Source organism: Bufo gargarizans, chromosome 1 (assembly GCF_014858855.1).
Source record: "Bufo gargarizans isolate SCDJY-AF-19 chromosome 1, ASM1485885v1, whole genome shotgun sequence".
In the NCBI taxonomy this organism is placed as follows: Eukaryota; Metazoa; Chordata; class Amphibia; order Anura; family Bufonidae; genus Bufo; species Bufo gargarizans.
The window spans coordinates 150,090,385-150,378,742 of record NC_058080.1 but is presented as its reverse complement, the minus strand read 5'-3'; the positions used below and the strand labels follow the sequence as shown (position 1 = coordinate 150,378,742).

The window sequence follows — 288,358 nt, the reverse complement described above, 5'->3', positions numbered from 1 at the left end:
TTTTCGATTTTCTCGATTCTTTCTTTAGATGGTGATATTGTCTCTCATAGATGAATGAGACATAAGCTCACTATTTACGCCAGACGCGTTTCGAGGTGCTGTACCTCTTCCTCAGTGGCCAACTGAGTGAGCACTTCCCACACTCTTATAAAGGGGCTGGTGTTCCCATAATGCTCCACTTTACTTTGCAATGTTAAAACTCCGGAATGGAGTGGAATCCCTAAATTGGTGTATATGTTCTCTAGCCTTAAGACAGAGTAAATACATATAAAATGCATATAGACATATCTAGAAACCTATGTCTTCCATATATAATGCCAAATAAAATCTTTACATTAAAATTACAACCATGATAAAATTATAAATATATATTAGGAATCGATGAAAATAGCGCCAATCACGCAACAGTATATACTCCAGGTCACGCCGGATAGGAAACGCATGCAATACCATTGTCAGTGAATTCCAACGCAAACATCCTATGGGATATAGGAGGGATTTATCGCATAATTATCTCATATAGTTCCCTCGATTTATAACAATCGTACACCCTCGTTCCTCGTGAAACTCGTACAAGATAGATTGTTCGCAATGACTCGAAGATATCGAGAAAATCTCAAAGGATTATCGAAGGAGTAAATTCGAGAAGTTATATCATTGGAGTTAATCGAGGAATTATGTGTACTGAAGCAGCTGTCTGCCAGGGAGGGGAGATCGGAATGTCGATAAACGACCAGACTCCGATGTCTCATCACCACCAGACAACCACCCCAAACTTTCATAGAAATCCAAAGACTTCCATTTCGGCGTTTAGGCCCCTTGGGATCATTGTAAACAAATCACAGTGGAATTTATAGGGTTACGAAAAGTTTCAATATAGACATCACAGAGAAAAATGACTTTTCATATAAAACATAACTTTTACTGTTGTTAGTTAAAATAATACCCCTTCTAAGTATATATATTAGGCTACGTCAAATAATTAGACAAGGCCTTACTTGGACGTATCAGGATAATGTGGTCCGATGTATAGAAAAATTTGCGGCAACTTACAGTTTGATGCCTGTGGACCTGGCCAAACGGTAGAAAGAGAGGTGGTGGATAAGGGGAAGGGAACAATATCCCTAATACAACCCTCAATGTACCCCTGCCTACAGGCGGAGCACCCGCCCCGAAAGGGGCGACCCCACCTCTCGGTGGCTAAACCCTCGCTGTCGCCTATTGATACCCTGCCTAAACGGATCAATGATGTTCGTCCCTTCTTTGGCAATATGTCCCAAGGCAGGGGTACATTGAGGGTTGTATTAGGGATATTGTTCCCTTCCCCTTATCCACCACCTCTCTTTCTACCGTTTGGCCAGGTCCACAGTCATCAAACTGTAAGTTGCCGCAAATTTTTCTATACATCGGACTACATTATCCTGATACGTCCAAGTAAGGCCTTGTCTAATTATTTGACGTAGCCTAATATATATACTAAGAAGGGGTATTATTTTAACTAACAACAGTAAAAGATACCCTTGGGATCATTGTGTCAAACTCAAAGATCCTTCGAGATTCTTGTCTCGACATATGTGCTATGTGATTTCCACCCCTCCAAGACTCCCTGACTTTCTCCAACGCCATGAATCTAAGACCAGTGGGATCACAATTGTGCATCAATTTAAAATGTCTTGACAACGAATGTGTATCCAATCCCTTCTTGATGTTTGACATATGCTCAGCATATACAGCATATATACTGCTTTCTACATTTACATTCAAGCATGTATATAATATCAGTAGAGTCACATGTCAGACATTCCTGTATATCCAACCTGAAGGAATTGGATACAGACTGCACTTGAATAGTCTTCTTCGGGAAGGCAGTGATCCTACAATTGGCGCATCTGCCGCACCTGAAGAAGCCCTTTATTGCCAACCAATTATTTTTACTCTGAATCTCATTTTTTCTTCTTTTCACAGTTGGGGCTACTTTGCCTGCCAGAGTTCCTGCTCTAGTGTAGGTGATCTTTGGGGCTTCACTTAAAACAGGACCTATCCATTTATCATTTAATCAATGCCCCCAATGTCTCTTTATTGTTTTATGTCTGCCACCCAGCTCGTCCCTCCAGCCCGCCCATCCCCTCTAGATTGACAGCCTCCATCACGGCCGAATTCTCGCGCCTGCGCCGCGTGCGTCTGTATTCGGCGCAGGCGCATTGACTGTCGGACCGCTCCCTGCGCCGGCATCTCCACTGCGCCTGCGGATCTCCACTGCGCCTGCACATCTCCACTGCTTGAGGCCGGGGGTCGTCTGTTCCTGGAAACACTCTGACGTCATCGGCGCAGGCGCAGTGGAGATGCCGGTGCAGGGAGCGGTCCGACAGTCACTGCGCCTGCGCTGAATACAGACGCACGCGGCGCAAGCACGAGGGACGAGCTGGGTGGCAGAGATGGTGAGTAGACGGAGCCTCTAGGTGCTGAAAAGATGCCCCCATAGCACCTAGAGGCTCATTTGCATAGCAATAAAAGTTCATTCTTTAGGGTAACCGCTGCAGAGAAAAATATTACAATAGCATGGTTAGGTACAGCAAACACTAGCAGATCGCTAGTGTCAGACAGCTAATTAGGTCAAAATGTGGTGGTAGAAACCCTTTAATCCTAACTTCTACAAACCTATGAATACCGAATCAACCTAATCAAACTAATATGAAAAGTTGTTATTCTAAAAATCTTCATCTACTTGCATATTATAAGTTAGACCAGCAAGAATGAGTCTTTATGTAGAAAACTATGATTTAAATCAAATCCACCCTGGAACCAATTACCACAGTGCAGCACAATATACTGCCTCAGCGGAACCAAATACCACAGTGCAGCACAATATACTGCCTCAGCGGAACCAAATACCACAGTGTAGCACAATATACTGCCTCAGCGGAACCAAATACCACAGTGTAGCACAATATACTGCCTCAGCGGAACCAAATACCACAGTGTAGCACAATATACTGCCTCAGCGGAACCAAATACCACAGTGCAGCACAATATACTGCCTCAGCGGAACCAAATACCACAGTGCAGCACAATATACTGCCTCAGTGGAAAACCAAATACCACAGTGCAGCACAATATACTGCCTCAGTGGAACCAAATACCACAGTGCAGCACAATATACTGCCTCAGTGAAACCAATTACCACAGTGCAGCACAATATACTGCCTCAGTGGAACCAAAAACCACAGTGCAGCACAATATACTGCCTCAGCGGAACCAAATACCACAGTGCAGCACAATATACTGCCTCAGTGGAAAACCAAATACCACAGTGCAGCACAATATACTGCCTCAGTGGAACCAAATACCACAGTGCAGCACAATATACTGCCTCAGCGGAACAAAATACCACAGTGCAGCACAATATACTGCCTCAGCGGAACCAAATACCACAGTGCAGCACAATATACTGCCTCAGTGGAAAACCAAATACCACAGTGCAGCACAATATACTGCCTCAGTGGAACCAAATACCACAGTGCAGCACAATATACTGCCTCAGTGGAACCAAATACCACAGTGCAGCACAATATACTGCCTCAGCGGAACAAAATACCACAGTGCAGCACAATATACTGCCTCAGCGGAACCAAATACCACAGTGCAGCACAATATACTGCCTCAGCGGAACCAAATACCACAGTGCAGCACAATATACTGCCTCAGTGGAACCAAATACCACAGTGCAGCACAATATACTGCCCCAGAAGAACCAAATACCACAGTGCAGCACAAAATACTGACCTAGAAGCTGTCCCTTTGAGATGGTCATCAATAGCTGCCATGTTCTGTCCTCCTCCAATTGTCTCTAATTAAGATATGGAGTAGGTGGCTTATGAGGTGAGATTTGGGCCACACCACCAAGCCTGCCCTACCTTCAGCTTGCTGCCTGGACTTCCCCTAGTAATGGCCCCTATCGTTCCCTAGTAGAATGCTCCCCAAGTGCCAAGAAAAGAAGAAAAAATAAAATACCTGAGTTCTATTCCTAATCGCTGTCACTGATGCAGGTCACAGACCTTTCCAGCCTTCGGCCTGAGCCCCTGCGCCATTTGTACACTGCCTCATATAATGGCCTGTAGCCTTTGAGGATGAACAGTAGGGCAGGAATCCTGAGGACACCAATACAGTAGGGTTCAAAGGGGCATGTACGGCCACCAGCCAGGTACATACCCTATTTTTCACCCCAAAGTGGGGGGAAATGCCCCTGCGTCTTATGGGGCAAATACCAATTAGCGCTTCCATTATGGAAGTGCTCATTAGTACCGGAGGACCAGGAAGCGGTGAAGGCTCTGTACTCACCTCTTCCTGATCCTCGGCTGTCGGCTGTGAAGGCTGCGCACAGCATGAGGGTGCTCTGTGACCTCACGCTGTGCATGCCAGTTCACAGCACAGCCAATGGAGGAGAAGGAAGAAGATCGCGGGCAGTGAGGAGCGGCGGCGGCCAGGAGCAGGAGAGGTAGGTGCTTTATTTATTTTGTGATCTGAGGCTGGGGGCTGCTGCATTAAGTGCTGGGGGCTGAATTATGGCTTGGGGCTGAATTAACCTTTATACAAAAGGTGGTCGCGCTGCCAGGTATACGTCTCAATTCACAAGCTCGAGAGAAGCGGCAATCTGCTTTGACACAACCAACACACTTGAGTCCCGCTGGATAGTAGCCTTTCCTCAAAGCAACCTTTCCACAGAATCAAAGTTTCGGGTACATAGTGAAGGGTCACAATAAAATCGTGAATAACACGCCTTATAGTAATCATAAAATCAGGTCCATTAGGCCCATCAATCACACTGCCCGACCTAGGTTTCGCCGATAAGGCTTCCTCAGGGGCAAAACCTAGGTCGGGCAGTGTGATTGATGGACCTGATTTTATGATTATTATAAGGCGTTTTATTCACGATTTTATTGTCAGTATAATAAAAGAGTTTTATTAGATCGACTTTGCGACCCTTTACTATGTACCCGAAACTTTGAATCCGTAGGAAGGTTACTTTGAGGAAAGGCTACTATCCAGCGGGACTCAAGTGTGTTGGTTGTGTCAAAGCAGATTGCCGCTTCTCTCGAGCTTGTGAATTGAGACGTATACCTGGCAGCGCGACCACCTTTTGTATAAAGACTGATTCATTGTGATTTTAACCTGCATCACATGGAGGTCAGCGAAGCCGATACGACATCAAGAAACGCAGTAGTGAACTTTATTTGGTTTTTATATTTAACTTCTGGAGGCTGAATTATGGCTGGGGGCGGAATTATATATGGCTGGGGGCAGATTAACATATGGCTGGGGGCAGATTAACATATGGCTGGGGGCAGATTAACATATGGCTGGGGGCAGATTAACATATGGCTGGGGGCAGATTAACATATGGCTGGGGGCAGATTAACATATGGCTGGGGGCAGATTGACCTATGGCTGGGGGCAGATTAACATATGGCTGGGGGCAGATTAACATATGGCTGGGGGCAGATTAACATATGGCTGGGGGCAGATTAACATATGGATGGGGGCAGATTAACATATGGCTGGGGGCAGATTAACATATGGCTGGGGGCAGATTAACATATGGCTGGGGGCAGATTAACATATGGCTGGGGGCAGATTGACCTATGGCTGGGGGCAGATTGACCTATGGCTGGGGGCAGATTGACCTATGGTTGGGGGCAGATTGACATATGGCTGGGGGCAGATTGACATATGGCTGGGGGCAGTTTGACCTATGGCTGGGGGCAGATTGACCTATGGCTGGGGGCAGATTGACCTATGGCTGGGGGCAGATTAACCTATGGCTGGGGGCAGATTGACCTTTGGCTGGGGGCAGTTTGACATATGGCTGGGGGCAGATTAACATATGGCTGGGGGCTGATATGAGGCATGGGGGTCTCATCTGAGGTCTGATTGGGGGTCTTCTTGATATTGGGCTCTGCTCTGGGGTCTTATTAACATTGGGATCTGATTGGGGCTGTGAGCTGAGGTCTTAATAATATTGGGGGTCTGATTGGTGGTCTGACCTGAGGTGTAATGAAAAATATATTTTTCTTATTTTCCTCCTCTAAAACCTAGGTGCGTCTTATGGGGCGAAAAATACGGCAAGTACCTGATGACCCCCCTGAGAGCATCACATCAGCCAGCAGCAGTAAGCAGCTGTCCCTACACTTCCCTGTAGTGTCTATTGCTAGTCTGCCTCTGCATCCATTACAGTGACCCCAATGATGCCCCATGTACGGCTGAGGTGGCGTCATAGTAGTGGATGTTGGAGTAAATGATAGGTTTACTTTGTGGATCCTGTTGCTTTGTAAGCCCTCATGCACATGACCGTTGTTTTGGTCCGCATCCGATGTTTGGATGCGGACCTATTCCCTTCAATGGGGCTGCAAAAGATGCGGACAGCCCTGCGCGTGCTTTCCGCATCCATTGCTTCGTTCCGTAGTGCACAAAAAAATATAACCTGTCCTATTCTTGTCCGTTTTGCGGATTGCAGAACGCACAGGGACGCCATCCGTGTTTTGCAGATCCACAATTTGCGGACTGCAAAACACACAACGGTCGTGTGCATGTAGCCTAATTTGTACTTTTAGTCTTGCCCTGAACCCTCCCTCCTATGCCAATCTCAAGTCACTTGCTACTAGTGACCGTGGGCACAGACTGCGGCTAGTGATGTTACAGGACTGGTAATGGACCGGAAGACTAAAAGTTGCAGGAAGGTGAAGTCTGCTACAACTTAAGGGTACTTTCACACTTGCGTTAAACTTTTCCAGTATTGAGTTCCATCCTGGGGGCTCAATACCAGAAAAAAACTGATCCGTTAAATCCTAATGCATTCTGAATAGAGAGCAATCCGTTCAGGATGCATCAGGATGTCTTCAGTTCAGTCATTGTACGGTTTTTGGACGGAGAAAATACCGCAGCATGCTGTAGTATTTTCTCCGTCCATAATTCCGGAACACTTGCCAGAATGCTGGACCTGGCATTATTTTCCATTGAAATGCATTAATGGAAAAAATACTACGGAAAAAATTAATACGGATCCGGTATTGCAATGCATTTGTGAGACGGATCCGCATCCAGATCCGTCTACAAATGTTAACCATTTGCATACAGATTGCCGCATCCAGCAGGCAGTTCCGGCGACGGAACTGCCTGCCGAAATCCAACAACGCAAGTGTGAAAGCACCCTAGCCTGAAGTCACTCCATAGAGAGAGAACTCCCATATGACTCTATGCAGCGCAATTCCTCCATCGTGATGTCATATGAGCGGAAATGAGGATCGAACTCAACAAGTAGCGTCCGCCACAAAAATGCGTAACAACTCGAACTGCATATAGCAAGTAACAAAGTACCAAATACTATCGACTCCTCTGGGCAATGCCGCCACAATGTCGCATCGCCCAAACGTCACAGTCAGCGACAACTCTCAGCGAAGACAGAATTGCCGGGGCGTTCCTAAGGGACAGGAGGGTGAGACAAGTAAGGGTCAGTTCACACCGGCACAGAACGACGGAAATAACGGCACACGGAGCTGAACAGACCCCACTGACTACAATGGAGTCCGTTCAGTTTCCCATCTTTTTACCGGACAAAAAAAGTATTGTATGCAGTTCTTTTTTGTCCGCTCTTTTTGACGGAATCTGCGGAATAGCCGGCTACCATTTTGTTGTGTTGCCCTATTCTATGGAGAAGTTCGTGCATCAAGTATTTGCCTGCGGTATTTTTACAACAGGATCCGCGAAACCGTGAGACTAATGGGTGGCGGTATTTTCTTCACTGCATTTTGTGGCAGACTCCACAGAGATATTATCTACACAAATCCTCAAGGTGTGAACTTAGCCTAAGACTAGAAGTAAGTGTTAAGTTAACTTGTGTAGGAGCAGCACATAGAGAAGAAGGTGTGCGGGTCTCACCTATACACAGCTGGATGACATAGGCGTAGTAGGACCAGCACACGATGATGGAGATGAAAAGCACCGGGATCCAGTACAGACACCGCCTGCACCTTCTCTTCACGCTGCTAGAGCCCGACGGCGCCATCATCCAGCCGGGGCCTCTTCATGGGCAGGGGGAGGTCAGCTCTGGTGCCCGCTGTCTTGTGCCCACAGCCCGGGCAATGCAGCGCCGCAGCTTATGAGTGTGTTTGTGTCTGAGCCGTGGCCCCGCCCCTCGCTCCTCCCCCTCCCAGACAGCAGGCTGCTGCAGCCTCTGCGCCTCCCGCTAACTAGTCGCTCACCGCTGGTGACTGGTCAGATGGCATGGGCAGTGCCAGGCTCAGCGCCCACAGCTCCACACTGCTTGTTAGTCGCCAGCCGCTTTTCTGTGGAGTGAGGCTGCAGGGCCGGACGAGAGGGGATACTACCACACCCAATATTGGGAAGGAAAATACCATAATATTACCTGTAGGACTGGAAGAACTTTATCTCAAATATTTGCCTCAGATTTGTTTCAGTCCTGTAACATGTGCAGTAACAGTCCTGTAACATATTTTTCTTGTCACAGATTTAGGGCTCATTCAGACAGCCGTATGTTTTTTTTTGTGGACAGTTCCGCATGTCGGCAAAAAAACAAGAACAAACATTGCATTCCGCATTTTTGCAGAACCATAGACATCAATGGATCAGATTAAGGCCTAGTTCACACGAACGTATGGCTTTTATAGTTTTTTGCAGTCCGTTTTTCACGTATCCGTTGTTGTTTTTGAGTTCCGTTGTGTTTCCGTTTTTCCGTTCCGTTTTTCCATATGCCATGTACAGTATACAGTAATTACATAAAATTGGGCTGGGCATAACATTTTCAATAGATGGTTCAGAAAAAACGGAACAGATACGGAAGACATACGGATGCATTTCCGTATGTGTTCAGTTTTTTTTGCAGACCCATCGACTTGAATGGAGCCACTGAACGTGATTTGCGGCCAAATATAGGACATGTTTTATCTTTCAACGGAACGCAAATTGAACCATTGAAATGAATGGTTCCGTATACGGAACACAAAAAAAGGCCCATACACTCGCAAAAAAAAACGTTCGTGTGAACTAGGCCTAAGGGTCCATTCACACGTCCGTAGAGATTGCGGACAAGAATAGGACATGTTCTATTTTTTTCGGGAACGGGTCCGCAATTGCGGAATGAAATTTCGTACGTGTGAATAGGGCCTAAGGCCTCTTTCACACGACCGTATGGCTCTTTCAGTGTTTTGCGGTCCGTTTTTCACGGATCCGTTGTTCCATTTTTTGTTTCCGTTTCTGTTCCGTTTTTCCGTATGGCATATACAGCATACAGTAATTACATAGAAAAAATTGGGCTGGGCATAAAATTTTCAATGGATGGTTCCGCAAAAACTGAACGGATATGAAAGACATACAAAGCATTTCCATATGTGTTCCGTTTTTGGGTTTTTTGCGGACCCATTGACTTGAAAGGAGCCACGGAACTTGATTTGTGGGCAATAATAAGACATGTTCTATCTTTCAACGGAATGCATACAGAGTACATTCAGTTTTTTTGCGGAACCATTGAAATGAATGGTTCCGTATATTGACAGTATACGGAACACAAAAAACGGCCCGTAAACGGAAAAATAAAACGGTTGTGTGAAAGAGGCCTAAGAAAGCAACATACGGCCGTCTGAGCCCTTCGGCGAACTACATTTTAGCTATGTGAGTGTAGGAAAAGATTAAGAACCTGTTCACATATTTATTGCTGGTGTCATTTTGGTGTGGATATCGTGCCACAATCCCGCCCTACCCACGCTAAAATTAGTCGGAGGTTTACAGGGGTTTTCCAAGATTTTACTACTGATGACCAGTGTTGAACAAATCAAAGTATCCGAAGTTGACTTCAATCCCAATTTCAGGAAAAATTGAATTCAAATCAATATAATAAAAATATAATTATACTCACCTCATCCACTTGCTCGCGGAGAGGCTGTCCGCTCCCGCCTTGATTGAAAAAAACCCATCAAAGGACCTGCGGCGAGCGTGATGGCCTCACCACGTGATCACGCTGGGCATGCGCAGTGACGTCATTATGCTCGCCGCAGGTCCTTTGTCCAAGTTCTCCTCAATCAAAACGAGTGCAGGCGGCCTCTTGGTAAGCAAGCGGATGAGGTGAGCATGACTGATTATTTTAACCCTTGAACAGCTTAGGCTACTTTCACACTAGCGTTCGGGCGGATCCGTTCTGAACGGATCCGCTCATAATAATGCAGACGGAGGCTCCGTTCAGAACGGATCCGTCTGCATTAAAATGGCAAAAAAAAAGCTAAGTGTGAAAATAGCCTCGGACGGATCCGTCCAGACTTTCAATGTAAAGTCAATGGGGAACGGATCCGCCTGAAGATTGAGCCATATTGTGGCATCTTCAAACGGATCCGTCCCCATTGACTTACATTGTAAGTCTGGACGGATCCGCACGCCTCCGCACGGCCAGGCGGACACCCGAACGCTGCAAGCAGCGTTCAGCTGTCCGCCTGTCCGTGCGGAGGCGAGCGGAGCGGAGGCTGAACGCCGCCAGACTGATGCAGTCTGAGCGGATCCGCTCCATTCAGACTGCATCAGGGCTGGACGGCTGCGTTCGGGTCCGCTCGTGAGCTCCTTCAAACGGAGCTCACGAGCGGACCAGCGAACGCTAGTGTGAAAGGAGCCTTACCGTAATGTGAGTTACATATGCCACGATCAGAGGCGATCACCGCTCTCCGGCATTGCGCCCGCTCCATACAGTGGAAAGCGATTTGTGACTAATTCTGAACAAATCAAATTTCTTGGAGTTCAGCAAAGCAGCCAAGTCGAATTTTTTAAAACTTTGCTCATCTCTACTGATGACCTATGCTCAGGATGTGCTTGATGAGCACGGAGAAGGCTGCGGCGCTCACAGGTGCCTTCCCAAACAGCTGATTGGCAGGGTCCGACACCCCACCGATTAGATACTGATGACCAGTGGCGTACATAGAGAAGTAAGGGACCCATAGCAAGGATCAATCAGACCTTCCACACAGGACAGAAGGGTTTCTGCCTAAACCTATTTCAATGACCCTTGGGCTATTTTTTCCACTGACTCGTTTGCTTTAGGCCTCTTTCACACTACCGTTTTTTTTTTCCATTTTGCGGTCCGTTTTTTGCGTTCCGTATACGGTCCGTATACGGAACCATTCATTTCAATGGTTCCGCAAAAAAAACGGAATGTGTTCCGTATGCATTCCGTTTCCGTATTTCTGCTTTTCCGTTCCGTTGAAAGATAGAACATGTCCTATTATTGCCCGCAAATCACGGTCCGTGGCTCCATTCAAGTCAATGGGTCCGCAAAAAAAACGGAACACATACGGAAATGCATCCGTATGTCTTCCGTTTCCGTTCCATTTTTTCTGAACCATCTATTGAAAATGTTATGCCCAGCCCAATTTTTTCTATGTAATTACTGTATATGCCATACGGAAAAACGGAACGGAACAACGGAACGGAAACGGAACCACAACGGAAGCAAAAAAACGGAACAACGGATCCGTGAAAAACGGACCGCAAAACACTGAAATGGACATACTGTAGTGTGAAAGAGGCCTTAAGTTGTTCCTTTACCCTGGGTTCACACCTGAGCGTTCTGAAAGGAGCGCTCTGTATGCGCGATTGTACGGGCGTTTGCAATCGCGCATACAGAGACAAGCGAACGCCCATTGTCGCGCGTTCCCGAAAGTCTATGTACGGGAACGCGCGACAAAACGCCCCAAAGAAGCTCAAGAACTTTTTGGAGCATCGGGCGTTTTACAGCGCGATCGTACGCGCTGTAAAACGCCCAGGTGAGAACCATTCCCATAGGGAAGCATTGGTTTCTCCTTGTTGAGCGTTTTACAGCGCGTAGGAACGCGCTGTAAAACGCTCAGGTGTGAACCCAGGGTTAGAGCAGTAATGCCCAACCTACGGCCCGTGCAACTCCCTGGAAAAAGTCTAAGGCTTACCCATATGCCTTAGGCCTCCTGCACACAGTATTTTTTAACGTCCCGCAAAACGTGGTTCCGTTGTACCATGATCCATGTCCGTTTTTTCTTCCGTGGGTCTTCCGTGATTTTTGGAGGATCCACAGACATGAAAAATGAAAAAAAAATCTAAGTCAAGTTTGCCATTGAAATGATAGCAAAAAACGGACACGGATCACGGACGCGGATGACAATCTTGTGTGCATCCGTGATTTGTCACAGACCCATTGACTTGAATGGGTCCGTGAACCGTTGCCTGTGAAAAAAATAGGACAGGTCTTATTTTTTTCACGGCCAGGAAACACGGATCACGGATGCGGCTGCCAAACGGTGCAGTTTCCGATTTTTCCACGGACCCATTGAAAGCCATGGGACCGCAGAAAATCACGTTAAACGGGACAACGGCCACGGGTGCACACAACGGTCGTGTGCATGAGGCCTTAGACTTTTTCCCCACATTCATCAGCGCAGTGAGCGCTGTGAAGGGCACAGGCAGCGCAGCGATGCCCCCTGTGCCTGAAATAACCAATAGCAAAGCTCCTTACAGCAAGGAGCTTTGTTATTGGTTGGTATAGACGCATGCTGAAGCGATACAGGTCCTGCAGCAGGGGAAGCCGGCGGGAGCTGGAAGGAGGAGGGGTCGGCTCCAGGGATGACTGTTGTAAGCAGGGAAGCACCCAGGAATTTTGTCTAAGGGGGGTCCGAAAGGCAAAAAATCTGGCGCGTGTGGCGCGCTGTGCCAATTCTTTTGCCCACCCATTTTTCAAAGCCCCCTTCATTTTTAAAAATGCGGCACACGTAGTGTGTTGCGCTGATTCTTTTGCCTGGCCATTTCTAAAAGCTCTGTAGGAGAGGAAAAATGTGGCGCGCGCAGCCCAACATTTTTAGCGCCGTCCATTATTAAAAGCCCCTCCTACATATAATAGGCCACTCCCAACAAACACTGTACAGCTGAAATTCTATTGAGGCCTGTCTCTACACACCATACGGAGAGGGGAGGACCTGTCCTGGCTGCACAGCCAGGAAGCTCCTCCGCTCTCCTCCCTCCCCAGATCCTACTCAAGGCCTGTGGTTCCCCCCACCATCTGCCACCTGCCCGTGGCCTGCTGCCCCCTTTGGCCGTCCTAACCCAACTCTGAATCTTCCTTCTTCAAATGGCATGGGGAGAAGCCAGAGCATCTCCTCTCCTACATAGCGCCACATACCTCTTACATCCAGTGATGTCACCTTTGTTGTAGACATTCTCTTTCCTCATCTTCTCCATTCAGACCAGACCGCCATGATGATTTTTCAGCCATCTCCCGTCTCTGCAGAGATTGACAAACAGACATTAGTTTCCCACATTTCCATCATCTTCACATCTTCTGAACACACTTTCCTGCCACCCCCAATACTATACTGCAGAAATACTACTACCACACAGATAGTGCCCCCTTAAACAATTATTGGCACACAGTGCTCTAAAAAATAACTGCGCCCAGACACTAATAGTATAAAGATAACGTCCCCCAAAAATAATTGTGCTAAGCTGATACTGTGCCAGGGTGCCCCCCAAAGTAACAGTCCTCCCCAAAATCCCACCAATAGAAATAATTCTCTGCCAGAGCACACAAAGGGCTCTTTCACACTTGCGTTCTTTTCTTCCGGCATAGAGTTCCGTCGTCGGGGCTCTATGCCGGAAGAATCCTAATCAGGATTATCCCCATGCATTCTGAATGGAGAAAAATCCGTTCAGGATGCATCAAGATGTCTTCAGTTCAGGACCGGAACGTTTTTTTGGCCGGAGAAAATACTGCAACATGCTTCGCTTTTTGCTCCGGCCAAAAATCCTGAACACTTGCCGCAAGGCCGGATCCGGAATTAATGCCCATTGAAAGGCATTAATCCGGATCCGTCCTTAAGCTAAACGTCGTTTCGGCGCATTTTGCCGGATCCTACGTTTAGCTTTTTCTGAATGGTTACCATGGCTGCCAGAGGGAGCAGTATACTTACCATCAGTGCGGCTCCCGGGGAGCTCCAGAGTGACGTCAGGGCGCCCCACGCGCATGGATGATGTGATCGCATGGACACGTCATCCATGCGCATGGGGCGCTCTGTCGTAATTCTGGAGCTCCCCGGGAGCCGCATGGACGGTAAGTATACTGCTCCCCCGCTCCCCGCTCCTACGATGGCAACCAGGACTTTAATAGCGTCCTGGCTGCCATAGTAACACTGAACGCATTTTGAAGACTGATCCGTCTTCAAATGCTTTCAGTTCACTTGCGTTTTTCCGGATCCGGCGTGTAATTCCGGCAAATGGAGTACACGACGGATCCGGACAACGCAAGTGTGAAAGAGGCCTTAGTAGTAATAATGCCCCTATAGTGCCCATACTAGTGATCATGTTCCTTATAGCCCCCCAGTAGTAGTAAAGCTCCCCATAATACCCCCTAGTAGTAATAGTTCTCCTTATAATATGACAGTACATGAAATACCCCCGCTTAGTGCCCGCAGTTGAGCTAATGTCTCCATAATGTATACCAGTATAAAATACCCCTATATAGTGCCCCAGTAAATGCCCTCATAGTGCTCTTCTCCCCCTCCCCCATAGTGTCCCCCATAATATGCCAGTTAAAAAATGCACCTTCTTAGTGCCCCCAGCAGATTCCCCTATAGTGCTCCTCTCCCCCATAATGTGCCAGTAATAAATGCCCCTTCTTAGTTCAACCAGATGCCCCAATAGTGCTTCACTCCCCCATAGTGCCCCCAAATAATACCTCATAGTGCCGCTCTCCCCTATAGTGCCTCCCATAATGTGCCAGTAAAAAAATGCCCTCTTAGCGCCACCAGATGCTCCATAGTGCTGCTCTCCCATATAATGCCCCCCATAATGTGCCCATAAAAAAAAAGCCCCTTTAGAGCCCCCAGATGCCCCCATAGTGCTCCTCTCTCCCATGGTGCCCCCCTATAATGTGCCAGTAAGAAATGCTCCCATAGTGCCCCCCGAAATGGGCAAGAAATAAATGCCCCCAGAGTGCCCCCCCAGAAAAATGGGGCTGTAAGAAATGCCAGATGCCCCCATAGTGCCAGCTTTCCATCCTCCTAAAAAAAGAAAACACTATTACCTTCATTAGCAGTGATGCGATGCAGGCTTCTTCCGGCCTGTGTCCCTGCTGTGTGCTGCCCGGCTTAGGCGGCGCAATGATAATGACATCATTGCCCCGCTTGAGAAGAACAGGAAAGGGAGACTTCTCTCCCTCCCCTGCCCTGCTGAGCCGCCGTAGCACAGTCATCTGTATCGTTGTCCTGAGGACGGCGATACAAATGAATATGTAGATGAGCACTTCCACAATGGAAGCGCTCATATCCCACTGCCCCACCACCACCGCCGGCAACTAGAACCAGGGCCGCGCTGCGTGTGGTAAGCGGCTGTGCGGCCCTGAGGGATAAAACATATATATATTTGCTGGTTGTTCTAGGGGGGGTCCAGACCCACTGGACCCCCCCTGTAAGTGCGCCACTGGTTGTAAGGAGAGCGGGGTGTGCTGCCCGAGGACCCCGGGAAATATGACAGGGCTGCTGGAGAGGTAAAGAGCCGCGAACTCATGTGACTGGTCCCCGGTGACCCTGCTCCCCCCTCCTCCTGTCACCTCACTAGTGACCCTGCTCACCCCTCCTCCTGTCACCCCACTAGTGACCCTGCTCCCCCCTCCTCCTGTCACCTCACTAGTGACCCTGCTCACCCCTCCTCCAGTCACCCCACTAGTGACCCTGCTCCCCCCTCCTCCTGTCACCCCACTAGTGACCTTGCTCCCCCCTCCTCTTGTCACCTCACTAGTGACCCTGCTCCCCCTCCTCCTGTCACCCCACTAGTGACCCTGCTCCCCCTCCTCCTGTCACCCCACTAGTGACCCTGCTCCCTCTCCTCCTGTCACCCCACTAGTGACCCTGCTCCCTCTCCTTCTGTCACCCCACTAGTGACTCTGCTCCCCTCTCCTTCTGTCACCCCACTAGTGACCCTGCTCCCCTCTCCTCCTGTCACCCCACTAGTGACCCTGCTCCCCCTCCTTCTGTCACCCCCACTAGTGACCCTGCTCCCCCCTCCTCCTGTCACCACACTAGTGACCCTGCTCCCCCCTCCTCCTGTCACCCCACTAGTGACCCTGCTCCCCCTCCTCCTGTCGACCCTCTAGTGACCCCGCTCCCCCCTCCTCCTGTCACCCCACTAGTGACCCCGCTGCCCTCTCCACTTGTCACCCCACTAGTGACCCTGCGCCCCTCCTCCTGTCACCCCACTAGTGACCCTGCTCCCTCTCCTCCTGTCACTCCACTAGTGACCCTGCGCCCCTTCTCCTGTCACCCCACTAGTGACCCTGCTCCCCCTCCTCCTGTCACCCCACTAGTGACCCTGCTCCCCCCTCCTCCTGTCACCCCACTAGTGACCCTGCTCCCACCTCCTCCTGTCACCCCACTAGTGACCCTGCTCCCACCTCCTCCTGTCACCCCACTAGTGACCCTGCTCCCACCTCCTCCTGTCACCCCACTAGTGACCCTGCTCCCTCTCCTCCTGTCACCCCACTAGTGACCCTGCGCCCCTCCTCCTGTCACCACACTAGTGACCCTGCTCCCCCTCCTCCTGTCACCACACTAGTAACCCTGCTCCCCCTCCTCCTGTCACCCCACTAGTGACCCTGCTCCCCCCTCCTCCTGTCACCCCACTAGTGACCCTGCTCCCCCTCCTCCTGTCACCCCACTAGTGACCCTGCTCCCCCCTCCTTCTGTCACCTCACTAGTGACCCTGCTCCCACCTCCTCCTGTCACCCCACTAGTGACCCTGCTCCCCCCTCCTCCTGTCACCCCACTAGTGACCCTGCTCCCTCTCCTCCTGTCACCCCACTAGTGACCCTGCGCCCCTCCTCCTGTCACCACACTAGTGACCCTGCTCCCCCTCCTCCTGTCACCCCACTAGTGACCCTGCTCCCCCCTCCTCCTGTCACCCCACTAGTGACCCTGCTCCCTCTCCTCCTGTCACCCCACTAGTGACCCTGCTCCCTCTCCTCCTGTCACCCCACTAGTGACCCCGCTTCCCTCTCCACTTGTCACCCCACTAGTGACCCTGCGCTCCTCCTCCTGTCACCCCACTAGTGACCCCGCTCCCCCCTCCTCCTGTCACCCCACTAGTGACCCCGCTTCCCTCTCCACTTGTCACCCCACTAGTGACCCTGCGCTCCTCCTCCTGTCACCCCACTAGTGACCCTGCTCCCTCTCCTCCTGTCACTCCACTAGTGACCCTGCGCCCCTTCCTCCTGTCACCCCACTAGTGACCCTGCTCCCCCTCCTCCTGTCACCCCACTAGTGACCCTGCTCCTCCCTCCTCCTGTCACCCCACTAGTGACCCTGCTCCCACCTCCTCCTGTCACCCCACTAGTGACCCTGCTCCCACCTCCTCCTGTCACCCCACTAGTGACCCTGCTCCCACCTCCTCCTGTCACCCCACTAGTGACCCTGCTCCCCCCTCCTCCTGTCACCCCACTAGTGACCCTGCTCCCTCTCCTCCTGTCACCCCACTAGTGACCCTGCGCCCCTCCTCCTGTCACCACACTAGTGACCCTGCTCCCCCTCCTCCTGTCACCACACTAGTGACCCTGCTCCCCCTCCTCCTGTCACCCCACTAGTGACCCTGCTCCCCCCTCCTCCTGTCACCCCACTAGTGACCCTGCTCCCCCTCCTCCTGTCACCCCACTAGTGACCCTGCTCCCCTCTCCTCCTGTCACCCCACTAGTGACCCTGCTCCCCCCTCCTTCTGTCACCTCACTACTGACCCTGCTCCCCCCTCCTTCTGTCACCTCACTAGTGACCCTGCTCCCACCTCCTCCTGTCACCCCACTAGTGACCCTGCTCCCTCCTCCTCCTGTCACCCCACTAGTGACCCTGCTCCCCCCTCCTCCTGTCACCCCACTAGTGACCCTGCTCCCTCTCCTCCTGTCACCCCACTAGTGACCCTGCGCCCCTCCTCCTGTCACCACACTAGTGACCCTGCTCCCCCTCCTCCTGTCACCACACTAGTGACCCTGCTCCCCCTCCTCCTGTCACCCCACTAGTGACCCTGCTCCCCCCTCCTCCTGTCACCCCACTAGTGACCCTGCTCCCCCTCCTCCTGTCACCCCACTAGTGACCCTGCTCCCCTCTCCTCCTGTCACCCCACTAGTGACCCTGCTCCCCCTCCTTCTGTCACCTCACTACTGACCCTGCTCCCCCACCACTTGTCACCCCACTAGTGACCCTGTTCCCCCCTCCTCCTGTCACCCCACTAGTGACCCTGCTCCCCCCTCCTCCTGTCACCCCACTAGTGACCCTGCTCCCTCTCCTCCTGTCACCTCACTAGTGACCCTGCTCCCCCCTCCTCCTGTCACCTCACTACTGACCCTGCTCCCCCACCACTTGTCACCCCACTAGTGACCCTGTTCCCCCCTCCTCCTGTCACCCCACTAGTGACCCTACTCCTCCCTCCTCCTGTCACCCCACTAGTGACCATGCTCCCACCTCCTCCTGTCACCCCACTAGTGACCCTGTTCCCCCCTCCTCCTGTCACCCCACTAGTGACCCTGCTCCCCCCTCCTCCTGTCACCTCACTACTGACCCTGCTCCCCCACCACTTGTCACCCCACTAGTGACCCTGTTCCCCCCTCCTCCTGTCACCCCACTAGTGACCCTACTCCTCCCTCCTCCTGTCACCCCACTAGTGACCATGCTCCCACCTCCTCCTGTCACACCACTAGTAACCCTGCTCCCCCCTCCTTCTGTCACCCCACTGGTGACCCTGCTTCTCTCTCCTCCTGTCACTCCTCCTGTCACCCCACTAGTGACCCTGCTCCCCCCTCCTCCTGTCACCCCATTAGTGACCCTGCTCCCCTCTCCTTCTGTCACCCCACTAGTGACCCTGCTCCCACCTCCTCCTGTCACCCCACTAGTGACCCTGCTCCCACCTCCTCCTGTCACCCCACTAGTGACCCTGCTCCCCCCTCCTCCTGTCACCCCATTAGTGACCCTGCTCCCCTCTCCTTCTGTCACCCCACTAGTGACCCTGCTCCCACCTCCTCCTGTCACCCCATTAGTGACCCTGCTCCCCTCTCCTTCTGTCACCCCACTAGTGACCCTGCTCCCACCTCCTCCTGTCACCCCACTAGTGACCCTGCTCCCCCCTCCTCCTGTCACCCCACTAGTGACCCTGCTCCCTCTCCTCCTGTCACCCCACTAGTGACCCTGCGCCCCTCCTCCTGTCACCACACTAGTGACCCTGCTCCCCCTCCTCCTGTCACCACACTAGTGACCCTGCTCCCCCTCCTCCTGTCACCCCACTAGTGACCCTGCTCCCCCCTCCTCCTGTCACCCCACTAGTGACCCTGCTCCCCCTCCTCCTGTCACCCCACTAGTGACCCTGCTCCCCTCTCCTCCTGTCACCCCACTAGTGACCCTGCTCCCCCCTCCTCCTGTCACCCCATTAGTGACCCTGCTCCCCTCTCCTTCTGTCACCCCACTAGTGACCCTGCTCCCACCTCCTCCTGTCACCCCACTAGTGACCCTGCTCCCACCTCCTCCTGTCACCCCACTAGTGACCCTGCTCCCCCCTCCTCCTGTCACCCCATTAGTGACCCTGCTCCCCTCTCCTTCTGTCACCCCACTAGTGACCCTGCTCCCACCTCCTCCTGTCACCCCATTAGTGACCCTGCTCCCCTCTCCTTCTGTCACCCCACTAGTGACCCTGCTCCCACCTCCTCCTGTCACCCCACTAGTGACCCTGCTCCCCCCTCCTCCTGTCACCCCACTAGTGACCCTGCTCCCTCTCCTCCTGTCACCCCACTAGTGACCCTGCGCCCCTCCTCCTGTCACCACACTAGTGACCCTGCTCCCCCTCCTCCTGTCACCACACTAGTGACCCTGCTCCCCCTCCTCCTGTCACCCCACTAGTGACCCTGCTCCCCCCTCCTCCTGTCACCCCACTAGTGACCCTGCTCCCCCTCCTCCTGTCACCCCACTAGTGACCCTGCTCCCCTCTCCTCCTGTCACCCCACTAGTGACCCTGCTCCCCCTCCTTCTGTCACCTCACTACTGACCCTGCTCCCCCACCACTTGTCACCCCACTAGTGACCCTGTTCCCCCCTCCTCCTGTCACCCCACTAGTGACCCTGCTCCCCCCTCCTCCTGTCACCCCACTAGTGACCCTGCTCCCTCTCCTCCTGTCACCTCACTAGTGACCCTGCTCCCCCCTCCTCCTGTCACCTCACTACTGACCCTGCTCCCCCACCACTTGTCACCCCACTAGTGACCCTGTTCCCCCCTCCTCCTGTCACCCCACTAGTGACCCTACTCCTCCCTCCTCCTGTCACCCCACTAGTGACCATGCTCCCACCTCCTCCTGTCACCCCACTAGTGACCCTGTTCCCCCCTCCTCCTGTCACCCCACTAGTGACCCTGCTCCCCCCTCCTCCTGTCACCTCACTACTGACCCTGCTCCCCCACCTCTTGTCACCCCACTAGTGACCCTGTTCCCCCCTCCTCCTGTCACCCCACTAGTGACCCTACTCCTCCCTCCTCCTGTCACCCCACTAGTGACCATGCTCCCACCTCCTCCTGTCACACCACTAGTGACCCTGCTCCCCCCTCCTTCTGTCACCCCACTGGTGACCCTGCTTCTCTCTCCTCCTGTCACTCCTCCTGTCACCCCACTAGTGACCCTGCTCCCCCCTCCTCCTGTCACCCCATTAGTGACCCTGCTCCCCTCTCCTTCTGTCACCCCACTAGTGACCCTGCTCCCACCTCCTCCTGTCACCCCACTAGTGACCCTGCTCCCACCTCCTCCTGTCACCCCACTAGTGACCCTGCTCCCCCCTCCTCCTGTCACCCCATTAGTGACCCTGCTCCCCTCTCCTTCTGTCACCCCACTAGTGACCCTGCTCCCACCTCCTCCTGTCACCCCACTAGTGACCCTGCTCCCCTCTCCTCCTGTCACCCCACTAGTGACCCTGCTCCCACCTCCTCCTGTCACCCCACTAGTGACCCTGCTCCCACCTCCTCCTGTCACCCCACTAGTGACCCTGCTCCCCCTCCTTCTGTCACCTCACTAGTGACCCTGCTCCCACCTCCTCCTGTCACCCCACTAGTGACCCTGCTCCCCCCTCCTCCTGTCACCCCATTAGTGACCCTGCTCCCCTCTCCTTCTGTCACCCCACTAGTGACCCTGCTCCCACCTCCTCCTGTCACCCCACTAGTGACCCTGCTCCCCTCTCCTCCTGTCACCCCACTAGTGACCCTGCTCCCACCTCCTCCTGTCACCCCACTAGTGACCCTGCTCCCCCCTCCTTCTGTCACCCCACTAGTGACCCTGCTCCCCTCTCCTTCTGTCACCCCACTAGTGACCCTGCTCCCACCTCCTCCTGTCACCCCACTAGTGACCCTGCTCCCACCTCCTCCTGTCACCCCACTAGTGACCCTGCTCCCCCCTCCTCCTGTCACCCCACAGGGAAGAAGCTGAACAGTCTCCACCGACTATGATGGGATCCGTTCAGTTTCCGTTCGGGATCCTGTCTTTTTACTGGACACAAAAGTGCTGCATACAGTGGCGTAGCGTGGGTTGCCAGCACCCGGGCAAGTAAAAAATGTCTGCTCCTCCCCCACCCCCATAGTGCCCCCAGTGCCTCTGCAATTAGGGTAGGGTACATAAAAAATTATAATCTTACCTCTCTCCATCACAGCTTGTGGCGCAGTCGGTCACGAACGCCGCACTGTACCTTCCCGCTCCGGGTCATCTCGCAAGATCTGACGCAGGAGGTCACAGTGAGGTAATCAATTCGTGACCGAGTCCTGCATTGCTCTACTGCCTTATAGGCTTCAGGCCTAGTGGCCTGAAGCCTATGAGGCATAACTGAGGGGACCTCATTGAAATTTCAGCTGCCTGGCGCCCCCTGCAATAATTTGGCGCCCTAGGCAATGCCCCCCCCCCCCCCCCCCCGACGCTACGCCCCTGACTGCATACAAGGCTTTTTTGTCTAGTCTTTCGACATAATCTGCAATAGATGCTCCAAATAGAGCCTCCAACGCAGATTTGAAGGGCTACTAAGTATGTATTTTAGTAATGCTCACATGTGCCCCCTCACAGTGTTTGCATTTCTTTCTGGCAAAGCTACCTGGTTTTGGCCGGCAAAATCTATACCATGTCAGACGAAAAATGGTTGGGTACCACTGCTTTAGAGGGCAGAGTCCTGACCAAGTTTTCACCCCCAGTAGAAGAGTGGATAGTCCCAACTGGGCCCCCTCCTGCCCTGGGCCCCATAGCAGTCGCATGGTCTGCCGCTATGTTAGTTACACCCCCTGCTGATGACCTATCCTCAGGATGTGCTTGGTGAGCACGGAGAAGGCTGCAGCGCTCAGTCACAGGTGCCTTCTCAAACAGCTGATTGGTGGGGGTCCCGGGTGTCGGACTCCCACTGATTAGATACTGAAGACCTATCAGTTCTAAAGACTTGGAAATTTTCTACAGCAGAATTGCTTGTAGAAACACATACATCTTGACGTGCGGTGCAGCTTTACATCCACAGTACATCAATTTATGCTGCAGTTTTCCTCCACGGCTTTCACCCTTTGCAGTGGAGAGGGTGAAATCCACGGCAATTCCCCTACAAAATCAGCATATGGATTTTTCATCTCCACTAAAAAATCCACAAGGATTTTCTGCAAGAAAACATACTCGACAGCTGGCATAAATATAGAAGTAAATCTCCCGTAGAGAGCAGAATAAATCTGCCTGCCTGCAGCCACCACTAGAGGGAGCTCTTTGAATTATGAATTTATACTGTTTGACCTTTAAAGGTCAAATTTATCAGACCTCACAGAGCGGCTGAACCCATGGTGGTGATCATGATTACCTGGTCCCCGCTGCTGGCTGCTGGCTCCATCCCCAGTTCCGCAGCTCCAGATATCAACATCTTGTTGACGGGGTAGACTTGACAGCTGCAGCCAATCACTAACCAGAGCGGTGACCTGTCACATGACCTTGTGATGTGCCACACATGTGACAAGTTACTGCTGTGCTCAGTGAATGGCTGCAGTGCTCGTGTTCCCCCTGTTAAAAGCATGTTGGTATCAGGAGCTGCAGAGTCGGTGGAGGACTAATGGAGCTGGAATCCAGTGGCAGGGACCAGGTAAGTATGATCACCACCACGAATACAGCCACTCTGTGAGGTCTGATGTTGGATAACCCCTTTGAAATCAGTTTAAATTGTAAAATCCCTTTGCACTGAGCTCCCCCTGGTGGAGAAGCAGGATAAGACGTTCATCTCTGGCTCACCTCTAACCCAGTAGAATCAAGATAGGAGAGGTAAAAAAGGATAAAAATAATTTGAAAGGGGAGGGGTGCTAGAGTAACACCCGCTGGGGCACAGTGCCAAATGGTGCTCCAGTTATCCAAGTAAGCCTTAGCGCAATCTCAGGGTATTTGGAGAATTAGGAGAACGGTTAGCCACTTGCAGGATATTGTTCGCTCTACAAAATGAAAACAACACGATCCAGCCTTGATCCAAAAGGTCGTGCACAAAAATCAGACATGTTAGCAAACAGAGGCGCTCAACACAATAGCGTACTGATTGTACAGTTTACTAGAAAACACTGATCTCTCCACTTAGAGGAGGAAAACAGGGACGCTCAGACCTGCTTCCCACACCTCTCACATCATGGTGTCATAGACCCCAATCTTGTACCCATCGAAATGTAGGAATCGCTAAATAATTAACCACGCTTAAATGATTAAATATGTTTTTATTGTTGGAAAATAATTGGCCACTGTGCTTAATGTTACCTAATACATATTAATAAATACCGAATAAATAAATCCAACTAGTCCACTCAGCGAGTGACTATTGACCCCATTCTTAGCACCGTTACATTTTAATTATAAAAAGGGGGAGGGGGAGGGGGATTCCTCACTGCCACTTACTGCTGACATCTCCCTCCTTTTACACTGGGTTCACACCTGAGCGTTTTACAGCGCGTTCCTACGCGCTGTAAAACGCTCAACAAGGAGAAACCAATGCTTCCCTATGGGAATAGTTCACACTTGGGCGTTTTACAGCGCGTACGATCGCGCTGTAAAACGCCCGACGCCCCAAGAAGTACATGAGCTTCTTTGGGGCGTCTTGTCGCTCGTTCCCGTACATAGACTTTCGGGAACGTGCGACAATGGGCGTTCGCTTGTCTCTGTATGCGCGATTGTAAACGTTCATCGGGCTACGGGGAACTGTATTGTACTCAATGGGGGAGATTTATCAAACATGTGTAAAGTAGAACTGGCTTAGTTGCCCATAGCAACCAATCAGATTCCACTTTTCATTTTCCAAAGGAGCTCTGCAAAGTGGAACTGAATTGGTTGTTAAGGGCAATTAAGCCAGTTCTACTTTACACCAATTTTGATCAACCTTGCCTAATGCATTTAGGGGAAATTACTTGCCCCCTTTATCAAGAGTTTAAAAAAATATAGTTGCCCAATAGCATTGGCATGGACTGCCTCTATGGTGACTATGCCACTGCCCAGGACAGAAGGACTGCTTTTGTACATTTTATTTTTAATTGAAGAAAATGAGGCAGATGACTAATACAGATAAGGCAGAACCTCATCTAGCAGTCACAAATAGCTCCTGGAAAATGTAAATCACTGTCTCTATTGAGAACGGGAGCTTCTTCAGGGTCCTGTACACACAGTATAAGGCGTGCTGCGGACCTGCAGTGTGCGACGTGGGATGTTATGTTTGCACAGTATATGTGTACGGGTTATTTACTGCTATGTGATGTTTATTCTGTTTAATTGGCTGCATGGTGCCTTGTTCTTGTGCCATCAGATGCCATATTCTCCCTTACAAACATTGGGGGAATTTCTGAAGCTTTAAGCGTTAAAAAATTTCGCCGTGCACCATTTTTTGTACAAAAATGTGCTACTTCTTGTGATTATACGATGCTCTCACCACTGGAACAGGGAGTGAAAATGTAGGCATGATTAGCTAGGCACGCAGGTTTTAGCAAAATGTAAACCTGTTAAAGGGGTTGTCCGGGATCAAGATTTTTTTTTTTAAACCAGTTAAATCACTATTACTAGCAGTTTGAAGGTCCCCCCAGATGTTTTTAGGTATTTTTACACTTCAGCAGGGCTCCTACAGTCCCCCACTGATTCTTTACCTTTCTGTTTATGTGTCCGGTAACTTCCTGCCTCAATGCTTTCTGGGTCCCATCGCAGCTAAATGCCTCCTTCCTTACTAAGAATGCGCCCTGCTCGGCGGGGGGCGGGGCTTAACGATGCGATGGGCGTGGCTTCGCGCTGTGAGGGGCGTGGCTTAGCGCTTCTGTTGCCGCATAGTTACTGCCCCTCCATGCGCTTGGAATAATTAGAGGCTGACTGTGACGTCACCGGGCTCCTTGTGAAGCGGAAGGAGATGCTTTGCTATGCAGAAAGGGACCCGGTACGTCACTGACTGTATAGAAACTGCACTTCCGGCTGAAAATTTGAGAAGTAAAAAAGGGCCATCAGAAATGTCTGGAAAGGGAAGGACAGGCATGAATGTAATATTTAGGGGACCATTGTACATGTAGACCCAGGTCCCCAATCCCGGACAACCCCTTTAAATAGGTTCACTCACTTCAGCAAATTGCATTTATTATGTAGAGAAAGTTAATACAAGGCATTTACTAACGTACTGTGATTGTCCATATTGCCTCCTTTGTTGGCTGAATTTATTTTTCCATCACATTATACACTGCTTGTTTCCATGGTTACGACCACCCTGTAATCCATCAGTGGTGGTCGTGCTGCCGATGGATTGCAGCCAATTTTTTTTAAATTTGTTGTCCTGCTCACTGAGAAGGCCGCACATGCTCAGTTTCATCCTACAACTGCCTCCTGAGTTGTGATAGGGAGAGCACGGACACGCCCCCTGAGCTGTGATAGGGAGATCATGGACACGCCCCCTGAGCTGCAGCAGAGAAGACACTCCCCTTGAGCTGTCAGCTTGATATAAATCTAGCTAATGATTGAGGAGATCTCCAGATCCATGTGAGGTACAGGGCTGGTTCTAGCTTTGTTAGAAAGAGGTTGTCATGTACTATATCGTGTCTGATAATTTAATGTTTTATATTAGTCATGGGATAACCGCTTTAACCTCTTCAGGACATAGGGCGTATACCTCTACAGGTACGCCCTATATGTCTTGGTACTTAAGGACACAGGGCGTATCTGTACGCCCTGTGTATTTCCGATCACCGCCGCGCAGCCGGAAGCCGGTGCCTGCTCAAATCATTGAGCAGGCACTTCGGCTAAATACCCGGGGGGGGGGGTCCCGTGACCCCCCATGTCGGCGATCGCCGCAAACCGCAGGTCAATTCAGACCTGCGGTTTGCGGCTTTTCTAACTTGCGGTGGCGAGCGGTGCCATCGGGTCCCCATGGGGCTGTGGGGGGGACCCGACGGCATGGAAGGCAGCACGATGTCTAAGGAAGGCATCGCACTGCCTTCCGGTGACGTGCCTGTGAGATCCAGCCCCCTGGATCTCACAGGCCCCGGAAGCTGTATGAGTAATACACACAGTATTACTCATACAGCCAATGCATTCCAATACAGAAGTATTGGAATGCATTGTAAAGGAATATACCCCCAACGTGGGACAAAAAAATTTAGTGAAAAAAAGTTTCAAAAATAAAGTTTTCCCCCCAAATTAAAAGTTTCAAGTAAAAATAAACAAAAACGTCATTTTCCACAAATAAAGTTTCAAAAAATAGGGGGGGGGGAAAAGTATACATATTAGGTATCGTCGCGTCCGTATCGACCGGCTCTATACACATATCACATTACTAACCCCTGAGATGAACACCATAAAAAAAAAAAAAAAACTGTGCTAAATAAACCATTTTTTGGTCACCTTACATCACAAAAAGTACAACAGCAAGCGACCAAAAAGGCGTTTGCCCACCAAAATAGTACCAATCTAACCGTCACCTCATCCCGCAAAAAATGAGCCCCTGAGACAATCGCCCAAAAAAATAAAATAAACTATGGCTCAGAATATGGAGACACTGAAACATATTTTTTTTTGTTTTAAAAAAGCTGTTATTGTGTAAAACTTGCTTAAATAAAAAAAATTACACATATTTGGTATCGCGCGTTCGTATCTATAAAAATATCACATGACATAACCCCTCAGATGAACACCGTAAAAAATGTAAAATAAAAACTGTGCTAAATAAACAATTTTTTGTCACCTTACATCACAAAAAGTATAATAGCAAGCGATCAAAAATTCACACGCACCCCAAAATAGTGCCAATAAAACCGTCATCTCATCCCGCAAAAATCATACCCTACCCAAGGTAATCGCCCCAAAACTGAAAACATTATGGCTCTCAGACTATGGAAACACTAAAACATGTTTTTTTTTTTGCTTCAAAAATGAAATCATTGTGTAAAACTTACATAAATAAAAAAAAAGTATACATATTAGGTATCACCGCATCTGTGACAACCTGGTCTATAAAAATACCACATGATCTAACCTGTCAGATGAATGTTGTAAATAACAAAAAATAAAAACGTTGCCAAAACAGCTATTTCTTGTTATCTTGCCTCACAAAAAGTGTAATATAGAGCAACCAAAAATCATATGTACCCTAAACTAGTACCAAAAAAACTTCCACCCTATCCCATAGTTTCTAAAATGGGGTCACTTTTTGGAGTTTCTACTCTAGGGGTGCATCAGGGGGGCTTTAAATGGGACATGGTGTAAAAAAAAAACTGTCCAGCAAAATCTGCCTTCCAAAAACCGTATGGCATTCCTTTCCTTCTCCGCCCTGCCGTGTGCCCGTACAGCGGTTTACGACCACATATGGGGTGTTTCTGTAAACTACAGAATCTGGGCCATAAATATTGAGTTTTGATTGGCTGTTAACCCTTGCTTTGTTACCGGAAAAAATGGTTAAAAATGGAAAATGTACCCAAAAATTAAAATTCTGAAATTTCATCTCCATTTGCCAATAACTCTTGTGGAACACCTAAAGGGTTAACGACGTTTGTAAAATCAGTTTCCAATACCTTGAGGGGTGTAGTTTCTTAGATGGGGTAACTTTTATGGAGTTTCTACTCTAGGGGTGCATTAGGGGGGCTTCAAATGGGACACGGTGTCAAAAAAAACAGTCCAGCAAAACCTGCCCTCCAAAAACCGTATGGCATTGCTTTCCTTCTGCGCCCTGCCGTGTGCCTGTACAGCGGTTTACGACCACATATGGGGTGTTTCTGTAAACTACAGAATCAGGGCCATAAATATTGAGTTTGGTTTGGCTGTTAACCCTTGTTTTGTAACTGAAAAAAAAAGAAGGAAAATCTGCCAGAAAAGTGAAATTTTGAAGTGATCTCTCTATTTTCCATTAATTCTTGTGGAACACCTAAAGGGTTAACAAAGTTTGTAAAATCAGTTTTAAATACCTTGAGGGGTGTAGTTTCTAGGGGTGGTTTCTATTATATAAGCCTCGCAAAGTGACTTCAGACCTGAACTGGTCCCTAAAAATTGGGTTTTTGAAAATTTCTGAAACATTTCAAGATTTGCTTCCAAACTTCTAAGCCTTGTAACATCCCGAAAAAATAAAATATCATTCCCAAAATGATCCAAACATGAAGTAGACATATGGGGAATGTAAAGTAATAACTATTTTTGGAGGTATTACTATGTATTATAGAAGTAGAAAAATTGATACTTGGAAATTTGCAATTTTTTACACATTTTTGCTAAATTTTGAATTTTTTTTACTTCATTTTTTACCAGTGTCATGAAGTACAATATGTGACGAAAAAACAATCTCAGAATGGCCTGGATAAGTCAAAGCGTTTTAAAGTTATCACCATTTAATGCGACACTTGTCATATTTGCAAACAATGGCCTGGTCCTTAAGGTGAAATAAGGCTGTGTCCTTAACCCCTTCACGCAACATCACGTACATGTACGTGGGGGAATGTGGTGCCTCACCGCATCCCCACGTGCATGTACGTGATCGGCTTTCACTGTCAGCGCAGGGACCGAAGCGCTGAAGGTTCAGTGAAGCCGGCGTGCTGGGGTTGCTAGGCAACCAGAGAAGCCGGAGGGAACTGTATTGGAGCCCTGACCCGCCCACGATCGCTGTGATTGGTCCAATACTGCAGAGGGTCCAATCACAGCGCATCGGGGCAGGTAAGGGGGGGTTAGGGAGGGACTGTGTGCTTCTCCTTCTCTGATCGTCCCCATTCCTGTCAGGGAAGCGATCAGAGAAGGAGATAGTGTGACAATCTGCTATACCTATGACATGTATACTAGTCATGGAGCACTGCTACTTAGATTAATCAAGTTTTATTGAGGTTTTCATTTTAAACTTTACAAAATAACAATGCTCCGGAAGGAGCGTCATGACAAATTCTGACAGTATTGGTATAATAAGGCAAGACAGTGAGCACTAGCAAGTATCGCACAGTCCTATCGTAGTTGTTCCGTCTTGTCATAATTCGTTGATCAGATTGTCAACAGAGAGTGATTGACAAAAAAAGAAAAAAGAAAAACACAGAAAGAAAGAAGAAAGAAGATGGAGAGGGGGAAGGGAAGGGGAGAGACCATATCTCATTCGCTAAAGGTGATGCAAAACCTAAAGCTTACATCGCCACCCTATATAGAGGTCCTCCTACCTCATGCAGCCATGATAACGAGAAAGTCCGGGGACTCCATTGCCGCAGCACAACTCGCCCATGTCTTGTTATATTTATTTGACAAGTCGGAAGCCTCTGCCGAGATCTCCTCCATTCTGGCTATTTGTTGCATTTCTTGAAGCCAATCCCTCATCGTGGGAACCTGTGTTGAACGCCAGTATCTAGGAATTACTGTCCTAGCTGCTGTGATAAAAAATCGAAGTAATGACCTCTTTTGAGACGACATAGATCCCGGAAGGATGGAGAGGAGCGCCACTTGAGGAGAATTATTGACTGGTTTTGGAGAAATTTTATTGAATGCTTGGAATACTGAATCCCAAAAGGGTTTAATTAAGTCGCAGCCCCACCATACATGAAGCATTGTACCTCTGTCTTTGCAACACCTCCAGCATAACTCTGAAACTGAAGGAAAAATTCTATGAAGTCTGACCGGGTATCTATACCAACGGGATAATATTTTGTAGTTCTTCTCCTGAGCGGCGCATGCCATAGACAGCTTGTGAGAGTAAAGAAAAGCTTTTTGACAATCTGATTCAGCTATGCTAGTGCCTAAATCTGACTCCCAGTCCTTGATGAAGTGCGGGTTACCCTTATGAGAATCCTTTAGAAGGATCTGGTACAGGAAGGAAACAAGGTGAGTCGGTGGAGAGGACAAAGTGAACAATTTTTCAAAATCCGTGAGCGAGGCCCCAAAAGAACACTGAGCTCCCCTGGACAAGACGAATGATTTAATTTGCTCATATTCCAGCCAGGAAATCCTTTTGGAGCACTGCTACTTAGCGCTCCATGACTAGTATACTCGTCATGGCATTCAACTGTCACCATGTCTGCAGAGTGCCGGCTGTTACACACAGCCAGGCACCTTGGGTCAATTTTAATGAGGGCATTGGTTGAGTCAGTCTCCTCGTTGATTTGTTTTTTATCTTTAGTGTCCTGCAGAAGTATATTGCGGTCAACATCTCTAATCTGATCCACAATTGTTTCTAGATCTTTATTATTGTAGCCCTTTTCCATAAGTTTATTATTTAGCTCCCTAGTCTCTTCTTCAAAATGCGTGATCTCAGAGCAGTTTCTACGTATCCTTATATATTGACTTCTAGGGATATTTGTAAGCCAGATGGGCAGGTGACAGCTGTTCAGTGGGATGAAACCATTACAATCTGTAGGTTTATGGTATGTTTTTGTTTGAATACTCCCTTCACTGTAGGGAACAAGTTAACTTTTTGGACCTAACAATATTTATCAGTGAAGGGAGTATTCAAACAAAAACTTACCATAAACCTACAGATTGTAATGGTTTCATCCCACTGAACAGCTGTCACCGTCCCATCTGGCTTTCAAATATCCCCAGAAGTCAATATATAAGGATACGTAGAAACTGCTCTGAGATCACGCATTTTGAAGAAGAGACTAGGGAGCTAAATAATAAACTTATGGAAAAGGGCTACAATAATAAAGATCTAGAAACAATTGTGGATCAGATTAGAGATGTTGACCGCAATATACTTCTGCAGGACACTAAAGATAAAAAACAAATCAACGAGGAGACTGACTCAACCAATGCCCTCATTAAAATTCCTATTATTTCAACATATAGTGAAGGTTCTTTTATCCTGAAAAAGATCGTTAAGAAGCATTGGGAAATGCTACGTCAAGACAAAATGATAGGGGAAAAAATTCCGACACATCCGACATTTATTTTTAAGAAGGCATCGAACCTAGCTAACATGTTAGCACCCACATGTAAACCATTTAGTTCTCTAAATAAATTCCAAACTACCCAGATAGGACAAAGAGGGTTCTTTCCCTGTAAATTATGTAAGAATTGTAAAAAGGTAAAACCCGGTTTAATCAAATTTCCTATAACAGAGATAGGTGATACCCATCACACCTATAAAATTAACCAATATATCTCCTGCTCCACCAGGGGAGTGGTATACTTCATTAAGTGTCCTTGCCAGAAACTTTATGTAGGTAGAACAAAACGGGAACTTAAAATCAGAATGGGTGAACATCTAAATAATATAAATAAAAAATATGATGGCCACCCACTATCCCGCCACTACACTGAATACCATGGTGGCACGTTTTCTGGTTCCACATTTGGGGGAATCGAAAGGGTTAAACCGAATATAAGAGGTGGAGACTATATCCAACATATGTCCCGCTGCGAGAGTAAGTGGATTTTTAGACTAAATAGCTTAGCCCCAAGGGATGGAATTATTTGCCTTCTAATATTACAACACCCCTAATAAAGTAGCCTTAAAATCATATCTCTCACAGACAAGGAAAAGGAACCCTTGAACCATTAGAATACACCGCATACTGTGGCGAAAGCCACTTCGCCACAGTGTTTTGGAGGGGGCTGTTTGCCTGCCTCCTGCCCCTGGATTATGGCCCTTTAAGAACCATCTGGGGACATACTGTGGAGTTACTGGATGGCCACCATTTCATGTATCAGAGGCACATGGTGAGAAAAATGGATGAAGCACATGGTGAGAACAATGGATGGGGCCATTTTTAACTCACAGACACTGTTTGGACTTTTCTACACGGTGCCATCTCGCCGGTATTTGGTGCACAAAGACATCGGGCAGTAGTTTTAAACTATACAACAGGGGACACATTATACAGTAATTATTTTTGATATAGCCTGTATATGTTCTGCGGAATCTGCATTAAACTGTATCTTCCCTACTACTGAACGAATCTGGGTGAATTTTGGATATGTGGTTCACCCAGACCCCCCTGTTCCGAGGATATACTTGTTATGGGGTTATTGCATGTTTTGGGGTTCCTGTGATATGTTTTATAAAACTGTATTTCTCTACCTGTGATAATTATATTACCCATTGTTTTCAGTAATCATATCACAGCCAGAGGGGAGGATTTTGTGTGGGAGTGTCTGTGTGTATTGTACGGATTAATTGGTTGTATTTCAAAACCCTGTGGGCAGTACTATGTGTGTGGATTGTGAATAAAATAGGCTGTATGCCCCAGGGCAGGCAGTTCCTGTTTTAACCCTCAAGGTGAAGTGTCGTCTCATTCTTGGGGGAGGATTTATTGCATGCTGTCCCAGTTTGACTGCTAGGAGTGTAAACCTATTCGTATGGTTTCCTATTCAACTGTCTACAGCATTCATATGCTTGAAGAGGATTTCTATGCAGCTTCGGTTCGGTGATTGTGGTGCCTGCTAGAGTGCTTGGAAACCTCAGGAAAACGCTAGGAGCATCAGTCAACGGAGGTACTCAGTCGGGGTGCCAGGTGATCCGTTACACATACCTCTCCCTGACATGTAGATTTAGAACAATAGTTCAGGATTGGATAGCAGTTACCATGGGAACCGGAATCCTATTTACTCCACAGGACCTAGTACAATGGCCATCCCTGACGAAGAAATCCGACGACTTCGAAACGCGTAGGACTGGTCTTTTGGCCCACGGAGGTATCCGTCCAACAGCTGTGATGTCACACGCTACGTTCTCGGATTCCCTTACCAACTAGCTCCTTCGTACGCGCTCCAGCTGCCGGCCGGAGCGTGGCGCGCGCCTTTTTTGAAGTTGAGCACGAAGTATCGCTATCCATCCGGCACTGTTTAGTGCTATAAAGAGCTAACCTACAGGAGGAGCATTTTCAAACCTACATTCTGCCGAACAGGTATTTAATACTATCTGATTGGGCCTTATGTCCTTTTTCCTGCGCTGATACCATACCTTTATATTTGATACTTATACTCCCACATCCTGCCTCATGGGTGGGGAAGGAAGTTAGCGTTAGTGTACCAGCCACCCCTGCTAGGGGACGGCTGTGCGTGTAGGAGCTCCCAGTTCTAGGGATCCAAGCCAGTATCTTGTCTCGGCTGAGATAAAAGATCATAATTCCCAGTCTGAGCCCTTCAGCCTCAGTTGGTGGAAAGCAAGCAGCCACCTCCAGAATTCCAGGAAGAAGCATACCCTGTGAGCACAACTGTGAGTACCGTGCCGAGACCAGGAGAAGCCAAATTCCTCCTCAGCTAGTCAGTCCCCAATACAGCAGAAGATAGTAAGCGCAGACTATATAAATTCCTGCCACATTACAGAGCCACAAGCAGACGACTTATCCTGCAAAGAGCTCCAGGCACATGATAGAAGCAGAAGTTATAGATTCCTGCCACACATTGCCAATACCTGCTGGGACCAGATTAATGCTGTATCTTACTTGGATGAAAGCTGCATCAAGTAAAGACCAGTTTGAATTATATTCCAAGTCTGGATCTCATTTACTGCTACTAAATCCCTCAGTTACTCCTACTAGCAACACAAATTTTATTGTAAGTGAGACAGGATTCAGGAGTCCAGCTGTACCCAGGTAGGAGACACCGTTGACACTATACCTACTACCATACAGAGACATTATACCACTCTGGCATTCCTAACCTGGTACGTGAGTTACAACACCTTAAAGGGCCCTGTGACTGTACCCTGCGCACACTGCAATTGGCGTCACGAACAACACTATTAACTATCATTTACACCTGACCCAGTCATTGCATATTATAGCGTCAGAGTGCATTATTCCAATCTGGCTTACTGCACTATTACTGTGGGGACACCTTGCACAGTATCAGCTTACCACAATTATTTTTGGTGGATGTTATGTTTACACTATTAGTGTCAAGGGCACTATTTGCTGGGCACAGTTATTTTATAGTATTGGGGGTGGTAGGATGATTTGTCCAGAAGATGGGAGGATGATGGAAAACTAGTAAACTAAGATTTTTTTTGTCAACCTGCAGAGACGAGAAATGGCTGAAAAATGGTGGTCTGGTCTGAAGGTCTGAAAGGAGAAGATGAGGAAAGAGAACATCTACACCAACATCTAGTTCTTAGAATAATGATACAGCCATTTTATTTGATACTTTTGTGCGGATTCATTTTTTGCTCTATATTAAGGGACAATATAGTCACCAGAACCACAACAGCTAAACGTAGTAGTTCTGGTGTCTATAGCATGTCTCTGCAAGATTTTTAATGTAAACACTGCCTTTTCAGAAAAAAGGCAATATTTACATTACTGCCAAGGAGCACCTCTAGTGGCCACTCATCATTATTAAAGTTTGCTACTCTACCAGGTGTGTGGATTTTTTTTTGTGTGTGTGTTGTGGTGGAGGGCGTGATTGCATGCTAGGGTGTGGGAAGGTGGGATCCAGGGGGCCCAAGTAAATTCTTGCCCAGGGTCCAATCAATATTAAAGACGGCCCTGATCTAATGGAGCATGTTAAAAGGTTTTCTTTGGAATCCATACTATTGCAGAGGGATATCAAGCTAAAGTATGGCTCCATGTTAAAGGGAGCCTGTCACCTCCAAAATCAGTTTCAAGGTAAGCATACCACCATATAGGATAGGTCCTGACCATAACCATACCTTTCTTGTGAAAATCCAGCCCACTAATTCTGAGAGATGCTTCTTTTTATTCATATGCAAATTAGGTCTGCAGTGCCCATGGGCAGGGCCACCCTATTTAGTACACCTGGCTTTCCCTGTGTTAAATGCTACCAGCTTTAAAATCTCATGGATGTTACTGGTAGAGCAAAGATGCACCTAGTGGAGCTGCCCTGCCCACCAAGAGGCATTTCTCAGGATTAGAGGACCATATTTTCACCTGAAATGTATGGTTATGTTTTGGGGAAACTTCCCTACATGGTGGTATGCTTACTTTGAAACTAAATTTGGGGGAGACAAACTCCCTTTAACAGCTAACTGGGGGATGACTAGTAGGATATTAGCTACAGAAGTTAAAACTGATAGTCTGCACCTTTTTTTTACTGATAAGGAATGTGATTGATATTGGAATGCAGCAGATGGGGACCCACTGTGCCTACTAAATGGATTTGGCTAGGAGATACTCCTCAGGGCTTTGTCAAGGTCCTCAAGTAGCCAGGTAAAAAAAAATATATACTGGGATCCATTTCCTGATGATGTCTGCGGAGCAGGCAGCAGGCCTCATGCAGCCTGAGGGGCCTGTGTCCGGTACAGAGAGCTGTGATAATGTAAATGTTTGTGATTGTTTCCTTTTGTGCTGCCTCATAGGCTTGGTCAGTGGATAAGCCGAGGTCAAGACAGGCAGCATGGTAGTCAGGCAATAGGTCAGGGTCAATATGAAGATCAGGCAGGGTTTAGCACAGGCAGCACAGGATCAATCGAGTAAACAGGCAGAGTTTGGGCACAGTAGGTCAGGACAATACAACAGCACACCTTTGGAGGACTAGACAAGCTAGGGGAAATTGCCCTATATATAGGAGGAAACTTTGCCATTGTACGGGGACAGATTAGCCCATGTGTGGAGTATCCCTTTATGAGCTGGAGAATGTATATGTGCACTGTTAGGGAGAGAGCAGCAGTAAGCAGACGGGGATGGCCTGTAGCAGAAGACAGCATGGAGCAGAGGAAAGGGTGCCTTCTGGAAGACCACCAGCAGCACACATTTGAGTATAAATTATGCATATTTTATATTGTCTATTGGAAGTTCTGTACAGTAGAGGACTCACAGCCCCTGTACAGTCTCATATAATTATGAAGAACAATGAAGCTTTTAGCTGTGCAACTAAAGATTTTAGAAAATAGCACTGCAATAAAGTAACAGGCAAGAATATTTTAATTCTTTGTGCAGTGTCCCACTCAGGACACGTGGGAACTGCAAAATAGCTTTAAAACGGTATTATCATACTGCATGTCATTTTGAATTACAATACCTGTTGTATCCCTGTTCATAGGCTGGTCTGATGTCATTTATACATCCCACCACTAGATGGGGATAGCACTTAGGTCAGGCCTAGTGTAGGGGTTCTAGCAGTTGATTAGTGATGAGAGAGTGTTCAAAAGTCATTAGGAGGTTAGTGAGTAGCAGAGTCAGTGGTACTCTGAGGCTACACACCACACATTAGTGGGTAAAGCCAAATGCAGAAATGAGGTAGAGCCAAGGTATGAGGCGCAGGAGAGCGTTTTCCTCTTGTGACCTTCTTAGATCCCAGAACCTACAACCAGAGGATAGCGTTTTCGTCCCTGGAAGAAGTTAACCAAGCTAAAGAGAGACATCAGTGATAACAGCCATTACTAAAGGCTTAATGGACACCTTTGCGCATGGTGGAGGACAAGCTAGCTACAGGCAGCCTCACCATACTTTGAAGAATACAGATTAGCTACCTGTTTAAGGGCTTGGAAGTTAAAGAAACAGAAAGGACTAAGCATACCAAATAGGTATTACAGGCAACCTCACCAGATTGCACTGATATAGAACCTTCAGGCTAAGCTAAATCCAGCCAAACCTATTAACAGTGGGTCAACAGGATTCCTCCAAATTGCAAAGGACTGTATTCTATTTGATGTACCTACTGCAACTGGAACCAACATCAGTAAAAGCTGTGAGTTGTATCCTACCACTGTCTACTTCATTCATACCATTGGTTGTACAACCATTAACGGTACTGGCGTCACGACAAATACCATCAAGGGACTCAGCCGCAACAAGCACCCTAAGCACCCCTGACATCAAGGGCACCTCATCCTCCATCTTGGCTGATGCTCCCCTATCCCAGAGCGTGCCCCGGAGGATTTCGTGCTGTCCACCTCAACACTGTGCTGCCAGCCCAGGGAGGCTTTCTGCTAACCGTGAGTAAACCGATGAACTGTGTTGTTATTTGGCCCCTCATCGGTCCACCGTGCACCCCTCATGTGTCCCCCCCTGCGCTACTGGTTGGCTGCATTTGTAATATGGTAAACTAAAGCTTTTTAAATTTCATTTTTATAGAGTATTGTGTGTTCGATTATTCTTAGTATAAAAAGTTAATGTTTTAATAGATGCCTTATTTTGTTTTCCACGTTAATTTTAGTTGCTTATTTATATACAACACATTTCCCTGTATCCAATTCCCGCGTGGTCCTGTAATAGGACGCCACCATTGCAATGCATCAGTTGTAAAATTTCTTTACTCCTAGATATTCTACCATCAACTGTGAGTGGTATTACTGCAAAGTGGAAGCTTTTAGGAACCACATCAACTTAGCCAGGAAGTGGCAGACCATGGAGTAGGGTCACTGAATGTTGAGTGCATAAAAGGTAGAGCCCTATAGTTATAAGGTCTTTGCAGGGCAGTTTGCCAGGTCTTGCTTAACCGAGTCATTAGTGCCAAGTCTGGCAGTGGGTGCATAATTTGCTGGACAGGTTACTTGTGTCCCGTCTGTTGCATCACAGAATAACTGACCCAAAATAAAATCATCATCGATCAACTAAAGCAGGGATGCTCAACCTGCGGCCCTTCAGCTTTTGTAAAACTACAACTCCCACCATGCTCTGCTGTAGGCTGATAGCTGTAGGCTGTCTGGGAATGATGGGAGTTGTAGTTTTGCAACAGCTGGAGGGCCGCAGGTTGAGCATGCCTGAACTAAAGCAAGTAGTTGATCAAGTGCAAGGACCATTTACAGGCGCAGGAATCTCAGCCAGCTGCCGTTGCTTCCTCTATGAAAGAACCTAAGGTTAATCTCCCTGATAGGTTCTCTGGCAGCTTTAACGAATTCACCACTTTCAAAGAGAGCAGCAGGCTTTTTTTACACTTAGACCTAGGTCTTCAGGTTCCGAAGGTAAGTGGCTCGGCATAGTTATTTTCCTTCCTCAGGACTACAAAACTCAGACCGTGGCATTTTCTCTGTCTCCTGAGCTTTCTTCTGTGGATGCAAAATAATGTCTTAAAGACAGAGTGCGAATACTCCACGGAGTATAGGCGGCGGGCCATCGAGTATAAGTGAAATAACCTAGCCATTGTCAGTTTCGCTTAGGGTTGACAGAGACTATCAAGGACACTATGGTCCATAATACTCCTCCTGCTACCCTGGAGTCAGCCAGCCATATCCATGGTGATTCAACTGGATAGATGCCAATGTCAGCATTGTTTGGTGCATTTAACTACCCTACATCCCTTGCCCAGGGCAGGGGACTTTCTGTCCTCTCCAGATGTACCCATGCAAATTGAAATCATGCAATCTGCCCATGATTAAAAAAAAGCCACTGTAGAGACCATGGACAATGTTCTATCCTGGAAAACTTCAGTGCCTACATAGGTCAACACAGATATCTTCTTTCTTTTCCTCCAAAGATTTTCTGCAAATTATGTTGTCATATAAGAATTGTAATTAGAGAAAGGTGTTTATTGACTATAGGACTGATGCCAAATTCATAGACTCCAGGGTGAGAAGAGTTGAATCTGTCCCTTATCAGGTTGTCAAATCCTAGTGGTGACAGTGGTCGACAACACCTGTTTGTCTCAGTGTATACTCTGTTTAATGACGCCTAAGATTTTAGTGTTGATTGGTGCTATGCATTATAGGTCTACGGCATTCTGTGTCCTGGTCTTTTTACCCACTGCTCCGCTCCTGGTCCCCGCACCGCCGCTGCAGCCTCTCCCCATACGCAGATGCAAACATCCGGTGTCGGGGGGAGCAGCCAATAGCAGGCGGGGACAAGCCTCCCCAGCATCGCCGTTTTTAACACCATAAAAATTGCTGTCTATATTCACAAAAAGTTTTGATGTGGTACCAGGATAACTATCAAAACATGTTCGGAGCTAAACTATTGAATATACATGGCAGCTGCATAAATAACAGTCACCCAGTATTACAATGTTAGTATTAGAAATGTTCCTTTGAAACCAACAGTATTTTCCAGGGCAGTTTAAAATCTTCAGCAATTGCCTAACAGAGCCATCACCATACACACACAGTCTACTGTATGACAGCCCTGTCAGTAGTCTGTATTCTGCTAGGCAAGCTTCTCCAGGAATTAAGAAAATGAAAATACTTAAATATAACTTTATTCTAAATATATTCCCAAATACCTCTCATTAGTTATAATGGCTTGTTTTGTATAGGGAGCAATCATTAGGAGAAATAAAATGGCCGCCATCCTATCAGTGCGCACAAAACTTGTCCTTATCACACAGGACAAGTTACTTCACAACACTGAGGTAAATGGCTGCCTCATCCTCCTCTCTGCTCTGCTCCTATAGAGGTTCAGCCAAAGATCCAATCCGCTGTATTCAGAATTATAATCCCTGACAAGTAGAGAGAAGGCTGAGGCAACTCTTTACCTCAGTGTTGTGAAGCAACTTGTCCTCCTGTGTTATTAGGACAAGTTTTGTGTGAACTAATAGGACAGCGGCCATTTTATTTCTCCTAATGATTGCTTCCTAGACAAAAAGAACAAATATAACTATTGAAAGCTATGTATATTTATAATAAAGTAATATTTAAGTATTTTCATTTTCTTAATTCCCGCAGAACCCCTTGAAGAGAATTTGTAACTGCCTGGACCACAGAAGGTTATTATCCGAATTCTCCTGCTTGTAAAGTGACCTTAAAATGTATCTCCAGCTGTAAATGAAAAATCACTTGCTGACATGTATTATATGGTCTTTAACTCTGCAATGCAGCTGGTTGGCAGAATCTTCTTCCTTTCTAAGCTCTAGCAGCACAGATCCCCACACTGCACACTCCTGCTACAGACTGTAAGGCCAATGTCAAACCGGCGTATACAGTCTGGGAAACACGCTCAGTTATATTTCCCAGACTGAACATGCTCCTCTAAAGTAAACTTGCAGCATTATAATGATTTGTGATGCTGTATGTCCTCATCGCTAGTCTACTGAACTGTAGTCATGGCATTATGTGACTACAGTTCAGCAGACCCATTATGATGCCGCAACTTCACTTCAGAGGAACATGTTTAGTCCAGGAAATATAGCTGTTACACAGAGCATGGGTCCCATACTGAATACACTGGCATGAAATTGGCCTCCATTAGCAGGGGTGCATTTAACCTTTCTGCTGCCAAATTGAAATGGCTCCCCCCTTCAGCCCTACTGTTAAAGGCATACTGTGATACAGGTGAATATACAGGTGAATATAGAGAGATGACCACTTCCACAATGGAAGAGCTCATTTCTTATGGTCCTGCCCCCCCCCCCCTTCCCGCTTGTCTTTAGGTCTCGCCGCCCCACCTGGCTTCATTGGAGGTGCACCCCTGCTTATCAGACATCTGCATCCAGCAGCAAGCCTCATCTTGCTTCTCCCATTGTAATCAATAGGAGCTTTGCAGCAGTTTATACAAGAGATACACACTAAACGACATTAAAATATGTAGTCAGAGCTTGCCTTTCATTACTTTCCACTCAAATACACCAGCTCTATGTTTTACTGGATGTGAACTTTAAAAAACGTAATTGTCTATGTATTTCATAAACATATACAAAATAAGTATGCCGCACAGTATCGTTTTTAACTCAATGGCAGCAGTATAAGCCTACATGTTGCATACTTGTGGCATGTGTTTGACGGTAACAGTTACTTGACCCAAGAGAAACATGTAATTTGCTGCTCTATTCCTGAATCTAAATGTTTTGGCTTGGTGTACCCTCTGGCAACCTGAACACTTGGCACACGACCTGTCAGCCACTCCTACTAAGGCCTCTTTCACACTACCGTATGGCTATTTCAGTGTTTTGCGGTCCGTTTTTCACTGATCCATTGTTCCGTTTTTTTTCTTTCCATTGTGTTTCTGTTTTTCCGTTCCGTTTTTCCGTATGGCATATACAGTAATTACATAGAAAAAATTGGGCTGGGCATAACATTTTCAATAGGTGGTTCCACAAAAACGGAACAGATACGGAAGACATACGGATGCATTTCCGTATGTGTTCCGTTTTTTGTGTGGACCCATTGACTTGAATGGAGCCACAGAATGTGATTTGCGGGCAATAATAGTACATGTTCTATCTTTCAACGGAACGGAAAAACTGAAATACGGAAACGGAATGCATACGGAGCATACGTATACAGAATGCAAACGGCCCGCAAAACGGAAAAAAAAACCCGGTAGTTTGAAAGAGGCCTTATGCTGCTACAAAGTGGACTGACTGTAGTGTTCTTTAATATTATTAACATTATACACAGGACGTCTAAAAGAAATGAAAAAGGACAAAGAATAAAACCAGACTCTTGGACATATATTATTACATGTGTAAGGATAAGCTGGGAATAATTGCAAACAATATTCAGTGATAGCACTAAGAATTATGATGGAAAATGTAAGAGACAATATATAAAGTTAGTAAAATATGAAGAGACCGTTTTCTTGTTACCAAAAGGGAAAGCAAATATCACTTAGGTCGTTTTCACTAACTGCAATAATGATGTATATCATTTGCCGCCCCCTAGTGGAATATTAATGTAATACAGCAGTATGTTCAGATAGATTTTATATTTAGGAGTATAATAAGATTTAAAAAAAATCTGATTATTGTTTGACTGCTGAGACCCCAACCGGTTGCCAGAATAAGTGATTACATGTTGCACTCTCTGTCTTCTCTGCAAGAGAGGAAGTAAGACGGACTCACCAGAAACTCTATTATGAGCCTGTCTTTATTCTGTTGTGCAGTTGGGAGAGAGACTGTGGCTGAGAATGGGAGCAGTGGAGGAAATACCCATTTGCATAGCACTAGAACGTAGCTATCTGTAGGAGCCGCAGTCACTTGGTGGGATGTGGTGCTGGAACTGGGTAAGGTGAGTACTGTGACAATATGCCATCAACAACACCTAAGCTAATTTTTCCTGTCCCTGGAGTCCGTGGGTTTACTAATAGTATCTGCAGCCTAACTGCCCCACATATACTGTATCCCAGTGGCTGATGCTGGATGGTACACATTAGATGGTCTAGGCCAGTGGTGGCGAACCTATGGCACGGGTGCCCACTGCCAGAGGTGGCACTCAGAGCCCTCTCTGTGGGCACTCACACCCTGGAAAAAGTATTTTCCTGCTATTCATCAGTACAGGATGCACTATGAACGGCACAGGCAGCACACTGAATGTAGGCAGGCTATTATAGCTTAAAATGATAAAGTACATGGAAGATATACTATATTGGTATTCAGGTTTAATTGCTGTGTTGGCACTTTGCGATACGTAAGTAGGTTTTGGATTGCAGTTTGGGCAATCAGTCTCTAAAAGGTTCACCATCACTGGTCTAGGCTGTTTACACCACCCATTAGTTAGCGGACATTGTGAGACAATATTTTGGCGCACATTGAACACAGTAAGCCATTCCCCTTTCTGGTAGATCACACCCTTTACCACTAAACCTTGGCCCTTGTTGGGCCAGCCGGAAAAAGTGTCTAAAACACGTGTATGGAAGCTTTTTGGCTCTGGTGCATTTTGATTATTAAACCTCCCCCATTATCTTTACTATCTTAAAGGGAGTTACCACTTTGTTTCCACAGATGTGCTGGAAACAATAAAGTGTGCTACTTACTTGTCCTTAGCAGTTTAGCACCGATGTCTTGCTCTGAGACCACTGACTGGCTGCAGCGTTATACCTCTGCAGCCAATAAGATACATGAAGGAGAGGACAGACCGGCAACGCTGGATTGAGGTGGGCTCAGGAAGGTTAGGTGTTTTGGATGGAAATAAACATAAATTGTTACAATTTACACTATTATTCACTAAAACTAATTGTAATCATGATAAAGTCAAGTGGTTGTCACTAATAATAGTTGCTGTACAACAGTCCAAAATCCATATGCACAAATTCATTGGAAATCTATTAGGAATTATCACTTGGCTTTGTATCCAAATATTTGGAAAAGACATCATCTGAATTCAGCCTTGCCTGTTGTAACCACTGAAGAACGGTATATTGCTCATTATATTTATGGTGAAATGGGCCCGATTGTCAGACAAGATTCCCTTGACCAGCACCGACTGCGTGCCTGGTATGTCCCATCTCTGCAATATTCATTGACATCAAAATGGCCTTTACACTTCTCAACTCAATAGCTATTCAGCAGCATACAGTACACTGCCATTACACCATTCCCCCCAAGTACGTGTCATTTAAAACTACAACACTCTATGTCAACATAGCAAAGGGAGAGACTGGGCCTGTCAAGTGTATGTAGCCTAACAGCCTCTGTCTCTGAAAGAACTTGTCAAGTGAAAGCATTCTCTTCCAAATATGACATGCTGCCCCAATGCCACAGTTATTACAGACCCAGGCCAGATAAGGATTGATTGGCCTTGGGCCACCTAGTCCGCTCCTTTCTGTTGCTATAGCTTAAGTGCTGCTGTAAAACGTGGCATTGTACAAAAAGAAGTGTGCTTAGTACCATTTTAAATGGCTCATAAAGGTCCAGAGAAAGGTGACCCAACATTCTCCTTAGAGGAGCTCGCCGGTTTTATGTAAATACAATAAAACATGAAGTCCAATATGTACAGGAGCCTGAAAATTGGGCTATTATAATTACCTCTTATCTGAGAACAGGTCCTGTACAGGGATTTCAGCATCCTGATGTACACAAGAACAATCCCATTCTCTGAGGTGTCCCTGGCTGCCCAGTGTGACTTCTCCATGGTGCTGGGCCAGCTGAACGAACTGGTGGTTGGATAGTGGGGTCTTAAGTCTGTTTGCGGTCTGAAGATTAGTCAGGTCTCCAGTATGGATTTCTGTTGTCTGATGAAGTTCTGGGATCTAATGAAATATTGGGTGCTGTACTCATGTAAAATCATGTATTCAGTACAGTTAATGCCGGCATGGCAGTAGTTAATACAAGTGGTGCTGAGTTTGAGGTACAGCAGGCCCCAAATGGACACTGGGTCACATTAGGAATGGAAGTGTTTAAAACCTTTATACTGTGACATCACTGTGTGGATTATTCTTATGATGCTGTGTTGTGATATCACTGAGGTCCTTAGCCTTTACCTGACATCACTGTGTGCATCACACCAATACTGTGACATTACGGTGTGCAATACAGGGTTTTACTATCCATGTACAGTGACATCACTATGCTTATTATTCCTGGTTGTAAATCCAGTGGCGGATCCAGAGCCTGCTCTCGGGAGGGGCACTTCCAGATTGTTTTGTGGCGGCGGACAGAAAATAATGTGGTGCTTATAGAACAGACTATTTTATTTAACCTATCGTACAGCTCTAACCCTATTACTGTATGAGGCAGTGGAGAGGTGAGGTGGACAGTATATACTGTATGAGGCAGTGGAGAGGTGAGGTGGACGGTATATACTGTATGAGGCAGTGGAGAGGTGAGGTGGACACTATATACTGTATGAGGCAGTGGAGAGGTGAGGTGGACGGTATATACTGTATGAGGCAGTGGAGAGGTGAGGTGGACACTATATACTGTATGAGGCAGTGGAGAGGTGAGCTGGACACTATATACTGTATGAGGCAGTGGAGAGGTGAGGTGGACACTATATACTGTATGAGGCAGTGGAGAGGTGAGGTGGACAGTATATACTGTATGAGGCAGTGGAGAGGTGAGGTGGACGGTATATACTGTATGAGGCAGTGGAGAGGTGAGGTGGACGGTATATACTGTATGAGGGAGAGGTGAGGTGGACACTATATACTGTATGAGGCAGTGGAGAGGTGAGGTGGACGGTATATATTGTATGAGGCAGTGGAGAGGTGAGGTGGACACTATATACTGTATGAGGCAGTGGAGAGGTGAGGTGGACAGTATATACTGTATGAGGCAGTGGAGAGGTGAGGTGGACAGTATATACTGTATGAGGCAGTGGAGAGGTGAGGTGGACAGTATATACTGTATGAGGCAGTGGAGAGGTGAGGTGGACAGTATATACTGTATGAGGCAGTGGAGAGGTGAGGTGGACGGTATATACTGTATGAGGCAGTGGAGAGGTGAGGTGGACAGTATATGCTGTATGAGGCAGTGGAGAGGTGAGGTGGACACTATATACTGTATGAGGCAGTGGAGAGGTGAGGTGGACAGTATATGCTGTATGAGGCAGTGGAGAGGTGAGGTGGACAGTGTATACTGTATGAGGCAGTGGAGAGGTGAGGTGGACAGTATATACTGTATGAGGCAGTGGAGAGGTGAGGTGGACAGTATATACTGTATGAGGCAGTGGAGAGGTGAGGTCGACAGTATATACTGTATGAGGCAGTGGAGAGGTGAGGTGGACAGTATGTACTGTATGAGGCAGTGGAGAGGTGAGGTGGACAGTATATACTGTATAAGGCAGTGGAGAGGTGAGGTGGACAGTATATACTGTATGAGGCAGTGGAGAGGTGAGGTCGACAGTATATACTGTATGAGGCAGTGAGAGGTGAGGTGGACAGTATGTACTGTATGAGGCAGTGGAGAGGTGAGGTGGACAGTGTATACTGTATGAGGCAGTGGAGAGGTGAGGTGGACAGTATATACTGTATGAGGCAGTGGAGAGGTGAGGTGGACAGTATATACTGTATGAGGCAGTGGAGAGGTGAGGTGGACAGTATATGCTGTATGAGGCAGTGGAGAGGTGAGGTGGACAGTATATACTGTATGAGGCAGTGGAGAGGTGAGGTGGACAGTATATACTGTATGAGGCAGTGGAGAGGTGAGGTGGACAGTGTATACTGTATGAGGCAGTGGAGAGGTGAGGTGGACAGTATATACTGTATGAGGCAGTGGAGAGGTGAGGTGGACAGTATATACTGTATGAGGCAGTGGAGAGGTGAGGTGGACAGTATATGCTGTATGAGGCAGTGGAGAGGTGAGGTGGACAGTATATACTGTATGAGGCAGTGGAGAGGTGAGGTGGACAGTATATGCTGTATGAGGCAGTGGAGAGGTGAGGTGGACAGTATATACTGTATGAGGCAGTGGAGAGGAGAGGTGGACGGTATATACTGTATGAGGCAGTGGAGAGGTGAGGTGGACAGTATGTACGTTATGAGGCAGTGGAGAGGAAAGGTGGACGGTATATACTGTATGAGGCAGTAGAGAGGTGAGGTGGACAGTATGTACTGTATGAGGCAGTGGAGAGGTGAGGTGGACAGTGTATACTGTATGAGGCAGTGGAGAGGTGAGGTGGACAGTATATACTGTATGAGGCAGTGGAGAGGTGAGGTGGACAGTATATACTGTATGAGGCAGTGGAGAGGTGAGGTGGACAGTATATACTGTATGAGGCAGTGGAGAGTAGAGGTGGACGGTATATACTGTATGAGGCAGTGGAGAGGTGAGGTGGACGGTATATACTGTATGAGGCAGTGGAGAGGAGAGGTGAGGTGGACAGTATATACTGTATGAGCCAGTGGAGAGGAGAGGTGGACGGTATATACTGTATGAGGTAGTGGAGAGGAGAGGTGGACGGTATATACTGTATGAGGCAGTGGAGAGGAGAGGTGGACGGTATATACTGTATGAGGTAGTGGAGAGGAGAGGTGGACGGTATATACTGTATGAGGCAGTGGAGAGGTGGACAGTATATACTGTAGTAAGAAAAGACCGGCACTTACTGTAGCTTGAAGAAAAGGAAATCTTTATTGTCACATATACTGTATGAGGCAGGGCCAGTCTGATCACACTCTGCACTGAGGAGAGAGATGACACCACTCCCCCCGCACCGCAGAGACCCCCAGACCTTACCGCAGAGTACAGATGTAATGGTTCCTGAATCATAGTATTGTACCACTGAAGAAACAGACCTGCTTTTTTTTGTGGCTAGTAAGACTTTTTTTTTTCTCCAACAGAAAATAGCCCTAAATATTAGAAATTGGTGATGTTCCTTTGTCCATTGGTCACCGGGTTTGTCCGGGTTAACTTATCATCATGCAGGCAGGGTTAGGTAAAACTCACAAACCCGGTGACCAATGGACAAAGAAACATCACCAGTTTCTAATATTTAGGGCTATTTTCTGTTGAAAAAAATAAAGTTTTACTGCTAGCCACAAAAAAAATAAAACAGGTCTGTTTCTTCAGTGGAAAATTTTCATTCCAAGAGGGTCATAAAATGTTTTTAATATCATAGCTGTATTAGTAGTCTCTTAACTTGGTCTCTGACTCACACACCCTGCTGTGCTGGTTGCAGGGGCTCACACACTCGTCGGCTGCAGGCAGAAGCGTTCTGTCTCCTCTGGCGCTGCGGCCGTTTTTTTTTTTGCGTCGACTTTCGTAGACTCACACACCCTGCTGCAGGTGCACATGCAGGCTCCTGACACTGTGTGTGAGCGGAGGAAATGCTCTGTCTCCTCCCTGTGCTGCGGCCCTGGGGGTGGTCAGCACTAGTTTAGGAAAGTGGACGTAGGGGGCGATCGGAAGCCCTCTCTCTCACTATATTCTCGTTTGGGGGGGGGGGGGGATTAATCTTTGCTAAGCTTGTGGATGTATCACTGTTTATCCTTGTACTGTGACATCACTGTGATGATATGGTAGGATATGGCTGTGTGCATTATCCAAGTTCTGTACATAAAAGAATTATCCTTGGACTATGACATTGCCGAGACTATTATTCCTGTGCCATTACTTCACTTTGGTCATTACCCATATACTGTGACATCACTATCATTGTTATCATGTACAGAAATTATTTGGCACCACATTGTCACATCACCGCCATATGATATCATTATACTGCGTGTCAAACATGACTCCTCCATTGTACATACGGTTATGTAACACCATGGATTCACACCATGCGGCAATTCTGCCTGAAAAAGTCCTTGAGCATAGCAGCACCATAGTAGCAAGCCTTCATCCAGACACAAGGATCCAAGATGCCAACACAGAGACCTCGATTCTGAGCCCAGCTGCCTATTTAAGGACACCTCACCTGGCTGTAAATCAGCCCAGAAGCACATGCTGGGAGGAAAATACCTGTTTTTCCAGACCAAACCTCTCACTGTGTCACATACCCCCCCTTTGTTCAACCCTGAGGGGGTTAACACATGTCAGACCCGGACAGGGCATCCGCGTTTCCCTGTAACCGGCCTGCCTTGTGTTCGACCGAAAACAAAGTTTTGTAGGGAGAGAAATCATCGAGTGATCCGGGCATTTCTGTCCTTGGCCTGGCTCATTCACTTGAGAGGAGAGTGGTCAGTCACTGGGCAGAATTTTCCCCCCAATAAATAATAGTGGAGAGATTCTAGTGCCCACTTCATAGCTAGGCACTCTCTCTCCACTATTCTATACCAGGTCTAGAGTAGCAAAGTGGGGAACAAACCTCATGTAATAGCCCACCATTCCCAGGAATGACTTTATTTGCCTAGTGGTGACAGGTTGGGGCTAATTCCGTATCGCCTCTGTTTTCTTCACTTGGGGTTTGATGACTCTGCGCCCAAAGACATACCCCAGGTACTTAGTCTCTTCTAACCCTATCGCACATTTTTTTGGGTTAGCGGTTAGGCCAGCTTTCTAAAGGGAGTCAACTACACCCTGCACTTTGGGTAGGTGACTTTCCCAGTCAGTACTGTGAATGACAATATCGTCCAGGTAAGCCGAAGCGTACCGACGATGTGGACGAAGCACAATGTCCATTAGTCGCTGAAAAGTGCCGGGGGCGCCATGCAGACCAAAGGGTAAGACCTTATATTGATACAGCCCCTCAGGCGTGATGAATGCAGTTTTCTCTTTGGCAGTCTCCATTAAGAGCACCTGCCAGTACCCTTTCGGGAGGTCCAAAACAGAAAAATACCGGGGTTGTCCTAACCTCTCGATGAGCTCATCCACCCGGGTCATGGGATAGCCATCGAACTTGGAAACCTCGTTAAGTTTTCGAAAGTCATTACAAAACCACAACGTCTCGTCAGGCTTGGGTATCAATACTATAGGACTGGCCCACTCACTTTTTGACTCCCTAATGACGTCTAGCTGCAACATTAGCTGCACCTCCTCCGATATGGCTGTCGCCGAGCCTAGGGTACCCAGTATGGTTTTAATCAGACTTTTGCCTGAGGCTCAGTGACAATGTCATGCTGGATTATGGAAGTGGGTCCAGGGAGGTCTGAGAACACATCTGTGTTCCGACTAACAAACTCCCTGGCCTCCTGAGTCTGTTTAAAGGAGAGGCTGTCAGCAATTTTTACTGTGGCAGCCGCCTCTCTTGCATCAGACAAAGGGGCCGGTACCTCTTCTCCTAGAAAACCTGTCCGCGGGCTGTCTTCTGTACAGGTTTCCCTATCTTTCCACGGTTTGAATAAATTGACATGGTAAACCTGCTCCGGCTTTCGCCGCCCTGGCTGGTGTTCCTTGTAGTTTACATCTCCAATTTTCTTGAGTACCTCGTAGGGCCCCTGCCACCTAGCCAGGAACTTACTGTCCACGGTTGGCACCAGAACCAAAACCCGATCACCTTGGTTAAAGATCCGGACCCAAGCCTGCCGATTATAGACCTGACACTGGGCTCACTGAGCTGCCTCCATATGCTCCCTAACAAGAGGCAACACTGTCTCTATCCGAGCTTGCATCTGGGTAATGTACTCAATGGCACTTATGTGGAGTGGGTTGTTGTTCCCACGCCTCTTTGGCCACTTCCAAGAGACCGCAAGGATGTCTGCCATATAGCAGTTCGAAGGGGGGGAACCCAGTAGAGACCTGGGGTACCTCTCGCACTGCGAACATGAGATAGGGCAGAAGGAGGTCTCAGTCCTTCCCATCTTTAGACACTACCTTTTCAACATACATATTTTTTAATGTTTGGTTAAACCGTTCTACCAGACCGTACATTTGCGGATGGTAAACGGACGTCCATAGTTGTTTTATGTGCAGAAACTTAGAGTTCCCTCATCACCTTGGACATAAAAGGGGTCCCTTAGTCAGTCAGAACCTCTTTAGGTAGTCCCACTCGGGAAAACATCTCCATCAACTCCTTAGCTATGAGTTTGGCCGAGGTATGTCGCAGTGGTTCCGCCTCCGGGTACCGAGTGGCATAGTCTAGAATGACTAAGATGTGTTGATGCCCGGATTTCGGTACTAAGTCTATGAGGTCCATAGCTATTCGGTCAAACGGTACTTCGATAATCGGGAGAGGTACTAGGGTACTAGGGAAATGTGGCTGGGGGCTAGTTATCTGGCAGGTTGGACAAGACTTGCATAACTCTTCCACTTCTTTGAATATGCTGGGCCAGTAAAATACAATCCTGAGTTTTCTGCAGCGCCAGGTGACCCACCAATTGTTCAATAGGATCACCCCATAGTTGGTTTACCCTTTACAACATAGCCTGATGAACCACAAAACAGGGAAACACTGACTCTGCCCCAGGTTGTTGTGGTTCACCATCTACTTATTAACATTTTCCCAGGAGCGGGATAGGGTTGGGTCCCGACGTTGGACAGTACCAAAATTATCCCTGGAGACATTGAGGTCTGCCAATTCAGGACCTGGCGGCAAGTCCTCCACATCTCCCACCATCACACTTAGCGGGGTTGTCTCCCCCTCTTCCACTGAAGTGGCGGTCACCCCTACCGCTGGCCCTTTGGTCTCAGGTTCCCAGGGTTCTGGTCTGCCCCCTGAGCTGGGCCACTCTGCTAGTGTTACCCCTGTCTCATGGGTATCAGTCACTCTCATAGCAGGCCACAGAGCCGGGAAGGCTCTCCCTATTATGAGTTCATAATGTAGATTTGTGGGTCCATCTACCGGCCACTCTGGTTAGGGACACCAGCGCGGTGGGGTAGTCTTTTAAGTCTCCGTGGATGCACATCACCCTGACTTCTTGGCCAGTATACTCAGGGGACCGCACCAGGGTAGCCCTTACTAGGGTCACCAGACTCCCTGAGTCCAGCAGAGCCTCTGCCGGAGTGTCTCCCACTTCAACCTGGCACAAATGATCTAGAGACTCTGGGGTACCTGTTGCACACAGCCTCCTGGCATATAGCGACTGACAGTAGCCATAGTTAGTGTCCATGGGCTCAACCCGATGGGGACAGTCATCCCTAACATGGCCAGGCTCCTGACACCGCCAGCAGACTATCTGAGCCAGGTCCGCTGTGGGTACATACCGGGCAGGTTTTATCGGCTCAAATCTCAAGGCCTGGGGTGGAGATTTCCAGGTTTTGCCGACCCCCCTCCCAACAGAACCCTCCTTTAGATTCTTTGTAGCTTGATAGCGTTCCACCAGGTCCACCATCTGAAGGTGACCGATCCAGTGGTGGACACCTGACCGATCCAGTGGTGGAGAGGGTATGGCAAAGCCCTCCAGAACATATCGGCTAACAGATGATCCAGCATAGCAGTGGGACTCAGTATGTCAGATTGTAGCCATTTTTGCAAGAGGTGAAGTTATAATACTGCCTATTTAAGGACAGCCAGGTGCTGCCAAAACCTGGACCGGCACTTTAAATCTGGTCCGGTATTTGACCTCACCTGGCTGTAATTCAGCCCAGCAGCATATGCTGGGAGGAAAATACCTTAATAATACAATTCAAATGATCACAGCACTCATTCAAAGGCTTTTCCTGGGTGCTCGTCTAATTTCGTTCCCAGCTCCACCTCAGGAACACTTTCATCCATATATATATACAAATTGACAGCACTCTGAAATTGAAGGTGAAGTATTCAGTGATTTTTATTCAGCCGGACATAAATTTAGGCAAATTTATGTCCGGCTGACTAAAAATCACTGATTAACCCCTTCACGACCGCAATCTGTATATATACGTGATAGCTGCACATACCCCGTGCAGCTACCACGTATATAAACGTTCTGGCAGCTCTTTAATCCAAGCGCTGCAAAGCGCTTGAATTAAAGCTTCTGCCCCTGCCCTGTATGCTGTCACGGACAGCATACAGTGCAGTAATGCCGGCAAGGGACCGATCAGAGTGGCCCCTTGCCGGCAATCGATCCGATTGGTTAGTCTGTGCAGACTAACCAATCGGATCGTGGCAGTGTTAAAATGCCGGTTTCAGGCTCTGATCTGCACTCTGCAGATCAGAGCCTGAAATCAGTGTCCTCGTGCCCCCCCCCCCCCCCGATCCGTGCAGCCCCCCCCCCCACCTCGATCTGTGCAGGCGCAACCCGATCTGTGCAGCATCTCCATGTCCACAGTGCCCCTCCATCTGTGCCCCATCTTGTGTCCTCCAGTGCCCCCTCCTGCTGGCCGTGACAATTTACAGCCCCCCCCCCTTCCAGCGCTGCCCCCCCCACCTCAGTCTGCCCCCCTGCTGTGCTTGATGGCGGCGGCTCCATTCCTGAACCGCCGCCATTATCAGAGTGTCAGCTCTATGCTGACACTCTGCTGTAACCCCAGAGATGCCGCGGCAGCGGCATCTATGGGGTTAATGGAGGGAGGGGGCTCCCTCTCTCCACCATCGGGGCTGCTGCGCCGCTGTTGCCACCTACAGGGCATCTGAATGTATTACACTTTGCAATGCAAGAGCATTGCAAAGTATAGTACAGCCATCAGCCCCACTGGATCTTCATGATCCAAGAGGGACTTGATAAAAAAAATTAAATGTGAAAAAAAAATAAAAGTAAAAAATAAATAAATAAAAATGTAAAATAAAAAAAAATTCTATTTTTTTCCTAAAAAAAGAAAAAACGACACATATTAGGTATCACCGCATCCGTAACGACCGTCTCTATAAAGATATCACATGATAGACCCCGTCCGATAAACACCATAAAAAAATAAAATAAAAACTGTGTAAAAAAAGCCATTTTTGTCACCTTACATCACAAAAAGTGCAACAGCAAGTACCAATCAAACAGTCACCTCGTCCCGCAAAAAATGATACCCTATTTAAGACAATCGCCCAAAAAATAAAAAAGCTATGATTCTCAGACTATAGAGACACTAAAACATCATTTTTTTGGTTTCAGAAATGCTATTATTGTGTAAAACTAAAATAAATAAGAAAAAGTATACATATTAGGTATTGCCACGTCCGTAACGATCTTCTCTATAAAACTATCACATGACCTAACTCCTCAGATGAACGCTGTAAAAATAAATAAATGAAAACTGTTCCAAAACAGCCAATTTTTGCGTCACCTTGCCCCATAAAGTGTAATAATGAATGATCAAAAAATCCTATGTACCCAAAAGTGGTACCAATATAAACCTCAACACTTTCTGCAAAAAATGAGCCCCTGCACAAGACGATCGGCAGAAAAATAAAAAAACATATGGCGTTCAGAAAACCAATCCAGCACAATCTGCCTACCAAAAACCGTATGGCGTTCCTTTCCTTCTGTGCCCTGCCGTGCGCCCGTACAGCAGTTTACGACCACATGTGGAGTGTTTCTGTAAACCGCAGAATCAGGGTAATAAATATTGAGTTTTGTTTGGCTGTTAACCCTCAATGTGTTAAAGAAATTTTTTTTATAAAATGGAAAATCTGCCAAAAATGTGAAATTTAGAAATTTCATCTCCATTTTCCTTTAATTCTTGTGGAACGCCTAAAGGGTTAACAAAGTTTGTAAAATCAGTTTTGAGTAACTTAAGGGGTGTAGTTTCTACAATGGGGTCATTTATGGGGGTTTCCACTATGTAAGCCCCACAAAGTGACTTCAGACCTGAACTGGTCCTTAAAAAGTGGGTTTTGGAAATTTTCTTAAAAATTGTAATAATTGCTTCTAAACTTCTAAGCCTTCTAACGTCCTAAAAAAATAAAATGACATTTCCAAAATGATGCCAACATAAAGTAGACATATGGGGAATGTTAAGTAATAAATATTTTATTAGGTATGACTTTCTGTTTTAGAAGCAGAGAAATTGAAATTTGGAAAATTGTGAATTTTTCCACATTTTTGGTAAATTTGGGATTTTTTCATAAATAAAGGTGAAATATATTGACTCAAATATATGACTGTCATGAAGTACAATGTGTCACGAGAAAACAATCTCAGAATGGCGTGGATAAGTAAAAGTGTTCCAAAGCTATTACCACATAAAGTGACGCATGTCAGATTTGTAAATTTTGACCTGGACATTGGGGCATCAATGACCCTTGGTCATGAAAGGGTTAAATCACCTTCAATTTTGGAGTGCTGTCAATTTGTATATATAGGGAGGAAAATACCGGTTTTCCCAGAACAAACCTCTTGCTGTGTCACTATATACACTCACCTAAAGAATTATTAGGAACACCATACTAATACGGTGTTGGACCCCCTTTTGCCTTCAGAACTGCCTTAATTCTACGTGGCATTGATTCAACAAGGTGCTGATAGCATTCTTTAGAAATATTGGCCCATATTGATAGGATAGCATTTTGCAGTTGATGGAGATTTGAGGGATGCACATCCAGGGCACGAAGCTCCTGTTCCACCACATCCCAAAGATGCTCTATTGGGTTGAGATCTGGTGACTGTGGGGCCATTTTAGTACAGTGAACTCATTGTCATGTTCAAGAAACCAATTTGAAATGATTCGAGCTTTGTGACATGGTGCATTATCCTGCTGGAAGTAGCCATCAGAGGATGGGTACATGGTGGTCATGAAGGGATGGACAATGCTCAGGTAGCCCGTGGAATTTAAACGATGGCCAATTGGCACTAAGGGGCCTAAAGTGTGCCCAGAAAACATCCCCCACACCATTACACCACCACCACCAGCCTGCACAGTGGTAACAAGGCATGATGGATACATGTTCTCATTCTGTTTACGCCAAATTCGGACTCTACCATTTGAATGTCTCAACAGAAATCGAGACTCATCAGACCAGGCAACATTTTTCCAGTCTTCAACAGTCCAATTTTGGTGAGCTCGTGCAAATTGTAGCCTCTTTTTCCTATTTGTAGTGGAGATGAGTGGTACCCGGTGGGGTCTTCTGCTGTTGTAGCCCATCCGCCTCAAAGTTTTACGTGTTGTGGCTCCACAAATGCTTTGCTGCATACCTCGGTTGTAACGAGTGGTTATTTCAGTCAACGTTGCTCTTCTATCAGCTTGAATCAGTCGGCCCATTCTCCTCTGACCTCTAGCATCAACAAGGCATTTTCGCCCACAGGACTGCCGCATACTGGATGTTTTTCCCTTTTCACACCATTCTTTGTAAACCCTAGAAATGGTTGTGCGTGAAAATCCCAGTAACTGAGCAGATTGTGAAATACTCAGACCGGCCCGTCTGGCACCAACAACCATGCCACGCTCAAAATTGCTTAAATCCCCTTTCTTTCCCATTCTGACATTCAGTTTGGAGTTCAGGAGATTGTCTTGACCAGGACCACAACCCTACATGCATTGAAGCAACTGCCATGTGATTGGTTGACTAGATAATCGCATTAATGAGAAATAGAACAGGTGTTCCTAATAATTCTTTAGGTGAGTGTGTATATATATATATATATATATGTATATATACAGTACAGACCAAAAGTTTGGACACACCTTCTCATTCAAGGAGTTTTCTTTATTTCCATGACTATGAAAATTGTAGATTCACACTGAAGGCATCAAAACTATGAATTAACACATGTGGAATTATATACATAACCAAAAAGTGTGAAACAACTGAAAATATATCATATTCTAGGTTCTTCAAAGTAGCCACCTTTTGCTTTAAATACTGCTTTGCCCACTCTTGGCATTCTCTTGATAGGAGGTAGTCACCTGAAATGGTCTTCCAACAGTCTTGAAGAAGTTCCCAGAGATGTTTAGCACTTGTTGGCCATTTTGCCTTCACTCTGCGGTCCAGCTCACCCCAAACCATCTCGATTGGGTTCAGGTCCGGTGACTGTGGAGGCCAGGTCCTCTGGCACAGCACCCCATCACTCTCCTTCAAGATCAAATAGCCCTTACACAGCCTGGAGGTGTGTTTGGGGTTATTGTCCTGTTGAAAAATAAATGCAAACCAGATGGAATAGCATGCCGCTGCAAGATGCTGTGGTAGCCATGCTGGTTCAGTATGCCTTCAATTTTGAATAAATCCCCAACAGTGTCACCAGCAAAGCACCCCCACACCATCACACCTCCTCCTCCATGCTTCACGGCGGGAACCAGGCATGTAGAGTCCATCCGTTCACCTTTTCTGCGTCGCACAAAGACACGGTGGTTGGAACCAAAGATCTCAAATTTGGACTCATCAGACCAAAGCACAGATTTCCACTGGTCTAATGTCCATTCCTTGTGTTCTTTAGCCCAAACAAGTCTCTTCTGCTTGTTGCCTGTCGTTAGCAATGGTTTCCTATCAGATATTCTACCATGAAGGCTTGATTTACACAGTCTCCTCTTAACAGTTGTTTTAGAGATGTGTCTGCTGCTAGAACTCTGTGTGGCATTGACCTGGTCTCTAATCTGAGCTGCTGTTAACCTGCGATTTCTGAGGCTGGTGACTCGGATGAACTTATCCTCCGCAGCAGAGGTGACTCTTGGGCTTCCTTTCCTGGGGCGGTCCGCATGTGAGCCAGTTTCTTTGTAGCGCTTGATGGTTTTTGTGACTGCATTAGACACTTTCAAAGTTTTCCCAATTTTTCGGACTGACTGACCTTCATTTCTTAAAGTAATGATGGTCACTCGTTTTTCTTTACTTAGCTGCTATTTTCTTGCCATAATACAAATTCTAACAGTCTATTCAGTAGGACTATCAGCTGTGTATCCACCTGACTTCTCCACAACGCAACTGATGGTCCCAACCCCATTTATAAGGCAAGAAATCCCACTTATTAAACCTGACAGGGCACACCTATGAAGTGAAAACCATTTCAGGTGACTACCTCTTGAAGCTCATCAAGAGAATGCCAAGAGTGTGCAAAGCAGTAATCAAAGCAAAAGGTGGCTACTTTGAAGAACCTAGAATATGACATATTTTCAGTTGTCTCTCACTTTTTTGTTATGTATATAATTCCAGTGTGAATCTACAATTTTCATAGTCATAGTCAAACTTTTGGTCTGCACTGTATATATGTATATATATTAACGCTGGTTAGCGATAATGTTTTATTGTCGGCCCGTGTAAAGGGCCCCTTAGTAATAGCCAGTTGTTAGCACCAGGGAACTCCTGCAACCATGTAACCCCCCTCATATGCAGCAACACCAAAAGACAAAAGTGCTGACTGGGGAACTGCACCGCCCACTGTCAAAGGACAGTGGGCAGTTGTTAAGGGGTTAAGCGTATGGCCACATGGGGCAAAATTTCAGTAGTAGAATTTCTGCTGCAGATTTCACTCCTTCCATTGCAGGGTGCACGGCAGGTCAGTTTTGGCTGAAAATGTTTATGCCGCGGGTGGTTGAGTTTGATTAATTCTCATTCACATGCAATTCTGCAGCATTTATACTATGTGTGGCCTCAACCTAAACATATGCGATTTTTAACAGTGGCTGATGCACCTTAAACCTGTCTAAGTTATCATGGGCGATAACTACAACCATACAAACAAGGTATTCCCACCTGTACATTCAAGCCCTGGTATCTTGCAATGGTTTCATCAGTATAAAGTTATACAACTGGAATTTATTAAGCAGCTGCCAGTGAAACCTACTAAAACAGAAAATGTGTGATCACTGACATTTCTTGCAGTCAAGATATGAAACTCAGTTTAGTTTAAATAGTTTTATTTACAGTGTTTCATTCAATAAAAGTGCGACAACCAATTCAATTCAAACAGAGGTGAAACCTTTAATGAGCCAACACTGCAGTTCCTGTACGGAACCAGACTGCAAAAATCTAAAGATCTAACGCTAATTTCTGCAAATAGTACTCAGACGTGAGGTAAGGCTACAAGTGTATATATATATATATACACACACATACAGTATAATTGTGTTCTCCTTAGTTATAACAGAGTGAACCTGTGCCCTGTAACTGAATGCTGGCTTTTCGAAGGAGATCGATACTTGAGCCTGCATGTAAAGCTAATCCAATATTTCAAGTGAAGTGCATGATAACCTATTGTCACCTGCGGCAATGATTACTCCGGATGAATTGTTCCAATCCACAGGTGTGAGTTGACTATTAGATTTATGATTAGCTGTAGATGAAAGAGTTAGTGCAGCAGAAACAACGGGGCAGATATACAGCAGGCAATTATTGGGAACAAACTGTCTGTTCCTGATAATTGCCTGCTCTACAGTCACCTCCACTGTATGGGAATGAGCGATCACTAGAGTGACTGCTCATCCCCATGCACACTCATTTTTCTGAGTTTAGACTGCATGATCTGCTGCCTAGGAACAATGATTTGGGTGACCGCACCAGCGATGCTTTCATCCAATGAACAAGTTTGCTGGATCATCAGGAGATCGGCAGCACTTTTACACAGGGCCCGTATAAAGAGCTTTAATGATCAGAAACATTCATTTTTGGCTCTCTTCATTACAGTAGCTGTAACGTTTAGATTTTGTTCTGAGGCCTTGTTTTATGTAGGAGAAATGTTTATTTTTTGGCTTTGTTTTTTTTTACGCAGTTCAGGCTTCACACTAAATAACCTGGTTGTGTGGATACCTAATAAGTTTATTTTTGCAATAAAGTGTATTTTACTGTAAATAATGGCAATTTTTTTGGGGGTGGGGAGTTGTGTTTAAAATTTTTCATGACATTATTCAAAACATTTTTTAAATCCCATTATGGGGTTCCCATTTGATTTTAGTTCACACTTCTCCTGTATGCTAATACATCATGCTTTGCATCGTTATGACAGAGGCTGCTACTAGGGTATCAATCGTGTGACATAATCAATCGTGTGACATAATAGAAGGCTTACAGTACAGACAGCCCTGGCGTCCTCACGGGTCTTTATGTCACTCCCCCAGCTACGATTGGGTCACTGGGAAACCTGGTGAACCCGATCACAGATGAGTCCCCTTTGACCATGGGACGGTACGGATTGCAGCATGATCAAAGGGTTAACAGCTGGAGTCGGAGCTTCGTCCGACCTCGGCTGTTAAGCAGGAGCTAGTGCTAGGAACACAGACTGTTATGGTCCCTTTACACAAGAAGATAATCTAGCAGATTTTCGGGAAGGAAGTGGCCTTTCTGACAATCTGCTGATCACTAGCGGAAGAGAACAGTGCATTTACATGCAGCGATCTCCTCCACAGTATGTTCTTCCTCATACATTCTCGTTGTTTCCCTGCAGCAGATCATGTTTACCCAGCACCGGGGAACGATGATCTTTTCTGCCGGTAATCGGCGGTGCATTTACACTGCAAGATCATTGCTAACCAGCGTGACTAGTAACGCTAGTTAGCGATAATCTGTTCAATTGTCGGCTCGTGTAGGCCCGTTTAGTAAGTGTTTAGGCCGTTTCAGCAGTAGAATTTCTGCTGCAGATTTCACTCTTTCTATTGCTGAGTGAAATCGGCAATTAAAAGTCGCAGCATAAATTGACATGATGTAGATTACAAACTGCACTGCAGGTCAGTTTTGGCTGCACGTTTATGCCGCAGGTGGATGTTTGAGTAAATCTAATTCACTTAGCTGCTACTGTAAAACGCTGTGGATTTTTCACATGCAATTCAGCAGCTGGAAATCTGCAGCATTTATACTACCGTATGTGTGCCACATTTTTTACAGTGACTAATGCAACGTAAACCTGTCTAGTCTAAGTTTTTACTACCGATTAGTTGGCTTACTTTGCACCAGAAATGGGTGACAAAATTTGGGCTCCATCTGAGCCAGAATTCTGGTGCATTTCCATTAGTAAATCTTCCCCCTTGTGACTTCAGTTGTGCACTGTCCTCTATACTCTCTGCTCAGTAGTACTCTTCTGCAGTATTTGACTATGACAGTAACCCCTGCTAAATCTGCACTCCAAATTAAACTGAATGTCTGAGCTGAGGTGACTGCACATCTCATGGGTTCTACATTCTTGATAAAATCATTTTTACAACAGATAACTAAATGTGCTTGTCATGGCACCATGTTTTGTCATAAAGTATATTACAATGGTTGTAGTACATTTCATGTTCTGTTACATCAGCAAACTCCTTCAAACATGTAATATTACTGAGCCACCTTATTACCATACACATATTTAAATGGGTTTTCCGAGCCTGGGAACTAATGTCTATGGAGCTAATCATAGTAGAAAAGTTAAAAAGAAACTGTCACGAGGGTGTCAAGAGCCACGTCTGACTCCGTTATACCCGGGGTCAGGAAGTCGCAGCGGGTGGCTGCGCGCTCTATGTCTAAAGATCACGGTGTTTCTTAGTGTTTGTTTTCTGTGTTTGCCTTACTATCCTTTTTGTCTCACTCAGGGATCCGTAGCTTCTCCTCCTCAGCTGTTTCTTGTCTGCCACTCCCAAACTCCTTATATTCTCCTCTCACACTTCTCTTGTTGCCAGTTATAGAGCTTCCTGCCTGGACATCTATGCTGACCCACTGGAGCTGAGAATCTGGTTGTTGTTCCAGAGTGCTACCCTCCGGATCCCTGTTGGGCTTTTGTTGTCTCCTGTTGTTGCCCACCTGGGATTATATGTTTAGTTTGTATTGTCTGTCCTCCCCTTGGTGTTTTCCTCTAGAGCTAGTGGTGCGGACTAGTGTTCCCACCGCCCTGTTCACTATCTAGGGCTCATCCTAGGGAAAGCCAGGGTTTTAGGCACGTGATCGGCGTACGGGTGAGGAACCCGTCTAGGGACGACAGGGCAGCCAGGTGCCAGACGCAAGGTGAGTCAGGGGTCACCACCTTCCCTCTCACTAGGGCAGGGCCTCCCTCTTTTCCTCCCTCCGTGTCACGTATGTGACAGTTACGCCGATCGTGATATTATAACTGGCCCTTATTTTTTGAGAAAAAATAAAATAAAAATATATATATATATTTAATTTTTTTTTTCTCTACTTAGAATCCAATATGGATCCTATTGCTGCTTTGGCAAAACAGCTTCAAGGCCTGTCTTTGGAGGTGGCAGGATTGAAGGCGTCTGTCCTCCAACAGCAGCAGCAAATGCAGCAGACCGTAAGCCCAGCGGTTGCTATGGGTAACCAGGTTGTTACAGAACCCAAGGTTGTTCTTCCTGACAGATTCTCTGGGGGAAGGGACAAATTTGTGTTGTTCCGTGAGGCCTGCAAATTATATTTTAAGCTGCGCCCTTACTCCTCAGGTAATGAAGAACAGCGGGTGGGGATTGTTATTTCCCTGCTTCAGGGGGACCCGCAATCCTGGGCGTTCTCGTTACCCCCTGGTTCCCAGGCTCTCCGGTCAGTGGAGGGATTTTTTGGGGCTTTGGGTCTCATATATGATGACCCTGACCGTGTCGCCCTGGCTGAGTCGAAGTTACGGAGACTCCTACAGGGAGATCGGCCAGCAGAGGAATATTGCTCAGAGTTCCGCAGGTGGGCTACGGATACTCAGTGGAACGACCCGGCTCTCAGGAGTCAGTTCTGCTCTGGGTTATCTGAAAGGGTTAAGGATGCGCTGGCGCTGTATGAGACCCCCCTTTCCCTTGATGCTGTTATGTCCCTCTCTATCAGGATAGATAGACGTCTTAGGGAGAGATCGAAAATTCCTGAGCAATCGGTAACCTCTCCCAAGCAGCAGTTAGTCTGTACGGACTTGGATGAGCCTATGCAGCTAGGAGGAACTTCTCGTCAGGTCCGTCCTCCTGAGGTTCGCCGTAGGTGGGGGGCTTGTTTTTTCTGTGGGGGGAAGGGATCATTTCATTAATGTCTGTCCCTCCTTTCCCAAAAACAAAAGACCGTCGGAAAACTACTAACCCCAGGCTGTGCGGAGGATGTCAGCCGGGGGGTATACGTTTCCTCCATACGAACATCTCAATTTGTGTTGCCAGCGGTTATTGTTTTTGGTGTTAAGACGGAGTCTATTTCTTTTTTTCTAGACAGTGGTGCAGGGGTAAATTTGATAGATGCCCATTTTGCCCGCACTATGGGTTTGTCTCTCTGTACGCTGCAGAGACCCATTCCCATATTCGCTATTGACTCTGCTCCTCTGTCTCAGAGAAACCTCACTCACGTTGTCCATAACTTACATCTTCGGGTAGGGGACCACCATAAGGAGCGTCTTTCATGTTACGTTCTGGAGGGCCTTCCCTCTCCTGTGGTATTGGGTCTTCCCTGGTTGGTAGCGCACAATCCAGTGGTGGATTGGCAGGCCAGGGAGATATTGGAGTGGAGTGAGCATTGCAGAGAGAATTGCTTAAATAACAATTGCTTAATCGCCTCCATAGCTTCCCTACCTACATTTATTTCGGACTTTGAGGACGTTTTTTCTGAAAAGGGTTGTCAGAAGCTACCACCTCATCGTCCTTATGATTGCCCGGTTAACCTGATTCCCGGTGCAAAATTACCCAAGTCCAGGTTGTATAATCTTTCGGGTCCCGAGAGACAAGCCATGAAAGATTATATCTCCGAGAGTCTGGCCAAGGGACACATCAGACCCTCTTCTTCACCCGTGGCTGCAGGGTTTTTCTTTGTTAAAAAGAAAGATGGGGGCCTGCGTCCTTGCCTAGATTTCCGTGAGCTAAACCGGATAACCGTCCGAGACCCATACCCTCTTCCTCTCATTCCTGACCTTTTTAATCAGATTGCGGGTGCTAGGTGGTTCTCCAAACTTGATCTTAGGGGGGCCTACAATCTGATTCGTATCAAGGAAGGGGATGAGTGGAAGACAGCTTTTAACACCCCTGAGGGGCATTACGAAAATTTAGTCATGCCTTTCGGTCTGACCAATGCCCCTGCTGTCTTCCAACATTTCGTTAATGATATTTTTAGTCATCTCATCGGCAGGTTTGTAGTCATATACCTAGATGATATCTTAATTTATTCGGCTGATCTGAATACACATGAAGTACATGTCAGGCAGGTACTGCAGGTCCTACGGACGAATAAATTATATGCGAAAATTGAAAAATGTGTCTTCGCCGTTCAGGAAATACAATTCCTGGGATATCTATTATCTGCTTCAGGTTTCCGTATGGATCCTGGGAAGGTCCAGGCAATTTTAGATTGGGATCTTCCTGAGAACCTTAAAGCTCTACAACGGTTTTTGGGTTTCGCAAATTTCTACAGAAAGTTTATTAAAAATTATTCAGTGATCGTTAAACCCCTTACTGACATGACTAGGAAGGGGACTGATTTTTCTAAATGGTCTGACGCCGCTAAAATTGCATTTTCCTCTCTAAAAGAGAGATTTACCTCGGCACCTGTTCTAATTCAACCTGATGTCTCCCAGCCTTTTATTGTTGAAGTTGATGCGTCGGAGGTGGGAGTGGGGGCTGTATTGTCTCAGGGTCCGTCTCCTGGCAAATGGCGTCCTTGCGCTTTCTTTTCCAAAAAATTATCTGCAGCAGAAAAGAACTATGATATTGGAAATAGGGAACTGTTGGCGATTAAACTGGCGTTTGAAGAGTGGCGTCACTTCTTAGAGGGAGCAATCCACCCCGTCACGGTAATTACGGATCACAAAAACCTTCTGTACCTAGAATCGGCTAAGCGTCTCACCCCTAGACAAGCTAGGTGGTCGCTATTCTTTACCAGATTTAACTTTGTAATCACCTATCGTCCTGGGGCAAAAAATACCAAGGCAGACGCATTGTCTCGTAGTTTCCCTGGAGGGGGTAATGTTAGTGATCCGGTACCTATTTTACAAAGAGGAGTGGTTGTCTCGGCTGTACACTCTGTTCTAGAGGGAAAGGTGTTAGAGGCCCAGGGGGACGCCCCGGCCTCTTGCCCCTCAGAGAAATTGTTTGTACCGTTAAACCTGCGTCTTGAGTTATTGAAGGAACATCATAATTCGGCACTTGCTGGGCACCCAGGTAGTAAAGCAACCTTGGAGCTATTGTCTCGTCGTTTTTGGTGGCCAAGGTTGCGTCAGGATGTAATAGATTTCGTGTCTACTTGTTCTACTTGTGCACGCGCGAAAGTCTCTCATACACGTCCAGCAGGGTCTTTATTGCCACTTTTCATCCCCAATAGACCATGGACACATCTATCAATGGATTTCATCACTGACTTACCTTTGTCTGCGGGTAAAACAGTTATCTTGGTAGTAGTAGACAGGTTTAGCAAGATGGTACACTTTATTGCGCTACCCGCACTTCCTAATGCTAAGACTCTTGCTCAGGTGTTTATCAGTGAAATCGTGAAGCTTCACGGGGTCCCTTCCGATGTGGTTTCGGATCGGGGAACCCAGTTTATTTCTAAGTTTTGGAAAGCTTTTTGTACCCGTTTAGGGGTACACTTATCCTTTTCCTCAGCTTTCCATCCTCAGTCGAATGGACAGACTGAGCGTACCAACCAAAACCTAGAAACATATTTAAGGTGTTTTGCGTCTGAAAACCAAGAGGTGTGGTCATCATATTTACCGTTAGCCGAGTTTGCCATAAATAATCGCCGTCAGGAATCCACTGGCAAGTCACCATTTCTTGGTGCATACGGTTTTCATCCCCAATTTTGTACTTTCAAAGAGGGGGGGTCTTCTGGGGTTCCCGAAGAGGAACGGTTTTCTTCATCTCTTTCATCGGTATGGCAGAAGGTGCAAGCTAACTTGAAAAATATGAGTGGTAAATACAAATGCATGGCCGATAAGAAACGGTCGCCAGGTCCGGACCTAGGAGTGAATGACTATGTGTGGTTGTCTACTAGGAATATTAAGTTGAAGGTTCCCTCTTGGAAACTGGGTCCTAGGTTCATTGGTCCTTATAAAATTGTAGCCGTCATTAACCCTGTGGCTTTTCGCCTGGAGCTACCTCAGACTTTTAAGATCCATAACGTCTTCCATAAGTCGTTGCTCAAGAAGTATGTTCCACCTCTAGAACCATCACCGCTGCCACCTCCTCCTGTTGTTGTGGATGGTAATCTGGAGTTTCAAATATCCAGAATTGTTGATTCTCGTCGGGTCCGCCGCTCTCTTCAGTATCTGGTGCATTGGAGGGGTTATGGTCCCGAGGAAAGAATGTGGGTTCCAGCGTCAGAGGTAAACGCCAACAGGTTGATTCAGGCTTTCCATGTCTCTCATCCGGAGAGACCTGGTCCTGAGTGTCCGGAGGCCCCTCGTGAAAGGGGGGGTACTGTCACGAGGGTGTCAAGAGCCACGTCTGACTCCGTTATACCCGGGGTCAGGAAGTCGCAGCGGGTGGCTGCGCGCTCTATGTCTAAAGATCACGGTGTTTCTTAGTGTTTGTTTTCTGTGTTTGCCTTACTATCCTTTTTGTCTCACTCAGGGATCCGTAGCTTCTCCTCCTCAGCTGTTTCTTGTCTGCCACTCCCAAACTCCTTATATTCTCCTCTCACACTTCTCTTGTTGCCAGTTATAGAGCTTCCTGCCTGGACATCTATGCTGACCCACTGGAGCTGAGAATCTGGTTGTTGTTCCAGAGTGCTACCCTCCGGATCCCTGTTGGGCTTTTGTTGTCTCCTGTTGTTGCCCACCTGGGATTATATGTTTAGTTTGTATTGTCTGTCCTCCCCTTGGTGTTTTCCTCTAGAGCTAGTGGTGCGGACTAGTGTTCCCACCGCCCTGTTCACTATCTAGGGCTCATCCTAGGGAAAGCCAGGGTTTTAGGCACGTGATCGGCGTACGGGTGAGGAACCCGTCTAGGGACGACAGGGCAGCCAGGTGCCAGACGCAAGGTGAGTCAGGGGTCACCACCTTCCCTCTCACTAGGGCAGGGCCTCCCCCTTTTCCTCCCTCCGTGTCACGTATGTGACAGTTACGCCGATCGTGATAGAAACCCACTCACCTAGTCAATATAGTTAGGCGCCAAGCTCTTCCAGTTCCTGCTGGATCAGAAGTGTGACATGCCCATCGCTGCTTCCAGCCAATCAGTGGCCTTAATGGTGATGCATTGCATAGGTCATTATTGAGGCCAGATTGGCTGTTGTGACCTGTGGAGACAGAAGCTCGGCACTGGACTGGAAAAACTTTTAACAGGTGTTTTTTTTTTTTACACCGTACCTGGCCTCATGGACATTGAGTTCCCAGTCTCAGACAACCCTCATAATATGACAATGGCTCCGATGGTGACTCCTTTTGTGACCCAACCTGTCCAATCATTTGCACCCAGGGAGATAATTGGCACCATATACGCCTGCTCTCTCCCTATAGCTACCGCCCTACAGCTGTGTTAAGTGCATGTTCGACATATGTTTCTCCGTAGGGAACAGTTAATGGATTGCTATTTGTTCGCTTGCTCTGCTGCCCCCATGTGGTTTGTTCTCTACTGACACATATGGCAGTGTTTTTGCATGATCTCTGGCCAAAAACATATATGCTACTTTTTGGGGAATTCTGAAATGGACTCTGCACCAAAATTTAGGTGGCAGCCGTGAGGTGTATGCCACGCATTGTTTTTAATGGGAGGCAAGCCCTGCAGTTCGTACAACCTTTCTTGGCGCAGTGTGTGAACAGATGCCGCTAGAACCTGTGGAGGGTCTCCGCTCCTGGTTTAACTCCACTCATTGGAGATAATCAGTGAGTGGGACAGTGTCAAAATCCCCCATGGGAACATACCCTAAACCTACCTGTGATCAACTGCTTTTCCTGTGATTAACTGTCACAACCATGTGTTTATTCATGTTGGCACTGTTCCTCATCAGAACATGAAGGGATCAGGATAGTCAAGACACAGCAGTAAGTGGCTTGGGGAGTACTCAACATGCCTGCATGTTCAAAATTTTACCATTCAATGCCTGTGTCTTGACAACTGATTATCAGAAACCACCAGAGCTTTGATTTGCTTCTGGATGTCTGACTTATGTTGGGGGTGGGTGAAGCCTCATGTAGAGCTTGAAGAAGTCATGGTAGTGTGGTGCTGATGGGAGTTGGCTAGATAAATAGAACTGCATGAAGATATTGGACATTGCTCTTTTACTGGGAAGGTTCTCCACAAGAAAAATAAACTCAAGAAAGAATTCAGTTTGCAAGGTTTAACAAGGGAATTAGAATGTGAAATCCAAATTTCAATCTTGGATGAGCTTTGGAAAAGTTTGCATTTTTTTTTTCCCCTCCAGAAACAGTGCTACTCATGTCCATGGGCTGTGTCTGGTCTTACAGCTCTGTCCTATTTACCTCAGTGGAGCTGAAGAGAATCACACCCTTTTTTCTCTAATATTATATAAGACCTGTGCAGTGATATAATAATATAACATGTTTGGGTCTTAGGCCCGACAAGGTGGATCATCTTGTGAAGATTTCATGGGATCTTTATGGGTCAATATGATGTCACTCATGGTGCCACTAGGTTAACCTGCTCGCAACGGATTTTAAAGTGGAAGACTAGATAAAGGAAAGAGCAATTTTAGTTCAGTCTTGGGAAGCGGAAATGCTAGACACATCCATGACTGTTCCGATGTGTGTAGCTCATATTTACACTTGGGGGTAAATGTGTGTCCTGAATATTGTGATTAATTAAAGGTCTCTGTTAAATCATTCTCAGACTGTCTCTTTGTTTTTCGTGGTACATATATTGGTCATCTCACTTCAAAAGAAGGCAAAGAAAAATCATAAGACATAACACACAATACTCCATGTTGGTTTAAGGCTTGAATGGGATTTGTACATTGTGCAACTTATACTTGGCAGAATTATAAATGATGGTGATGATAGAGATGACTATATTTCAAACCCAGGTAAAACCACTTATCACTAAAATCCGGTCTTTTCTGTCATTTCACAATAAAATATCATTTATCTGGCATTTTCTGCACAGATCACCCTGCCATGTCCATATTCTGTGGTCTCCTCCTCACAGTGGTTAGTGACTTTCTGTATCCACGTTGTCTACATAAGGAAAGAGTTTTATCACAGTCGCATTTCAGACACTTTGGGTCATTTATGAACTCATGTACACCAGTTTTCTGGTGTATATCTGTTGCAGATTGCGGTGCAAAGGTTATTTGCGCCGCAATCCGCAACTTTTCCCCGCTCATGCCAGATCTAAAAAAAGGGGAGGGGGGGGAGGCGTGGTGCAGGTGGGAAAGGGCCACCAGGGCGTTTCATTTATCATTTTCTACACCTGTTTTAGGAGTAGAAAATGTTCTATGCCAGCACGGAAACTGGTGTACGTTTAGACCAGCAGTGGATACGATGAAGTTATATAGAGGCCGGCGCCTCTACATAACTTTGGCAGATCCACCACCAGCGCAGGGGTTATTAAGACCGGTTTCTAAAACGTCGGTCTTAAGAAATGACCCCCTTTATCTTTTGTATAAAACTAAACTGTAGAGGAAGCACATGTAAGGCTACTTTCACACTCGCGTTTTGTGCAGATCCGTACCGATAACGCAAACGCTTGTATCCGTTCAGAACGGATCCGTTTGCAAAAACAGTCTAAGTCAAAATGGATCCGTCTTGACTTACATTGAAAGTCAATGGGGGATGGATCCGTTTTCAATTGCACCTTATTGTGTTAGTGAAAAACTGATCCGTCCCCATCGACTTACATTGTAAGTAATGACGGATCCGTTTGGCTCCGCATAGTCAGGCGGACACCAAAACGCTGCAAGCTGCGTTTTAGTGACTGACTAAAAAAAGCAATGGAGATCAAACGCAGCCGAAGTGATGCATTCTGAACGGATCCTTAAAGGGACACTGACAGCCCCAATTAGCATATTTAGGTATATATACACGTGAGTACAGGTCTTATAAAGTCTATTAACATGATCTAAGTATCCCCCCTGTCCACCTTATAAGTACCAAAATATAAAGTTATATAACCTGCTTGTCCGGTCACCAATCTGCCCAAGGGGCGGCGTTTTATCACAAAATGCGCCCAGCCAGCCGCTCCTAACTGCCGTTCTGAAGCCCCGCCCAGCTCATCAATATTCACTTAGCTGGGTGGCGGCTACAACTCTCCCGACTCAAGTGCCCGGCGCATGCGCATAAAGCAGAGGCTGCAGCACTTGAGTCACGTATATATACCTAAATATGCTAATTGGGGCTGTCAGTGTCCCTTTAACCATTCAGAATGCATTGGGGCTGAACTGATCCGATTTGGGCCGCTTGTGAGAGCCCTGAAACATTTCTCACAAGCGGACCCACAAACGCCAGTGTGAAAGCAGCCTTAGGCCTCATGCACACGACAGTTGTTTTTTTGCGTCCGCAAAAAAAAACGGATGCGGCATCTGATTTTTTTGAGAGGATTCTTTTTTTTTCCTCACAGATCCCTTGTAATAAATGCCTTTGGCTGAAGGGAAACACGGACAACGGACGCGGAACACAAACGGATGAACTATCAGCATTTTTTTGATGACCCATTGAAATGAATGGGTCCCCATCCTGTGCGCAAAAGAAACGGAACGGAGGCCGAGAAAAACAACTGTCGTGTGCATGAGGCCTAACACAAAGCTAAAGTGACTACACTGACATGGGCTGGCATTCAGTCCTTTAGTTAATGATTCATATTGTATATCATGCCGTGTTGGAACTACTTTACCTTTTGGGCCACACCGAAGACCTGTTTACAATGGCCTAAGATTTGGTCAATTATCGGGAACAATACTTTCCTGATAATAAGGTTCTGCCAATCACCCAACAAATGAGCATAAACTCATTTTTCAGGTGATCGCATCTTTCCTGCAGCCACTAAAATCGGCATTTGTCAGCAGGTCATTGTCTTGTGTAAAAAGGGGATATGATGGGGGATGGTCATGATAACGAACATTGATCCCCCTTTCATTTTGCATCATGCCATGTGAAAGGCATTTTAAACCGTATATCGTCAATCAGAGACTGTTGTTGGCCCAGCATCGGCTCATAGTCAATGGGCATGGTCATCAGAAGGGAAGCTGTGCAGTCATGAGGACTGTAAATAATAATGACAGGAAGTGGCAAAATGGTGCCCGGTTACTGCATAACCGGGGAGGACAGGCTCTAAGGCAGGTAGATGAAGGCTCAGACGAGAAAACAAATGCAGGTATGTGACCAGGCCCAAATTTCAGTGTCCATGTGGACTTCTGCTTTAAAGAGGCCTTATAGTGTCTGGACCGATGAGCAAGTGATACCGCATTGGGGGAGAATGATCAAAAGTGGTGCAAATGGAAGCCAATTAGATTGTTACTTCCACTTTTAGAAGGTTCTCTAAACAAGGAGGACTGGGATCTGGTGACCGAAGACCACTTGTCACAAGTTTTGATACATCTCCTCATTATGTGTCTATGCGGTATTTTGTTTTATTGCCTTGGATTGTATGTCTTTGTGTTTTATCGTCTATGCATATTTTGGCATCGTTATTGGTGGACATGGCGGAGTCATTCTGCTTTTCTTTTTTTTTTGTCATACCAAGACTTTATAACTCATGTCTTATTTATCTAACTGCAACCCTAGTAACATGCCTATATATCTTACCATATCTACGGGTTCACTACTCTGTGTGCACACATGGGGGCGCTCACAGCTTTCATAGTCTTTCAACCTGCCCTATTGACTACGTAATATCCAGGAGTCATAAAACTAGACAAAAAGCAGAGCGGTTGCCCTTTCCAACAATACAATTTGGAATATAAAATGAGTGACCTATTAAGACAGCTGCTCTTTTCTGCGCTAGTTTTTCTACATGAATAGTTATTATTATCCCTATACAGCCTGTAACATACAGCGCAGCATGTCATGGGTGTGACACGTATAGATGTGCCTGAATCCGTGTTTAACTTAATATAAATATGTAAAAAATTTATTCAAATAAAAACATGCTTTTGTGAACTTCACAAATAAAAGTTATAACCAGTGCAAAATCCTAACTATGCAGTGAAACAATCTCATGGTGCTACGTTGTCTGAATGTGGTCATGCCTACCACAAACTCTAAATGGCATTTTATCTAAACGTATCTCTGTTGCGGAAGTTCCGGAATAACTCTCTGAAATGTTTCCTTGTGACAGAGGTCACACACGTGTAGTAGTCCTTCAGGCCATGCTTCGGCTTATCCTGGTGATAAAACACGCACATTAGTATAGAAAACATATACCATAAAAATGCCACAAGCTACTGTATTGCCATCTACTTAGATGGAGCTAATATCTGCAGCACAGGTTGTGCCATCAGCACTGTGTACATACATATGCTCTATTAGGGTAGATGAGTATCACAGGGAAGGGGGTCCTCAATCTGGATCCTTCTCTATTAGCTAGAGTGGAGAGAGGCTCTAGGGCTGGCCATACATATGAGCTATCCGTTCCAAGCGTCTCCATACACGTGTTCCTGACTGGAGTGTGCATGTGTACAGGTTTATCAGCCCATGAACACAAAAATGAACCAGACAAGTTGAAATCCAACAGCCTGATCCCTGTTTCTGGTGACACCTGCTGTAGGCTGAGAGCTGGGAGGCCCCCACCAAAATCGTCAGGTTCGGCCAATATATATCTAATGTGTTTTGCCAGCTTAAAGGGAACCTAGCACCATGAGAGTGTAATGTAATCTTGGGGCAGCCTGTTATAGAGCAGGAGGAGCTGAGCAGAGTTATATATAGCTTTATAATAAATGATTCTATAAATGTTTTAATTTATTCATTTAAATTCCAGTCCATCCTGGACTTTGACATCAAGGAGGCGGTCCTGTCAGTGATTGGCAACTATCTCTGTATACACAGTCATAGAGGGAAGGCTGTCAATCACTGACAGGACCGCCTCCTGGACTTCAAAGCCTAGAATGTGCAACAATTGAAATGAATAAATTACACATTTTGATGAATAATTTCCCACAAATCTATATATCAAGCTGCTCTGCTCTTCCTGCTCTATACCATGCTGCTGGCAGATTATACAGCATTTTCATGGTGACAGGTTCCCTTTAACTACTGTGTTGTACTCATATATTACATGACACCCCCTTTCCATATGATATCAGCTGATTACTGGAAGTGTTTAAGAAAGAGGGTCATCTTTTTGCAGCTTCTATCCCTTTCCTTGGTACACCCTTGGCCTTGCACATTTAGTCCCAGTCTACCTCCCTCCTTTGGGATCCATCATTATCTCTGAGCCAATAGTCTGGTTTATCTGTTGCTTTTTGTAATTTATTACCGTAAATATTTCAAATAAAGAAAAACTATGTATAAACATAAAGAGGGCTGACAAGCAGTGGCATATACAGGCCATACAGAAAGAGAAGTGACCTGTGCTCTCTGCTTTCCCTGCACAAGCGCAATGCTCACAGTGTCCTCATTGGACTCAGAGATATTTTGTCCTAAGACCAGATTAATAAAAAAAAAAGCATTTTCAAAATGAGTTCTTTTTTAGGATGCCAAAAGCGGAGCCCTCTGTAATTTCACTTGGCCAGACTCGTGATCACATGTAGAAAGCTTCCACTCACGGCAGACATTTTCCTGCAATTGTACTGGACAATAAACAACCCGACAGTCCAGGAATTCTATTCTGCATACTGATCGCATCTGACTGCAAAGAATGAAAGAAAGACTAGCAGATAGCATGCAAAGTGCACTGAAGGGATAGCCATGACGTACTTATCTGTTGTGGAGCTGCTTCTTCAGACAGGCTTTGAAAGTGGTGTATTTCTGGACAGTTTTGTAGCCCTGTGAAGCAGAAGACAGACGTGTGCAGATCATAGAGGGTGCAAAGCCACTGAAAAGGTGACGCTGGTTAGATTCAAGGTGAAAGCGCTGCTCACTACAACCAGGGTGACACACTACAAGGAGTGCACAAAGGTGGTGGTGTCCACGGCTACTGCTTCATGTGTATTCTATCAAGTGTCACAGATGGACAGTATATAGAGGGGCATTTAAGAGATATATATGAACAATAGATAGATAGATATTAGAGAGATAGATAGTAATTAGAGAGATAGATAGTAATTAGATAGATAGTAATTAGAGAGAGATATAAGGAGAGATAGTCGTTGATAAATATCAGCATGACTAGCATTTTTTCTTCATTTTCTGTTTTCCCCGTTTTGGAGGGCAGGGTTCATCCTGAATTTTATGATGGGGCCCTATGGTTTCTATGTACACCTCTGTCCTTACTGGAAAAAGTATACAACAGCAATGTTCTAATACGGCTCACGAGATTTCCCATTTTCTAGATCTTGGCCTTGAACCTTCATGATACTATATTTTACCCAGAGTGACATCATTGGTTTCTCCTCTCAGTTATTGCATCATATGAGAAGTTTCCCACCTCATAAAGACTGGGAATATGACCCTGGCAGGAAACAATAGGATTTGATCATGGAATATTGGTCTTGACCCTGTCATTGGGTAATATATTGTCTACAGAAATCTTTATTGGGTAACCAGAGAAATTACAGGCTATAGTGGTGAGTATATTTTTCCATGTCACTATCCGTATTTTAAAAAAATGTACATAATCCTGCAAATTTTACACTGGTCACTAGACCTTATATTAGGTCATGATTTCCTTTTCTGTACTGGTAACTTTTGAGTAGCTTTAGTAACTGTTTTATCATTATCACCACAGACAGAATTACAATGACAGGTAACACCTCTATATAGATAACAAAGAATCCACCATCCACAATTGGCGATATCACATCTTATCTGCTCCGTCCTGACCAATGCACTGGTCACTGAGCATGCCTAGAAAACTCTCCAATAGAAGTCAATGATTCCCTTCCTGTTCATTGCGTCTATGGCTCATGTAGCTGCTCTCAAGTGGCAGGGTAGGATTGGGAACTTAAAGTGGCCACAGATACCACAATACTGCCTAAATTAATCAATGCTGAGAGCATCAGATCTTTTTGTTTGTACTTGGCTTTTGGCCAAGAGGAGGGTTTAGGTGGCCCTCTGGGCATCAGCCCACCGGGAAATTTCCCTGTAGGGTCTATGGCCAGTCTGCCTCTGCCTAGTGACCAGTGTGAAAATTGCTGGATCATATACATTTTTCAAATATAGACAGTGACATGGAAAAATCAAAAAAAAAAAAAAAAAAATAAACTGTTTAACATAAAAATGTGATTTAAACAATAGATCAATTTCTGATGACACATTCCCTTTAGGCACTCAGGTGCAATGACCCTAGCGTGGCCAGCAGGTGGCAGCATAATGCAACTAAGAACTGAAAGCTCTAGTCAGCAGTGAATGTACTGAGAAGGTAAAACGTCTTTATTTCCTACTATTTTTGAGGAAACACAGCAATAGCCAATAGAAGTGCAGAACCTTATCTGTCTATGTATTCAATCTATCAATCTAGGATAGCTATTACTGCCTTTCCATAATATCCACATATTTCTATATATACAGTACATCTCACATTATATACTTAGTATTAAAAAAGCTACTTGATGACTTTATTGTGATGTTGGTAGCAGTGACTTGAGAGCAGAATGTAAACCTTAGCTTCTTACCCTAAACCCTCGATGGAGCCGGTCTTTCATAATACCAATAAATTCTTTATAACTTAATTGATCGTCTCTGTCAACATCAAAGATTTTGAACACAGTGTTCACTAAATGTGGAGACAACTTCAGGCCTGTAGCTACATATACGGCACGCTTGAACTCATCTGTGGAGAAACAAGACATCAAACGAGTCAAACCAATCATTATGATAAGAGGAAAATCTCCCATCTTGTTTTGTCATTCACCGTTCTTCAACTTGAGTTGGTCATGGAGAAGCAATTTAATGTCTTACCTTGGAGCAAACCCAGGCTCCTGTACAAGGTGCAGAGCTGATGGTGCCCATACTGACTTCTCACTAATAGCAGGTATCTAGATGTGACCTCACTCTTTTTTTTAATTTTTTTTTACCTTTTTGGGAACTTCCTAAGTTGAAAACAAAATACTGGAACCATGCTTGGTTTCCTACCCAAAGTCACGAGCTGCGCCTGTCTGCTTCATTCATTTGGACTGTGTTGACATCTTATTACTGGCATCACCTCAGTTTCAGACTAGGACCTGCCCCATAATACCACAGGAGGCAGCTCTGACATCATAGCCAAGGTGACTGCCCAAATGGCAGCAGAACAGTTATGGAGGGCGCAGGTCATTATTTATTTTTCATTTTCTGACTCAGTGGGTACAGTGCTATAGTAATGAGCGCCCTCCATTAGAAGACGGACAGAGCTGCGTAGTTCAGAACAGCTGATTGGCAGGGGTGCAGAGTGTTGGACCCTGCCGCTCTGTTAGTAATAAGGATAGGCCATCATTTATTAAAGGCAGGCCCTTTAAAGGCCATCTGTCAGCAGATTTGTACCTATGACTCTGGCTGACCTGTTACACGTGCGCTTGGCAGCTGAAGACACCTGTGTTTGTCCCATGTTCATATGTGCCCTCATTGCTGAGAAATATAAAGTTTATTATATGCAAATGAGCCTCTAGGAGCAACGGGGGCGTTGTCATTACTCCTAGAGGCTCAGCTCTCTCTGCACTTTATTGACTTTAGGAGAAGTCAGGGCCAGACGTGATGACGTTTTCACTGCCTGTCATTCAAAGTGCAGAGGACGCGGCTCCATAGTTATGATTCTTGACAAATGAATGTAACAATGACACTTTAATCATTAGGGATCAATTTAAATGATATAACGTGACTGATACATGTTCCTCCTGATTCCAAAGACTAGGATAAAAAGCCACTACACCCATGATCTACTATGGCACATAGCATTTGGAAAGAGTATCAAATGTAAGACAACATTTTAGCATGAAGGACAAGCCATGAGAGTGCTTCTCATGGACTCACAGAGCAGATCTAGGGCTTTGTAAAAGTGGCCATAATCTCATGTCCGAGACATACTTACTTATAAAGCGTAACGGTGATAAAATGGACACCAAGGCTATGTCCGCTCCCACTTGTGGTACACCTCTGCCAATTCTGTAACGTCTTCTATTTCGGTGATGTCATCGGCGCAGGCGCACTGAGGGAGTTCTGAGGAGACGAGCCTCCTCATCTCAGAGCGCCTGCACCGAATCAACACAGGCGCGCGATTTTTGAAATGCCGACAGGGCTGGCCGGAGGAGGAGATCCCGGCTGGCCCTGTCAATCAACACGACGAGGGGGCGGATTTCTGCAGCAGCTACCAGCAACTAGCCGCCCTACTTGCTGGTAGAGACCGAATTTACATATTATAAAACTTTGTTTTTTGCAGAAACTGCTGGATCAAAGTAAGTAACACAATTATATTGTCATATATCGCAATATAACTTTTTTCACTAGCCCAAAAAAAAAAAATCACTTTAGTGGGGTGACAGAAGCCCTTTAAATATGCCACAAAATTGTGACTGATAAGACACCCGCTTACAATGCCCCTTTAAGAAGGTGTTTCTCAACTGCCTGGGAGAATTTATCCCTCTGCTCCCGTTCTTTTTTCCAACTGGTGTCTGTTCTGTTCATCGAAAAAAAAATAATAAAAAAACACACAAAATGGCAGACCCATTACAAGTAAATGAGTTGAGCCATAGCTTCTGCCTTTATGGTAGAAAACAGAGATTTCTATTGATTCTAACATCTAAGAGTGCATTCACATCACTGTTAAGCTTTCCGTTCTTCTGATCCGTCAGAAGAAGAAGAGAGAAAAAAAAAACAGGATCCTGTAAAAAACGCATCCTGTTGCATCAGTTCTGCATAGGATCAGTTTTTTTACAAGATCCAGTAAAAAAACGGATCCTGTTGCATCAGTTGTCATCCGTTTGAGCCATTTCCGTCTGAGACCGTTTTTTTTAGACGAAAACAAAAGTACTGAATGCAGGACTCCCCCCCCCTCCCGTCTAAAAAACAGATCTCAGACGGAAATGGCTCAAACAGATGATAACTGATGCAACAGGATCCGTTTTTTTTACAGGATCCTGTTTGTTTGTTTTTCTCTCTTCTTCTGACGGATCTGAAGAACGAAAAGCTAAATGGTGATGTAAATGCACCCTAACTGAGAAAGCCAGTCAAATAACCAGGGAAATGTCTTCAAGGAAAAAATAAATAAGAAAGTCCAGTTGCTTCTTATTACTACGGATATACCATGACCTGGATGAATGAGAACACAGACAGAGATTTGCATTTTAATTTTTTGTATATGGAACCCTAACTGCACAGAAGGGCTCAGCAAGGACAACGTGGTAAATCTATCATGAGATCAAGTCCGTGCCTGAGTCTGTGGTATTATGCACCACATTTGTCAAATGTTGTAAGTTGTTGCTATACCTTTAAATATAGAACTAAGATTTTTTTAAAGTTGCAACTGAAAAATCTGGTGAACTCCTAAACAAACAGCTAACCATGGTTACTTTTTTAAAAAAGGAGTGAGCAGTGTAAGATAAAAAAAATAAAAAATAAAATTGCAACCATGTTATAAGGGAAAATAAATAAAGATTGGGTCCGCATCCCGATCTTCTCCTAGCAATCATGCATGAAAATCGCATCTGCACTTGCTTGCGGATGCTTGCGATTTTCACGCAGCCCCATTCACTTCTATGGGGCCTGTGTTGCGTGAAAAACGCACAATATAGAGCTTGCTGCGATTTTCACGTAACGCACAAGTGATGCGTGAAAATCACCGCTCATGTACACAGCCCCATTGAGGTGAATGGGTCCGGATTCAGTGCGGGTGGAATGCATTCATCACACGCATTGCACCCGCGCGGAATTCTCGCCCGTGTGAAAGGGGCCTAACTTGTTTTCCCTGGGTCAGTTCTAGGCAAAGAGAGAGCCAAGCTGCGAGACTATAAACAGCACCATAGATCTAGGCTTCCTGGAGAATTGTGGATTATCCCCATTATAGACATGCATGCACAGTATGGGAATAACTCATTTATGGTGGTGAAATCCACATTTTTGACAAGCAAACTATCTAGCGAGATAAACTAAAATAAAATTTAACAGGTCTTGGTGCTAAGGCGACTTACCTTGTCCAATAGATCGACTGGCAAAGTTGTACATTTGCATTGCAATGGCAAAATCTTCCAAGTTGTTTAAAAACTGGAAGAAAGACCTAAAGTCATCAAACGAGATTCCCTGAGAAGCAGAGCAGAAAAGCAGCGTTAGTTCCTCTACGATTTTATCTAGATAAGCAGATGAAAGTATCAGCAGGCGATGAATAAAAGTCATTTAGAAGGTTATAATATGGAACCTGATACTTCCTGTACCAGTCTGAACTTTCCCAACTGAGTGCTGCAGCCAGCACAAAGAGCTTAATGCATCAGAGACATTGTAATGTGTGGCATCCGAGAAGGATAGTACCTCTGGAGATGTCAGCCACATTCATGTAATGTAATTATTAAAGGAAATACTTTCTGCAGATGACAGGCTGCACAGTGAACCTTCAGATAAGGCAGTCATTTTGCCTGCCTTCCCTACAGGTCCCTGTTCTAGTCCAGGCTTATATTATGATGACTGTCACTAAAAGTTGAAAACAAAATGCTCAATTATATATCAATTACAGAGGATCAGTCAGCTCTTCTGACGGGTCTGTTTTAATTAAAGGGTCTGGCCCATCTGGGACACTGATGGCATATCGCTATTATATGCTCTCAATGTCAGATAGGTGCAGGTTCCAGAATGGGACCCTTGAAGTTAACAGGGAGCAGCCACACATGCATGGCCACCCTCATTCACTGCTATGAGAGTTCGGAAAATAGCCAAGCGCTGGCTCAGCTCAGGGAATTATTTGCTAAATTAGTAATTACAGACATGTCAGGAAAGATGACAGGTCTCCCATAAGCATCTATGCCGTATTATGGCATATGGAAGTCATAGAGCAGGTCTTCTACTCGAGACTCGTTCCCCCAATAAGCCTGAACACCATTCAGTAAGCACAGATCCTGTTCTTGCAGACTCAGGCCTTCCATGCATTACACGGATGGTCATCCATTTAAAGGTCCACAATGTGAGGGGACGGATCCAGGATTAGAAGATAACACACAGTTAAATGTCCCTGAGGGATTGTGACTGTGACCCAAAAATGGTTAAGGAGATTCTTTGTACTGTTGAAGAGTATGATGGGAAAAGTGGTAACACAGATTGGGGTGGTTCAAACAGATGTGGGTTTCATTAGGGATGATCCTATAAAGATGCGAGAACATATGCAAGAAATGGAGAGTAGAACATCGGACGGGTGGATTATGTGATATATTTATAGAGCTGGCCGTCACGAACGCAGCAATACCAAATATGTCTATTTTATTTATTTTTTTCTATTTAAATTTTTTTTTACTTAATTGGGGAATTTTTTTTTTACACGTGAAACCCTTTTTTTTTTTTTATAAAACACTATTTTAGACTTTGTGTCCCCCATAAGGTCATAAAAAATTTTCACTATTGATTTTTTTGAAAAAAGTGCTGTACAGCATCAGTGGAGGGCTGATCGAGGTCTATGGAAGACCCGACAACTCCTGCACTCTCCCGGCGGTCACATGACCACCGGGCTGGGACAGGAAGCGTATACAGCAATCTAGAAGGCAGGGAAACCTAGGAACTGTCCCTGCCGCCCAGAGGATGTTTATATCCTATGGGCAGTCAGGAAGAGGTTAATGTACGTGGGTTAAGAGAAAGGTTGAAAAGGGTTGCTATTTTTGATTGGGTGGGGAGATACTTGCCGGCTGTCATTTGCCTTCAGGAAACACATTTGGATAAAGAACTTATAAATTGCATAGAATAAAGATGGATAGAAGCACGATATCACTCTATATATACGTCATATTCGAGAGGGGGTCTCTATTTTGGTGCATAATAAAATCAACTCTGAATATTTTGCAATCAAGGAGGACACCTGTGACAGGGATCTCTATTTACATTGCAAGGTTAATGATGTATTTATGGTAATTGCTAATATATATATTTCCCCGCCATATAAACCAGATGTACTGTATGAATTGCAGAATAATATAATGGATAGACCTGACTGTATAATTGTTGCGGTAGAGATAGACTGCCCAATAGCAAGAACCCGTCGCATAATACTAATCTGGCTAAGTTGATATCTGAGCTTGATTGGGTTGATGTCTGGCGATTATATAATCCGGAAGATAAGGTTTACTCTTTCTATTGAAAGACACATCAAACCTGGTCAAGAATAGATATGATTTTTGGTAATAGAAAATTGCTGGAACAAACTATAACAAAGTAAAAATATGTCCCAATGCCTATGTCAGATCACTGCGCATTCAACTAGAAGAACTAATAAGAGCTTTAAAATCCACCAAAGAAAAAAAGGTGTCGGGAGGAGATGGGCTACCCTTTGAAGTGTACAAAGAATTTTGTCAAATGCTCCTTCCAGAATTAATGGAGACCCTGATGGAGGCGAAGAGGTCGGAAAAACTGCAGACTCAATGGAAGAAGCTACTATTATATTGATCCCCAATCCTGAATTTTTTTTTCTATAACCAGAGTTATATAGACCTATTTCTCTTCTGAATACTGATACCAAATTATTATCTAGGGTATTGGCAGATAGGTTATCAAAAGTGATAAAAACAATAATAAGTGAAGATCAAACAGTATTTATCCAGGGGCGACTAATATACTCGAATATTAGAAGAGTATTTATGAATATAGAAAAAAAACTAAGAAAAAAATAGTAAAAAAGGGATACTGTTATTAGAAGTGATCAAAGCATTCAATTGTATAGAGTGGGAATATCTGTGGGAGGTCTTTAAATCTTTTGGTTTTGGGGATTCTTTTATAAGGTGGATCAGACTAATTTATTCTCATCCTAGAGCAAGGGTGTTCGCGGATGGGGAGATGTCCCTGCCCTTTTTCCCTCTCTAGAGGCACTAGGCAGGGATGCCCCTTATCCCCACTCCTTTTTGCAATTGCAATAGAGCTATTAGCTATAATTATTAGAGAGAACGAAGATATTAAAGGTTTTCAATATGGGAATGTTAAGGATAAAATAACATTGTATGCGGATGATATTCTTTTATTTGCTGGTGACAAGGATCGTGATTTAATACATTGATGGGTATAGTTGAAGAATTGGGGTATTATTCAGGATTGAAAATAAATTGGGAAAAATTTCACTTAAGGTTGTTAGGAGAGGGGGATAGGGATAATCACATTGATGTACATGTTGTGGATAGAGATAGCAGTTTTAAGTATTTGGGAGTAGGTATTGCACAGAAACTGGAGGATTATGCCAAGTTGAATGTATTTCCCCTCTTAGATGACTTGAAGAAAAAAATTCAGATCTGGAGAAAGCTACCATTGTCAATGATGGGTCGAATTAATTTGATAAATATGGTGCGTCTTCCTAAGATTCTCTATGTACTTCAATGTGCTCCAGTGCAGTTGCCAGTTACTGTTTTTAGGATTATAGATAGGTTAATGAGGGAATTTTGATGTTTTTTGACGGTTTTATAAGTCCAGGATTGATGCTAAAGGTAATCTTTTTATTAACTTTAAGCATGCTAGAAAGCTATGGGAAGGGTTACAAACGTGAAATGCTGATGACAGACTCCCTTTAATAATCATGTTTTTAATTTAATGGATTTTGTTTGGAAAGAAATGTAAAAAATTATGGATATTAAAGGATACATTCACGCCAATATGGACTAATTATAATTTGAGAGAAATTCAGAAAATTAAACATTATGTCAATTGGGAAAATAAGGGTATTCGTCTTTTGTGTCACGTTTTTGATGGGGATATATTAAAGAATTTTGAAACCCTAACAAAGGAACTTGGGATCTCAAAAAATACTTTTATAGATTTGCAATTGAGGGATGCAAATAACTCATCATCGTTAGATTCAGGGAGATACAAAAAGGCTCCTATGGAAAATCGAAATTGTTTTCTCGATAATAAAAAGAAAAAAAGTATTTCTAGAAGATATAAATTATTGCTCAAGGCTAAACAAAGTAAGATTAAAATAGCAGCTAAAGAGAAATGAAGAAAAGATATTGATGGGCTATCGGATGAACAATGGGAGGATGTATTGAGAAATAGACCTTTCGTATCGTTGAGGGCCTCACATGGGGTCTCTCAGTTTTTCTTTATCCATAGACTATATTGGTCGCCCATACTACTAAAAAAATGGGGTTGAAATCTACAGATGAATGTCCTAGGTGTGGCAAGGAACAGGAAGGTTTAGTTCTTTTAGTTTGGAGATGTCCAACGCTGTTCCGATATTGGTCCGAGATAGCGGATATTATAAAAAAAAATATGGGAATACAGATAGATGGAGATCCAGTGGCCTGCATATTAGGAGGCACAATACACCTTAGGGCCTAAAAAATAAATAAAAAAGTTCTCTGTAAATTACTGTTTCAGGCCAGAGTTTTGATTATGAAAACATGGATTAAAAAAGACCCACTGTCGGTAATAGAATGGCAAAGATCTGTTGATAAATATGATAAAGATGGAAAGTATAATATATCTTAAAAGAGGAAGGAAGGAATGGTTTTTAAAATTTTGAAAGATATGGCTGAATATGAGTATGGATTGAAGAGAAATAGGATGGATATTTAGTTTTTTTTCTCTCATTCCTCTATATGGGTAGAGGGTGGTAGGTGGGTTTAGGGAAAAGGAGTATCATGAATTGTTATTGATATGTGTCTTTATCTTCAAATTGTTTAATAAAAAGTAAATGTCGAGAAAAAAAAAGGTCCACAATGTAATGTTGCACTCTCCCTGAGTGGCCCAGCTTATTGTCAAATGTCAAAGAAGTCAGAGGTGGTCTCTATTAAAAGAAGTACCGGTAGTAGTCTTCATGATACATTTTTGATCCTTGGGTTCCCTGACCTCCATTATGGTGAACTTTTTAAGGAGTGCAAACAATTTATATAGTAAATTCCTAAAATCTTTGTCCTTGGAAACAGGCAGGTTCTAGATTATTAAATGGAGTTGATTAAAAGGGTCTATCCTCTGGATAGGTCATCAGTAGAGATGAGCAAATTTCATATTTTTAAATTCGTTTGCGATTTGTTTACTGGCAAAAGCAGAATTGCGTTATGGATTCCATTACCACGGACCATAACGGAATTCTATGACTCCCCTGCATAACGGAAACGGAACGGATCTGTCATCAGTATCTGATTGATGGAGTTCTGACACCTGGTCCGGCTGATCAGCTGTTTGAGAAGGCACCGGATTTCCCTAAGTTCATTGGTCACATGGCCTAGGCGCAGCTCAGCCCCATTCAAGTGAATGGGCTCCGATACCAAGCACAGCTGCTGTACACTGCACGGCGCTGTGCTTGGGCTGAGAGAATGCCGCAATTCTTACATGAACGCCAGTACCTTCTCAAACAGCTGATTAGCAGGGGTCCCAGGTGTCAGACCCACACCAATCAGATACTGATAACATATCAGGAGGATAGGTCAGGAAGACCCGTTAAGCTGTACTAACTGCAGTACAACATGAGTAGTACTGCTGATGCAGAGTGTGGATCTCTACTTTATGTCAAACTTCTCCCCCATTACCCCACTGCAAAGCTCCACTGTAATACACTGACAGAACTCATGAGCTGCATGCACATAATGGAGAGGAGTTCCTAAACATCAGATTAAGAGTCCTCTCAATGTAATACAGTGGAGCTCAGCTGCGGTGCAGCAGAAGAGCGGGAAGTAGCAAGAAATTAATTAGCGGTCCAAAGTCACTGTCCGCAGCACTACTTATGTAGTACTGCAGTTAACAGGTTCCGTTTAACCACTTGCCGTCACGGTAACGCCGATAGGCGTCCGGACGGCAGCGCTCTCAGGTTTCAGTGACGCCTATTGGCGTCATCTCGTGAGACCTGAGATTTCCTGTGAACACGCGCTCACAGGAGAGCGCGTTCACAGGATTGCGCAGTTCACAAGTTGAACTACAGCCTACCAGCGCTGATCATTGGCTGGCAGGCTGTAGATTTTTAAAAGAACCAATGAAATAGGTATATCAGACGCTATTTTGTAAATAGCGTCTGATATACCTGCTACCTGCTCCTCTGGTGGTCCCTTTCGCTTGGATCGACCACCAGAGGACACAGGTAGCTGTGTAAGTAGCACCAAGCACCACACACACATTACACCCTCCCCCCTGTCACTTATTAACCCCTTATTAACCCCTGATCACCCCATATAGACTCCCTCATCACCCCCCTGACATTAAGGGTCCCTTATCACCGCCAGTTACTTAGCTACTTGTTAGGTAGTTAGCGCCCAGCCCACCGCACCGCAGTCACTGATTAGTCGCTGATTAGCGTCATCGCTGTCGCTAATCAGCACTAGTACTATATAGTATCTGTAAGTGATCAAGACTGATTGCAATCAGATCTATATCAGTACATTAGTGTCACCTTAGGCTCTTCATAAAATGCAGTGTTCGCCCGATCATACCTGATCTTGTGCCTACACTTGCGTTCAGTCCGCCCCACCACAGTGACAGAATATTTTTTTTCTGATCACTGCAAAAACACTGTAAAATTGCTGCGGCACTATAAAGATCTTTATTAGCGATCGCAGCTTTACTTCGCAAGCACTCCTTTTTACTAGGCAGGTCTCTTAGAGGAATACTCATTGGAATTTGGGCCCCTTTGTGCACCTAGGCTGCAAAAAAGTGTCACACATGTGGTATCGCTGTACTCAGAAGAAGTAGTGCAATGTGTTTTGGGGTGTATTTTTACATATACCCATGCTGGGTGAGAGAAATATCTCTGTAAATGACAACTTTTAAAAAAAAATTATACAAAGTTGTCAATTTACTGAGATATTTCTCTTACTGAGATACTTCTTCTGAGTACGGCGATACCACATGTGTGACACTGTTTTGCAGCCTAGGTGCGTAAAGGGGCCGAAAGTCCGAGCACCTTTAGGCTTTACAGGGTTGCTCACAATTTAGCCCCGCTCAAAATGCCAGAACAGTAAACACACCCCACATATGACCCCATTTCGGAAAGTAGACACCCCAAGGTATTCACTGAGGGGCATAGTGAATCCGTGGGAGATTTTTTATTTTTTTTGCCAGAAGTTAGCAGAAATGGAAACTTTATTATTATTTTTTTCCTCAGAAAGTATCAATTTCTGCTAACTTGTGAAAAAAATTAAATCATACATGAACTCACCATGCCCCTCCGCGAATACTTTGGGGTGTCTTCTTTCTAAAATGGGGTCATTTGGGGGGTATTTATACTATCCTGGCATTCTAGCACCTCAAGAAACATGACAGGTGCTCAGAAAGTCAGAGCTGCTTCAAAATGCGGAAATTCACATTTTTGTACCATAGTTTGTAAACGCTATACACTTATTGGATTTTTTTTTTTCATCAAAGACATGTAGCACAATAAATTCTGACACAAACTTGTATAGAAATGTAATTATATTTGAACAATTTTACCAGAAAAAGTTAAAAATACACTTTTTTTTTTAGAAAATTGCAGTCTTTTTTGATTAATATCAGAAAAACGAAAAATCTCAGCAGCAATCAAATACCACCAAAAGAAAGCTGTATTTGTGAGAAGAAAAGGAGGTAAAATTCTTTTAGGTGCCAAGTCGCATGACCGAGCAATAAACCGTTAAAGTTTTGTAAAAAAGGGCCTGGTCACTAGGAGGGTATAAACCTGTGGTCCTTAAGTGGTTAAAGAGGATGTCTATTCAGAGACAACCCTATAACATTGAAGCCACCTTGATCATTGGCAGGTCACCGGAGGTTCGGCAAACCAGTGATAATTGGAGAAAGCTGTGGCCAATCAGACATTTCTCCCGCAGTGGCCCCTGCAAGGCAAATGCACTATAATATGGTATCCAAAATTTTCTAGAGCCTCTGCTTGGGAATCTCTGCTCAAGCTCCTAGAGAGGGTCCTGAATGGTGGCATATAAAAACGGGGTCGATCTGATGGGACAACCCCCGATTCTCTAGCAATTAGTCGTCTTCCACCATATGAAAATGAAAAATGTTATCCTGGTGTCCAAAAAAAGGGGTTATCTACATAAGAAAGGGATGGATGTTTAACTGGACAGCTATTTTCATCATTTACGAGCCAGGGAGAAAGAAGAATAAAACTTGACAGAAAGCTTCAAAACAGCGTTTACTTACATGAGAGACGCTGGGCAAACATGTAAGCAAACACCTTCTTCACATTCTAGCACTGGCAAATCAGTCTGACCGAGGAGATGAGTGCGGAGTCATATACGCAAACAAAAACATCACAACTATGCAAACATCAAAACTCAAACGGCACAGCCATCCCTAGAATGCGGGGAGAGAAGTGTGTGCATATCGCACTCTCCCTTCTCGCTCCTGAGGTCGGAATTGAGACAGGCCCATAGACTTATCTGGAGCCCGTCTCGTGCAGCGAGGAGATAGAGCATTTCTCTCTCCTTGTTCTATGGATCGGGGGGCCACAGACACCACCCATCTAAACTATTAATATGTCTCTATGACATATCAAAGGTTTTTTTGAAACATTAGTGACCCTTTAGGGCTGGAATCACACACACACAGTTTTAGATGCTGTTTCTTGAGCCAAAGCCAGAAATGGATCCAACAGGAGGGGGAGATATAATGGACTTAGGTTACTTTCACATTAGCGGCAGCCTTCTCTGGCAGGCTGTTCACCCGCCGGAACATGTCGTAGTTTTATTCCGTTTGCCCTGCTGCAGCCGGACCTCCGGCCCGCCCCAATTACAGTGAATGGGGCCAGAGCGGACCTCCGGGGGCACGCATGCACTAGTGGCAGCACGGATCTGGCAGGCTGTTCACCCGCCGGAACAGCCTGCCGCTAGTTTGAAAGTAGCCTTATACTGTATTTTCCCTTCCTGCCAGATCCATTTCTAGCTTTAGCTAAAAAACTGCATCAGTAAACTGAATACCACCTAGATGACTACTGGACGTTCTGCAGATACAGAGGTCTGAACTATCACATTGTCATCCAAAAGAGAATGAACAAGAGGCAATGGATTAACTCTTTAATAGCTTTTATTTCAGATAGCAGAACCACATTAATGAGACGGCACACTTAACTGACATTGCACTCGTAGGAGTGTACTCAAATTGACCATATACATATAAAGCTATGCTAGAACAGCCAAAATAAGGTCAGTGCTACAGAACATAAAAGATCAAGCAAAAACAGAGAACTGACTGAAAATGCGACAACAGAGTAAAAAAGAGGAAAACTGTATCCTCTGCCTCAATGGACTAACCAAGGCCATAGCTTTAGGGGGTCCAGAATTAGCATAGGCACCCAGACGCTGGTGCCTCTGCCACACCAGTATTATTAGGCCTCCTGCACAAAGACCGTATCCATTTTGAGATCCACAAAATACGGATGTGGTCTATTTGCATCCTGCACTTTTCGCGGGCCCCATCGCAGGAATGCCTATTCTTATCCGCAAAACGGACAAGGATCAGACATGTTCGATAATTTGCAGCACTGCTGCACGGAGGCTGACAGCACCCGGAAGACATCTTTTTCCAGTCCGATAAAAATTAAGGGGTCCGCATTCGATCTGCAAAAAATGTGGATCAGATTTGGACCAAAAATACAGTTGTGTGCATGGCACATGGGAGCTCCATTACAGATTTTGCATTGGGCTCCATAAAATTTGATATCTGATGTAAACCTGAGACAGAAGAGTGTACAGAAATTAATGGGGTCAAGGTTGCACATGTACAGTGAAGAAGTGACTTAAAGGGGTTTTCTGGGGCTTAAGATATTAATGACCTTTCCTCCCATATGTGTGCATACTCTGTTCAGCCAGGCTTGCATATTCAGTGAACAGGGAGAGAGGAGAAAGAGGTTGCCAGACACCTCTGGCAGCAGCTCATCTCCTGAGAACAAAATTATTTGGCAGCTGAAAACCAACATGCCCGATCCTTCAGCCATCAAGGGAGTCGGAGGTCCCGTACACATTAGATGGCTAAAATGGCATGTCCGGCTTATATAAATCTAATGTGCACAGCCAGCTTTAGCCACTACTAATCAGGCTAATTTACACTCACCATGCCAATGTCTGTAAAGTAAGGGTAGGTCCGGCAATTAACTCCGGTAGTCTGTTCAGACAGAGGAACAGACTACCAGAGTTACTGTATCAGGCAGAGCTAGATACCACTGCACACCACCAGATCCCCATTGACTATAATGCGATCTGATGGGGATCTGATGAAGTGCCACACAACTCCAATATAAACATGCACCACTAAATAATAGAAAATATAATACTCTTTATTTATACCATAAATAACAAATCATAATAACATCAATGCGGTTAAAAAGGGATCCTACACAGCAGCAACTACTGAGTCAAGCATCCAAAAAGCAGTACATACATATAAAATACCATAGCAAATCCACCAATCGGGCCAAAGACATGTCATTAGGGCTAAGGTCCATTTAAATAATGTCAAAGCAGTACAAGGAAAGCACAACAGGCTAAGTGCCGCAGTGGCTAATAGGTCAAAGCAATATAAAGTACAGACCGCAAGATGGTGCAGACTTCGGTGACTCCCGACACGCGTTTCCCCCGGCGGCTTCTTCCAGGGGGCGTATCAACATAGTCCTGGGAGCACTTGATATACGCTGGATACATGTGTGGCCAATCAACAATCACCCAATCAACGTGATCCTCATACTAGCGAAACCAAATTCCCTCCCACCGCATCTGCGCCATGACGCGATCACAACGTGATGAATATTGCGAGATCGCGCCAATGCACGCATGTGCGGAAGGAAAGGCACCATCTTAGAAAAGGTCAGAATGTCACCCAGTGGAAATAGTAACATACCACTGACGATCACCCCAACTGAGAGCATCCATATGTTATACCAGGTAACAAAATACAAAGCGGTCATATAATAATAGCGGACCAGACTATTAAAGCCATATCCTAGGCCAAGTACATATTGGTGTATTATTATTATTATTGATGTTATTATGATTTGTTATTTATGGTATAAATAAAGAGTATTACATTTCCTATTATTTAGTGGTGCATGTTTATATTGGAGTTGTGGGGCACATGTTCCACGTACACTTCTATAGCCCTATGTTTATAGGTGTATTACTCATTTATACAAGTGGTCAACTTTCAATGTTCAGTCATTAACATTTCAAACACAACTCTTGGGCTTACATGACAACAATCACACGAGACAATGAGGTGTTAAACTGGAGGTGAAAGCCAATAAATACTATGTTTCACATACTTTCTTAAATTATACAACAATCCTTGTTTTTATATGGTGAGAAGAGATGAGAAACCATTTACACACAACTCAATTATGGGCCATTCAGCTTCTGACCAAGACACAAGATGAAAGTCTCCATAACAATAGGTCTTGCACTAAGTACACTTTAGGTTTTCTGGTTCCTTAAGCTGCACTGTCAACACCGCCAAAGTGTAGCCATTTCAGGCAAAGACAAGCTGTTTGCAAGTTTTCCTTAGAAAGGATTAACCTGATCCCACCACAAATACAAACAGAAGAATACATCCAAAACATCCCACGCCTCAAGGACTACTTGTAACTTCAACTCTATTGGCTTCCACTGAGGCATTTTTATGCCAACAGATCTTTCTATTACCTGGGTACCAGGCTGACAATTCATCTGTTACACAAGAAGTGAAGCAGTCGGATACACAAGCTTCTAAGCAATCCTTCATTCACTGGGATCCCTTTGAAATCCCCTCTTTTGCAATAGGTAAGCTGAGCATACTAATCAATGTAATCAATCTCACATTATGAAAGGTGTCGTCTGCTGGCTTAAAGTCTTTGGATTTTCTTATTCTCATAGCGAAAAAAACTACAAAAGAATTATTTTTCCAGGGAATGGTGACAACAATAGATAAAGGGGTTGTCTCATCTCAGACAATCGCTAGGATATGCCCTCAGCAGAGGGACCCGCACCTATATCGAGAACAGAGCCCCACAAAGTGGTGGCTGGAGGACTCTGGTCCGGCCATCACCAAGCGCTCTCCCCATAGAAGTGAATAGGAGAGTACCAACGGCCCCATAAAAATGAATAGAGGGCGGCTGCACATGCGCAGTGCACCCTCCACCACTTTCAGGGCTCCGTTTAGGGGATAGATGGGTGCCGCACCTATAAGACAATGGGGAAATATCTTAGGGTACTTTCACACTTGCGTTTTTGTTTTCCGGCGCTGAGTTGCGTCCTAGGGGCTCTATACCGGAAAAGATCCGTTCAGGCATATCCCCATGCATTTTGAATGGAGAGCAATCTGTTCAGAATGCATCAGGATGTCTTCAGTTCAGTCTTTTTGACTGATCAGGCAAAAGATAAAACTGTAGCATGCTGCGGTTTTATCTCTGGCCAAAAAAACTTAAGACTTGCCTGAATGCCGGATCCAGCATTTTTTTCCATAGGAATTTATTAGTGCCGGATTCGGCATTTAAAATACCGAATGCCGGATCCGTCCTTCGGATGGATCTGTTTGTCCGTATGACAAACGGACAGAACGGATCCGTTCTTGCAATGCAATTATAAGACGGTTTAGGATCCTGATCAGTCTTAAAATGCATTCAGTTGGCATACGTTTTGCCGGATCACTCTGCCGCAAGTGTGAAAGTAGCCTTACCGATATGCCCCCATTGTCTGAGATGACACAACCCCTTTAATATATTTAGTCTACCTTTTCCTGCAAAGTATAATGACTAAGTAGTACACGTAAAAACCTAAACCCCATTAAATTGGAACTATGGCCTTAAGGTGGATTTAGACCGGCAGATGAGCAGCAGATTGTCAGGAAGGAAGCGTTCTTTACTGACAGTCTGTTACTTGCTAAGTGGAGGAGAATGTTGCATTTACATGCAGCGATCACCTCCACAGTATGGTGACGAGGGGTCGCTACTGTGATCGCTCTTTAGACAGCACGTTTCTTGCCCAGGAATGATAATTGGAGTGCCTGCATGAGAGACAAGTTTACCCGAAGAACAAGCATTTCGTCAGTTCATTGGGTGATTAGCTGCACCTTTAGACGGGCAGATTGTCGGGAACGGGTGTTCGCAGGATTGTTCGTTCCCGATAATCTGCCTGATTCACTGGCCGTCTAAATCCACCTTTAGTCTTTAGTGATTATTTAACAGAGAACACACCTAATATACTGATTTTTTCGACTTCATGAACAGGAGACCTTGTTGGAGCCTAAGGTGCCAAGCAAGCCAGCAGGTTTTAGCCAATTTCTTTACCTTAGTTCATCGATGAGGTAGGTATTACTCTAGGCTACCAGGCACTCTAATTTCTGTCAAACCGTTACACTGATACCTGAACCCATGGCCTGCCACTGCACTGGCTGCTGAATATAATAAGATAATATAGTACATAATATAATATACAGAATATAGGTTAAACTTATCACTGGCACCTAAAAAGCTCTCCACTGTACTGTACTGCACTACCCTATATATCTCATGCCTACATCTATATCTGTTCAGGCGGTGCAAACGCCAATGGATGATAACACATCCATCAGTGCTCGTTTGAACTGGTCTGATTACACAGGCTGATGCAAACTGAATGTGGGAGGAATGGTTGCTACCGCATCCGTTCCTCCCTCCTTCTGTTCTACTGATTATCGGCAGCACATCCCTATTCACACAGGGAGATGTGCCGCTGATACTCGGGCATCAGCATTTGCTCGCTCATCGGCTGCTCAATTATACCAGTTATTTGGAATGAGTGTTCCTAGGAATTGGCCCGAAAATCGTGAGGTCTAGTAGGGCCCTACCATCCTACATAATCTGAACCACACACTCCTTTCTCCAAGACTTTTCTTGAGTTGCACCAGTTCTCTGGAATGAGCTAACCTAGACAATCAGGTTAACTCCCAACATCCACAGCTTTAGGGCTCATGCAGACGACCATATGCCCTCCAAAACATATGGTCCGTGAGCGGGCCATATGTCCCAGAGCGGCATACATCGTGTGCACAACATCATAGGTTACTATGATGCTGTGCACATCGGGCCGCCCACGGGGCTATTGTCCCGCACTCATATGAGTGCGGGACAATAGTCCCGTGAGCGGCCCGATGTGCACAGCATCATAGTAACCTATGATGCTGTGCGCTCCCGTGTGCACGATGTATGCCGCTCCGGGACATATGGCTTGCTCACGGGCCGTATGTCTCGGAGGGCATACGGTTGTACGCATGAGCCCTTAAAGAGGACCTTTTTACCGCCCCTAACATTCCTGTTTTAATAGCTTGATGCATTCCCCATGTAATAACAATTCTGGAGCATCTATTCTTATGTCTGTATGTTGTGTAATTCCTTTATTATTTGCACTATAAGTTATGAATAAATTGTTATTAGCATTCAGTAAGGGTACAGAGGGGAGGTAACCAGTTGGGGGGGGTGGGGGGGTGGACCTGCACAGACTGACTCTATCCAATCAGTGATGTCATTATCAGACTGTGCAGGTACCCCCCCCCCCCCCCCCAAACTGGTTACCACCCCTCTGTATCCTTACTGAAGGCTAATAGCAATTCATTCATAACTTCTAGTTTCTAGTGCAAATAATAAAGGAATGGCACAACATAGAGACATAAGAATAGATGCTCCAGAATTGTTAGCATGTTGGGAATGCATGTAGCTATTAAAATAGGCATGTCAGGAGCGGTGAAAGGTTCTCTTTAAGTGTGCTCTAAATTCCCATCTTTTTAATATTAATTATTAATATGTTGATGGATTTAGGTGAATAGGTAAATAAACACTTGCTATCCAGAGTTCTTGACATATAAGTTCCTTGCCGTTTCCAGTTCAAGGGACACTAAGATCTACAAATTATACATATACACAACTCATATGTGCTTATCTGCTCCCTATTCATTCATAGTGACCCTAAAGAAGTACTAGAGCTAAACTTATAGTGTATCCCCAGTGATGATTGAGGTTGTTTCCTGACAGAAGTTTAAAAGTGAGACACACAGCTGGGAGATGGGACCACTACACAATGCTGGAAGTCCCTCTGCGCTGAAAATAGTAATAGAATCATAGAATTGTGTCATGTGCCAAATGATCTAAAAGCAGATCCATAACTGGTCGAAATCCAATAAGTACTGTGGGGATTTGCCCCAAATGTAGCCTTCTGATAATAACACAGCAGACTTTTATCGGTCAAAAGCAAAGTAATAAAATGTATTTTATTGTTGGCACACAATAAAGCAATAAGCGGTAGTGATCGGCTTGCTCCAGCCAACACGTAAAGAAAACAATACAGTCTAGTATCTGATTTAGTTAAACAGGTATGATTTTGGGCACAATACCGTAACCCCCCATGGGGTGTATGTGAACCTCGCTTTCTCCTCAGGCTTCCGGCAGAGCCACTTCAGCTCAGACTCAGCTCCAAACACACCGCTATCCAGAGCTCCACAGTCAAATAGGTAATTACCCCCACCTAAACCTACTGGCTGTCTTTTGGAAGCCAGTCAAAACTTGGCCTGGACCGTGGGGAGTACTCACCCACCCAGCACTATGACTACTCCCAGTAAGAGCCATCCCGGATTAGCTTTTCACAGCTATGCTAATTACCAAAGTATCAACCAGCTACTGCTGCTGACACATGCAATATTGGCTCTTGTTTCACCGAGGCCAGGAACCTCGGTGACACATATCTCTCATCAATGATGGTCCTTTGTGCCTTCCTACAGTACTCAAATATACCTGTGTCCTAGGAACATAAAACCGTTCTTATAAGTGGGGCTCACAGACTTGCCACTCTGGTTCCCATTGTTGATCACCCCTTCTGCAGTGACCTGCCATGCACTAGACAACCAGTGGTTATTGTGAAGGGTGTAGGTTTAGGAGGACTGCAAGTGCTTCAAATGCCTATAATGTGGACAATCACTCTTGTGACCTCTTTGAAGTCCAGGGTCCCAAGTGAACATCCAGATTGACCTCCTTGTAATGCGCCCCAGTTAAAACAGTGGGTTATCTGAAATGCAAGTCATTTTTACTTACCAAAAACTTCCTATTAATAATTATTTTTGTTTTATTTAATGTTCATATTTTCTTTTTATCTCTGGAAACGATTCATTGGAAGCCATTGCAGCATTTCTACTCTACAATCCAGTGACTTTGTACTGTATACATAGCACAAAACAAGCAGCGGGAACCTGAAGAGTGAGGACTCCTAAAGCTGAGGTACCAAATATCATCATGTGTAAGATCTTGGTTACTACAAGGAGCTTTAAATCTTATTGCAATCCTAAATCTGCACATAGGGAGTTATAATAACCATTGTATTTACTGTATGGGTTATTTCTAACGTTAAAAACGGAAGCAATGTCATGTGTGTCAGTGCACGTCAAGCTGCAAAACCAATTTAGGCAAGTGATGCAGAAATATATTCGTATATTTCATGTCCCTATGAATGGACCTGAATATGAAACACAATTACCTTTTCCTCCGGAATCCGGAGTCGTACATTCTCCAAGTAGCTTGATGTGTTTTCAACATTTGTGTATCGTAAGAGAATGTGGGCAAAATCTTCTTCACTGATTGTATTCATGCCTTTAGAATAGGAGAGGAACTCAGTTTCAAGTACCTCAGTCTGGAGGTTATCCATAAACCTATAACAGAAATAAAAATGGTGCACTTAAGTTTCTAACTGAAATGGTTGGGTGGGCTGGTCATATTTTTATCAATATTTTAAGCATTGCAAGGCAAATTAAACATTGGACCTTCCAGGAAAAGGTATAACAAAATCCATGTCCCATAAAAATCATGTGTTCAGTCTTGGAATCAATTCAAAGAAGGCATTGTGGCCTGTGCTCCGTGTCTTTGTGCATTTACAAGTTCATTTGTCCATGTCTGAATGCTGCATTGCTTGTCTGTTTCGTAAATGATCTCTGCTCCGTGTTTTGTTGTGTTCCATGTTTTGTTGTATGTTCTGTCCCAATACATTTCCCATATGTGATAAATCCATATCTGTTTCATGTCATATGTTCTATGATATTTGGTGTCTGTATATTCTGTCTTCTGTGTTTGGTGTCTAGTATTTGTTGCATTTATATTCTATGTCCTCTTTTTCTTCTTTCGATGTTCTGTGATCCTTCTAGTTCAGATTTTTCTTGTTGCACGGGTAGATCAACAAAAAGGGGGCACTCACCATTGCGGTAAAAAAAATTATTTTATTCTTCCAACCGGGTACAGTAAAATTTGGACTGGGGCGGACTCTTGCCTCTACACAGAACGTGAAGTGGCGATGACCGTTTCGCGATTACGCGCCTCTTCAGGCCACTGTGGCCTGAAGAGTCGCGTAAGTGCGAAACGGCCATAGCCACTTCGCGTTCTGTGTAGAGGCAAGAACCCGCCCCAGCCCGAATTTTACTGTACCCGGTTGGAAGAATAAAATACGTTTTTTACCGCAGTGGTGAGTGCCGCCTTTTTGTTGATCTACCCTTGCAATGTATGACCTTTCCTTGTTTCTGAGGCTGAGCACCATAGTCCCTGCTGATATTGACAGGTACACACAGGAACCCACCATTTACCTGGAGAGGTCAGCGGTGCCGTACCCCCTACTTTATTCCATCACATGTATATATACTCTGATTTCTCTTGTGGTTGGTGGTATATTGTGTTCCAGGTTTGTTATTTACATGTTGTGTTTTGCATATTTGTATGCTTTGTGTTATGGGATGTCCTATTTTCTATAAAAGGAAATCTCTCACCAGTTTTTGCTGCTCTAAGGGCAACATAAACTAGTAACAGATAACCTTAGCGAAACCTTTCATAAACTGACCCAGCAATTTTCCCAAACTCTCGTATAGAATAGATCCAAAGCTAGAGCTTTTCAAGACCCAGCACAAGCCAATGAGTCCTGATATTCACGAGGACTCTGTTCTCCTTGCAACCTGTAAATCAGCTACAGGGGAAGGGGGAGGCCAGCAAATCATGAATATCAGGACTTGGGTACTGAACAGATCCAATGCTGGAGCTGTTCAATAGAAGATTTTAGGAAAAAAGATTGGGGCAATATATTTTGCTGCACTGTGATACTATGTTTTGTTGCTGCCCCCGCATATTTGTGTTGCCCCGCCTTCTCTTAATTTGGGGCCCGTCTACCACATGGGTCCACTTTTAGTTGTTTTTTTTTAAAGGCCACTTTAAGTTCCCAGTCCACCCCTGTTTACGGAGTATGCAGTCCTACCAAAAATGTCATTATCATTTATTTGCATTTATAGATAAGCATATATGTTACTCACCTATAAAAGTCTTCAAAATTAAGTTCGATTTTTCCTTTTTTCCCAAATAAGTGCACAAGTAGTGTAGTATGTATCATGGAACTGGTAAGTTCATCGGCACCCTTCATAGAGAAGACAGGTATGTGTGAATGGCCATATACACTGCTATACAATGAGCACTATACAGATTAGGTCTCTTTTACACTGGCAGAAGATCTCAAAACCGGGCCAAAATGGATCAGTTTTGTCCCCATTTATTGTCAATGGGGACAAAACTGATCTGGATGTATTCTGTTCCGTTTTATTGCATTTTTTGACTGGACACAAAACCGCTGCAAACTGCAGTTTTGTGTCTAGTCTGTGAAAAGCAATAAACCAGGATGAAAATCAATGTAAGTCAATGGTGCCTGGCCTGCCAAAACAAATGCATTAAATGGCATGGATCTGTTTAACTCCGGTTTTGAGATCTCAAAACCGAAATTAACAAAGCAAGTGTGAAACAGGCCTTACAATAGGTTTTCCCTCTCACGTGACCCAATGACTGCATGAATTATCTGTGCCGATAATGCCTAGAGATGACGTTCATGCCTTTAGAGGCATTCCGTCATAATCGAAGTCTATGACCTGCATAACGGATCCGTCCTGTTTCCGTTATGCAGGACTCCCATGCATAACGGAAACAAGACGGATCCATTTTGCAGTCCATAGACTTCTATTATGACGGAATGAGTAACAGAATGCCTCTAAAGGCATTCCGTCATAGAATTGCGTTATGGTCCGTGGTAACGGAATCCATAACGCAATTCTGCTTTTACCACCAAACGAAGCGTCAACGAATTCCAAAATATGAAATTCGCTCATATCTAATAATGCCCTTAATAAATTACAAGTGTATAACGGGTCATGTATTGGGTCCCACTAAAGGTGCTGCCATACGTTCAGGTTTTCTCGAGTGAATTCAAAATAAGAGAAGCCGTATCTGTCCTTAATACTTCAAAAACTGTATCATAAAACCAGAATGTGTGAGAGCACCTTAACCCTTCATCTGCTCACCATATATTTATACAGTATTCCAGAACAGTGCATAGATTCATGGTAATGCAGATACTGACATCCTACATATGTGCATTTATTACCAGGCACAGCATATTTAATGTGTTTGGTTCCTAGCAATTTGATTTCACACGGACCAGACCAGAGACAGACTCCATTCACAATCTGACACTAGAATCCATTAACTAATTATTTTACTAAGTTGTACAGTAGTTGACAGCTGTATCACTGGCACATCAGGATGAGCTGGCTCGCCTCTAATCACCATGTATACCACTTTTCACACTCTGGGGCAGATTTAATAGTGTTCTAAAGTTATGAGAAAACTAAACCAGACTAGCAGAAGCTGTGTTAGACTTATTACAATGATGCATGCCCTAGACAGCTTTCTCTTACTTAGACCAACCCTTGGCTTGTGTACCCTACACCATCATTTGCACCAATAATATTGTGCACTCCATTTATAAACCTGCTGCACTTTACAACTCCACTTCGCCATACCACCTTTCCTAAACACTCGTCGAATACATTTGGCACATATATCGCTTTTTGCAAAAGTAGGCCCAAAAGTCAAACTTCTGTTGCACCGATCCAGAGTTACAGCCTACATTATAGTCCAGGGCTGCATTCACCATGGGCAGTCACTGGCAACAGTCAGCAAGCTTGTCAACTGACACGATCTATACAGCTCAGCTCGGAGAGTGCACTGGGAGAGTTGGGTTTCTAAACATCACATGCCTGGATTAAAAGTGACACTTCTCAATATGCAATCTCTAGGGCAGTGGTGGCAAACCTGTGGCACGCGTGCCAGAGGGGCACCCAGAGCCTTTTCTGTGGGCACACGCACGGGGCAGGATTATAGGCAGGCTGACCCAGACTGGCAATCTGGGATCCGGCCAGTCAGCTCTTTAAATGTGAGTCACCGTGACGCGTCCTGGCTGGTGGTGCGCCCTCCCTCCACTAGATCTGTGTGGGCCATCTGCAACATAGCCATGTGCAGGAAGGAGTGCTGATATCAGAAAGAAACTGTGCTGCGCTTCTGGTTCCCGCTCTTCCCCCTGCAGCCTCAGCGCGCGGTGGACTCCCATACAGGTCGACGTAGGTAGGCCTCAGCCCTGTATAAAGACTCCATATTATGGAGGTCCTCCATTGGAGGATGTATGTAAAGAGATGATGAGCTATGTAATATACTGCCTTGTATATGGATGATGTATATATGGATGTTGTCAGGAGGTGATGAGCTATGTATTACACTGCCCTATATATATAGAGATGTGGATGATGCTTAGAAGGGGATGAGCTATGTATTATACTGCCCTGTATTTGGAGGATGTATGTAAGGAGACTATGACCTATGTATTATACTGCCCTGTATATAGAATTTATATACAGGGCAGTATAATACATAGGTCATCGCCGCGGCCAAAATTACTGTGTAGATATTTTATGTTTCTGCATACCTCCCAAGTGTCCCTCTTTTGGATGGACAGTCCCTCTTTTGGACCCATGTCCCTCTTTGATCCTTAAAGGGGTTGTCTCATCATGAACAATGGGGGCCTATCGCTAGGATATGTCCCCATTGTCTTATAGATGCAGGTCCAACCGCTGGGACTTGCACCTATATCGAGAATGGAGCCATGCAAGTGAAGAAGGGCGTCAGTAATTATGCTTTGGGTGGAGTTAGAGGCATGGCCTAGTATGAAAAAAACGCCCGCCCATAGTGTCCCTTTCAAAGGTTGGGGTATGTTTTGGGGCTGGTGAGGTTTGTGTGCCAGTCCCAGTCCAGCCCATGTTAATGTACGAGTTGTTTTTTCTAAACTAAAACTTCAGTATTCAGTTTATATTGCCGTGTTGGCACTTTGCGATAAATACGCGGATTTTGGGTTGCAGCTTGGACACTCGGTCTCTAAAAGGTTCGCCAACACTGCTCTAGAGGATACTGTATACAGAAAGTCAGAGAGGAATGGTGGGAGATTTCAGCTCTGAAATCATCAACACTGGCAAAGAGGCTTTACGGTAGGTTCACAAGGAGGATTTTGTCGCAGTATCCCATGGCAGAAACCGCTGCACTGTGCTGCAGTGGGTTTCCATGGTGACCCACTCAACTGAATGGAGCTAAACCGCAAGTGAGCTCCAGCTGCAGCTTTATGAGGGATCCGTGCGGTGACCGCGACCTGTACGTTCTTGGCATGGTCTTGAGAACTGCACAGCAAAAACCTCCTAACATGAACTGTGCCGTGGCTTCACATTGAAAAAAAACAGGAGGTGGTTTCAGAGCAGATACGGCGCGGTTTTTGGCACTGAAGCTGCGCCCAAAATACTATGTCTGAACATACCCCTAAACTGCAATACAAGCTGTAACTGAGGAACAAAGTGAAATAAGCAAAGCAATGCATTTATATAGTTAAAAGGGGTTGTGTCACTTCAGCAAGTGGCATTTATCATGTAGAGAAAGTTAATACAAGGCACTAATGTATTGTGATTGCCTATATTGCTTCCTTTGCTGGCTGGATTCATTTTTCCTTCACATTATACATTGCTTGTTTCCATGGTTACGACTACCCTGCAATCCAGCAGCAGTGGTCGTGCTTGTACACTATAGGAAAAAGCGCCAGCCTACGTGAGCTCCCACGGTCCCGGCCACCAGAGAGGCCTGCGCTTTTTCCTATAGTGTGCAAGCACGACCACAGCTGCTGGATTGCAGGGTGGTTGTAACCATGGAAACGAGCAGTGTATAATGATGGAAAAATCTATTCAGCCAGCAAAGGAGGCAATATGGACAATCACAATACATTAGTAAGTGCCTTGTATTAACTTTCTCCACATGATAAATGCCACTTACTAAAGTGAGACAACCCCTTTAATTATTATTTTAAGTAAATGAGCGTATGGAATATAATCATTGATTATAAACTGTATTAGGCCTTGGTTCTATACAATGTGGAGGGCACATTATAACTCCTGGGGCTTGATCTCAGTACTGACATATCGTCTGACTTCCCTGAATATAATTATAGGACATTCGAACTAGCACAAAATCAAGACATAAACCATAAATGATGAATACGTTACATACACACATAACAGTGAAGAAAAAGCAAGAGAAGGAGCCAACAGTCACATGCATAAAAAGTGCAAACTAGCATTCAGATGTAACACAGGGGATGCGGGGTAATGACACTCTAATGTATATCGGACCAGAGGCTTATTCGTACCTCTGCAAGGTCCGAAAAGAGGGCTTGGCTTGTGCCACGTCTTATTGTATCCCAATAGCTCCTGGAGACATGATCTTGTGCATCTGTTTTATGTACCTGCAGAAGTTGTAAGAAGCAGAAATACAGACATATTCAACTTCAAAATAGTACAATGTGTAAGGATTAGAAATCAAATGCATCATCCTCATAATCACTATTCTATCAAACATGCAAATGACATTGCTATGTAGACCAGCATAGTACATATCAATACATAGTACAGTAACTGCAATATTACTACATCTCGCACCAGCACACATACACCAAGAGCAATATCTGTCATAGGGTTTGCATGTTCCCCCCATGTTTGTATGGGTTTGCTCCCCGTACTGTGGTGTCCCCCCTCCACTGATAACTTAATCTGGAATTTAGATTGTGAGAAAACGAGGACAGGGCCTGATGTGATGATTATCTCAGTACACCGCTGTGGAATATGTTAGTGATATATACGGTATATACATTTATAAAAAGTGTTGCTAATATGGAGTATAAAAGTTTATAAATTACTGTCCATATAAATCATTCATTTAACAACAAAGCTATAGTCCCATGATGCAAGGTAGGCTAAAATGTAACTGCTGTTTCATTTTTTATACCCTAATGGTATAGTAATGAAAAATGTAAAAAAATAAAAAATTTTATCTTTCCCCCTAAAAATTAAATAATAAAAGTTATTTAATACACTATATATACACCCCAAAATGTTTCCTAAAAAACATTTTAATGTGACTAGTAAGAGACTAATACAAATGCTTACTGATTTCATGTAATTGCAGGGCTTGTTTCTGGTTAGGCTACTTTCACAGTCGCATTTTGGCTTTCCGTTTGTGAGATCCGTTCAGTTTGTATTCTAATGTATTCTGAATGAAAAAGGATCCGCTCAGAATACATCAGTTTACATCAGTTCAGTCTCCATTCCGCTTTGGAGGCGGACACAAAAACGTTAGTTGCAGTGTTTTGGGGGCCGACTGAGCCAAACGGATCCATTCTGACACACAATGTAAGTCAATGGGGACGGGTCCATCCTCTATTGACTTTCAAAGGTGTTCAAGACGGATCCGTCTTGGCTATGTTAAAGATAATACAAACGGATCCGTTCTGAACGGATGCAGACAGTTGTATTATCTGAACAGATCCATCTGTGCAGATCCATGACAGATCCGCAACAAACGCGGGTGTGAAAGTAGCCTTAGCTGTATGTGAGAGGATACACACTGCTCTGGGGTAGTGGGGGGAATTTATATGCACTCTGATTGGTCTTTTCTGTCTCTGGTTATCTGTATTTGAGAGGATACACACTGCTCTGGGGTAGTGGGGAAGGTTATCTGCATTCTGATTGGTCTTGTCTGTCTTTGGTTAGCTGTATGTGAGAGGATACACACTGCTCTGGGGTAGTGTGAAAGGGTTATCTGCATTCTGATTGGTCTTGTCTGTCTTTGGTTAGCTGTATGTGAGAGAATACACACTGCTCTGGGATAGTGGGGAAGGTTATCTGCATTCTGATTGAGCTTGTCTGTCTCTGGTTAGCTGTATGTGAGAGGATACACACTGTTCTGGGGTAGTGGGGAAGGGTTATCTGCATTCTGATTGGTCTTGTCTGTCTCTGGTTAGCTGTATGTGAGAGGATACACACTATGTGCTGTATGCAAATAACCCTATTGTAGTCACACAGGTAGAGTTGCTCAGATGTCATGGTGCCCATAGCCTAAACATGCCAACTATGGATTGGCTGATGTCCCTGGTGTCATCTCAAGCCAGTTCTGATGGTATCAGGAGCACAGTGAGGTGAATGGCCTTAGCTTCATCAGGTTCTGATTGTGGGAGGAAAGCTGTACAAGATCCCTTCATACTCAGGTACAATCCTTGTACAAGTATCTAACAGTTTAATTAGTTTAGCTGGAGATATCTTTAAAGGGGTTCTCCGGGAATTAAGAAAATAAAATTACTGAAAATACTTAAATATTACTTTGTAATAAATATATTCCCAAATACCTTTCATTCGCTACAGTATAATGGCTTGTTTTGTCTAGGGAGCAATCATCAGGGGAAATAAAATAGCCGCCGTCCTATTAGTACACACAAAACCTGTCCTAATCACACAGCAGGACAAGTTACTTCAGATCACTGAGGTAAATAAAGAGCTGCCTCATCGTCCTCTATGTTCTACTTGTCAGAGATTAGGATCCTGAATACAGCTGATAAGATCTTCAGCTGAATCTCTGTAGGAATGGAGTTCATGAGGAGACAGATATGAGGATGGAGGTGGCTAATGAGCAGCAGCACTTGTATGTAGTCTCCATTACCACAGTCTATCCTGTTTGTCCTCTCTTTACTTCATGTCTCCTCATGAACTCCATTCCTACAGAGATTCAGATAAAGATCATATTAAACTGTTTTCAGAATCATAATCCCTGACAAGCAGAGCAGAGAGGAGGATGAGGCAGATCTTTATCTCAGTGATCTGAAGTAACTTGTCCTGCTGTGTGATTAGGACAGGTGTTGTGTGTACTAATAGGACGGCGGTCATTTTATTTCTCCTAGTGATTGCTCCCAGACAAAACGAGCCATTATAACTAATGAAAGGTATGTGGGAATATATTTATTATAAAGTTATATGTAAGTATTTTCATTTTCTTAATTCCCAGAGAACCCCTTTAAGGGACTCCAGTAGCTTTCAAGTATGTGGAAACATTTCATATGCATAGTTCAGTCCTATTCTACAAGAGTCCTTGCATGTATTTTCATTATTTGTGTATTAAACACTACTTCTACATAGGCTTCTAAAGACTAATAGTATAAAGCGTATGTTTTTTTTTAACATAAAATATGCTTAATGTAACTGTTTTAGGAATGATCACATTTCTGGCCACAGAACATAAATGTATTACATTATACTACTCTGAATAGCGCAAATAACAGCAGTCACATCTATGGCCCCTATCGATGGATCTGCATGTAAAAGCCTAGTGATGGATGGAGAGTCATATGAAATAGTCTTTTGTTTGATCAGTTATTTCCACAGGTATCTCAAACATGAGAAGCTCTATGAAAATGTATGAAAAGTCGGCATTGTACTATATTCCCTCCCGTACAAAAGAGAGAGAAAAGCATGCATGTTATGTAAAAAGATTAGTTAGAGCCTGGGAAAAAAGAATGTGGAAACACGGCAAATGTGCTGGGGTAAGTACTGTGTTAGTGGGATCAGTCGCAGCAATTGTGAGGTCAGGTAAAATATTTTACAGTAAAAATAAGATTAAAGGAAAATGAACAAAAATACATTTTAACACTTTTGTCTAAAATAAACTAAGAATGTACTTTCATTAAATCATTGATCAGACAGTATGGGGGCTACTAGGTTGGTCCTAACTCTCCTACTCTATAGGTATTGGAAAACCACACTCTGGAAATCAAGAAAGGGGCTGACAGGGGGTGGGGGGGGGGGGGGGGGCATGTAATGGGCTTTCCTATGCAGAGAGTGAATCAGCACTAGAACAACAGTGCCATTTAGATTTTTGATAAGGCTCTGTATCCTTTATTTATGCCAATTCCCCCCAAAATGTGGTTTAGGAGCTGGAGAACGCACATAACTGAGCCAAACAGAGCCCTTAGGACCCTATAGACTATAATGGGGTCCGTTATATTTCCGCTCAGAAGATGATTTTGAAGCGGAGACAAAAGTCCTGCATGCACAACTTTTGTCTCCACTCCAAAATCATCTTCTGAGCGGAAAGATAACGGACCCCATTATAGTCTATGGGGTCCTAAGGGCTCTGTTTGGCTCAGTTATGTGCCTTCTCCGTCCTTTCCGTTCTCCTACTTCTAAACGGAGCAGGGAAAAGAAAATGCAGAACGGTGATGTGAACGAAGCCTAACTGGTAGGACTCGGTACAGGGACCAGTATATTTCAATGTTAGGCCACCAGGCTATCTACCTACTGGCTGTAACACAAAAGTGGGGAAAATACCTTCTCATGGGTTTATGTTTGGGTCACCTTCCTTTTCTGTTGAGAGGGGAATAAGTGAATTATATAGAAACTGCCATTCAACAAAAGTTCAAGAGGGACCTGGAAGTATTTCTGGAGTGTAATAATATTACAGGCTATAGTTACTAGAGAGGGGTCGTTGATCCAGGGAGTTATTCTGATGGCCTGATTGGAATCGGGAAGGAATTTTTTTCCCCTTAAGTACGGAAAATTGGCTTCTACCTCACAGTTTTTTTTTGCCTTCCTCTGGATTAACTTGCAAGATAACAGGCCAAACTGGATGGACGGGTGTCTTTTTTTAGCCTTATGTACTATGTTACTAGTCACGACTAGTATCAACTGGGCGGGGCTAAGCTCTGTTCACTTGAAATGAGCTTAGCCCCGCCCAGGCCAGTTGATATTAGTCGTGACGTCAATGGGCCAGCGGTAAACAGTGAGAAGGCCGCCACCGGTCAGATGCTGATGATCTATCCAGAGGATAGATCATCAGTTTAAACAAACTGCAGAACCCCTTTAACTTTTTCTACATAATAAATGCTATTTGTTGAAGTGAGACACTCCTTTAAGTCTTTAGTGCTAGACGCGCTTGATACAGGGCTCTTGGTGCTAAACATGTAGCAAGACTAACTACAAAATGTTCGAAGTTGTACATTGATGGCCATAAGAAATAGATATTTTTAAGTATTCAGTAGACTGAGGTGAAATGTAAATTGTAGAAGACAACCCAGAGATCCAGAATTACAATGCAGGATATGGAGCAGAGTTAAAGCCTTGGCTTGAATGCAGTTGTATGACATCAGAAGCGAGCGGTATGGAAACAAAAGGCATTCACATTAGCGCTCTGGCTTTCTGACAACTACATGATACGGTGGCACTGAACACCACTTTGTAGCTACTTACAAGCACTGGGAAAGTTGAAGGGTGCAATGTATCTACTATATGATCACAAAGAAGCCTATTGAATTGCTAATATAAAGGATTCCTTATTGGGGATGCAGGTTCGTGTTTTTTGCCGTTTGTAGCTAAACTAATGTGTCTTTTACGGCAATATTCTCCTGTTTCTGGGTATCAATAATAACTGTCCTCAGGGAAGGCAGTAAGTGTTGTCATGGGGCTATATGCTGTAAAGAGCTTCTCACGGGGAGCTCGTAATTTCCACGGCTGATTAAAGAAAGTAAAACAAAAGGGGCTTTAAGAAAGTAAAAAATACTAAGGGGCTTTAATATAGAATCTGTTAATGGTTCTTCTTTTGTGACTATTACTGGAGTCCTTAAAGGGGTTGTTCCAGGAAAATAATTTCTACATTTTTTAAACCAGCACCTGGATCTGAATACTTTTGTAATTGTATTTAATTAAAAATGTAGTATAGCCACTGAGTTATTCAATAAAATGTATCTGTACAGCGCCACCTGCTGTTCGTTCTTTTCCTTATACCTTGTCCCCCTCACTGAGGTGGTCACATGTGCTCGGTTTAAATCTTCAACTGTCACCAGCCATACAGTATGTTTTGGTACAAGCTGTGACAGTTACAGGGAAAGAGCCGGAAGGACATACCCCCTGAGGAAGGACACAACCCCTCAGCTGCCACCCTGAAATAAAGCTAGCGGAAGAATTGGAGCAATGAATGGGGAGATCTCTGGATCCATGTGAGGTGCAGGGCTGGTTCTGACTTTGTAAGAAAGAGATTGTCATGTACTATATGATGTCTGATTGTCATTTTTTAAATTAATCATGAGATAACCCCTTTAAGGGCTCATGCACATGAATGTGTGCTAACCGTGATGCAGACTGCAAAATGCACAGGCACCGATCGTGGGGCCGCTGTATGCAGACGCAGAACCCATTTACTTGAACGGGGTCCGCGATCTGCATCTAATGGTCCGCACTGCAAAAAAGTAGTACATGCACTACTTTTTGCGGCGCGGAGGCACAGACAGAAAACTATGGAGTGCTTCTGTGGGGTTCCATGCCTCCAATCTGCACAGCACCTTCTGGATTGCGGACCCATTAAAGTGAATGGGTCTGCATCTGAGATACAGTGCACAAACGGCCAGTGCCCGTATATTGCGGACCCGCTGTTTGCGGGATGCAATACGGGCACCGGCTGAGAATGGTGATGTGTATGAGCCCTAAGGAAGTGGGTAGATTAAGTAGCATAATGGCTGCCTTCTATGTGGTGTAAATCACCAATTACCTTATGTGTGCACTGAGCATATCAGATTAGGATCTCCATGACCTGTATTGAACAGCGAGCAATACTCTGGTAAGACTGGCCATTAGGAATATAAGGATGCCTTCACATGTTGCAGATTTTTGTTGTAGACATTTCTGCGACTGAAAATCAGTTCCATTCGCCTGAATGAGACTTGCAGGAATCCATTTACTTGCTGTCGCCCCAACAACCCCATTCAGATGAATGGAACTAATTTTAGGTTGCTGAAATTAGTAACTAATGGCATTGTCTGGGAGATTTCTATTTTTTACAGTCTCAGAATGTTGTCATACAAAGTCATACTTACCTGACTGATCCCCCATCACTACTGCTGTAAGGATTCCCAAACTCTCTACCAGTTTCTGCTTCCTGGTCTCTCCTGACACACAGGAAATGACCGCCCAGCCAATCACTGGCTGAGGTGAGTCACCACTGAGGCCTGTGATTGGTTGAGCAGTCATTTTCTGTCTGTCGAAGGGAACCGGGAAGCAGAGACCTGCAGAGGATTTGAGACTCTTCGGATCAGGAGTGGTTGGGGATCAGTGAGGTATTACTTTTTTGTTATTTTTTCAGAATTCTGTGCCTTTAAAAAAAAAAAATCATCCAGACAACCTATTTAATAACTTTTCGTTATAACAGGAGCAGGCTTAATTTGCTGAAAGGCTGGTTGATTTCTTTGCCTGTTGTTTAGGTATTTTACTCTCCAGGTGACCGATCCAGCCTTTCCCATTGTCTCGAGGACATAACATTTGAGATGATTTATCATTAAGTGTATCATCATGTTACTATCTGTAGGAGTGTTTTTAGTGTGCATATATACCCCGTATACAGTAGTGATTCAGTAGGAATGCGGGTACTGTACCACAATCATAACATAAATGAAGGTCCTATGGGAAAAGCAACAAGACAGACATGTCCTATTCTACTGATGTCATTCTGAATGAGGAGAGCTCTGCCGAACAAAAATAACAAGTAATTAGCAACAGTAAAAATATTGACATATCGTCATTAACTACCGATCTCAAAAACACTTAAAAGTGGACTGTAAGGAACGCTCCAGTGACAAGAGAAAAAGGAAAGAAAACAACACTAACTTTTGACATCTGGGGAACGTGCAGCAGCAGGCAGCGGGCATTTACAGACGCTTTCAGGTGGAGTTGTCACTACCAAGTACTAAGAGGGGCTTTGGTAACATTTCAATTGGAACAATTGGAATAAATGGTGTATGACTTGGATGGTAATGTAAGAAAGTGAACGTTAATGAAGTTTATAACTTCAATAAAATAGTCCTAATTGTTTGATCATCTAGAGAATTAGGGTCAGAACCTGGAGATTATCCCTGAACATTAAAGGGGTTGTCCGAACATGTAAAATTTGCTTTTGAAAACTACTTAGAATACTATAAAAAAATAAAAGAAGTTAAACTCACCTTATACTTATACTCATCGATCCCTGCTATGGTGCTTCCCGTCCCCCCGCTGGCCTCTGTATTCTGACCTCCAGAAATGTGTCCACAGCAGCAGACAGACACTGACCACAATCGCTGGCTGCAGTAGCCACATGTTTGTGTCTAGATGTCGCCAGCATAGACCAGCAGGGGTTGGGGAGCGTTGGAACCGGAGCTGCGGAGGATCAGTAAGTTGAGTAGGACTTGTTTTATTATTTCATAATCTTCTGAGCAGTTTTTTTTTTTTTAAGTTACTGAAACAGCGTAGCGCCAGCCTGCTCCGCTCTTTCTGGGCAACCTGGTGGTCGGGTTTGTTCCATTTCACTTTAGTAACAACCCCTTTAAGTGAAGATTACAATGCTGCAGCTGCTCTGATGTGTACTGTACTGCACTGAGAAGCATTTTATTCCTGTATAATCTAAGGCTACTTTCACACTGGCGTTTTGGTTTCCGTTTGTGAGATCCGTTCAGGGCTCAATGGGGACGGGTCCGTTTTCTATGACACAATCTGGCACAATAGAAAAATGGATCCGTCCTCCATAGACTTTCAATGGTGTTCATGACGGATCCGTCTTGGCTATGTTAAAGATAATACAAACGGATTCGTTCTGAATGGATGCATACGGTTGTATTATCTGAACGGATCCGTCTGTGCAGATCCATGACGGAGCCGCACCAAACGCGAGTGTGAAAGTAGCCTAACTTTTAATGAGACTTTAAAAAATAAATCAGGTTGAGACAACTTATTTGTTGGTCAGGTAGTGCTGACCACATTACACTGGACATGTTGCAGCCAACTGCAACCTACTGGCCACTGACCAACAACCAATGCTTAACTTGTTGTGTAATCTGGGATGGAAGGTATATTACATGGTCCCTTGTTTGAGATGTCACAGATTTTCTGTCTGAAAAATCTGCCTAGGTGCACCCCACAAACTGCTAATACTTTCTCAAGGAGATATATATATATTCTCTCTTTCGGGTTAAAGGCGTTTTCCAGGCTCCTGATATTTATGACCTAATTTTCAGGATGGGTCATTAATTTTCAATCAGTGAGGGTCCAACACCCTGCACCCCCACCTATCAGCTATTCCATGAAGCCTTCAGTGCTAGAACAAGAACTATGAATGGAACAGGAGGCACAGCTTTGTTCAAAGAACAGTGGTTGTGCGAAGTTACTGCAGCTCAGCTTCCTTCACTTCAGTGGTAGCTGAGCTGCAGTAACCAAGCATGACCACTACACTTTGGCGCTGTGCTTCCTGTTCCGTTCAAAGTTTCACCACCAGAGGGTGCAGCGGACAACTGATCAGTGGGGGTGTCCTGAGGATAGGTCATTGATATCAGGAGCCTGGAAAACGTCTAAGTTACATAGCGTTTCTGTTGAACTGTAAAATGTACATAGAAGAGAAGACTATCATCTAGAAGTTAGTCTTAGAAAAATACAAAAATGCAAGCAAGTGGCTAAATCTAACCAGCATTATAAGCCGTCCTAAAACATCAGTAATATTGGTAAAACGTGAGTTTATCATAGCAAGAGCAGCTGTAAGCAGGGACAGTTCCCATAAGAAAGACTTGCACATTGCTTGTTAAAGTACATACACCGTTAGTTGTTGCAAGGTATCCATAAAGTTGTAGACGCTTACATACACCAACAAGGCCCAAGTGAAGTGTCACATTTCAGAGTCAAGTTGTGAACAGCAAGATAAAAGAGAAGAAGACAAACAGAATAGGTTAAGGCATGCACATCTCAGTATTTACAGACTATAGAGAACAGACAGGTGGTGCACAATTTACCATGTAGCAGTTTTCATTCTAATTATCATGACAGGATTTCCCAATTATTTCAGTCTTCACTCGGACTAGCCGAGAAGGACACAATAACAATAAACCTATCTTATATAAAATAGCTCCAATAAGAGTAAAAGAGGATATACATCAATGGTTCCACAACACGATAATACTGGTTGCTTCACCTACACTTACCATGTAGAAGAGATTACATAACACTGTGGGGGCCATGTATAAAAGAACCATTATTTTGGCCTTTACAAGTTTCTTCCAAGCTTCCGATCACTAGATGCTGTACTACTTTTATGGATATACCATATGTTTGTGGAGGGAGAGGTTATGGGGTGGTCTTAGAAGTTGTGGGTGGATTATTCTCAAAAAATAAAATAAAATAACAGTCCACTGGGAAGATTTCCACTTTAGTCTGTAGCAAATGGAGGTAACATGCAGATGCCATGATATAGCATTAAAGGGTTTCTGTCACCAGATGCGATGTGCTAATGTCAGCTAAACCTAACTAGCCTATTCCTACTTTTATCTACGCCCCCGTTACTCCAGAAATACAACTTGTATAATATGCTAATTAGCCTCTAGGTGCAGGGGGGCGTTGTTCCTGTTCTTAGAGGCTCCGTTCTCCCACCTCTGGCAATGCCCTGCTACACTAAACCATTCTGGAGTGATGGAGGCATAGATAAAAGTAGGAATAGGCTAGTTAGGTCCAGCTGACATTAGCACATCGCTAATGTCAGCTAGTTTAATAGAAACCCTTTAAAGAGGACAAGCCCTTTCATTATATAAGCATAAGAAAAAATTGTATTAGTCTCCCCATATCCTCCAGGACACTGTCAGCCTTTTACCAGAACCAAATCAGATCCCTGCCACCTTGACTGTAATAAAAATGGAACCCTTTTATTTGCAAAGCTGACCATACACATTAGACCAGGGATCAGCAACCTTCAGCACTCCAGCTGCTGGGAAACTACAACTACCAGCATTCACACTTAACTTGGCTGTTCTTGTAACTCCCACAGAAGTCAAAGTAGGATTCTGGGAGTTGTAGTTTCAGAACAGCTGGAGTGCAGGAGGCTGCTGATCCCTGCATTAGACCAAATGTCAATGGGAGCCTCCTTACTGTCCTGTGACAAAGATACGCATCGGTCATATTGCATCTCAAAATGTGCGTTTATTTGTTGTCAGAGAAGGGTTTAACATGAGTTTATTTGCCTTTCACAGCCACCTTGTGTAGCTCCACCTCAAGTAGCCATGGGGTGGCATCCCATCTGTCATCATAACTGGCACTTTACAATTCAATTTTATTTTGTGCCACTATGGTTACAGACTACAAATAAAATCTGTGTAGTCTGATCCTGCTGTAATTTTCATATGTATATATATATATATATACTGTAAGAAGGTACAAGGAATCATTGTGGATGGTAGGTATGTGTCCAGGACCCTCGGTGGAGTAAGAGCCAGTTTTCATGTGTCAGCAGCAGTTGCTGTTTGATACTTTGCTATTTAGTATAGCTGTAATAGCTGAACCGGGACGGCTCTTACTGGGAGTAGTCAAAGTGCTGGGTGGGTGAATACTCCCCACGTTCCAGGCTGGGTTTTGTCAGGCCTATAAAAAAAAACAGCCAGCAGTGTCGGGTGTGGGGAATTGTATCTCTCTCTCTGATATTGAAGCTCTGGCAGCATCTGAGCCTTGTGCCAGGCTAGAGGCCTGAAACCGTGAGGACTGCTCTGTTCTGAGCTATGCCGGTCAGGTGTGGATTAACACCCAGGACCAAAGGTGACTGTTTTGCTTTATTTTAGCTATCTGGGTGTGAACGAACACAAATACCGCAAATTAACTGTTGTACTGTGTACTTGCAACAGGTGATAATAAACACTGAAGTTTTGAGTTATAATCTGGTCTTTGCCTCTATACTGCGTCCGCTGGTCCTGACTACCATAGCGAGTCCCCACAAAATATATATATATATATATATATATTTCAGCAAAAACTATGTAAAAAAATGTTAACAAGAATAAAAAATACTGTCCTCTATTTCACAATAATAACCTGCTGTAAAACTGGCTTGCTCTCTGTCAATCTACTATACATTTTAATAAGTGAGAAGGAGGAAGCAGATTCCCATACATACAATTCCCTTACTGTAAATGACAGCAATCAGGTCTCTCATTCTTCTGGCACAGTTGTTTTTCTCCTGTGGTGTTGCCCGTTTGCTACGTACCATGGATACAAGTCTTCCGCAGTCATTAAGCATCAGCTAATTGCTGTAGTGCTCAGCTGGTTCACACATGCTGGGTGGTCTCAAACAGAAACCCCCACAGAAACCCAATTGGCAAGAGCACTTGTATGGACTGGTTTTTCGATGATACATTTCACACTTTTCTATGGCTTCAATCCCTACAGTATGTGTACTATACCTATATCAATGGTTCACACAGTTTCCGAGGCTTTATAAGGCTATGTTTTGTTGTATTCTTACTGTACACCTTTATAGCTAATATGTGTCGGCTGCTTTGATTTGTATGTAAGAAGGGAACATACAAATATGTAATCTCATATTTAGCACTAAACCCACCTCTACGGAAAGCTCCTTTGGCATTTCGATATTCAAGCAATGGACTATTCTGCTATCTGCTCACTTCAGTATGATACTTAAGTCAGTGATAGCTTGCAGATAAAAAGTATTTCCATCTTGGGCATTTAGGGTTCACCCACAGACTATGCTATAAATGCTTGGGAAATGAGGGAACAAACTCCGGGTGCCTCATCCAATGGCAGAATGGGTGTCCTGTAACCCCCATTTGCCAATTTAAGGCGGCGGTCAAACATCACTGAAATAAGATGTTGCCACAACATGGAATCATGAGAAAGACACATAGTATCTCCTGAATCCTGACCTACGCCTCTCATCCAGTTAAGCCAGTACTCTCTGCTCTGCACTGATGAGGGATTAGTTATTATCCAAGTCATGTCTCAAGGCCTGTTTAAAGGGTCAAACATTGACTTATAGCATAGCTACCTCACATATAGTGGCATTAGAGGCAGAGCTTGCTAAGAGCTACGCCTGGCCTATAAGACTCCTTACGCCAATTAGGTACTCTCCATAAGGAAATATAGTATCCCCCGAAAGGAGAGAGACAAACACAAGCACTGCCACTCTCCAATTATTCAATGTCACAAATGTTTATGGAAAGGACCCCCATCCTCTGTATGTGAGATCTGAGCCTATCCTATCAAGTTATGGAATATTCTGTGGATTCTGTGACTATTGATAATACTGGGAACCTTATACACCATGGCATAACTGTGTTACCATCTGGTCAAAAGGGTTACTATATTTTTAGAGAATCTACTGGAATTACTATTGTTAATTATAACACTAAGAATGGAAGAAGGATTGTTTGGGGCAAGAAAAAAAAATCTACTGCAGCTTTTCAATGTTTTCTCCACCAAATGAAAGGTTTTTATTTGGCGTTTCCTACTGTAGAAAATAGCTGGAGCATAAATGCTAATCCCATCTGAGATAACACATCTGTCCTATTGTACTTTAAGCAAACAAAATTTTGGAAAAACAATGTGCAACAAATTCCATGACTGCAGGTTTCCACATAATAATTATAATCATGACGTACAACGCTAAGGAACCGACAACCATTTATGAGATGTAAATCTCTCTGCTGTGCTGTTTTATATGTTAATATACGAGGAATACTAAATGGATCAAAATATATTTTACATTTATTTTTATTTTATTTTTAAATACAGATGTTCCTTGAACATTGTTGCGAGTATGAAATCCTTCTTGACCTAGCAAACATTGGGGCAAATTTAATATTGTCTTAAATTTAAGCTGCTTAGAGCTACTGTAGATCAAATTCATCACAGTGAGTTATGGCAGTGAGTGTGCAACCACTGTGTCCACCAACCGTTTTGACTTTGAAACCTATACTGGCGACTCCCTGTTTTTCACCCTTTAACCCCAACACAGGGATCTGGACTTTGCTGCGGGGAGTCACCAGACCGCTACCACATGGAGTAGTATGGGCATGGTTGACAGCTGACCGATGGGGGTCAGAAAGACAGATGCAAGGCACCAAAAAAACAGGCAAACATGTAGTCAGTAACAGGCCGGGGTCAGAGTGAATTTGTGATACAGGTCCAAGGTTGCGGCATGTGATGAATATGTTGCAGGAATGTCTGCGACTGTCCCATTCATCTAAACAGGGCTTGCAGAAATCCACAAGTTGTCATGAAACAAATAAATGGAACGGATTTGCAAATCGTAGAAATTTCTACGAAAGGGCTAAAAGTAATTTTTCTTTACAGACTTCCTATTCATTATAATTATGGAGAAAGTTATCAGCAGAGCGATATTAAACATGTTACCAGTTGCGCACACTTCTCCTCTTCTCCTTTCCGTTCTTTCTTCTCATTTTTCTTTCTGAATATTTCTTGTAGCTGGAAATAAATAAAAAAACCATAAAAAGCTAACATATTCTAATTTCATTGGGACCAATGTTGACCAATAATAATTTAAGACTCTAGAATTTTTATACTACCGAAAATAACACGTGTGTGTGTATATATAGAATAGCTAAAAAAAAAAATCCAAAATTTTGGAAACACTGAGAATATCTTCATACTACAAAATGGATGGGATTCAAATAACAAAAATACTCAATTGTACAAATGCATATTAAACCTTACAGAAACGTATATGAATCCTGCTGCTTACATCATTATATTCATTGTATGCACAATATCTGTGTAGATAGCTGAATATGGGTGTGCCTTGCTTTTAAATGCTTATACCCGAGACTCTGCAGTTGGTCGGAGTTAGTATTTTGTAGGAAGCCGTGTTGGCTGGGGGGAATCTGAGGGAATACTCTGCTGAGAAACAGCAACTCTAATATCATCTCTCCACACCGAGTCATTTGTCTGCATAGTAGGCACCAAGCATACCTACAGATCTTTTTCATACTGTCAGCACAATTCAATTAAATGATTAGGATTTTTGTATGTCCGTAAAAAAAATTCCTTTGTGGTGCTGTACAAATCATTACTTAATGAATTACAGCTTTTTGAGGGACTTCGATAAACAAATAGAAGCAAACGACAATCACGTATGAGATGTAAATCTCTCTGCTGTGCTGCTTCATATCTATAAATTATATAGAGGGAATACTAAACAGACCAGACATGTTAAAAAGTTACAGACGTTCAACAAGCAATGTCTTGAGCAGGAAACCCTTCTTGACTTAGTAAACCTTGGGACAAATTGAGTCATTTTGCATTAAATTTAAACAGCTTAGAACTGGACTAGATGTGCCAAATCTATCACAGTGGCTCACAATATAGACGGTAAGTTTGGTGGATCTTTAGACACTTTTCTCTACCTTTATGCTACCTCTTGGTTGGCTTACTTTAGACCAATTTGCTGAGCCACAATTTTGCAATGGCGGACCTGATTTAAACTACGTTCCCTTCCACTAGGTCACACCCATTTTCCTGTAAACCACAGCCCTTGCCCAGCGGGATGCAAAAAGAGTCTCAATTGCATAATAAATCTGGCCCAAAGTATTTACCGTGGGAGAATGCTACCACATTTAGCTTATTAAATCTGCTTTATTGTCATCTTAACAGGAGTATTTGTGTACAACTGTGTAGTATTAGAAATACAGAAACAACAAAGACTCCTTACCTAACTTTCACAGAGACAGATGTCCTTACATAGGTTCACCACCACTGGATTAGATGATCCCCCTGGGTCCACTTGGTTAGGAAGGCTTCTTATTAAAGAGGTTTTCCTGGAGTTCAGCACTGATGACCTTATCTCAGGATTGGCCATCATTATCTTACGGTGGGGGTCCAACTCCCAGCACCCCTGCTGATCAGCTGTTTGACAAGGATGCAGAGCTCAAGTGAGCGCTACAGCCTCTTCCTAGGCCTGCGACGTCACATTCATCGGTCAAATGGCCTAGGTTCAGCTCAGTCCTATTTAAGTAAATGGACCTGAGCTACAATCCCAAGCACAATCTCTATACCAGGGATGGCCGGCCAACCTGCGTCTCTCAAGCTGTTGCAAAACTACAACTCCCAGCATGCCCAGACAACCTATAGCTATCAGCCTACAGCAGGACATGGTGGGAATTGTAGTTTTACAACAGCTGGAGAGCCGCAGGTTGGCCGGCCCTGCTCTATACAATGTATGGTGCTGTGCTTGGTAAGCTCTGAGGGGGCCACAGCTTTCATCAAAGCCATGCAGCCTCTTTAGACAGCTAATCGTGGGTTAATTGGGAGTTGAACCCCCACAAAATTATATTAATGACCTATTGACGAATCCATGATGGTCACAAAAAAATTTAAATTATAAATATAATTTTCTACTATGACTTCACTAGTGCTCCGAAGAAAAGACCGGCACTCACTTTATCTTCAAAAATTTCTTTCTTTTTATTCGCCACGCATTGAAATATTCGGTGACGCGCGTTTCGGCTCTATAGCGAGCCTTTCTCAAACCAATGGCATATAACAAAGTCATACAATACAGGTGATTTAAATAGACCGCCACAGCGGAAATGACATCAGGTAGTCATGGTGATTTAGACCAACAAAATAGAAAAAAAAAGGGAGAAAAAAGAAAAAAGAAGAAGCAAAGAGGGAGGGAGCAAAAGAAAAAGGAAAACACAAGGTAACAATTTAGCTAATCAGATACACGTGAGAAACAGCCCAATCGCAACAGCATCAATGAAAATGTAGCAATCCTGAATTCTTATGAAGTTCTCTAGATATTCGTACTAGCTTGCAATTCAGATGATGCGGTTGGGGGGTTCCTCACGTTCTCTGTAAAATACAAAAAAATAATTAAATTTAACATACATGAAAAACAGACATCTACAGAAAGCTATGGAGATCGTACTCCCGGTTTAACCCCATGGGTTCCAGTGTCTGGAGTGTATGAATCCAATAAGATTCACGCTTCTTTAGCATTTTTAAACGATTACCACCTCTGCGAGGTTGTTGTACCTGCTCAATGATTTGAAAGCGCAGTTGCGCAATATTGTGTTTACAGCGATCAAAGTGGTGAGGGACGGGTAGGAGTAAATTATTTTTTCTAATAGTGGACTTATGCTTAGAAAAGCGGTCCTTCATGCGCATGGATGTTTCACCTATATATAACAGTCCACAAGGACACTTAAGTAGATATATGATGAAGCTGCTATTGCATGTGAAAAAACCTCGAACTGGAAAGCGCTTACCTGTATGGGGATGCGTAAAATATTCCCCTTTAATAACACTTGAACAGTGTATACACCCTAGACAAGGGAATGTACCCTTTCTAGGAGTTGACAAAGTCTTCTGGCGCTTCTCAGTTTGAGTACTACCCACATCCGCCCTCACCACCATATCGCGAATATTTTTGTTGCGTTTATAACACAATAATGGAGGATTTTTGAATTCCTCAATCGAGGGGTAAGCCCTAGTCAAGATATTCCAATGCTTAGAAAAAATAAATCGACACCTGTTGACCCATGGGTGAAACTTAGTGACAAACGGTATACGTGACCCCCTGGACTCCTGTTTAGGAGCCAAGGAGGTAACCCTACTCCTCTCACTATCCAGCAGTGCTGTGGGATATCCTCTATTCTCGAATCTCATAGACATTTCATCAAGGCGTTTTTCTCTTACTTCAGTATTAGAAACAATCCTACGTACCCTTTGAAATTGAGAATGGGGTAATGCTTTTTTTACAGTGGACGGATGATAGCTTGAGAAATGGAGAAGAGAATTTTTGTCGGTATTCTTGATATACAAATCAGTCACAATTGACCCACCTGTACCCTTAATAACCAGGGTATCCAAAAAATTAATCTCATGATCACTATAATGTAAAGTGAACTGCAACTCGGGCCAAATTGAATTCAAGAATTCTGAAAAGGCACGAAGGGATCGAATGCCGCCCCGCCATACACAAAACACGTCATCGACGAATCTTCGCCAAAAAATACAATGAATTTTAAACAGATCATTGGTGTAAATATATTTGTCTTCAAACCATGACATGTATGAATTTGCATATGGCGGTGCGGCATTCGAGCCCATCGCGGTCCCACAGCACTGCTGGTAGTAGGTGTCCTGAAATAAAAAATAATTTTCAGTTAAAATGATTTCAAGAAGTTTCAAAAAAAATTCTTTGGCACCTTCACTGTAAGAGGAGAGGGATAGAAGCCACTCTACAGCCCGTATACCCTTCCAGTGAACATGTACAGAGAACAAACATCGAAGGTTACTAACAAATCATCATCCTGCAACACCAGGGTCCCAACCTCACGTAAAAATTGATTCGTATCAAGCAGGAAAGACGGCATATTTTTAGTTAGGGGTGTCATAACCTTTTCAAGCAAAATAGCTGGCGGAGACAGGATAGAGTCAGTTAGGGCCACAATGGGCCGACCCGGTGGCTGAGATAAAGATTTGTGCACTTTGGGCAGTGTATAAAACACTGGTGTTACAGGATGATGATTAATCAGATATTCCCCCAATTTGGGGTCAATAATCTTCTGTGAAGTAAATATATCAACCAGAGTACACAATTTCTTTTTAATAATGTATACCGGATCGCCGTCCAAAGGACGATATACATCGATATTAGCCAACTGGCCCAAGATCTCACTGACGTAATACTCCTTGTCCATAAGGACAAGAGCACCCCCCTTGTCTGCAGGCTTGAAAATCAGGCTATCGTCCCCCAATAAGTTATCGACAGCCTGCCTCTCAAGGCGCGACAAGTTGTGGTTTACATGAAATCCACTTTGCCGTATCTCCTGTAAAGACTTTGACATGTCACGTTGGACCAATAAAATAAACGTTTCAACAGGATGATAACACTTAGGTGGTTGAAAGTGACTCTTGGTTCTCAGTCCAAAATCCTTCAACGATAAGCAAGTGTCACTGGTGGTTGCTGTGGTTGCGCTCTTTTCAACATTAGTGGACTGCAGACCCGAGAAGTGTGCCTTAAGTCGAAGACTTCTAAAGAAGCGCTGGCAGTCCATGTCAAATTCAAAACTATCAAGCGGACTAGTAGGACAAAATGATAGTCCCTTCTCCAGTACCTGCAACTGAAGAGGACTTAAACTTTTAGAGGATATATTGAAAATTAAGGTTTCATCTCTACCTGAGAGCGTGTTGTTCGCGGTGCGTCGATGCCCCCGATAATGGCGTCCTGCTCGTCTGGTGTTTTTCTTTGTTGAGGTCTTTGTCTCCTTCTGCCTAAAAAAGGTGCACGCGGAGGTCCCATAGTGGAATCACTTCCCGATCCGGAGGACATCGAGGTTCCCCGACGTTGCTGCCTGGTGAATAAGGGTATGGCTGTGCCAGATAGATCTTGCCATTTGTATACACGTTTATTCTGATAGTCCTCAGAGTCTCTGATAAATTTTTGGCGTTTAGTGCTTTCTATCTCCCTTTTCAGGTCAGCGCCAATTTTTTCCACTTTAGATTTAAGAGTAATCAATTCCTCAGCTGGTAAGGCATCCTTCAGTTGCGTCTCAATGGTGGCAATTTTCTGCCTACTAGTCATGATAGCTTCCGTCAGATATTCGATGGTTAATACCATCAAGTCCATGGAACACTTATTTAGAATATTTGAGAAGTTAGTGCAGTAATCAATGTTGTCACAAAAAAACGTCGGTCTCAGATGGACTCGCAATCCACGTGGGATACGGTGCAAGCGACAATATTCAGCAAGTGTAGATACATGTAGTTCCCAGGAGGTTAATCTCCTCACCTCCTTTTCAAGTTCTCTCCCTCGATACTCCGTGGGAGGTATTTTGAGAAAGTCCACATTAGCGGTTACACCGGACACGATCTCCCGTGCCCGCTCTTCCGTATAGGAGAATGAAGCCATGTAAAAAATGCACAGGTGCTCGCGCTGAAAAGAACTGCAAAATTTCAACGAGGGTCAGCCGGCACTCCGTTTGTAGGCGTGGTGCACGTGTCCAGGGCCGAAGTCCAAGTATAAGTGAACAGAAGAAAAGACCGGCACTCACTTTATCTTCAAAAATTTCTTTCTTTTTATTCGCCACGCATTGAAATATTCGGTGACGCGCGTTTCGGCTCTATAGCGAGCCTTTCTCAAACCAATGGCATATAACAAAGTCATACAATACAGGTGATTTAAATAGACCGCCACAGCGGAAATGACATCAGGTAGTCATGGTGATTTAGACCAACAAAATAGAAAAAAAAGGAGAAAAAAGAAGAAGCAAAGAGGGAGGGAGCAAAAGAAAAAGGAAAACACAAGGTAACAATTTAGCTAATCAGATACACGTGAGAAACAGCCCAATCGCAACAGCATCAATGAAAATGTAGCAATCCTGAATTCTTATGAAGTTCTCTAGATATTCGTACTAGCTTGCAATTCAGATGATGCGGTTGGGGGGTTCCTCACGTTCTCTGTAAAATACAAAAAAATAATTAAATTTAACATACATGAAAAACAGACATCTACAGAAAGCTATGGAGATCGTACTCCCGGTTTAACCCCATGGGTTCCAGTGTCTGGAGTGTATGAATCCAATAAGATTCACGCTTCTTTAGCATTTTTAAACGATTACCACCTCTGCGAGGTTGTTGTACCTGCTCAATGATTTGAAAGCGCAGTTGCGCAATATTGTGTTTACAGCGATCAAAGTGGTGAGGGACGGGTAGGAGTAAATTATTTTTTCTAATAGTGGACTTATGCTTAGAAAAGCGGTCCTTCATGCGCATGGATGTTTCACCTATATATAACAGTCCACAAGGACACTTAAGTAGATATATGATGAAGCTGCTATTGCATGTGAAAAAACCTCGAACTGGAAAGCGCTTACCTGTATGGGGATGCGTAAAATATTCCCCTTTAATAACACTTGAACAGTGTATACACCCTAGACAAGGGAATGTACCCTTTCTAGGAGTTGACAAAGTCTTCTGGCGCTTCTCAGTTTGAGTACTACCCACATCCGCCCTCACCACCATATCGCGAATATTTTTGTTGCGTTTATAACACAATAATGGAGGATTTTTGAATTCCTCAATCGAGGGGTAAGCCCTAGTCAAGATATTCCAATGCTTAGAAAAAATAAATCGACACCTGTTGACCCATGGGTGAAACTTAGTGACAAACGGTATACGTGACCCCCTGGACTCCTGTTTAGGAGCCAAGGAGGTAACCCTACTCCTCTCACTATCCAGCAGTGAGAGGAGTAGGGTTACCTCCTTGGCTCCTAAACAGGAGTCCAGGGGGTCACGTATACCGTTTGTCACTAAGTTTCACCCATGGGTCAACAGGTGTCGATTTATTTTTTCTAAGCATTGGAATATCTTGACTAGGGCTTACCCCTCGATTGAGGAATTCAAAAATCCTCCATTATTGTGTTATAAACGCAACAAAAATATTCGCGATATGGTGGTGAGGGCGGATGTGGGTAGTACTCAAACTGAGAAGCGCCAGAAGACTTTGTCAACTCCTAGAAAGGGTACATTCCCTTGTCTAGGGTGTATACACTGTTCAAGTGTTATTAAAGGGGAATATTTTACGCATCCCCATACAGGTAAGCGCTTTCCAGTTCGAGGTTTTTTCACATGCAATAGCAGCTTCATCATATATCTACTTAAGTGTCCTTGTGGACTGTTATATATAGGTGAAACATCCATGCGCATGAAGGACCGCTTTTCTAAGCATAAGTCCACTATTAGAAAAAATAATTTACTCCTACCCGTCCCTCACCACTTTGATCGCTGTAAACACAATATTGCGCAACTGCGCTTTCAAATCATTGAGCAGGTACAACAACCTCGCAGAGGTGGTAATCGTTTAAAAATGCTAAAGAAGCGTGAATCTTATTGGATTCATACACTCCAGACACTGGAACCCATGGGGTTAAACCGGGAGTACGATCTCCATAGCTTTCTGTAGATGTCTGTTTTTCATGTATGTTAAATTTAATTATTTTTTTGTATTTTACAGAGAACGTGAGGAACCCCCCAACCGCATCATCTGAATTGCAAGCTAGTACGAATATCTAGAGAACTTCATAAGAATTCAGGATTGCTACATTTTCATTGATGCTGTTGCGATTGGGCTGTTTCTCACGTGTATCTGATTAGCTAAATTGTTACCTTGTGTTTTCCTTTTTCTTTTGCTCCCTCCCTCTTTGCTTCTTCTTTTTTCTCCTTTTTTTTCTATTTTGTTGGTCTAAATCACCATGACTACCTGATGTCATTTCCGCTGTGGCGGTCTATTTAAATCACCTGTATTGTATGACTTTGTTATATGCCATTGGTTTGAGAAAGGCTCGCTATAGAGCCGAAACGCGCGTCACCGAATATTTCAATGCGTGGCGAATAAAAAGAAAGAAATTTTTGAAGATAAAGTGAGTGCCGGTCTTTTCTTCTGTTCACTTATACTTGGACTTCGGCCCTGGACACGTGCACCACGCCTACAAACGGAGTGCCGGCTGACCCTCGTTGAAATTTTGCAGTTCTTTTCAGCGCGAGCACCTGTGCATTTTTTACATGGCTTCATTCTCCTATACGGAAGAGCGGGCACGGGAGATCGTGTCCGGTGTAACCGCTAATGTGGACTTTCTCAAAATACCTCCCACGGAGTATCGAGGGAGAGAACTTGAAAAGGAGGTGAGGAGATTAACCTCCTGGGAACTACATGTATCTACACTTGCTGAATATTGTCGCTTGCACCGTATCCCACGTGGATTGCGAGTCCATCTGAGACCGACGTTTTTTTGTGACAACATTGATTACTGCACTAACTTCTCAAATATTCTAAATAAGTGTTCCATGGACTTGATGGTATTAACCATCGAATATCTGACGGAAGCTATCATGACTAGTAGGCAGAAAATTGCCACCATTGAGACGCAACTGAAGGATGCCTTACCAGCTGAGGAATTGATTACTCTTAAATCTAAAGTGGAAAAAATTGGCGCTGACCTGAAAAGGGAGATAGAAAGCACTAAACGCCAAAAATTTATCAGAGACTCTGAGGACTATCAGAATAAACGTGTATACAAATGGCAAGATCTATCTGGCACAGCCATACCCTTATTCACCAGGCAGCAACGTCGGGGAACCTCGATGTCCTCCGGATCGGGAAGTGATTCCACTATGGGACCTCCGCGTGCACCTTTTTTAGGCAGAAGGAGACAAAGACCTCAACAAAGAAAAACACCAGACGAGCAGGACGCCATTATCGGGGGCATCGACGCACCGCGAACAACACGCTCTCAGGTAGAGATGAAACCTTAATTTTCAATATATCCTCTAAAAGTTTAAGTCCTCTTCAGTTGCAGGTACTGGAGAAGGGACTATCATTTTGTCCTACTAGTCCGCTTGATAGTTTTGAATTTGACATGGACTGCCAGCGCTTCTTTAGAAGTCTTCGACTTAAGGCACACTTCTCGGGTCTGCAGTCCACTAATGTTGAAAAGAGCGCAACCACAGCAACCACCAGTGACACTTGCTTATCGTTGAAGGATTTTGGACTGAGAACCAAGAGTCACTTTCAACCACCTAAGTGTTATCATCCTGTTGAAACGTTTATTTTATTGGTCCAACGTGACATGTCAAAGTCTTTACAGGAGATACGGCAAAGTGGATTTCATGTAAACCACAACTTGTCGCGCCTTGAGAGGCAGGCTGTCGATAACTTATTGGGGGACGATAGCCTGATTTTCAAGCCTGCAGACAAGGGGGGTGCTCTTGTCCTTATGGACAAGGAGTATTACGTCAGTGAGATCTTGGGCCAGTTGGCTAATATCGATGTATATCGTCCTTTGGACGGCGATCCGGTATACATTATTAAAAAGAAATTGTGTACTCTGGTTGATATATTTACTTCACAGAAGATTATTGACCCCAAATTGGGGGAATATCTGATTAATCATCATCCTGTAACACCAGTGTTTTATACACTGCCCAAAGTGCACAAATCTTTATCTCAGCCACCGGGTCGGCCCATTGTGGCCCTAACTGACTCTATCCTGTCTCCGCCAGCTATTTTGCTTGAAAAGGTTATGACACCCCTAACTAAAAATATGCCGTCTTTCCTGCTTGATACGAATCAATTTTTACGTGAGGTTGGGACCCTGGTGTTGCAGGATGATGATTTGTTAGTAACCTTCGATGTTTGTTCTCTGTACATGTTCACTGGAAGGGTATACGGGCTGTAGAGTGGCTTCTATCCCTCTCCTCTTACAGTGAAGGTGCCAAAGAATTTTTTTTGAAACTTCTTGAAATCATTTTAACTGAAAATTATTTTTTATTTCAGGACACCTACTACCAGCAGTGCTGTGGGACCGCGATGGGCTCGAATGCCGCACCGCCATATGCAAATTCATACATGTCATGGTTTGAAGACAAATATATTTACACCAATGATCTGTTTAAAATTCATTGTATTTTTTGGCGAAGATTCGTCGATGACGTGTTTTGTGTATGGCGGGGCGGCATTCGATCCCTTCGTGCCTTTTCAGAATTCTTGAATTCAATTTGGCCCGAGTTGCAGTTCACTTTACATTATAGTGATCATGAGATTAATTTTTTGGATACCCTGGTTATTAAGGGTACAGGTGGGTCAATTGTGACTGATTTGTATATCAAGAATACCGACAAAAATTCTCTTCTCCATTTCTCAAGCTATCATCCGTCCACTGTAAAAAAAGCATTACCCCATTCTCAATTTCAAAGGGTACGTAGGATTGTTTCTAATACTGAAGTAAGAGAAAAACGCCTTGATGAAATGTCTATGAGATTCGAGAATAGAGGATATCCCACAGCACTGCTGGATAGTGAGAGGAGTAGGGTTACCTCCTTGGCTCCTAAACAGGAGTCCAGGGGGTCACGTATACCGTTTGTCACTAAGTTTCACCCATGGGTCAACAGGTGTCGATTTATTTTTTCTAAGCATTGGAATATCTTGACTAGGGCTTACCCCTCGATTGAGGAATTCAAAAATCCTCCATTATTGTGTTATAAACGCAACAAAAATATTCGCGATATGGTGGTGAGGGCGGATGTGGGTAGTACTCAAACTGAGAAGCGCCAGAAGACTTTGTCAACTCCTAGAAAGGGTACATTCCCTTGTCTAGGGTGTATACACTGTTCAAGTGTTATTAAAGGGGAATATTTTACGCATCCCCATACAGGTAAGCGCTTTCCAGTTCGAGGTTTTTTCACATGCAATAGCAGCTTCATCATATATCTACTTAAGTGTCCTTGTGGACTGTTATATATAGGTGAAACATCCATGCGCATGAAGGACCGCTTTTCTAAGCATAAGTCCACTATTAGAAAAAATAATTTACTCCTACCCGTCCCTCACCACTTTGATCGCTGTAAACACAATATTGCGCAACTGCGCTTTCAAATCATTGAGCAGGTACAACAACCTCGCAGAGGTGGTAATCGTTTAAAAATGCTAAAGAAGCGTGAATCTTATTGGATTCATACACTCCAGACACTGGAACCCATGGGGTTAAACCGGGAGTACGATCTCCATAGCTTTCTGTAGATGTCTGTTTTTCATGTATGTTAAATTTAATTATTTTTTTGTATTTTACAGAGAACGTGAGGAACCCCCCAACCGCATCATCTGAATTGCAAGCTAGTACGAATATCTAGAGAACTTCATAAGAATTCAGGATTGCTACATTTTCATTGATGCTGTTGCGATTGGGCTGTTTCTCACGTGTATCTGATTAGCTAAATTGTTACCTTGTGTTTTCCTTTTTCTTTTGCTCCCTCCCTCTTTGCTTCTTCTTTTTTCTTTTTTCTCCTTTTTTTTCTATTTTGTTGGTCTAAATCACCATGACTACCTGATGTCATTTCCGCTGTGGCGGTCTATTTAAATCACCTGTATTGTATGACTTTGTTATATGCCATTGGTTTGAGAAAGGCTCGCTATAGAGCCGAAACGCGCGTCACCGAATATTTCAATGCGTGGCGAATAAAAAGAAAGAAATTTTTGAAGATAAAGTGAGTGCCGGTCTTTTCTTCTGTTCACTTATACTTGGACTTCGGCCCTGGACACGTGCACCACGCCTACAAACGGAGTGCCGGCTGACCCTCGTTGAAATTTCACTAGTGCTCCGTGACGTGCATAAAAAAGTCCTGGCAGCTGTTTCACCCTGCCTACTGAACAGTCATTTTGGCTCCCTTCATAAAGTGGATGGCTTTTTTTTACCCAATATCCTACATTCTAAAGGTGGATTTACACGGCCCAATATTCGGACAGATTATCAGGAACGAATGTTCCTGTGAACACTCATTCCCGATGATCTGCCCGTCTAAAGGTGCGGCCGATCACCCGAGTTCATCAGGTGAAGCTGTCATTAGTGCTTGCAAATAAATTATCGTTTCTGGCCAGGCGATTGATTGCTTGTTCTCATACTGGGGAGGTGATCACTGCATGTAAATGCAGCGCTTCACCCCCACTGAACGAGCAGCCGTTTGTTGGGAAGGAACGCTTCCTTCCCAATAATCGGCTTCACCTCTGTACGTGTAAATTCAACTTAGGCTACAGTCACACGTCCGCAATTTGCAGACCGCACATGTCGCGGCCATCATAGAAAATACCTATTCTTGTCCGCAATAGCGAACAAGAATAGGACATGTTCTATTTTATTTTGCGGGGCCGCGGCACGGCGCAGCGGATGCGGACAGAAAAATTGCAGAACGGATGCGGACTCATTCATACGGTCGTGTGAATGTAGCCTTAAGTGGCAGATTTTATACAATCTCAGACAGGCTGTCTAAATACACATTGGCTCATGTCAGATCATAAACCTGGTGCAGGGATAGCAGCCACTTTGTCTAACTTTATACCAACGGTTGGCTTAGTTTGCCCTAGAATTGTGGTACAATTTTTCTGCAAAATGTTGCATCTAAGGCTACATCCCTTTTCCTACAAAGCCATGCCCTGTTTACAGAAAGTCAAACATCTTCGGCAAGCTAGGTGCAGAGGATTTCTCTAGCTGTGCCAAAATGCATCCGTTTGTGCCAAATTTTTGTGCAGTTTAGGACATGGTCTAGGTATAAAAAATTGTGTAAAGAAAAACAGTAGTGCTGCTCATTTTAGCCATTTAAAGCCTGGTAGGTTGGCGTAAGTAATATTATGCTGCTTGCCTTTATCCCTTTAAAGGAGTTTTCTCATCACAGATAACCCCTTAAAAGTAGCTGTGAAAAACAATGTCCATATAGTTAAATCCAGCTCATTGTTATACTTTTTTTTTATATTTACTTATTAAAAAATGGCCATAACCTTGGATATTTCAGTAATAATGTTAGTATATCGCCACCTGCTGTTTCTATTGAGCAACCTTTCTGTGTCCACCTCTGTAAATGTGCCTAGATGGACACGCATGCTTAGTCTTGCTTCTCTCTGTTCCTCTGGGTATGTGGAATGATCCCTAGTGTGGTGAGTGGTCTGCTTCTGAAGCTGCAAAATCTTCTCAGGAGAAACTGAGCAAGTGCAATTACAGTAACACTGCCTCACTTTCTTATCATGTGCTCAGCATGTCCTCTGAGAGGTAGAAGGACACCACTTTAAGATGAGAGCAACAGTGGCGACCTGTTCTCCATGGCACTGGTTCTCAAGACTCCTGTCAAAGAGCACATTTTGCCGGGTGAAGTTGCATTCACCTGAATATTTCACCTGCAGGTAGTATTACATGGTATGGCTCGAATCTGCCAATCAACAGCAACTGCTTATTATTACCACTTGCTCATTGAGCAGGGGACGTCTCTAGGTGATGTCCATATACCTTAAAGGAGTTTTCCGGGATTTTGATACTAATGACCTATCCTCAGGATAGGTCATCGATATCTGATCGGTGGGGGTCTGATACCCGTGATCCCCGTCAATCAAGGCACCGGTCCTCATGTGAGCGCCACAGCCTTCTCCATGCTTAACAAGCACAGCGCCATACATTGTATAGTGTGATATCACCCTCAGCCCTATTGAAGTGAGCCCCACTGATGACACACTTTTGACCTATCCTGAGGTCATCATTATCGAAATTCCGGAAAACCCCTTTAACAGGGCATATAGACAGTCCAACTACCTTAATATGCTTCCAAAGCTATGTTAATAGAATTATATTTTTTTTATTACGCATATTTCTTATTTCTGTTTGAAGTATCTGCAGTCCTCATGTAGTTTTGGTTTGTCATTGTGTAGCTTATGAGGTGTGCCAGGGAATCAGTTACCTATAGCCTGCAAATAATGTCCACGGTGCTAGAACATTTAGACAATAAAAGGTGTAGATTGCATGAGGTTACATCTTTTTTTACATTGATGTAAAACTTTGATGGGGTTGTCATCTGGAAATGAGCTGAAGCAAGCCGACTGTTGCTTTAGCAAGTTTTTCTTGTCTCTCTATTTCTTCTTATACAACACACTCCTGGAATCTGATCACCTCATGCTTAGCTTGTAAAGTGATGGTTTTAGGAACCTCTCTCTAAATTGCCATCTTCCATGAAAGCCCCAAGAATGTTTCTTTTTCACATTCCTCACAAGCGTCATTATTCATCAGTCCCAAACAAATGATCCTTTTCTTTTTCAGAGTTCATTGACTGCCATAGAACATTTTTGGATTTGTCAGCTCTTTGCTGGGAGTCATTCAGTTCCTGATAGCTGTCTTTCCCTCAGCTCTTTAAACGTCTTGTGTTACAGACATCAGGGACAGTGTCGGTCACTGTTGGGTGATGTAGCTAATTTAGTTTCATTCAGACGTGGCCATTGTTGCTTTTTACATACATCCCTTTCATGCATTATCTCTTCAAAGCAGATGATAATGATAACAAGGTGACACTAAACTTGGAAGTCAAGCCAATTCTGGTCGACCGCTTAACATTCATGTCAGTGTAAACTGGAGAACCAAAGGTTACCAACCCTGGCTTAGAGATTATTCTTAGAGCTGGCCACACACAGGGCTCCCGTTCAGGCAACTTGGATTACCGGCCACCTACAGTAGATCAGATCTGAACATCTAACCATTTACATGGCAGTGATCCCCTACTGATCACAACCACCTCTTTATTTAAATATTTTTTTTTCTTTGAACTGGCTAAACGGAGATATCTTAATATCCCACTTGATATCACAACAAAGCAGACAATAATAACTATATCTACACTGAGCAAAAATATAAACGCAACACTTTCGGTTTTGAGCCCATTTTCCATGAGCTAAACTGAAAGATCTGAAACATTTTCTACATACACAAAAGACCTATTACTCTCAAATATTGTTCACAAATCTGTCTAAATCTGTGTTAGTGAACACTTCTCCTTTACCGAGATAATCCATCCCACCTCACAGGTGTGGCATATCAAGGTGCTGATTAGACATGAATATTGCACAGGTGTGCCTTAGACTGCCCACAATAAAAAGACACTCTGAAATGCACACAGTTTTGCCTCACTGTGGGGGGGGGGGGGGGGTCAGTCTTTGGTGTGGCCGCCATTTGCCTCACGCAGTGCAACACATCTACGTCGTATAGAGTTGATCAGGTTGTTGATTGTGGCCTGTGGAATGTTGCTCCACTCCTCTTCAATAGCTGTGCGAAGTTGCAGAATATTAGCAGGAACTGGAACACGCTGTCGTATACGCCGATCCAGGGCATCCCAAACATGCTCAATGGGTGACATGTCCGGTGAGTATGGTGGCCATGCAAGAACTGGGATGTTTTCAGCTTCCAGGAATTGTGTACAGATCCTTGCAATATGGGGCCGTGCATTATCATGCTGCAACATGAGGTGATGGTCGTGGATGAATGGCACAACAATGGGCCTCAGGATCTTGTCACGGTATCTCTGTGCATTCAAAATGCCATCAATAAAATGCACCTGTGTTCGTTGTCCATAACATACGCCTGCCCATACCATAACCCCACAGCCACCATGGGCCACTCGATCCACAACGTTGACGTCAGCAAACTGCTCACCCACACAACGCCACACATGCTGTCTGCCATCTGTCCTGAACAGTGAAAACCGGGACTCATCCGTGAACAGAACGCCTCTCCAACGTGCCAGACGCCATCAAATGTGAGCATTTGCCCACTCAAGTTGGTTACGACGATGAACAGCAATCAGGTCCGGACCCCGATGAGGACGACGAGCATGCAGATGAGCTTCCCTGAGAGGTTTTCTGACAGTTTGTGCAGAAATTCTTTGGGTTATGCAAACCAATTGTTGCTGCAGCTGTCCGAGTGGATGGTCTCAGACGATCATGGAGGTGAACATGAGGGATATGGAGGTCCTGGGCTGGTGTGGTTACACGAGGTCTGCGGTTGTGAGGCCAGTTGGATGTACTGCCAAATTCTTTAAAGATGGCTGATGGTAGAGAATTGAATATTCATTGCACGGTCAACAGCTCTGGTAGACATTCCTGCAGTCAGCACGCCAATTGCACGCTCCCTCAAATGTTGCAACATCTGTGGCATTGTGCTGTGTGATCAAACTGCACATTTCAGAGTGGCTTTTTATTGTGGGCAGTCTAAGGCACACCTGTACAATATTCATGTCTAATCAGCACCTCGATATGCCACACCTGTGAGGTGGGATGGATTATCTTGCAAAGGAGAAGTGCTCACTAACACAGATTTAGACAGATTTGTGAACAATATTTGAGAGTAATGGGTCTTTTGTGTATGTAGAAAATGTTTCAGATTTTTCAGTTCAGCTCATGCAAAATAAGAGCAAAACCGAAAGTGTTGCGTATATATTTTTGCTCAGTGTATATAGCAAGAATCAACAATATTTTACAGTGAGAAGCACCAGGCTGGTTTGGTCTATCCTACCTTGGATAAAAGCTCCATTGACCCTCTTGTTTAGGACTGTGTGCTATGGATAAATATTCTACAAAAAATTTCTTCTGGTCCAGGTGCTTTGTTGAACAACATCCCCATGCCCCATTCAAAAAGTAGAACTGATGGTTAAAAAAAAAACGGTTTACAAATTTAAAGAAAATCCATTGAGGACCCTGAATATTTAGGTAAATGTTGGGTCGTGAAGCTAAAGGCTCATGCACAGAAATCCACTATGGCAACTTGAAAGTTGTACGGAACTGTAACATGGCACCCAAAGACTTCTTAAAGGCCTCCTGTACCTCTGTGTTCCTCCTGTTATACACCAAGGCATACATAAAAAGTTAATGCTGCCATAGTTTGAAGATACTGATATTTCCTGGCACACACATCTGATGGAAGCCTCTCACATAAAACTATATATCAATCTGCTCAGCTCCTCCTGCTCTATAACATGATGGTAGTAGATTACACTGCATTTTCAAGGGGACAGGTTCACTTTAAGGAACAGAATTAGAAAAAATAGATGAAAAATATTTTATTGGGATGGAGAAACAAAAATTTTTCAGCTAGTTTACATTGATATTAGATGTATGTGCTGATGTCAGCAGTACATAACAGTATGCTTTATAACTCCCTTCCTGCCGCCGTTCTCTTAAAATAAACTTTTAGAATATACTAATGAGCCTCTAGGTGCTATTAGGGTGTTGCTTCAGCACCTAGAGGCTCGGTCTACGCACCCTTTGGCATGCCCAGGTCCAGTTCATTGACTTTCGAGTTCTCCTCATCGTCCTGTAAATACCGCGCCTGCACCGTCCCCTTTAGTATTCGGCGCATACGCAGTAAGTGAAGGACGTGGTCCTTTCTGCGGCTTCCTCACTGCACCTGCACCAAACTGGACGTCTCAGGCCAGGATTTACGGGACACTGAGGAGGACTCGAAAGTCAATAAACTGAACCTGGGCGTGCCAAGGGGTGCGTAGACCGAGCCTGTAGGTGCTGAAGCAACGCCCTAATAGCACCTAGAGGCTCATTAGCATATTTTAAAAGTCTTTATTTTAAGAGAATGTTATGTACTGCTGACATCAGCACATCGCTAATGTCAGTCAGCTACATAACGTTATTTCTCATGACAGAAACCCTTTAAGGAGGTCATGTAAAAGTATATATAGATTAAACAATAGAGAATAGTATAAACCAGGAGCATACTTATGGTTCCTAACATTACATCAGAAAATGAGAACAGATTTCAGTATAAAACTGTATGGAAAGGTCAAAAATAACATAGTTCATCAGTATCAATAAAACTAAGTTTCTATATGCCTGTGACCATGGGATATTCCTGGGTTTCACCAGGTTCTTTAGTGTGAAAATGATGGCAAAGAAGTTTCTGCAGCTGTTTTACTGTATCTGTTAGCAAAAAGGAACCATGATCTGGAGGTTTATAGTCGGAGCCAACCTTGCAATGAGTAATGTTACTCAGTATGAGGAAGACAGACTAGTCAGTGAAGAATTTTCTCACATTGTTGCTAAGACTATTTGAGAAATTTTGGTTAGGTCAAACAGAAGGAGATAAGCTAACCGGACTAATTTTAATAGCAAAAACTGATAGAAAGAAATCTAACAACGCCTTACATGCAGAAGTACACTCAAGTACAATTTAAACAATCAAAGTCATATAATTTGAAGAGATTGTACATGAAAAATCAGCAAACTAAAAATTATCCAAGCAAGTTATTCTCTTATTCAAACTGTGCCTGGTGGCAGACTAGTTTTAAAGGGGTTGTATCATCACAGACAGTGGGGGCATATTGCTAGAATATGCCCCCATTGTCTTATAGGTACGGGTCCCACAGCTGGGACCCGCACCTATATCGAGAACGGAGCCCGAAAGTGTTGGAGGACGATATATTTTGCAGGTCCCAGTGGTGGGACCCGCACCTATAAGACAATGGGGCAATATCTGAGCGATATGCCCCCATTGTCTTTGATGAGACAACCCCTTTAACTTTCAAGTCCTTTTCCCAGCCTTATACTTAGAAAGCCCTAGCAATCAGTTGTTACCAATGGGCGAAGCTACTGCTGGCAGTCATTTATCAATGGTCTACATGTAATATGTGGACATGTTGTGCACCCCAAGAGTGCAAGCGAATGTTTAGCCTGGTTCATAGAAGAGGTGCCAAGTACCTTTGACCACTGTATACCCTTACAGGCCATATGGAAATGGGTTTTATCATGAAAATTGTATCTTAAACTGGGAGCCCAATCTAAGATGAATATGAAACCGTTAATCATGAAAGCTTGAGAAAGCACCATCTGGAGGCTGAGAAGTACTATATGTACAATTACCTGGAATACCTCCATACAGTATTTCACAGTCACACTCGAAGCGCGGTAGTGTTTACTATGGGATGGGTCTGTAAGCTTTCCTGGCTTTAGTGAATGTATTTGTGTGTGGGAGTGATGCCAACACTAAGCTGTCAGTTGTTCAGGAATTTCTACACGCTTTTGGCATGACAATAACACCAAGTTCAACACCAGTATAACTTCGCCTGCCCAGAATCTACACCCAACAGTTTGTTGTCCCTGGGAAACAATTTCATTCAATGTACCTACGGACATGCATAAGACGACATAGGCCACAGTTCAGTTAAAATATTGCATCTCAATACCCAATCCATATCATTCCTAACTCTCATGAACCTGTCTGGGATATTGTGTCCTGCCTCCATTAATTGAATAGAGCAGGGCTCAGGCATGCACACTACAGCTCCATTGAAAGTGTATGGGCCTGGTGAGGATAGCCGAGCACTGCACTCAGCTTCAGCAGAACCATAGAAATTCAACAGAGCAGCAGTTTGCATGCTTGACCACCACTCCAATGGCTTGTCATAAATGGTGGGGGTTCCAGCTGTTGGATCCCCACTGATCAGACTCTTATTACCTATCCTTTGGTAGGTGACGTGTCAATCTTAGTACAGCCCCTTTAAATGATGTAACATTCAGGATCCCAGGCATAACATCTGTTCTTTTCAAATGGAAGAATTGGGCTATCTAATGCAGATGTCCAGTTGTGATCGGTCCCTCCTCATGGTAAAGCATACATGGTATATTTTTTTTTTCAGGGCTCACTGTTTTATATTTTTTTATTAATCCAAGGTAACTGCACTGTCTATAGGTAATTCTGACAACCTCCTGCTGCAGCCTCTCTCATGCAGCTCGGCATGATCAGATTGGCTATTGTATGTAAGCACAAGCTCTCCACCAGCAGGCAGTACACAGGAGCTGCTTTCTGTTACAGAACAGGTAGAATCATTCTAAACTAAAGCAACCAAACCAATACTAAAAAAGAAAGAGGTCAGGTAACATAGTTTATAAGGCCGAAAAAAGACATTTGTCCATCCAGTTCGGCCTGTTATCCTGCAAGTTGATTGAGAAGAAGGCAAAAAAAGCCCTGTGAGGTAGAAGCCAATTTTCCCCACTTTAGGGGGAAAAAATTCCTTCCCGACTCCAATCAGAATAACTCCCTCGTTCAACGCTCTCTAGAAGCTATAGCCTGTAATATTATTACACTCCAGAAATACATCCAGGCCCCTCTTGAATTCCTTTATTGTACTCACCATCACCACCTCCTCAGGCAGAGAGCTCCATAGTCTCACTGCTCTTACCGTAAAGAATCCTCTTCTATGTTTGTGTACAAACCTTCTTTCCTCCAGACGCAGAGGATGTCCCCTCGTCACAGTTACAGTCCTGGCGATAAATAGATGATGGGAGTGATCTCTGTACTGACCCATGATATATTTATACATATAGATCTCCCCTCAGTCGTCTTTTTTCTAAAGTAAATAACCCTAATTTTGATAATATTTCAGGGTACTGTAGTGCATCCATTCCAGTTATTACTTTAGTTGCCCTCCTCTGTACCCTCTCCAGCTCTGCTATGTCTGCCTTGTACACAGGAGCCCAGAACTATACACAGTACTCCATGTGTGGTCTGACTAGTGATTTGTAAAGTGGCAGGACTATGTTCTCATCACGGGCATCTATGCCCCTTCTTAATGCAACCCATTATCTTATTGGCCTGGGCAGCAGCTGTCTGACACTGGTTTCTACAGCTTAGTTTGCTGTTAACTAAAATTCCTAGGTCCTTTTCCATGTCAGTGTTACCCAGTGTTTTACTATTTAGTATGTACGGGTGACTTGCATTATTCCTTCCCATGTGCATAACCTTACATTTGTCAGTGTTAAACCTCATCTGCCACTTATCTGCCCAAGCCTCCAATCTATCCAGATCAATTTGTAGCAGTATACTGTCCTCTTCCGTGTTAAAGGGGTTCTGCACTTTGTTTAAACTGATGATCTATCCTATGGATAGATCATCAGCATCTGATTGGTGGGGGTCAGACTCCCGGGACCCCCACCGATCAGCTGTTTGAGAAGGCAGCGGTGCTCCACGGCCTTCTCAGTGTTTACTACAGGCCCAGTGATGTCACGACTAGTATCAACTGGCCTGGGCGGGGCTAAGCTCCATTCAAGTGAACAGAGCTTAGCCGCGCCCAGGCCAGTTGATACTAATCGTGACGTCACTGGGCCTGCGGTAAAAAGTGAGAAGGCTGCAGCGCTACTGGAGCGCCGCTGCCTTCTCAAACAGCTGATCGGCAGGGGTTCCGGGTGTTGGACACCCGGCCGATCAGATGCTGATGATTTATCCAGAGGATAGATCATCAGTTTAAACAAACTGCAGGACCCCTTTAATTACTTTACACAGTTTTGTGTCATCTGCTAAAATTTCTATTTTACTGTTCAAGCCTTCTACAAGATCATTAATACATATATTGAATAGGGCCCAATACTGACCCCTGAGATACTTCACTAGTGACCCAATCTGAGTGTGTACCATTAATAACCACCCTCTGTTTTCTATCACTGAGCCAGTTACTTACCCACATACAGACCTTTTCTCCCAGTCCAAGCATTCTGATCTTATATACTAACTTTTTATGCTGTACAGTGTGACATGCTTTAGAGAAGTCCAGAAACACGACATCCATTGATTCGCCACTGTCAAGTCTAGAACTTACCTCCTCATATGGCCGTCCCTCTAGTCGGGTCCTGAACCAGTTGGCTTATGTGCAGCTCTTATCTCTAATCTCCTGACCTCATAAACACTAATTATAGCTCAATTCTTATTAAAATGATCAGAGATAAGAGCTACATAGGAGCGTCAGATGACTGGATTCAAAGAAAACAAACCGTTGACAGCTTGCAAACAGACAGATTTTTAATCCTTGTATCAGAAACGCCTGAACATTTTTAATAAAGACCATTTGAAAAAGAGTTTTAGCCCAAATTAGTGAAATACAATCATAAAAAGGCACCTGAAGGTGTCCATAGCCTTTAGAGTGAGAAAACTTAATAAATAGCAAATGTCAAATATATACATTATCTCATAAAAAGTGAGTACTACAACCCCTCACATTTTTGATGGGACAACACTGAAGATATGACACTTTAATACAATGTAAAGTACATGTACTTTACAAGGACTTTACAAGTCAGTGTACAGCTTGTATAACATTGTAAATTTGGTGTGCCCTCAAAATAACTGAACACACAGCCATTAATGTCTAAGGCTACTTTCACACTCGCGTTTTGGACGGATCCGTCATGGATCTGCAAAAACGGATCCGTTAAAATAATACAACCACATGCATCCGTCATGAACGGATCAGTTTGTATTATCTGTAACATAGCCAAGGCGGATCCGTCATGAACTCCATTGAAAGTCAATGGGGGACGGATCAGTTTTCTATTGTGCCAGATTGTGTCACAGAAAACAGATCCGTCCCCATTGACTTACATTGTGCGCCAGGACGGATCCGTTTGGCTCAGTTTCGTCAAGCGGACAGCAAAACGCGGCAGGCAGTGTTTTGGTGTCCGCCTCCAGAGCGGAATGGAGACGGAACGGAGGCAAACTGATGCATTCTGAGCGGATCCTTTTCCATTCAGAATGCATTAGAATGCAAACTGATCAGTTTTGGACCGCTTGTGAGAGCCCTGAACGGATCTCACAAACGGAAAGCCAAAACGCCAGTGTGAAAGTAGCCTAAACCACTGGCAACAAAAGTGAGTACATTCCTAAGGCCAAATGCACACGGCCGTGAGCGGTCCGTGGTAACACGGGCTGGATTTCTGCTGAGAGCAGGAGCGCACGGCGTCATTGGTTGCTATGACGCCGTGCGCTTCCTGCTGCCGCCGCAGTGCAGTAATACACTGGTATAGATCATACCAGTGTATTACTGTACTGTGGCGGTAGCAGGAAGCGCACAGTGTCATAGCAACCAATGACGCTGTGCGCTCCTGCTCTCAGCAGGAATCCAGCCCGTGTTACCGGCCGTGTGCATTCGGCCTAAGGTTGAATACGGTATACAGATGGCTCACTGTGGAAAAGAAACACCCCTTGTTCTTAATTGTATAGTCAGAGAGTTGAACCGGCACTCAAAACAGATTATGTGGAAACATACAAATTTATTATATAGTAAAACCGCAACGTACCTAGGTACTATACATCTAATTGATAAAAATATATAATTGATACAAATATAGAGTTGATAAAAATTCATAAATTAAAAAACATCAATTAATCACTCCAGGTGGAATTCTACTTTGGTTCTCTATAGAGACATGTTTGTATAGGTAGAAATCCAGCAATGTTGGTTTCGTTTTGCAGCGTCTTTCGAAACGCGTCTGGGCGGAACACCTCCCCGCTGATCTATCAGACTGATAGATCAGCGGGGAGGTGTTCCGCTCAGATGCGTTTCGACAGACGCTGCAAAACGAAACCAACATTGCTGGAGTGTGGTGGAGCTGTGGGACGCCACTGAAAGAACCTCTACACGCAAAAAGGTTTTTGATCAGCGCAACGTATCGCGAGTACTAAATGTGTACATCATATTTTCTATAAAACGGGTGAACTTTATTGACTCTGAAAGCTTGGGACTACGTAGAAATTGTGTCCCTCCACACAAAGACAAGAAGCCCTATATATATGGACTGATTACATGGCACCTGCCCCACCTAGAGTGATTAAATGATGTTTTTTAATTTATGAATTTTTATCAACTATATATTTGTATCAATTATATATTTTTATCAATTAGATGTATAGTACCTAGGTACATTGCGGTTTTACTATATAATAAATTCGTATGTTTCCACATAATCTCGGAATGTTTTGAGTGCCGGTTCAACTCTCTGACACTCCTAAGATTAAAATGGCTAAACTCTGCCCAAAGTGTCAATATTTGTGTGTCCACCATTATTTTCCAGCACTGCCTTAACTCTGGGTATGCAGTTCACTAGAGCTTCACAGGTTGCCAATGGAATCCTCTTCCACTCCCCCATAACGACATCACAGAGATGGTGGATGTTAGAGACCTTGTGCTCTTCCGCCTTCTGTTTAAGGATGCCCCACAGATGCCCAATAGGGTTTAGGTCTGTAGACATGCTTGGCCAGTCCAGCAACTTTACCCTTAGTTTTTTTTAGCAAGGCAATGGTAATCTTGGAGGTGTGTTTGAGGTCTTTACCATGTTGGAATACTGCCCTGCGGCCCAGTTTCCGAAGGGAAGGGATCACACTCTGATTCAGTAGGTCACAGTACATGTTGGCATTATAGTTCCCTCAATGAACTGTAGCTCCCCGCAGCCAGCAGAACTCATGCAGCCCCAAACCATGACATTCCCACCACCATGCTTGACTGTAGGCAGGGCACACTTGTCTTTGTACTCCTCACCTGGTTGCCGCCACACACGCTTGACACCATCTGAATCAAATAAGTTTGTGTCATCAGACCACAGAACATGGTTCCAGTAAACCATGTCCTTAGTCTGCTTGTCTTCAGCAAACTTTTTGTGGGCTTTTTTTGTGCATCATCTTTAGAAGAGCCTTCCTTCTGGGATGACAGCTATACAGACCAATTTGATGCAGTGTGCGTGTGTCCTGCAGCAGAAAGGTAGGAGCAGCCCCCGGTGTGTGCACAGCGCCGGGCACTGCACCGGCCCCGCCGCAAGTGTCCCTGCCTCCTCCCTTCCCCCCACTGATACATTACTTTACTTACTAGAATGCACTTATGGGGGATATCTGTGGAGGGCACTTATGGGGGATATCTGTGGAGGGCACTTATGGGGGATATCTGTGGAGGGCACTTAAGGGGGATATCTGTGGAGGGCACTTAAGGGGGATATCTGTGGAGGGCACATATATAGCATCTTATGGTGCTTCTGGCTGTGCCTCCGCACCGCAAAAAAGTAGTGCATGCGCTACTTTTTTGCGGTGCGGAGGCACAGCCAGAAGCACCACGGAAGCACACTGTAGCACTCATATCCCGGATCCTGGACCCACTGAAGTGAATGGGTCCTTGATGCGGGCTGCACACGGCCAGTGCCCGTGTATTGCGGACGCGCCGTATGCGGCCTGCAATATGGCAACGGCGGGCACACGGTCATGTGCATGAGCCCTAATAGTCCTCAATGGTACTGTTGACGCAATATTTTAGGTTTTAAAAATGTGTCTCTCAAAAGAAATTTCAATTGTGGTTTTGGCGAAATTTGGCTCAGTTGACAAAAAAAGTTTGCCCACCACTGGCCTAGGCCATCTTTATGTAGAGCAACAATTCTTTTTTTCAGATCCTTAGGGAGTACTTTGCCATGAGGTGCCATGTTGAACTTCCAGTGACCAGTATGAAAGAGTGTGAGAGCAATAACACTAAATGTAACCCACCTGCTCCCCATTCACACCTGAAACCTTGTAACACTAAACGAGTCACATGACACCAGGGAGGGAAAATGGCTAATGGGCACAATTTGGCCTTTTTCACTTAGGGGTGTACTCACTTTTGTTGCCAGCAGTTTAGACATTAATGGCTGTGTGTGGAGTTATTTTGAGGGCACACCAAATGTACACTGTTATACAAGCTGTACACTGACTACAGTGTATCAAAGTGTCTGATCTTCATTGTTGTCCCATAAAAAGATATAATAAAATATTTACAAAAATAGGGAGGTGCTCACTTTTGTGAAATATTGTATAGATTTTATTAAATATTACCTGTTCTTGCTTATGAAGAAAAGGATTCCAACTATAAGAAGGGGAACAGCTTTTTACGGAATTCTAATACTAAGTCTATACTCTACTATACTATACTAAAGCTAAAAATATACAATACTACAGGTCTACTTCTTCTCAGTAATGGAAATATGCTTGAGTCTTCAGGGTGACGTTTGTACAAAATAGCTGGTAATTATCATCCAAAGAATGTATTTTTACAGCTATTGACATGTTCCATTTAAATAGACGTCACAGCATTATATATCTTCACATAACCTTATATTTACTTCAATAGAGAATTCTCTGATCTTGTTCGGAAGCCTTTTGATGTTGGAGTGAGGCATGCTTTACACTTTGATTACAGACAATCCTGTCTGAAATACTGTTAAAAAAGAAATTATCCACTAGAAATAGGAAGCTGATAAAGAATACCCAGTAAACATTAATCTGTCCAGCCCCATCGGAACAAAGTGAAGAACGCCTACCCTTATGCAGCTGGACGCCCTTTCATGTTCATCCACTTACCTGTAATTAGCTCCTTCACATCTGGACATTTTAATCTGTCCTAGTTACTGACTTAAAACATATTTTATCTTGTGATAATTATTAGAACTTGTGATGTGGTTACGTTTAAAGGAGGGAAGAACTGAGCCTACGGAGCAAGCTGCTGAAAGGCTGAAGCAAGAGATGGCATCAATGGGGCAGGTGTCTTCTTCTCATGTGGACTTAGGCAACAAGCTATGTATATATCAGAATATCTACCTGCTGCATGGACTGCAGTTCAAATTCCATGATCTGGTATAGGAACTATGAAACTTACCACCAAGAACTCCTCTCTGTCCACCATCTGATTCCCATCTGTGTCAAACATGTTGAATGCAATCTTGAATCCGGCATGGGGTTCTGCAGAGTGTATTAAAGGGCAATATGAAAAAGCAATACATATACCCCCTGCATGTATGTATAGCTCAAAAATTAGGATACGTTGTAACATTCATGGCTGACACATAGACCTTAAGGATCTATTCATATTACATTTGAGCCTTCAGTCAGAGGTATACAATAGAAGGATTTCCTAACATAAAGCTCGAATGGAAAGCTTCGACATATGCCACTGACATATGTGCTGGGAGCTTTCCCTGTATATTCATGCAAATAAAGTGAATCCATACCCTCAGGGTAAGGCCCGCACGTAATAGATTTTCCTATGATTCTGCTGCAAAGTCCACAGCAAAATCTGCATGAGGATGTGTCACAGATTTTGCTGTTAACTTTCTGCAGATTTAAAGGGGTTGTGTCACTTCAGCAAGTGGCATTTATCATGTAGAGAAAGTTAATACAGCGCACTTACTAATGTATTGTGATTATCCATATTGCTTCCTTTGCCGGCTGGATCCATCACATTATACACTGCTCGTTTCCATGGTTACGACCACCCTGCAATCCCTCAGTGGTGGTCGTGCTTGTACACTATAGGATAAAGCACCAGCCTCTCTGGTGGCCAGGACCATGGGAGCTCACATAGGCTACCTCTGTTTTCTATAAGTGTTCAAGTACGACCACCACTGCTGGATTGCAGGGTGGTTGTAACCATGGAAATGACCAGTAAATAAAGTTATAAAAAAAGAATCCAGCCAGCAAAGGAAGCAATATGTGTAATAACAATACTTTAGTAAGTGGCTTGTATTAACTTCCTCTACATAATAAATGCTATTTGCTGAAGTGAGACAACCCCTTTAAAGGCTATGTACAGCTTTGGAGGCAATTTTTGTTCATGTCTGCATTCTACAAATTTTTGGCAAAAAATCTTATTTTCAATTGGCCTTTATTAAAAATATTGAGCCATTCTGTCACAACGGATTAACTGTTTTTCTAGCTGTGTCACAGGTACTTTCACTTTTACTATTTGCCGGTCATCTAATAACCCTTTTCTTTAACCTGCTCAGGACCGCCGTACGCAGGATTGCGTCCTGGCGGCGGCCCTGCTCTTCTGGGTGGACGCATATACGCGTCCTCCCACGATAGCCGAGATTTCCTGTAAACGCGCACACAGGCGCGCGCGTTCACAGGAACGGAAGGTAAGCGAGTGGATCTTCAGCCTGCCAGCGGCGATCGGTCGCTGGCAGGCTGGAGATGCGATTTTTTTTAACCCCTAACAGGTATATTAGACGCTGTTTTGATAACAGCGTCTAATATACCTGCTACCTGGTCCTCTGGTGGACCCTTTTGCTTGGATCGACACAGGTAGCTCAGTAAAATAGAACCAAACACCACTACACTACACCCCCCCCTTGTCACTTATTAACCCCTTATGAACCACTGATCACCCCATATAGACTCCCTGATCACCCCCCTGTCATTGATCACCCCCCTGTAAGGCTCCATTCAGACGTCCGTATGATTTTTACGGATCCACGGATACATGGATCGGATTCGCAAAACACATACGGACGTCTGAATGGAGCCTTACAGGGGGGTGATCAATGACAGGGGGTGATCACCTCATATACACTCCCTGATCACCCCCTGTCATTGATCACCCCCCTGTAAGGCTCCATTCAGACGTCCGTATGATTTTTACGGATCCACGGATACATGGATCGGATCCGCAAAACGCATATGGACGTCTGAATAGAGACTTACAGGGGGGTGATCACCCATATAGACTCCCTGAGCACCCCCCTGTCATTGATCACCCCCCTGTAAGGCTCCATTCAGACGTCCGTATGATTTTTACGGATCCACGGATACATGGATCGGATCCGCAAAACGCATATGGACGTCTGAATGGAGCCTTACAGGGGGGTGATCAATGACAGGGGGGTGATCACCTCATATACACTCCCTGATCACCCCCTGTCATTGATTACCCCCCTGTAAGGCTCCATTCAGTAAGGATACATGGATCGGATCTGCAAAACACATACGGACGTCTGAATGGAGCCTGACAGGGGGTGAGCACCTCATATACACTCCCTGATCACCCCCTGTCATTGATCACCCCCCTGTAAGGCTCCATTCAGACGTCCGTATGATTTTTACGGATCCATGGATACATGGATCGGATCCGCAAAACACATACGGACGTCTGAATGGAGCCTTACAGGGGGGTGATCAATGACAGGGGGGTGATCACCTCATATACACTCCCTGATCACCCCCCTGTCATTGATCACCCCCCTGTAAGGCTCCATTCAGACGTCCGTATGTGTTTTGCGGATCCGATCCATGTATCCGTGGATCCGTAAAAATCATACGGACGTCTGAATGGAGCCTTACATGGGGGTGATCAATGACAGGGGGCTGATCAATGACAGGGGGGTGATCAGGGAGTCTATATGGGTGATCACCTCCCTGTAAGGCTCCATTCAATAATAATTCTATGAACTCGCCATGCCCCTCATTGAATACCTTGGGGTGTCTTCTTTCCAAAATGGGGTCACATGTGGGGTATTTATACTGCCCTGGCATTTTAGGGGCCCGAAAGCGTGAGAAGAAGTCTGGGATCCAAATGTCTAAAAATGCCCTCCTAAAAGGAATTTGGGCACCTTTGCGCATCTAGGCTGCAAAAAAGTTTTACACATATGGTATCGCCGTACTCAGGAGAAGTTGGGGAATGTGTTTTGGGGTGTCATTTTACATATACCCATGCTGGGTGAGATAAATATCTTGGTCAAATGCCAACTTTGTATAAAAAAATGGGAAATGTTGTCTTTTGCCAAGATATTTCTCTCACCCAGCATGGGTATATGTAACATGACACCGTATCACCAACTTCTCCCGAGTACGGCGATACCAGATGTGTGACACTTTTTTGCAGCCTAGGTGGGCAAAGGGGCACACATTCCAAAGAGCACCTTTCGGATTTCACCGGTCATTTTTTACAGATTTTGATTGCAAACTACTTCTCACGCATATGGGCCCCTAAAATGCCAGGGCAGTATAACTACCCCACAAGTGACCCCATTTTGGAAAGAAGACACCCCAAGGTATTCCGTGAGGGGCATGGCGAGTTCCTAGAACTTGCCATGCCCCTCACGGAATACCCTGGGGTGTCTTCTTTCCAAAATGGGGTCACTTGTGGGGTAGTTATACTGCCCTGGCATTTTAGGGGCCCATATGCGTGAGAAGTAGTTTGCAATCAAAATCTGTAAAAAATGACCGGTGAAATCCGAAAGGTGCTCTTTGGAATGTGTGCCCCTTTGCCCACCTAGGCTGCAAAAAAGTGTCACACATCTGGTATCGCCGTACTCGGGAGAAGTTGGTGATACGGTGTCATGTTACATATACCCATGCTGGGTGAGAGAAATATCTTGGCAAAAGACAACATTTCCCATTTTTTTATACAAAGTTGGCATTTGACCAAGATATTTATCTCACCCAGCATGGGTATATGTAAAATGACACCCCAAAACACATTCCCCAACTTCTCCTGAGTACGGCGATACCAGATGTGTGACACTTTTTTGCAGCCTAGGTGGGCAAAGGGGCACACATTCCAAAGAGCACCTTTCGGATTTCACCGGTCATTTTTTACAGATTTTTATTGCAAACTACCCAAGTTAGTATAGTTAGTATAACTACCCAACAAGTGACCCCATTTTGGAAAGAAGACACCTCAGGGTATTCCGTGAGGGGCATGGCGAGTTCCTAGAATTTTAAATTTTTTGTCACAAGTTAGTGGAATATGAGACTTTGTAAGAAAAAAAAAAAGAAAAATCATAATTTTCCACTAACTTGTGACAAAATTCACATTTTTGTACCATAGTTTGTAAACGCTATAACTTTTACCCAAACCATTTTTTTTTTACCCAAACATTTTTTTTTATCAAAGACATGTAGAACAATAAATTTAGCGAAAAATGTATATATGGATGTGTTTTATTTTTGCTAAATTTTACAACTGAAAGTGAAAAATGTCATTTTTTTGCAAAAAAATCGTTAAATTTCGATTAATAACAAAAAAAGTAAAAATGTCAGCAGCAATGAAATACCACCAAATGAAAGCTCTATTAGTGAGAAGAAAAGGAGGTAAAATTCATTTGGGTCGTAAGTTGCATGACCGAGCAATAAACGGTGAAAGTAGTGTAGTGCAGAAGTGTAACAAGTGGCCTGGTCATTAAGGGGGTTTCAGCTAGGGGGGTTGAAGTGGTTAATTTAGTAAAAGGTCATGAGCACTACTTTAAGCCACATACTTAGCAGTAAGATAATAATTGAGCTATAATAAGTGTTTATAAGGTCAGAGAGCAGCGATAAGGAGCTTGCCAGCTCCCCAGATGACGGAAAAGACAGTAAATGGTACAGCATCTCATCTTTCTACACAAAAAAGGATTGCATATTTTTAATAAAGACCAATTAATAAAATGATTTTAGCTCAAAACAAGTACAATGCAATGATAAAAAAATTATAATATTGTGCCCAGAGGTGTATGTGGCGTTTTTTAAATCTGAACTGCAGGTCAATTCACACTTGGATGAGATTTACTAAAATCCCATCCACTTTGCTGGTACTGCAATAAGATATGGATTTTCCGCCTAAAATTTCTGCAGCTGAAAATCCAAAAATGTGCCGCCATGTGTCAGCATACCTTTAGGCTACATGCACACGAACGTTAGGGCTCTGTGCCGATGCTGCGGACTCCAAATTGGGGTCTGCTATGCACGGTCACAGACCGTGGGGCAGCCGCATGTGGATCGCGGACCCATTCACCCGAATGGAGTCCGCGATCCGCATCAGACGGACCGCACCACAAAAAAGTAGTGCATGCGTTACTTTTTTGCGGTGCGATGGCACGGCCACAAACACCACTCCGTAGTGCTTCTGTGGGGTTCCAATCCGTGCCTCTGTTCCGCATCTCCATGATTGCGGACCCATTCAAGTGAATGGGTCCGCGGTCAGTGATGCAGAATTCACACGGCCGGTGCCTGTGTATTGCGGACCCACTGTATGCGGGCTGCAATACGGCCACGGGGGGCACACGGTGGTTTGCATGTAGCCTTAATCTATTGCATGTGAATATTTGCTATGGGGTCTATAGCTTTTTTTTTTATACATCTTCAAATGGCTTTTTTCTTTTGCAAACCCATTTCAATCCATACAGACACATCTCTATTATTTTACTAATTTATATAGCGCTACTATATTCTGCAGCACTTTATAGACATTAGCATCATGCTGTCCCCAGTGGGGCTCACAATTCCCTATCAGTATGTCTTTGGAGTGTGAGAGGAAACCGAAGTACCCGGGGGAAACTCATGCAAACACGAGAAGAACATACAAACTACATGCAGATGTTGGTCCTTGGTCAGATTCCAACCTAGAACCTCAGGGCTGCAAGGCACCAGTGCTAACCACTGACCCACTGTGCTGCTCTATGACATGTCAAAAGGTGTGTACGATACAATTATGCTCTAAAGCTTTTTCTTTTTTTTTCTTTTAAACAGCATCACAATTTCAAAGCATTAAAATACTGTATACCTGAAGTCCAAAGGCTAAAAATGGAGTCGTCTTTGCTGCAAAATCGCTGCTGCAGTTAATTAGGATTATCCAACTCTTAAGTACATGGTTAAAGCTACTATTGCTTTATGGGCCACTTTGTGTACTGAGAGCTTTTCAATTAGCCATACCAGATTAACTCATCGTCTGAAGGAGCCAAGTTTTATGCTTTTGTCCTTCCTCAGTCTTCAAGAGGACCTGTCACCACTAAATGCAGTGCAATCTGCAGGCAGCATGTTATAGATCAGGAGGAGCTGAGCAGATTGATATATAGTTTTATGGGAAAAGGTTCACTAAGGCTAGTTTCACACTAGTGGCAAGGAACTCTGGCAGCCTGTTCCGGTGGGTGAACAGCCTGTCGGATCCGTGCTGCCGATAGTGCACGCGTGCCCCCGGACTACTGCTCCGGTCCCACTGACTATAATACAGCCTGCAGGTGTTCCTTGCCGCTAGTGTGAAAGTACCCTACAAAGTGTCAGTTATACGTTTATATTTCTGCTATTTGTGATTTCACTGTTCGTGTAGAAGGTATTATCAGTGATTGATAGCACTCTCTGTGTAAGTGTGTATACAAAGATAGCTGTGAGTCACTGTAAGGGTCTATTCACACGTCCGTTATAACACTCCGTTTCCGTTCCAATTTAAATCGGAACGTTTTTTCGGATCCATTAATTTCAATTGCCTCTGCAAAAATGCAGACACCAATCATAGTGCTGTCCGAATCACGGAATCCATTCCGTTTTCCTATTTTCGAGTATGCGAATCCTAAAAAAAAAATTAAGCTTGTCCTACTTTCTGTCCGTCTTTCGACTTTCAAGTCAATGGATCCGCAAAAAACGGAATAACGGAAACAAAGGAACGTTTATCTGGAAAGGTAAAAATACTGACGTGTGAATGGACCCTTAGCTGTACATGGAGGAGGTGTTATCAGTGATTTATAGCATTGTCTGTGTAAGTGTGTATACAGAGATAGCTGTCAGTCACTGATAGCTGTACACAGGGAGATGTTATCAGTGATTGATAGTATTCTCTGTGTATACAGAGATAGCAGTCAGTCACTGATAACGCCTCCCCTGTGAACAAGGAAATCTGAAAAAGCAGAGATATAAATGTATAAATTACAAGTTATACTGAATATTTTCCCAGAAAACTATATATCAATCTGCTCAGCTCCTCCTGCTCTATTACCTGATGCCTGCTGATTGCACTGCATTTCATGGTGACAGGTTCTTTTAATTTATATTTGCTAACAACTAACAACTCAGTATTTCTATTTCCATAGTAATAATTTCCAACTACGTGATATCTCAAGATACAATGGCTTTGGGATACAATATTCTCAAAATGCAATGGTCTTTTCTGGGCCATCGTAAGTTGAAACTAGACTCAACATACAATGCCTCAGACTCAGATCCAAGCAATCCACATGGCCATTTCAGTATTAGTTGTCTAGTAGCTCCTCTGCGGTACTAAATGTTCTGCACTGCCCCCTGTCTGTGCCAGGATGAGCTGCGGCATGTTACTTTTCTCGTACATGTATATCCTATGCAAGACCCTAAAGAAGCTCCTGCCCTCACCTCAGAAAGTCATTTACAACTTCCAGCATCTATTCCTGTTTGTTTTATGTAAGGACATGCTTTATCTGTCTTGGGTTAGCAGCTTATAAATCTTAGGATGACATTTTGGGCTTTGCAACCAATTACTGGTTTTCCATAGAGTTATGGACTCAAGTTACAATGGTTTCAACTTACAATAGTCGTCCTGGAACCAATTAATATTGTAACTTGGGGGACCACTGTACTTTATGAACATTTAAAGTGTATCTGTTATTTTTATTTGTTTTGCTAGTTTATTAGAGCTAGGCATGTATACCTGAGTTAGTCTGTCAATGATTGTCAAAAGATCTGTAATTACCTTATAATAACAGCTTTCAAGAATGTCCCCTGTCCCTTTACACTGGTCCCTTAAAAGACCATTGCTATTTAGTATAAACAGAAGACAGAGGGGCGGTCCTTCACACTGCATGCCTGCATTAGGCTTCAGAGTGAGGAGGCGTGTCTCTCAGCAATCCAATCTGATTGGCTGGCAGGAAACTTCTGGCTACAGCATGTGTGTATGTGAAGTGAGGGAAAGCAGTTTTGGCCTCAGAGAACTGGCAGAGGAGCTATCTTGAGAAGATCCTCATATTGTAGAGGTTAAAAAAGCTGTAACTAAGGAAAAAATTCAAGGAAAACAGTGGTATGTGAAAAAACTATAGCTTAATTTATGCATAATGCTGGAGCAGCAGTAACATATGCTAAAAATGTTTTAATGAAAACATGACAGTTATACTTTAAAGACACCTTGCCTCTATTTGTAGTTTTTAATGTAGTTTTTACATCTGATTTTAGTTTAAAGGGGTTGTCTCATATAAAACCCCTTTCTATATTCCTGTTAGGATATATAGAGCTTGGAGCCCCACGGGCACTCTTTGAGCTGCTCCCATTCTGAATTACAAGGATGGACAATCATCTATTTGGCTGTAGCTTTGCCCTGCAAAATCAGGTGTTTGCCAGGCCTGTATCCTGAAATAGGTTTTCTCTGGTGAGACAACCACTTTAATCAAATGTAATAAATCCCCTTAGCTCTGGTCTCTGTTTAATCAGTATAACCGTAGCCTACTTAAAAAGAACAATATGAAAGCAAAAGTGAGATTTCAAAGCCTGCCTCCCTGCCAGGAAAGCTGGCTATACACATGAAATAGCTGTCGAGGGAGACCCACCATATCCGTGGTTGACCAAACCCACGCAAATCTGTGAGTTTGGCTAGTACACATCTATTGTGTATGGCCAGGCTAAGACCTCAAAGTGAACTGTGCTTCACTATAAAATTCATATGTACTCTGTCTTACAAAAGACCTTTGACTATGAAACCATGGCTATCTTTCCATGTGCCTCTGCTTATCTGGAAAGGTGGCTGCCAAGGCATCGAGTATCTCTATAATGAGTGCCAATCCTTCCCTGTGCTGTGGTCTCTGTCTCATTATAGCAATATTTCCAGTGAAGAATACCTTGGAGAGACAGTTCTAGAAGAGAGAACATTCTCCTGGGACAAGGAATTTATTTTTGTTTTGCTTTAAGGGAGTTGGACATTTCATAAGAACATTTCCTAAACTGATTGCTGTGCCACAAATAACTGTAAAGCGGCTGATACTTTACCCCTTCAGGTTGGAAGGCCCCAGCTGCCCATCTGTGTGTCTAGAGACAGATGGGCAACTTGAAGGGGCAAAGTATGAGCAGCTTTGCAATTTACTGTGCCCCGGCAAGCAGTTTATGGGCATTTAGAAAATATTTCAAAAACAGCCAACCACTTTAAATATAGGAGACTACGGCCACATTTTTCTTCTCCACATCACCCATTTACCTCAGCTAATGAATCACATATAATTGATAAAAATCATGAACTGTTAATAAATTTTTGAAGAAACATTAATTGGTTATATTATTTTCTAATTCTAGGTTTGTCGAGGTTTTATATTTCCTGAGCTTAATGTAATGTAATCAACCGATAACAATCAATTAGCAGAAAAGTGATAGAGCAAACCAGAAAGAAAAAGTTCCAGCGACGCAGAGTAAGGCTACATTCACACGTCAGTATTTTCCTATATCCCGATTTTCGGTACGTTTTTTGCGGATCCGTTGTTCCTGAAAATGTTTCCGTATGTCATCCGTTTTTTGTGGATCCGCAAAAAACGGAAACATGTATAAATTTCAATAATCAAATAAAGTTGTTTGGAATTCATTGAAAAAAAATTGAAAAAAATAAATAAAAATAAAAATTTGTTATGTGTTTCCAGGAACGGAATCCGCAAAAAACGGATGACATACGGAATGACATCCGAATGTCTTCCGTTTTTTGCGGTTCCATTGACTTTGCATTGTACCAGGATCCGATTTTTGCGGAACATAATAGGACATGTTTTATATTTAAACGGACATGCGGAACGGAACAACGGAAACTGCTGTCCGATTTTTTCCAGGACCCATTGAAAATGAATGGGTCCAGATCTGGTCCTGATCTGTTCCGCAAAAAACGGAACAGATCAGGAAAGAAAAAACGGATGTGTGAATGGACCCTAAGGCCTCTTTCACACGAACAATACGGATTGTGTCAGGGTGCGCTCAGTGAAACTCGCACCATTACGCAAGCAAGTTCAGTCAGTTTTGTCTGCATTTGTGTTCAGTGTTTCAGTTTTTTCCGTGGGGGTGCAATCAGTTTTGATGTGTTTTTCACACGTGTGAAAAAAAATTGAAGACTTACTCCTAGAAACCAACAGTGAAAAACGCATTGCATCCGGATTACAACGCAACGCAGAACTGATGCATGTAAAAATAAAAAACGCTGATGTACACAGACCCATTGAAATGGATGCGTCAGGACTCAGTGTGGGTGCAATGCGTTCACTTCACACATTGTACCTTCACGGAAAACTTGCTCGTGTGAAAGAGGCCTAAGGGAATGGACCACATGATTTGGTCGTGTGGCAGATGCAACGTGGCTGTGCTACGTTAAAATACCGCGCAGCCGTACAAGCCACAGTGGGCTTTAAATTTAATCATGGCCTCAATGTTAAAGGGGTTAGCCACTCTGTTAGCACTTATTAAAACTAAAAACAAAGTAGGGAGATATTACACCTACTAGTATATCTTCTTAAGCAGATCTGCCTGGTTTTCCTGCTATTGGCAGCCACGCCCCCTCCTGTCCTGCTCTCACCACGCCCCCTCCTGTCCTGCTCTCACCACGCCCCCTCCTGTCCTGCTCTCACCACGCCCCCTCCTGTCCTGCTCTCACCACGCCCCCTCCTGTCCTGCTCTCACCACGCCCCCTCCTGTCCTGCTCTCACCACGCCCCTCCTGTCCTGCTCTCACCACGCCCCCTCCTGTCCTGCTCTCACCACGCCCTCTCCTGTCCTGCTCTCACCACGCCCCCTCCTGTCCTGCTCTCACCACGCCCCCTCCTGTCCTGCTCTCACCACGCCCCCTCCTGTCCTACTCTCACCACGCCCCCTCCTGTCCTGCTCTTACCACGCCCCTCCTGTCCTGCTCTCACCACGCCCCTCCTGTCCTGCTCTCACCACGCCCCCTCCTGTCCTGCTCTCACCACGCCCTCTCCTGTCCTGCTCTCACCACGCCCCCTCCTGTCCTGCTCTCACCACGCCCCCTCCTGTCCTGCTCTCACCACGCCCCCTCCTGTCCTGCTCTCACCACGCCCCCTCCTGTCCTGCTCTCACCACGCCCCCTCCTGTCCTGCTCTCACCACGCCCCCTCCTGTCCTGCTCTCACAGCAGCCTGTCTTGTCCATCCCTGCATGTACCATGGAGGAGCTGCCTTGTCCATGCCTGAAGGAGTGTGCTGCTGTTTGGGTCCTAAAGCACCCTGCTTGTATCAAAAGTGCTTTCCTTCTGTGACTGGCACTCCTGGCTGGCAGGGACTTAGCAGGGACACTTGTTAGGGAGACTGAGGGGAAGCTGTGATGGATGATCTGACTGCAGGCTCTGCCCCCTCTTTTTCCCCTGTACTGAGAGGATCCTGCCAACATGTGAGGATGTGGCAGAGCCAGGGAAGCGCTGTGGACCACAAAGTGTGAGCAATCCTAGTGTCTGTCCTGTTTATGGCCCCTCTGCTCTGTGTTCTTAATACAGACATGATATTACAGCCAGACCAACAGTTCAGGAGCTTTAACCCCTTGTGAGCTGTCAGTATGGCTGAGGTCAGTGATATCAGCAGCAGTCACTGGTCTCACCATCTATAATTGTGCACCCTCTCCTTCCTGCACTCTGTATATGGTGATACATGACCCCCACCACTGCATATTGAGATCCGTGACCCCCTGTACACTGTATACACGACTAAGGCTATGCTCACACTAGCGTTAGCAGGGTCTGGCAGGCCGTCCCCCTGCCTGATCCGTGCTAATGCTAGCCCACGAGTGCCGCCGGAAGTCCGAGAGGCGGCCGGGCAAAAAACACAGCATGCTGGGCATCAGTGAATGAGAATGGGGCGGAGCGGACTTCCGGCGGCACTCGTGGGCTAGCGTTAGCACGGCTCAGGCAGGGAAACGGCCTGCCAGACCCTGCTAACGCTAGTGTGAACATAGCCTTAGTCGTGTGATGATAGACAGGATGCTCAATGTGAGCAGATCATTTGTACAAATGTACTCATCAGAGCTCTTGTGCAACAAAGATGTCCCCCCACTCAACAGCCCCCCTCCTATGGCCGTCCATGCACCTAAACAGAAATCTATGACAGCTCAGAGCTGCCGTGGATTTCTGGCTTCATTTGATTCAGAAAACTGGCGAAACTTAACATAAATTTGTTGGGGGGGGCTGGTCACGCCCCCTCCTGAAAATGCGGATTCGCATCCGTTCCAGTCCCATTGAAAGTGAATGCGGGCCCAAATTACGGATGTGTGAATGGACCCTTATTGATATTATCTGAGGGGCTCTTGTCTCTATGGAAACACAGGTGGGCGGGGATGTCATGTGACCGCTCCTCTGAACATGCTTGCTGCAATGCATGCTGGGATTTTTACTTTCACTTTACAGCCCTCCAGGGAGGCATGTCATGGTGAACAGGTTAGAAAAATGATATACAGCCAGTACATATCACATGATAGAAATACTTCATGGTTTTGGCTATTGTTTTGGGCACTTTGGATTTTTTATACTTTAATCGTTCTGTATTGTTAATGGCCAAAAGGCATCCGTAATACAGCGCAACTATTAACAATGCAAACAGTGGGGTCCAACTCAGTTTAGTCTGGTATCTGAATGTGCGTTTTAGCGCCAGTTGTTCAGTCCCTTCACCCATTTTACTTTACCTGACTAACTACAATCTAAAAAGAAAAGCATTCAAATTCTCATAAAACTATAATTTGTATTTAATATTATTCATCTAAAATATACAAACAAAGGAATGGATCCAGTTACATATCTAGCCAGCAGACGTCTGAACAGCACAAATTCCTGAGAGATTTGCCTGGACATGCGCTGTGCCTTATTCCTTCTAAAGTTTATGAATGAATTTCCAGCAATCGGGTGTTACCTGTTGGGGTGTGTACCTTCACCGTCTGTCACTGGCAGCACTATACTTTGAAGATGGAATCTGCGGCACTCACCACAGTCAAAACATCCAATTTATTGCATAAAGGTCTCAGGATACAGAGTGAAGCCGGCGACAGCATATCGCTTGGATATGCCCCTATTGTCTACACCGAGAACGGAGTGGGGAAAGGTGGAGGAGAGCGCACTGCGCATGTGCAGCCGCCCTCCATTCATTTCCATGGGGCCACCGAAAATAGCCGAGCTCTGGCTTGGCTATTTCTGTCTGCCTCATAGAAATAAATGGGAGCGGTGGATGCGCAAGCGCAGTGCACTCCCATTCACTTGTATGGTGGGGGTGGCCACATCTCGGGAAACCCGGGGTCCTCCAGCCACTGCTCTCCCTGCTCCGTTCTCGGCGTAGGTGCGGGTCCCAGAGGTGGGACCCGCACCCATCAGACAATGGGCTCATATCCTAGCGATATGCCACCATTGTCTTTGATAGGCCAACCCCTTTAAATGAAAAATGCGCCAGAATTGTTCCTGCATGGAGAATGCAAGTAATTACTAAAACAGAAAATTCAGGAGAGGAGACAGGTTCCCTTTAACCACTTCCAGACCGGGCCATTTGGCCCCTTCCTGACCAGGCCTAATTTTTTCAAATCTGACATGTGTCACTTTATGTGGTAATAACTTTGGAATGCTTTTACTTATCCAAGCCGTTCAAAGAATGTTTTCTAGTGACACATTGTACATCATGAAAGTGGTAAATTTGAGTCAATATATTTCACCTTTATTTATAAAAAAATCCAAAAGTTACCGAAAATTTGAAAAAATTCACTGTTTTCTAAATTTGAATCTGTCTGCTTTTAAGACATATTGATACCTCATAGATAGTGATACCTCATAAAATACTCATTAATTAACATTCATCATATGTCTACTTTATGTTGGCATCATTTTAGTAATGTAATTTAATTTTTTTAGTATGTTAGAAGGTTTTAGAATTTTTGAACAAATTTGGAAATTTTAAAGAAAATTTCCAAAATCTATTTTTTAACCCCTTAAGGACTCAGCCCTATTTCACCTTAAGGACTTGGCCATTTTTTGCTAATCTGACCAGTGTCCCTTTAAGTGCTCATAACTTTAAAACGCTTTGACTTACCCAGGCCGTTCTGAGATTGTTTTTTCGTCACATATTGTACTTCATGACACTGCTAAAATTGGGTCAAAAAAGTTAATTTTTTTGCACCAAAAAATAAAATTTTTACAATTTTTTTTGAAAAATTAGCAAATTTCAAAGTTTCAGTTTCTCTACTTCTGTAATACATAGTAATACCCCCAAAAATTGTGATGGCTTTACATTCCCCATATGTCTACTTCATGTGTGTAGCATTTTGGGAATGATATTTTATTTTTTGGGGATGTTACAAGGCTTAGAAGTTTAGAAGCAAATTTTGAAATTTTTCAGAAATCTTCAAAATCCCACTTTTTATGGACCAGTTCAGGTTTGCAGTCATATTGTGAGGCTTAGATAATAGAAACCTCCCAAAAATGACCCCATTCTAGAAACTACACCCCTCAAGGTATTCAAAACTGTTTTTTCAAACTTTATTAACCCTTTAGGTCTTCCACAAGAGTTAATGGCAGATGGAGAAACAATTTAGAAATTTCTATTTTTGGGAAAATTTTCCAATATAATCAATTTTTTCCAGGAGTAAAACAAGGGTTAACTGCCAAACAAAACTCAAAATGGGTTGGCCTGATTCTGTAGTTTGCAGAAACACCCCATATGTGGTCGTAAACTACTGTTTGGCCAAACGGCAGGACATAGAAGGAGGGGAACACCATATGGGTTTTGGAAGGCAGATTTTGCAGGACTGGTTTTGTTTATACCATGTCCCATTTGAAGCCCCCTGTTGCACCCCTAGAATAGAAATTTCAAAAAAGTGACTCCATCTAAGAAAGTACACCCCTCAAGGTATTCAAAACTGGGTTTACAAACTTTGTTAACCCTTTAGGTGTTCCACAAGAGTTAATGGCAGATGGAGAAACAATTTAGAAATTTCTATTTTTTGGAAAATTTTCCAATATAATCAATTTTTTCCAGGAGTAAAACAAGGGTTAACTGCCAAACAAAACTCAAAATGGGTTGCCCTGATTCTGTAGTTTGCAGAAACACCCCATATGTGGTCGTAAACTACTGTTTGGCCAAACGGGAGGACATAGAAGGAGGGGAACGCCATATGGGTTTTGGAAGGCAGATTTTGCAGGACTGGTTTTGTTTATACCATGTCCCATTTGAAGCCCCCTGTTGCACCCCTAGAATAGAAATTTCAAAAAAGTGACTCCATCTAAGAAAGTACACCCCTCAAGGTATTCAAAACTGGGTTTACAAACTTTGTTAACCCTTTAGGTGTTCCACAAGAGTTAATGGCAGATGGAGAAACAATTTAGAAATTTCTATTTTTTGGAAAATTTTCCAATATAATCAATTTTTTCCAGGAGTAAAACCAGGGTTAACTGCCAAACAAAACTCAAAATGGGTTGCCCTGATTCTGTAGTTTGCAGAAACACCCCATATGTGGTCGTAAACTACTGTTTGGCCAAACGGGAGGACATAGAAGGAGGGGAACACCATATGGGTTTTGGAAGGCAGATTTTGCAGGACTGGTTTTGTTTATACCATGTCCCATTTGAAGCCCCCTGTTGCACCCCTAGAATAGAAATTTCAAAAAAGTGACTCCATCTAAGAAAGTACACCCCTCAAGGTATTCAAAACTGGGTTTACAAACTTTGTTAACCCTTTAGGTGTTCCACAAGAGTTAATGGCAGATGGAGAAACAATTTAGAAATTTCTATTTTTTGGAAAATTTTCCAATATAATCAATTTTTTCCAGGAGTAAAACAAGGGTTAACTGCCAAACAAAACTCAAAATGGGTTGCCCTGATTCTGTAGTTTGCAGAAACACCCCATATGTGGTCGTAAACTACTGTTTGGCCAAACGGCAGGACATAGAAGGAGGGGAACGTCATATGGTTTTTGGAAGGCAGATTTTGCTGGACTGGTTTATTTACACCATGTACCCTTTCAAGCCCCCTGATGCACCCCTAGAGTAGAAACTCCATAAAAGTGACCCCATCTAGGAAACTACAGGATAAGGTGGTTGTTGTTTTGGGACTATTTTAGGGGTAAATATGATTTTTGGTTGCTCTATATTACTCTTTTTTGAGGCAATGTAACAAAAAAATTTAATTCTAAAAAAATTTCTACATTCGCTATTTAGTTTTGTGGAACACCTAAAGGGTTAACATAGTTTGTAAAGTAACTTTTGAATACCTTGAGGGGTGTAGTTTCTTAGATGGGGTCACTTTTTTGGAGTTTCTAGTCTAGGCTACATCAGGGGGGGCTTCTAATGGGACATGGTGTCAAAAAAAAAACTGTCCATCAAAATCTGCCTTCCAGAAACCGTATGGAGTTCCCTTCGTTCTATGCCCTGCCGTGCGGCTATATAGCCATTTACGACCACATATGGGGTGTTTCTGCAAACTACAGAATCAGGGCCATAAATATTGAGTTTTGTTTGGCTGTTAACCCTTGCTTTATTACCGGCAAAAGGGATTCAAATTGAAATTTTGCCCAAAAATGGGTGTTTTGGCACCGTTTTTGTTTTATATTTTTAACACCGTTCATTCGAGGCGTTTGGTCAAATGTTATTTTTATAGCGACGACTTTTACGCACGCGACGATGCCCAATATGTATGGCTCTCAGACTTTGGAGACACTAAGCAGGCATCCTAAAAACTGCGGCCCTCCAGATGTTGTAAAACTACAATTCCCACCATGCCCTGCTGATGGCTGTAGGTTGTCTGGGCATGCTGGGAGTTATAGTTTTACAACATCTGGAGGGCCGCAGTTTGAGGATGCCTGCTCTAAAACTAATATTTTTTTGGGGAAAAAAAATTGTTTCTGTGTCTCCAAAGTCTAAGAGCCATAGTGTTTTATGTTCTCTAGTGGACTGTTGGGGATTATAAAAATTTAGTACTCCATGGAAGTGTGATACTCCCTGAAGCAATCGATAACGCAGAGGCCCGGATGATCGGGGCACGTGTCACATTGAGTGGTGGTGTCCTTCCGTATCCCCCTCTTGTGACACACTCTGCATCTTTTTTGGGTTCGTCCCTTCTTTCCAGTATGGGGGACCACACCTGGAAAGTGTTGGCCAGGGAAGATCCGGGCGCCTCCAGTTCCCGAGGTACTCCGGCCTGCTCTTTCCCGGTCCGAAAAGATCAGGTCTTTGAGGACTGCCTCATAGAATTGGAGGAATGTCCCTGTGCTGCCAGCGCTTCGGGATAGTACAAAAGAGTTGTACATGGCAACCTGCACCATGTAGACCGTAACTTTTTTGTACCATGCCCGGGTTTTGCGCATGGCATTATATGGCGTGAGGACTTGATCAGAGAGATCAACTCCTCCCATATACCGATTGTAGTCGACGATACAATCGGGCTTGAGGACCGTTGCCGCGGTACCTCGCACAGGGACTGGGGTGGTGCTGTTACCGTGGATTGTGGACAGCATAAGGACATCCCTCTTGTCCTTATACCTGACCAGCAACAGGTTTCCACTGGTAAGGGCACGGGTCTCACCCCTGGGGATAGGTACCTGGAGGGGGTGGGCAGGGAGGCCGCGCTGATTTTTCCGCACGGTCCCACAAGCGAACGTGGATCTGGCGGCAAGGGACCTGAACAAGGGAATGCTGGTATAAAAGTTATCCACGTACAAGTGGTAACCCTTATCCAGCAGTGGGTGCATAAGGTCCCACACGAGTTTCCCGCTAACACCCAGAGTGGGGGGACATTCTGGGGGTTGAATACGGGAATCTCGCCCCTCGTACACACAAAATTTGTAAGTGTACCCTGAGGTACTCTCACAAATTTTGTATAGCTTCACGCCATACCTCGCCCGCTTTGTGGGAATGTATTGGCGGAAACTGAGTCTCCCCTTGAACGCAACGAGAGACTCATCAACCGCGACCTCCCTTCCAGGTACGTAGGCCTGCTGAAATGTGGCCCCAAAGTGATCGATGACCGGCCGTATCTTATACAGCCGGTCATAGGCAGGATCACCTCGGGGTGGACATGCTGCATTATCGGAATAATGCAGACATTTCCGGATGGCCTCAAACCGGGGACGTGTCATGACCATACTGTACAGTGGGGTCTGGTATAGGACGTCCCCACTCCAGTATTGCCTGACACTGGGTTTTTGGACTAGACCCATATGCAGCACGAGGCCCCAAAATGTCCTCATTTCGGCTGCACTGACCGGCGTCCAGCCACCGGGTCTAGCCAAAAATGAGCCTGGGTTTTGAGCGACGAACTGTTGGGCGTACAGATTCGTCTGCTCCACCATCAAATTCACCAGTGGGTTACTGAAAAAAAAACTAAAAAAGTCTATTTCAGTAAACCCCACTGTGGGAATCTGGATTCCAGGATTGCCAGCGAAAAAAAGTTTTGTGTAAAAGTTCTTTTTTTATTTTTTTTTTCCTAACTAACTTTTCCCTTCTTTCCCTTCCTAATGGTGCCTCTCCCTCACTGACCCTAACCTACCTGAGTGGCGATGGGTGCAGGAGGGTGATGGATGCCGATTAGGGGGACACAGGAGCTGGTGCTGGACGATGCTGCACGGTCAGGGTGCTGGACAGGAAGAGGAGGGGAGAGAGGAGCGCAGGAAGTTTGAATCTCGCGCCTCTCTCCCCTGCACCAATCAGCACCCTGGACAGCAGTGTTCAGCACCAGGGCCAGCACCGCCTCCTCAAATCCTCGGACTGCGATTGGTGGTGTAAAATTACGCCACCGATCGCAGTCTTTTTCCGGTTCATCGGGTCACAGCACACCCGAATGGACCGGAAACGCAGAAAACCGCAGGTCTGAATGGACCTGCGGTTTTCTGCGATCGTCTATACGGGGGGGTCAAATGACCCCCCCCTGGGTTGTTACGGGATGCCGGCTGAATGATTTCAGCCGGCATCCCGTTCCGATTAACCCCCGCGGCGCCGGAATCGCGAATTGAAGCCATGACGTACCGGTACGTCATGGGTCCTTAAGGATTCGGGAAACATGCCGTACCGATACGTCATGGGTCCCTAAGGGGTTAAAGGACCAGTTCAGTTCTTAAGTCATTTTGAGGATCTCACATAACAGAGACCACCCATAAATACCCCATTTTAGAAACTACAGCCCTCAAACTATTCAAAACTGGTTTAAAAAATGTTATTAACCCTTTCAATATTGCACAGGAATTAAAGCAAAGAGAGGTGAAATTTCAAAATGTAACTTTTTTTTGTGTGCAGATTTTCCATTTTTATGAATTTTTTCCTGTAACACATCAAGGGTTAACAGCCAAACAAAACTCAATACTTACTACCCTGATTCTGCACTTTACAGAAACACCCCATATGTGGTCGTATACCGATGTATGGGCACACGGCAGGGCTCAGAAGGCAAGGAGCGCCATATGGTTTTTGGAGGGCAGATTTTGCTGGAATGGTCTTAGGGTGCTATGTTGCATTTTAAGAGACCCTGAGGTACCTCCACAGTGAAACCTCCCAAAAAGTGACCACATTTTTTAAACTACACCACTCAAGGAATTTTTAAGGGGGGTAGCGAGCACTTTGAGCCAACAGGCGTTTCATCGAATGTATGACCCTTGAGTGTGAAAATAAAAAATGACTTTTTTTTTTTAACAAGAAAATGATGCTTTAGGCCCAAACTTTCTTTTTCACAAAAGATAACAGGAGAATATCCCTCACAATTTGCTACCCATTTTCTCCTGAATACAGTAACACCCCAATTGTGGTCGTAAACTGTTATTTGGGGATATGCCAGGGCTCAGAAGGGAGGGAGCAGCATCTGAATTTTCTAACATGGAATTTTCTGTCATGGTTTTTAAGACCGATAACTTTTTAATTTTTTTGTTGACTGAGCTGCGTGAGGGCTTATTTTTTGGGGTACACTTGGCTTTCTGGTTGCTTTTTATCTCATTTTTTAGGAGGTGAACTCATTTTTCTATCTTTTTTTTTACACCGTTCACTTTGATAGGTTAGATCATGTGATATTTTTGTAGATCCAGTCGTTACGGATGCAAAGATACCAAATATGTAAATTCATTTTGTATTTTTTTATTTTTTACACAATAAGAACATTTTTAGAGCCATATTTTTTAATTTCTCTGGCTATGGTCTTGTGTGAGGGCTTATTTTTGCGGGATGAGGTGACATTTTTATTGCTACCATTTTTGGCTACATATGACTTTTTGTTTGATTGATATTATGATTTTTTGGAGGTGCAGTGACAAAAAAAAAGCTGTTTTGGCGTAATTTTTATTCGTTTTTTTTACGCTGTTCATTTGATGGGGTAGATCATGTGATATTTTTGTAGAGTCAGTTGTTATGGACGCGCCAATACCAAATATGTCTATTTTTTTTTTTTACGTTTTACACAATAAGAGCATTTTTTTTAAAAAAATATCATGTTTGTGTGTTGCAATTTTCTTAGGGCCATATTTTTTTTCTGGCTATGGTCTTGTGTGGGGGCTAATTTTTTGCGGGATGAGGTGATGTTTTTATTGCTACTATTTTGAGTTACATACGACTTTTCGATCAATTAGCATTATGTTTTTGGGAGGTGAATTAACTAAAAAAGCTGTTTTGGCTAATGTTTATTTACTTTATTTTTTTACGGCGTTCATCCGATGGGGTAGATCACGTGATATTTTTGGATGCGGCAATACCAAATATGTTGCTCGTTCAGCGCTGTGTATACAGCGATCTAGAAGGCAGGGACACCCAGGAACGGTCACTGCCTTCTCGCTGGGGTGTCCTGCTGGCACTACACGATTAGCGTGCAGCTGAAATCTCTGAAAGGATGTTCCAGAACGTCCATTCAGAGATAAACCCGACCGCCCAGGACGTTTATAGTCAATGGGCGGTTGGGAAGTGGTTAAAGGAGAACAAAAAATAATATTGCAATAATTTCTCCGTTCTTCTCTTCGACTTTGATCGTATTTTATATCAAATTACAATAAAAAAATTAACAATATATAATGGAATCTTCTCATCAGATCAACAGTACACTAACCCTGCGGTTCTGAGTTAGATTTCTACAAGACAGTGGGGACAAGATTATCTCCTGTTTACTTCTATAGTTTCTGAAGTCCATTTATCTGCCCATGTGAATTTGGAATATAACGCCTTCCTCTAGTTACACACCGGAAGATCAGCAGATTACACATGAGGAGTAAAGACCCCTTTACCCTGGCTGATTATCAGTAAGGAGCGTTCCTAGGAGCGCTTGTTCGCAATAATTGTCCTGTGTAACACTACCTCCAGTCTCTTGATGATCACCCGCTCGTTCATCGGGTGAAGGCATCTTTGATGCGGACACCATTATCAACATTTTGGGCATCAGATCGTGCTGTGCAAACAGGGATCTGCTGCCCATAAACAATGATTCTCTATGAGAACAAACAATTGCCGCTCTGATCGCTCATCTCCATACAGAGAAGATGATTGCTGCATCTAAATACAGTGCTCACCTCATTTACCTCAATTATCGGGGAAAAAATCCTTCATTCCAGAAAATTGCCTGCCGAGTCGACCTGTTTAAGAGGCCTAAAGGGGTTTTCTCAGATATTGATGATTCATCCTGTGGATAAGTCATCAATATAATATCTGTGGAGGGTTAACACATGGCACCAGAACCTATACTATGTACGGAGCTTGAGGCAGACAGCTCTGCACACAATGTGGTGGCCCTGCCGGGGAACTGCAGCTTGGCTCCCATTCATGTGAATGAGAACTAAGGTTCAGTACACCAGTTCAGAACGGATCTGTTTGTATTATCTTTAACATAGCCAAGATGGATCCGTCTTGAACACCATTGAAAGTCAATGAAGGACGAATCAGTTTTCTATTGTGCCAGATTGTGTCATAGAAAACGGATCTGTCCCCATTGACTTACATTGTGTGCCAGGACGGATCCGTTTGGCTCAGTTTCGTCAGACGGACACCAAAACGCTGCAAGCAGTGTTTTGGTGTCCGCCTCCAAAGCGTAATGGAGACGGAACAGAGGCAAACTAAGCGGACTCGGGCCAAACTGATCAGTTTTGGACCGCTTGTGAGAGCCCTGAACGGATTTCATAAACAGAAAGCCAAAACGGCAGTGTGAAAGTAGCCTTACAACAACACTTTAAATCAATTCTCCTGTAATATAAAGTGGGTGTTTTAGCAGAAGAAGCATTTGCATAAGGTTGTACCACTTAGTACGGCTCCTTTATGTGGACATTTCTTACATGTTTAAATCTATACTTGACCTCTCTATTTACTAAGACTATTTTATGACCATCGAGTTACGGTATGTTCTTTTCTTTGTTTCTGACTTGCCAGTTGCAACTGATAGGTGGATACAATGACAACCTTTATTTTAGGGTAAAATAAAACATATTTTATTATGCACAGAAGTGTCTTGAGTGATGTACTTACTTGTTAATATGCAGAGGAGGAAGAGATACTCTGTGTAGGAAATCATGCCTAAAGAGAGGCAAAAATACACTGTAAAAACATCTTCTTAAAAGACAAACATTATGCATTTCTACTTTTGTCTAAAAAAATATATATTTAAATTAAAGTGATAATAAAGAATAAATTAAAGATGAAGACACAACAGACTGGCACTGCATAGTTAGGCTGGCCAAGCACATTGGTTGACAACTATCTCTTCCAACTGCCCCATACACATGTAAGCTCAGCGCAGCAGAGCATCCATGTGTTCTAAATGGGATGAGGGGAGACAGCCACTGCCAGACACTTCTGTTGGCAGCATACGTAGTAAAAGAGGGATTGGGTACTCCAATCCAACTGCCTGATCCTTAGTCACGTTTGGGGGCCTTTCGGCATGCCCCCCCCACTGGACTTGCTGAGGGCCACTGACATGGAGCTGGAAGTATAGTTCCATTTGCAGATCTGGAGATGAGGGGGGAGTCAGGCTGAAAGGCCCCAGAACGTGAACAACCCCTTTAAGGCTTGCAGCACACCTGTATGCATCTGGTCATGTAGCAGATGCCACAGTGACTTTCAGTGGAGACCAAGCCCCAGAATAGTTACAGTCATGATTTCAGTGATACATTAGTCACAAGGACAGCAAACAAACTTGATTTTAATCTCTAAAGTTCGTTAAAATAAAAGTACATTCAAATTAATACATAAACATATCAAACCTATTAGAAATAGATCTATGAAGGTAAGGTAGTGATAGTATGGAATGGGATATATGAGCCCCTTACCAAAAACAAATGAAGAATATTTAGAAAAACATAAGGTAAGGCCTGGTTTAGGTGGCTCAGGGCATCTGCCCTCTTGGCCCTTCCATAAACCAGCCTGTGGGGCTCGCTCTTAGAATGCTTTGTTCTTTAGCGTCATTTGCACAATGTTTCAGGTTTTCAGAGAGGATCATGTTGTCAGTCAATAATGCTACAACTGCCACACTCATCCGACCTAGGCTTTACACCTTCAATTGAAGGATTGTTTTCTAACAAACACAAACATGCCACCTACTCTATGCAGCCTCATGTTTGGGATCACCTTGCAGGAACAGGGCATTAGTCACATAACTGACCTGGATAAATACCTAAGAGAACCAAAAGGGAAAAACCTGTGAGGCAGAATCTCCCCTGGATATCAGATACAGGAGCGTTTTAATAAAGTGGTGTGAGCCTAACTTGAAAATATGTTAAACCCATTCGTTTTATAGCTGAATCCCTTTGTTTGATGCCACTCTCTTTGTTGTGAAACAAAGCCAAGCTGAGCAACTGTCAGGCGGCATGTCAGCAGAAGTGAAGGCCGCTATCTAAGAGGTCCTGAAAGCATTCCCTCCTTTTGTTTGTGGCCTTCAGAAAGAGATAGTTCTGCTTGAATGACTTGAGTGTTATGGGAGAAAGACCCTGGAATGGTTATGGCTCAGTAGGCAGGTCCTCTACAAGTATAGGACTGAGGTCACAAAAGAGATTCCCAAATAAATGTAAAATACAACATAGCTGTAAGAAATTATAATTTTTCGCCTACCTAAAACAATGAAGGATAGCCATTATTGTAGGAAATTGTGTTAACACTGTATCCTTGCAGTACTCAGTTCCTCGGTTTCTGACCATCCAAGGCAACATCAGCATGGACTACTGTATACATGTTCTAATAAATCGAAAAACTAGGAAATTTTCTATATCGTGTGATAGTAAATTATCTTGTGCGGCCCACTGAGGACAGGGGCTAAGTATTCACAAAGCTGAGGATTATATTGGCAGTACATGAGTAATGGTACTAAGGTATTGAAGTCTTTTAAGGGGCTATCTGGGACTTTATATTGATGACCTATCCCCTGGATAGGTCATCAATATTAGATCAGGCCATTAAAATTATTATTTCTGGAGTCATTCACAGCTTCAAATCTTAGCTCCAAATATGGACCCTGAAAAGTCCAGGGCACCAGACTTTTTTTTGCTATAATGTGGGTTTTCTGATATATTGTGCTATTATACACATCTGCTACTTATGCAGCTGTCTCAATTTACCTACACTAGTTGTTGGTGGCCCCATCTTACTTTGCTTTGGGGCCCTATGAATTGTAGTTATGCCCTGTAGCCCCTGATCATCTGTGATAAGGAACCATAACATCAATGTGTCTGACTGCTCTCCGCTCCACAGAATAGAGCCGGCCGATGACGCACCATTATCATCTGGAAAGAAGTCGGCTGTGCTTCAAGTTTGTCAGACAGTCGGATGAAAGATCGTTGAGCATGAAAGGTTTTGAACACTTGTTCCTGAGAATTGACTCGATTGTCAGCATTTCACATCAGAGTTCTTATGGTTTCCCTAGGGTATATTACCTTTAGAAGTCCTTGTTATTGCACGCAGAGACTTTGTGGCCTGCTGGGAGATGTTTGTGTGATGGTGACAATCCTTCCTTTTATCATATAATAGGTGAAGAAATGAATACTAGCATTTACATGGCTTGGTCAAGGATTGTCACTGAGGCCTCGAATGTCCTGAAAGATGTCTCACTGCCATTTCCAGTAGAGGTCCTTTAGCATAGGCAGATAACAAGTGTGAGTCAAAGGAGCTCATTTAAGGACCTTCACATGGGGAGATAAACCGCTTAAGGAGGAACCGCAGACAAATCCTCTTTTTGCGCAGTTGTTCATTTACATTACTGTCGGCAGACCATCCCCTGTTTACATGGGGTGATGAGTTGCTGACAAAAGCTTATTTTTATGCCACCATTAAAGTGCATCTGACAAAACAAGAAACACATTTCTCTTCGGCGGGCTTTGTACATGGGCCAATGATTAACAAGGAATGTTCGGACTATGTAAAATGCCATTAAAAGGGGTATTCCTGTGTGAAGAAATTGATGACCTATACTCAGGAGGTCCGACTCTTGGCACCTCCATCGATCGGCTGTTTGAAGGGGCTCTGGTGCTACTCAGGAGCTGCTTTCTCTTCAGTGTTTACCTGCACGCCGTCTACATTGTAAAGGCGGTGCAGTGTAATTACAACTGTTCATCCCATTCAAGTGATTGAGAGAGAACACTACAATGTAGACGGCGTGCAGGTAAACATTGAAGAGGATGCAGCGCTAGTGCCGCAGCCCCTTCATACAGCCATCCGGCGGGGTGCTGAGGGTCAGACACCCACCGTTCTGATGTTGTTGACCTATCCTGAGGATCGGTCATCAATATCATGAAACTGGAATAACTCTTTAAGACAGACACATAACCATTACAAATCTATATAAAACTAATACAACAAAGTGAAACATTATATTTAACGATATAAGTATATTTTGGGGAATGTCCATGTGTGACAAACAGATTACATTTCTGGGTGGAGCAATTCATGTCAATGATTTTAAAATGAGGCAAAAATGATGTCAATAAAAATCAATAAGACATAGGGTTATAACCAAACTAGAAGGAATGTGCAGCTTTTCATGTCAGCCTGGAGATAGTGACACATATTGAAGATGTCAACTCTGACTGAATTCATAAATCAAGCCTTAACACAACACAGTCTATGGTAAATGACCACCCACACTCTCACCTCCCTCTCCAGTCCTTTCAAGTACACCAAGTTCATTGTTCCCTCAGATAGGACTGTTTATAATGGAATATAACAGGTGAAAGTGATATAACTACAATGAATTGAGCAGAGTCAAAGCAATGGCTATGGCCTGCAATATTTACAATGTTTCATGGTACTTGGAGAACAATGGTCCATCTTACTTCAGCTCATAATCATCAAAAAAGGAGAACAGGTCAACAAATCATACGGAGAAGTGAGGAATTGAAGGTAAGATGCTGCTACCAATCTGAAGGACTACAACTAGCTCTTACTGTTGCCCAAAATGGTTCAACCCAACATGTGGACTTTTCAAGAGCTGAACTGAAACCATGAAAGATCATTATCTTTAAAGAGTAACTGCACTTTAAATTTCTCTTACACCAATGCATTGTATTGCCCTATACAAAAAATATGTTTCTCAGATTTCTCAGTGTGGGGCAGGATTCACATAGTACAACAAGCCGCATGACTGGCTCTTGTGTTATGAGCGCTCGCAGCGGGGGTCAGAGCACATCAAAAGATATATTGGCATGCTCGAATTTTAGTGCAATGACTGGTAAACACCATTACCTCAGGTTAACACCTCTAGAGCCGCCAGATCAAGCAGCAATAAGAGGAGTTTTCATCGGGCACGATGCACAGGGTAAAGAAAAACTGGCCGAGCAATCAATTGTCTGACGCTATCTTACCAGACTCTCCCATACACATACATGTTTGATTCGGGCGGACATATATGTGTGTTCAATGGGCAGAGAGAGAGAGAAGAGAAGCGCTGTTGGACACTTTTGGCAGCAGCTTATCTCCTGGGAGAACACAAGGATCAGGTGGAAAAATTCCCTTCACCCGATCCTTCCAGATGACGTCGGGGGAGATTTAGGAGCTCCGCATACACATTACACCGTTGGCAGAACCCGTTGAAATCCAAAAGCCCAATCTTCAACATCTGCCTTTGGGAGACAGTTGGGATACCCCGATAAGATGGATGGCCACCTTGGCATTTCTCTAATGACTACAGTCAGGTTTAGACTTGTTCAAACAAACAGACCAGTCAGCAAATGTCTGGTAAAACATGGTCCTAATTAGGAACTAAAGTTGGCCATACGTATTAGAAGAATGTCAGCCAAACTCGCTTATTTCGGCACAACTGGACAGCCATCTAACGTCTATGAGGACCTGCTGAGAAGGATTGCAATGTTGGAACGCAACATGCCCAATCCTTTTTATTTTTGGGGAGGTAAGCCACTGCTAAACGTGTCGAGCTTGCACGTCTATGGAAGGTTGGTAGAGATAGCTGACAGACTAATAAGTGTTAAGTTAACAGCTATTAATGTATATGGCTAGTCCAAGGATGTCCAACCTGAGGCTCTCCAGAAAAACTACAACTCCCAGCATGCCCAGACTGCCTACAGCTATCAGCCTACAGCAGAGCATGGTGGGAGTTGTAGTTTTACAACATCTGGAGAGCCGCAGGTTGGCCGTCCCTGGGCTAATCCTTGAAAAATTTCAGTCTCTCAACAAACAGTACTTTACAATGTATGTGGTTCGGCAAACTTATTTAGAAGGTGCTCGTAATAAACTGTCCCCTGCATTTATATGTACAGTATTTATTGTGTTTATAGATACATAAAGTTGTCAAAATTGTCAGAAGGATGCAACCCAATGCAGTACCCCTTAGTAATAGGACTCCTAATGCTACTACCGTGCTATTTACAGCAATAGTAGGACGTCTTGGTGTGTGGGCAAATGTAGAGAAGGCGCAAAGACCTTTCCTTCACGGATCAAAGGTACAACACCACCAAGAAGTGTGCTAAGCCCAAGGATCCCTAGCAGACCATAACGTGGCTAGTATGTCTGCAATGCACATAATGCGTGTGCTTGAAGAGTTTTCCTTGTCAAGTGACTGACAAGAGCATTTATGTATTAAAATGTTGTGAAAACATCCAGCCGGCCTGCTTATCCCCAAGTGTGATTAGTATCTCTAAGTATGACACAAAGCTTGCACTTACTTTATTATAATGGTATTGCTTTCTTTAGTGGTTCAAGACCATGCGCTGAATTGGATAGCTTTACGCTTTGATGAGAGTGGTTTAAGCTTAAAAATCCAGAGGAAGAAAATGTTTTAGGACCCAAAGAAAAAAAAAAAAAAAGTTTTGTTTCAAGAAATGAAATACAATGCCTCTCTTTGACTTAAATCTGACCGTGATAATCAGGGGAATCACATACAACTGTCTATCTGTGTCCAAGAGGCTAAGGAGAATGTCAACATTTCTTCATACCTTTCTAAAGGCGCTTTGTTTTGGGGGAGCCTCCTCTGCTATTCTGTGGAGACTTGCTCTGGTTTGAAACTCAACACCAGGATTAACAGGTTTTATCCCAGCATAGGTATTTGGCCAGAGTACAGAAAGCTCCCTACCGCCTAAATGCGCACAGCACATGGGTTTTGCATCTTCAAAGATCTGAAATGAGAGGAATCTCGATACACCAAATAAAGTAAAGCGCGTTAATCACCTGTGCTGCGCAGCAAGAAAATTCCTTTGTTTGAACTTGGTCCACGTCAGCTCCATGGATAACTTTGTTAGAAAAGGAGCATTTTGCAGAATACGACACACTGGGACATCATGATATAATAGCTAAGCAAAAGTCATTATTCATAATCCATGTCCTGTATGGGTTGGCTGGTTTACAGAACCCATTTTTAAATACCCTAACCCTGCCGAGAACCCCCATCTATTATCCAGAGTGGATACAAAGTCTAGGGGCCCATCTTGATTCCATCTTCTGCAGGGAGGAGAGAGAATGCAATATGCATTCTAGCAATCAGTGGGGTCTCAGTATTCGGACCCCCACTAATTAAAACTCCCAGCACAGACTGCATCTGATCTTAGGAGTCTTAGGCTAGCTTCACACATCTCCAGCAGGCTGTTCCAGCAGGGAGTAGCCTGCTGGAGATGTCTGGATCTGGCACTGCCGGATGCTACCTGACACCTACCGGCCCCATTCCACATCTTCCAACGGGGACCGGCGGAGATCTGGCTGCAATCCGGCAAACATGCCGAGAATTGGATAGATGAAAATAACTGCGAGGATCTCTGCATATTGGCTGGGTTGTGGCCAGATCTCCTCCGATCCCCATTACAGATGGCGATGTGATAGCTTCTGGCAATGCTGAAATGCAGTAGCATCCGGCCTGGAACGGCCTGCCAGATCTAAAAGAGTTAGTGTGAAACTGGTCTGAGCAACAGGACAATCTGTGATCAGCTTATCGTCAGAGGACCTTTCTAGCCTATTATTCAGAGTTCACATCCATTAACCCCTGCTTGATGATTGCCCTACATCTACGGCGCAGAAAACACACCATTCGTGCAAACCACTGTACATGTAAGGCGTTCTGATGGGACAGCCAGGCCCCTGCTGAGTCAGAGTTTTCAGCGATACCAGCGGATTAACCCCTTGGATGCTGTGGTCAATACTAACCGTGGGATCTGAAAAGTTTAGAGAGGGAATGACTCCCTCTCTAACTCCATCACATCGTGGGCTGCTATATCGAGACATCAATGGTTTCTGTAGCACCTGGAAGCCTTAGAAAGGCCAATGGTCTGCCATTTACAGACGCCTATGAGGCTCATCCCCCAGGCTGGCTCTCATAGACAACTGTCAGTGTGAAACTGAGTTTCAATGCAGTACAATATAGCATGTATAGTACGGCACTAGAACAGGGATCAGACCCTCAAAAGTTGAAGTCCCATAGTGGGACCAAAAAAAAAAGGTGAAATAATCTTTTTAAAAAGTATAAATCTTTTTAAAAAGTTTCAAGTGTAAAAGAAAAATTAACAACACTTTCCCTTAACCCTTTCAACCCCAGGCCAGTTTTCACCTTCCTGCTCACGCCATTTTTTGCAAATCCAACATGTGTCACTTTATCTGGTAATAACTTTAAAACGCTTTTACTTATCAAAGCCATTCTGAGATTGGTTTTTTTGTCACATATTGTACTCCATGACAGTGGTAAAACTAAATAAACAATTTTTTTTATTTATTTATAAAAAATACCCCCAAAAAATCATTTCTCTACTTTTATAATAGATAGTAATAACTCCAACAATAGTTATTACTTTACATTTCCTATATGTCTACTTCATGTTTGGATCATTTTGTTAATGCCATTTTATTTTTTGGGGACGTTAGAAGGCTTAGAAGTTTAAAAGCAAATCTTGAAAATTTTCAGAAAATTTCCAAAACCCACTTTTTAAGGACAAGTTCAGGTCTAAAGTCCCTTTGTGAGGCTTATACAGTTGCAAGAAAAAGTATGTGAACCCTTTGGAATGATATGGATTCTGAACAAATTGGTCATAAAATGTGATCTGATCTTCATCCAAGTCACAACAATAGACAATCACAGTCTGCTTACACTAATAACACACAAAGAATTAAATGTTACTATGTTTTTATTGAACACACCATGTAAACATTCACAGTGCAGGTGGAAAAAGCATGTGAACCCCTAGACTAATGACATCTCCAAGAGCTAATTGGAGTGAGGTGTCAGCCAAATGGAGTCCAATCAATGAGATAGGAGGTGTTGGTTACAGCTGCCCTGCCCTATAAAAAAAAAAAAAACACACACCAGTTCTGGGTTTGCTTTTCACAAGAAACATTGCCTGATGTGAATGATGCCTCGCACAAAAGAGCTCTCAGAAGACAAGCATAAAGCTGGAAATGGTTATAAAAGTATCCCAAAAGCCTTGCTGTTCATTCATCATTCCACGGTAAGACAAATTGTCTATAAATGGAGAAAGTTCAGCACTGCTGCTACTCTCCCTAGGAGTGGCCGTCCTGTAAAGATGACTGCAGGAGCACAGCGCAGACTGCTCAATGAGGTGGAGAAGAATCCTAGAGTGTCAGATAAAGACTTACAAAAGTCTCTGGCATATGCTAACATCCGTGTTAGCGAATCTATGATACGTAAAACACTAAACAGGAATAGATTTCACGGGAGGATACCACAGAGGAAGCCACTGCTGTCCAAAAAAAACAATGCTGCACGTTTACAGTTTGCACTAGAGCACCTGGATGTTCCACAGCAGTACTGGCAAAATATTCTGTGGACAGATGAAACCAAAGTTGAGTTGTTTGGAAGAAACACACAACACTATGTGTAGAGAAAAAGAGGCACAGCACACCAACATCAAAACCTCATCCCAACGGTGAAGTATGGTGGTGGGGGCATCATGGTTTGAGGCTGCTTTGCTGTGTCAGGGCCTCGACGGATTGCTATCATCAAAGGAAAAATGAATTCCCAAGTTTATCAAGACAATTTGCAGGAGAACTCAAGGCCATCTGTCCACCAGCTGAAGCTCAACAGAAGATGGGTGTTGCAACAGAACAACGACCCAAAGCATAAAAGTAAATCAACAACAGAATGGCTTAAACAGAAGAAAATACGCCTTCTGGAGTGGCCCAGTCAGAGTCCTGACCTCAACCTGATTGAGATGCTGTGGCATGACCTCAAGAAAGTGATTCACACCAGACATTCCAAGAATATTGCTGAACTGAAACAGTTCTGTAAAGAGGAATGGTCAAGAATTACTTCTGACTGTTGTGCACGTCTGATCTGCAACTACAGGAAACGTTTGGTTGAAGTTGTTGCTACCAAAGGAGGTTCAACCAGTTATTAAATCCAAGGGTTAACATACTTTTTCCACCTGCACTGTGAATGTTTACGTGATGTGTTTAATAAAAACATGGAAACATTTAATTCTTTGTGTGTTATTAGGTTAAGCAGACTGTGATTGTCTATTGTTGTGACTTAGATGAAGATCAGATCACATTTTATGACCAATTTGTGCAGAAATCCATATCATTCCAAAGGGTTCACATACTTTTTCTTGCAACTGTATAATAGAAACCACCCAAAAATGACCCCAGTTTTAGAAACTACACCCCTCAAGGTATTCAAATCTGATTTTACAAACTTTGTTAACCCTTTAGGTGTTCCACAAGAATGAATGGAAAATGGAGATTAAATTTCAGAATTTCACTTTTTTGGCAGATTTTCCCTTTTTAATCCATTTATTTCCGCTAACAAAGCAAGGGTTAACAGCCAAACAAAACTCAATATTTATTGCCCTGACTCTGTAGGTTACAGAAACCCCCCATATGTGGTCGTAAACTGCTGTATGGGCACACGGCAGGGCGCAGTAGGAAAGGAACGCCATATGGTTTTTGGTAGGCAGATTTCACTGGGATAATTTTAAGCTGCTATGTCACATTTGAAGACCCCCTGAGGCACCCCTAAAGTAGAAACTACAAAAAAATGACCCCATTTTGGAAACTATGGGATAAGGTGGCAGTTTTCTTTGGTACTATTTTAGGGTACATATGATTTTTGGTTGCTCTATATTACACTTTTTGTGAGGCAAGCAAACAAAAAATAGCTGTGTTCATCTGACAGGTTAGATCATGTGGTATTTTTATAGAGCAGGTTGTTATGGACGTGACAATACCAAATATGACCTTTTTTGTTTGTTTGTTTCAGTTTTACATAATAAAGCATTTTTTTTTAAAATAATCTTTTTTATGTGTCTCCATATTCTGAAAGCCATATTTTTGTAAAAAATTTTGCCCCTCATGTAGGGGCTTATTTTTTTCGGTATGAGATGACGGTTTGATTGGTACTATTTTACAGTGCATATGACTTTTTGCTCGCTTGGTATTACACTTTTTGTGATGAAAGGTGACAAAAAATAGCTTTTTTGACGCACTTTTTATTTTTTTGTTTTTTACGGTGTTCACCTGAGGTTTAGGTTATGTGATATTTTATACAGCAGGTTCTTAGAGACGCGGCGATACCTAATATGTATACATTTTTTTACAACGTTTTACACAATAACAGCATTTTTTAAACAAAAAAAAAATCATGTTTTAGTGTCTGCATATTCTAAGAGCCATAGTTTTTTTTTATATTTTGGGCGATTGTCTTAGGTAGGGGCTCATTTTTTTGCGGGATGAGATGACTGTTTGATCGCTTGGTGTTGCACTTATAGTGATGTAAGGTGACCCCAAATTTTTTTTAGCACAGTTTTATTTTTTGGACAGTGTTCACCTGAGGGGGTAGGTCATGTGATATTTTTATAGAGCCAATCGATACAGATGTAGCGATACCTAATATGTCTACTTTTCTTTTTTTTCCATATTTCTTTTTTTACTTTATTTTGGGAAAAGGACACTTTATTTTTTACTTGAAACTTAATTTTTGTGACTTTTTTTTTCACTTTATTCTTTGTCTCACTCTGGGACTGACCCCCTTTACAATGCATCACAATACTTCTGTATTGTCATGCTTTGGCTGTAAGTGTATTAGCTGTATCAGCCAGCTTGCCTTTGACATCCAGGGGGCTGGATCTCACAGGCTGTCACGGAAGGCAGCCACGATGCTGCCTTCCCTGCCATCTGGTCCCCGTCACAGCAGCACGGGGACCCGATGGAAACTCTCTCCCTCTGCACACATCGCACGTGCCGCGGTCCTGCACCCACCCGATTAGCGTGCCGCAATAGTACTCCGCTGGGCGGCAAGTCACGTCCCCCTGCGCCGTACTATTACGCCGCTGGTCAGAAAGGGGTTAATCAAGCAACATACAATTGTAAAAAATAAATTAAATATCACTGCGTCCGTAATTACGGGTTCTATTAAATTATCTCCATAAAAAAGAAAAACTTAAAACAATGCCAGTATTGCCATTTTTGGTCACCTCACTTCCCAAAAATCATTATATCAAGCGATCACAAAGTCATATGTAACTTAAGATGGTACCAATCAAATGTCACCTCATCTCACAAAAAATGAGCCCTAATAGAAGACCTTCGCCAGAAAAATAAAAAGAACATGATTTTTTTTTTTTAAATGCTTCAAGAATGCTTTTATTCTGTGACACTGAAATAAAGACATTTGATATTGCTGCATCTGTATCGACCAGCTCTATTAAAAAGGGAACATCGTAAAAAAAAAAATAAACAAGTCAGAACAGCGATTTATTTTTTTAGGCCGCCTCACCTTGGAAAAAATAATATCAACTGATCGTACCCCAAAATCATACCAATGAAAAAGTTAACTTATACCGCAAAAAATGCGCCCTCACACAAGACCATTTGCCAGAAAAATAAAACAAATATAGCTTTCCAAAACATGATTTTTTTTTTCAAATATGCTTTAATTGGGTAAAAGTAGCAAAAGTTTAAAAAGAACTATAAAAAATTGGTATCCCTGTAAGCGTAGTGACTAGCAGAATAAAGTTAATATGTAATTTTTCCTACACAGTCCACACCACAATAACAAAATCCTGCTTTCCAAAAAGCCAAATAAAAAGAGAACAAAAAGTCATATGTACCCCAAAATAGTACCAATAATAATGACAATCTATGCGTTTTTACCCCAGAGGCTGATCAAAAGCAACATGGCACCCTTTAACCAATCCATCAAAATCTGTGCTACAAAAGCCAGAAGGCGGTCTTTCCCTTCTGAACCCTTCTGTACAGTAAAACCCACCTATAAATTCTAGTAGTATGGTGTGAGTCTCAGATAGCGTGAGCTGGGCACAACATATTGGGCACTGAAACGTCATATCTATGAAAAACTGCAATTTTCAATATGCACCATCTGCTGTGCATTAATTTTTGCAAATGTGGCGTCAAAATATTCACAACACCCCTTGGTAAATTCTGTGGGGGGGTGCTTTCCAAAAGTGGAGTTTATTTAAATTTTTATTTCACTTCAGAACATCTGCAGTTGTCGGCCAGTGCTGTATAAATCACCAAACTAGGCCCCAAATGCACATAGTGCTCTCTCCCTTCTGAACCCTGCAGTGTGCCCATGTGGCAGTTTATGACCACATAGGAGGTACTGTCTTAGGGCTCATGCACACAAACGTACTTTCTTTCAGTGTCCTTTCCAGTTTTTTTTGGCAAACTGTATGAACCGTTAATTTCAATGGGTCAGCAAAAATAAATAAATTTGAAGTTACTCCGTGTGCATTCTGTTTTCGCATGTCCGTTCTGCCAAAAACAGAACATGTCCTATTATTGTCCGCACTATAGACAAGAATTGGACTGTTCTATTAGCGGCCAGCTGTTTAGTTCCGCAAAATACAGAATGCACACAGACGTCATCCATATTTTTTGAGGATCCGTGTTTTGCGGACCGGAAAATACATACGGTCAAGTGCATAAGCCCTTACTCTGGGACTGAAGCAAGGAGGTCACTGCCTCCATGTTTACAAGACTGACTAGAGAAGCGCGCCGGCAAGAGATTAAAGAAAGTTTTTACAGCTTTTGCTTCATCTGCCTGCAAGAAGAAAATGATCATTACAAACATGCTGCTAGCTATTCTAAGGTACTGCTGCCGGCTTGGGATGTTTGTTGGAGGTAACAGGTTCCCTTTAAGGCCTCTTTCACACTACCATATGGCTATTTCAGTGTTTTGCGGTCCGTTTTTCACTGATCCGTTGTTCCGTTTTTTGTTTCCGTTGTGTTTCCGTTTACGTTCCGTTTTTCCGTATGGCATATACAGTATACAGTAATTGCATAGAAAAAATTGGGCTGGGCATAACATTTTCAATAGATGGTTCCGCAAAAACGGAACAGATAGGGAAGACATATGGATGCATTTCCGTATGTGTTCTGTTTTTTTTGCGGACCCATTGACTTGAATGGAGCCACGGAACGTGATTTGCAGGCAATAATAGGACATGTTCTATCTTTCAACGGAACGGAAACGGAATGCATACGAAGTACATTCAGTTTTTTTGTGGAACCATTGAAATGAATGGTTCCGTATACGGAACGCAAAAATCGGCCCGCAAAACGAAAAAAAAAAAAACGGTAGTGTGAAAGAGGCCTAAGTAACAGAATTTGTGGTGCTTTTTCTCCTCTTACCACTTCTTATGAAAATGAAACATTTGAGGCTAAAACTACATATAAAATACAATGTAATTTTTAATTTGGCTTGCAGGCCCCCATAGGAAGTACAGCTCTGATATGCTGGGTTTCTTCAGAGTGACACCGAGCATCAGAGCAAAGGAACAGCATTATCCGATTGGTGGCGGGGGAGCTGTTCCAGGCCAAGAAGCTCAGCACTTCCGAGTTTTCAATGCTCAAATGCTGTGGTCACATTTGTCCATGACACCTGAGGGGTTAAATTTCTCAGGCCTCTGCTATTTCAAACAGCAGAAACCCTGCGGCTATGGCATCCGCAAGCAAGCACGATCTTTAACAAAGACAAACTTTTGCCATACTATTTTGGTGGAGGGCGTGAATGGGTTAATAACTATGGAAATGTAGAAAATTGCAAATTTTTCTAATTTTCCGTAATTTTGGATTATATATATTTTTTTGTATAAAGATAAAACATATTGACCCAAGCCAAAAGTATCCCCAACATCTTCCCAAAAATGTTTTTTGGGCTTTTTACTTTGGTCAACTTTCAGTTTGTATATACCTACCAAGGGGCTTACCTGGCAGGTATTACTGAGGCTATTAGGAACATGACGTTATCGGCTGAAGAGGAAATATCTTTATTAATGCTGAGTAAATGTTATCCTGTAATAGCACTATTATTCTTATTATTAGCTTAGCTGTCTAGTAAAAGGACATAAACTATTATATGGCCTGAAGTGTTATCTTATAGTATAAAAATAAAAGCTACTCAAGCCTGACAGTACCGTCCAGATACCTGATGCCTTCACAGGTTACAACACGCACTGGCACAGGTGAGGTGTCACTTATCATGATCTGATAATACCTTAAATTGGGTTAAAACATGTAAGGATTTCTTAATTTTTCCGAAATGCTAAATTACCCTGAATTACACCGTGGACATGAGTCATGCCCAGGTAAAATGGACAACAATTGTAGACAGAGGAAGCCCTCATAGCATGACATCACTAACAAGCCATAATGCCTTCACCGAAAATTACCTTCTGTGGAGGAATTTCAACTCAAATTCATATATGTAGAATTATCTTATGAAACTATTAAGGTGCACAAGAAAAGTATGGAGGCCACTGTACCTTGGTGTTGGCTACTACTCAAGAATACTAAGAAAAGAAACCCTAGCTTTCTCTAAAAGCTTAAAGGGAGTCTTTCCCCTAAACTGACCATTATAGAACACTAACACCATTATCAGCATTATAGTCCCCATATTGGAATGCTACTTACTGTTTAGCAGTCCATTGCTTCTTTTCTTAAAATGCAAATTAGGTCTGAAGGTGCCATGGGCGGCGTTCAAGCGGCCGGTGCCCAGACCCCTCGTCGCTATTCATATGAAACCCCTCCCCTTTGACCCCTCTGGCCATTTAGAAATCCAGCGCCGTTCACAAGATTTGCCGCGCACTTCATTCCCCTTTATGGGCATAGGCTCAAGAGCGTTTAATGCGCATGTGCCAGAATGGGGAATGAAGTACGCAGGCGCGGCGAATCTTGAGAAACGGCGCTGGCGCTGGAATTCTGAAGAAGGGCCAGAGGGGTGAAAGGGGAGGGGTTTCATATGAGGATAGGTTATCAGTTGTAAAGTCTTGAAAAACCCTTTAAAGAAAATCTTGGAAAACCCCTTTAAACCATGGAGGCCTAATTAGGGAGGTGCTGAAGCTTGTTGTGTTGCAGTTACTTGCTAGGAATGTAAGATACTTGATAGTGGGCGCTTCAACTAAGGGCACACAATATTTAGGTAACACATGCTTTAATGGGGTCTTCCAATCTGATAAAGTGATGGCATATTGATAAGATTTCCCTGCACTGTAACTCCGCTGGTCACCCACAGTGCAGCAGAGCGTGGCCCCGCAGAAATTATGAGGCATGTCCTATTCTTGTCCGTTTTGCGGACAAGAATAGGCATTTCTATAATGGGCTCCTGTTCCGTTCCGAAAATTCAATGGAAATGAATGCTGAATCCGGCATTCCAGCAAGTGTTCAGGATTTTTGGCTGGAGAGAAACATACAGCATGCTGCGGTATTTTCTCCGACCTAAAGCGCAAGAGGGACTGAACTGATGCATCCTGAACGGATTGCTCTCCATTCAGAATGCATTAGGATAAAACTGATCAGTTTTTTTCAGATATTAAGCCCCTAGGACGGAACTCAATACCGGAAAAGAAAAACGCTAGTGTGAAACTACCCTCAGCTGATAGTTTTAATCATTTTTCCTTATTTTTTCTGACACTTTTTTGCTTTTGTATATATTAAAATAAAGGTTACGTTTTAAACCTAATGAGAGGATCCCTAGTGGGATTTTTTGCGATCTAATAGATCGCTGGGCCTTCAGTTTTGTTCATCCCTAGGATCCCCCGTATGGGTAATAGCGGTTCTAATTAATCTATTTGAGGGGCATGTTTTTTTAAACATAGTATGAAGTGTTCTATTGGTAAATTTTAGCTATGAATATTGCTTGACTGGAAATTCTGAATAAGAAGGGTTATTCACATTACTCTAGCCATATAGGGGGTCATTTATTATCAGATATACACCAATTTTCCCCGCCCATGTCTAAAAAGGGGCCGTGGCTTTGGGGAAGAAGAGGGCGGACCACCAGGCCCATCTCCTGTTTTAGGCGTGGAAAGGGTTTTAAATCTACGGCGCCTCTACATAACTTCGGTGGATCCACTGCCAGCGCACAGGGTCATAACAATACTTTGCCTGATTTTTCATATACGTAAGTGCATATACACAGGAGTCACCTGTCATTACAAGTGCACAGACTTACATGGTCACGGCTGATGGAAAGCAGGAAACATACTTTTGCTATTCAGAGTCAGATAAGCTTCTAACATCAGGTATAACACAACACAGACCACAGTGTAAAGGCCCATTTACACTGAACAGAACAGGTGACTGTGGGGAAGAAGGCGTTCCTTCCCAACTATAGTCTGCTCGTCAGTAGAGGAGACTGCTGCATTTGCAATCTCCTCCACAGTACGGGGAGGAGTGTTCGGTAATGCCATCACTTGTCCCCATACAGAATCATTGTTTGCCGGCAGCAGACTGCTGTTAAGATGGAAGCTGCTGCCGGCAAACAATGATTTTGGTGACCGCACAAACAATCATATTACCCGATGAAAGAGCGTTTCACCGGTAACTGGCGGCACTTTTACACCAGCACAACATCACTAAGGCTACTTTCACACTAGCGTTCGTCGGTCCGCTCGTGAGCTCCGTTTGAAGGGGCTCACGAGCGGACCCGAACGCCTCCGTCCAGCCCTGATGCAGTCTGAATGGAGCGGATCCGCTCAGACTGCATCAGTCTGGCGGCGTTCAGCCTCCGCTCCACTCGCCTCCGCACGGACAGGCGGACAGCTGAACGCTGCTTGCAGCGTTCGGGTGTCCGCCTGGCCGTGCTGAGGCGTGCGGATCCGTCCAGACTTACAATGTAAGTCAATGGGGACGGATCCGTTTGAAGATGCCACAATGTGGCTCAATCTTCAAGCGGATCCGTCCCCCATTGACTTTACATTGAAAGTCTGGACGGATCCATCCGAGGCTATTTTCACACTTAGCTTTTTTTTTGCCATTTTAATGCAGACGGATCCGTTCTGAACGGAAACTCCGTCTGCATTATTATGAGCGGATCCGTTCAGAACGGATCCGCCCGAACGCTAGTGTGAAAGTAGCCTAACAAGTGTTTGTATGAACGCTTTTTAGCAATTATCTGGTGAATGCTCGGCAAGTGTAAAAGGACCTTTACCCCTTAGTGACCAGCCTGTTTTGGCTCTTGCTGACCAAACGTTTTTCTTTCTTGTTTCATCGTCGCCTTCCAAGAGCTATAACTTTTTTTTATATAGCTGTATGAGGGCTTGTTTTTTGCAGGACAAGTTGTAGTTTTTAATGGTTTCATTTTGTGGTACACATAACTTTCTGATTAACTTGTATTACTCTGATTAACTCTTTCTGGAAGGGAGATATGAAAAAACAACAATACTGCCACTGGAGTTTTTACATGATAAATTTGGGGTCAGTACGATTACAGCAATACCAAATACATATAGTTGTGCGAGGACTTGATTTTTGCAGGACGACTTGTAGTTTTTACTGGCAACATTTTTGGGTAAATTACACTTCTTGATCGCTTGTTTTTTGGACGGCAACTAAGAATAAATTAGCAATTCTGGCTTTTGTTGGGTTTTTTTTCAAAAAAAGGGGATCATTTACATGATATTTGTGTAGTGCAGATCGTTACGGATGCGGCAATACTAAACATATTAATACTAAAAAAATATATAAATTATTATTATTTTTTTAAACTTTTTTTTAATCACTTAAAGAGGACCTTTCACCACTCCTGACATGCTTATATTAATAGCTTCATGCATTCCCCATGTAATAACAATTCTGGAGCCTCTATTCTTATGTCTGTATGTTGTGTCATAAGTTTATTATTTCTACTAGAAGTTATGAATTCATTGCTAGCAGGCTGCAGTAAGGGTACAGAGGGGAGTTAACAAGTTGGGGATGTGTACCTGTACAGTCTGAAAATGGTAGCACTGATTGGATAGAGTGAGACTGTACAGGTACACACCCCTCTGTACCCTTACTGCAGACTGCTGGCACAACATACAGCCATAAGAATAGATGCTCCAGAATTGTTATTACATGAGTAATGCATGAAGCTATTAAACAGGTATGTCAGGAGTGGTGACTATAACAGGCAATCTTTTGATTGCTTTTAAAATACAATGCACTATCCCTATAGTGCATTGCATTTTAATGTCAGTGCTGTACCAACATTGACCAGCAGGCTGCTTTAGAGAGGCGTAGCCTGCTGGGGAACACTCAAGACAGGCTTGTGGCCTACACCACATCGCAGCCAACCTATACACACATTGGCACTCCACGATCGAAATTTGCGTGGTGCCGATGGGAGACAGAGGGAGTCTGCTCTCTCTGTCACTGCTTCCATGCCACTGGCACCATTGCCCACGACATGTAAGGGGTTAAACAGCCCGGATCGGCACTCCTGTTAGAGCAGGAGTGCAGCTCTCATGTGAGAACTGAGCCCCCGCTCTCTGAGGCTCGGGGAACCTGTGCAGTGCTTAGACTGGGCTGCCGTGAAAATGCGGTGGCCCAGCCTAAGGCCCCTTAGTGTCCACCATAAAAAGGGGTATAGGTGGTCACTAAGGGGTTATGGACTGATACCACATTACAGAAAGCTGCTGTTCTGAAATCTACATTCACTCCTCAGAATAGTCTGCCAGGGTGCCCTGCCAATTAACAAAGTACTTACTACTAGGAACCCGTTCACATGAAGCTCCTCTTCTGAAAATCCAGTTTCTGGCCCGGACTATGGACAGGATTTCACTTCAACTTAGGACAGGGCCAGAACTATTCCTCTCCTGGATTCAGAAGTTTGCTTTAGAGAAGGATAGTTCTGACCTATCCACAACAGAAATGATATTCCGTACATACAGGGCCGGTGCAAGGATTTTTGCCAACACAAGCGAAGCTACATTTTGGCGCCCCCCCACGCTTCTCCTCTCTGTGGTCCTGGTATCTTCTCTCTGCTTCGGACAATGGCTGGTTTAAGGACCATATTTTTCGCCCTCTAAGACACACCTCGGTTTTAGAGGAGGATAATAAGAAAAAAATATTTTCCATAACACCTCAGGTCATACCAGCAATCAGACCCCCAATGTTAATCAGACCTCAGCTCACAGCCCCAATCAGACCTCAGATCAGAACCCCATGTCAGACATCATCCCCCAATGTCAGCCATCAGACCCCCATGTCACATTTCTCCCCCTCCGTGTCACATTTTTCCGCCCTCCCCCAGGGTGCGCCCTAAGGCGACCGCTTGGTCTGCCTTATGGTAGCACCGGCCCTGCGTACATAGCCCAGGTCGGAAACCTGGCAAAGGACATGACATTAGCAGAAGCTGGACTTTCAGAAGAGAAGCATCACCTGACCAGGTTCCCAGGAGGCCGATCTATGCAATTACAGAAAGGTAAGTATATTACAATCTTTCTCCTACACTGAGTGTTATGTGTAATTATGGTGGCTTTGCAGAACCCGCTGGGTCCCAGGAAACCCCTTTTGTCCCTTAACGTAAAATCACATACATGTTCGTCATCTGTCTGCGTTAAGGGGATGTATGGAGCAGGCTCAGTGCTTTGCTTTTTTCATGGTATAACCACTTCTCCCATTCAGTCCAGGTGTTTTTAATTAAGCAGAAGACTGCACAGGGGTTAATAAATTCCTAGCTGGTCTCTTAAGTTCCTGAGACCACATGGAAGGGCGAGATTGACATCTGTTCACATTGTGCAGTACTGCGTTGTTGCTGTGCCTGTGAGTTGGTGGGGCCCAGTGCCAAGGGAGCTTAGCTTAGTCATACAGCATGGGTTCTGTTGGACTACTGGGTCATGCCGTCTGCTGGCACGGTGGTCACCACATGGTGCTGCACCAAATAAGAGTAAGTACGCACTCGAAAGAGGCGACAAAGCGTGGCGAGTGGGCTTATGCACTTTGATCAAAACGTATAAAAATGGCCTCCTGTACAGTTAGTAGATTATGGCGCTGTATACTATGAATTATGCTGAGTAGCGATGTTAGCTGTGCTGAGGAGCAATAGATCAATGCATAGCATGTGGATGAGTGAGCCATGCTATGGAATCTTTCCATATAACTCTATACTGTGACGGTTCTCTGTTATTGGTACTAGAAGTTCATGAATGAATCCCCTGGGTGTTACTACTAGTTGGCAGTCTGACACTGGCACCACTAATTGAACAGTGTTAGAATGAGTAGGCACACTCCCCTAACTGGTAACACAAAGGTGGGGATTCCTTCTTAAACTGTTAATTGGGATAATAGAGGAATAGCATAATATAGAGCCATAAGATGATCTAGAATAATTATTACATGTGGAATACAATAATTTATTAAAACAGACATGTCAGGAGAAGTTAAGACGTGCCTTCTTACATTAGTGTGGTGGTGCATGGTCCAGCTCAGACAATACATTAACATAAAGTAAATGATTTTAGGGATAACTTGCTTGTAATAACGGCCATTGCTTTGACCCAAAAATCATCAGTGTGCCAGGGATGGCCCATTTACATCTCATACCCGCCCAGTTATCTATTCATACATGACTGCATAGCAAGGTGATATTCCTTTTAAAAAGGATCGTCAGTAAGATCAAGCCTATTAAACCAGGCATACTGTCTGGTGGGGTTGATCCTGCTGATTCAAACAATACTTGTATAGCCAAAATCTGAAGTTTCAGAGAATCAGGATATTTTAGGCCCCATTCAGATGACCGTATGGCCACTGTGCCCGTGTTGTGGACCACTAACTGGGGGTTCACAATACATGGGCACTGACTGTGTGAACTCAGTGAGGTGAATGGGTCTATGATCTGCAACATATGGCAAAAGATAGGACATGACTTATCTTTTGCAGTGCTGAGGCACAGACCCGGAGGCCCACAGAGGGGCTTTCGAGTGTTTCCGTGGGCTTTTGATCCGTGCCTCCGGACCAAAAGATAAGACATCGTAGACCCATTCAAGTCAATGGGTTCGCAACGCAGAATGGAGTTCACACGGCCTGTGCCCGTATATTGCGGACACACTGTTTGCAGTCCGCAACATGTGTGTGGCGACCATATGGTTGTCTCAATGGGGCCTTAATCAGGGCTTCAGTGCAATGAAGCCTGTGTCCTAGCCTCCCCAATGTACCGCAGCTACTTTCACAGTGACAGGCATCTGGATTGTGCTTTTGCCTTGCCCTGTGATACTGCATATGCACAGTAGAGTCATTAATCGTGCATGCGCAGTACATCTGTTAGCCTTCCCCGCTGACAAGATCAACGATGGAGATGTACAGCGTATACGCCACATAATTGCTTTTGTGTTCTATTTGGTCAGTGGTGGTTTTTGCCCCTTGCAACTCATGAATGTCATTCTTGCCCAATGGCTTTTATTTTATTTTTACTGTGGAATTGTCCATACAGTACTTAAAGGGGTTGTCCGGGTTCAGAGCTGAACCCGGACATACCCTTATTTTCACCCAGGCAGCCCCCCTGAGGCTAGCATCGGAGCATCTCATGCTCCCATGCACTCCCTTGCCCAGCGCTAAATCGTGCAGGGCACGGGCTCTCTTGTTTTCAATAACACACTGCCGGGCTTTAGAGCTGCCCTAGTCATTTTACTGGCTAGGGCAGCGCTAAATCCCGGCCATCAGTGCCGGTGACGTCACCGGGGTTCCTGGCAGCGTCATGGAGAGCCCCGGTACATCACTGGATCTCCAAAAAATTCCATGAACTGCTCCGATGCTCCTGTCAGGGGAACTGCCTGGGTAAAAATGGAGGTATTGTTAGGTTCAGCTCTGAACCTGGACAACCCCTTTAAAGGGTTGTCTCACTTCAGAAAATACCATTTATCATGTAGAGAAAGTTAATACAAGGCACTTACTAACGTATTGTGATTGTCCATATTGCCTCCTTTGCTGACTGGATTCATTTTTTCTGCACATTATACACTGTTCGCTTCCAGGGATTACCACCACCGCTGCATCATAGATACAAGGTGGCCGGGAAGGGAGATTCTGCACATGAATGCCTATATGTTCTCCCACGGTCCCAGCCACCAGCGCTTTTTCCTATAGTGTGCAAGATAAAAGTAGCTTAATGATCTGAAACAGTGGCTCAGTGGTCAGCACTGGTGCCTTCTCGCGCTGAAGTCCTACGTTTGGTTCTAACCAAGGACAACATCTACATGGACTTTGTATGTTCTCCGTGTGTTTGTGTGGGTTTCCTCCGGTTTCCTCCCACACTCTAAAGACATACTGATAGGGAACTTAGATTGTCAGCCCCATTGGGGACAGCAACTACTGATAATGTCTGTAAAGCGCTGCAGAATATGTGAATAAATGTAGCTGAAACATACAAGATAAATAGGCCAGTGTGGACAAGCCTTATGCAGCATCGTAATAGGCCTCCTAAAGAAAAGCAAAAACTAATAAGCTCTGAGTACTGATCCCGTAGAGGGTTTTACAGCCCAATCAATAGCGAGATCCTAAAATAACAAAGGAAGCAATAACATGTTTTGGGCATGAAGATAAAGAAGGATCTTCTCAGGTGTTTGACTGGAAGTCAATGTGCGGTTCTTACCAGAGAGCCCGAAAGTGACAGATTAGAAACAGCCGCGATTGTTAGCACATCTGGAGAGGATGAAGGGGTGGCTATCAGAGACCATTCATGTCAGAGCTGCCATATTTTTGGGTGTGTGGAGGGATAAAATGACAATACTGTATCCTATAATAACAGGTATTCTACCTATTCCTCTCATGTAGATAATTCACTGTTATGAAAACACTTTATACGCCCGGGCCGACAAGTCACTTCAAAGGACCGCCGAGGTCTAAGCTGCTATCTCTACAGCACGCTCAGTACAGCTGGTATTAAAGGGGACTCGCTTAGATTTTGTAAGATATCCACTCTACCCTGTCTTCAGAGATCTCCCCGGCAGTAACGTGACTCTGACACCATTGTTGTGTGATGTCATTTCAACGTGTCACACCTCCACAGCACTGCCCTGGTGATGGGATGTTAGCAATGACGTGTCATTTTGTGGAAGGGTATTGTAGTGTGGGTCACTCCCTTGGGTAAGATCACTAGGAGCACCTCCTAGGAAATTCAGTTTTGGCATGAAGCTGAAACCACTGACTCAACCGGCTATTTCAACTCTGCAATGTATGCAATGTAAGCGGGGATGTGGATGAATGAGGAAAGGTCTTTTTATGCAAGAAATGTTGGTTACAGTATTTTTTTCTCTATAAAATTGGGGGAAGATGTCAGTGTGTCTTATGAAGTGAAAAATAATGAGCGCTTCCATTATGCACACAGACACAGCAGACCCGCAGAGCAGTGAATATAGCGCTCCTCTTGCTTGCTTTACTCACCAATCCCTGGTCTTCTGCCTGTGCCATGGTGTGTTCTGGCAACATACAGCGTCAGGATGTAGTGCGCATCATAGTGCGTACATTGTGCAACGTCAGGTCACAGTGCAGCGCTTCAGGAAGAGCGCACTGGATCTCCTGAGTGGTGGCACCGTCCGGAGCATGAGAGATAAGTTATTTTATTTATTTTATGTCTGATCTGAGGTTTAATGAAGATTGGGGGTCTGATCTGAGGTTTGACGAAGATTGGGGGTCTGATCTGAGGTTTGATGAAGATTCAGGGTCTGATCTGAGGTTTGATGAAGATTGGGGGTCTGATCGGAGGTCTGATGAAGATTGGGGGTCTGATCTAAAGTCTGATGAAAAATATTTTTTATTTTCCTCCTCTAAAACCTAGGTGCATCTTATGGTCAGAGGAGTCTTATAGAGCAAAAAATATGGTACATACTGGAACACATCAGTGGTTTCTGTTTTTCAGAAGTCGGAAAACCTCTTTAACCCCTTCAGCCACCATGACGTACCTGTACGTCATTGTGGCTGAGGGATTGTATGGAGTAGGCTGCTGCGCTGAGCTTGCTCCATATGTGGCGGGTGCTGGCTGTGTAATACAGCAGGCACCCAGCCGCTATGAATAGGATCAACAATGACACCGAACCCGGTCACTTAATCCTTCAGATGCCGCATTCAATAGTGATCTCAGCATCTGTGGAGTTAGGCAGAGAGAGGGGGTTCCCTCTGCCTTCCGAATGGAGCCCCTACAGTGAAATCGCGGGCCTCTGATTGGTAACCATGACAGCCTGGGTCCTGCTGAAGGTTCCCAGGCCTGTGATGGTGAACTGCCTGCAAAGCCGTAAATGAGATACTGCTCAGCAGGCAGGGCATCAAAATTCCATCACCATAATAGTTCTCTACTATATTGTTTGGGATAAGAGATCAAAAGATTGCAGCCCCCTAAGGGGGTTAAAAGTTATTGTGTAAAATGTTAAAAAAAAAAAAAAAAACATAAAATATTAAATGTTCAAATTGCCACCTTTTCCAATAATACATATAAAATAAAAAAATAAACATAACAGGTATTGCCATTTCCAAAAATGTCTATTCCAAGTTTGCGAAGTATGTCGTAACGGAAAATAATTATTTAAAATTGTGATTTTTTTTGGTCACCTTGTCCCCCCCCCCAAAAAAAAAGAATAAGTAATAAAAAAAAATCGTACATACCCCAAAAATGGTACCAATAAAAACTACTATACTTCTCGAGAAAAAAAGGCTCTGTAGACGGAAATATACACTGAACAAAAATATAAACGCAACACTTTTGGTTTTGCTCCCATTTTGCATGAGCTGAACTTAAAGATCTTAAACATTTTATACATACACAAAAGACCCAAAATTGTTCACAAATCTGTCTAAATCTGTGTTAGTGAGCACTTCTCCTTTGCCAAGATAATCCATCCCACCTCACAGGTGTGGCATATGAAGGTGCTGATTAGACAGCATGAATATTGCACAGGTGTGCCTTAGACTACCCACAATAAAAGGCCACTCTGAAATGTGCACAGTTTTGCCTTACTGGGGGAGGGTCAGAAAACCAGTCAGTATCTGGTGTGGACACCATTTGCCTCACGCAATGCAACACATCTCCGTCGCATAAAGTTGATCAGGTTGTTGATTGTGGCCTGTAGAATGTTGGTCCATTCCTCTTCAATAGATGTGCGAAGTTGCAGAATATTGGCAAGAACTGGAACACGCTGTCGTATACGCCGATCCAGAGCATTCCAAACATGCTCAATGGGTGACATGTCCGGTGAGTATTCTGGACATGCAAGAACTGGGATGTTTTCAGCTTCCAGGAATTGTGTACAGATCCTTGCAATATGGGGCCGTGCATTATCATGCCGCAACATGAGGTGATGGTCGTGGATGAATGGCACAACAATGGGCCTCAGGATCTCGTCACGGTATCTCTGTGCATTCAAAATGCCATTAATATAATGCACCTGTGTTCGTTGTCCATAACATACGCCTGCCCATACCATAACCCCACAGCCACCATGAGCCACTCGATCCACAACGTTGACGTCAGCAAACCGCTCACCCACACAACGCCACACACGCTGTCTGCCATCTGCCCTGAACAGTGAAATCCGGGACTCATCCATGAACAGAACGCCTCTCCAACGTGCCAGATGCCATAGAATGTGAGCATTTGCCCACTCAAGTCGGTTACGACGATGAACTGCAATCAGGTCCAGACCCCAATGAGGACGACGAGCATGCAGATGAGCTTCCCTGAGACGTTTTCTGACAGTTTGTGCAGAAATTCTTTGGTTATGCAAACCAATTGTTGCTGCAGCTGTCCGGGTGGCTGGTCTCAGACGATCATGGAGGTCAACATGCTGGATGTGGAGGTCCTGGGCTGGTGTGTTTACACGTGGTCTGCGGTTGTGAGGCCGGTTGGATGTACTGCCAAATTCTCTAAAAACGCCTTTTGAGACGGCTTATGGTAGAGAAATGAACATTCATTGGACAGGCAACAGCTCTGGTAGACATTCCTGCAGTCAGCATGCCAATTGCACGCTCCCTCAAACGTTGTGACATCTGTGTCATTGTGCTGTGTGATCAAATTGCACATTTCAGAGTGGCATTTTATTGTGGGCAGTCTAAGGCACACCTGTGCAATATTCATGCTGTCTAATCAGCACCGTGATATGCCAAACCTGTGAGGTGGGATGGATTATCTAGGCAAAGGAGAAGTGCTCACTAACACAGATTTAGACAGATTTGTGAAAAATATTTGAGTAATGGGTCTTTTGTGTATGTAGAAAATGTTTCATATCTTTGCTCATGCAAAATGGGAGCAAAACTGAAAGTGTTGCGTTTATATTTTTGTTCAGTGTATAAAAGTTATGGCTGTCAGAAAATAGTGATGCAAAGAAAATTTGGATTATTTTTTTTTAAAGGTTTTAATTTTTTTTAAAGTAGTAAAACAAAAAAAACAATACAAATTTGGTATTGCCGTAATCATATTGACCCTCAGAATAAGAACGTCATGTCATTTTTTGCGCACAGTGAATGCTTTAATATCAAAACCCCCAAAAACTGTAGAAATTGTGGGGGGGGGGGGTTCAATTTCACCCCACAAAGAATTTTTTCCCTGTTTTCCAATACAAAACATGGTAAATTAAATGGTGCCATTAATAAACTTTTCCCGCAAAACATAATCCCTCATATGGCTATATGAACAGAAAATTTAAAAAGTTATGGCTACTGGAATGTGGGGAGGAAAAAACAAAAATGCAAAAACTAAAATGGTCTTTAAGGGGTTAAATGGGTTTTTCAAGACTTTACAACTGATAACCTATCCTCAGAATAGGTCCTCAGTATATGATCAATAGGGGTCCAAGACCTGGGATCCCCACCGATCAGATACAGATAACCTATCCCTGTGATGGCTGGAGCGTGAAACACACAATAAGATATACAAGTTCTTCTAAAATCAGTGCAGAGAAATCGGTGTCGACCAGGGCTAATGAGAACACAACTCCAATTGTTCCATGTAGGAAAGAAATAGCCAGAATCCCTCAGTCATACGGTCTCTTGTGGAAACAACTTAAGTGATTTTACAGCCATTCTTGCGCTATGGGGTGCGTACAATCAAAACGAGGCGCCTGTAATGTAAGATGTACGGTTCATGCACATGGTTGCTTATAATGACTAAAAATTCCCTTTTACATCATTATTATTTAAGGATCGCTTAGAAACAAGGATCTACCATGGGAAATGTGCCAGAATTCTGGAACAAATTGCACCAAAAAACGTTGGCATACATGTTGTGTGCCGTGTTACGTGTTTTTACATGACTTGTTGCACTTCACTTGACACTTTTCAAAAGAAAAAGGAATGCCAATTTTATTTTTGACATACACCACAATTTTGGATAAAAAAATACCGGTCTAACGTAAGCCAACTAAGAGGTGGTAAAGGAGGAGAAAATCACCAAGACTGATTACGAGAACGGGGGTCCTAAATGTTTCGGCTGCAATATAACTTAATATAAATTATAGTAAACCTGTCGGGTCCTAGGTCATTCCCCTGCCGCTATGCCCGGCTAACTGTTTCCAAAAATGAAGACTACAGTGGAATGGTTGGCAAATATCTCCCAATCAATGTACATAGAAATATATGGCAAAATAAATGGAAGAGATGTGGATGAGTTAATTTCAGCATGAGAGTATTAAAAACATAGAAGAAATGGGAGAAAGGAACCCAAATAATGATTTTTCCCCAAAACCCATGCTACACAAATATAGTAATATCATTTATGTGACTTACCTTTATCTCCAAGAGTCCTGAAAAATCTGGATGAGCCCTTCCATACTGGAGGTGTGTCTATTAGCAGCTGGATTAAGTCCTGGAATACACAAAGGTGTGATATTATCTGGAGAATCACACAGGATAATCACTTTCTATGCATTGAAATCTAAATCGGATGTCTGATAGGTGCGGGTCCCACCTCTGGGACCCACACCTATCTTTAGAAAGGAGCCCACAAAGTGAAGGAGAGCACAAATCACATGCGTGGCCGCCCTCTATTCATTCAGTGGTGAGCTTGGCTATTTTCGTAAGTCCCAATGAAATGAATGGGAAGCGCACCACGCAAGAACAGCCGGTATTTCACTCACTCCTATGGGACTAGAGAAATAGCCGAGCGCTGGCACTCCCGTAGAAATGAATGGAGGGCGGCCGTGCATGCGTGGTGCGCCCTCATTCACTTTGCAGGCTCTGTTCTAAAGATAGGTGCGTGTGGATCACAGAGGTGGGATCCACACCTATCAGACATTGGGGGAATATCTTAGTGATATGCCCCCAATGACTGAGGTGAGACAACCCCTTTAAGTCTGTACAACTCAGGCAAAGAACAAAGAAAAGAAAGATGGCTGGGCAAATGATCAGGAATGAATGTTCATAAAGACGCCCACAATGACTGGCCTGGGTAGATACCCTACTCTCATCCCCATGGAGCAACAATAATTGCTGCCTCTAAATTCCTATGAACGGAATTAAAGGAGTTCTCTGGGAATCAGAACGTGTACAGGATTGGTTGCACAACTGCCTGGGGGTGAGGAGGCAGTGCTTCAATACACAGCTCTACTATAGATGGTAATGGTGTGATTCTGCCTAGGATATGCCATCATGGCTGGGCAGTAGGGCTATCCCCATACCAAAATTTTGATTCGATTTTGATACCATAAAAAAGTATTGCGATACTCGACAGTCGATACCACGTGAAAAAAATAAAACACCAAAAAAGCTGCGTGCATTCCGCATTTTATGGAAAGTCCGGCCCATGTATTTATTTTTTTACTTTTTTTTTAAGAACAATTTTCCCCCTTAGGGGCTAGAATCTGGGATCTTTTAATCCCTTGTATTATTCATCCTAATAGTGATCTATCAGGGTGAATAGGACTTCACACTTTCCCTGCTGCCCTGTGCATAGTACACACAGCAGCAGGGAGCTTACCATGGCAGCCAGGGCTTCAGTGGGGTCCTGGTTGCCATGGTAACCGATCGGAGCCCCAAGATTTCACTGCTGGGGCTCCGGTCACAACTGCCACTGTACCACCAATGAAGAGGGTGGAGGGGACCCTGTGGCCACTGCCACCAATGATTTAATACTGGGGGTTGGGGTAGGGCGCACTGCGCCACCAATGTTTTTAAGTCATTAATACGAATACAGGAGGCGGGTGCCGGCGGCAGAAACACATAGCCGGCAACCAACCTCTATGACAGGGAGCTGTAATCAGTGGCAAATAACCCCTCAGGTGCCACACACCTCCCCAAATCCTCACTCCTAAATAGCACCTTAGGTATGCAGATTTGCCTTTCGGGGTCCTGGGAAAGCTGGATTACCTGCATAATGTAATGGTAATATTATATGAATAGGATGTACACATGCTTCCCAACCGCCCCGGACCCAGCGGGACAGTCTCAGATTTCGGCGGCACGGCTGAGGTATGTCCCGCTCTCAGCTGTCTTTGCATCCATAGGACGCAGAGACAGTTGCCTGTAATGGTGAAGCATGGAGCAGAACGCTCCCCACTTCACCTCCACACTGCTGCGCAGTGCAGGCCCAGGAATCAGCATGTGCTCCTCCTACACAACGCAGCAGCAGGGAGGATATAGGGCACATACAGTGGCGTTGCAAGGGGGGTGCGGGCCGCACCGGGGCGACACCAGCAGGGCCGGCAACTTGCACACTTCTCATTTATGAATCCCAGGAGAGGATGTGTCTGGGATTCGAACCCACGACCTTCTGTATCTTTGTATTTCAGAAAAGTTTCTGCTGGGATTCAAACCCACGACCTTCTGTATAAAGCATTTAGCCATACAGCCATAAGAGCTGCCTTGCCACTGACTGAAAAAAATATGAGACTTCTACTGTTATAGCTGGCTAAGTGTACATCATATATAGAGATATAGCAGAGCTGAGTGTGCTGGGACAGCTGTCATATAGAGATATAGCAGTGCTGGGTGTGTTAGGGCATCTGTCATGTGTATAGATGTACACTTAGCCAGCTATAACAGTAGAAGTTTTATATTTTTGCCTCTGATACAGACACATACTGGCACATGGGGGGGGGGGGGGGGGGTTGGCACCATGATACTGGCACATGGGGGGGAAGGAGAGAGGCACCTGATACTGGCACATGGGGGGGTTGGCACCATGATACTGGCACATGGGGGGGGAGGAGAGAGGCACCTGATACTGGCACATGGGGGGGGTTGGCACTATGATACTGGCACATGGGGGGGAGGAGAGAGGCACCTGATACTGGCACATGGGGGGGAGGGGGGTTGGCACCTGATACTGGCACATGGGGGGGAGGAGGGTTGGCACCTGATACTGGCACATGGGAGGGGTTGGCACTGCGATACTGGCACATGGGGGGAAGGAGAGAGGCACCTGATACTGGTACATGAGGGGGAGAGAGGCACTTGATACTGGCACTTTGGGGGGGGGGTGGCACTATGATACTGGGACATGGCAGGGAGGAGAGAGGCACTTGATACTGGCACATGGGGGGTGGGAAGGAGAGAGGCACTTGATACTGGCACTTTTGGGGGGGGGAGATGGCACTATGATACTGGCACATGGGGGGTGGGAAGGAGAGAGGCACTTGATACTGGCACTTTTTTTGGGGGAAGATGGCACTATGATACTGGCACATGGGGGGGAGGCACTTGATACTGGCACTTTTTTTTGGGGGGGGAGATGGCACTATAATACTGGCACATGGGGGGGAAAGGCACTTAATACTGGCACATTGCGGGGGAGATGGCACTATGATACTGGGACATGGGGGGGAGAAGAGAGGCACATGATACTGGCACATGGGGGGGTTTGGCCTTATGATAATGGCACATGGGGGGTGGGAAGGAGAGAGGCACTTGATACTGGCACATTGGGGGGGGGTGGCACTATGATACTGGGACATGTGGAGGGGGGAGAGGCACTTGATACTGGCACATGATGGGGGGCATCTATGGGGACACTTACTGGCACATTATTGGGGGGCATTATGGGGGACACTAGGCCGGCAGCCTATCAGAGGCCGGACACTGAGGGCATCTACTGGTGCACTATATATGGGGCATTTTATACTGGTACATTATGGGGGGCACTAGCAGGAAGGGGGAGAGGAGCACTATGGGGGAATTTACTGGGGGCACTATATAGGGGTATTTTATACTGGCACATTATGGGGGCATTATGGGGACATTAGCTCACCTTTACATTACAAGGTGGTATTTTTTGCACTGTCACAATATAAGGATAAATATTTCTACTGGGGGGGGCATTATGGTGGGATTTATTACTCCCCCATGGTATGACCCCCTAGTACCAGCACTCTCCCTGCTCTGCTATCCTTCTGCCCCTTCTCCAAATCCTTATTATGAAATCTTTCTCATTAGGATAAAACACAACATCAGCCCCGCCGAGCCCCCGGCCAAAGTGTGGAAGTGGCGTCCGAGATCCCCAAGGGCCAAGTAATTGTAAGTTTTCATGTGAAATATGTTTGTTATACACATATAGCAAACACTGTGCCACACAATATACAGTATACCGCTACACTGTGGAGTCTGTTCTATAAGCACCACTGTTTTGTGGCGGCGTACAGAAAATAATCTGGAAGTGCCCCTCCCGAGACCAGGCTCTGACTGCTAGGGGGGGTCTGCTGAGCTAACGGCTGACTGCTAGGGGGGGTCTGCTGAGCTAACGGATGCCCCCTATGGCAGTAGCACCACCATAGCCCCCATATATGGCTAAAGAATTATTGCTTCGGGGGGGTAGGATTGACACCATTTTCTACCGCAGCGGGTGACACCACCCCTAGCAACGCCACTGGGCACATATGTGGCCATAACTACTTTGAAGGGGGCACATACCTGGGAAAGCTGGGCAGCATTGTCTGTAGCATCAGTGCACTGGTGCCGTCTACTATCCCTCCACACACAGGAGGAGGTTTTGTAAGAATCTGCTAAGTTTTACAGTGCTCTGACTGTCTACTGAAGTGTATTGGAGTTAAGCCCCGCCCCTTTCTGAACTTCCTATGTGACTGTGAGGTCAGGTAAGTGCATGTAAATGGACAACAGCTTCTCTCCAGCCGAAGATGGATGGGCTGGGAGCAATGAGGGACTTGCCTTGTGTAGCCGTTTGCAGATGCCCAGGCAGAAAGAGTTAAAGACAAACTTTCCTTAGCAGGTTAAGCCTTAACTTTTTTTTATTTTTCTGTTCACACAGGCAGGTGAGGGTTAGTTTATTTTGAGGGGAAAGTCGTACTTTCTAATTGCACCAAATAATATTGCATACGATATAGTGGATAGCTGGAATAAAAATTCCAAATGGGGTGAAATTGAAAAAAAAAGCGTAGTTCAGCCACAGTTTTATGAATTTCATTTTTTAGGGCGTTCACTATGCGGTAAAACGGATTTGTTCCCATTCGGTAAGTACGATACCACAATTGTATAATTTTTCTTGTGCTTAAATACTTTAAAAAAATAAAATTTTTGAAAAAAACGACTTTTGCTTTGCATTGCCATATTCTGACCCCTACAGCATTTTTTTTAAATTTAGGTCTATGGAGTGGTTTGAAGGGTTATCTTTTTATCTGTATTTTCCCAGCGATACAATTTCGGAGTGTGTATGCCTGGATCACTTTTTATTAAATTTATTGTGGGAGGTGACATTTAAAAAAAAGGCGAATGGGCCATTTGGTGTTTACCGTACAGGATAAAGGCGTTTATATTTTAATAGTACAGGCATTTTGGGAAGCAGATGATCTTTATTTTTTTGTGCCAATGATCTTTATTTTTTTATTGGGGATGATTTGAATTTTAATATATTTTTTATACATATTTCAAAAAAAAAATTAGGGGAATTGAATATACAATCGTTGGATCACTTGTCCCATAGACTGCAATAAATTACCACTGCAATCTATAAGAGATTCAGTACGCTCCTCTAGAGCCCTGCCACATGACTGTGGTAGCCTCGGATCCTTCAGAAAGACTACAACAAGGAATGAACAGATACCCCGATCTCTGAACGGAGAAAACACCTCATATACCGTGGTTAGCTCTTGGTATCTGCTGTGTGAAACTGCAAAAACCCAGTGGCTATGGTGCCCAGTCCACTCAGGAGTGGACGCCATCTTTAAAGACCCAACTGCTGCCAAACATGTACAGCGGAGGTCGGGAAGAGGTTAAAAGAAATCTGCCAAAACATAATAAATAATTGTGGACCTCTAAAAGTCTGGTATATCCTTGGGAGCAACTTCCAAATGCCTGAAGGTACCACTTCATCTGTTCAAAGGATAATATGCAAGTTTAAACACCATGGAACCACACGCCATCATACCGTTCAGGGAAGAGACACATTCTGTCTCCTAGAGAGACTAAGAGCTCTTTCACACGAGCGGATCCTCTGCGTGGAATCCGCTGCGTGAAAGAGAGCCAAGCCCAGTTCCGGACAGCAGAGACACGGAGCAATAACACGATTGATAATGCTCTTTGCCTCTCTGTGACCTTTTTTACTACAAAATCACAGTGACAACTTTTGTAGTAAAAAGGTCACAGAGAGGCACGGACCATTATCAATCATGTTAATGCTCTGTGTCTCTGCTGTCCAGAGCAGGGCTTGGCACTCTTTCACGGAGCAGATTACCCGCATGGCATTCGCTCGTGTGAAAGAGCCCTTAGGAAGAAGCCACTGCTCCAAAAGCGCCATAAAAAGCCAGGTAATTACAGTTGGCAACTGCAAATAGGGACAACAATCTTACTTTCAGAAGAAAGGTCCTCTGGACTGATGCAACCAAAACTTAAGTCTTTGACCATAATGAACATATGAAGGAAATGTATGAAAGAAAAAGGGGAGGATTGAAAGTCAAAGAACATAATCCACACAGTGAAGCACAGGGGTGGCAGGTTCAAGCAACATCTCAAGACATCAGTTAGGAATTTGAAGTGGTTTTCCCATCTCAATATTTGCGGCATATTACTAGGATATGCCACAAACCTCAAATAGTTTCTAGTCCAACCTCTGCGACCAGAAACTATCTCCACAACAGGGCCCCCTGAAGTGAAGGCCATACAAGCCAGGCCACCCTTCATTTACCAATATCGGAGTACCGAATATAGCCAATTGCTGCCTCAGCTATTTATAGCAGTCTCAAAGCGGAGAATGGAGAGGTGTCCGCGCTTGCGCAGTCGCCCTTAATTCACTGCTATGAGACTTCTGAAGAAAGTCGAGTGTGCTCGCTTAGCTATTTTTGGGAGTCCCAAAACAGTGAATGGAGAGGATGCCATGCATACATGGTGTGTTCTCCTCCAATTCATGGCCCTGTTCTAGAGGTGGGACCTGCACCTAGCTGACATTTGTGGCATATAACTAGGAAATGTTGAGACGGGAAAACCTCTGCAAAGCTTGGTGCAAATGGATCTTCAAAATGGACAATTTTACCTCAAGCATATTTCCATAGCTGTAGCAAAATGGCTTGAAGGCAACAAAGTGAAGGTAACAGAATGGCCATTACAAAGCCCTGACCTCAATCCAACAGAAAATTTACGGGCAGAATGGAGTGTGTGAGCAAGTGGTCTACACACCTGACTCAGTCACATCATTTCTGTCAAAAGGAATGGGCAAAAAACTCCACATGTTGTGAGAAGCTTGTAGAAGGCTACCCAAAACATTTCATCCAAAGGTAGACAATTTAAAGGCAATGCTACCAAATACTAACCACAAGTATACAAACTTCTGAGCCACTGAGAATGTGATGAAAGAAATAAAAGCGGAAATAAATCACTGTCTCTAGTATTATTCGAAAATTTTACAGTCTTGAAATAATGTAGTGTTCATAAGTGTGTGCTAGGATGAGATGAGAGAGAGCGCTATATATAGTGGCTGGGAAGGGTTAAAACGCTGTGGGAAAACTAGACGACCCTTGTGGGATCTGTTAAGACAGTCATGCTAGTTCTCAGAGGCATATATAACACTGAGAACAGCTGAATCAAATGTCTTCTACATATATGGTCATTTTATTTTTAGGGAGGAACGCAGGCGTTTCTCTCCACTCTCGGTGGTATAGTCCTAGTCTGATCGACTGCAAATATAATAAGTAGAGTCCGGAAAAAATAACTCCGGCTGTACAGGTCTTTCTTCTTATTGATTTACAGAACTGAGGACAGATGGGGGCAGAGGGCTCAAATCCCATCATCACCTCTTCCCAATTTGTCAGTCTGTTCACCCAGCAAATGCAAGACTGTGAGTTCCACCGTGACATGGGCATTTTAGTATTATCACATACACATTTATTATTCATCAGAACCGAAGATGCATTGCGCTGAATTATTCACCAATTCCTTTCCCGCTGTTTGAAGAAATTAAATCAAAGTCTATTAAATTAGAAAGTCGTCTACATTTCATGTCAGAAATGTGCCACTTCTATTAAAAAGCATTACGCCGCCAGAGAATGAAGGCGTGTAATGCTGCTGTAATTCTACAGCGAAGCTTGTCTCAATAAGTTCTGCAAATAGCTATTATTAAAAAACAAGGTAAGAAAGCCGCGTATTAGGAGAGATCTCTAGGTTACGTTAACACGATTGTGTTTTGTAGTCCGCAAACGGGTGATCCACAAAACAAGGTTCCGGGCCCTGTGAAAACTGCATCACAGTGCCGACCTATTGACTTCAGTGGGTCAGTGGTCTGCAGGCTTCCGTGTGCTACTGCATCCAGACGGCCGCGCCGCAAAAAAATAGCACATGACCTAGACTTCACTGCAACATGCGGACCACTGAAATCAATGGGTCTGCATTGTGATGCGTGCACGTGGCAGATATACGTGTTTTATGGATTCACTGTTTGAGGACCGCAAAATACTCAGGCTATCTTCACATCTGCGGTAGCAGTGTTTTGGTAGCCTGTTCCGGTAGGCAAGCAAAGAATCGTCTGGACACAAACCGCAGAAGGCAGCAGTTTGTGTCCAGAGGGTTCTCTGCTTGTCAGCTGGATGCGAACAGATTGTCTGCCGGACCCCATTATACTTTAATGGGGCCGGGAGACACTCCGTTCACATCCGGCAGTGCCGACCCGGGTCATTCTCTGAGGGAACAGCCTGCTGGAATGAAATACGCAGATGTGAAGCTAGCCTTGCGGTTGTTTAAAAGTAGCTTAAGGCACGTGCACACACCAGAGCCATGTACATACAGCGGGAGAGCGGCAGACAAAGCCTGTACTACAGAACCATACACATACGATGCCTCTGTCCCCTACCGCATCATGAGGATATTCTGCCCTGGATGGAAGGCGTTTTAGAATAGCTGATCGCTGTTCCTAGGTAGGTAAGTAAACTGGCTTTCAGACACTGACGGTGCTCGTGACGTTCGCCTGCCAAGCATATTATACATAATGTCTTCTGTAAAGTGCAGAGACGTTCATAGTATACATTATATTATAGAGACTCACCTGTCGTGACAATGATCTCCACTTCTTAGAGTCTAAAAAAATGAAAAAAGAAACATTAAAAATAAACAGATTAGAATACGTTAGTCCCAAATCAGGACTTGCACGTCATGAACATTTACATATCTATGAAACAAATGAAACCGTTACTGGGACCATAATGAGTGCAAAGAAGTATTTGTTTCAAAGGTTAATTTCTCCCTTTTGGAGCTGTTCCCGTCCTTTGGCCTCCCAGCCACTCCCGCTGCAGTATGATGGGTAGGGCTAGACAATGTCCTTGGCATACGGGCAGCAGAATGGTTCTCGGCCCAAACCAGACTCCAAGATCTGCTGTGCATGCGCTGATGTGTTATTTCTCGCCGCTTGCTTGCAGGTTCATCAAACTGCAAAGAGAGTGGTCAATAAAGGGGATCTTTCATGCACCCATGGCATATCCACTAAATTTCATAATTTATACTGAAGGGAATGGAGACAGTTGTGGATATGGGTTCACCACTGCCTCAATTCATTCTCTATGTTCTCGACATAGCTGCGGACCCTTCTCTTTTAGAAACTTATGGCATATCCTTTGATAGGCAGTAATTGACTGAATACCCTTTTAAGACTTCCTATAAGTGCCAGTGAGAATTCACGTAAGTTTCAGTAACTGTGGCCAAATGTGTCAGCCACAGTGACCCAATGGCAGTGGCAGTTTCCTCTAAAAGGTGTTTATTGGGATTTATTACCTATCCATAGGATAGGTCATGAATATCAGATTAGTGTAGGTCCAATACCCAGTGCCCCCCCCCTCCCCACTGGTTAGTTGTTAGCGGCAGCTACAGGTTCTGGAAGTATACAGTGTACAATGCCTGAAACACCACAGCTTTGTACACCGTGTAGTGGCCGTTTGCCGGTACTGCAGCTCAGCTCCAATTCATTTGAATAGGAGCCTCAGCTACAAAGTGTAAGGAGCTGTGGTGCTCCAGCTTTGTACAGTGTTTACTTCTGTGGCTACCGCTAACTAGTGATCGGTTGTGGTGTCGGACCCCTACCTGCATTATAATGATTATCAATCCTTTGGATAGGGCATATATCATGGGTAACACCTTTTAAAAGGAATCTAGAACTTGTGAAGGGTGTTGGACCCCAACAATCTCATACTGATGACCTTTCCTATGGATAACCCTTGTGTGATTGACGTGGTTTCTTCACTTCTGTGCTCAAAACAGCACCACTCTCAGCAACACGGCCACAACTCAGCCTTATCGACTAGGATGGGCAGAGCTAAAGTAGCAGACACAGCCACAAACACAGGCGAGCCGCTGTGTCAGGTTTTGTAGTGAAGGAGGTAGCTGTTCCAGCAAGCATCGCCCTTCTTCATTTCACTGAAATGGACCTCACCGATCACATACTGATGACCTATTATAAGATACTGGACATGTTGGTGTGAAATATAATTTCTGAATTTCTTTCTGTATGAGCAATGTTTTGTAGTCTAATGGGCTTACAGTCGGTATACCACTGAAATATGTGAGCCCCTCTGCCTCAATTATTTACCACTGGGGTTAGATGTATAATGTACTAGACTAGTGATAAGTAATACTTACTCCGTGGCTCATCAGTAGTGACAGAGTCCAAGAAATCCCTCGGCGTCATGTACAGTTGTCCTTCAAATTCTAAAGATGCAAATACACGAAACCTCTGTTCACGGGAGCTAGCAAACATGTCTAAGTCCTCAAATTCTGTTTTGTCTGCCGAGCTCTGTAGGGAGAGAAGGCAATGTTAATAAATCTGCTGCATGTAGACACATAGGAGGAATTTATTAAGACTGGCGTTTCATACACAAATCTTATCAAGAAGTGCACTGTAGTAAGATGCGCCAAATTTATTAAGAGGTGCAGAACTTCTGTGCGCAAGAAAAGCAAATCTAGACCCTTTTAGTTTTTTTCACATTTTGTTATGTTGCGGCCTTCTGCTAAAATAAAATAAAAGTTCCCCCATCATTCTGCACTCAATATCCCAAAATGAGAAAGTGAAAACAGAATTTTAGAAAAGTTTGCAAATTTACAAAAAAATGGGAAAATCTTAAATTTTACCGGGACAAAAATATTCTGACCCCTTTACTATGACATTTGAAATTTAGCTCTAGGGCCTCCTATTTCTCTTTATCATCTTTGAGATGTTTCTACACCTTGATTGGACATCCACTTCAGATGATTGGACATGATTTAGAATGATACAGCCCTGTCTATATAAGGTCTCACAGCTGACAATCCATATCAGATCAAAAACCAAGCCATGAGGAGGAAAGAACTGCCTGTGGAGCTCAGAGACAAGATTGTGTGGAGGCAAAGATCTGGAGAAGAGTACAAAAACATTCTGATGCACTGAAAGTTCCCAAGAGCACAGTGTCCTTCATAATTCTTAAATGGAAGAAGTTCAAAACAACCGGGACTCTTACTAGAGCTGGCTGCTCCACCAAACTAAGTAATCGGGAGAGAAGGGCCTTTGCAAGAGAGGGGACCAAAAAATCCAATGATCGCTCTAGCTGAGCTCCAAAGATCCTGTGGGAAGATGGGAGAATCTTACCGAAACTCAATCATCACTGCAGCACTCCACTAATCTGGGCTTTATGGCAGACTAACCAGAAAGAAGCCTCTCCTCAATAAAAGAAACATAAAAGTTAGCAAAAAAAAAACTCAGATTCTCTGATCTGATGAAACCAAGATTGAACTTGTTGGCCTCAATTCTAGGTATGATGTTTGGTGGAAACCCAATATCATCCCTACAGTGAATCATGGTGGTGGCCGCATCATGCTGTGGGGTGTTTTTTAGTGGCTGGACAGGGAGACTGATCAGAGTTAAAGGGAACCTGTCACCGGGATTTTGTGTATAGAGCTGAGGACATGGGTTGCTAGATGGCCGCTAGCACATCCGCAATACCCAGTCCCCATAGCTCTGTGTGCTTTTATTGTGTAAACAAACCGATTTGATACATATGCAAATTAACCTGAGATGAGTCCTGTACATGAGATCAGTCAGGGACAGGACTCATCTCAGGTTAATTTGCATATGTATTAAATCGTTTTTTTTACACAATAAAAGCACACAGAGCTATGGGGACTGGGTATTGCAGATGTGCTAGGGGCGATCTAGCAGCCCATGTCCTCAGCTCTATACCCCAAATCCAGGTGACAGGTTCCCTTTAAGGGAAAGCTGAATGGAGCAAAGTACAGAGACCGTATTGATAGAAACTTGATTCAGAGTGCTCTGGAGGCTTACTTTCCAAAATTATAATGACCCTAAACACACAACCAAAACAACACAGGAATGGCTTATAGCCAACTCCGTGAATGTCCTTAAGTGGCCCAGACAGAGCTTGACTCAAGTCGATTATCTATCTCTCTCGAGACCTAAAAATGGCTGTCCACCGATGGTTCCCACCCAACCTGACAGAGCTTGAGAAAATCTGCAGAAAAGAATGGCAGAAAATCCCCAAATCCAGTTGAGAAAACCTTGTGGCATCATATCCAAGAAGACTGGAGGCTACCAAAGTTGCGTCATCTAAGTACTGAGTAAAGAGTCTGAATACTTATATCCATGCAAGATTTTAGTTTTTCATTTTCAATAAATTAGCAAAGATTTAGAACATTCTATTTTCACTTTGTGATTAAAGAGTACAGCGTGCAAAATGATGGAGAGAAACTTGGGAAGAGGGTATGCAAATGAGCTTGTGTGGATGAGATTTGGTAAAATCTCACCTATTTTGCTGCTACTGTAATACGCCAACCCTTAGTTAAAACCAAACTAATCACAGCATTTTCAAATCTTTAGAATGTCCTATCTGTTGCGGAAGTGCAATCCACGGTTAAATTCTGCACCAAACCCAACAATGAAATCCGCATGTTATCTGCCGGTTCTACAGATGATGACCATTGCAACTGTGTGGGGACAGTTTGTTGCCCTGTCAGTGTGAACAAGAAGGTTTCCTTTCACTGATGGTAAGTAGAGATCACCAAAAATGGTAGCGTACCTGTCAAAAATGGTAAAGAACTGAAACACAAAGGCACATTTACTAATGCTGCTTAAAGGGACACTGACAGGCCCAATTAGCATATTTAGGTATATATATGTCAGTACAGGTCTTCTAAAGTCTATTAAAATCATCTAAGTAGCCCCCCTGTCCACCTTATAAATACCGAAATATAAAGTTTTATAACCTGCTTGTCCGGTCACCAATCTGCCCAAGGGGCAGCATTTCATGTCAAAATGCGCCCAGCCAGCCGCTCCCGACTGCCGTTCTGAAGCCCCGCCCAGCTCATCAATATTCACTTCACTGGGCGGCGGCTACAACTCTCCCGACTCAAGTGCCCGGCGCATGCGCATAAAGAAGAGGCTGCAGCGCTCTGTACGCAGGCGCGATGTGACCCCGGCCGGGCGCATGCGCTGAAGATTGGACGGAGGACGTGCCCAGAGGATTGAATGGGCCATGTGCAGGATCTTGAGTCGGGAGAGTTGTAGCCGCCGCCCAGTGAAGTGAATAAGTGAATATTGATGAGCTGGGCGGGGCTTCAGAGCGGCAGTTAGGAGCGGCTGGCTGGGCGCATTTTGACATGAAACGCCGCCCCTTGGGCAGATTGGTGACCGGACAAGCAGGTTATAAAACTTTATAGTTCGGTATTTATAAGGTGGACAGGGGGGATACTTAGATGATTTTAATAGACTTTAGGAGACATAACATAACATAAATATGCTAATTGGACCTGTCAGTGTCCCTTTAATATCTAGACAGGTTAAAGGGAACCAGTCACCAGGATTTTGTGTATAGAGCTGAGGACATGGGTTGCTAGATGGCCACTAGCGCATCCGCAATACCCAGTCCCCATAGCTCTGTGTGGTTATTATTCTGTAAAAAAAAACGATTTGATACATATGCAAATTAACCTGAGATGAGTCCTGTCCCTGACTTATCTCACATACAGGACTCATCTCAGGTTAATTTGCATATGTATAGTTTTTTTTACACAATAAAAGCACACAGAGCTATGGGGACTGGGTATTGCGGATGCGCTAGCGGCCATCTAGCAGCCCATGTCCTCAGCTCTATACACAAAATCCCGGTGACAGGTTCCCTTTAACTTAGGTGAGGGTATCAGATTAAGCATCAAATTTGTGCCACAGTGCCACATGATAGACACTGCATTTTGGTAGAAGTTTAGATACTCTTCTTTACTTTACACCAGTAAATCCAGTTCAAGACCGGGCCATTTACCCCCCTTACTGACCGGGCTCTGTTAGTATCTGCCTCTTTGAAAGCCATACATTTTTTCCATTCAGTTATGCAAATAATTATTTTGATGATACATGGGGCTTTATTTTTATGTCACTTTTATTTTAGTAATTTTTTATTATTTTTTATAACCAGGAATACGTACAAAAAGGGGGAAAATAGTATGTTTTGCACATGTTTAATTAGTTTTTTTTTAAAGCACCTAAAATATATATATATATATTTTTTATTAGTTCCCCTTTCCATAACAGGCATTTTGATTTAAGGGATGTATCGGTTATAGTGACTGGGGGCAGGACTAAAATCTGCATTGAGGCATGTGGTGGCTTTTTTTCTTTATTTTGCCTTTATTTTACCACATTGTGCCCCCCACTTCACTATCGCCATGCAACTATATATGTTGGCAGTAGGGTCTTTAAAGACGGTGCCTGCTCCAGAGTGCAGCGGGTTCCACAGCAAACACCCAAAGCTAATGTCTGCGATTGCCAATAATGCCGATCTTAGGCATTTAAAGGGATTGTCCCACAAAAAAAGTCTACAATTTTGAAACCAGCACCTGGATCTGAATACTTTTGTAATTGCATGTAATTGAACATTTTGTATAGCCACTCAGTTATTCAATATTATGTCTGTATAGCACCACCTGCATTTTTTTTTATTTCTTTGTCCAGCTCACTGAGATGGCCACACATGCTCAGCTTCATCTATCCACTGCCTCCTGAGCTGTGATAGGGAGAGCATGGACACGCCTCCTGAACTGTGATAGGGAGCGCATGGACACGCCCCCTGAGCCATGATAGTGAGAGCATGGACACGCCCCCTGAGCTGCAGCAGAAAAGACACTCTCTTTGAGCTGCTAGTTTGATATAAATCTAGTAGAGCAATGAATGTGGAGATCTCTGGATCCATGTGAGGTACAGGGCTGGTTCTAGCTTTGTTAAAAAGAGGTTGTCATGTACTATATAATGTCCGGTTTTCATTTTTTTACATTATTCATGGGATAACCCCTTTAAGCCTTTCAGATGCTGTGGTCAAATGTGACACGGCATCTGAGAGCTAAAAAGCCTGGGAGCGAGTGTCCCTGAAGCTGGACTGGCTTACCCTTGCTGACACTGGGGAAGGCGTTCCTTAAAGGGGGTTATCCAATTTCTCAAAAAAAAAACACATGTGCCGGGCCCCTCACTGGTAATATACTTACCCGGTGCCGCTCCTGGTCCCCGCACTGCTGCTTTTCCTCCCTGCACATGGATGAAAACATCCGGTGTCGGGGAAGAACCTCCCTAGCATCGTGGGTGATGCTAAAGAGGCTCATCCCCATCCCCGCCTGCCATTGGCTGTTCCCCCCAACACCGGATGTTTTCAGCCGTTGCAGGGAGAAGCAGCGCCGGTACGGGGACCAGGAGCGGGGTAAGTATATTACTGGTGAGGGGCCTGGCACATGTGTTTTTTTTTGAGAAATTGGATAACCCCTTTAATAGTAATACGCCTAAGCTTATGCAAGGCTTCCAGGCCTATTACTGGTATATTCCAATGCAGGCTTGCAGTGTATTGGCCCCTTAGTGATCGAGTCATATTGGTGGTCACTACGGGGCTAAGGTTAATAAAAAAAAACTGGCATGCTCAATAAACAAATCTGGCGTATTTTACGAACCCACCAAGCCATGTGTCCTTTATAAAATTGTTTGGTGAGACGCAAAAGCATCTCAATCAAGCATACATGGAACTCTGGTGTACTGTGAATAGTAAGGCTACCCTGTCGGATCAGTCCTGCCGCTATTTCGCCGTGCCGCCGCTCTGTCCCCATTGACTATAATGGGGACAGGGGCGGAGCTCCGGCGCAGCATGGCAGTGCACAGCGAAAGGCCGCCGGACTAAAAGTACTGCATGTCCGACTTTTTAGTCCGGTGGCCTCTCACCATGCACTGCCGCGCTGCGCCGGAGCTATGCCCCCGTCCCCATTATAGTCAATGGGGACGGAGCAGCGGCACGGCGAAATAGCAGCAGGACGGATCCGACAGGGTGAACAGCCTGACGGATCCGTCCTGCCACTAGTGTGAAAGTAGCCTAAATCTGTCCGAAAAGTATTTCAGAAAGTTGAATAACTTTTTATTACGAGTTGATTATTTTCTTCTCGGCAGGCCAGCAGGTGAACTCTTGGCCGCCCTCAGAGCAGAGCTGTTCAGGCGGAGAAAAAAGCACACAGAGCGGCTGTCATCCCTGCGTTAGTCACCCACAAATATATCACTTAGTTTGTTTTGTAACCTAATTGATTTTGAAGCTATTGAATGAAAGGCTGCAATTAGAGGATCTTTGAACTACCGTCCATGCTTCTTTTTAAGCCAAGCGCAAAGTACGACACAGAAGAAGTTTGTTGCTAGCGAGGAACCCAGACACGTGGAACAATGGGAACAAGCTTAAAAGATGTTTGCCGGCAGTGTCCAGCGGCAGATGACTATCTCACTATAGCCGCCATTCACTCACTCTCCAGAGAAGAAAGCGGCTGTAAGGTCAGGTTCACACACGGAGGTTAGCTGTATATTTTGATGCAATTTTTATAGCCAGGGGCAGGAGTAGATTGTGAGGATACCTTTGCATGAGACGGATATGCTGTGCATTTGCTGCATCTGATGTCTACCCAGCAAATCTGCAGCATTTTACAGTACAGCAAGGTGGAAGTGCGTGTAAGAAATCTCATACAGGCTGCAAAAAACAAACGGCAAATAAATCAGCTAAATAGGCTAAATGCACACGATCAGGATTGTGTGCGGAAAAGGTCATGTATATTGTATTCTATGAGAATTGCAGTTTTTCTTATGTGCGGATTTTAAAATGTTCATTTATATTATTTTTCCTGACCGGCGTTTTTCCATTCACTTTAATGGGGAGAGTAAAATCCGCACCAATTGATAAGGATCGTCTGCACAGATTTCTCTGCGAACACCTGCGGATTTCATTGTGGATTCTCCGCACATAAATCCCGAGCGTGTGCATTTACCCTTACAATGCACAGCATCTGCAGCAAAATCCGCATGCAATTTGCAGAGGAATTACTACCTGACAAAATCCGTCCTGTGTGGTCGTACCCTATGGGTATAATCTAAAAATGCATGCTGAAAGAATCGGAAGTTTATTTGCTGTGGCATCCAAGGCAGAAATCGGAGGCTGAAACCACAGATTTGTAGCTAAAAGGCCCCTTTCACACGGGCGAGAATTCCGCGCGGGTGCAATGGTTGCTAGTAGACGATCGGGATGGGGACCCGATCTTTATTATTTTTCCTTATAACATGGTTATAAGGGAAAATAATAGCATTCTTAATACAGAATGCATAGTAAATTAGGGATGGAGGGGTTAAAATTTTTTTTTATAAAACTCACCTCATCAACTTGTCTTCTTTCTTCTTTTTTGAGGACCTGGGAGGAAAAGGACCTTTGGTGAAGTCACTGCTCTCATCACATGGTCCATCACCATGGTGATGGACCACGTGACGGTCCATGTGATGAGCGCAGTGACATCGCCAAAGGTCCTTTTCCTCCCAGGTCCTCAAAGAAGAAGAAAGAAGACAAGTCTGGCTGCGCGAACAAGTGGATGAGGTGAGATTAATTATTATTATTTTTAACCCCTCCATCCCTAATTTACTTAGCATTCTGTATTAAGAATGCTATTATTTTCCCTTATAACCATGTTATAAGGGAAAATAATAAAATCTACACAACACCCAACCCAAACCTGAACTTCTGTGAAGAAGTCCGGGTTCGGGTCTGGGTACCTAACATGCCGATTTTTCTCACGCTAGTGCAAAACGCATTAAAACGCTTTGCACTCGCGCAACGCACTCACATCTTGTCCGGCCCTCACAGGCGACGCCCGTGTGAAAGAGGCCAAATGGCCCGGAATCACCCCTTCAAATCGTTCGCCTCACGCATAGCACCTGCGCGGAAAACTCGGCCGTGTGAAAGGAGCCTAAGGGCTGCTTCACACGAGTGTGTGCAGTCTGGAAATCATGTTCCGTGTGTGAGCGTGATCCTCCGTTCTGGACATTGCTTGTCTTGCAGGAGTGCACGGCATTATACTGATTTATAATGCTGTGTGTCTCTGCCTGACCTTACTTCTACAGAATCATACTGACAGCTTTAGGTCACCATGATTCTGTAGAAGTAAGGTCAAGCAGAGACACACAGCATTATAAATCATAACACTGTGCGCTCCTGCAAGTCCAGAATGGAGGATCACGCTCACACATGGAGTGATTCCTGCACAGGACACGCTCATGTGAAACAGCCCTAACAGTCCGATAATCCTCCACTCTCCTTGTCCAGTTTCAGAGAAGGAATGTGAGGCCATAACCCGGCAGGAGGTCATCAACCGGCCAGCAGATTACATCCGGCCAAATCATATGGACAAATCCATATTGTAGTAAGAAACATTCATAAGAAACAAATCCGTCTAATACCTTTTCTGAGACAATGGAAGATTTATTTTTGGCCAGGTAATAATTGCGACTTAGGGCTCACGCACAAGGTCGTGCTGCGGACCGCAAACTAGCAGTCCGCAATTGACGGGCACCATCCGTGTGCCTGCCGTTTGCGAAAGCGGACCAATTAACTTAAATGGGTCCACGATCCGCAAGATTCAGTCCGCACCGGAAAAAAATAGAACATGGTCTATTTTGTTGCAATGTAGAAGCACGGACTGAGATCCCACGGAAACGCTCTGGAGTGCTTTCGCTCCGCGCCTCCACTCTGCACCGCTCCATTGCGAATTGGGTCCACATCTGTCATATGGCCGGGACCCATGTATTGGGGACCTGCTGTTTGAGGGCCATATCTATGGGCACCTCTAGCCAGAACCCCCTTCATTCGTGCACAACTCCTTTAAGTTCAGAAAGAGCAGAGGTTTAAATGTATAAATTACAACTTTTACTTTTCCCACAAAACTATATCTCAATCTACTCCGCTCCTCCTGCTCTATAACATGCTGCCTGCAGATTGTGCTACATTTCGTGGTGATAGGTCCTCTTTAATGGCGTTTTTGTACACTTTTGTGATTTTAGCAGTTTTTCTTTACCTGTGTTTTTTGGTGTATTTCTTGCAGTAACACCAGCTCCAACTGAAAATCTATGAAAAATATGAAACAAACAAGCGATTTTAGCTAATGGTCTTTTTGTTAATTAGGTGCCATTTTTTGGGTGTCAGCCAACTACAGAAAAACACAGCAGACTGAAACTTTTGGCACTTTTTCTGGTGTTTTCACGTCTCTAAAGGGAGAAGATGCCAGAAGAAAAGATGGTGCACACAGTCGCTTAGGAAAAAAGTCACTGCCTTTTTTAGTGGTAAAAAACACCAGATGTGTGGAGGACCCTAAAGGTAAAGGCATACGATGCGTATTTACAAGCAGAAAATCCACATGAAATTCGCCCCAAATCTGCATAAAAATGCACATAAATCTGCACTATTTATCGTGGTTTTGGTGCGGCTTTTATTCTGGATTTTGTTGCAGAGAGGCATCGTGGGTGACGTGCGACGGGGAGACGCAGCGGCGGCCGTGCGGGCATCAAGAGTGACGACGGGGACAAGGAGTGGGTCAAGTATAACCTGTATGAGGTGCCCGGGCATTTTGGGGGGCTTTATAGGGGTTGGATAATCCCTAAGGGATCAGGGCTCATGCACATGAACGTATTTTGTTTATGTGTCTGTTCCGTTTTCTTTTGCAGACTGTAGTTACTCCGTCAATTTCTGCATGTAAAAATGACACAAAGTGTACATGAGATCTGGCAAATGTCACTCACTTTGCGTTTTTTCCGCACAAGAATCCGCACATACAGTAATCCACAATGCGTGCATATGTGCTAAAGGGACAAATACTGCACGACATCCGCAAGAAGTGGAAAGGTTATCCCTGTGAATTTCTGAGCACTACTGGACATACCTGATGAAACACTAGAGAAGACATCAGTGTCGTGAAAAGTCTGAGGAATGACGCAAACGCATGAAGGGATTCTGGAAAGTGCAGGTTCGTTCTTTCAGGAGGAGATCAAACACCACAAGCGGGCTTGCACCTTTCTGAAAGTAGCCTGCGCTGTTAGATACGGGGGACTCGGAGCACACATAATGACGAAGATCAATCTCCCTGGCTCTGGTTATGTTACTTCATTATCCTATAGGTAAGAAGAGAAAAGGTTCACCGCCAAGGCATTGTCTCACATTACCTCAGGTCAGTCATTCAAAAGTTTCACTCAGCAGCTAAAATATTTGGTTTTCCCATACAGACAAGATTAAATGCCAGATAAGGGAGTCACTGGCTGACAGAGGAAACCGATGCCTACAAGCTGATAATGCCCCAAACAGGTAAAGTGAAACAATTGTATCACTTATCTGGGCCCCACCAACACCCTGCCCTTCTCCAGCCCCAGGTACCTGCCAATGATCATCATGGGGTAGCAAGGTGGGAAAGGCCTGAGGTCAGAGGCGACATAATGGCTTCCCTACTAATGAATTCTCCTTACTAGATAAGGCTACTTTCACAACCGCGTTTTGTGCGGATCCGTCATGGATAATACAACAGTCTGCATCCGTTCAGAACAGATCCGTTTGTATTATCTTTAACATAGCCAAGACAGATCCGTTTTCTATTGTGTCAGTGAATCCGTCCCCATTGACTTACATTGTGTGAGAGGACGGATCCGTTTGGCTCAGTTTCGTCAAACGCAAGCAGCGTTTTGGTGTCCGTCTCCAAAGCGGAACTTATGCAAACCGTCTCCAAAGCGGAACTGAGGCATTCTGAATGGAAAAGGATCCACTCAGAATACATTAGAATGCAAACTGATCCGTTTTGGACCGCTTGTGAGAGCCCTGATCGGATCTCACAAACGGAAAGCCAGAACGCGAGTGTGAAAGTAGACTAACTGATCAGATGGTCCTCATCTGGAGATGGCACCTACGGTAGAAGAATGCCCTGACTTCTGCCATTATTGATGGTGTGCCTGTGTATATAGAGGATGTAAGGATATATACTGGTATATATATTTTATATAGTGTGAAGATATATATATCGCCAGCACAATGAATAAGAAAGTGCATTTCTATGGTAATCTAAGTTAGGTTCATCAGAATCTACGTCAACTGAATGAGGCCTTTTTTGGATATTTAATACTAGTGGATTGCCCGTACCAGGACGGACGGTGACTGATACAAAATGCATCCGCTTAAGGGCAGAGTTCTTGTCCCAGAACATATATATAAACCTCCATGTTCACGAAAATTACTTAGTGGAATTAGGAAAAACAGTTGTAATGCAAAGGCAGTCGCTATTCTGAATACATAAAATACCTTGGACAACGTGGAGGTCCACTGGCCCCATGCTTGGGCTGCAGGAACCACTCGGCACAGGAGCCGCTAAGCACTCCCTAGCACCTGCATCACACGGTACATCCCTGTACAGGACTTCGATGTGGGGGCACCGAATGTAGCAGGAGCCGCTGTGCAAAGAAGCCAGTGAGCATCCTGAGGATAGGTTATTAGTAATAACCCCTTCCCGACATATGATGTAATAGTACGTCATGGCGGCAAGCGAATTACATCATGGTGATCGGGCGGGCACCGGAGCGGTGCGCGCCCGATCACTGCAGGGGCCCGGCAGTTCCCGATAGCCGGGCCCCTGCTGTATCCGCCGGCATAGATGTAAAATGCCATGGTCAGCGCTGTTAGATTTTATAATAAAAGAAATAGAAAAAAAAAGGATAAAACACACATATTAGGTATCACCGCGACTGTAACGACCGGCTCTATAAATATATCACATGATCCACCCCATCTGATAAACACAAAAAAAAAAAATAATATATATATATATATATATATATATATGTCAAAAAAGCCATATTTGTTACCTTACATCACAAAAAGTGCAACACCAAGCGATCAAAAAGGTGTATGTCCCACAAAATGGTACCAATAAAACAGTCACCTCATCCGTAACAACCAGCTCTATATATATCCCATGACCTAACGCCTCAGCTGAACGCCGTAAAAAATAAAAATAAAAAAGTGCCAAAAAAGCAATTTTTGGTCACCTTACATCACAAAAATTGCAACGCCAAGCGATCAAAAAGGCGTATGCCCCTCAAAATAGAAGCAGTCACCTCATCCCACAAAAAATGAGACCCTACCTAAGACAATTTGTCAAAAAATAAAAAAGCTACGTCTCTCAGACTATGGAGACACTAAAACATTTTTGTTTTGTTTCAATTTTATTGTGTAAAACTTTAATAAATAAGAAAAAGTAGTCATATTAGGTATTGCCACGTCCATAATGATCTGCTCTATAAAAATGTCACATGATCTAACCCCTCAGGCGCACGCTGTAAAAATAAATATAAAAAAACTGTGCCACAACAACCAATTTTTTGGTCACCTTCGCCATAAAGTGTAATAATTAATGATCAAAAAAATCAAATGTACCCAAAAATGGTACCAATAAAAAAGTCTACTCTTCCTGCAAAAAAGACCCCTGCACAAGACGATAAAAAAAATAAAAATAAGGCGTTCAGAAAATGGACACACAAAAACTATTTTTTTTTTTCAAAAATGCTTTATTATGTAAAACGGAAAATAACAAAGAAAGTAGATATATTTTATATCATTGCGTCCGTAACAACCTGCTCTATAAAAGTAACACATGATCTACCTTGTCAGAGGAATTTTGTAAAAAAAATAAAAAACGGTGCAAAAACATCTAATTTTTTGTTACCTTGCCTCACAAAAAACATAATATAGAGCAATTAAAAATCATATGTACCCCAAAATAGTACCAATAAAACTGGCACATTATCCCCTAGTTTTCAAAATTGGGTCACTCTTTGGGAGTTTTTACTGTAAGGGAGCATCAGGGGGGCTTCAAATGGGACATGGCATCTAAAAACCAGTTCAGCAAAATCTACCTTCCAAAAACCTTATGGCGTTCCTTTCCTTCTGCGCCCTGCCGTGTGCCCTTACATCGGTTTACGACCACATGTGGGGTGTTTCTGTAAACCGCAGAATCAGGGTAATAAATAGAGTTTTGTTTGGCTGTTAACCCTCAATGTGTTAAAGAAAAAAATGGAAAATCTGCCAAAAAGTGAAATTTAGAGATTTTATCTCCATTTTCTTTTAATTCTTGTGGAACACCTAAAGGCCCCTTTCACATGGGCGAGTTTTCCGCACGAGTGCAATGCGTGAGGTGAACGCATTGCACCCGCACTGAATCCGGACCCATTCATTTCTATGGGGCTGTGCACAATGAGCAGTGATTTTCACGCATCACTTGTGCGTTGCGTGAAAATTGCAGCAAGCTCTATTTTGTGCGTTTTTCACGTAACGCAGGCCCCATAGAAGTGAAAATCGCAAGCGTCCGAAAGCAAGTGCGCATGGTGATGGAACATGTGATGAGCGCAATGACGCCACCACAGGTCCTTTTCCTCACAGAGAAGCCGGGCTGCGCGAACAAGTGGATTAAGGCGTGTTAAATAAAAATATATTTTTTTTTTTAACCCCTCCAGCCCTATTGTACTAAGCATTCACTCAGGCAGAAAAATCACGCATTTTCCCGTGACGCACCCACATATTATCTGGCCCAAAAACATGATGCCCGTGTGAAAGAGGCCAAAGGGTTAACAAAGTTTGTAAAATCAGGTTTGAGTAACTTAAGGGGTGTAGTTTCTACAATGGGGTAATTTATGGGGGATTTCCACTATGTAAGCCCCACAAAGTGACTTCAGACCTGAACTGGTCCTTAAAAAGAGGGTTTTGCTTTTACAATTCTAAGCCTTCTAACGTCCTAAAAAAATAAAATGACATTTACAAAATGATGCCAACATAAAGTAGACATATGGGGAATGTTAAGTAATAAATATTTTATGAGGTATCACTTTCTGTTTTAGAAGCAGAGAAATTGAAATTTAGAAAATTGCAAATTTTTCAAAATATTTGGTAAATTTGGGATTTTTTTCATAAATAAAGGTGAAATATATCGACTCAAATTTATGACTGTCATGAAGTACAATGTGTCACGAGAAAACAATCTGTGAATGGCTTGGATAAAGTGTTATTACCACAATAAATGACATATTTCAGATTTGCAAAAAATGGCCTGGGCAGGAGGGCGAAAACTGGTGCGGGGTAGAAGGGGTTAGTCTCAGAAAACCCTTTTTTCACGGAGTGCTTTTCTTGAGAGGGCTACTGCCACATACCTGCTGTTTATGTGAATTTCTTATACCGTGTTACACTGCTGCAGTTCTTGTTAACCAGTCAAACTGCACAGAATTTAAGACAACTCTTAGCAATAGCCCCTGGTGTATCACTTTATATTAGGCACCTTCTTTGCTGAAAATAAACACAAACAACAAGTACCCGGTAAAAGTAATGCCACAGAGCTGTAACGGAGATGGTGTCATAAGCCCTGGTCTGAAGTGCAGCGAAGGGTCAGGACACAAGCCTGGAATACCCACTGCATGTATCTGGGTGATTAGGTTACCATTGCCTTTCTATAACCTGAGAGGGTGATGAGCAGGCAGAGTACACTAGATACAAACATCCAAGAGCAGCAGATGCCGGATCATGTGTGGAACACACACATCTAAGACCCCTTTCACACAAGCAAGTTTTCCGCGCGGGCGCAAAGTGTGAAGTGAACGCATAGTACCTGCACCGAATCCTGACCCATCCATTTCAATGGGTCTGTGTAAGGCCTCTTGCACACGACCGTGTGTCCCCCGTGGCCGTATTGCAGACCGCTTACGATGGGTCCGCAATACATGGGACACCGGCCGTGTGCATTGCGCATCACACATGCGGAGATGTGGTGTGGAACGGAAGCACTACGTAGTGGGGGTTCCGTTTCGTGCTTCCATTCCGCAAAAAGATAGGACAAGTTCTATCTTTTGGCGGAACGGACGGATCGCGGACCCCATTCAAGTGAATAGGGTCGAATACGGCTGGCCCATGGTCAAGTGAATAGGGTCGCGATCCACATGCGGCTGGCTCACGGTCGGTGCCCATGCATTGCGGACCGCAATTTGTGGGCCGCAGCACGGGCACGGCCAGCACAGGTTCGTGTGAAAGAGGCCTAAATCTTGTTTGTAAATCTTTGTTTGCGAGTTTCATGGAACGCACCCTGACACAATCCGTGTGGTTCGTGTGAAAGGGGCCTAAGAGCCGCAATATGTCGAGGATGTATCTATAAAGCTAGCCATTGCTTGTATTTCACTAATCCAATTAAAGGGCTTTCCCATATTAACATTTGTGACAGCTGCAGGTCCCACCTCTAGGGGCAGATGCAGAATTTGGGGAGATATCATGTGCCTCTAACGCTGGGTTCACACCTGAGCGTTCTGAAAGGAGCGCTCTGTATGCGCGATTGTACTGGCGTTTACAATCGCGCATACAGAGACAAGCGAACGCCCATTGTCGCGCGTTCCCGAAAGTCTATGTACGGGAACGCGCGACAAAACGCCCCAAAGAAGTTCAATAACTTTTTTGAGCATAGGGCGTTTTTCAGCGCGTTCAAACGTGCTGTAAAACGCTCAAGTGTGAACCAGGGCCATAGGGAAGCATTGGCTCAGGTGTGAACCCAGCGTAATACAGTGCAGTACAACTGCAGCAGACCCGTCCCATGTAGATGTACCTGTTTCACACACAAGTATTGTTTTGTTTTTTAAACACAGAATTTTTAGCATTTTTATTTATTTATTTTTTATAAATATTTTGCAGGAAAAATTCTGCAGCCAGATGTTAAAGGGATTCTGTCATGAGATTTGAGCCCTATAAGCTAAACATATGGCCATGTCCGTACTAATAACATGAATCCTAAACTGCCCTTATTAAACCTGCTTGTGGCTCTATTAGCCCAAAAAACAGGTTTTTATATGCTGTCACTCACCTACCTAAGGTGCCCAAGGGGTTTTACGTTAATCCAGGGTGCCCGCCCGCACCCCTCGCCGTCTGGTGCCCAGCGCCGCCTTCCTCACCTACCTAAGCGCCACCTCCGCAATCATCCCGTCCCTCTGCCAGATCCGGCGCCTGCGCACTAGGCTCAGCCTGATGCGCCGCGGACTCCTGGCAGCGGCTTTGTTGAGCGAAGTGCACATGCGCCGGCCTGATGCGCATGTGCACTTCGCTCAACGAAGCCGCTGCCAGGAGTCCGCGGCGCATCAAGCTGAGCCTAGTGCGCAGGTGCCAGATCTGGCAGAGGGACGCGAGGATTGCATTTTAGGATTCATGTTATTAGTACGGACAAGGCCATACGTTTAGCTTATAGGTCTCAACTCTCATGACAGAATCCCTTTAAAGGGGTTGTGTCACTTCAGCAAGTGGTATTTATCATGTAGAGAAAGTTACTACAAGGCACTTACTAATCTATTGTGGTTCTCCATATTGCTCCCTTTGCTGGCTGGATTAATTTTTCCATCACATTATACACGGCTTGTTTCCATGGTTATGACCACCCGGTAATCTATCAGTGGTGGCTGTGCTTAAACACTATAAGAAAAAGGGCCGACCTCTCTGGTGACCGAAACCGCAGGAGCTCACATAGGCTGGAGCTTTTTTTCTATACTGTGCGAGCACGGCCACCGCTGATGAATTGCAGGGTGGCCGTAACCATGGAAACAAGCAGTGTCTAATGTGAGCAAAGGAGGCAATATGGACAATCACAATTTATTAGTAAGTGGTTTGTAATAACTTCTTCGACATGATAAATGCTATTTGCTGAAGTGAGACAACCCCTTTAACGACCCGTGAAGTAGCTGTACGTCATGGGTCCGATCCCTAAACATGGCGCGTGCAGCGGGCGCCTTAGCCGTGGGGTTTCTGCTATTTTAAATAGCAGAGACCCACGGCACATGTATGCGATCAGCCATAAGGCTGATCGCATACGTCTTACCTTTCAGATGCCGTGGTCAAATGTGACTACGGCATCTGCGCAGACCGGAACTGGAAGTCGCGTGCTTCCGGTCCGGTAACAGCGTTCCCCGGCTGAGATTGGGGACCTGTTACATTGCGCTAATTGACCGAAGCCTCAAGCAGGCTTTAGAGTTAATTCGATGTATATATCAATACAGGCCACTAGGTGGCAGCCTTGTACTGGTATAGTGTAAATGAAGTCTTCAATGATGGCTATTTAGCCATCACTGAATACTATGGGCAATCGAACGATTGCCAGTTATTGTCACTCAAGGTGACTTAAAAAAAGGGAAAATAAAGGAAAAAAAAGTTTTGAAAAATGTAAAAAAAAATTAAAGTTAAAATAAAAATACTTAACCAATAAAAAAAATAAACATCATAGGCATCACCGTGTGCGAAAATGCCCAGACTATTAAAATATAACAATATTAATAGCATACGGCAAATGGTGTAGTGGGGGGAAAAAAAACTGCCAATTTGCTATTTTTTGTTACTTCAACTACCCAAGAAAATTTTAAATAAAAAGTGATCAAAAATTCACACACTTTTAATTTTGGTATCACTGTAAAGAACAGATCATCCCACAAAAAATGCCGGCTTCCTCACTGCCCCTGCGCCGAATACTGAACGGGACGGCGAAGGCGCGAGATTTACATGCCAGACGGGGCCAGCAGGAGAACCAACGCTGGCCTGGCCCTGTCATTTAAGACAGAAGGACGTGGAAATGAGGTGGGCGAACGGAGCCTCTAGGAGCAGGTGCAATGCCCCCCCCCCCCCCCCCCTGCTCCTAGAGGCTCATTTACATATAATAAAAGTTAAAATTACACGGAAACGGGGGCATAGTTAAATAAAAGAAATGCAGAGTTGAATTCAGGTGACATTTTCACATCTATAATGTCAGCCTGTTTAATAGCGAAAATTGGGGTGACAGAAACCCTTTAATAACACCATGTGCCTTACAATAACAGTAAGTACATTGTGTACCTCACATTACCTCATGTCGTCCATTATGTGAGGAGGTACTTGATGGTGTTACTATTAGGGCTCGTTCACATGAACGTTTTTTGCATTCAGTATACGGGACATTTTTTTGTTCCGTATACGGAACCATTTATTTCCGTATAAATTCCGTTTCCGTTTTTCCGTTCCGTTGAAAGATAGAACATGTCCTATTATTGCCCGCAAATCACGTTCCGTGGCTCCATTCTAGTCAATGGGTTCGCAAAAAAACAGAACACATACGGAACTGCATCCGTATGTCTTCCGTATCCGTTCCATTTTTGCGGAACCATCTATTGAAAATGTTATGCCCAGTAATTACTGTATACTGTATATCCCATATGGAAAAATGGAACAGAAACAAAACGGAACATCGGATCCGTGAAAAACGGACTGCAAAACACTGAAAAAGCCATACGGTGTGAAAGAGGCTTTAATGTGAGACACATGGTTTTATCAATTTCGACTTCCACACATTATTAGTAAGTGAACTCATCAAGTAACAGAAACAGAAGGAAAAGTATGAAGGCCAGAAGATCCTCCTCTCCTTTGTATCCTCTCCTGTTTCTGCTTCTAAAAGCAGCACCAAAAACTACCACGAAAATTGCAAGAGTAATTCCAGTCTCAGGCATAAGTCAGATTGTCCTACATGGGGTAAAAAAGTTCCTTCTGTACCCTAAATCATGGATGTCAAACTCATGGCCCTCCAGCTGTTGCAAAACTACAACTCCCATCATTCCCTGATAGCTGCAGTATGCCCAGGCATGATGGGAGTTGTAGTTTTGCAACAGCTGGAGGGCCACGAGTTTGACATCCCTGCCCTAAATGGTGGTAAGGGTGAACATGTCCATGTATGTTTTTTTTTACTTTTCACCTCCTTGTAGATCAACAAATGACACTAGAATTTTTCTTTATTAGTTTTGGCGGCACAGAATTTACTATTACATCTAATGGAGGATCAGACGTCTCAGAGAACATTCCTCAGAAATACATTAAGACAGTGGCACATGCAGTTGTAGGATTAGTACATACAATCGCTTCCTACCTTGCACTAAATTACTCATCTAGAATTAGTGTAAAGTTACTGTCCGGTATTCGGATCACACTTGAACACTGGCTGCTTTCTTCTGTTACTAAAGCCAAGGTCACCCATGCGTTAGGGCACAGATTGCTTTCCCAAGCCGTTAGTATGGGAGATGTGGGTTCAATCAGTAATAGCTATACTGGCAAGATACTAGAAAATAGAGCAGTTACAACCATTGGCCCACTTTTTCCCACCACAGTTATCCCATAGATTCAGAAGAACAAGTTGCCTTTATGGACCATACTATTCTTCACTACAGAGAGGGGTGTGCTGTCCATGTGGGTCTGTGGACACAAGTTTTAACAAAGATATTTTATCATCTCATATTTAAATTTATATCTAAAGCTGAAAAATTCTAAATAAAATAGGCCTAACGGAAAACTATTTTCTAAGCTACCAAAGGCTACATTCACACATGGCAGATTTATTGCAGACATTTCTGTGGCTGGAGATCAGTTCTATTCATGTGAATGGCAGTGTCTTCGGTCGCATCCAAATGGACTTCCTCAAGCTTCACTCAGAAATAAAATGCCAATAAAAAAAATTCTGGGTGAAAGTTTTCACTCAGGTTTTTTGTGGCATTTTTCAGCCTTTTTTTGTTTTTTATGGCATTTTTTGCTGGGAAAACACCAGCTCCAGATTTTAGCTGAAGGTCTATGGGAAATATGAAACACATGACACACGTGTTTTTTTTGCTACTAGCGTTTTTGTTCATTAGGTGATGGGGTTTTTTTCAGACGTTTTTACATCTCTTTAAGGCCTCATGCACACGACCGTTGTGCCGTTTTTTTTTGCGGACCCATTGACTTTCAATGGGTCCGTGGAAAAGTCGGGAGATGCACCGTTTTGCAGCCGAGACCGTGATCCGTGTATCCTGTCTGTCAAAAAAATATGACCTGTCCTATTTTTTTGACGGACAACGGTTCACGGACCCATTCAAGTCACCGGGTCCGTGAAAGAACACGGATGCACACAAGATTGGCATCCGTGTCCGTGATCCGTGGCCGTAGGTTACTTTCATACAGACGGATCCGAAGATCCGTCTGCATAAAAGCTTTTTCAGAGCTGAGTTTTCAGCTATTGTATTAATACGTTGGTGGCCAGTGTGCGGCAACCCCCCGATCATTGGTGGCAGCGGAGTTCCGATCGAAGTCCCAGTTTAATCGCTGGGGCTCCGATCGGTAACCATGGCAACCAGGAAGCTGCTGCAGTCCTGGTTGCCATGGTTACTTAGCAATAGTAGAAGCATCATACTTACCTGCTGGCTGCTGCGATGTCTGTGTCCGGCCGGGAGCTCCTCCTACTGGTAAGTGACAGTTCATTTAGCAATGCGCCGCACAGACCTGTCACTTACCAGTAGGAGGAGCTCCCGGCCGGACACAGACATCGCAGCAGCCAGCAGGTAAGTATGATGCTTCTACTATTGCTAAGTAACCATGGCAACCAGGACTGCAGTAGCATCACGGTTGCCATGGTTACCGATCGGGGCCCCAGCGATTAAACAGGGACTTCGATCGGAACTCCGCTGCCACCAATGATTGGGGGGGGCGGGGAGGCCGCACACTGGCCACCAATGTCTTATTACAATAGAGGGAGGGAGGGGGGGCCAGGGGAGGCCGCACACTGTGCCACCAACGTATTAATACAATAGAGGGAGGGAGGGCGCACACTGTGCCACCAACGTATTAATACAATAGAGGGAGGGAGGGCGCACACTGTGCCACCAACGTATTAATACAATAGAGGGAGGGAGGGCGCACACTGTGCCACCAACGTATTAATACAATAGAGGGAGGGAGGGCGCACACTGTGCCACCAACGTATTAATACAATAGAGGAAGGGAGGGGGGGGCGGGGGAGGCCGCACACTGTGCCACCAACGTATTAATACAATAGAGGGATGGAGGGGGCGGCCGGGGGAGGCCGCACACTGGCCACCAATGTTATTAATACAATAGAGGGAGGGAGGGGGGGCTGCACTGGCCACAAATGATATTCAAACTGGAGAGGGAGGGGGGTCTGCCCCCTGCTGCCTGGCAGCCCTGATCTCTTACAGGGGGCTCTGATACTCACAATTAACCCCTTCAGGTGCGGCACCTGAGGGGTTAATTGTGCTGATCACGTCCCCCTGTAAGAGATCGGGTGCTGCCAGGCAGCAGGGGGCAGTCAAGTACACAGTTTGTAGTATATTCTAACTAGAAGCGTCCCCATCACCATGGGAACGCCTCTGTGTTAGAATATACTGTCGGATATGAGTTTTCACGATGTAACTCATATCCGACAGTATATTCTAACATAGATGCGTTCCCATGGTGATTCCCACCCATTGAAATGGGTAGGATCAAAAAAAAAAAAAAAAAAAAAAAGAAAACCTTATTGGAATAAAAATCTCTGGTAAAAAAAAAATGCATCCGTGTCAGTTTTTTTCAGCATAAAAAAAACCCCATGTGAACTTAAAAATGTTTACTCCTTTTTCCAGACTTATATATTTCAGCAACTTTGTTACTGGCCGGCCATTACCTTGATCTTGGCTCACAACTGGTGACTTCTTCCCCCCAATATACAGCGTGAAAAGGCAGCACTAATTAATGTCATGCTAATTTCACAACAGTACCCCCGAACTGAACTAAGATTACTTACATTTTTAGTCATCTAAGCTCAGTCCGAACGTTAGGGCCACCACATAGATGTGAAACCAATTATTTGGCTACCCAGGGCCTAGTTGTGTACGGACTAATAGGGGACACCTGCATGGGGGGCAATGACTTCTCCACTGCCTGAGTCAGTTTACATCCAGGTTATTAGGTGTAATTCAGCAATCAGTGCACAATTGGGCAGGGACGTGTTCTAATCCAGATGATGTGTTTGGACGTATCTTCAGGAGATTATCACCACCACAGTCTAGGTAAACAGGAATTCTGACACCATACTGCCACCCGTCACTGCACACCGCTGCACCAGCAGATTAGCGAATGTCTGTGAATCACAAGGCACTAATACAATAATGATGAGTTAGATCTATACAGGTCAACACACTGGACAGTTCACACTATCAGGGCTCGCTCACATGGGCAATGATCGGGAACAAACCACTCCCTCCTGTTCATTGCCCGCTCGTTCAGCTGCATTAAAATGCAGCAATCATATCTTCTCTATGAGGAGTAACGATCGCTACTTTGTGCCCATACAGAGCCATTGTTTGTACCCCACTTAGACAGGATCAGCTGACTATGAAGGTCTTCTGAAGGTAAGATGAGGTGGGAACGTTTTCCATATGCTGACCCAGGCACCTCCACTGAAGAGAATGCAGTGCTCCTGTCTGCCTGCTCACCACCAGCATTGCCGTGGAATCATGGCTCCTTCAGCCTATTCATGGTACAGAGTGCTGCGTTCTTTTCAAACAACTGACTGACTGGTGGGGGTATTGGGAGTCAGACCTCGCCAATCTGATATTGATGACCTATCCTGAAGATACAATACTGGACAAGACCTATAGTCTCTTCTGATATCTCCTCCTGCCACAAAGTTGCCATAAAGTGACGCTCCAGCTAGGCGCTCAAGAACCTGGTTGTTTCCTTCCCACTGACGAAGCTGGGCAGTCAACTGGCACGGCGCAGGGACAAGAAGAGACACCTTAGGAGTCAGGAGTGACAAGGGGTGGGGGGGTCGCCCTTTTGAGGGTGAGTGTTTTTCCATCCCCTGTGATGGGATAGATAGTGTAATTGTAGTAGGGACTTATAGGGGAAGAGACCCATTACGTGGATCCCCACCTATACTCTAATCGAGGGTCAGTTACCTCAGATAATACTCCTGTGGTATGGTTGCACCATTGTGTGTCATGTGTGTCTGCACCACTGTGTGCCATTGTTTGTTTATTGTCCTTATTGGGCTATTATTTTAATTGTACATTAAAAGGTAAGTATTAATTAAGGTCTATTTTATTGCTTAATATTGAGTACCCATTTTGTTTGTAACCACAATTGACCATTATTTCCTATGGTTGTGTGATTAGCACGCTCCATCAAATGCATTATTATTGAGCTACTCTCCAAAAGTTGGTGCAAGTCTTAAATGAGATTTCACAAGAAACATTTCAGTCCAGCATAATGGGCCTCTGTTGGTCCCATGATCATATGTGAGCCTCTAAGAGCAACGGGGGCGTTGCCATTACACCTAGAGGCTCTGCACTTTGAATGACTTTATGAGAAGTCACGGCCAGACCTGATCAGGTTAAGGGCTCATGCACACAAACGTTTTTTTGCGTTCAGTACACTGGCCGTTTTTTTTTTTTTCACTATGCGTTACTTGTACTGAACCATTCATTTCAATGGGTCAGCAAAAAAAACTGAAGTGTCTGCGTGTGAATTCCGTTTCCGTATTTCCGTTGAAAGATAAAACATGTCCTATTATTGCCCGCAAATCACGTTCCGTGGCTCCATTCAAGTGAATGGGTCCGCAAAAAAAACAGAACACATACAGAAATGCATCCGTGTGTCTTCCGTTTTTGCGGAACCATCTATTGGAAATGTTATGCCCAGCCCAATTTTTTCTATGTAATTACTGTATACCATATATGCACACGGTGGCTCAGTGGTTAGCACAGGTGCCTAGCAGCGCTGGGGTCATAGGTTTGAATCCGACCATGGGCAACATCTGCATGGAGTTTGTATGTTCTCCCCGTGTTTGCGTGGGTTTTCTCCGGGTACTCCGGTTTCCTCCCACACTCCAAAAACATACTGATAGGGACCTTAGATTGTGAGCCCCATTGGGGACAGTTGGGTGATGATGTCTGGAAAGCGCTGCGGAATATAGTAGCATTAAATAAATAAATAAGGAAAAAACGGAACCAAACCGGAAACACTACAGAAACAAAAAACGGAAGATCGGATCTGTTATAAACAGCCTGCAAAACACTGAAAAAGCCATACGGTCGTGTGAACAAGCCCTTACACTACCTGTCAATCAACATACAGAGGGCCAGTTGCAAAGACAGCAGAGCCTCTAGGGGTAATGGCAACGCCCTCGTTGCTCCTAGAGGCTAATTTGCATATGTTAAAACAACTCAGCAATGCAACACTGATGCCTTCAGCTGCCGAGTGCACATGTAACAGGTCAGCCAGAGTCATAGGTACAAATCTGCTGACAGACGGCCTTTGAAAATGATTCTATTTATTTGCACTAAGCAAATAAATTCACTCTTGGTGTGACGACATTTGGCCTGTGGCTTGTGGCATGTGGCTTCTTCCATTCGAGATTATGAAGCTATTCACAATGTTTCTACTGGGGGTATATTCTCAGCGCACAGAGGAACGGAGCAGAAGGTGCCATACACCCTTAGCTGGTTCAAACAATGTAGCATGGAGGTTTTTCGGACAGGGGGCTCTCCTTGCCTGCACACAGCAATGTAGTGTAAAGACGAAGGCCTCTTTCACACGACCATATGGCTTTTTCAGTGTTTTGCGGTCCGTTTTTCACGAATCCGTTGTTCCGTTTTTTTTCTTTCTATTGCGTTTCCGCTTCTGTTCAGTTTTTCCGTTCCATTTTTCCGTATGGCATGTATAGTATACAGTAATGACATAGAAAAAATTGGGCTGGAGATAAAATTTTCAATAGATGGTTCCGCAAAAACAGAACGGATACAGAAGACAGAGGGATGCATTTCCGTATGTGTTCAGTTTTTTTTGCGGACCCATTGACTTGAATGGAGCCACTGAACGTGATTTGCGGGCAATAATAGGACATGTTCTATCTTTCAACGGAACGGAAATACGGAAACGGAATGCATACGGAGTACATTCCTTTTTTTTTTTTTGCGGAACCATTGAAATGAATGGTACCGTATACGGAGCACAAAAAAATGGCCCGTAAACGGGAAAAAATAAACCGGTCGTGTGAAAGAGGCCTAAACAAGACGCAATACGCAAGATGACCATACGACGTGAATGCATCAAGTAGTGATATCTATTATAAAATGAATGTGAAAGAACAACTTATAATTTGTTTTTCATCATTTTCTTTTAGAGGGTTTTAAGAGAAAAAAAAAAGTGCATCTCGCCGGCCCTTTATATTTTAATGATCTTGTGAATTGTGACACTTGCGGTGAAGCTGTGCTTAGTGTTCGCACGGGTCTGTCAGCCCCTCCTGTTCGGGGTCATTCGCAAATAAAAGTCTTTGCACCACTTTGCAACGTGAATTGGTACAAAAGAGTCCAAAAGACTGCTGGGGGCTATAAGCGCTGTGACCGTGGGGAGCGGGGTTTTCTCACCTCACGTGGGGCGAGGAGTTCCCAGCTGTCTGTCCCGGAGCTCAATATACAAGCTGGAAACAATGTGCCCGGCCGGCTGGTGGCACTTCTATTCAGCAGGTCGCTAGCCGTAGGTGCATCCCAAAGAACAAGAAGCGCATAGCGAAGGTGCAGAAAACAAATTAATGGTAATGTCAGCATCGTCATTACAGGATAATTCAATTAGCCTCTCCTCGAATATTCAGCACCTGAGATGACACATCTGCCAGAGATTCAGCTGAAAGGTCACCTGGAAGCCATCACTGCAGGGGGGGGGGGGGGGGCAGTTGCAGCTTGAGGCCCCAATATACAATATGTATCGGCGCCCCCAACCTGCCATTTATGATAATGCTTATGGACCCACTTACTATATACTCTGCATCCCTCATTGCTGTGTCTCTATACATAGCATGTACTTCTATGTAATACCGCCATATGCATTACTGTAAAACCCCCTCTTTAACTGAGGCAGATGCCGCCATGTCTACTGTACAGTTCTTAGAATGGAGAGAAGCCATGTCGGCAGGAATGGATGTCAACAATGTGAAAAAGCAGCCTATGCGCAGATTTCGCAAAGAAAAAAACGTAGCATAAGGCCGCATGCACACGACCGTGGTGTGTTTTGCGGTCCGCAAATCGCGGTTCCGCAAAAAAAAATTGTGCATGTCCTATTTTTTTCTAGTTCGCGGACAAGGATAGGCATTAGTACAATGGATCCGCAAAACAAACGGATGCCATACGGAACGTCATCCGTTTTTTTTGCGAATCCGCAATTTGCGGACCGCAAAACACATACGGTCGTGTGCATGTAGCCTAAGTCCTCTTTCACACAACCGTATGGCTTTTTCAGTGTTTTGCGGTCCGTTTTTCACGGATCCGTTGTTCCGTTTTTTTGCTTCCATTGTGTTTCCGTTCCTGTTCTGTTTTTCCGTATGGCATATACAGTATACAGTAACTACATAGAAAAAATTTGGCTGGGCATAAAATTTTCAATAGAACGTTCCGCAAAAACGGAACGGATACGGAAGACATACGGATGCATTTCCATATGTGTTCCGTTTTTTTTGCGGACCCATTGACTTGAATGGAGCCACGGAACGTGATTTGCAGGCAATAGGACATGTTCTATCTTTCAATAGAGCAGAAATACGGAAGCGGAATGCACACGGAGTACATTCGTTTTTTTTTGCGGAACCATTGAAATGAATGGTACCGTATACGGAATGCAAAAAACAGCTCGTAAATGGGGAAAAAAAAACTCCTGCACACAAACGTATTTTCTTTCTGTGTCCGTTCTGGTTTTTTTTTTTCGGACCGTATGCGGAACCATTTATTTCAATGGGTCTGCAAAAAGAACGGAAGGTACTCCGTGTGCATTCCATTTCCGTATGTCCGTATTTCCATTCCGCAAAAAAATAGAGCATGTCCTATTTTTGTCCGTATTACAGACAAGGACAGTACTGTTCTATTAGGGGCCAGCTGTTCCGTTCTGCAAAATACGGAATGCACACGGATGTTATCCGTATTTTTTGCAGACCGCAAAATACATGCGGTCGTGTGCATGAGGCTTAATCTGCGGCTTTTCTGTAACGAAATCAGCCAGGTGTGAACGCACTCTTTGGTGCATTTTATTTCTGCTGCAGAAAATCCATGCAGATTTTGAAATCCGCAGCACGTCAATAGTTTGAGCACTTTTTTGTGCGGATTTAACCCTTTTCAATGGAAGGGTGAAATCTGCGGCAAAACCACGTTAAATCAGCAACAAATCTGTGCAGATTTTCTATTAGTAAGGGCTCATGCACACGGCCGAGAGCTTGCTGCCATTTTTTCACTCCTTCAGAAATGTCCCATCCCTGTCCAGAAAACGGACAAAAATAGGACATGTTCTCATTTTTTGCAGTCTGCAAATTGCAGATCCGCAAAACACGGATGCCGGCACATTTCGTGGAACGGAGGGTCTGAACCTCAATAGACCAGTCCTATCCTTGTCTGTGATACAGACTAGAATAGGACATGTTCTATTTTTTTGCAGGATGGTGGAAAGGAGGTACAGATGCGGACAACACGCCAAGTGCTGTCCGCATCTTTTGCGTCTCCGCTAAAGTGAATCGGACCAAAACCACGGTCGTGTGCATGAGCCCTAAACCTGTACTTGTGTGCATGTACCCTAGGGCCTGTTTCACACGGTCAGTATTTGCTCAGCTTTTGTAATCCAAGACCAGGAGTAAGTCCGAAACACAAAAGAGGCACAAATATTTTCTCTGTAGGTTCCAGTCCTGGTTTTGGCTTACAAATACTGACCAAATACTGATGCTAAATACTGACCATGTGAAACAGGCCTTAGGCTATGTTCACACTGTGTATATTGCAGCCAGAATTCTGGCGCAAATTGTGGCAGAAAAAGTGGTGATTTCTGCCATGAAATACGCAGTGGATTTTACTGAGGTGTGAACATATCCTTAGGCCTGTATTACACCAATAGATTTTCTGACCAATCATTGGTCAGATGGCCATTAACACATCCAGATTTTTTGTTACACCAACAGATAGGGCTCGTTCACACGAGCGTATGGCTTTTTTAGTGTTTTGCAGGCCGTTTTTAACTGATCCGTTTTTCTGGTTTTTTTTTTCAGTAGTGTTTCTGTTCCGTTTTTCCGTATGGCATATACATTATACAATAATTACATAGAAAAAATAGGGCTGGGCATAAAATTTCCAATAGATGGTTCGCAAAAATGGAACGGATATGGAAGACATATGGAGTACATTCCGTATGTGTTTTTTCCTTTTTTTTTTTTTGCGGACCCATTGACTTGAATGGAGCCACAGAAAGTGATTTGCGGGCAACAATAGGACATGTTCTATGTCTGAATGGAACGGAAATACAGAAACGGAATGCACACGCAGACACTTCAGTTTTTTTTGCTGACCCATTGAAATGAATGGTTCAGTATAAGTAGCGCACACTGAACAAAAAAAACGGCCAGTATACTGAACGCAAAAAAAAGTTTGTGTGCATGAACCCATAATCTGTTAGTGTAATACGGCCTTTAGGCCCCTTGCAGACGAGCGTGTCCAGATGCGTTGCAAATGCGTTCAGTGAAAAATGCACGATTTCACAAGCAAAGTCAGTCAGTTTTGTATGCGATCGCGTTCAGTTGTTCATCCCTCTCGTGCAATGCAATTTAATGCGTTTTGCACGCGCGTGTTAAAAAACGGAAGGTTTACAAACAACAACTCTTAGTAACCATCCGTGAAAAAAGATTTTCACGCAGCCACATTCACTTCTATGGGGCCAGCGTTGCGTGAAAAAAAAAAAAACCGCTGAATATAGAACATGCTGCGATTTTCACCCAAAGCACAAGTGATGCGTGAAAAACAACGCTCATGTACACAGCCCCATTGAAATGAGTGGGTCTGGATTCGCATCACGCATTGCACCCGCGCGGAATACTTACTCATCTGCAAGGGGCCTTAGGCTTGAGATGCCAACAAGTGGCTCAACCAAGAGATGATTTGACTTTATCTCAACATGATGGCAGATTTGTAGCTAATGTGGCGTTATCCTGATACAGATTAATGTCGCTGAGATCCCAGCAGGAGCAGAGGTGAGAAGTGAGAGCTGCAGAAGGTCAGCATTACCATAAGTACACCTAGTCCATACAGTAGGTGTCAGCTTCTATCCGTCCACACCACTTCTGGAGCCAGACTAGCCCCATGTGTATTGAGACAGTAATTGGCACTAGTGCTGATGGGAGGGTGCTGATTAGATTTCCATATGTAATGAGGGCATTACCACTAGCTACTGATCTGGAGGGATTTCTAACAAACAGTGCAAGGCTCTATTCATACGTCCGTGGTGTGTTGCAGACCAGCAAATTGTGGATCCACAACACACCCGCCGGCACCCCGCAGCTGCGGACAAGAATAGGACATGTCCTATCTTTTGCGGAGCTGCGGACCCGAAGATCGGGTCCGCGATCCGCAATTGCGGATGCAAACAGCACACTGTGTGCTGTCCGCATCCATTCCGTCCCCATAGAGAATGAATGGCTCCGCACCCGTTCCGCAAAATTGCGGAACGGATGCGGACCCATTTTGCGGATGTGTGAATGGCGCCTAAGGCCTCCTGTGTGCGCCCCACGGCCCCTGCGGGCCACAATGCACGAAGACCAACCGTGGGTCCACGATTCGCCCGTTCCGCAAAAAGATAGGACATATTCTATCTTTTTGCGGAACGGAAGTACGGGACGAAAACCCACGTTCCGTTCCGCATCTCCAGATTTGCGGACCCATTGAAGTGAATGGGTCCGCATCCGTGATGCGGAATGCCCACGGAACAGCGCCCGTGTGTTGCGGGTCCGCAGCACGGGACACCTAAGGTTGTGTGCAATAGGCCTAAGGCCTCATGCACACAAACGTATTTTGTTTCCAGGTCCGTTCCGTTTTTTTGGCGGATGGGATGAGGACCCATTCATTTTAAGCGGTCATCAAAAAATGCGGACAGCATCCGTATGTCCGTTCCATAGCCATCGCAAAAAATAAATAAATATAACATGCCCTATTCTTGTTCGTTACAATGTATCCGCAAAAAAAAAAAAAAAAAAAAAACGATGGCATACGGATGTCATCTGTTTTTTTTTTTTTTTGTGGATCCGCAATTTGCGGACCGCAAAACACATACGGTCGTGTGCATGTAGCCTAAAACTGCTTGTAGATAAACACCTAGTGCTGTCGCCAGAGCTCCTCTGTAAAAAGGAGGTAAATTGCTGTAGGTGGGCAGGTGAGGGGCAGCTTTGGCTTACACCGACTGGAGGTGTACGGCACCTGCAGCCTTCAATTCCATAAGTTAGATGTTTCTTGAATCCAAAGCCTTTCTCAAGTGCAGACTAACCATAGACCCTGCTGAGAAGATTCCGAGTAGGTCGATGCCAAGGGGGCGCCAGCGCCATCCTTGTAGCCACTGTTCAAGCACATAAGGACCTGATGCTTAAGGCTGGGAGCATCAAGTACTTGTGTACCTGGCCGGTGTCTGTGTGTGCCCTCCTGAATTAAACTGTATAGCCATCTTCAGGATGGCGATAAAGTTGAATACTGCAGTGGGACACAGTAACAGAAGGTTCCCTGCCCGGCTGTTTCCTAGGCCTCGGGCTACTAGGCAAAACAATGCCATCATTGCGACTTTCTGCTCTGAGTCATAGGTGGAGCAATGATGTCATCGTGACTGCATGCATGGGGAATAAGGTGTCTCAGATGGCAGCACGCAACGGAATTAAAGGGAGCATTAGTGGGGACTATAGAGGCATTACTAAGGACACATATTGGGGCACTACTCGGGGCATTTTAATACAGGGGGCACTATAAGGACTTACAGCCATTGACGAGAACAGCAGGCACAGTATAGATGGTGGCAGCAGGATGACACTGTTTGAGCACCAGAAGGGGGAGTTTGTGTTGAGAAGGTGGAAGGATGATTAAAACGTGAGGAATCTAAGATGTCTGTGTGACAAACTCTGCAGAGACAAGATGTGTCTGAAAGAAGTCATCATGGTGGTCTGGCCCGAATAGAGAAGATGAAGCAAGAGAACAGCTACAATCAGAGAAGCAAATGAAAATAGAAGTAGGACTAATGGACTAAGGAGCACATTTATTAAGACCGCTGTTTTAAATGATGTTTTAGATGCTGGTCTTAAGAACCCCTATACATGGCGGTGGATCCGCCAAAGTTATGAAAAGGCGCTGGCCTCTACATAACTTCGGCGTATCTACCGTGGCTTCTAAATGTAAGACAGCTTCCTCACACACAACTGTTGTGTGTTTTGCGGTCTGCAAAACACGGATGGTGTCCGTGTGTGTTCCGCAATTTGCGGTACGGCACGGACAGCCTTTGATATAACTGCCTATTCTTGTCCGCAAAACGGACAAGAATAGGACAGGTTATATTTTTTTGGTGGACCACGGAACAGAGCAACGAAGTGCTGACTGAAGGCATCAAAACTATGTATTAACACATGTGGAATTATATACATAACAAAAAAAGTGTGAAACAACTGAAAATATGTCATATTCTAGGTTCTTCAAAGTAGCCACCTTTTGCTTTGATTACTGCTTTGCACACTCTTGGCATTCTCTTGATGAGCTTCAAGAGGTAGTCACCTGAAATGGTCTTCCAACAGTCTTGAAGGAGTTCCCAGAGATGCTTAGCACTTGTTGGCCCTTTTGCCTTCACTCTGCGGTCCAGCTCACCCCAAACTATCTCGATTGGGTTTAGGTCCGGTGACTGTGGAGGCCAGGTCATCTGGCGCAGCACCCCATCACTCTCCTTCATGGTCAAATAGCCCTTACACAGCCTGGAGGTGTGTTTGGGGTCATTGTCCTGTTGAAAAATAAATGATAGTCCAACTAAACGCAAACCGGATGGAATAGCATGCCGCTGCAAGATGCTGTGGTAGCCATGCTGGTTCAGTATGCCTTCAATTTTGAATAAATTCCCAACAGTGTCACCAGCAAAGCACCCCCACACCATCACACCTCCTCCTCCATGCTTCACGGTGGGAACCAGGCATGTAGAGTCCATCTGTTCACCTTTTCTGCGTCGCACAAAGACACGGCGGTTGGAACCAAAGATCTCAAATTTGGACTCATCAGACCAAAGCACAGATTTCCACTGGTGTAATGTCCATTCCTTGTGTTCTTTAGCCCAAACAAGTCTGTTCTGCTTGTTGCCTGTCCTTAGCAGTGGTTTCCTAGCAGATATTCTACCATGAAGGCCTCATTCACACAGTCTCCTCTTAACAGTTGTTCTAGAGATGTGTCTGCTGCTAGAACTCCGTGTGGCATTGACCTGGTCTCTAATCTGAGCTGCTGTTAACCTGCGATTTCTGAGGCTGGTGACTCGGATGAACTTATCCTCCGCAGCAGAGGTGACTCTTGGTCTTCCTTTCCTGGGGCGGTCCTGCATGTGAGCCAGTTTCTTTGTAGTGCTTGATGGTTTTTGTGACTGCACTTGGGGTCACTTTCAAAGTTTTCCCAATTTTTCGGACTGACTGCCCTTCATTTCTTAAAGTAATGATGGCCACTCAGTTTTTCTTTACTTAGCTGCTTTTCTCTTGCCATAATACAAATTCTAACAGTCTATTCAGTAGGACTATCAGCTGTGTATCCACCTGACTTCTCCACAACGCAACTGATGGTCCCAACCCCATTAATAAGGGATGAAATCCCACTTATTAAACCTGACAGGGCACACCTGTGAAGTGAAGACCATTTCAGGTGACTACCTCTTGAAGCTCATCAAGAGAATGCCAAGAGTGTGCAAAGCAGTAATCAAAGCAAAAGGTGGCTACTTTGAAGAACCTAGAATATGACATATTTTCAGTTGTTTCAAACTTTTTGTTATGTATATAATTCCACATGTGTTAATTCATAGTTTTGATGCCTTCAGTGTGAATCTACAATTTTCATAGTCATAAAAATAAAGAAAACTCTTTGAATGAGAAGGTGTGTCCAAACTTTTGGTCTGTACTGTACGAGCGCCATTTCTATATATCGTATGGCAATGTTATGGTCTAGAGTAGGGGAGCTCAACCTGCTGACCTCCAGCTGTTGCAAAACTACAACTCCCAGCATGCCCTAATAGCTGTAGGCTGTCCAGGCATGCTGGGAGTTGTAGTTTTGCAACAGCTGGAGGGCCACAGGTTGAGCATCCCTGGTCTAAAGAATAGCCTGCTTAGAGGGAGTACAGGAGGAGGACAATATAGCGTGCCACAGTGTTTTATCTGTCAGATTCGTACTGAATCCAACAGAAAAACCTTCTGTCTGTAGAAAACCATTAGGCCTCATGCACATGAGTCCGCAATATGCTGTGTGCTTACCGCATTACGGATACGGACCCATTCACTTGAATGGGTCCGCAATCCGGAGGTGCATGGAACCCCGCGGAAGCACTACAGAGTGCTATTTTCTTGCGGTGCGGATGGATCACGGACCCATTCAAGTTGAATGGGTCTGCATCCGTCTGCGGCAGCCGCACAGATAGTGCTCGTGTATTGGGGACCGCAAATTGCGTTCCCCAATGCACAGAACGGCCGAACAACGGCCGTGTGCAGGAGCCTTCACAGTAATAACGTTACTGCCCCCAATGGAGTATACTTGGCAGATATCCGTAGACTTCCGCTGCCCTTCTTGGAAATAGAAGAATTATTTAGAGGGTGCCACATGATCTGACCAGGGATTCTACTATGGCTTCCCTTTCAGGTGCAAAATGTCATCCCGACTATCTTATTACAAAGACGCGTGTAATACAGAGCCGTGACCCCTGAGAACTGATAAATAATACCATGTTAGTATAGCACGAGTACTACCCCGGGACCGTCACTGTACTGGAGGACTACAGATAAACCCCCAGGTGTAGTATATAACTCCCATCATCCCTGGCAGCAGAAATCACGGCTGGGTCACATATCACAGGGTCAGCAATGGCCGGGTTTAGACGCTGACATTATCTGAATTCTGATCCGTTTGTTCTGCTGGATGTCATGGGGTCACATGGAGATATTTCTATGGTCTGGCATTCCTCCGCTAAGGACTGAAAGACCCATTTCTACACAGAGCTCAGCATAAGGGCACCGGCCACACATAGTGTGAATGCTGGACAATCTGCAGCGGCCGAGCGGATGGGATCTTGTTGGAGATATCTGCTGCGGACCTCACCTTTTGTAACACAGAGGATGAAATCTGCAGCAATCTGGCAGCCTATGGGTAACCTACACATGTTGTGGATTACGCACGTTTTTTCTGCGCTGAAAAACGACAGCGTTATACAGTACAATTTTCAAATCCGCAGCATGTCAATTATTTTTGCAGTTTTAGGGGGGCGTTCAGACAACCATATCCGTTTTGCAGTACGACCGTACAAACCTTGTGCATTCCACATTTTGCAGGTCCCACCCTTCGTTGGAAATAACTATTCTTGTCCACAAAACGGACGAGAATAGGACACATTCTATTTTTTTGCAGGGCTGTGGAACAGACATACAGGGTGCTGTCTGCATCTTTTGCAGCCTTAGGCTACATGCACACGAACATTGTTTTCGTGTCTGTTCCGCATTTTTTGTGGATAGGATGCGGACCTATTCATTTCAATGGGTCCGCAAAAAATGCGGTCAGCACACCGTGTGCTATCTGCATCCGTATGTCCGTTCCATAGCTCCACAAAAAAAATAGAGCATGTCCTATTCTTGTCTGTTTTGCGGACAAGGAAAGGCATTATTACAATGGATCCGTAAAAAAAACTGATGACATACGGATCGCAAAACACATACGGTCGCGTGCATGTAGCCTTGAAATGAATGGATCCACATCCGATCCGCAAAAAATGTGGATCAGATGAGAACCAAAATTACTGTCATGTGAATGCACCCTTAGCTGCGGATTTCACTCTTTTCAAATGAGGGGTGACATCTGAAACAAAAACTGCAATTACAAATTGTGGGTTTTCGTGCGGTTTGTGTGCAGAAACGCATAGAGATCCTCCCACACCCGAGTGCAGGTACTCTACATGGGACCATTTTAGCAAAGGAATCCACTTCATTTAGTTCCGATTTTTCTGCTGCAGAATACGGGCAGATCTACTGCTGATTTTACATACACTTAAACACCAGTAAGGGGGGGGGGCGGTGTGGAAAAAAAACTGGAGTAACATCTTAGGGTCCATTCACACATCCGCAATTTCATTCCGCATTTTGCGGAACGGAATTGCGGACCCATTCATTTCTATAGGGCAGCACCATGTGCTGCCCGGATCCGGAAGTGCGGATTCGCAATTCCGATCCCGATAAAAATAGAACATCTCCTATACTTGTCTGCAATTGCGGACAAGAATAGGCATTTTCTATTAAGTGCCGGCGATGTCCGTGTTTTGCGGATCCAATGATCCGTGGGTCCGCAAAACACACACGGACGTGTGAATGGACCCTTAGGGTACATGCACACGATCAGGATTGTGTGCAGATTTTCCATGCGGATTTGCATGCGGAAAATCCGCACCGTAGGTCATGTACATTGTATTCTATGAGAATTTGAAATTCTCAATGCACATGATGCAGATTTTTTCCGCACGGATTTTGACCTGCGGTGCGGATTTTAAAATCCGCAGCATGTCAATTTATTTTATTTTTCCTGGCCGGAATTTCTTCATTCACTTAGTGAAATCCGCATGCGGAAAATCCGCACCAAATCCGCACCAATTAATGCGGATTGACCGCACAGATTTGCCTGCGAACACCTGCGGATTTCAGTGCGGATCCTCCGCACATGAATCCTGAACGTGTGCATGTACCCTTATGCTTTATTCACACGTCAGTGTTCGGTCAGTGATTTTGAGCCTAAACCAGGTGCGGCTCTAAACACAGAACAGGAGCAGATCTTTCCCTATTACCTTATGTCTGTGGAGGCTCCAATCCTGGTTTTGGCTCACAATCACTGATGGAAATTACTGACCAAACACTGCATTTGCATGAGGCTTTAGACAAAAGTGTTAGGTTTAGGCCTCACGCACACAACCATTGTGTGTTTTGCAGACAGTAATTGTCACTAGGTTTGCAGAGCACAAAAGGGTGCTGATGGGAGGGTGTTGATTAGATTTCCATATGTAATGAGGGTATTACCACTAGCTACTGATCTAGAGGGATTTCTAACAGTGTAAGGCCTCATGCACACGACCGTTGTGTGTTTTGCGGTCCACAAATCGTGGATCCACAAAACACGGATGGCGTCAGCGTGCATTCCGCAATTTGAGGAACGGCACGGACAGCCATTAATAAAACTGCCTATTCTTATCCGCAAAACGTGGACAAGAATAGGACAGGTTATATATTTTTTGCAGACCACAGAACGGAGCATCGGATGCAGACAGCACAAAAACTGCGGCTTGGATGCGGACCAAAAAAACGGTTGTGTGCATGAGGCTTTAAAGATATGCGAATGTGGGGTAAATTACTGCAAAGCAGGCTCAAGAAATACTGGGGCATATATACTCATCCTCTAGAAAGATGGTGTCTAGACACGCTGTCAAGACATGCACTAAAATATTAAATTACAGGGGCTGATAAATGTGGTGCATGGACAGACGCTTCTGTGTAGCTTTACACCAACAACTGGGTGGCTTACTTTAAGACAGAATTTTTTGCCAAAATTGGTACAAAAAGGTGAACCTTAGGCCACACCCCTTCCCCATAAAGCCCACACCCTTTCCTGTGGAGACACACACCTTTTATAAGACTATGCGCAGAAACTTCTTTGAAAGCTACCTGCACCAAACTGCGCCATTTTACGTATAATTTATGCCAAAATCTAGGTAAACTCACTTTAGAAAATGTGGACCAGCGATTTTAAATGTTCCCCTCATGTTCAACTCCCTCCTGGTGTTTTGATTCTTTATCATTTCTAACATCTCTGCTTGCTGTCAGGCAATGGGGGCATTCCTGTGTACATCCTGCTAACAAGGCATTGAAACACACTGTATATTAGAAAGCTGTATACACTTTCATAGTACTGTGACTAAAAGGTACAGCATGGTGGGTATGCAGAAAAACTGCATCATGGTTAGGCTCCAACAAGCAAAGCAAGCCTAAGGCCTCTTGCACACGAAAGTGCCGTGTTTTGCGGTCCTCAAATTGCGGAACGGAACAGACGGCCCATCATAGAAATGCCTATTCTTGTCCCCAAAACGGACAAGAACAGAACATGATCTATAATTTTTGCGACGCCACGGAGTGCTGTCCGCATCTTTTGTGGCCCCATTAAAGTGAATGGGTCCGCACCCGAGCCGCCAAAAATGCGGCTCGGATGCGGAACCAAACCACAGTCGTGTGCAAGAGGCCTAAGGCCCCTAGCAGATGAGCGTGTCCGGATGCGTTCAGTAAAAACTGCGTGATTTCGCAAGCAAGTCAATTCAGTTTTGTTTGCGATCGTGTTCAGCTGTTCAGCTTTTATCGTGCGGGAGCTATGCGCATTGATGCGTTTTTCACGCGCGTAATAAAAAACGGAATGTTTACAAATAACATCTCTTAGCAACCATTCGTGAAAAACACATCGCATCCGCACTTGCTTGCGGATGCAAAGCGGTTTTCACGCAGCCGCATTCACTTCTATGGGGCCAGCGTTGCGTGAAAACTAACGCTCATGTACACAGACCCATTGAAATTAATGGGTCCGGATACCGTGTGGGCGCAATGCGTTCGCATCACGCATTGAACCCGCGCGCAATACTCGGGGGTAATATTTTTGAAGTTGTGACTGGTGGAGGTCAGGTTCCTGAGACCCCCTCACATTTTGACAGTAGACGAGTAGCTCTCCCACATGCGCTCTGTCTTTTGGTTCCAGTAGGCCTCCATAGCAGCACAGCATTGTGTGCAGAGTTTACAGGGGGCCACTATACATGGTGCACTAAACGTTGTGTCCCCTGACCCCAATAAAACTGTAGTGCACATACCATGCTATTGTTGTAGGCAATGTGAAAGTCAGAAAAGCAAGAGGTGCCAATTGCTGAGAAAAATGAAGCTTTAATATATGCAAATGAGCCTCTAGGAGCAACAGGGGCGTTGTCATTACTCCTAGAGACTCAGCTCTCTCTGCAACTTCTGCGCCCTCTGCACTTTGATTGACAGGGACAGGTGTGATGACTTTCACACTTCCTGGCCCTGTCAATCAAAGTGAAGAGGGGGCGGCAGTTGCAGAGAGAGCTGAGCCTCTAGGAGTAATGACAACGCCCACGTTGCTCCTAGAGGCTTATTTGCATATATTAAAACTTAATATTTCTCAGCAATGAGGACACATGAACATGGGACCAACACAGGTGTCTTCAGCTGCCAAGCGCACATGTAACAGGTCAGCCGGTGTCATAGGGACAAATCTGCTGACATACGCCCTTGCTGTAGGCAATACTGACAATTTTTTTCTAAAATTTTTGATGACTATCATGGGTCCTGGTATGGCAGAACCTGGAACCATGATAAGACGCTGGACATCTGGTAGCCACATGCACAATGTCACAGGCCACATTTTGTCCACTGTGCGGAGAATAATGCACTAAATTATTATATAGAAATTATAATGTTGGTCCATGACATGGAATACAGTTCTTCAGGGAACTATTGGTACATCTAGAGCCAGCATTACACAGTGTCCTGAAGATACCAGGAAGCTGTGTCCTCACTCAGCCGCCATGTCACAGCCTGTCCCATATGCCACATTAGAGTGTATGGGGTTAATAGAGAGGGTCCCCTACAATGTATACTATGTAACGCTTCATCCGCTCTGCAGCATCGCCGCTGAGAAAACTCTCCTCACATCACCTCTCACAAAATGGACCTCAAGCATCAAAACTGCCTTAAAGGGAACCTGTCACCGGGATTTTGTGTATAGAGCTGAGGACATAGGTTGCTAGATGGCCACTAGCACATCCGCAATACCCAGTCTCCATAGCTCTGTGTGCTTTTATCGCTTTAAAAAACCGATCTGATACATATGCAAATTACCCTGAGATGAGTCCTGTATGTGAGATGAGTCAAGGACAGGACTCATCTCAGGTTAATTTGCAGATGTATCATATAGTTTTTTTTCCACAATAAAAGCACACAGAGCTATGGGGACTGGGTATTGCGGATGTGCTAGTGGCCATCTAGCAACCCATGTCCTCAGCTCTATACACAAAATCCCGGTGACAGGTTCCCTTTAAAGTTTTCCCCTCATTTATAGCAACCTAAATCCACCTTCCATTTTTTTCAGAAAATAGTTGTTACTGGCAGCAAAGTCCCTCTGTCCTAAGGTTCATTGGGGAGATGTAACAAGACTGGGGCCAAGAAGACATGGAGCCGTGATCCATGGTAAGCAAGCAGGGTGCGGAGGGAGAGGTAAAATCTGATGTGTAAGGCCTCATGCACACGACCGTTGTGTGCATCCGTGGCCGTTGTGCCGTTTTCCGTTTTTTTTCACGGACCCATTGACTTTCAATGGGTCCGTGGAAAAATCGGAAAATGCACCGTTTGGCAGCCGCATCCGTGAGCCGTGTTTCCTGGCCGTGAAAAAAATATGACCTGTCCTATTTTTTTCACGGCCAACGGTTCACGGGCCCATTCAAGTCAATGGGTCCGTGAAAGAACACGGATGCACACAAGATTGGCATCCGTGTCCGTGATCCGTGGCCGTAGGTTGCTTTCATACAGACGGATCCGAAGATCCGTCTGCATAAAAGCTTTTTCTGATCTAAGTTTTCACTTCGTGAAAACTCATTTCCGACAGTATATTCTAACACAGAAGCGTTCCCATGGTGATGGGGACGCTTCTAGTTAGAATACACTGCAAACTTTGTACAAGACTGCCCCCTGCTGCCTGGCAGCACCCGATCTCTTACAGGGGGATATGATAGTACAATTAACCCCATCATATCCCCCTGTAAGAGATCAGGGCTGCCAGGCAGCAGGGGGCAGACCCCCCCCCCCCTCCCCAGTTTGAATATCATTGTGCGGCCCCCCCCCCCCCTGTTGTTAACTCGTTGGTGGCCAGTGTGCGCACCCCCCTCCCTCCCTCCCTCTATTGTTTTAATACATTGGGGCCAGTGTGCGCGCCCACCCAACCCCCCCTCCCTCTATTGTTTTAATACATTGGGGCCAGTGTGCGCACCCCCCCCAACCCCCCCCCCCCCCCCTCCCTCCCTCTATTGTAATCATCATCGGTGGCAGCGGAGTAGAAGATTTTCATACTTACCTGGCTGCTGGCTGCTGCGATGTCTGCGTCCGGCCGGGAGCTCCTTCTACTGGTAAGTGACAGCAATGCGCCGCACAGACCTGTCACTTACCAGTAGGAGGAGCTCCCGGCCGGACACAGAGATCGCAGCAGCCAGCAGCCAGGTAAAGTATGAAAATCTTCTACTCCGCTGCCACCGATGATGATTACAATAGAGGGAGGGAGGGGGGGGGGGGGTTGGGGGGGTGCGCACACTGGCCCCAATGTATTAAAACAATAGAGGGAGGGAGGGGGGGTTGGGGGGGCCCGCGCACACTGGCCCCAATGTATTAAAACAATAGAGGGAGGGAGGGGGGGTTGGGGGGGCGCGCGCACACTGGCCCCAATGTATTAAAACAATAGAGGGAGGGAGGGGGGTGCGCACACTGGCCACCAACGAGTTAACAACAGGGGAGGGGGGGCCCACTGGCCACCAATGAGTTAAAAACAGGGGGGGGGGGGGGGGTCTGCCCCCTGCTGCCTGGCAGCACCTGCCAGGCAGCAGGGGACAGTCATGTACACAGTTTTTTTGTATATTCTAACCTGAAGCGTCTCCATCACCATGGGAACGCCTCTGTGTTAGAATATACTGTCGGAAATGAGTTTCACGATGTAGCTCATATCCGACAGTATATTCTAACATAGAGGCGTTCCCATGGTGATGGGGACGCTACAAGTTAAAATATACCATCGGATTGGAGAAAACTCCAATCCGATGGTATAACAGAACTCCAGACTTTACATTGAAAGTCAATGGGGACGGATCCGTTTGAAATGGCACCATATTGTGTCAACATCAAACGGATCCGTCCCCATTGACTTGCATTGTAATTCAGGACGGATCCGTTTGGCTCCGCACGGCCAGGCGGACACCAAAATGACTTTTTTTTCATGTCCGTGGATCCTCCAAAAATCAAGGAAGACCCACGGACGGAAAAACGGTCACGGATCACGGACCAACGGAACCCCGTTTTGCGGACCGTGAAAAAAAACGTCCGTGTGCATGAGGCCTAAGAATGAGACCATACTGGAGCCATAAGTATATACATACAGGGCAAAATGAACCATTTTCCTTAAAGGCGTTGTCTCACTTCAGCAAGTGTCATTTATCATGTAAAGAAAGTTAATACCGGACACTTACTAGTGTATTGTGCTTATCCATATTGCCTCCTTTGCAGGCTTGATTCATATTTCCATCACATTATACACCTCTCGTTTCCATGGTTACGACCACCCTGCAATCCAGCAGTGGTGGCTGTGCTTGCACACTATAGGTAAAAGTGCCAGCCTCTCTGGGTGCCGGGACTGTGGGAGCTCACATAGGCGGAAAAACTGAGGAGACAGTCATGCACTTTGGTCCGTGATGCAGACCAAACATGCCCATTGAAGTCTATGGGTCTGTGAAAACCAGCAGACACATCACAGACGGCATCCGTGATTTTCACAGACCACTGGTAGGAGATTCTCTGGAAATTTTTAGCCTAGCAGTGTACATGGATGACGCATGAAGGGCAGAAAAAAATGGACAAAACGGATTCTTCACAGATGAACCACTGACCGTCTTGTCATGGAGGTTATCACGGACAAGTGAAAGAACGGCTGAGCTGCAATACCAGACAAGGCCTATGGACAAGAGTGGTGCTGTTTCCCCAAAACAACCCCTTTCTATTACTAGAGGGAACCTGTCCGTGGTTCGGGCAGCGTGATATCCCGACAGGGTCCCTCATGACACAGAACCAAGTGGGAGACTTAGTAACCGCGTTTCTGATGCTAAAATGTCACCAATAATAGTGAGTGTAATATCTGCACCATAATTTGAGACTTTTTGAGCTTCTCAACTATTTTCTAAAGAGGCAGGGAAAGGGCGTGGCTTACCAGAGGGGGTGGAGCCTCCTACAGCCCACCAGAAACTGGCACAGGTTAGGGTGCCTTCACACGTTACGGACTTTTCCGCAACAAAATCTGCACGTGCAGATTTTTCAAAGTTGCGGATTTTGTGTGTGAATGCTGTTGTGGATTACATCTCCATTGAAGTGACTGGAGACATTCAGCTACAGGAAGTCTGGAACGAAACCTGATTTGCGTTCCGTTCTGCTGCAGAACAGGACGCAGGTAGCGACATTTTTCATCCCGTAGCCTAATATGGGGGATGTTTTTACGGTGGGGTTTTTGTTGCGGAAAATTCTGCATCATGTGAAGGCACCCTTATAATTCAAGTCTACACCAACCCCCTAGCTGGGCCAGAGCCTAATGTATTAAGGGACATCTGCCCGCGACATATGGGAGCGCCAGTCTTGATAAATCTCCCCTTATGTTTTAGGCCTCATGCCCACGACCGTTGTTTTGGTACGCATCCGAGCCGCAGTTTTTGCGGCTCGGATGCAGACCCATTCACTTCAATGGGGCCGCAAAAGATGCGGACAGCACTCCGTGTGCTGTCCGCATCCGTTGCTCCGTTCCGTGGCCCCGCAAAAAAAAAAAATAACATGTCCTATTCTTGACCGTTTTGCGGACAAGAATAGGCATTTCTACAATGGGCCACCCCTTCCGCAAATTGCGGAAGGCACGCGGGCGGCTTCCGTTTTTTGCATGTCTGCGGTTTGCGGACCGCAGAAAACTGAACGGTCGTGTGCATGAGGCCTTACTATGGGACGGTACGCCCTGACACGTGAGCGGAGTCCACTCTGCCTCCTCGCTCTACCATGCTCAACTTTACTGACGGAGAAACAGGGAGAGACAGAGCTATAGGGGAAGCGGCTGCTTTGGGGCCCAAACTCAGAAAGTGCCCACCCAGGAAGAGGAATAAAAGATTTAGGCCTCTTTCACACAAACGTGTGTCTCCCGTGGCCGTGCTGCGAACTGCAAATTGCGGTCTGCAATGCACGGGCACTGACCATGGGCCAGCTGCTTGCGGATTGCGACCCCATTCACTTGAATGGGTTCCGCGATCCCTCCTTTTCGCAAAAAGATAGAACAAGTTCTATCTTTTTGTGGAACGGAACCCCACCCGTTCCGCACTGCATCTCCGGTTTGCCGACCCATAAAGTGATGCGGAATGCACGCGGCCGATGCCCCGCCGTATTCATTGTGTTGTGTGAAAGAGGCCTGAAACAGTGACCTTATATACAGCTGTCTGGTTTTTACTGCACGCATTCTGTGAAGGCTGGTCCACTGGAGATGCTGCCGTCACCTTTTGTTTTATTATATACAGAACAATCTCGAGTAGCCACAGGAGTGGGGGTTGCACAGGAGGAGGGGGTTGCAAAGAATTTGCTGACGTGGGGTCCAGTCATATCTAGCCACTGGGAAGAGAGACATGTCAGTAAAGCCAAGTGGGAGGGATCTGTACTGAGGACACTTCTCCCGGGCCTGGACTCCTTGTACAACAGGGAGAATGACTAAGGCTAGGGCTACATGGCGACACTAGTCGCGGCCAGGATCGCTGAGCAGCAGTTATCCCATAGAAATAAATAGGATCGCGGTGGCAGCGGCGATCCCATTCATTTCTATGGGATTACTGCTACTCAGCGATCCTGGCCGCGACAGGGATCGCCGTGTAGCCTTTTCCTAAGGCTCCATTCACACGTCAGTGGTGTGTTTTGCGGATTCACGGATCCGCAAATCACGGACATGGAAATGTGCGTTCTGCTCTTTGCGGACCGCACATCGCCGGCACTAATAGAATATGCCTATTCTTGTCTGCAATTGCGGATAAGAATAGGACATGTTCTATTTTCCTAGGGAACGGAAATGTGGACCTAAAAGTGCGCGTCTGCATTTTCGGCCCCGATGTGCGGCCCCATAGAAATGAATGTGTCCACAATTCCGTTCCGCAAAATGTGGAACGAAATTGCCGCCGTGTTAATGGGGGCCTAATAGTGTACTTTACACGAGGAACACAAATCAGTCTCAGTATCAAGCCTCATGCCCAGGACTGTATGTATTTTGCGGACCTCTAAAACAGATACGGTCATGTGCATGAGGCCTGAGACACATCCCTGTGTAATGAGGGAGCCTGTCGGGATTTGACGTTGCTGAACCTGGTTCCCTCACATAATATGAAGGAATCACCACAGATCAGGGCGCAGTCCCACGTTGCGGCTGCTGTGCGATGTGCAAGTCTGCGCGGTTTTCACATTGTTTAAAAATTAGTCGCTTCTTTATCTTTTGTTTCATAGTGCTGATAAAATAAAAAAAACTATTGAAACTAAAAAATTTAATATTAATTGATTGCTGATAATGTCCATGTGGTTTTACTGGATTCTGCATTAATTCAATTAGTGCCAAATTTATCAAATGCTGCGCTCTGTCTGATAAGCATGGTGCATCTTAAAGGGAACCTGTCACCATGAAAATACAGCATGGTATAGAGCAGGAGGAGCGGAGCAGACTTTATATAGTTTATGGGAAAAGATTCAGTCCAACTTGTAATTTCCTTATTTATATCTCTGCTCATTCTGAGCTTTGAAGTCCAGGAGGCGGTCCTATCAGTGATTGACAGCCTCCCCTCTATTGCTGTGTACACAGAGATAGCTGTCAATCACTGATAGGACCGCCTCCTGGACTTCAAAGCTCAGAATGAGCAGAGATATAAATGAGGAAATTACAAGTTGGACTGAATATTTTCCCATAAACTATAAATAATCTGCTCCGCTCCTCCTGCTCTATAACATGGTGCCTGCAGATTACACTGTATTTTCATGGTGACAGGAAACCTAACACTTTTGTAGAGAGATGTTTCTCCATTTCTTTTAGTTCCACTTGAGTTTTCTGTAGGAGGAGTTGTCTCAGTGTTTGCTGAGGGTCTATCCCCAGGTAGGTGATCAGTATGTGATCAGTGGGGGTCCGACCCCCAGCACCCCCGCTGAAGAGGCTGCAGTGCGGCGGTGAGTGCTGCCGTCTTCTCACAGCTCATACATACCGATTGGCAGAACTAAAAGTCACCAATTTAATGCCAATCAGTTTATTTATTGGGGGAGATTTATCCAACTAATGTAAAGTAGAACCGGCTCACCTGCCCATAGCAACCAATCAGATGCCGCCTTTCATTTTCCAAAGGAGCTCTGTAAGGCCTCTTTCACACTTGCGTTGTCCGGATCCGGCGTGTACTCCACTTGCCGGAATTACACGCCGGATCCGGAAAAACGCAAGTGTACTGAAAGCATTTGAAGACGGATCCGTCTTCAAAATGCGTTCAGTGTTACTATGGCAGCCAGGACGCTATTAAAGTCCTGGTTGCCATAGTAGGAGGGGGGAGCGGTATACTTACAGTCCGCGCGGCTCCCGGGGCGCTCCAGAATGACGTCAGAGCGCCCTATGCACATGGATGACGTGCCATGCGATCACGTCATCCATGCGCCTGGGGCGCCCTGACGTCACTCTGGAGCGCCCCGGGAGACGCACGGACGGTAAGTATGCTGCTCCTCCGCTCCCCACTACACTTTACCATGGCTGCCAGGACTTTAGCGTCCCGGCAGCCATGGTAACCATTCAGAAAAAGCTAAACGTCAGATCCGGCAATGCGCCGAAACAACGTTTAGCTTAAGGCCGGATCCGGATCAATGCCTTTTAATGGGCATTAATTCCGGATCCGGCCTTGCGGCAAGTCTTCAGGATTTTTGGCCGGAGCAAAAAGCGCAGCATGCTGCGGTATTTTCTCCAGCCAAAAAACGTTCCGTTCCGGAACTGAAGACATCCTGATGCATCCTGAACGGATTTCTCTCCATTCAGAATGCATTAGGATAAAACTGATCAGGATTCTTCCGGCATAGAGCCCCGACGACGGAACTCTATGCCGGAAGACAAGAACGCAGGTGTGAAAGATCCCCTAGGCTACTTTCACACTCGCGTTTTGGGCGGATCCATCATGGATCTGCAAAAACAGATCCGTTACAATAATACAACCGCATGCATCCGTCATGAACGGATCCGTTTGTGTTATCTGTAACATCTGTAGCGGTCCGAGGAAGCGCGATCTAGTGCGAAACGGCCGTCACCGCCTAATCACACCTGGGCCTGTCCGCTCCCCAGCCTGTGCACTCCACGCTATCTTGCTGAATGGCAAATAAAGCATCTTTGAAGCATCGACCCTGGTGAGTGCCGCGTGTCTATTATCTACATTCCCGGTTATCTGTAACATAGCCAAGATGGATCCGACTTAAACACCACTGAAAGTCAATGGGGGACGGATCCGTTATCAATTGTGGCAGAGAAAACGGATCCATCCCCATTGACTTACATTGTGTGCCAGGACGGATCTGCTTAACTCCGCTTCGTCAGGTGGACAGCAAAACGCTGCAGGCAAACTGATGCATTCTGAGCGGATCCTTTTCCATTCAGAATGCAAACTGATCCGTTTCGGACGTCTGGTGAGAGCCCTGAACGGATCTCACAAACGGAAAGCCAAAACGCCAGTGAGAAAGTAGCCTAAAATAAAAGGTGGAATCTGATTGGTTGGTATGGGCAGTTTGATAAATGACCCCCGTCTTAGTGAATATATTTGTCCATGTGAGGGAACGCCCCCACAGCTCTGCACGCTCCCTCTGTCGGCAGATTAACACGTCCGTACATCTCGTACAGATTTGATAATCTTGCGCATGTGCTGTTACTGTGAGTATCAGCACATGCGCAGGATGATATGTCTTCAAATCTGCATGAACGGATCTTAGCGGCACAAGCTGATTGGTTTTTGTAGGCGTATCATCTGCAAATGCGCCTATAATCGAGTATAACAGCGCATGCACCAGATTATCACGGCCACACCACATGTACGGGGAGGGGGGGGATCGTCCGTAGAGGGACGGAGCATTCATTCACATGAACAATATCTTTATTAGGCGCCCTGCACACACACGTGTGCGCCCCGTGGTCCTGCTGCAGCCCGCAATGCATGAACACCAACCGTGGGGCAGCCGCAGCGGATCGCGGACCCATTCACTTTAATGGGTCCACGATCCGGCCGTTCCGCAAAAAGATAGGACATGTCCTATCTTTTTGCAGAACGGAAGTACTGGACGAAACCCCACGGAAGCACTCTGTAGTGCTTCAGTAGGCTGGGGCGTAGCTAAAGGCTCATGGGCCCTGGTGCAACAGTTAGACTTGGGCCCCCCTTCTCTCAGTGCTTTGTGTGTCTTCTTATGCAGCACAAGGGTATTTGGGCCCCCTCAGGCTCCTGGGCCCGGTAGCGACTGCTACCTCTGAACCCCCTATAGCTACGCCCCTGTCAGTAGGGTTCCGTTCCGTGCTTCAGTTCCGCACCTCCGGATTTGCGGACCCATTGAAGTGAATGGGTCCGCATCCATGATGCGGAATGCAAACAGAACGGTGCCCGTGTATTGCGGATCCGCAATATGGCAACGGGAAGCAGGTGTGCAGGAGGCCTTATGCTGCCAAATATTATCCGGGCTGGATTTCCGCTACGGTTTCATGCTCATGCAAAGAGCCTGGACTGGGGTACACGGAGCCCCCACTGCTCACTCCATGTACTGACGTATGGTGCCGCCATATGGCATGGGATTTCTAGAAGTAACCCCTGTAGAGTTCCTGTGGATGCAAACTCCTCCATATGTCTGACATCAGGGCTAGGAGGGGCCAGGGGCTGCCCACCATGACAGGTGCAGCAGGTGACAGCCCCGGGCATAGGACTAAGCAGTCACATCCCATCCCCCAGCCCCAGGTATCATGCCAAGCGGCAGTGCCCGGAGGCTGCCCCCTCCCCGCCTCTTACCGTCTCCTTGGCAGCACTGACAGGCACCAGGATGCCGGCTCCTCTCAGACCCTCAATGCTTCCTCTCAGGTCCATGTCGCGATACAGTCGCTCTCCCCAGTTCTGAACTCGCCCGTCACGATAGATGGCATAACCAGCCAGTGCCAGCCCTGCCCCGGCTGCGCCGGACACCAGTAACAGCACGGAGGTCCGGGCGGAGGAGGAAGAGCTGCCCGGGCTCTGCACGGAGATGAGCCTGCTGTGTGCCGGGGGGCATGGCTGCTGGCTCTGGGCACACAGGGCACGGAGGAACCTGCGAAGAGCAGCCATCTGCGGGAATGACAGCGGGGGAGGGGGCGAGAGGGGACGAAACATCGCGAGAGCAGCGGAAACTCCAAGGAGAACTGCTGTCAGATGCCGCACCATAGACGTATCCATCCAGTGCTGAATATAACCGCACATACAGTATTACCATAGACGTATCCGTCCAGTGCTGAATATAACCGCACAGCCTCCACATACAGTATTACTATAGACGTATCCGTCCAGTACTGGATATAACCGCACAGCCTCCACACATACAGTATTACTATAGACGTATCCGTCCAGTACTGGATATAACCGTACATACAGTATTACTATAGACGTATCCGTCCAGTACTGGATATAACCGCACATACAGTATTACTATAGACGTATCCGTCCAGTACTGGATATAACCGTACAGCCTCCACATACAGTTCTACTATAGACGTATCCCTCCAGTACTGGTTATAACCCCACAGCCTCCACATACAGTATTACTATAGACGTATCCGTCCAGTGCTGGATATAACCGCACATACAGTATTACTATAGACGTATCCGTCCAGTGCTGGATATAACCGTACAGCCTCCACATACAGTTCTACTATAGACGTATCCCTCCAGTACTGGTTATAACCCCACAGCCTCCACATACAGTATTACTATAGACGTATCCGTCCAGTGCTGGATATAACCGGACATACAGTATTACTATAGACGTATCCGTCCAGTGCTGGATATAACCGTACAGCCTCCACATACAGTTCTACTATAGACGTATCCCTCCAGTACTGGTTATAACCCCACAGCCTCCACATACAGTATTACTATAGACGTATCCGTCCAGTCGAATACTGGATAGAGCTTCTTCTGTCATATTTTCTGTACAGCCTCCACACTCCCCCAAAAAAGATACAATATTCTTTCACCTGACTGGTCCTCCTCTGCCTCTGGGCCCCATAGTAAGTGCTATGGCTAAAGTTACGCGCTCCCTGCAGTGTGTATATAACTATTGTGGGGATTCGCTCTGGTAGACAGGACAAGCGGACGCAGTATAGAGGCAAAGACCAGTTTGTAACTCAAAAACTTCAGTGTTTTATTCACACTTATGGCAACCTGTTATCCTAGGTGTTAGTTCACACCCGATCGGCATTGCTCAGGACAGAGCAGACCTCCCAAACTCAGGCCTCCATCCTAGCACACGGCTCAGATCTCAATCCAATGATTGTCAGAGAGAGAGGTAATTACCACCAGCTGACACTGCTGGCTGTTTTTTTTATATAGGCCAGTCAAGACCTGGCCTAGAACGTGGGAAGCAGTCACCCACCCAGCACTTTGACTGCTCCCAGTAAGAGCCATCCTGGATCAGCTATTACAGCTATACTAAATAGCAAGGTGTCAAACAGCAACTGCTGCAGATACATGAAAACTGGCTCTTTGTCATGGTCTTACCTTCTTGCTGTTCCCCTTCGTTTGACATGTGCTGGCGGCCATCTTGGTTTCTGGGTTTCTTGTAGCCTCCCACCCTGCGGCTTCTCCTTCCCACTGGGAGGAGCTGGATGCCTAGCTCATATATATAGGAGGTCTGTGGCTTCAGTTCCTTGCTTGGTCCTCCTGTGTTCACATGCTTCTAAGACTGCTGCTGCTTCTGGTTCCTGATCCAGGCTTCGTCTGACTACCCTGCTGGTTCCTGATCCAGGCTTCGTCTGACTACCCTGCTGGTTCCTGATCCAGGCTTCGTCTGACTACCCTGCTGGTTCCTGATCCAGGCTTCGTCTGACTACCCTTCTGGTTCCTGACCTCTGGCTTCGCAAGACCCTGCTTCGGTTTAGCCATCCGTTTGGACTTTTGCCTTACAGCTGGATTTTCAATAAAGCCTTCTTATTTCCACTTATCTCTTGTTGTACGTCTGGTTCATGGTTCCATGACATTAGGACCAAGCCATGAATTCTGACGGTACAGGGCCATCCTGGCTACCTACGCTGGTTGCCAGACTTGATCAGCAGGATCACCTGTCCGTCCTACGTGCTTCTTGGGTACAGATCCAGAGGTCCCTTGAGGTCTCTGCGCAGCGCCAGAGACTCCAGGCTGATCGCAGACGAGCGCCCGCTCCTTCCTACCAGGTCGGAGACCGCGTATGGTTGTCCACCCGCAACCTCAACCTTCGAGTGCCCACTCCCAAGCTGGCGCCTCGCTTTGTTGGTCCCTTCCGAGTGCTTCGCAGGGTAAACCCGGTAGCCTATGCCCTTGCGCTTCCTCCTGGCATGCGGATCTCAACGTGTTTCATGTCTCCCTGTTGAAGCCACTGGTGTGTAATCGTTTCACTTCCTCGGTTCCTCGGCCTCGTCCGGTCCAAGTGGGCAATCGTGAGGAGTATGAGGTGAGCAATATCCTGGACTCACGCCTGGTCCGCGGTTGGGTGCAGTTTTTGGTCCATTGGCGTGGTTATGGTCCAGAGGAGCGTTCCTGGGTTCCCTCCGCAGATGTCCATGCTCCTGCCTTGCTCCGAGCCTTCCACGCACGCTTCCCCCAGAAACCGTTCTTTACTCCGCGGAGGAGGGGCCCTTGAGGGGGAGGTACTGTCATGGTCTTACCTTCTTGCTGTTCCCCTTCGTTTGACATGTGCTGGCGGCCATCTTGGTTTCTGGGTTTCTTGTAGCCTCCCACCCTGCGGCTTCTCCTTCCCACTGGGAGGAGCTGGATGCCTAGCTCATATATATAGGAGGTCTGTGGCTTCAGTTCCTTGCTTGGTCCTCCTGTGTTCACATGCTTCTAAGACTGCTGCTGCTTCTGGTTCCTGATCCTGGCTTCGTCTGACTACCCTGCTGGTTCCTGATCCAGGCTTCGTCTGACTACCCTGCTGGTTCCTGATCCAGGCTTCGTCTGACTACCCTGCTGGTTCCTGATCCAGGCTTCGTCTGACTACCCTGCTGGTTCCTGATCCAGGCTTCGTCTGACTACCCTGCTGGTTCCTGATCCAGGCTTCGTCTGACTACCCTTCTGGTTCCTGACCTCTGGCTTCGCAAGACCCTGCTTCGGTTTAGCCATCCGTTTGGACTTTTGCCTTACAGCTGGATTTTCAATAAAGCCTTCTTATTTCCACTTATCTCTTGTTGTACGTCTGGTTCATGGTTCCATGACACTCTTACTCCACCGAGGCCAGGAACCGCAGTGACACATACCTTCCATCAACGACGGTCCCTTGCACCTTCCTACATACTTCCCCCCCTTTGTTCAACCCTGAGGGGGGGAACACTTGCCAGACAGTGTACCCGGGACAGGGCATCCGCGTTTCTCTGCAAGCAGCCTGCCCTGTGTTCCACTGAGAATTTGGAGTTCTGTAATGACAAGAACCATCTGGTGACCCGAGCATTCTTCTCTTTGGCCTGGCTCTCCACTTGATCGGTCACCAAACTGAACTTTCTCCCCAACAGATAATAGCGGAGAGGCTCGAGTAACCACTTGATGGCCAGGCACTCTCTCTCTCTCCACTATACTGTACCTAGTCTCGGCTGGGGTAAGTTTGCGGCATAGGAAAACAACGGGATGTTCCTCCCCATTGATATCCTGAGAGAGTACAGCTCCGAGGCCTACTTCAGAGGCATCGGTCTGTACCACAAACCCCCTCTTGAAGTCGGGCGTCACCAAAACCGGTGACCTGCACAGGACCGACTTCAACGCGGAGAAAGCCTCTTCCGCCTGGTCATTCCAGTGGACCAACACGGACTTCCGTCCCTTCAAGAGCCCTGTAAATGGAGCTGCTAAAGTGTCAAAATGGGGAACGAACCTCATATAATAGCCCACCATTCCCAGGAACGACTTTACTTGCCTCGCGGTGACAGGTCGGGGCCAATTTCAAATCGCCTCTATTTATTCACTTGGGGTTTGATAACTCCACGTTCAATGATGTACCCCAGGTACCTAGTCTCCTCTAACCCTATCGCGCATATCTTTGGGTTATTGGTCAGTCCAGCCTTCTTAAGGGAGTCCACTACAGCCTACATTTTGGGTAGATGACTTTCCCAGTCGGTACTGTGGATGACAATATCGTCCAGGTAAGCCGAAGCGTACCGACGATATGAACGGAGCACAATGTCTATGAAAAGTGGCAGGGGCCCCATGCAGACCAAAGGGTAACACCTTATATTAGTACAGCCCCTCTGGTGTGAGGCAGGCAGTTTTCTCTTTGGCAGCCTCCATCAAGGGTACCTGCCAGTACCCTTTGGTGAGGTCCAAAACAGAAAAATACAGTGCTTGTCGTAATATATCTCGATAAGCTCATCCACCCGAGGCATTATTAGCACTATAGGACTAGCCCACTCACTTTTAGACTCCTCAGTGTCATCTAGCCTCAGCATCATCTTCACTTCCTCTGAGATGGCTTGTCACCGAGCCTCGGGTACCCGGTATGGTTTTAGCCAGGCTTTTGCCTGAGGCTCAGTGACAATGTCACGCCAAATTGTGGAAGTGCATCCAGGGACATCCGAAAACACATCCGTGTTCCGGCTAAGGCTACTTTCACACTAGCGTTCGATCGGATCCGTTCTGAACGGATCCGCTCATATTAATGCAGACGGTGGCTCCGTTCAGAACGGATCCGTCTGCATTATATTGGCAAAAAATGGCTAAGTGTGAAATTAGCCTGAAGCGGATCCGTCCAGACTTTTACATTGAAAGTCAATGGGGGACGGATCCGTTTGAAGATTGAGCCATATTGTGGCATCTTCAAACGGATCCGTCCCCATTGACTTACATTGTAAGTCTGGACGGATCCGCACGCCTCCGCACAGCCAGGCGGACACCCGAACACTGCAAGCAGCGTTCAGGTGTCTGCCTGCTGAGCGGAGCGGAGGCTGAACGCCGCCAGACTATGCAGTCTGAGCGGATCCGCATCCATTCAGACTGCATCAGGGCTGGACGGAAGCGTTCGGGTCCGCTTGTGAGCCCCTTCAAACGGAGCTCACGAGCGGACAGCCGAACGCTAGTGTGAAACTAGCCTAATAAACTCCCTGGCCTCCTGAGCCTGCTTAGAGGAGAGGCTGTCAGCAATTCTTACTGTGGCTTCCAGTTCCCTTGCTTTAGACAGGCCGAAACCGCTTCCCCTAGAAAACCTGGCCGCGAGTTGTCTTCATTACAGGTTTCCCTATCTTTCCACAGTTTGAGTAGATTCATAAGGTACACCTGCTCCGGCTTTCGCCTCCCTGGCTGGTGTACCTTGTAATTTATAATAAATAAGTTGTAGTGGGGCACTCTCTATAGTATTGGAAACAGTAGAATGTATTGGTAATATCTAAAAAGTAGGTAAAATCCAAATAATTTATAGTACAAATAGTTTAGCAGCAGTAGTAATACGTGGAATGTCGCATCACAGTATTCATAAAAAAATATCTTTATCAAAAATCAACGGCTGAATGAGATACTGGTCACCCAGATCTACAGGGGTATAGAATTGTCCACAATGTGAAAAAATTAGAAAAATATATCAGATACGATAAATAAATAACATCCAAAAGTCTTCTAAAAATCGAATCAGTAACCCAGGTAATCTCCAGTCTAAAGCACATTCAAGCGCTTGCTTAACAAACTGATACAATCTTACTGGGAGGACTTCGGTGGATTTCTCTTGCCATCGACACGGTGTGTCTCCTGTGTGGTTAGGCGCTCCGGTCTCAAGGGCTGTTGCTTAAAAGAAAATATCGCGCCAATGCTGGTTAAACACGTGGCCCCGCAATGAATGAGGGTTTCCTCCGTACAACAGGCGTTGTTCACGTGATTGGATGTTGCTAAATAGTAAATTCCACTCCTCCTCAGGTAATCGATGTACGTTTGTCTTTGTTCCAATACTGGGGGATAGTACCAAACGCGTTTCGGGGTTTAGAGAAATGACCCCTTCATCAGTGGTACTGTACCTTGTAATTTACCTCTCCAATTTTTTCAAGTACGTTGTAGGGCCCCTGCCAGCTGGCCAATAACTTACTGTCCACGGTCGGCACCAGAACCAAAACCTGATCACCCGGGTTAAAGATCTGGACCCGAGCCTGCTGATTATAGATCCGACTCTGGGCTCGCTGAGCAGCCTCCAGATGTTCCCTGACAAGAGGCAAAACGGTCTCTATCCGTTATCGCATCTTGGTAACATACTCAAGGACACTTTTATGCTGAGTGGGTTGCTGTTCCCACGCCTCTTTGGCTATGTCTAACAAACCATGAGGATGTCTGCCATATAGCAATTCAAAGGGCGAGAACCCAGTAGAGGCCTGGGGTACCTCTCGCACAGCGAACATGACTTAGGGCAGAAGAAGATCCCAATCCTTCCCATCTTTAGACACCACCCTTTTTAACATGGTTTTTAGTGTTTTGTTAAACCTTTCAACCAGACCGTCTGTTTGCGGATGGTACACGGACATCCGTAACTGTTTGATATGCACTAACTTACAGAGATCCCTCATGACCTTGGACATAAAAGGGGTCCCCTGGTCAGTCAGAACCTCTTTAGGTAGCCCCACTTGGGAGAACATCTCCATTAGCTCCTTAGCTATAAGTTTAGCCGATGTATGTTACAGTGGCACCGCCTCCAGGTACCGAGTGGCGTAGTCCAGGACGACCAAGATGTATTGGGAGAGGTACCAAGGGACTGCGGAAAAGGTGCTTGGGGCTAGTTGCCTGGCAGGTTGAGCAAGACTTACAGAATTCGTCCACTTCCCTAAACACACTGGGCCAGTAAAACCGTTGTAGTATCCAGTCCTGTGTTTTCTGCATTCCCAGATGACCACCAAGAACATGTTGGTGGGCTAACTTTAACACGAGTTTGTGATAAGCCTAGGGCACCACCAACTGTTCAATGGGTTCACCCCCCCAGCTGGATTACCCGATACAACATATCCTGATAAACTACAAAACGGGGGAACACCGCCCTTGGTTGTTGTGGTTCACCCTCTACTATTAATACATTTTCCCAGGCTCGGGATAGGGTTGGGTCCCGGTGTTGGGCGGTACCAAAATTATACCCAGATACATTGAGGTCTGCCAATTCCAGACCCGGCGGCAAGTCCTCCACGTCTCCCACCATCACACTTAGTGGGGTTGTCTCCCCCTCTTCCACCGAAGTGGCGGTCACCCCTACGGCTGTCCCTTCAGACTCAGGTTCCCAGGGTTCTGGTCTCCCCCCTGAGCCGGGCCACTCTATAGGGTCATATCTGTCTCCCGGGTATCAGTAACTTTCGTATCCGGCCATAGTGCTGGGAAACCGGGGAAGTCTCTCCAAATTATTAGTTCGTAGTGCAACTTTGTGGCGACGGCCACCGTGGATAGTGACACCAGGGCGGTGGGATAATCCTTTAAGTCTCCATGGAAGCACACTACGCTTACTTTCCGGCCAGTATACTCGGCGGGCCGCACCAGGGCAGCACTTACCAGGGACACCAAGCTTCCTGAGTCCAGCAGCGCCAGTGCCAGGGTATCTCCCACTTGCACCTTTCACAGGTGACTATTGTCTATTGTCTCGGGGTTACCGGATGCACACAGACTCCAGGCATACATTGAGGGGCAGTAGCCAAAGTTAGTGTCCAGGGGTTCACCCTGATGGGGACAGTCGGCCCTTATGTGTCCAGGTTCGTTACATCGCCAGCACACCACTGGTGCTGGGTCTGCAGGGGGTATGTCCCGGGCGGGGTTGGCTGGCACCCACTGCCAGGCATGTGGTGGAGATTTCCGGGGTTTCACTGACCCCTTCCCCAGTGGTGTATCTTGGTTTTGTGCTGCCCTAGGCGAGACTAAATTCGGGCACCCCCCTAATATAAATTTGACCCACCCCTTCCTGTCAAGGCCAAACCCCTTTCTCTCTAAACCCCACCCCTTCCTATGTGCCATCCACAGATCCCCCCTAAACAGTGCCATCCACGGATCCCCCTCCCCTAAACAGTGCCATCCACGGATCCCCCTCCCCTAAACAGTGCCATCCACGGATCCCCCTCCCCTAAACAGTGCCATCCACGGATCCCCCTCCCCTAAACAGTGCCATCCACGGATCCCCCTCCCCTAAACAGTGCCATCCACGGATCCCCCTCCCCTAAACAGTGCCATCCACGGATCCCCCTCCCCTAAACAGTGCCATCCACGGATCCCCCTCCCCTAAACGGTGCCATCCACAGACCCCCCCCCCTCCCCTAAACGGTGCCATCCACAGACCCCCCCCCTCCCCTAAACGGTGCCATCCACAGACCCCCCCCCCCTCCCCTAAACGGTGCCATCCACAGATTCCCCCCCCCTCCCCTAAACGGTGCCATCCACAGATTCCCCCCCCCCTCCCCTAAACGGTGCCATCCACAGATTCCCCCCCCCCCTCCCTTAAACGGTGCCATCCACAGCTTCCTCCCCCCGACGCTCACAGGAAAACATTTAAAAACAAATCAGTAACCTAAACTTTATTCATTAGTGATGTCTTTACTGGATACCTTACTCTGTCTTTCAGCTTCGGTAACAGCAGGCAGTGCGGGCGGGCGGCGCTCACTCACTGACGTCACGCGCCTGCTCCTCCCACTAGGCGGCGCAGGCGCGTGACGTCAGTGAGTGAGCGCCGCCCGCCCGCACTGCCTGCTGTTACCGGAGCTGAAAGACAGAGTAAGGTATACAGTAAGACATCACTAATGAATAAAGTTTAGGTTACTGATTTGTTTTTAAATGTTTTCCTGTTAGCGGCGGGGCCCTGTATATTCTAACCCCCAGGCAAGCGTCCCTGTCACCATGGGAACGCCTGGGGGTTAGAATATACCATCGGATTTGTGTTTTCACGCTCTCACTGAGAGCGATGGTATATTATAACCCCCAGGCAAGCGTCCCCGTCACCATGGGAACGCCTGGGGGTTAGAATATACCATCGGATCTTCTGAATATACCGGAGGCGTCTGATGGGACAAGGGGCAAACAAGGCATTTTGCCGCCCCATTGGCAAGTGCCGCCCTAGGCAAATGCCTTGTTTGCCTCGCGATAGATACGCCCCTGCCCTTCCCAAAAGAACACCCCTGCAGATTTCTGGTGGCCTCGTAGCGCTCCACAAGGTCGACCATCTCTAGGGTATTACCAGGAGACAACTGGCCGATCCAGTTCTGGAAAAGCCATCCAGAACACATCTGCCAACAGGTGGTCCAGCATAGCAGTGGGACTCCGTACGTCAGGCTGCAACCATTGTTGCAGCCTGTGTAGCAGATTATAATACTGCGGTCTGGCAGGTTCCGCCTGGTTAAATTCCCACTGACGTACTCGTTGGGCCTGGACCAATACATTAACCCCCAGTCTTGCCAGAATCTCATCTTTTACGGACAGGTAGTCGGCCATTTGGTCAGCTGGTAGGTCGAAAAACACCTGCTGGGGTCCAGACGCCAGGAATGGAGCGATGACCTCAGCCCATTGGTCTCGGGGTAACTTCTCCTGCGCGGCCACCTTTTCGAACACCGCCAGATACGTCTCGACGTCGTCCGATTGGGTCATGTTAGGGATTGCCGCACGAGCCAACAAAATAAGCAAACCAATAATCCCAAAGAAAGATGGGAGACGCACATATAAAATATATGTAATTTATTGAGACATGATCAAATAACAGACAATATATAAGACATAAGGCACAAGGTTGAAGGGGGGGGGGGGGGGAGACCTCATGTAGGGGGGTCAAGTACAAACTCCCTCAAAAACCCAGCTAATAGGGAAAAAGAGGTTGTTGTTGTTCACCATCTTCTATTAATACATTTTCCCAGGCTCGGGATAGGGTTGGGTCCTTGTGTTGTGCAGTACCAAAATTATTCCTGGAAACATTGAGGTCTGCCAGCTCAGGCCCCGGCAGCAAGTCCTTCACGTCTCCCACCATTACACTCAGTGGGGTTGTCTCCCCCTCTTCCATTGAAGTGGCGGTCACCCCTACTGCTGGCCCTTCGGCCTTGTGTTCCCAGGGTTCTGGCCTCCCCCCCAGAGCAAGGCTGCTCTGATAGGGTTACCCCTGTTTCATGGGTATCAGTCACTTTCGTAGCAGGCCACAGTGCCGGGAAACCAGGGAAGTCTCTCCCGATTATAAGTTTCGTAGTGTAAGTTTGTGGCAACTGCCACTTCGTGAGCCCACCTGCCGCCCCCGTGGTTAGAGACACCAGAACGGTGGGATAGTCTTAAGTCCCCATCAATGCACATGACCCCGACGTTAGGGCCAGTATACTCAGCGGTCTGTACCAGGGGAGCCCTTACTAGGGACACCAGACTCCCTGAGTCCAGCAGGGCCTCCGCTGGATTGTCTCCCACTTCCACTTGGCACAAGTGATTTAGAGTTTCTGGGGTACTTGCTGCACACAGCTTCCTGGCATATAACGACTGATGGAAGCCATAGTTGGTGTCCATGGGTTCCACCTGATGTGGACAGTCAGCTCGTACATAGTCAGGCTCCTGACACCGCCAGCAGACTATCGGAGCCGGGTCCACAGGCGGTACATCCCGGGCGGGTTTAATTGGCACAAGTCGCCGGGTCTGGGGAGGAGATTTACGGGATTTTACTGCCCCTTCTGTAGATTCCGGGTAGCCTCCTAGCGTTCTACCAGGTCGACCATCTCAAGGTCATTACCTGGAGAGACCTGGCCGATCCAGTGCTGGAGAGGGGGTGGAAAAGCCCTCCAGAACATATCAGCCAATATTCTGTCCAGCATAGCATGGGACTCAGCACATCAGGCTGTAGCCACTTTTTCAAAAGGTGGAGTAAGTCATAATACTGGGGTCTCGCGGGCTCTGTCGGCTTAAACCCCCACTGATGTACCCGCCGTGCCCAGACCAACACATTTACCCCCAGTCTTGCCAAAATCTCACCCTTTCCTTGGTGTAGTCGGCCACTTGATCGTCCAGCAAGTCGAAATACACCAGAAAACGGTTTCGGGGTAGCTTCTCCCTTGTGGATACTTTCTCGTACATCGCCAGTTGGGTTTTGATGTCGTCTGCGGGTGTCATCTTAGGAATCGCCGCACGGACTGCCTTCCGGGCATCGTGGACGCTCAGGGTTGCTCCTGCTGTCTGTAAAGCCATCACGTGTTGTAGCAGCAACTGGTTGGTCTCTTGCTGCTGCCTGTTAGCCTCCCGTTGTTGCAGGTTTGTCTCTTACTGCTGCAGATTAGCCTCCATGAGGGCCTTCACAACAGCCTCTATTTTGTCGTGGGACATGGGTTGTAATACCGCTGGTTTGATGTATGACATACAACCGTGCCCAAAAATGCAAACCAAAATATATTTTGGCGTTCACGCAAGCCTCACTGCTCGTGCCCGCATCCTCCACCAATTGTGGGGATTCGCTCTGGTAGACAAGACAAGCGGATGCAGTATAGAGGCAAAGACCAGTTTGTAACTCAAAAACTTCAGTATTTTATTTAGACTTATGGTAACAAAACAGTACAACAGTCCATTTTCCGTTTTGGTGTTCGTTCACACCTAGACAATTCATACAGCAAAACAGTCACCTGTTATCCAAGACCCGGCCTGGAACGTGGGGAGTAGTCACCCACCCAGCACTTTGACTACTCCCAGTAAGAACCATCCCGGATCAGCTATTACAGCTATACTAAATAGCAAGATGTCAAACAGCAACTGCTGCAGACACATGAAGAATGGCTCTTACTCCACTGAGGCCTGAAACCTCGGTGACACATACCTTCAGTCAACGACGGTCCCTTGTGCCTTCCTACACTATCCATATTCTCTAAATACAGTATATACCCCTGCACTATAACTATCCATATTCTCCAAATACACTATATACTCCTGTACTATAACTATTCATATTCTCCAAAATACGCTATATACTCCTGTACTATAACTATCCATATTCTCCAAATACACAATATATTCCTGTACTACAGGGAGTGCAGAATTATTAGGCAAGTTGTATTTTTGAGGATTAATTTTATTATTGAACAACAACCATGTTCTCAATGAACCCAAAAAACTCATTAATATCAAAGCTGAATATTTTTGGAAGTATTTTTGATTTGTTTTTAGTTTTAGCTATTTTAGGGGGATATCTGTGTGTGCAGCTGACTATTACTGTGCATAATTATTAGGCAACTTAACAAAAAACAAATATATACCCATTTCAATTATTTATTTTTACCAGTGAAACCAATATAACATCTCAACATTCACAAATATACATTTCTGACATTCAAAAACAAAACAAACACAAAAACAAATCAGTGACCAATATAGCCACCTTTCTTTGCAAGGACACTCAAAAGCCTGCCATCCATGGATTCTGTCAGTGTTTTGATCTGTTTACCATCAACATTGCGTGCAGCAGCAACCACAGCCTCCCAGACACTGTTCAGAGAGGTGTACTGTTTTCCCTCCTTGTAAATCTCACATTTGATGATGGACCACAGGTTCTCAATGGGGTTCAGATCAGGTGAACAAGGAGGCCATGTCATTAGATTTTCTTCTTTTATACCCTTTCTTGCCAGCCACGCTGTGGAGTACTTGGACGCGTGTGATGGAGCATTGTCCTGCATGAAAATCATGTTTTTCTTGAAGGATGCAGACTTCTTCCTGTACCACTGCTTGAAGAAGGTGTCTTCCAGAAACTGGCAATAGGACTGGGAGTTGAGCTTGACTCCATCCTCAACCCGAAAAGGCCCCACAAGCTCATCTTTGATGATACCAGTACTCTACCTCCACCTTGCTGGCGTCTGAGTCGGACTGGAGCTCTCTGCCCTTTACCAATCCAGCCATCTGGCCCATCAAGACTCACTCTCATTTCATCAGTCCATAAAACCTTAGAAAAATCAGTCTTGAGATATTTCATGGCCCAGTCTTGACGTTTCAGCTTGTGTGTCTTGTTCAGTGGTGGTCGTCTTTCAGCCTTTCTTACCTTGGCCATGTCTCTGAGTATTGCACACTATGTGCTTTTGGGCACTCCAGTGATGTTGCAGCTCTGAAATATAGCCAAACTGGTGGCAAGTGGCATCTTGGCAGCTGCACGCTTGACTTTTCTCAGTTCATGGGCAGTTATTTTGCGCCTTGGTTTTTCCACACGCTTCTTGCGACCCTGTTGACTATTTTGAATGAAACGCTTGATTGTTCGATGATCACGCTTCAGAAGCTTTGCAATTTTAAGAGTGCTGCATCCCTCTGCAAGATATCTCACTATTTTTGACTTTTCTGAGCCTGTCAAGTCCTTCTTTTGACCCATTTTGCCAAAGGAAAGGAAGTTGCCTAATAATTATGCACACCTGATATAGGGTGTTGATGTCATTAGACCACACCCCTTCTCATTACAGAGATGCACATCACCTAATATGCTTAATTGGTAGTAGGCTTTCGAGCCTATACAGCTTGGAGTAAGACAACATGCATAAAGAGGATGATGTGGTCAAAATACTCATTTGCCTAATAATTCTGCACTCCCTGTATAACTATATTCTCCAAATACACTATATACTCCTGTACTATAACTATGGTCTCCAAATACACTATATACTGCTGCACTATAACTGTACTCTCCAAATGCACTACAGTGCTTATGTATTCACCCCCTTTGTTAGGAAGCCCATAAAAAGCTCTGGTGCAACCAATTATCTTCACAAGTCACATAATTAGTGAAATGATGTCCACCTGTGTGCATTCTAAGTGTCACATGATCTGTCATTACATATACTCACCTTTTTTTTAAAGGCTCCAGAGGCTGCAGCACCTAAGCAAGAGGCATCACTAACCAAACACTGCCATGAAGACCAAGGAACTCTCCAAACAAGTAAGGGACAATGTTGTTGAAAAGTACAAGTCAGGGTTATGTTATAAAAAAATATCCAAATCTTTGATGAACCAAATGGAAAGAACATGGCACAACAGCAAACCTGTCAAGAGTCGGCCGCCCACCAAAACTCACGGACCGGGCTAGGTGGGCATTAATCAGAGAGGCAGCACAGAGACCTAAGGTAACCCTGGAGGAGCTGCAGAGTTCCACAGCAGAGACTGGAGTATCTGTACATAGGACGACAAGCCGTACGGTCCATACAGTTGGGCTTTATGGCAGAATGGCAAGAAGAAAGCCATTACTTTCAGCTAAAAACAAAAAGTCACATTGTGAGTTTGCGAAAAGACATGTGGGAGACTCCCAAAATGTATGGAGGAAGGTGCCCTGGTCTGATGAGACTAAAATTTAACTTTTCGGCTATAAAAAAAACGCTATGTCTGGCGCAAAGCCAGCACATCACATCACCCAAAGAACACCATGGGATGTTTTTCAGCAGCCGGGACTGGGAAACTAGTCAGAGTTGAGGGAAAGATGGATGATGCTAAATACAAAGATATTCTTGAGCAAAACCTGTACCACTCTGTGTGTGATTTGAGGCTAGGACGGAGGTTCACCTTTTAGCAGGACAATGGCCCCAAACACACTGATAAAGCAACATGTGAGTGGTTTAAGGCAGGCATGCTCAACCTGTGGCCCTCCAGCTGTTGTAAAACTACAACTCCCACAATGCCCTTCTGTAGGCTGATAGCTGTAGGCTGTTCGGGCATGCTGGGTGTTGTAGTTTTGTAACAGCTGGAGGGCCGCAGGTTGAGCATGCCTAGTTTAAGGGGAAACATGTTAACGTGTTGGAATGGCCTAGTCAAAGCCCAGATCTCAATCCAATAGAAAATCTGTGGTGAGACTTAAAGATTGCTGTTCACAAGCGCAAACATCTAACTTGGAGCTGTGATTGCCGCAAAAGGTGGCTCTACAAAGTATTGACTTTAGGGGGGTGAATAGTTATGCACACAATCCATGTTAATTCCAGGTTGTGAGGCACCAAAATATGAAAAAAGTCAAGGGGGGGGGGGGGGGTGAATACTTTTGCAATGCACTGTATATACTCCTGTACTCTAACTATACAAATTCTCCAAATACTGTATATACCCCTACACTATAACTATCCATATCCTCCAAATACAGTATTTACCCCTGCACTATAACTATCTATATTCTCCAAATACTTTATATCCCCCTGGACTATAGCTATTATGGGGATTCGCTCTGGTGGTTATGATTAGCGGGTGCAGCACAGAGGCAAAGTACAAGTTCTTGGTTCAAAACATCAGTGTTTATTCACACGTGAAAGAAAAACAAAAACACAAGTTGATTGGTGATCGTTCACACACATGAAAAGTTAATATACAAAACAGTCACCTTTTCTCCTGGGTGTTACTTCACACCCTGTTGAAAGTTCTGCCTTGTCAAGTCCACAGGCAGGCGTTAGGCGGCCTGTTTGCCCTCACAGGGGTCTGAGTTCTCCAGCCCGGCTCAAGCCGCAGATCCCAACACAGCCCTCAGATCACAGCACACAGACCTCCTGAGACTGAGGTAATCTTCCTCACCTGGCAGTGCTGGCTGGTTTTTATGCCTGGCAAAACCCGGCCTGGAACATGGAGAGTAGTCACCCACCCAGCACTTTGAGTACTCCCAGTAAGAGCCGTCCTGGATCAGCTATAACAGCCATACTAAGTAGTAAGGTGTCAAACAGCAACTGCTGCTGACACATAAAATCCGGCTCTTACTCCACCGAGGCCAGGAACCTCAGTGACACGTACCTATCATCCACGATGATTCCTTGTACCTTCTTACACTATCTATATCCTCCAAACACACTATACACTCCTGCACTATAACTATCCATATTCTCCAAATACACTATATAGCCATGCACTACAACTATCCATATTCTCCAATTTCAGTATATACCCCTGCATTATAACAATTCATATTCTGCAGTATATTCCCCTACACTTTGTATGCAGTATATAACTGTAAACATTCACTAACTACAGTATATACAGCTTCCTGCTTTATATACATATAACTGTCCAGATCCTGGTAGTACAGTACATACCCTGCTTTACATATACTGAATGACAGTGCCCATATACTGTATATATACACCTTTGCACTGTGTATACTTTATGTTACTCTCCATCTATACCCCTGCACTATGTATAAATCTATAACTGTTCTTTAAATACAATGTTGTATATGTCTCTGCACTGTGCAGAGTGTATGTAACTATGCATTGTGTATGTAACTGTCACTTTCTCTAATGTCGCTATATATTTCACTACACGCTATATAAGATCCACACCATCTAAATGCAAATGTAGATATAGAGATAAATGTACAGTCGTGTTCAAAATAATAGCAGTCAGGCATCACTAACCTAATCAATCACTGTTTTCGGTAGAAATGATATTTCTACATGGAAAATAATTTACTAGCAGGTGTTGTAGGGTAATAGAAACCCAACAGATCCAACAGTCATGACATGCATGCTGCTGATTCTCTGTAATTGAATCACTAATTGAAAGGGGCATGTTCAAAATAATAGCAGTGTGGAGTTCAATGAGTGAGGTCATTCATTCTTTGAAAAACAGATGGCAATTATTGCCCTTATTTAAGGAAGGAAGGCAGCAAATGTTGTACATGCTGGTTACAGTGCATTTCTCTCTGAAATTCTGAGGAAAATAGGTCGTTCCAGACATTGTTCAGAAGAAGAGCGTACCTTGATTAAAAAGTTGATTGGAGAGGGTAAAACATATAAAGAAGTGCAGAAAATGATAGACTGCTCAGCTAAAATGATCACAAATGCTTTAACATGGCAACCAAAATCTGAAAGACGTGGAAGAAAGCGCAAAAAATACCATTCAAATGGATAGAAGAATAGCCAAAATGTCAAGGACTCAGCCGACAATCAGCTCCAGGAAGATCAAAGAAGGTCTAAAGTTACCTGTGAGTACTGCTACAATTAGAAGACGCCTATGTGAAGCCAAGCTATCTGCAAGAAGCCCCCGCAAAGTCCCACTGTTGGAAGAAAGACATGTGCTGAAGAGGTTACAATTTGCCAAAGAGCGCATCGACTGGCCTAAAGAGAAATGGCGCAACATTTTGTGGACTGATAAAAGATTGTTCTTTTTGGGTCTAGTGGCCGGAGACAGTTTGTCAGACGACCCCCAAACACGGAATTCAAGCCACAGTACATACTGAAGACAGTGAAGCATGGTGGTGCAAGCATCATGATATGGGGAGGTTTCTCATGCTACGGTGTTGGGCCTATTTATCGCATACCAGGAATCATGGATCAGTTTGAATACATCAGAATGCTTGAAGAGGTCGTGCTGCCTTATGCTGAAGAGGAAATGCCCTTGAAATGGGTGTTACAACAAGACAACGACCCCAAACACACCAGTAATCGTGAAACATCTTGGTTCCTAGACCAACAAGATTGACATTATGGAGTGGTCAGCCCAATCCCCGGATCTTAATCCAATAGAAAATGTGGGGTGACATCAAAAATGCAGTTTCTGAGGCAAAACCAAGAAATAGAGAAGAACTGTGGATTGTAGTCCAATCATCCTGGGCTGGAATACCTGTTCACAGGGGCCAGAAGTTGATTGACTCCATGCAACACAGATGTACAGCAGTTCTCAGGAACAGCGGTTATACAACTAAATATTAGTAAAGTGATTCAAAGGAAAACAAAATCTTCAAACATTTTTCAGTTTATATAATAAATGTTTGAGTTTGTAAAGAAGAATACAAACACTGCTATTTTCACTAATATTCACTTTTATTTAATTTGTTTTAGAGGAACAACACACTTTAGATATATTTTTCTTCATGATTTGGAATAGAATGTGTAGTGTTCCCAATAGATTTGTGTGTATGGAAATAAAAGCTATTAGAAGGATTATGAGCTTTATTCACTTTTTTAAATACACTGCTATTAATTTGAACACAACTGTAGATGCTTTGTGTATACAATATTCTCTAAATGCAGCATATATGCCTGCACTGTTTATACTACTGTCCACATTCTCCTAATACTTTATATTCCCCTGCACGGTGTATACAGTATAACATTCCACATTGTCATCCATGGTAAATCCCAGCACTATGTAGATACAGCCTTCCTTGCACTGTGTATAGTGGATGTCATCTTATCTTCTACAACTTGGTACACTGGTAGTAGAGATAATCTCTGCAACTGTCCTTGTATATTATTTAGCATCTATATTGTGTAACCCCTTAAAGGGGTTGTCCAGCCTTTTACAAGTGATGGCCTATCTTCATAACAGGCCATCACTATCAGTTTGGCGGGGATCCGACACCCCGCACCTCAGATGATTAGCTATTCTGCAGTAACTCCAGCTCCAACCAGAATTATACGACGCCCACCACTGCACAAGGGATAAGTACAGGCTCGGACTGGCCCACAGGGGAACAGGTGAATCCCCCGGTGGGCTTTGAGCAAAAGCAGGCCCCGACTTCTCCCCCTGCACAAGTGGCACTTGACACAGTACCTTTACTGCACTACATATAGATAGGCAGCATACAGCATATCAACCAGCCTACGTCCATGTAAAAAGTTGGATAGACTATTTAAAGGGGTATTCCCATCATAGACAATGGGGGCATAGCACTAGGATATGCCCCCATTGTCTGATAGGTGCGGGTCCCACCTTTGGTACCCACACCTACACTGAGAACAGAGTGGGGAGAGCGCGGCCACCACTCTGTTCTATTTCCGCCAGCCCCACAGAAATGAAAGTAGGGTGGCTGCGCAAGCGCAGTGCGCCCCTCCGCCACCTTTCACCTCTCTGTTCTTGGTGTAGGTGCGGGTCCCAGCGATATTCCCCCTGTAGGAAGGCGCAAGGGTCCGTCATTGACGGAAGGTTTGTGTCACCGAGATTCCTGGCCTCGGTGAGGTAAGAGACGGTATTTTAAGTGTCAGCGGCAGTTAGTGCTGACTGACATTATTTGTTAGTTAGTATGGCTGTAAAGCCAGTCCGGACCAGCTCTTATTGGGAGCGGCCAAAGTTCAGGGTAGGTGGCTGCTCCCCACGCTCCAGGCCGGGTTTTGGCTGGGATAAAAACCCAGCCAGCAGTCTCAGCTGAGGGGATTATCTTCCACTTCACAGTGAAGCTGTGGAGACGCTGTGGTTTTGGGAGCTCTCTGCGCTGAGGTCTGAAGGCCGTGTGTCAGCGAGCAGGCCATCTTACAGCTGTAAGTGGACTTTCTGCTCAGCCGGGTGTGAACTGACACCCAGGATACCAGGTGAATGTTATTTAGTTTTTTCTGTGTGTGAACAAGCACCAAGCCTGAAAAGGGACTGTTCTGTTATGCATGTGAATAAACACTGAAGATTGTTTTAAAACCTGGTCCATTGCCTCAATACTGCGTCCGCTAACCTGCCTACCAGAGCAAATCCCCACAATTGGTGGCTTGGAGCAGGGGGAGGGGGGGAGGCTGGCCTGAAGGCCGAAAATTTATATTTTTTTCCCCCGGGCACGGGTGTATGTCTTTTATCAAGCCGGCAAGGCTACGACCTGTATCCCCTGACAAAATGGAGGCAGTCGTTAAAGCCCTCTTGGAGGCTGACTTGCAGCAGCGGGAGGCAAACAAGCAGCAGAAGGAAACCAACCAGCAGCTATTACAGCATGTGATGGCATTACAAGCGGCAGGAGCGTCCCAGAACGTCCACGATGCCCGGAAAGCTGTTCGTGTGGTAATGACCTCCTGACGAAGCCTCTCCAGGTGAAACGTACGTCGAGGTTTTGGTCGCGTGCTCCGGGTCCAGCATATCATGGGTAATATATGTTTCGGTGTTATGCTCAGCTAGTCTGTTATGTTCTTTACACCATCTGCACTTGGCACACTCGCCCTGTCTTTATTTACAGCATATTTTATGCTGCCATCCCAGTTTTCCTGGGTGGGCTAGTCTGCCATGTGCGATTTTATTTGCTTATCTTTCTGTGGCATGCAGCATACATATTATTATATGTTACGTTGAGAGAACCTACAGTTCTCACATATTTATGCTGGTCTATACCCGGGGCTGTGACCTCTTTTTCCCTGTTAGCTGGGTTTTTGTGATGGAGTTTGTACTTGACCTCCCTACATGAGGTCTCCCCCCCTCCCCCTCCTTCAACCTTGTGCCTTATATGTTGTCTGTTATTTGATCATGTCTCAATAAATTACATATATTTTATATGTGCGTCTCCCATCTTTCTTTGGGGTTATTGGTTTGCTTCTTTTGTTGGCTCGTGCGGCAATCCCTAACATGACCCAATCGGACGACGTCGAGACATATCTGGCGTTGTTCAAAAAGGTGGCCGCGCAGGAGAAGTTACCCCGAGACCAATGGGCTGAGGTCCTCGCTCTATTCCTGGCGTCTGGACCCCAGCAGGTGTTTTTCGACCTACCAGCTGACCAAATGGCCAACTACCTGTCCGTAAAAGGTGAGATTCTGGCAAGACTGGTGATTAATGTATTGGTCCGGGCCCAATGAGTGCGTCAATGGGAATTTAACCCGACTGAACCTGCCAGACCGCAGTATTATAATCTGCTACACAGGCTGCAAAAAGCATAGTCCCACTGCTATGCTGGACCACCTGTTGGCAGATGTGTTCTGGATGGCTTTGCCGTACCCTTTCCAGCACTGGATTGTCCAGTTGTCTCCTGGTAATACCCTAGAGATGGTCGACCTGGTGGAGCGCTACGAGGCCACCAGAAATCTGCAGGGGTGTTCTTTTGGGAAGGGGCCAGTCAAACCCCGGAAATCTCCACCCCATGCCCGGCGGTGGGTGCCAGCCAACCCCGCCCGGGACATACCCCCTGCAGACCCAGCACCGGTGGTGTGCTGGCGATGTCACGAACCTGGACACATAAGGTCCGACTGTCCCCATCGGGGTGAACCCCTGGACACTAACTTTGGCTACTGCCCCTCAATGTATGCCTGGAGGCTGTGTGCATCCGGTAACCCAGAGACAATAGACAATAGTCACCTGTGAAAGGTGCAAGTGGGAGATACCCTGGCAGTGGCGCTGCTGGACTCAGGAAGCTTGGTGTCCCTGGTAAGAGCTGCCCTGGTGCGGCCCGCCGAGTATACTGGCCGGAAAGTAGGCGTAGTGTGCATCCATGGAGACTTAAAGGATTATCCCACCGCCCTGGTGTCACTATCCACAGTGGCCGGCACGTGGACTTATGAGGTGGCCGTCGCCACAAAGTTGCACTACGAACTAATAATTTGGAGAGATTTCCCCGGTTTCCCAGCACTATGGCCGGATCCGAAAGTTACTGATACCCTGGAGACAGATGTGACCCTATAGAGTGGCTCGGGGGGAGACCAGAACCCTGGGAGCCTGAGTCTGAAGGGCCAGCGGTAGGGGTGACCGCCACTTCGGTGGAAGAGGGGGAGACAACCCCACTAAGTGTGATGGTGGGAGACGTGGAGGACTTGCCGCCGGGTCTGGAGTTGGCAGACCTCAATGTCTCTGGGTATAATTTTGGTACCACCCAACACCGGGACCCAACCCTATCCCGAGCCTGGGAAAATGTATTAATAGTAGAGGGTGAACCACAACAACCAAGGGCAGAGTCGGTGTTCTCCTGTTTTGTGGTTCATCAGGAGATGTTGTACCGGGTAAATCAGCTGAGAGGTCAATCCATTGCACAGTTGGTGGTGCCCCAGGCTTATCGCAAACTCGTGTTAGAGTTAGCCCACCAACATGTTCTCGGGGGTCATCTGAACCGGTTACTACAACAGTTTTACTGGCCCAGTGTGTTTAGGGAGGTGGAAGAATTCTGTAAATCTTGGCCGACCTGCCAGGCAACTAGCCCCTAACACCTTTATCACAGTCCCTTGGTACCCCTCCCGATCATCGAGGTGCCGTTTGAGCGAATCGCTATGGACCTCGTAGGCCTAGTACCAAATTCGCTAGAGGACACCAACGCATCTTGGTCGTCCTGGACTACACCACTCGGTACCCGGAGGCGGTGCCACTGCAACATGCATTAGCAAAGCTTATAGCTAAGGAGCTAATGGAGATGTTCTCCCAAGTGGGGCTACCTAAAGAAGTTCTGAATGACCAGAGGTACCACTTTTATTTCCAAGGTCATGAGGGAACTTTGTAAGTTGCTGCATATCAAACAGTTACGGACGTCCGTGTACCATCCGCAAATGGACGGTCTGGTAAAAAAGTTTAACAAAACTCTAAAAACTATGTTAAAAAGGGTGGTGTCTAAAGGTGGGAAGGATTGGGACCTTCTGCTACCCTATCTCATGTTCGCAGTGCGAGAGGTACCCCCAGGCTTCTACTGGGTTCTCGCCCTTCGAATTGCTTTATGGCAGACATCCTCGTGGTCTGTTGGACGTGGCCAAAGAGGCATGGGAACAGCAACCCACTCCGCATAAAAGTGTCCTGGAGTATGTTTTCAAGATGCAACAGCGGATAGAGACCGCTTTACCTCTTGTCAGGGAGCATATGGAGGCAGCTCAGCGAGCCCGAAACTGGATCTATAATAGGCAGGCTCGGGTCCGGAACTTCAACTCTGGTGATCGGGGTTTGGTTCTGGTACCGACAGTGGACAGTAAGTTCCTGGCTAGATGGCAGAGGCCCTACAAGGTACTCGAGAAAGTTGGAGAGGTAAATTACAAGGTACACCAGCCAGGGGGGCGGAAGCTGGAGCAGGTTTACCATGTTAATTTACTTAAACCTTGGAAAGATAGGGAGACCTGTACTGAAGACAGCCCGTGGCCGGGTTTTCTAGGGGAAGAGGTTCCAGCTCCTATGTCTGATGCAAGGGAGGCGGTTGCTACAGTAAAAATTGCTGACAGCCTCTCCTCTAAACAGGCTCAGGAAACCAGGGAGTTTGTTAGTCGGAACACGGATGTGTTCTCGGACCTCCCTGAACGCACTTCCACAATGCAGCATGACATTGTCACTGAGCCTCAGGCAGAAGTCCGGTTAAAGCCATACCGGGTACCCGAGGCTCGGCGACAAGCCATCTCGGAGGAAGTGCAGCTCATGCTGCTGCTAGACGTCATCGAGGAGTCTAAAAGTAAGTGGGTCTTAATACCCAAGCCGGACGGGACGTTACGGTTTTGTAACGATTTTCGTAAGCTGAACGAAATATCTAAATTCAATGCATATCCCATGCCTCGGGTGGATGAACTTATTGAAAGGTTAGACCAAGCCCACTATTTTTCTGTTTTGGACCTCACCAAAGGGTACTGGCAAGTAACCTTGACGGAGGCGGCCAAAGAGAAAACTGCCTTCATTACACCAGAGGGGCTGTACCAATATAAGGTGTTACCCTTCGGTCTGCATGGCGCCCCTGCCACTTTTCAATGTGTAATGGACATTGTGCTTCGTCTACATCGGCGATACGCCTCGGCTTATCTGGATGATATTGTCATTCACAGCACCGACTGGGAAAGTCACATTGCCCAAAGTACAAGCCGTAGTGGACTCCCTTCGAAAGGCTGGTCTAACAGCTAACCCAAAAAAAATGCGCAATAGGGTTAGAAGAGACTAAATACCTAGGGTATGTCATTGGGCGTGGAGTCATCAAACCCCAAGTAAACAAAATGTAGGCAATAAGGAATTGGCCCCGACCTGTCGCCTCTCGACAAGTAAAGTAATTCCTGGGAATGGTCGTTCCGCATTTTGCCACTTTAGCAACTCCATTGACAGGGCTCTTGAAGGGATGGAAGTCCATGGTGGTCCGCTGAAATGACCAGGCGGAAGAGGCTTTCTCCGCTTTGAAGTCGGCCCTGTGTGGGTCCCCGGTTTTGGTGACGCCCAACTTCAAAAGGGGGTTTATAGTACAGACCGATGCTTCCAAAGTAGGCCTCGCTGCTGTACTGTCTCAGGAAGTCAACAGGGAGGAGCATCCCATTGTCTTCATCAGCTGTAAGCTCACTCCAGCCGAGACCCAGTATAGTGGAGAGTGCCTGGCTATCAAGTGGGCACTCGAGTCTCTCCGCTATTATCTGTTGGGGAGAAAGTTCCGTCTTTTGACCGACGACTCCCCTCTCAAGGGGATGAGCCAAGCCAAAGAGAGGAATGCTTGGGTCACCAGGGGGTTCTTGTCTTTACAAAACTTTAAGTTTTCGTGGAACATAGGGCAGGCAGGTTACAGGGAAACATGGATGCCCTGTCCCGCGTACACTGTCTGGCAAGTGTTCACCCTCTCAGGGTTGAACAAAGGGAGGAGGTATGTAGGAAGGTGCAAGGGTCCGTCATTGACGAAAGGTATGTGCAGGGCCGGCCTTAGGTGTTCAGGCGCCCTGTGCGAGCTAACCTTGTGGCGCCCCCCCCCCTTCCTAAAAAAAAAACAACACTGCTTATTGCTGGCATCATGGCATAGGCTGGCTGGCAATCCAAACAAGTAGTTACCAGCCCACACACCACAAAGGCCGGTGTAACGTTATACTTCCCTACTTTGTGAGATTTCCCTACCCTCGTCACTTCCGGTCGCACCGGACATGAAGTGAGGAGGTGTGCAGCGTCACGCAGGCGCACAATGACAGGTTAGGGAAATTTCACAGCAGAGTGCGCATGCGCCAGGAGCCTCGCCGGCGGTTAGGGTAGGGAGAAATTATGGGCCAGTGCGCAGGCACGGTGATCGGATGGATGTTCATACGGGCCAGTGCTTTTTCTCTACCCTAACCGCTGGTGAGGTTCCCAGTGCATGCGCATTGTCGGCCGGTGTCCAGCTGAGAACATCCATCCGATCACCGCGCCTGCGCACTGGCCCATAATTTTTCCCTACTCTAACCGCCAGCGAGGCTCCCGGCGCATGCGCACTCTGCTGTGAAATTTCCCTAACCCATCGCTGTGCGCCTGCGCGGTGCTGAACACCTCCTCATGTCATGTCCGTTGCGACCAGAAGTGACGAGAGTAGGGAAATCTCACGAGGTAGGGAAGTATAACGTTACACCTGCCCTGGTGTGCCATCATTAATTTACACTACTTTTCCCTCCATGGGCCCAACAATGTTAGCACCTGTGCCTATAACATAGTTCAGAAGGTGCTAGAAAACACAATGGGTAGATTTATCATTCCCCCTGCACCAGAATTGTGGCACTAAGAAGCCACACATTTTTGCACAAGCTTTGGTTTGCTCAAGCAATTGTGACTTTTTGCTCAATCTTGCCACTTTGCTAAATTGGGCAGGGTATGGCTCAGTTTTCTAGTGCATGTAAATTACTATAAGGTAACTTACCTTATAGTCCGGTTCGACAGTCTCCGGAGCAGTCCTTCAGTCTGTCTGGGCTGGGGCGGGCTGTAGTCGGCAGACCTTGACGCGGTGAGTGACACGGGAACGAGCAGGATGCGAGCGGAGCGCCTGCTGCTCCAGTCCTACACACTGGCCAATCAGCAGCAGGATCTTTGCGCTGCGAAAAGCTGATTGGCCAGTGTGAACTGTGAATTTGAAATGGTGCAGACGTGCCAGACGCACGGCACGGAGGATCATCAGGTGACAGGTCAGACACAGGGGAGGGGGAATCAGGTCAAACAGGGGGGCCCGCCCCGAGGTAGAACACAAGTGCCACCTCGCCTGCCGCATATTACACTGCAAGCTGTCGGCCGCCTGGCGCCCCTGTTGCTATGGCGCCCTGTGCGGCCGCACAGCCCGCACACCCCAAAGGCCGGCCCTGGGTATGTGTCACCGAGATTCCTGGCCTCGGTTAGGTAAGATACAGTATTTTAAGTGTCAGCGGCAGTTAGTGCTGACTGACACTCTTAGTTAGTATGGCTGTAAAGCCGATCCGGGCCGGCTCTTATTGGGAGCAGCCAAAGGGCAGGCCGGGTTTTGGCTGGGATAAAAACCCAGCCAGCAGTCTCAATTGAGGGGATTATCTTCCACTTTACAGTGAAGCTGTGGAGATGCTGTGGTTTTGGGAGCTCTCTGCGCTGAGGTCTGAAGGCCGTGTGTCAGCGAGCAGGCCGCCTTACAGCTGTAAGTGGACTTTCTGCTCAGCCGGGTGTGAACTGACACCCAGGATACCAGGTGAATGTTATTTTATTTTTTCTGTGTGTGAACAAGCACCAAGCCTTGAAAGGGACTGTTCTGTTATGTTATGCGTGTGAATAAAGACGATTGATTTAAAACCTGGTCCATTGCCTCAATGCTGCGTCCGCTAACCTGCGAATCCCGACACCCTATTGTCTGTCAACAAAGTCCCTAGTTTATTATTATAGATGTGGGTGGCTGAGATGACGTCTATTTACAGAGGCATGCCAGCAAATATCTATTTTCCCTAGGCACCCACCTTCTTGAAGTTGCTACAGGGATGCCCATAATCAACTATCTTGAGCGTCTTGCTGCTACCTACTGTGTGAGCAGGTAGTATCTGCATGTAGCTGTACAGTGGGCCCCCAGAATGAATTTTCCTGGTGGGTCCTAGGCACCCTAGTCAACAACACTGTGTAGTTTCAGTCTGAGTTCCAGCTCTGGAGCTACTGTAGAACAGGTGGGGTGTGTACATATGAGGACTTGCGGGGCAAATTGTATTTGTTAATGGCACAATTTTAGGGGACATCAGGTGAATTGTATATAACTACAAAAAATGTTTTTTGGGGGGGTAATGCAAGTCTGTGTGGTAACTATATCACTAACTTTATTCTTTGGGTCAGTATGATTATGGAGACATCACATTTGTATGACTGTTGTTATGTTCTACTTTAAAACATTAAAAAGCAATTTTAAAAAAATTGCTTTGTGTTGCCATATTCCGACACCCAGAACTTTTAAATTTTTCTGCCAATGGAGCTGTGTGAGGGCTCCATTTTTTCAGGACAAGCTTTAGTTCTACTGATACCAATTTGGGATATATGGGACCTTTTTCATAATTTTTAGAGAGTGAGTTGACAATTCTTGAGAATAGTTTTTTTTTAATAGCATTCACCATGTGGGTTAATTAATGGGATGTTTTAATAGACTGGGTCATTGCAGATATTGCAAAAACAATTATGCATTTCTTTTTATTATAAATGTATATACATTTATCATGGGAAAGTTTTTATTTTATTTTTTATATTTGTAAAAACTGTTCGAAACATTTTTTGGTCCCCTTAAGGGACTTGAACCTGTGATCTTTTAAGCCCTTGTGCTATACAGAGTACTACTGTAATTACAGTGCATAGTCATTCTGACAGTAGGTCTAGTGCCTCTTTTGGCTTTTTGTGAAGATAATCCTCCACAGGACACTAAGGGTAAATTCACACGTCCGCAACTGTTTTGCGGTCCGCAAATTGCAGATCCTCAAAACACGGACAGCGGCCATGTGGCCGACACTATAAGAGAAATGCCTTTTCTTGTCCGTGTCTGCTGACAAGAACATGACATTTTCTATTTTTTTTGCAGGGCCACGTAACGGAAGTGCGGATGCGGACAAAATTGCAGAACGGATGTGGACCCATTTTGTGGACGTGTGAATGGACCCTAAAAAAAATATTGTCCACAAATGGACAGTTCTTTTAAGCCCTGCTTAGTAACACTGTCCTCTAAAGTGATGGCATAGTTTGTTTTTGGTGTGTTCCGTGTGGGATTCTGAGAACAAAGAGGCTACAGTGCCACTTCAGTGCTGCATCACCTTCATTCTCAGGATCGTGGGGGTACCAGAATTAGGAGCCCCAGTGATAATTAATGTAATGGCTTATGCTCCTTTGCATGAACATTTGTAAGTCCAAACCATATATGGAAAATAAACAAAGTAGAGTGGAAAGATTTGCACCTCATATGTGTTTTGGACCCAATCTTAGGTTTGTATTCCAAATACTGAAGCAAAATACTGATCAAATAGTACCATATGAAAGTGGCAGGGGCGGACTGAGAACTTAAAGTGGCCCCATGTTGTAGGTGAATCCAAACTGACTTAAGGCAGGGCAAAATAAGTAGGCTGGGCCAGCAATACCTTAGTTCAGCACAAAATACTGCCACCCCATCACAGTATTCAACTATATCACCTTCCTGAGGACAACTATACAGTTGCCGGCCAGGTGCTGAGAACATCACATTGAACCTAAGGTTAAGCTTAGGTTCATTAGGGACTTCCAGGATGTATTTTATAAGGAGGCTTCTGAAGCATTGCCTCCTCATAGGGAATATAATTGTGCCATTGAGCTGGTCCCTGGGGCCAAACTTCCCAAGGGGCAGATATTCAACCTCTCTGGCCCTGAAAGAGAGGCCATGAAGGACTATATTCATGATAGTCTACAGAAGGGGCATATCTGGCGATCTGTTTCTCCCATAGGGGCCAGCTTCTTTTTTGTAGAGATTGCGCCTCTGTATTGATTACAGGGTGCTTAATAAAATTACTGTTCGGAACCAGTACACCCTTTCTCGGATTCCTGATTTATTTAATCAAATTGTCGGGGCTCAGTGGTTCTCCAAAATTAACCTGAGGGGAGCCTACAATTTGATTAGAATCAGGAAGGTGGATCAATGGAAAACCGCCTTCAACACCCCCGAAGGGTGCTTTGAATACCTCGTGATTCCCCTTGGGCTGTGTAATGCCCCAGCTGTATTCCAGAACTTGGTGCTGTGCCATCTCAGGGACCATCCTCCTTTACTAACCTGAAACCTTGTGCATTTTTCTCTCGAAAATTCTCCTCTGCTTAGGGGAACTATGATATCAGCACTGTGAATTGTTAGCCATCAAGTGGCGTCACTTCTTGGAGGGGGCTCAGCACCAATTTACTGTACTTATGGGCCATAAATCACATTTTTATCTGGATACAGCCAAGCGCTTGAATCCCTGGCAAGCACAGTGGGCCCTGTTTTTTATGCGATTTAACTTCGTAGTTATCTTTCATCCTGGGTCTGCTAATGTGAAGGCAGATGCCTTATCTGGTAGCTTTGGTATTGAGGACTGCATTGATGCTGAACCTGGTAACATTCTGTCTCCTGGTGTTGTGGTCACCATCCTTAATCCTGATTTGGCCGCTGAGATACAAGGTTGTCAGAATTTGGCTCCCAGTAATCTTACTTCTGGCAAATTGTTTGTGTCTCCAAACTGTTCTGTTCTGGCAGGTCATCAAGGTATTGCGGGAACAAAACATCTTGTCTACCGGGCCTACTGGTGGCGTACTTGGTAACGCAATGTGGGTGCCTCTGTCACTGCGTGTGATGTGTGTGCTAGGGCCAAGGTACCCAGGAGACATCCTGCGGGTTTGCTTTGTCCCTTGCCCATTCCACAGAGACCTTGGACCAACATTCCGATGGACTTCATTACGGACCTGCCGCCCTCCCAGGGTAGGTCAGTCGTCTAGGTAGTCATAGATACATTCTCATAAATGTGTCATCTGGTGCCTTTGAAAAAACTTCCTAATGTGAAATAATTGGCTGCTTTGTGGATAACATCCTCAGATTCCATGGTATACTTGAATCTATTGTCTCACATAGAAGTGACCAGTTTGTTTCGAGATTTTGGAGAGAGTTCTGCAACAAACTCAAGATTAAACTCTCCTTTTCATCTGTATTCCAACCATGTATTGGAACAATTTTGAAGGTTTTTTGATTGCCAAAATCAATGGAAAAGGTTTTTGCCCTTGGCGGAGTTCACTATTAACAACCATGTAAGCTCCTCTTGTGGCATTTCACGTTCTCTACATTTACAACATTCATTTAAGCCTTTGGGCTCATGCACAGGACCATTGCCTGTTTTGAGGTCCACAAATCACGGATCCGCAAAACATGGATAGTGACCAAGAGCCTTTCACCATTTTTTTTACTCCTTCACAAATGTCCTATCCATGTCCACAAAATTGACAAGAATAGGACGTTCTATTTTATTGCGGGGCCACGGAACAGACCTACGGATATGGACAGCTCATGGATGTGCTGTCGTCATCTTCTGTGGCCCTATTCGTGTGCATGAGCCCTCAGGGATGTATTAGACCTGCAGAGCAGCATTTTGATTGTCGGGAAGGAAGCGTTTCTTATCAACAATGGTCTGCTCGTCAATGAAGGAGACCGCTATTACATGCAGCGATCACCTCCAAAATATGGGGAGGATTGATCTCTAATGCCAACACTTGTCCCCATACAGAATCATTGTTTGCTGGCAGCAGACAGTGATTAGACAGCATGATCTGCTGCCAAAAGATGTATGCATAAAGAATGTAATTGTCTGATGAACAAGCATTTGCTCGTTCATCAGGTAATCGGCAGCACTTTTACACAGGCAGATCCTCACTAACGAGCGTTCCTATGAATGCTTGTTAACGATTATTTGGTCGACTATCTGCAGGTCTAAAACAGCCCTAAGTCCTATTAGTTCGCTATAATGATTGTTTCTGAACTGTCAGGAGTTCAGAGATCAGGGCTACCAATACAGCCCTCAGAGCAGCTCCCTGACAGGTTCAGTGTGAGGCAGTGGGCAATAATAGTCTGTAGATCTACTGTCTGTAGAACAAAAATTGTTGAAAAATCTTAAGATCAATAGAAACAAATGATTTTTAACCCAAAATGAGTAAATTGCAATGTTAAAAAAAATGGCACCCAATGGTCTCCACAGCCTACGGGCAGCTGGCTATAACTGATGTTTCTATAAGTTCCAATTAAAATCTATTCCATCATTTAGGAAATAATTAAAATGACTCCTGGTCACTCAAAAATCCCACAAAAACATAGTTTTTCCTAAAAATAGCTATGTGTGAAACACCAAGTGCATCTGGCCATAAAATGAGATGGGGTAGACCTGCTCGGCCTTCTGTCAAGTGGGCAGGTTCTTGGGGTGTCCCATTTATGGTCTTGGCAGGAAGAAGATCAGACTAAACACGTCTGCAGGAACCACATTGTTACTCACTCACCAACCTGTTCTTAGCTGAAGTGGTTGAAGAGCCAAATAGTCGCTAACTGGTGACGCTCTTCCCAGTTCCATTTTAGAAATTGTGGAAGCATCAAAGTGGCATACACCCTGGGTCAGTGATGGTTCAGTTGCACAATTAGTGACCTCCATAGCACTGACCGCCACTAAGTGTTCCACCTTGATTTTTTGTTTTACAGTATTTAACACTCAGTGTTCACATGTACAGTAGCTACATAATTGAATGTTCACACCTGAGTCATCCAATATTTAGGGTTCACACCAGGATTCACACAATTCTGCGTGTTCACACTTAGCTTTAATCAACCTTTATATACAACAATACTCACACCTTGTTGCATTATGGTTGTTCACACCTACTGTATTCTTATTCAAATGCCAGTATCATCCACGCCTATTTTTGCACATTGCTGAGTGTTCACACCAGAAGACACCACCTCAAATTTTAGCAACAACTCTAGATGCTAAATACAAACAGTTTCATTAAAATTGACAAAGGAGAAATAGGGTGGCTCACTCGCCTACTGTCATAAGTGGTGCTCTAATCAATATGTTTCACCCAAGTATAAAGGAATTCTAATATAAGTAGATGATTGGCCCTCTCTCCAGAATCACAATGGGACATATGGGTGCAAATGCAGACTTTATTCTATAATATCCGCCCAAAGGAACGCTATTTGCATTATAATAAAGTCACACTAAAATTAAATTAAAAGTAGAGATTGTAGTAAATAAAAAAAATATATATATAAATAAAACAGTATTGGTAAGAAATTCACAAAAAGTGCATATAGGTAATCATAGGAATAGTCCCCAAGTTTTGGGATATATATTCTTCAATTGGTCCATTAATGACAATCCGCAATATTGATAAAACAATGTCCGTTCTTGTGACCTTTTGTGATAAGCGAGATAGATGTATATTATAAACGGTAGCAATATATTATGCTGGCAGTGAAGCCGATTAATGTTAAAATCCCTTCTAAGGCTCCATTCACACGTCCGCAAAATTGGTCCGCATCCTTTCCGCAATTTTGCGGAAAGGGTGCGGACCCATTCATTCTCTATGGGGATGGAATGTGCTGTCCGCATACACATTTGCGGATCCGCACTTCCGCATCCGTGCTTCCGTTTCCGCAAAAAAATAGAACATGTCCTATTCTTGTCCGCAATTGCGGACAAGAACAGGCATATTCTATTAGGTCGGCAATGTGCGGTCCGCAAAATGCGGAAAGCACATTGCCGCTTTCCGTGTTTTGCGGATCCGTGTCTCCGTGTATCCGCAAAACACATTGCGGACATGTGAATACAGCCTAAGGCCTCTTTCACACTACCGTTTTTTTGTCCGTTTTTTGCATTCCGTATACGGTCCGTATACGGAACCATTCATTTCAATGGTTCCGCAAAAAAACGGAATGTGTTCCGTATGCATTCTGTTTCCGTATTTCCGTTTTTCCGTTCCGTTGAAAAGATAGAACATGTCCTATATTTGGCCGCAAATCACGGTCCGTGGCTCCATTCAAGTCAATAAGTCCGCAAAAAAAAGGGAACACATACGGAAATGCATCCGTATGTCTTCCGTATCCGTTCCGTTTTTTGCGGAACCATCTATTGAAAATGTTATGCCCAGCCCAATTTTTTCTATGTAATTACTGTATACTGTATATGCCATACGGAAAAACGGAACGGAACAACGGAACGGAAACGGAACCACACCGGAAGCAAAAAACGGAACAACGGATCCGTGAAAAACGGACTGCAAAACACTGAAATTGACATACTGTAGTGTGAAAGAGGCCTAATTGTGTTCACTTATTTAGAGCCTGAGAATTGTCACTATTAATGCTGTAGCTGCAATAATTCATGTACACATCACGGCCATTTCCCCCTTTTCATGCACATGGGTATATACTCATTAACTCACGGTTAGAAGCTGAGGGATCTGAATCTCCTGCCGGCCGTGGTGCCCCACGTGTTGCTCGGCTTAGAGCGATCTTACCTCAGGTATAGTAGCTGTTTGATTGCGTGCACTGGGGGATGATGATGTCAACTGAGTGCCGTAGTGGTTGTAGAACATGCAGCGCAGACGCTGGTGAGTAAAGTCCTATTGTTCTTTCGGCTGAGAAAGTTGCGAAGCGCACCGTTTCGCTTTTGATTTCCAGGTCCTTCACTATAACGACAATATTGGGGGGTCTTCCTGCACCAAACACATTTCGGGGCCCTCAACTGGTCCCTTCCTCAGTGGTACAAGTCCCATGTTACCTACATGTACTTTTTGTGAATTTCTTACCAATACTGTTTTATTTATATTTATTTTATACAATCTCTACTTTTAATACAATTTTAGTGTGACTTTATTATAATGTAAATAGCGTTCCTTTGGGCGGATATTATAGAATAAAGTCTATATTTGCACCTATATGTCCCAGTCTGATTCTGGAGAGAGGGCCAATCATCTACTTATATTATATTATAATTTCAGTAAAATGTTGGCCTACCAGAGAGAATAATGGTCTTGCTAATAAGTTGGGCAAGGAAAACACACCAAGGAATGCTCCTGACTGGTGGCTATCTGGTCCATTGGTCAGAAGACTTGGGCTAGGTCTACACAACGACATTTGTCACGCAACATTTTGTTGCACCAATGTCGCACTGCAACATCACAAAAGATCATATGCAGCATCTCATAGCGTCCCTGGTTCTGCACTACAGAGTCGTAGGCACTTCTCCCTCTGACGCCATATGGTGCCTCTGTATGATGCAATATTGTGGAGACATTCTCCACCAGAAGCAATGAGTGAAGAAAACTCCATATCGGTCCACAGATTTCAATAGCTGAGGTATTATTACAATGTACAACTTGGAACGTGCATGGAGTTGTAACATAGTTGTGCATGAGGTTTTACAGTTACAATTAAAATGGTTCTCCAGGCTACAGATATTGATGACCTATTGGTGGGAATCCGACACCAAGCATACACACCGAATAGCTTTTTCGGTTGCTGTGGCACAGGGAACTATATCATGTACGGAGCTATAGGCAAACAGCGCCATACACTGTGTAATGGCAGTGCCTGGTTACTGCAGCTTAGCTTCTATTCTGTAGCTTCCAGAAAGCACACAGTGTACAGAGCCTTCTGCTTTCGCTCTGTACAATGTTTGGTTCTGGCAACATGGCAGCGGATCGGTGGGGATGCTGGGCATTGGTCTCCACTGATCTGAGGACAGGTCATCCTGTCACTTACTGCTGATTGCAAATGAAGGCTATGTTTTGACAACCTGAGATTTTGAACCATTTTATGCCTATTATTTAAAGGGGCTGTCTGACTTCAGTAAGTGGCATTTATCACATAGAGAAAGCTAATACAAGTGGTGTGATGGATTGCAGAGTGGTCTGTAACCATGAAAACGAGGAGTGTAGAATGTGATAGAAAAATGAATCCAGCCAGCAAAGGAAGCAATATGGATAATACCAATACATTAGTAAGTGCCTTGTATTAACTTTCCCTACATGATAAATGCCACTTACTGAAGTGAGACATCCCCTTTCATAAATCCTTTATATTAAAGTGGTATTTTGCTTGTCAATCATTTGGTTGGGTCATAGGCTTTACAACATAGTCACCAAACGGTGGGAAAAATCAGGTTGCTTAGGCAAATATTACATGGTATTCATGTACAGTGAAAGTCTGATAATCTGGCACCTGCCCAGAGAAAATGAAAGAAATTATAAAATTATTGTGTACCAGATGAAATGTGATATCCTGTAATGGGAGCTGCTTTAACAAACAACACAGAACGGACTCGGAAACTGTGAGCGAAGGTTCCTATTCATGCAGGTCATGGGATATCAGTAGTAATACATCAGAGCTACTGATGAGCGGCAGGGGCTATATTCAAATTTGCGTTATTTCACAAATATTTTGTAGAATATTCGTCATATATTCGCGAATTTCGAGAATTCAAGATTTTTTTTATTGAATGCGATAAATCGGCAATGTAAAAATCGCATAATGCGAATTCGTAACGCGAAATACAGGCGTGGTTCACTTTGGCTACATTTTTCAAGCTGGTATAAGTTTCCTGAGACTGGTGAAAACGGTCGGCACAGCAGAACATTAGAATAGCTTTATATGCAGATAGAGTGCGCCAATATATTCCCGATTGCGCTAATCGCAGTGATTAGAATATTTTTTTACGTGCAACTTCACATTTTAGCAGGTCTGACTACAGATTACTGATTGGTGCACTAAGTATTGTTGTGAACTTGACATTGCTTCCTTCTCATTGGCCCACAAGCAAGAAGCAGAGAGGAATCATGTGTTCAGATGGAAAAAAAATGCTGAATATTCGATATAACGAATATATAGCACTATATTCTAAATATTCGAGAATTCTCAAAGTGGCAATATTCGGGATAAAAATTCGCTATTCGAATATTCATGCTCAACACTAATCAGAGCAGCTGGACTTGTATTTTCTCTTGAAGATGTTTTGCTAGTCATCTGACTGGCTTTCTCAATTAGAATGACTTGTACAAGGAATTTCCAGCATTAAGTACCGGTGACTCATACAAGATTATGCTGACTGAAGCATGTGTCACCAGTACTTAAAGGGAGTCTGTTAGTAAAATTTACACATATCAAACCTCCACAATTGCCATAAACAGTTTCATAATCATAGCCTTCTTTGCCTTGTCTGTGCTACCTAAAAATTTATTTTGATGGCATATGCTAATGAGCCTGCAAGTGCCCGCGGGTGTATACATTCGCTCCAAGTACCTAGCTGTTGATATCCCCTTCCCTTTCTTGTTGGAAGACATCCCACTCTTGCCTACATCTTTGACTTCTTTCTGAAAACCCGAACCTCATGAAAAGTGTTTGCTTTGTGGAAAGTGCCACTTTATGAAGAACTTCATGCATGTGTAGCACCTTACGTGAACCAGCAGCCCACTGTGCTGATGGGCCTGATGGTGATGTGCAGTGATGTTGGCTGCCGTGGGGTTTCAGAGAGAAGTCAATGACGTAGGCAAGACAGTGGGGATGTCTTCCAACAAGAAAGGGGAGAGGATATCATCAGTTAGGCCATGGAATCCATGGGCACTTGCAGCAGATGTATACGCCACTGGGCTTATTAGTATATGGCATCAAAGTACATTTTTAGGACATCGGTTGCACCAACAAGGGAAAAAAAAAGGTATGATTTTGAAACAGTTTATGACACAGTACAGAGCAATAGCAGTGGTTTGATATGTGTACATTTGCTCACAGACTCCCTTTAAAGCCGGAGATTCCTTGTACAAGTTATTCTAATTGGTAAGCCAGTCATTTTGCGTGATTCGATTTTGGAGAATCAAGGAGGATAGAAAAGACATAGAAACAAAAAGAAAGAGAGTTTTCCAGGCAGTCAGAACACTTTCAATTAGGGTAGAATTTATTCAGACCCAAATTGAATCGAACAAGCGGTTCAGCTGAATCGGACCAGAATCACATTTTAAGAAATTCGCTCATCCCTCGTCCATTACGTAAAATCTAACTTTATGCCCAATATAATTCCAGGTTGTAATGAAACAAAACAAGAAAAACACCAAGGGAGAATGGTATGAGGAGCTATGGGTATATCCAGTCCATGGAGTCGGGGCCCCTGCCACCAGTACTTTGGGGTCAAGTTGTAACACAATTTGCGCAAATATATTCTGTGATTTAAACTATATTGATTCAAAAACTTGGAACATTTATTATTTCAATGGGTTAACATCTGAAACTTTGGAATTTTTTTTCTGCTCGTATTAATCATTTAGTTCAAGCATCATAAACATGTCAACAGTTCCATTTGATGGTTCTGCACCTGCAATGGCCCAGCATAAATTACCACTCAGCACCATTACTGTGAAACAGAAGCTTTCAGGCCCTCACAAGTTTTATCTTTTCATGTGTCTTTCATGGAGTAAAATAGAAACCTTATGTGCTGTACTTACACCAAATCAGTATGGTGGTCCGAGGTAAGTGGTGGTGGGGGTTTGCATTTGTTACTGCAGTAGTGAGGTATATATTAGATTTGTTTCCAACAGGTTCAAGAATTGGCATGTTCTTACACTTCTGCCTTCTCAGAAATCAATAGTACATAAAAATTAAGTTTACTATCAAAATTGCATACATAAAGCGCTGTTCACACTAGTGTCATGGCTTCTGTTTAAAATAGAGTCATGGCAATTGGTGATGAATGTATGCTAGCAGATCCTGACAGACCACATTGACTTAAAGTGTAACTGTCAAATTTTTTTTTAGTTGCTAGTTTATTAGAGCTAGGCATGTATACCTGAGTTAGGCTACTTTCACACTAGCGTTCGGCTGTCCGCTCGTGAGCTCCGTTTGAAGGGGCTCACGAGCGGACCCGAACGCAGCCGTCCAGCCCTGATGCAGTCTGAATGGAGCGGATCCGCTCAGACTGCATCAGTCTGGCGGCGTTCAGCCTCCGCTCCGCTCGCCTCCGCACGGACAGGCGGACAGCTGAACGCTGCTTGCAGCGTTCGGGTGTCCGCCTGGCCGTGCGGATCCGTCCAGACTTACAATGTAAGTCAATGGGGACGGATCCGTTTGAAGATGCCACAATATGGCTCAATCTTCAAGCGGATCCGTCCCCCATTGACTTTACATTGAAAGTCTGGACGGATCCGTACGAGGCTATTTTCACACTTAGCTTTTTTTTGCCAATATAATGCAGACGGATCCGTTCTGAACGGAGTCTCCGTCTGCATTATTATGATCGGATCTGTTCAGAACGGATCCGATCGAACGCTAGTGTGAAAGTAGCCTTAGTCTGTCAATGATTGTCAAAAGATCTGTAATTACCTTATAATAACATCTTTCATTAATGTCCCTTTCCAATGGTCCCTTTAAAAGACCATTGCTATGGCTTGTCTGTCTTCCCTTAAGTATAAACAGAAGACAGAGGGGCGGTCTTTCACACTGTATGCCTGCATTAGGCTTTAGAGTGAGGAGGCGTGTCTCTCAGTACTCCAATCTGATAGGCTGGCTGGAAGCTGCTGGATATAGTAAGGGTCCATTCACACGTCCGCAAATGGGTCCGCATTCATTCCACAATATCGGAAACGGGTGCGGACCCATTCATTCTCTATGGAGCCAGAAGAGATGCGGAGCGCTCTCCGCATCCGCATTTCCGGAGCGCGGCCCCGAACTTCCAGGTCGCGGCTCCGCAAAAAACTGGATTGTGTCCTGTCATGCAGATGTTAGTGTGACTTTCAGGATACATGACACGAGTCAGAAGACACATTTTCTCTCAAAGCCTACAGAATTTATGGTGCTGGTGATGTCAGAGATTGGGAACTTAAAGTGCATTTCCTGTGATCGGAGTAAACCGCACTCACATCTTCAATGGCTGAGTAAACATGGAGCTTTATTCACCGAACATGTCAGGCTGAGTTCACATCAGCGTTCAGCCTTTCCGTTCTCCTGATCTGTTATAGGAGCAGGAGAACGGAAAGGACGGATTAGGCACATAACTGAGCCGAACGGAGCCTACGGACCCCATAGACTATAATAGGGACCGTTAGGTTTCCGCTCAGAAGATGATTTTGGAGCGGAGACAAAAGTTGTGCATGCAGGACTTTTGTCTCTGCTCCAAAATCATCTTCTGAGCGTAAACCTAACGGACCCTATTATAGTCCATGGGGTCCGTAGGCTCTGTTTGGCTCAGTGCCGAATCAGTCCTTTCCGTTCTCCTGCTCCTATAATGAAGCAGGAGAATGGAAAGGCTGAACGCTGGTGTGAACTCAGCCTTAAGCTCCACAATTATCCTGCAATTGAAGATGTGGATGTTGTGGTTTATTCCTTTACTTGGCGTTGTCGAACCTGACATTTCCCTCAGGGTACATTCACACGAATGTGAAAAATGGGTACATGACGGACATTATTTCAACGGCTGTCACCTATGTTATGGGGCTGTCAGTCTATGGGGTTACTCACACGGACGTATTTTTTACATCTTGTGAATAATTTTTTTTTGGGGCACTAACAGGGAATGGGGGGGGGGGGGCCGCTGTGGGGCGACAACACCTCCCCCATAAATATATATACGGAGGGCATATCTACAGAGAACACTTTATTGTGCAATTTTTTTTTTAGACTTGGACACTGTATGTGGGCATTATATAGACTGAGGCCAAATTAATGGGGTCATTATTTAGATGGCACTTTGGGGGCCCATTATATGTTTGGGTTTTTTACTGTTGTGTGAATGTGCCCTGTGATACTTAGCCCCTTTTCTAGTGATGTGGACATAAATCATCCTATGTAAGCATCAGAGTCTACAATACATTAGTTATTTGAATCCCTTTATTCAGGTTGTAATGCACTAGGCTGTACATCATCTCAACACTCCAATGTCTTATGTAAAATAAAGAACTTCACTTTCCTGCAGGATTCAGCCGAGTGATGTCAAACTCATCCATGCCCCGTCCACTAAAAGTGGACAATTGAAAGATGGACTGAATATTAATGGCATCTG

At 44.8% G+C, this 288,358-nt stretch overlaps 2 protein-coding genes across 5 annotated transcripts in view; both read right to left on the bottom strand.

The window, feature by feature from the left end:
* Positions 1–8,178, bottom strand: part of ZDHHC2 (zinc finger DHHC-type palmitoyltransferase 2) — a 171,907-nt gene extending 163,729 nt beyond the window's left edge. The window contains exon 1 of the mRNA XM_044299557.1: positions 7,933–8,178. Coding sequence (XP_044155492.1) covers positions 7,933–8,062 — 130 coding nt within the window. The 5' untranslated portion in view covers positions 8,063–8,178. The remainder of the gene's footprint in view (positions 1–7,932) is intronic.
* Positions 8,179–71,018: 62,840 nt separating this feature from the next.
* Positions 71,019–249,485, bottom strand: MICU3 (mitochondrial calcium uptake family member 3). 4 transcript variants are annotated; one of them, XM_044299542.1, is made up of 15 exons: positions 248,885–249,485; positions 201,393–201,546; positions 199,810–199,841; positions 191,121–191,199; positions 163,227–163,274; positions 140,928–141,010; positions 114,519–114,590; positions 109,928–109,966; positions 100,649–100,744; positions 96,402–96,502; positions 94,595–94,766; positions 78,173–78,281; positions 74,687–74,844; positions 72,831–72,899; positions 71,019–71,299 (listed from the first exon to the last, which is right to left on the bottom strand). In XM_044299542.1, exons 1-14 carry the CDS (start codon positions 249,323–249,325, stop codon positions 72,831–72,833), a joined length of 1,653 nt encoding a protein of 550 aa, XP_044155477.1. In that variant the 5' UTR covers positions 249,326–249,485; the 3' UTR covers positions 71,019–71,299. The 4 variants fall into 4 exon arrangements, with proteins under 4 accessions (XP_044155477.1, XP_044155465.1, XP_044155472.1 ...); XM_044299530.1 differs by lacking the exon at positions 72,831–72,899 and having other exon boundaries at positions 248,885–249,484; XM_044299537.1 differs by lacking the exons at positions 72,831–72,899; positions 109,928–109,966 and having other exon boundaries at positions 248,885–249,483.
* Positions 249,486–288,358: the final 38,873 nt, after the last annotated feature.

Bases quoted from the DNA above. Each gene is read 5' to 3' on its own strand.
- MICU3 (XM_044299530.1), bottom strand. From the start codon at position 249,325: ATGTGCGGTTATATTCAGCACTGGATGGATACGTCTATGGTGCGGCAT. The intron at 96,503-100,648 runs GTACGAATAAGC...TTCTCTATGAAG, and splicing joins TCTTTTCGGACCTTGCAGAG to GGTGCCGATGAACTTACCAG. The intron at 71,300-74,686 runs GTAAGAAGCTAA...TTTTATCACCAG, and splicing joins GGCTCCATCGAGGGTTTAGG to GATAAGCCGAAGCATGGCCT.